The sequence below is a fragment of the Podarcis pityusensis genome (genome assembly GCF_964106645.2).
Source record: "Podarcis pityusensis genome assembly, chromosome: 2".
In the NCBI taxonomy this organism is placed as follows: domain Eukaryota; kingdom Metazoa; phylum Chordata; class Lepidosauria; order Squamata; family Lacertidae; genus Podarcis; species Podarcis pityusensis.
Window position 1 is genome coordinate 24,105,523 of NC_138029.1, and position 253,667 is coordinate 24,359,189.

At 41.7% G+C, this 253,667-nt stretch overlaps 1 protein-coding gene and 1 long non-coding RNA gene across 11 annotated transcripts; one reads left to right on the forward strand and one right to left on the reverse strand.

Annotated features, from left to right (window-relative positions):
* The first annotated feature begins 4,194 nt into the window (after window positions 1-4,194).
* Window positions 4,195-218,162, forward strand: CEP112 (centrosomal protein 112). 5 transcript variants are annotated; one of them, XM_080994463.1, is made up of 27 exons: window positions 4,196-4,590; window positions 8,162-8,306; window positions 10,955-11,145; window positions 12,968-13,137; window positions 29,155-29,251; window positions 30,397-30,471; window positions 41,121-41,168; window positions 41,263-41,340; window positions 52,265-52,351; window positions 56,321-56,420; window positions 57,464-57,582; window positions 57,751-57,894; window positions 69,045-69,199; window positions 70,010-70,139; window positions 70,629-70,721; window positions 71,952-72,011; window positions 76,316-76,395; window positions 98,542-98,677; window positions 105,263-105,370; window positions 112,335-112,517; window positions 147,730-147,960; window positions 167,232-167,294; window positions 170,818-170,967; window positions 195,522-195,611; window positions 211,433-211,534; window positions 215,079-215,143; window positions 217,718-218,162. In XM_080994463.1, exons 2-27 carry the CDS (start codon window positions 8,198-8,200, stop codon window positions 217,719-217,721), a joined length of 2,868 nt encoding a protein of 955 aa, XP_080850589.1. In that variant the 5' UTR covers window positions 4,196-4,590; window positions 8,162-8,197; the 3' UTR covers window positions 217,722-218,162. The 5 variants fall into 5 exon arrangements, 4 of the variants coding, with proteins under 4 accessions (XP_080850591.1, XP_080850589.1, XP_080850592.1 ...); XM_080994466.1 differs by lacking the exon at window positions 8,162-8,306; XM_080994464.1 differs by lacking the exon at window positions 217,718-218,162 and having other exon boundaries at window positions 215,079-215,809.
* Window positions 167,930-243,338, reverse strand: LOC308471145. Of its 6 annotated transcripts, XR_013982706.1 has the most exons (4): window positions 242,749-243,338; window positions 229,997-230,127; window positions 176,493-176,540; window positions 167,930-168,327 (listed from the first exon to the last, which is right to left on the reverse strand). It is a non-coding gene; the product is annotated as an uncharacterized lncRNA (long non-coding RNA). The 6 variants fall into 6 exon arrangements; XR_013982707.1 differs by lacking the exons at window positions 176,493-176,540; window positions 242,749-243,338 and adding an exon at window positions 242,521-242,655; XR_013982708.1 differs by lacking the exons at window positions 167,930-168,327; window positions 176,493-176,540; window positions 242,749-243,338 and adding exons at window positions 176,563-180,478; window positions 242,521-242,655.
* Window positions 243,339-253,667: the final 10,329 nt, after the last annotated feature.

Consider the following 253,667-nt stretch of genomic DNA (forward strand, 5'->3'; position numbering starts at 1 on the left):
CAGGTTAAGAACTTAATTCATTCCGGAGGTCCGCACTTAACCTGAAATTGTTCTTAACCTGAGGCACCACTTTAGCTAATGGGGCTTCTTGCTGCCTCTGCGCCGCTGGCGCACGATTTCTGTTCTCATCCTGAGATAAAGTTCTTAGCCCGAGGTACTATTTCTGGGTTAGCAGAGTCTGCAACCTGAAGCGCCTGTAACCTGAGGTACCACTGTATTGTCTTTGACCCACTTTGGATTCAGAATTGCCCTCCAGTCCCCAATTTCCTGGGAATGGAGACTAGAATGGAATAGCAGGCATGGCACCGGGAAAACAGGCTCTATCATTTATATGCTTCTCAGATTCTTGATGGCATCAGCTATTATTTCTGAAGCCTTTTGGACCTGAGGGAGGAGAAGGAATAAGGTAGGAGAATTGGGCAAGTTCAAACTGGTGTCCTTCTCTGACAATGGCCAAGGTCCATTGATCCCTGTTGGTGCTGAGCCACAATGAAGCAAAGTGCTGGAGTTCTGGTCAGGCCTGTAGCTGGTGCTGTGGGTCTGATGCCTCCCCACCCTTATGTCAATGAATTGTTACGAATTGCTACTGTATCCAGAAGCCAACACAATAGGATTAATAAACGAAACATGAAAAAGGACAATAATAAAGTGTGTGCAGATCAAGCTACTTAACAATATACCAATCAGAACATCTGGGGAGGGGGGAGAGACAAGGAACAATTATCTAGATATTTCCAAACTGACAAACAAGCACATACCTCCCTGGTGAAATCTACTTCTTTTTAAAACTATATCTTTTTTATTATTAAAGATTTGCTTGGGTTACAAACCAAAATCTACACCTAATACTGTGTAAATAATACTTAAGCATTTAGTAAGAATGGTTTCAAGCACATGCTTTTTCACTGTTTAAAATATTTTTCTGTTTCACAACTAATGCATTGCAAAACAGAATACGTCAAGAAACATGCATGTGGAATGGCTCAAAATATCACAAAATGCTATTTGGCTGTTATATCACAGCAGGATTCAGGTTTTGTCATATTGATTTTCCAAACAAGAAACTTGAGGTTTTCTTGAATTCTACTTACCCCACCAATGGTGGCTCATTCATTCTACTTACCAATTTCCAAGATGGATGCATTAAAGTGCTTAAAACACTATTCTTCCAGAGTAAAATGATGGTAGTTTTGTAATTATATCCCTTGGCAAGTAGAATAAAAATTATTACCCCAAAGCCTCTGAAGCTGTGAAATGAATTTTGTGACTCACATTTCAAACATGAAAGGTTTGCGCAGAAACCCTGAAATATTGTACTGTGACTAGAAGTGTTTTCAAGAGTTTATTATGATGAATGAAGCCTGCCTTTTTCTTTGTAGACAACTGAAAGAGTGCCTCAAGCTGTGCTTATGCTTCTTGTGGCAACCTGCTGTGGTACTTGCAAAGATAAGAGAGCATGGGGGGGGGGGAGGTTTAAAAAAGCAGCAAGCTACAGTCTATCTAAATGAATACTTTTTTTACAATTCAAATTGTGAGTTGTATCACATTGGGGATTTGTACATATTCAACCGTTGTATTTTCAGAATCAATACCTCTGGAGGGACAGTATGCAACATATGTTTAGTACGATGACTTTCTTTTGTAGTTGGATTATGGTGAGCATAGTGACATCTGCCTTTTCACTCTTGGATAGAAATTAGGCAGGTTATCAAGTCACATAAATCTGTACAGGAATTCCTTCCCTTTTACAAGCTGTTCTCTTCTTTAGTGCTTGAAAACCAAGCTATCAAAATACAGTAACACGATCCCTTCGGAAATTAGGCCCAGGTGTGACTAGTAGTTCCCTGGCCCTTCGCGTCAACTAGAGGTGTTGGCCCTCCAGATGTGGTTGAACTACAGCCCCCATAATCTCTGATCACTGGTCATGCTAGCTGGGACTGATGGGAGTTGTAGTTCAGCAAAACCTGAAGGGCCACAGGGTAGCTATCCCTATCTGAAGTATGTTTACCATGTACGTTCATGGAACAATATAAATAATAATAGCTGTTGTCACTTGATATTTAGCAACTTTTACTGGTCAATGACTGCTGAAACTGTATTGAGCAGAAATGTTTGGCGTCCACCTGTCTCAGGATACAAGAGTGTGCCTTTGGGACTGAAGTCAAACCGTTGGGAGAGTTACAGCACCTGCTGTGGCTGCAGAGACCAAGAGCCATGAGACAGCGATCCAGGCTGAGTTAAGCATCCTCATCCAATTTGCATTTGCTATGAGTGGCTCTAAGGACAAATTATTGGCCAAAAAGCAGGATACAAATATAATGTAATAATAATAAGTAAATGAACTGTGTGGGATGGACGTCTAAGTAAATACGTTTCTGACTTGCAGTGAAAGGTGGGAGAGTGGAGAGAATGGAAGAACACAAACACAAAAGTTTTCCCTTTCAGTACCTCAGGGAGCCAGGAAGTGTTCAGGCTGTCACTGAACATGCTGACACGAGGTTCCTTTCTAGGCCCTGGTAATATTCAGCAGAACAATCATGTTTTTCTGACACTTCTTTACCCAAGATAGTGATTGTCTTCTTGTTTTTTAAAAAAACACCATCACCATCACAGGCTATAGGCTACTGTAGAGTAAGTGACTGCAAGCAGACATAAAAGAATTTTAATAATGGGGATGGGGGTGGGGGAAGGCCAGGCAGTAGCTCCTGGGAAGAGAAGCATGGACATTACTCTGTCACAGGGCTGGATTTAGGTTTGATGAGGCCCTAAGCTACTGAAGGTAATGGGGCCCCTTTTATGTGTCCAGCTGTCCTTTGTCGCTTTTTTGTGTTGAATATATGCTATATGGTAATTTATGCACCTGGGTAAAGGTAAAGGTACCCCTGACCATTAGGTCCAGTCGTGGCCAACTCTGGGGTTGCAGCGCTCATCTTGCTTTATTGGCCGAGGGAGCCAGCGTACAGCTTCCGGGTCATGTGGCCAGCATGACTAAACTGCTTCTGGCGAACCAGAGCAGCGCACAGAAACGCTGTTTACCTTCCTGCCAGAGTGGTACCTGTTTATCTACTTGCACTTGACGTGCTTTCGAAATGCTAGTTCGGCCGGAGCTGGGACCGAGAAACGGGAGCTCACCCCGTCGTGGGGTCGTGGAGATTCAAACCGCCGACCTTCCGACCGGCAAGCCCTAGGCTCTGTGGTTTAGACCACAGTGCCACCCGCGTCCCAATTTATGCAGCTAATAGGTATCTAAAGCCATTTGCACATAACAAAATATGTATTTTATCAAAGTAATTGTTGAACTGAAATACAATTATGAAGAAGTACGGTATATTAATAGTATATCCAGGGGGTTTTTTTCCTTTAAATTTTTTGGGCCCCCCCAAGAGAGTGGGGCCCTAGGCTACAGCTTGTTTAGGTAAAGGTAAAGGGACCCCTGACCGTTAGGTCCAGTCGTTGCCAACTCTGGGGTTGCGGTGCTCATCTCACTTTATTGGCTGAGGGAGCCGGCGTACAGCTTCCAGGTCATGTGGCCAGCATGACTAAGCCGCTTCTGGCAAACCAGAGCAGCGCACGGAAACGCTGTTTACCTTCCCGCCGGAGCGGTACCTATTTATCTAATTTGATGTGCTTTTGAACTGCTAGGTTGGCAGGAGCAGGGACCGAGCAACGGGCACTGCTCTGTAACCTCTCTTAAGGAATCACTGATGTTTGCCATCCCCCTAGTAGCAATTTACTCCCCTCCCCCCAGGTCAGCAGCGTAGCCAGCCACTCGGGCACCTGGGGCGGTGCGTGCCCTGAGCCCATGGGCGGCATATAAACAACAACAACAACAACTATTATTATTATTATTATTATTATTATTATTATTATTATTATTATTATTATTCTCTCCCGCCTGTAATAATTGTCCAGCACCCACCACCGCCCCCTGCAGCTCCCCAGCAGTCTGTCAATTCTCCTTTGTCACCTGAGCCTACTGCCTCCGAAACCCCATTGAGAAGGCAGGGCTCCAAACGGGACACGCAATTTCACCCCCCTCCCTTTCTTAAAACTCGGCCGTTGCTGCTGCCACGCTACCCTGCCCAGCCCGCAAGCGGCGCCACTCCCGGCGAGGCCTAGCCGCTTTTCCCAAGCGCAGGCCACGTCGCCTAGCAACCCCGCCGACGCGGCGAAGCTCGCTGCGCCGGAAGCGGAAGTAGCTCGGGCCCGTCGGGCCTGCCCCTCGCTGAGGGAGCCCGGCGGGAAAGGGCGGGGTTGGTTTGAACCGTTGGCTGCCTTTTGCCTGGTCTCCTTGCAGCCGCGCCGGTTCCCCGACTCTTCTCGGAGCCCCGTTTCTCGGGGTCGCGTCGTTCAGCCCCACTGAAATAAGGGGGGGGGAGAGAGGGAGGCGCAGGTTTGTGAGGTCTGTGGGGGGTTTAGGACACTCCCTCAGTTCACTGCAACCACCGCAGCCCCACTTCTGTGGCATCTCCTTGTAGCCTCGCCCTTGTTTGTGGGGGGTGGAGGGAAGTGGGGTTGTGCCAACCCCCCCTCTTTCTCTGCCAGGGGGCGAACCTTTGCCGAAAGCCTCGACGTCGTGGACTGCGCGAGGTAAACGGAGCTATGTTGTCATGTCTGTGCTTAAGGAGCTTTCAGCCCTTCTCTGCACAGTTGCTTGAGAATAAATCCCATTTAATTGGATGGGGCTAATTTTCCGAGTAGGTATGCATAAGCCTGGGCATGGGCCAGTGCCGGATTAAACCCCTAGGCAGTCGAAATCTTGCCCCCCTCCCGCAAATTATCTCCTAATACTTTATTTCATCTTTAAAGGTAAAGGGACCCCTGACCATTAAGTCCAGTCGTGACTGACTCTGGGGTTGTGGCACTCATCTCGTTTTATTGGCTGAGGGAGCCGGCGTACAGCTTCCGGGTCATGTGGCCAGCATGTTCTGGCAAACCAGAGCAGCACACAGAAACGCCGCTTACCTTCCCTGCTGGAGCAGTATTTATTTATCTACTTGCACTTTGACGTGCTTTCGAACTGCTAAGTTGGCAGGAGCTGGGACTGAGCAACAGGAGCTCACCTTGTCGCGAGGATTCGAACCGCTGACCTTCTGATCAGCAAGTCCTAGGCTCTGTGGTTTAACCAACAGTGCCACCTGCGTCCCTTATTTCATTCTTGCCAACCAACAATTTCAGCAAACTGATTTCATTGCACAAAAACAAACCGTACCCACTTGGATCCGTTGTGGCCCCTGAAAGGGGTGAGGGGGCCCTAGGCCGGTGCCTACGCTGCCTATTTGGTAATCCGACTCTGGCTTTTGCACATTTACATTGGGGTGGTTTATTGCCCCATTGAACTTGGGGGTGGGGGGACCTTGGAGTGAACGTGTTTATGGTGGTGTTAAAAAAGCAGCTGTCATATGTACACTGATCAGGGTCCCATTGAACTGTCAGGCATACTTCTGCACAGGTGTGCCAAGGATTGCGCTTGCAGGGTCTTTGCCTTTCCACTGAAAATCCCATATCAACACTGCAATCCTGTGTGTGTGTCCCACTATTTTTGGTAAGCGTTACTATGGCATAAGCGTGCACAGGATTACTGCCTGAGAGATTTGCTGCGGCCGTGTCATATACACATCCTTGTAGGGTGGAGGTAAACTACTCTGGCCGGCCTGATGATTTGTTAGTGGGAGAGAAACGGCAAAATAATGCAATTAGAATGATGTTTTTAAACAGAACACTCAATTGGGTCAAAGAGCTGTAGCCAGATTGTTTACCTGGGTTGGTTATAGGAAGCATACGACTCCAGTGGTGACTGGTCTGTTTGTGGGCACAGTTTAAAGTGCTGGTTAGGATCTATAAAATCTTCTTTGGCTTAGGTCAAGGATATCTGAAATACCGTAGTCCCTCATACAAACCTGCCAAGGCTGGTTCTTCAGGGGAGATCTTCAGGGGAGGCCCTTCCCATGCTCCCACCACCCTCACAGGCATACTTGTGGGACAGGGCCTTCTCAGTGTCTGCTCCCAGACTTTGGAACTCCCTTCCTAGAGAAGTTAGACTTGTTGTCCTTCTCTGGCAGTTGAATATGTGCTTGTTCTAACAGGCTTTTGGGAACTGAATGCTTTTAAGGAAAGGCAGGTGTTGTGTTTTTATTTGTGATGATCTGTATGTGATCTCGTATATACAGCGGTTTTTTTTCTGGGGGGACGCAGGGGTATGCATACCACTAAATATTTTGTGAATCTTTGTACCTTTGTCCATTTACTGTATTTATTTTCCCCGATTTGAATTATAAAATGGTGATTTTCTTGAGTCAAAACGAGAGTACCCCTAAACATCTTTTAGAAAAAAGCAGTGTGTGTGTGTGTGTGTGTGTGTGTTCTACTAGTGTTTAATTGTTTTTTAATTATTGCTTTAAAAAATATGTTTTTAGCTGTTTCTGTTTTAGCTGTAAGCTGCCTTAAGACTCTGTCAGGGAAAAAGGTGGAATATAAAAAGATATAATAATGATAGTAGTGAAGTTTTTTTGAGGATAAATATCTGTGTTGACCTGTGTTGAAAAGCAATTTAGCTAAGCAAGTAAACTCAAAAGATTAACAATGTACATGATGTCAAGGAAGTGTTTATCTTATGTCTCTTGCCTATGACACATATTAATTGAATGTCAATTCTGTTTTAACCAGTGGAGGCATGCTTTCAAGTACATGACTGCAGCTTCTAACTTGGCAAAGCAGTGCATATCTTATACTTAACCAATGCTGCACTAACTCCACGTATAATTCTGATAGTTTTTTCGGTAGTATTACTGTTTGTCTGCTCCAAATTCTATTTAAACCCAAGAAGTCTGGCAACTGTAGCCAGTGTTCTGGGTACATTTTGCAACAGGGAATTTCATTAGCGTGAGCAGTTTCTGAGGTCTGGGCACAGTGCTGCGCCTAAGATTTCAGATTAAAACTGCAGCGTGGAAGGAAAGGAGGACCGTTTTCTGCCTCCCTACTTCCAGCTACTCTCTGAAGACTGGAGAAAAGACCCACTTAAGAATATTAAGGGGTTGGGCAGGAAAAGGATTGGTCATGTGAAGAAAGAACATAATATTTTAGATTCAGGTAGGTAGCTGTGTTGGGTATCTGAAGAAGCTCACAAAAGCTCATACTAAGTACAAACTTAGTTGGTCTCTAAGGTGCTACTGGACACACCCACACCCACCCACACCCACATATATATATATATATATATATATATATATATATACAGTGGTGCCTCGCAAGACGAAATTAATCCGTTCCGCGAGTCTCTTCGTCTTGCGGTTTTTTCGTCTTGCGAAGCATGGCTATTAGCGGCTTAGCGGCTATTAACGGCTTAGCCGCTATTAGCGGCTTAGCGCCTTTCAGAAAAAGGAAACAAACTCGCAAGAACTCGCAAGACGTTTCGTCTTGCGAAGCAAGCCCATAGGGAAATTCGTCTTGCGGAACGACTCAAAAAACGGAAAACTCTTTCGTCTTGCGTGTTTTTCGTCTTGCGAGGCATTCGTCTTGCGAGGTACCATTGTATATATATAATATTGTAGCTGCAGTTCATTCATTTTCAGCTTTGTATTGTTATATTAAAAAAAATGGCCATAACCGAGGTTTAAGGTGCCATTTACCTCCTAGCTTTCATATCTCAGTTTATCTGACTGTAGCTTCTCTCTCACATAGCTACAATTTCCAGCACCCTTATTAAACTACATTTCTCAGGGTTCTTGGGGTGTGTTTGTGGGGGAAATGTGCTTTAAATATGTTTTGTGTATGCCGCCACTGTTACTGGTTTTCAATCCAGATCCCTGCTAGCTAGGGATGATGGGAGTTGTAGTCCAACAACAACTGGAGACTCAAGTTTGGGAAACTCTGATCCAGATGATGGACATGATATATATCCCTGTCAGCAGGTTCTTCTTTTGGGAGGGCCATTTTGAGAAGAGTATGAGGCAGGTAGTATCTCACTTCCCTCTGTTTTAGATGTCAAGTTCTGTTGACACACTACTACTTCCTACATTGCTCTTTAACATCTGTGTTGGCAATTTACATTGGACAATATTTGGCCCAGGCTGGGAGACCTGTTTGTTGAACTTTGCTGTGTATAAATAAAATATTATTTAAAATAAAAGATTGCATTGTGTTTTTTGCATTGTGTTTCCAGTTATCCTTTTAAACGCATCTATATTCCGATTGTTGAATGAGCAGAATGAGTGGTGAAGAAGAAACTTGGGAGAAACTGGATTCAGAATTTGATCACTATGTTGTGGATATGAAGCCTTATGTTTTGAAACTGCCTCACAAATCAGGTAAACATTGGAATGAAACGCTATCCGTAATATTTTATTTTTCCATTTTACAGTAGCACACTTAAACCAAATAAGATAAACATATATGCTCTTTAATCTTGGCTTTGCTATATGCTCAACACCGTGTTATTGACCAGTTAAATAAACTGAGTCCTAATTTATCTTATGGACTCATGGTATGTTGTAAATATTATGGTGGGGAGGGAGGAATGAATTTTTGTCTGAGTAATTTATCATATCAAAGCATTGCTTACAGTTGGATTGCTGTGTGTAGCATGCTTTATGTCTAGGCAGCTAGGACTATTCTAACAACTTGGTGCTTCTTGAGCAAAAGTAACAAAAATCATATATGCTGCTGATACTGAACTACCTCCCTTATACAGAAAATACCCAGATCTCGGAGACAAGGGCATAGTGATGGGGACGTTCAATTCATTGTGGAGGCTTCATGCAATGGAAGAGTCCGGGAATCCAGTCCTGTCTCTCGCTTTTGAAGGGCTTTCAAGTGCAGGGTCACAGTGCTGATGGCTGCCCAATTCCAGTAGCCCTGGAGCATAGGATTGTATCCAACTCTTCTGCTCCACTTTCACAGCAGGCTTGCTGACTGATTGATTGAATTGATATACTGCCCTATACCTGGAGGTCTTGGTGCGGTTCACACAATAAAATCAAAATATGAAACCACAAAATACATAATCAAAATTAAAAAGCACAACCCAATAGCCGCCGCCCACAACTCACATTTTAAAAGGGCATAGGCTTCCTGAGCAGAACTTTACCCCTTTTCTCCCCTGCAGCCCACCCCACCCTCAAAATGGGGCAGATTTGGGGGCTGGATGGGCAGATGAGCAGAAGGGAGAGTTCTGTTTCGCAAGTAGAACTGTTTGCACAGTGTTGAATGCAACCCATAGGGAAGAAGCCTAGTGCAATATTCTTTGCTGGGTATAAAATTGGATTGAGGGATTAGTAAAATATATAAAATATGGTAAGTTAGGATTTGATTATGTGAACAGTTATTGTTGTTCCAAGAAAAGGGATACAGTCTCCCTGGCACTTGCGCTGTGTATAGAGGGCAGGTGATGGTGTCTAGTGTCAGTTTAGTGAAGGAAGAGGAAATGATGGAATAAATGCTTTACCAAATTAAATACTGAAAAGTGCTACAAATGTGCATAATCATAACATTTGTTTTCATTGTTTATCTTTTAAGCATTTCAGTTAATACTGATTATTCAGGCTCATCCTTCTTAATGATGTAAATATACTTTTATATAAAGAATTCTGGTTATTTTATGATTAATCACATAGAGATAATGAAAATTTTAAAAAAATAGGATTTGTTGAGGATTATACCATTTTATAAAATTACAAATGATTTTTAGAAGCTTCTCTTCCTGATCTTACTTAAAAACAAATAAACACTATAGCAGGTTAACTAATATTATTGCTATTAATAAATGAAAACAGTATTTTTATAAATTTAGAGATTACAGACAGAAAATGGACTTACTATGTGGATGTAATCTACAAAGTGTAAGTGCTTGATAAATATTTTTGATCAGTTTTTTAATCCTACTAGTGGTACATCTTGTTACAGAAAAACAACCAATGTAATGCCATGAGAGGTTGCTAAATTTACTCTTCTAGTTAAAATATTTTCACAAGTAGGCTCAGTACATTAGTAACAGGATGTGGTTTTTCATAAAGAGGATAGAAAATTGTTTCACTTCCTGAAGAACACATGACATTTTGGCCTTAATTCTGTAGAGGGAATATGTATTTTATCACTAAATTTAATACCTTGTTCTTAAAATGCTTTCATTTATTGTCTCCCAACACAGCCATGAAATGTATACAACATCACAAGAATTTGAAGGGGTATGCTTAGAAAAAAAATGTTGCTAAGGCTGTGGTGTGATTATACCACACTCTGATCCAAAGATTTAGATCCGTTTCATATACAGTATGAGAAAATCTATACATAAAATATGTATGATTTAGTGTATAAAAATTATAAAGGTGTATATTCAAACTTGTAATACACAAAATATACAGATGATTCACACATTACACTGAACACATTAGAAGTTTTTTCTCTAACGTATATAAAAAACGTCCCATGTGGCAAACTTTAAATCTATAGAGGTGTATTCTGTGGTATTGCTCAGCTGACAGTAATATTGCCAGCAATTTTTGTTTTTTGCATTCATTCACTAAATCTGCTTTCGTGTATCCCCTAACACCTTGAAACAGATTTATAATGTGTCTTTGTGCTGCAAGGAAAGGGTATTCCTAAAAGTTACTTCTTGTTGCACTTATGCAAGCCTTACCATCAGCTGAATGATGCTTGAATAAAGCTCATAGCCTGTACTTCCTTCAAATTTATAAGTAGCTTTTACATGCAAATACATGCGTTAAGGGTCAAACTACCAGTATTTGAGTGCTTCCTTGTGTTAATTAGTCTGTATAAGTGTAACAGTTTGTGTACTATTACTAACTTCGGAAACACAAGATTTCTTTTGAAGTTTATATTTTGCAATAAAACATTTTCAGCTCGGCATGAATTTATTTATTGATAGAAAAGGTAAATATTTAGACCGCTGTAATTTCAGCTTCTTACACTTGATACATTCCACCTCCACCCTTCTCAGAACGTCAGAGATGTGCCCTTTGGATCAAAAAGCTTTGTGAGCCTTCAGGTGCGGGCGCAGGTACTGTTGGTAGGAAGAACCGGAACTTGTATGGAAAGCTGCTTCTGCATATGCTGAAGAGAGGAGTGCTGGAGGGCCCCTTTACACAGAAACCAGAAGCAGGAACATTGAAAACTCTTCCTTCATACATGGTAAATATGAAGTGCATTACTATGGAAGGATATTTGTTGTCATTATATGAGCCTGAGGGCTTTTGATCCAGCAGGAGGCATCACTCTCACAAGAGGCGACATAGTGTTTTTGGCAGATTCCCTCTTGCCCTGTCCTAGGGGATCCTCTCTAGGGCAATATTTTGGGAGTGCCAGGGGATGGAGAATCAGCAAAAATGGCTTCTTCCCATGGATGCCTCCCTCCAGTGCAGCTGTGCTAAGAACACTAATTTCACTCATAGTCAGCAAGTTAACGTACCTATTTTGTACAGTGGTACCTCAGGTTACATACACTTCAGGTTACAGACTCCGCTAACCCAGAAATAGTACCTCGGGCTAAGAACTTTGCTTCAGGATGAGAACAGAAATCGTGCTCCGGCGGCGCAGTGGCAGCAGGAGGCCCCATTAGCTAAAGTGGTGCTTCAGGTTAAGAACAGTTTCAGGTTAAGCACGGACCTCCGGAACGAATTAAGTACTTAACCCAAGGTACCACTGTATTTATGGCAATGCACACAGAGATCCTTTTGGGGTTGCAAACAGGACAAAATGGGATAAGATTTTTTTTAAAATGCCTTTTATTTTTGCTATTGTTGCTTTTACAGTGGTGCCTCGCAAGACGAAAATAATCCGTTCCGCAAGTCTCTTCGTCTAGCGGTTTTTTCGTCTTGCGAAGCAACCCTATTAGCGGCTTAGCGGATTAGCGCTATTAGCAGTTTAGCGGTTTAGCGGCTATTAAAGGCTTAGCGGCTTAGCGGCTAAAAGGCTATTAGCGGCTTAGAAAAAGGGGGGGGAGCGAAAAAAATCGCAAGACTCGCAAGATGTTTTCGTCTTGCGAAGCAAGCCCATAGGGAAATTCGTCTTGCGAAGCGCATCGAAAAACGGAAAACCCTTCCGTCTAGCGGGTTTTTCGTCTTGCGAGGCATTCGTCTTGCGGGGCACCACTGTACTGTGCTAAGCTGCCATTCTCATAGAAGCCTAGGGTAGTTTGCAGCATAATAAAATACAATTAAGAGGTTTTTAAAAAACTACATATGGATACTGTTGTTCAGACTGCCTTACGTTATCACACTGCAGGCCGTATCTGTTTTTGGAAATGCAAGTAGGGATGTGCCTCCTGATCTCAAAGCATTAGATACTTGGGCCTCATGCCATCCAGGGCTTTGTACACTGGTTCCAGCACTTTAAATGGGGTCCAGTTTCAATTTGTTTGTCTACCTGAACTATGGAACTCCTCAAAGTGCTTTACAACTTGAGCAATTTGAGAATCTATTCTGACATAAGCTAAGGCACAAGTACTCGGGTGTGTCACTGGGACACAAATGTATGGGGTAGTTGGTCTAAGTTGCTGGACAGTGTTGATGTTTGATGATAGCAAAATGCGTGACCATTTATGAAGGTTTTATATTTCTGGCTCCTCAATATGTATATAGGAGATAATGCAGCGTGGTAAGAGTCTGTGAAACCAAGTGAGAAGTTTAATACAGAGTTGACCTTCAAAATAAATATGAAAAGGTTACTCCACCTGAGTCTGACATAAATTTTTGATTTTTAAAAATGATACTAAGCAAATGGCAAAGATAGCCAAGAAGCTGATAAATTGTGTTAAACACAGTCAAGGATAAGTTAGAACTGAAAGTCAGGTTTCTGAAAGGTTATCACTTGCCTGAATACGTGTAGAAGTATTTTGGTGATAATACATCATTTCTGTTGCCTAGGTCCTGGAAACTCATAGTTTCTGAAGAGAAGCTAGGAGATGTTCCTGGAAACTTAAAAGCGTTTTTATTTTTTATTTTTTTAAATGTAGTCTATCTACTTTGATGAACCAAATTCAGCAAGAGTGTGGAGCAGCAGCCCAGAAGGTTTACCTGATTGGGTCATGGGAGAGCTGGGGCAAAGTGATTCTAAAATGGATGAATCCTGGAAGGTATCTTTTAGAGAGGAGTCTGCTCTAGTAACCTCACCCCTTGGACACAGGTATGAAGTGCTTTGCTAATCTACATAAATATATCCAAAACGAGTAACACTGAAAAGAGACGCCTTTGAAGCATGTTAAAATATCACCTTGGCACTCATGCTAAGAAATTGTGCTTATAGTGTAAATAGCAGAGAAGGGCCATAAAAAGCCTGGCTTGCACATCACATTAAATTATAGTTGAAATGAACTGGTTTAATGTGAATGTGCATGCTGCTGATACCACTCCTTCCTCACACCTGCTGATAAACTAAGCCATGGTCTGTCTTTGTGTTATATCTGAACCTGGACTCGTGGTTTATTCCTTGGCTTACTGCGGTAACCCAAGATTTGTTTTTGGATTGCTGCTTGTGGTTCATTTGGAGAGAAAGAAATCATGAGGCAGGGTCTGCACGTAACATTAAGCCAGACCATGGCTTTGTTCCCCAGTGGCGTGGCAGTGGTGGTGAGGGACGAGCAAAGTGCTTATGATTTCAGCAGCATGCATGATAAGAATGAGGTTCCTGTCTGCCTCATTGGGGCTTTTAATGATCTAGTGGGCATGCAAAAACACGGTATTCTTTTTCTGCCCTCATTTGCTTATTCTAATTATGTAAAGCTCTTTATGATTCTCAATGGCTACCCCAATATTTGTAAACCTATTCCTAGAGAGGTCTGCCTTAGCACTCCCTTTCTCCCAATTCTTAAAATACTTTTTTATATACATTTAGAAAGCCTTTGGCCTGTCATATCACCCTGATTTTATTATTTATTTTTCTTCTTTAATGCGACCAATGTCTTTGGTTGACAATATGGCACTTGAGTGTACACATGTTTCTGTGAAGGTCTTCCCTGGTGCCCACAGTGTCCCCTCCTCCCACTGAAATTAGGCTTCAAAGAAATAATAATTTGCTGTATGCACAGTGGCAGTGTGTGTCATACCCATGGCAGTTTTCTGGTTTGCAAATGTGCCAATGGGCCCCAGAAACAAAGACGACCCACCATGCAATAATGAGTGGAATGGTTTCACCAGTTATGGTACTTATTTTGTAGATTAGTTTTGAGTCTTAATTTAAGCCTTAGACATGTTTGCATGTTTAGCTTTTGGATTTATAGCTGGAGCAGAGTTTAGTGATCCAACTCCTATTGCTTGCTGCATTGTTTTCTATTGTTGCTGTGTTGTTGTTTTTTAAGGCTGAGTGTATTTTTCTATTTTTTGTTAGCTTCTATGGGCTCTACAGGAGGAAGTGTGGGGTATACAGTAATTACAGATAATTGCTTCTTGTTGTAAATGAATTTGAGATCCTTCAAAAGGATAGCCGTTAAGGATCTTTTGATGTTGGAATTCGCTGTGCAACAGAATGATAGTTTTTGCTTTTAACTTAGCTGGTGCCTGTAAACTCGGCTGCACAACTTGCTTTAGAGATTAACTTCTGTTATGCTTTCTGTCTATGCACCTTATTTGAATTGGAGACCATAGTTCAGGTATAATGCTAAATAATGCTTTAGTACTACGGTAAACGGGACATGGGTGGCGCTGTGGTCTAAACCACTGAGCCTTTTGGGCTTGCTGATCAGAAGGTTGGTGGTTCGAATCCCCACAACGGGGTGAGCTCCCATTGCTCTTTCCCAGCTCCTGCCAACCTAGCAGTTCAAAAGCATATCAATGCAAGTAGATAAATAGGTACCGCTGCAGCAGGAAGGTAAACGGCGTTTCCGTGTGCTCTGACACTCATCACGGTCCTCTGTGCATCAGTAGCAGTTTAGTTATGCTGGCCACATGACCCGGAAAGTTGTCTGTGGAAAACGCTGGCTCCCTCAGCCTGAAGAAAGATGAGCGCTGCAGCCCATAGTCACCTTTGACTGGACTTAACCATCCAGGGGTCCTTTACCTTTACCGAGTACTACTGTGTGACAAAAGATTTCCCTTTGATTAAGCATAGTTTGACATTGTATCTGAACTGACAAACTGATGTACAGTATGCTTAAAATCAGAAGCTGAAGCTGGTTTGTAACCCTGTTTTGAAAGGCAAGTGCAAATAATTACAGTGGTACCTCGGGTTACATATGCTTCAGGTTACATACGCTTCAGATTACACACTCCACTAACCCAGAAATAGTGCTTCAGGTTAAGAACTTTGCTTCAGGATAAGAACAGAAATTGGGTCCGGCGGAGCGGCAGCAGTGGGAGGCCCCATTAGCTAAAGTGGTGCTTCAGGTTAAGAACAGTTTCAGGCGAAAAACGGACCTCCGGAACGAATTAAGTACTTAACCCGAGGTACCACTGTATTTGCCAATTTGGATATAATAGCAAATTCTGACTTCTGCAAAGGAGGAAGTAGCTAGTTGGGAATATGATGTTGTCAGAGTTGCTTCCAGATCCTAGCTCACAGAGGATCACGCTAGCCAGCGATCATTAAATAAAAGTCTTTATTGAGTTACAGTTTCCATTCTCAAGCTGCTGCGTGCAACCCTACGTCTAATGGTTAGATCGGCGAAGCTCCATCTGAGTCTCCGCCCCTTGTACACCAACTTAATATCCTAGCCTTGCTCCACCTTTTCCGCCTGACTGTTCTTCTCTGGGTCCCTCTGCCCCCCGGGGTCTCTTCCTTCCGGGATTCCTCTGACGCTGACGCTGACCCCCCTGACTCTTCTCCCTCCTTTCGGCGGGCTTTAGGACCTGGCTCCCTTTCCGGGCTGCCTACTGCGCCACCTTCCTGTGCATTTGAACTTGGCGCGCGCGCCCAACCTTCCACTTTCCGTCTGACCGTTTCTTCGCTCCCCGATGGAGGTGTGGCCACTCCTGACTCGTGCCCTCCCCCCTGTTGTGAGCTGCCAGCGCTTGATCCCTGGCGCCCTTCCTCTTCCCTGCTCTCTGGCGGTGACGCTGGTCCCGATTTCCAACTGCTCCCCTCTGAGTCCCCTCTGGCTCTATCTTCCTGGGGTGTCCCCCTAGGCTCCCCCCTTGCCCTGGCCACTGGTGCTCCTTTCTGTGAATCTTCTGATTCACTGGAAAGACTCGGAGATCTCGGGTCGTCGTCATCACTCATCTTTTCTTCTGCCTCCTCCCCCTCGCTCTCTGTTTCCTCCCTTGCCCTTGCCTCTGCTCCTGAACCCCTGACATCCATCCCCCCCTCGAAGCCCCCTCTTCCCCCCTCCCCTCCTTCCGGTGCGGGATCTGGGTGCTGCCGTGTCAGGGGGACGAATGTCGGATACAGTTCGCTTCCCGTGGCGGGCCGCCATCTGAAGTCTTCCGGTTCTTCCTCCCTGCTCTCGTTGACGACGGTCACCTCCGCTTCCATCTCTGTGCCGCCGTGCTCGAAACCCGGGTCGTCCCCGAAAACGTCCATGTCCGTCTCTCCCTCGTTGCCTTCTGGAGACGTTGCTCGTCCTGGACCCTCCAGCCACCTTCTGCGGAACTGCTCCTCTGGTCGATCATCCCACCAATACGAGGGTTCTGAAGCAGATCCCGAGGGTGACCCCTCCGGGGAACGGACGTCTCGTGTCGGTTCCTCGTCCGAGTCGAACCCCCGGAACGTGCTGGCTGAAAGCGTGGGCGTGAAAAGCCAGTCGTCGAAAAAGTCTGCTGGCATTGGCCTATGTGGGAAGAGGGCATGAAACTCTTCTTTGAGCAGAGGTTCGTCTAAAGCGTAGCCCGGCACCCAGCTGTTGGCACTGGCCGGGGTGCCCTCCTTGGCGAGAAGGTATTCTACCCCCTCTTCCCCCCATCTGGAGTCCAAAATCTCCGTGACTTCGTTGATGCGCTCCTCCTGTGCCACTCCCCCTTGCCCGGTTCTCTCTCGGAGCGGACCCGGTGCCGTTCCTGGTTCCTGAAACCTGTGAGGTGCCTTGTAGGGAGTGAGCACCGATCTGTGGAACACCGGATGCATTCTGGAACCCTCCGGAAGAGCCAGCCTGAAAGCCACCGGGTTGACCTGTTCTTCGACTTGGTAGGGCCCCAGTTGTTTATGCCCTAGTTTCTTCTTCGCCAACGACCTGGCCGGCACTGCGTGGGCTGCTAACCAGACCCAGTCTCCCACATGGATCTCTTCGCCAACCCTTCTGTGTTTGTCCGCTTGTACCTTGTATGCGTGTTTAGCCAGCTCCAGGTGCCGCCGCAGCTGATCGTGGACTTCCTGCAACTCCGACGCGAATGCATCTGCTGTCTGCGGCTCCCCCTCCCCCATTCTTTCCAGTCCCGGGAAGGTTCTGGGGTGCCTCCCGTTGTTGGCGAAGAACGGCGTGACCCCCGTGGACACGTGCTTCGTGTTGTTGTAGGCGAACTCGGCGAGAGGCAGGTAATCCACCCACGTCGCAGGCTGTTGATTCGCATAACATCTCAGGTACTGCTGCATGATGGCATTGACCCGCTCCGCTTGCCCGTTGGTCTGCGGGTGTCTAGCCGACGCCAGGTTGATCTTGACGTTCAGGAAGCCCATCAGCCTCTGCCAGAAGTTCGAGATGAACTGTCGCCTTCGGTCGGACAGAATAGACCGCGGCAGACCGTGAACCTTGAACACGTGGTCTATGAACAGTTTGGCGGTTTGTTCCGCCGTGGCCACCTTCGCACACGGAATGAAATGTGCCATCTTGGAGAACAAGTCCACCACCACCAGCACAGCCGTCTTGCCCCTCGAGCTGGGCAGATCCGTGACAAAGTCCAGGGCCACTCTCTCCCATGGTTCGAACGGAGTTTGCAGCGGTTCCAGCAGTCCGGCCGGCGGTCTGTGCACTGGTTTGGCCCTCTGGCAGGTGTCACACCTCGCCACGTAGTCCGCGACTTCCCCTCTCATTCCAGGCCACCAGAAGTCTCTGGCTACTAATTCCACCGTCTTCTTCTTTCCAAAGTGCCCGGCAGTGGGCGCGTCGTGCAGCTGCTGCAGTACCTTGGCGCGAAGTTCGTCTCCCGGCACGTAGATGGCCCCTTTACGGATGAGCAAACCATCTCGCAGCTGGAACTCGTCGGTCGCTGCCGTGCCCCTGTGCACCTCTGCCATCTTTGCTTGCGCGAAGGAGTCATCCTGCAACGCTCGTCGCACCGCATCCAGGTCAACTGTTGCCGCCGCGCACGCCCACACTGTCGGTGCGAAGATGTGCATGGCGGCCGCTGGCGTTGCCTCCTCCAGATACTGTGGCTTACGGGAGAGAGCATCCGCCATGATGTTGGTGTCCCCCGGGACATACTCTATTCGGAAGTCGAAATTCGCAAAGAACTCAGCCCAACGTATCTGCCTCTGGTTCAGGAACTGTGCCGTGCGCCAGTGCTCTAGATTCTTGTGGTCCGTGCAGACCTGCACCGTGTGCTTGGCGCCGATCAGGAAGTGCCTCCACGCTTTGAACGCTGCATGAATGGCCAGCAACTCCCTGTCCCAGATGGTGTAGTTCTGTTCGGACTTGCTGAGCTTCCTTGAGTAAAACGCTCCCGGCCTCCAAACCCCCTGCGGGTCTTTCTGCAGCAGGACTGCTCCCACGGCTCTGTCCGAAGCGTCTGTCTCCACCCTCATCGGCCTGCTGGGGTTGACATGAAGCAGCTGCTCTTCCGACGCGAAGAGACGCTTGAGTGCCTGAAAGGACTGCTCCGCCTGCTCTGTCCAGATGAACTTCTTTTTCTTGGAGCTGAGCGTGTCCGTGATGGCCGCTGTCTGCATCGCAAAGCCTTTGATAAACTTGCGATAGAAGTTCGCGAAGCCGACAAACCGTTGGACCTCCTTCCGGTTGCGTGGGCTTTTCCAATCCAACACTGCTCGGACCTTGGCGCTGTCCATGGCGAGCCCTTTATCAGACAACTTGTAGCCCAGGAAATCCACCTCCGTCACGTCGAATTGGCACTTCTCCAGCTTGGCGTAAAGCCTATGTTGCTGTAGCCTGCTCAGCACTTCCTTGACGTGTCTGTCATGCTCCTGCTGCGATTCCGAAAAGATCAGGATGTCATCCAAGAAACAGACGCACGTCTTGTAGAGGAGCCCCGCCAACACGTGATGCATGAAAGCTTGAAAAACGTGGGAGCCATTTTGCAATCCAAAAGGCATAACTCTATATTCGTAGGTGCCCAGGGGCGTGAACATGGCTGTCTTCCACTCATCTCCTTCCCGCATGCGAATGAGGTTGTATGCCCCTCGCAGGTCCAACTTGGTGAACACTCTGCCCTTCCGTACCTTTGCGAGGAGGTCGTCGATTCGGGGCATGGGGAAGTCCGATGGCTTGGTCACACTGTTCAAGATGCGATAGTCCACTACAAGTCTTTTTTGGGGCGTGTCCCGCTTCTTAACAAAGAATACCGGACTGCCCCCCACTGCCTTGGACTCTCGGATGAAACCGCGCTCCAAATTATGATCTATGAACTCTTTGAGTTCCTGCAGTTCGTCCTCAGACATGGAATACAGCTTCCCTTTGGGCAGCGCCGCCCCCGGCAGCAGGTCAATTTTGCAGTCATATGGTCTGTGGGGGGGTAGCCTGTCTGCCTCCTTCTCGCAGAAAACCTCCAAAAATTCTGCGTACTTGTGGGGAACCGCTTGCAGCGTGCCTAGCTGCCGCTGTGACTCCTCTTCCTCTCCTTCCTGCCTGGGCACGATGCAGTGTTCAGCGCAAAAGGAAGAGCCGAAGGTCAGCTGCCTCTGGTACCAAGCCAGCGTCGGGCTGTGCTTGTCCAGCCAACTCATGCCCAATACAATGGGCGTGTCCGATAGTTGAGTGACATTGAAGCTGATGATTTCCCTGTGATTCCCAAGTCGCATCACCATTGGTGGCGTCTGCTTCACCACTTGCCCCCCTAGCAGCTCCCTGCCATCCACCGTGACAACCTGCAGGGGCAGCGTGGCAGGCAGCAACTGTATAGCGTGCCGGTCGACAAAGTCCTGCCCTATAAAGTCCGCATTGCTTCCGGAGTCAATGGTGATTGGCACGTCCATGGTGATTCCATTGGGCAGCTGGAGCGACGCGGTGAGCCTCACTACTGGTTTGGGCGGGAGGGGGTCCATGGGCTGTAAAATCTCTGGGGACTGCTTCACTGACACGTCTGGCTGGGCCCCAGTGCCTCTTTCTCCAGCCAGACTCCGTCGTTTCCCTGCTGTGGTTGTCCTTGCTGCGTTGCTGCAGTTACCATTGCTGAGGCTGCAGTGTGCTTGTGGAGCCTCTGGGGACACTCTTTCGCCATATGCTGTGGATCATCGCAGATGTAACACTTCCTGTTCCCTCTAGGAGGCTTCGCTTTCACTGCTGCCGGTGCTAGGGCTCTGGCTGCTGACTGAGCCCTTGCACCTCCAACCTCCATAGGTTCCGCTCCTCCTCCTGGCGGAGGCGTGGATTGCGCACGCGCTGCTTCTCTGGGAAGGAAGGAGGAGCCCCTGGCTGGTTCGCGCCCTCCACGCCCTTCGCCACTGCTCCACGGACGTTCTTCCAGCCGCACCCCCACCGCCAGCGCCCTCTGAACGATCTCCTGCGTGGTCCGGGGTCTCTCCCCCCTCGCAATTTCATCTTTAACCGAGCCGTGCAATCCCTCCCAAAACAGGTCTCTTACAGGAGCCGAATCTCTGTCCCATTCCAGAGCACTGACCAAAGCGAAAAAGCGGGCATGGTACTGCCTTACGCTGGCCCTCCCTTGCTTCAGTCCATGTATCTGCTGCCGAGCAAGATCCACGTCAATGCTTGATAAAAAGCACCCATCCATCGCTTTAATAAAGGCATCCGCATTTTGGAGCGCCGGATCCTTATCTCTCCACAAATTGCGCAGCCATGCTTTAGCATCTCCATGCAAATGGGACATGATGAATCCCACCTTCTCTTGCTCATCTCTAAAGTCTTTGTTCAGCAGTTGCAGTGCACACATTACATCTGCTCTAAAGTTGGGGTACTGTTGCAAATTCCCATCGAAGTGAGAGACCAGACCGCCTGTTCGTCTCCCCAACCCAATCCCCTCCGGTTTGGGTGTCAGTTGCCCTTGCTTCGTAAGCACTTCCAACCTGACCTGGAGATCCCTGTAGGCGGCAGCTGCGTCCTCCTCTCTCTTCCTGGATGCAAGAGCCTCGGCATTCAGTCGCGACACTGCTTCTCTGAGTTCCGCTATCTGCTGTTCGGCCGTCATGTTGTCTGCCGTTCGTGAGCTCGCTAGTAGGCACCCGCTTTCTCTCCTCTCCGCGAGGCTGTAGATGCCCACAATTTATGGGATGGAGCTTACTGTCAGAGTTGCTTCCAGATCCTAGCTCACAGAGGATCACGCTAGCCAGCGATCATTAAATAAAAGTCTTTATTGAGTTACAGTTTCCATTCTCAAGCTGCTGCGTGCAACCCTACGTCTAATGGTTAGATCGGCGAAGCTCCATCTGAGTCTCCGCCCCTTGTACACCAACTTAATATCCTAGCCTTGCTCCACCTTTTCCGCCTGACTGTTCTTCTCTGGGTCCCTCTGCCCCCCGGGGTCTCTTCCTTCCGGGATTCCTCTGACGCTGACCCCCCTGACTCTTCTCCCTCCTTTCGGCGGGCTTTAGGACCTGGCTCCCTTTCCGGGCTGCCTACTGCGCCACCTTCCTGTGCATTTGAACTTGGCGCGCGCGCCCAACCTTCCACTTTCCGTCTGACCGTTTCTTCGCTCCCCGATGGAGGTGTGGCCACTCCTGACTCGTGCCCTCCCCCCTGTTGTGAGCTGCCAGCGCTTGATCCCTGGCGCCCTTCCTCTTCCCTGCTCTCTGGCGGTCACGCTGGTCCCGATTTCCAACTGCTCCCCTCTGAGTCCCCTCTGGCTCTATCTTCCTGGGGTGTCCCCCTAGGCTCCCCCCTTGCCCTGGCCACTGGTGCTCCTTTCTGTGAATCTTCTGATTCACTGGAAAGACTCGGAGATCTCGGGTCGTCGTCATCACTCATCTTTTCTTCTGCCTCCTCCCCCTCGCTTTCTGTTTCCTCCCTTGCCCTTGCCTCTGCTCCTGAACCCCTGACAGATGTGAACATAAACTCATTGCTGTAGCTCTGAACCATGGTTTGCTGTTAGATATAACCCAGCCCAGAGTTTTCTTTGCAGCTGAATTTTTCAGAGAACTGAAAGAAATCTGTGTTGGACTGCATTTTAAAATGAGGGATGTAGCACCTTCCCTTAGTAAGACCCTACAGTCCTGGAAACATATATTGGTTACTCTTAACATTAAGAGCAAGGTAACTAAGAAGCATTGTGTGAACAAACTATTTGGCTGACTGCTACAGGAAATGTAAATATAAATTAGACAGTAGAGCCAAATAATTTTTAACCGCATTTCTCTATTTCTAGATCCATATCTATAACCTAGACGCAGTCCTTGGATAACAGTTTGACTTTCTTTGCAAAAAGAACTGTAGATTTGTGCAGTGAACTTTCTAGCGTGGCAAATGTAGTACTTGTTTGAATGTAATTCCAGTTTGTTTTGTTGGAACAAAATGTTTTGATTACTTTGTTTAGAAGGGCATTTTATTCCTGTGATCTAATTTAGCCTCCTGTGGAGATTATGGGTAAACAATTTTTTTTTTTAAAAAAGTGTAACTTTGACTTAGGGCAAGCAGTTTGGGTAGGTAGCTAAAGTCAGTGTTTACTGGTCATGACCTGATTCATCATGAGTAAATATACCCCCCTCAATAAAAGACGAGTGTTTTTTATTTGCAATATTTCACACATGTGCTTTTTATGGTGAGTAATTTATTGAAACTTGGAGCTGAAGTCTAATGCTGCCTCAAATTTTATAGCTCCTTGTACTTTGAAAAATCACTTTAATCTTAAAAGCTGTCCCCCCCTTCAATATGTGTTTGATCATTGTTACTAAAAAATCTTTGATTAAAACCTTATTTGTGAAGCATTTCTAACAACATTTTACATTATGCTGTTTGTGTTCAAGGCTGCTTTTTATTATTAACGATGTAGAATCCGTAGCACCCTTTTCTTGAGGATGTATTAGAGAAATCATGAATGCTTCATAAATACATCAAACTTTTCCAACAGAACAGCCCATCTAGTCTCTTGAACTTTTAAAAATGTCCAACTTAACCTTTTTAGGAAGGCGAGCAGAGGGAGGAATGAGAGGTAGTAGAGGACTTCTCTAGGGTCCTTAACAGCTATCCTCTGTCTTGATTTTAATTTTATTGATTTTTTAGTCAGAGCTTTCCCTGGAAATGCTGTTTCCTTTATTCACTAGGAGAGATTCCCATTTCAGAGTCAGAATGCCTTCCTTTGGTATGAATTGGGCTGCCCAAAGGCACTGCTATTGATAATGAATAATATTTATAGTTTCATGCTTTCAACTACCCTGATCAGTAGCAAGTTTCAGTGGCAATCTTTATAGGAACAGCAGCCTTGAACAAAGTGAATATTGAGGACTTACGTACCATATTTTTCGTCCTATAGGGCGCACCGGCCCATAGGACGCACCTCGTTTTTTGGGGGGGAAATGAATAAAAAAAAATTCAGGCTGCAGGCTGCAGGCTGCTGCCCGCAAGCCTTGTGAGCCCGCGGGAACTCCCGCTGGGCTCACAAGGCTTGCAGATAGCTTCCTGAAGCCTGGAGAGTGAGAGGGGTCGGTGCACACCGATGCCTCTCGCTCTCCAGGCTTCAGCAAAAGCCTGCATTCGCCCCATAGGTCGCACACACATTTCCCCTTCATTTTTGGAGGGGGAAAAGTGCGTCCTATGGGGCGAAAAATACGGTATATGTTTCTAAAGAAAGATATTTGGAGGGGGTGGGGTCAGCATGGGAATGGACAGGCACTCAGAAAAATAATCCCTTTCTTTAAGTGGAATTGATTCTCCCAATAGCCACGCAAAACTCTTTTTCTAGCTAGCAGTTTGGCATCACTGCATTCTAGCTGCTAATCATCTACCCCCACCCAGTCAGGTGGGTTGGGAAGCCGTAAAATCCACCAATACATACATTATACCAGTGTCCTAGTTGGCATATTTGGCAGGATGAAACATATTTAGCTATTACAAAAAATCATCTCACATTGCAAGACTGTCAAACTGTTTACAAGATTGGGTGAACCATTATTTTGGTTACTAATCTATACAATTCAGCAAGATGATACAGGACTTCTGAAATATGCAAGAAGGAAGGAATAGCTACATACACAGGCAGCATTTTTTTAAAAAAAAAATTAGCACAACGACTTGAATGGTTTTCTCATTATGCTCTAGAAATTGACCCACAACTGAAGCAGTAAAAAGTACAAATTATTTTTGGGATGGCTATTGCTGGTTTCTTGGTGTAAATTTCTGAAATTGTCAGCAGGTGGCGATCTTGGTCTGTAGAATAGACTAAAAGAGGTTCCTTATTTTTTTGCTAGCCAATTTTGGTAGGGTGGTCTCTGCAAGTATGTTATCTCCGTAGCTACTCTGTTTCCAACTGAATTAGTTTATTTCCTGAAAAGCTTTTCTTACAAGTTAAGGACTCGGAAGCACCAAACATTATTGATCAGAGGAGAAACAATCGTTTTGCTTCAGAAATGGTTGGATGGGTAGAGTTTAGTAGAAAAACTTCTCCTTCTTTTTAAAGGTCTTTATTGCATTTATTTACATAGGTCTGTACCAGGAATGGGAAATGGATTGCCTTCTGGATTAATAGGACTTCAGCTCCCATCAGCCCTGACTATTGACCATGCTGGCAGAGGCTGATGGGAGTTAGAGACACACTGGAGTGTCATAGGTTCCCCATCCCTGGGGAATGTGAACATAGAAATACAGAAAGCCTACCTTGTAAACAAGTCAGATCATTGGCCCATCTAGCTTTTTATTGCCTACACATACTGACAGTGACATTCTAGGACAGGATTTCCCAAGCTTTGGTCTCCAGCTGTTTTTGGACTATGAGCCTCATTGTTCCTGACTACTGGTCTTGCTAGCTAGGGATGATGGGATTTTTAAAAAGAAATGGGGAGGTAGGGTGATTTAAGCAGTAAAGGCAGGTATGTCCTTTTTTGTTTTGTTTTTACAACTTTTCTTTCTTTAAGATTTTTATTCCACTTTAAGTGATGTACTGTCATACCTCGGGTTGAAGTAGCTTCGGGTTGAGCGTTTTCGGGTTGCACTCCGCGGCGACCCGGAAGTAATGGAACACGTTACTTCCGGGTTTCGCCTCATGTGCAGATGCTCAAAATGACATCATGCGCATGCGCAGAAGCGGCAAATCGTGGCACGCACAGATGTGGGTTGCCTTCGCTTCAGGATGCGAATGGGGCTCCGGAACGGATCCCGTTCACATCCAGAGGTACCACTGTAGCTAGCCAGCCAACCATAGTCCCCCACAGTGCCTTGGATTGAATGACACGATGTCACAGGTAATGGAACATTGCTTAATGGCCTATGTTATAAACCAGCCACTCCCACTTTCTGGCTAGCAGGAGTGAGCCACCAGGGATTAGGTAGGGTTCTTCACCAAAAAATATCCCCATGACCACTTTAGGATCGCTTGACCAAGCAATAAACTTCCAACATGAAATGGAGCAAAATCTTAGCTAATATGCACCCATCTCGGCGGAATAAAATCTGAATGGGAAGTCTAATTGATTAGCATTAAGAAGTGGTTCTTATAGCTAGCACTTTTTTTTGGTAGCAGTACTGTTTATGGATGAAATATAACAAGATGTTATGTACATTTCTAGCATGTTTTAATAATTTGTTTAACAATTAGGAGAAAATAGAATGTTTAAAAATTTAAACATTAATGAAATATTAAACAGGATTTTTGTTTTTGTATTCATCCATTATTCAACCAAATAGGAAGTTTGCTTCCTAGGCTTTCTTCTGAAATGAAAAGCCTGCTATATAGTTTATCAGATATGGCAGTTCTAAACTCTGTTCATCATTTATGATCACAGCAAGCTTGGGAAGGGAAGAGAACCCCTCTTTCTGTTTAGCTCCAAGATTGAGCGTGCCTGAGAACTCCCTGCATGGTTCATAAGGTGGTCAGGCATTTTGGTAGCTGCACAAAAAAACATTGGCCAAATCCTGTCCTTACCTGTCTGACATGAAGTGCAGAGTGGGTGACAGCCTCATGGGTCAAATAGAGAAGTCTGCTGTGCCAAGAGCGGTTCTCTACCCTGATCTAGAGATACAAAAAAAACCACCTGAGGAGCTGAAGGTATCTTGCCTTGCCTCAGGGAACAGTATAACCCTGTAAGATGTTCAAAGCAGTCTTGAACACAAAGTTCAAACCCCCATCACAGGCAAGAATGTCACTGTGAGAAATAGCCTGGCAGAAAGTGCAAAAGTAGTAACAGCTACTAAAGCACTGGTGTCAATTGGCAATGTGGTTATTCTTGAATTGGCAGCTGGGATATTGAAAGGAAAATTCAGGAGCCAGCTGATGAAATTTGATGTTCATTATTATGAAATCCTATTTTTAAACAGGGGAACTTCTGCGACATTTCTCTTCCATGCAAATGATAAATGTTGATTCAAAAAGAAGCAAAGCATTGGGGTGTTGTCGCAGCTAAGTATAATTTTCCATGGGCATTACAACTTGCCACGTGGACATGATGCTGGCCTGCAACTTGTGAATGCATAGTAAAATGTCACAGGCACAAGGTCTTGCTTTGGAGGCATTTATTTATGAAATCATTCATCAATGAATTTTCACACGTCACAAATTGGTAACAGGTCATTTGCCAGAAAACCTTTTTTCCCCACTGTTTCCAATAAGTATTACCATAAGTTGGACAACTGCCCATGAAACATTAGCTGTTTATGTATATTGGTTTATGTATATTGCCACAGATGGGGAGAAAAGTGATACACACATTTAAAGAAAACACTTATCTAAGGTAAAGGTAAAGGGACCCCTGACAGTTAAGCCCAGTCGCGACTCTGGGGTTGCAGCGCTCATCTCGCTTTACAGGCTGAGGGAGCCGACATTTGTCCGCAGACAGTTTTTCCGGGTCATGTGGCCAGCATGACTAAGCCGCTTCTGGTACAATGGAACACTGAAATCAGAGCATCGCACGGAAACGCCGTTTACCTTCCCGCTGGAGCGGTACCTATTAATCTACTTGCACTTTTGGTGTGCTTTCAAACTGCTAGGTTGGCAGGAGCTGGGACTGAGCAACGGGAGCTCTCCCCATCACGGGGATTCGAACCGCCAACCTTTTGATCAGCAAGCTCAAGGCTCAGTGGTTTAGACCACAGCGCCACCCGCATCCCTAACTTATCTAAGTTACACATAAATTATTGAGGTTGCTAAACGGTTTCATCATCATCATCATCATCATTATTATCATCCTATACCTGGAGGTCTCAGGACGGTTCACAGAATAAAATATAAAACCACAAAGTACATCATCAAAATAAAAACAACAACCCAATAACCCCCACTCCCCCCAAAAACCCACATTTTAAAAGGGCACAGGATCCTCCTCACAACATTTAAAGTAAGACAATTAACAAACCTGGACAAGAGCCACCCATTGGAAAGACCATGATCTCAGAAATGTCTGCAGCAATATTTATTGGCAACCAAATTGGCTGGGTGCCTTTCTGATACAAAGACAAAAATAGCTTTGAAAAAGGGGAGGGGGGTAGCTTTGGTTGTTGAGTAGATGTAACATATTCCTCTTCCGCAAGGGGAAGGCCTGTATCTAATGTTGCAAATGAGTCCTCTTTGCTGTGTTTCATCTTCTTTCTTCTTGGCGCTGTTTCCACCGCTGATGAGCTTCCACCAGGTGGTTGTTTGTCCATGCCAGAAAGCCACCATGACTTTCTGGATCAGCCTCTTGGTCAGAGCCTGTGTATCTGCCAAGGTCTGGAAGGATGCTTGGGTCACAGCTTTCAGAAACGAAATAACAAGAAAGCACTTAAACTAATATTCACATGTGGTGGGAATGCACAGCCATTAAGGAATTTTTCAATCTATAATGAATTAGAAAAGTTATTTAAGTTCTCATTTAAGAAAAAACCTGAAACCTTCCTCCTAGGCATAATGTCATCAGAAATAAAAAAAGATGTTAGACCACTTTTTATGTATATGACAGTAGCAGCCAGGATCTTAATTGCAAGTAACTGGAAAAGTGATAAAACACCTACTATAAACGAGTGGCAGGTCCAAATGATAGAATATCTGCAGTTGGCTATGATGACAGGGAGAGTCATAGGATATCTAAAACAGAAAGTACAGAAAGAATGGAAAATCTTTAAAGAATACCTGGAAAACTATTTTAATAATAAACATCTCCTGGAAGAACTAGAATGATTCTTGTAAAATAAGAAACATAATGCTTTTGGTATCTGATAAAAATAAAGAAAGTAATACAGTAATTTGGAACTGTGTGTGAAAGAACAATAGAAATAATAATACAATGAGTCTAATCGGAAGTTAAATGTGTTTATTCTTTTTTTCAATTCTTTTCTTTATTAATTTCCTTTTTTTTTTCTTCTCCCCCTTTCTTTTGGTCTCCTTCTTTCTGATCTGCTAAGAAAGAGATAAAGTTAAACATGAAAAGTTGACTAACACAAAGTGATGTTTTGTAGTTTGTTAACTATTGTTAAAGATGGTCAACTGTAATGAATTGATGTTTTAGTTATTGTTGATTTATTGTTATTGTTGAATCTTAAATAAAAGTTATATTTAAAAAAAGCACTTAAACTACCAGTGGCATGCTTCTTGATTATTTTTGTAGGGAGGATCAAGGCAGTTAACAAATAGTTTAAGGTTAATTGGAATGAAATAGTATTAGCTAAGACATGAAATATTATGTAAAGAAGCTTGCAAATGTTTCATTGGTCACTATGAATTATCTAGTATAACGTAATGTAGGAATATAATATCCCTGGATGTTCAAATGGCTGCAGCTGCTCCACCCCCCTTTGTTTAATGGCTTTATCTTCTATAATGCAACATATTTTATGTTTTGTTTTAATTTCATATGGCCTTTTAGTACCCTTGTGATGGAAAGGCATGATAGAAATATAAATAAACAAATGGTTTTTTGTAAATTGCTTTGAGATGCCTCATGGGAAGTGATATACAAATGAAATAAATAAATAAACAATAGTTTTCAGTAAGCTCTAATTTGTTTTGTATTCCCCCGTCCCGCCTACAATAGGGAACAATATACATATAATGGGAAGCGAGCACTAAAGTCCCGTTCTATGAGTCCACTTCATCTGCCAGAAGAGAACAACTTTACCTCAAAGACACCAGTAAGATTATTTTCTATTTTATTTTCTATTTGCAGTAAAATTTCTTGAATGGTCAGTTTGTATGCTGAAACTCATGAACCGTACAGGCAAGAAATTTGTGATAAATAGGACAAAAACCTGCTCTGGCACAAGGTTTCTGGCTTGCATTAAGCCAAAATTCCTCATTATGTCCTAACCAGTGGACTGTTTTAATGTCAGTTAACAAATCAGGATCTTCATGTTGAAATACATGGCAAGGTTCAATGGAGATTGGCTTGTATTTCAACATGAAGATCCTGGCTTATTTTACTGGTTTGTTAAATGACATTTAAACAGTGGTGGACTTGTAATGGGGAAAGGAAAAGGGGTGCTTATTCCTGGGTCCATAAACCATGGTTTATGAAGCCAGAAATGGTGGTCTTACCTGGACCATTGCATTTTGACAGCGTGGGTTTTAAGGGAGTGTTTTCATCAGATATGGTAAGTCATACAAACTTTGTTTCCGAAATGGCCCACTTGTGTGAGAAGGCCATCCTAATAATTTTCAAGGCTAGACTTGTGTATATTTGTAGTAGTTGCCTTCTACAGATTGCTGAGGAGTTGGGAGGAATCCTTTTGAGATTTTGTAAGCAAGTCACCAAAGACATGAATAACTGATTGGTTATGGGGCTTTAGATGATTGACCACGTTATTGATTAACATATTGGGTACTCACTGTAGCTGCATGATATAGAAATACCAGCAGTCAAATACAGTTTCATGGGGAGTAGTGGCATTAAACAGACACCGCTTGCTTTAAATTTATGGGACCTAGAGTAGACTGTTCAGAATAAAATGCAGTTCTCATTCCCCCCCCCCCAATATATTTATTTAGCCTGTAATCCAAAGCACATACTAGGGACTAAGTTTCAGTGAACAGTGGGGGACTTTCTTGTATGTACATATACCTAGGATTGCACTGTTAGTGGCTAATGTGTTGGGACTTCTGCTTGGATTAGTAAATTGCCTGAGCAACTTCAATATGTGATCCACCTTGAACTGGAGCTAGAAAATGAATTTCCAACACTTGCCAACATTTCCTTATTAGAAATGATAAACTTTTTGCTTTGCTGTTTCTCCATGTTTGCTCCAGCTATAACATTTCATCTGAACATTTAATATTCCAGGAGGATCGTCACACACAAAAAATGTCTTTGGATGACAGTGACCTTGAAGCTCGTCTCAACAGTTGGAATCTTGGGGTAAAATAAACATGCATTTCTTTGATTTGCTGGCTTTAGAAGAAAATGCATTTGTAATTTAGTCTCAACAGTATGGTCACTAAGTGTCTTTTTAGGCCTGGTTCACATGTCAAATTAAACTATGGTTTAAAATAGTGGGACTGTGAAGTCCCTATTGTTCTCTTTGCCCATTCTTTTCTTTGGTTTGTTTGCTCCCCAGCCTGCCAAAGACTGGCTTTGCATTATATGTTTCCCTTAAACAAACCATGAATTGCCAGCCCAGAGTGAATCTTGGTTCCTGCTTGTGGTGTATTTTGGGGGTAATGCACCATGAGCCATGGTTTGTACATAATGCAAAGCAAGCCTCTGGTTAGTTTCCTCTCTGGTGTGCCAAAGAAAGGAGTAGGAGAGGAACACAATGGGGGCTTTCAAGCAGTGTGCACGAGGCATTAAGCCACAGCTTATCTTAAACATTTGGTTTAATGTTATGCATCATCCATAATGTTAGCATGGAAAGAAATTGGAATAAATCTTAAGAGGCTATGAAGATTCAGGTAGGTAGGCTATGAAGGTTATTGTTTTTGACACATCAAGGTAGGCTGAAATGATGAAATGTTCATCATTTGCTGAACAAATGATGCCATGGATTCATAACACTACAAGGGACGTTAAGCTGAGTGAGAAAAAAGAAAATTCCTCTACCTTTAGAATATTTGCATAAGCAAATAAAGGGAGCCCAGCTGGATCAGGCAAAAGTCCATCTCGTTCAATATCCGGCTTCCCAAGGCGTCTTAACAGATACCTCCTGGAAAATCCAGAAGCAAGGCATAAAGCCAAAGCGCTCTCACCTGCTATTGCTCCTCAAATTTGTTATTTGATCAGAATTTTAATGTCATTGGTCCTGGAGAATCAATGTAGCCATTGGTGCCATCTATCCTTCATAAATTTCTCCAGCCTGCTTTTAAAACAATGTGAGCTAGCTGCCATTTTCAAATCTTAGAGCAGCAAATTTCATACATTAATGTTGTGATGCATGAAAAAGACAAACACGGCCTGAATTTACTGGCTATCAGTTTCCTAGCAGGGAGGCTGTCTCTAGCCATTCCCCCACACCATACACTATTTTACAAACTTTGGTTTCCTCCCCCTACCCTACGTTTTTCCAATCCGATAAGTTCCGAACATCATAGCTTTTTACTATAGGGAGGGGGTTTCAGCCTGATGATATTTTCAGGAGGAGTGGATGTGCTGGATCTGGTCAGGGTAGAAGGTATCCTGTTCCTGTTTTGCATTATAAAATGTTTTCCACTCTTCTGACATCGGTGGAAGGGGAGAAGTGCTGGTGTAGTTTTGGCCTTTGTGGGGGCATGCCAGAGAAACAAAGGGACTGTGGATCCTGCAGATCCAAGGCCTCTCCCAATCTGCCTCTGACACACCCTTTTTTATCCACTACTGCTATGGAAATACAGTTCGTCTCTGCTGGCAGGTCTTTCTGCTGCAAAAATGGGTGCTTCTCTGGGGGCACAAGTGCTTTTCTGGTGGTGAGCCTTCCTCTCTGCTGGAGGAGCAGTACGTACTTTACTTCAGTCACCCTTCAGCTGACTAAAGCCTGTTTTAGGAGTGCTCCCTAAGATCTATATTTCAGTATTTTGATTTAAAGTGTATGCCCCCCCCTTTAACAGCTTCTCATCTTATGATCAAAGAGTGTAATCAACCACTGTTTACAAAGGGGGGATTTGCCATTGACTTCATTAGGAAATGGACTGTTTCCCAGTATTCTTCAATAATTTTTTTTTTTATGTGTGTGTATGTTTACAATAACAGTAGAGTGTTTTTGTTAGGATCTAATGATGCATATGTGCATGCTTAAGCTTGTTTGTTGTAGTTTCTGAGATGTCTTGTTCTGAACATCATGCAGAGAGTCAAAATTTCTAGAATGTTTGATGCTGTGGGCAATTCTGTCCTGCCACCCTAAAAACCTGGTTCTTTTGGTGGTGGTGGTGGGGAGAAATATATGCAATGGTTACTCAAAGCTGAAATGCTTTAACAACATAATGTATCGTTTTATAACCTGGTTAGGACATAAAATTGTACCATTTGGCATTTAGGAAAATTAAATGAAAATGCCTTATGTTTGGTATAAGCAAAATTGCTAATACCCAGTTGTAGTTTACATTCTTTGTGAGTCTTGCTAAGAGCTTTGTTCTCACCCAACTTTTCATATTTTTCCTCCTTGGCTTTGGCACACACAACAGGTCTCTTGCAGTTTCTGCTCCACCTTCTTCTGAATCTTTTTCTCCAGGAAGGCAGGACAATCAGCTGCTTGTTTTACCATCAGTAGTAGGGTGTCCCCATCATAGACATATGAGAGAGGTGTAAAAGTTGACTGCAAAGCCCAGTGCAAGTATAAAAAGACAATAGAAACAGGATGCTTGTGTCCCATATCTCCAAACTAGAATAAAGGATAGTCCTCTTCATGAAGATGGTAGCAACTCCTAAGTGCAGAAATATTGGATTTTAGCATTATATATGTCAGTATTATCATGCTCTAATGGTGTAAGATTGCCCTACATAAAACTTCAAAAGCATCATTTTCATTCTAAAAAAAATACTTCATAGGAATTTTTCTACTGTTTTCTAAACCTTCTTAAAAAAAATAAATCCAAATAGTTTTTCCCAGGTTGTCATTTGCAAAGATCAGACTTAAAAAGACAGCAAGATTTCTAAACTTTGATGAAAATTTCTTAGGGGGTATAAAAAGGGGGAGAACCCCCAATATTTCCATTTCCCTTTGGCCTTCACATCTTCACTCATTTGGCCACAGGTTTTTGAGGAAGGAAGAAAACTCAGTTGACAAGTGCATAAGCACTCCATACTGGGTCTCTCAGTGACTCTTTCCTGATTTTAGGTCACCAGATGTTGTTGAACTGCAACTCTTGTCATTCTCAGCTGGAATGTCCAGTAGTCAAATACGGTTGTGGTTCAACATTATTTGGAGACCCAAGATTGAGGAGGGCTGCTTTTGGCCTTGGCCTTGCATACGTTACAGTGGAACCTCGGTTCCCAAATGAAATCCATTCTGGAAGCCCGTTTGGCTTCAGAAACGTTTGAAAATGGAAGCGTTTACCGGTACTTCCAGGTTTTCGGTGTTCGGGAACCGAAGTGTACGAGAATGGAGGCGTTCAGGAACCGAGGTTCCACTGTAATGACATTTTGGGAAAATCCCATGCTGAAAGCATTAGCACTGGCTTGTTTGTTTGTTTTGAAGCACAGACAGCCTAAAAAATGTATGGCTCATATGTTTGCTTTTGTGTGTTACTGAGATGCAGATCAAGGAGACAATCAATGTATTTATTACAGTAAGATGAAAGGGATTGGCTGATAAAATGCACTAAATACTATATTAAACAGTGTGGGATATTCTCACACATTTGTATTTGCATACAAATTTAGTGTTTTTCTATTGATCTTTTTAACAATTGATTCAAGTTCTCAAGACTAAAGCAAGTAGATGTGCCTCTTTGATTAGATAGGTAACCTAATTGGATTTTCTGCCTCTCCTTCTGGCTGGCTCTGCCTTTGACCTCATGGTTTCTGGCTCTTGGTCTGTTAATTGGCTGTGTTTTTCCATAGAACAGTGTTTTACGTGGTTTTGTATAATTGCTGCTGTCCCTGGATAGCAATATGTTTCTTGTAGCACCAAAATAAGAACAATGCTCTTGAAAGAGTATGACAATATTTTTCGAGATGCGAGAACTTGGGAATCCAGTCCTGTTCTCATGTATTAGTTGTACAGGTTGTAGCAGGATTAAGTGCTAGAAAGAAGAGGTTTAATTCAGGACCCAAACACTTTTTACACTTGCATAAGTAATAGTGATGACATTGCAAAAGATTAAGGCTTGGACGCAGCTGAACAGTCCTAGCACTTCTTGTGAAGCCTAGATTTATGAGAAATTAATCTGATTACTTCGGATTAGTTACAGTTCAGGCTTAGGGGGCACCAGCATGTACTCTGGTTCTACTAGTGGAGATTGATGTAGTGTCTATGTTAGGACAAGTCACAGATCAGTTGTCACAGAGGCACTTTTTGGGCAGCTTCCTCTTCAATATAACCTGCTGCCTGCACACACCCAATAAAAGCAAATGTGTTTATGACATATCTGTCTCTTGAGATAGAGGATAGTGATATGTTTTTAAGAGGCAAGTGCTTCCTGGAATTTTTTAGAAACAAAAAAAATGTGTTTTTTAAATGGATAGTATAATGTCCGAGTTTGGACCCATTATACTGAAAATCAGGTGTAGTCATGCCAAAGTCACATTTGGTCTACCATCTTGATTCAGAATGGCATCTGGCATCCAATTGTCAGTGGAAACCCCCCAGCTTGGGAACCCTCATGCTGAATTTGGTGATGTTATTGAGACAGCCAAAACTATGTCATAAAACATGCAAAGTTAAACCAAAGTGATATTTAGGTTTGCCATCTTGATTGAAAATGGGATCCAGTTTCCAAATGTGGATGAAGACCACTTTTCCCACCTTGGGAATCCTTTTCCTGAGTTTGGTGATATCTCAAGAGACCCAGTGTGGTGTAGTGGTTAAGAGTCGTAATCTGGTGAACTGGGTTCGCGTCTCCGTTCCTCCACGTGCAGCTGCTGGGTGACCTTGGGCCAGTCACACTTCTCTGAAGTCTCTCAGCCCCACTCACCTCACAGAGTGTTTGTTGTGGGGGAGGAAGGGAAAGGAGAATGTTAGCTGCTTTGAGACTCCTTCGGGTAGTGATAAAGCGGGATATCAAATCCAAACTCCTCCTCCTCCTCCTCCTCCTCCTCCTCCTCCTCCTCCTCTTCTTCTTCTTCTTCTTCTTCTTCTTAACTCAGAGAACAAAGGGAAAAATGGACAGACAAACTATTCTATACAATGTATAGTAGTTCCACTAAATATTGGCATCTATTTGCAAAATGTTTCACCATTGATTAATCTAGTGAAAACATGTGTATTTTAGTGTTTCCAAACCTTTAATAAGTATATTACCATTATATTGTCGTCATGATTATGCTTGGTTCCCTTAGATTCAAGTTTCTTTAAACTACGCTCTTTTGAGACTTCTCAAATATGAATGCACTGAATGGGGTATGCCCATGGAGAATGAGGTCCACTTGCACAACAAGACTCCCTCCCCAGAGCAGATTTAGGGGGTAAATCTCAGGGTTCCTCAGGGTAGGAAAGGGGGGAAAGTCCCATTTAATTCAATAAGTTATAATTAACCATAAAATCAGAAAACTGACTTGTTGAAATAAAAATGTCTGTGTTGCTTTATAGGTTTTTTAAAAAAATTTTTATTTAATTTCTGTGCTGCTTAATATATTAAACACATCTCTAAGAGGTATGCAGAAAATTGAAGCAACAACAGACAACTTAAATAAAATATTACAAAAAAGGTTACGATAATACAATGTTACTAATATATAAAAATCAGTATCAGTTCATTTTCCTTCTAACAGACCCTCCCTCTCAGCCTCTGGGTTCTCACACAGGGTCCATCAAACTCCCAGGTCACCCACAAAAGTCTCACAACAAGAAGAGGTCATGGAAACAGCTGGCATCACCCTAGTCTCTCATACTAGACTTAATTTTTATGAGCAGGCCCAAGGTGGATGATACTTCCTTAAGCTGCCCACAACTGCGTTCCATTCAACTGCACTCTCCACACCCACCCAGTTCCAGGTACAGCAGGTTTGTTGAGTTTCTCACTGGCTCCAAAGGATGGGGAAAAGGCCCCCTTCCACTCACAGCTCTTTCTTTACCCTTTGCCCTCTCCTCCTCCTCCATCTTATTAGATGCTGATTGCTGCTATGAGACATACATGCATCACAGCCAAGAGGTTTTCTTTACTCAGCCTGATTAGGAATGAAAAACATGTTCCAGCTTAGCTGTTAAGGGACCTTGCTAGCATGCCCTGCCTTACACATTTTGATATTCAGTGTTATACCGATGGACTTCACCTGTTGGTTCTTTTCTTCAGAGTGTAAATATGTTTCTCTCCTGTTCTCAAGTGTGTTGGTATTGTCCTATGATTTTATTCACAAATTATGGTTATATATTCTAATCATGTTTTGATACATTTTGAAAAGCAGTGGACATACGATCTTGACTAATTTTGCCTTTCGTAATTGAAACTCTAATAGAAGATTATTAGTGCCTCTTCCTAAGCTTTTATTAACATATCTCATTGATACAGGACCACTGCAGATTAGACTTCATGGTCTAGAATTTAAATTTGTAATGTGTAATAGAAAGGACTGACTGTCTACTGTTCTTTGGAGTTAAAATAGTGCTCTGTTGGCAACCCTATACATACTTGGCCTGCAACTAGTTTTGTTATTTTGTGCGTTTATTTTAGTATCCCAGATCTTACTATTCTGGCTTGCAAATAATATTATGCTAAGTAGTGTTGAAATCTCTCTGATAATCCTTTCTAGTGGGAGTGAAACTATGGATAGTTCCCAGCATCTGTTCTACCTTATGCTTAATAGCTACTTTTGCATGATGCTTTCACTAACGCAAGGCAAAGGGCAACACACCAAGATTCTGAATTTTGAACTTGGGCTGACTTGCCAGTTCAATTTGTATGTAAAAGAATTTGTCTGTGCTGTATGTGTACAACAAGTACAACATCTTCTTGACCAGTCAACAGGGAAAGAATTAATCTCCACTCAAATACTGAACCAGTATGTAGATCCAGACTTATTGGAACAGACTTGTAGAAATCCATGTGGCTTAACGTAGTTGTGATGAATTTCCTGTTCATTTCAATGGGTTTTCTCTAAGCATGCCTAAGTCTGGATTCAACTCAAAATTACTCATTATAAGGAATGGCAGAGGTTTAAATAAAGCAGGGATGGAGAGACACACAGGAAAAAGTATCAATTTTAAACAATGACAGGGATTTGAATTGAGCAAATAGGAAGTGACACAGGTCCTAGGTGGCAGTTTAAAACAAGGTTTGAGTACATCAAGAAGAGTTTGAAAAGGCCCTGTTGTGTTAGATTTTTTTGTGTTATCACATCTATTTCTTCCTTTTTAAAATTGTTTGCTTATTTTCTTGATAAACAACCTCTCAGTGTTTTTCTATCCCTATTTTACTAGAACTTCTGTTGTTGTTTGTAACAGCCACTTTTTTCCTTTCAGTGTACAGTGTCTCACTGTACTCAAACGTCTCCCTCTTCTATTCCTCAGCTGCTGCATGTTAGAGGGATAAAGGATACAAAGCCCTCAAATATACCATAGTGCCTTCACACAATGTGTTTCACTCCTGGTGCTGTGTATTGTCTTCAACGTGAAGTTCCAGATTCAGTGTAGTAATTTAGAACATAATTTGTTAACAAGCATCTACAGTGGTACCTCGGGTTACATACGCTTCAGGTTACAGACTCTGCTAAACCAGAAATAGTACCTCAGATTAAGATCTTTGCTTCAGGATGAGAACAGAAATCGTGCTCCAGCAGCGCAGCGGCAGCAGGAGGCCCCTTTAGCTAAAGTGGGGCTTCAGGTTAAGAACAGTTTCAGGTTAAGTACAGACCTCCAGAACGAATTAAGTACTTAACTTGAGGTACCACTGTATGTACAACATCCACCAGCTGAGCCTACCTTTCTCTAACTGAACCAACAAACTGGCTGACTTGCCCTTAGAAGTCTATTCATCTTAAAGATACAGCAATAAACAACATCATGGGCTGTGTGCTCAGGGGGCTGCAGAATAGGAGAAGACAGAGGCATATAAACGAGGGTGGTCTGTGTGCAGAAGAGTGTTGGAAAAATGTGGGAGGAGAAGGTGAAAATCAGGGTGCAAAAAAGGAGTAGGAGGGGATGGTGGCTTCATATTTGAGAGGAAAGTGAATTGGGTGCTTAGTAGTTGCAATGTGTGAGGGGAGGAAGATGCAAGAGGTTACCATGGGGATGAATTGTTAGCAAGAAGAGCTGCATAAAAGGAATGAAAGTGGGAGGCAGGCGTGGTCATGGGGTGAAGATAAAAATGGGTACGAAGCAGGGTTGCACAGCAGAAGTGGCTTCAGAAATGGGGTTGGAAAGGTGAATAATGAGCTTAGTAGTTGCATGGGAAGGGGAAGTGCTAGGGGGTTAATGGCAGAATGACAGCGGGGTTGGCAGGCAGAGTGAGCTGGGGTGCAGCCCCCCAAGCAAAATACAGTGGTACTTCGGGTTAAGTACTTAATTCGTTCCGGAGGTCTGTTCTTAACCTGAAACTGTACTTAACCTGAAGCACCACTTTAGCTAATGGGGCCTCCTGCTGCCGCCGCGCCACCGGAGCACAATTTCTGTTCTCATCCTGAAGCAAAGTTCTTAACCTGAGGTACTATTTTTGGGTTAGCGGAGTCTGTAAACTGAAGCGTATGTAACCTGAAGCGTATGTAACCCGAGGTACCACTGTACATAAAAAAACATTTTTATGTGCATATGTGTGCATGAGTATATATTACATGTATAACATTATTGCGAATATTCAGTTGTAAGATGTTGCTTGTCTAGCCCTGTAGAATAAGTAATGGGAAGATTAATGAATCCTAAACCTTTTACATTAAATCTTTCCAAGCAAGTCTTTGCATCTCAGGATACTTCAGTAGGGTGCAAAAACAGCCATTTTCCCCAATTTGGAAAATATGCTTCTGTTTGTATTTTTTTGGAATTTAACATATTTTATGTTTGCTTGTGTGCCACTTTCTTTTTTTTAATTGGGTGGATACTTATTGTGACAGCCTTTTTGCTACGGTATTACTGGGGAAATGAGAAATTGTGAGGATGAGTAGCTGGAAAGGAATGAGCATTCAGACACAGCGTGGTTTGCAGATCAGTTTGAGCGAATGTAATCCATAAGCTTATGGACTGGAGGAGCATTTAATTTCAAAGTGCTGCTCCCTCTCTCTCTAAACTGGAAAATGCAAGACTTTGTGTAAAGGAACCACTCAGCCACATTCTGTTCATTTGTAAACAAGTGATGTTTACCTTTCCCACTTATAGCCTTACTTTATTTTAGAACTAGTTTATTGCATTTCATGCCAAATAAAATATGCAAAGCAGCTGTCAGTTTTCATTGCCATTAATAGCTGCATGTTTATTTGCATACTTCATTTTAAAAAATGAAAACTTTTTAAGAAATTAAGTGCCTTTTATATGAGGTATGGGGATATGAAAAAATATATGTCCTGAATACTTAATCCTGTGTTAATCAATTTCTATAGAATTCTCATTGGAGTTGGTTGTGTCTTCATAAAGGGAAAGCAGGCAGGAAGATGTTTAAGACTATATAATATATTCAAAGTTTTATAAAGTATTTTCAAGCCGAAGTGCTATACAATATAATAAAACCAAAGATGGGTCCTAGCTGCAACCTGTTTTCATGCTAAGCTTTAAAATGGCCTTCAGGTGATCCTTGTTTCATGGAACTAAATTTTACTGTACTATTCATCTACACTGGCTAAATGGGAGGTGCTGTAATTTTTTTGACAGGAGAGCTGAGTGGTGGTAGGAACAAGTCCTTATAGTTTTATCTAAGCAGTTGAAGTTTTATCTAAAAACAGAGCTATATTGTTGCCTTGAGTAAACTATCCTCCCGCCCAAAATGCAAGATACAGAATTTGAAAATAAATAAGCACATATGAAAGGAGCACCAAGAAGAATGGAAGAAATTCAAAGATTATTTAGTTAAATATGCTAAGATAATATAAGTAGAACTATTTGTAAGTACCAAATTGGCCTAGGAGTTAAATATGTTAAATTGTATAACATTATGGATAGAGAATAATATGAAAAGAAAGAAAGATGTTAATTGATTAAGTTCATTTGAAAGAAGTATTGGAAAACTGCTACAATGATTTATATGGAAACTCAGCTAGGGGGATTTGAGGAAGTCACCCAACAATGATAACAAAATTGGGATTTTAACAGCTAGGATAAATGTTTGTTTGTTTGTTTGTTTTATACTGTAATTTTTTTTTTTTATGTCTGTTATAAATTTGGAAAACTAATAAAAAAAAATTGAAGGAAAAAAGAAAATATGTTTCTCCCACACAACATCCCTTAAAAAATGTGCGTATTCCATTGCCTCCATTGCTGGCCTGAATCGAAAGGAAGGCTATCTTCAGTCCAAAATCACTAGTATTTCAAAACCAAATGGTTATAGTAGTAAGGAGGAAAGAAGCAGGACTTTATTTGGATATCAGAGGATCTTGGTTATTGTGGGGATAAAAAGGGGGCCATCAATGTAACCTTGAGGTCCTTGGAAGAAAGAAGGAATATAAATGAATGTCAGGGAGACATTGTGAGGATTACTTTTCCTCACATCAAACCTTTTAAAACTTTTTTTGCTTTTGGATCTCACCCCTCAAGGGCCTCAGGCAGGGAGTTAATGTTACAACTATCCCGTGAGGTAGTTTATCTGAGGGATTGTGACTTGTCTAAACCCAACCAGTAAGTTTAATGACTACGAGGGTTTGAATCCATTTTGTGATCTTTAGGATATGACTTTCTTATGAAATGAGGACATTTCTATTAAACTAGGCATCTTGGAACCGTTTTTCTGAATGCCATCTTTGAATATTAACAACACAATAAGAAAGATCTATGCATTTAACCTCTTGCAATTCCTCTCTTTCAGCTTGAAAACCCCAGATATTTACGTGAGAAACCTATACCATTTTCACTGGTAGGTTGCGTTTTTCTATTTTGCTTTGTAAGAATTTCTAGTCTACAATTGCCCCAAAGGCAATGCGAAGTTGACTTTTTTATTTTTTCAATAGATGTCACCCAGGATAGGTATGAGGAAGCACAATACTTCTCAAGAGGAACAGGCATTTTCCCGCATGTTTGAAAAGGAGGTAATATATATGCATATATATTACTTGTGGGGCTAACAGTCTCATTTATTTGTTTTAGTGAATGTGTGAATGCCTGTCTTTTAAAGCAATAAAAATATGAAAAACAAAGGGTTGGATCCAGGGTTCCTATGACTAAAGTTCAAGAAGCTTCTTTGGATGACAGGCCCAGTACTAGAAGTGAAATAGAACAAGCCTTTTAATGTGATAAATGATGCTTCAGAACAGCCACCTTGAATCTCAGGCTCCTGTTTGCTATGGGTTGGTGATGCTCATGGAAAGGGAGGGGAGGCCATTTTTACAGATTCCCTCTATAGCCTTCTGCCCCACTTCCCATGAGCTACTAGAGTGTCCTTACAGCATTCAAGAAAATACTTTTTGAGAGGATGCTAGATCTTCTTCCAGTAATTACTGCAACCATTTAAACCAAATGACCCCAGTCCATCCTGGTGAGGTGCTTTAGTAGGATTTCATCTCCCAGGCCAGAATATCCACTAAGGCACCAAGGCAATTACATCACCAAAGTGAGGCTGTGGAACCTGATAGAAATGGATTCAGGTAATCGCTTTCCTCCAGGAAAACCAATTTGTGGTTTAGTAATCTGGTTTTCAAAGAAAAGGCACAAAAAAGTCTTTGGATCCTGGCCACTATTTGAACAGAGCCTGATTGCATTAAAGAAATAGTGCCCTTGGTTATCTGTAGAACTAATGAACAGAAAGTCGTACTTGAATATTAAAAAACAGAAACTTGGCAAATAACTCATTTTATACCGAAGTTAACATAACCTGCTCTTGGACTTCTGTGGTTTTCTTTAAAACTGCAACATGACACATGGTTATATATTCATACGTTCCACAGAAGTGGATAGGACTTAATTATGTGTAACTGCAGGATTTCAGCCAGTGTTTTCACAGATTAATTCAGGGAATGCAACCTATTTTTTTTAAGTATAATAGCAAGTTGTTCCGTTTGGGGTTTTTTTTATATAGTTTTGAGTCTATGTTGTTCTTGCTGGTGGCTGCTATTCTGGTACTTGCTCCCTTTTGGAATATATTATATAGAATAATTAAAAGTGACTGCTCCCTTTTGATGTCTTTGCCATACATGTAATGGAATCTTTATTTTCTGAGATGACATCTTGGTATTGAAATAAACATCCAGATTCTACCACATGTGTACATTTAAAGGAAGGAACCTCTCCTGAACCTGTTCATATACTGTATCTTAAGATTATTCTTAAATTTGTTGTGGTTTTGTGTCTCTTCCACACCCTGAGTTATTTTTTGTTGTCTGACGATAGCTCACATGTATTTTAGTGTGTGGTTTCTATAAGAAGCTTGCAAATACAACATGCTTTGGTATGTAGTTTAAGATGTGACTAAATGGCAACCTAGCTAAAAATGAACAGACATACGTAGTAAGCAGTCCCATGGTGAATGTATTGTGGTTTACCTTCTGCCTGTCCCACCCCAAAGTGTCAATACTTACTATGCAGAGTTGAGCTCAATTTTTCTGCTGAAAAGATGGCAGTGTTTTTCTGTACGTACATTTGGAATTGTGAATGGATTCATAATGAACATAAAGTAATGGCTTGGGAAGGAACATTCGTGACTAAAATAGGTTCATCTTGTATACAAGAAGTTCACCTATAAATGTGCTGCTCTCTTCAGTTTGATAACTTTGTGATGTCCTGCATTCCTTGAAGCTAGGATCAATAATTTCTTGTAACAACTGCATCTCATTTGTCACGGTGCAGAATCTCAGAATAAATATTTTCTGCTTGAAGCACATTAATATTTATTTTGGTGCTGTAACCATGGCATGGCTCAGAACAAATTCTCTATTGTCCAGACCAGGGCCTCTCTATTGCTGTATATTGAACTATTGTTGCACATTGAAATCACATGCAACATGATGAGTATGAGGCAGGTAGAGATGTGATTACAGAACACAAGATTGATAAGTTGTTATTGCTATGAGCTGGAAGGATTTTTTAAATTTTGTTTTGACTACGACAGACCAACACGGCTACCTACCTGTAACTAGAACTATTTCACAGTGTTGTTAAGAATACACAGGAAATATAATGGAAAAGTGGAAGTTTCCATTCTTTTAATTATATTATCTAGCTCCCTACATTTCTTTTTGTTCTTGTTAACTTTTCTTTGTACCTGCAAACAGTTAGCAAGTTTTAAGGAAATACAGTTGTGTAAACTCAGTAATAACATAGACCTTTTGCTTTATGGTACAAAAGTGTACTCAAAGATGAAACTTTATTCAAATGGAATGGTTCTAAATATAAGCCTTTTTCAGAATAGAGACTGATTGGCATCAAAATGGACTGGGTTAAATAGGATAACTGGCTCTTTGCTTTTAACCTTTCCCCTTCGTTCATAAACCATTCCTGCACCTGTTTTTACTCCCTAACAGCAAACACATGGCCTTCTTCAGTGATAGATCTCTGAAAATATGAAAGTTACCAACCAGCAGATTCTAGTAGCTCTTTTCTGTGTACTTTTGACATCAATTCAACTGTTGGATGACTGTCATCAATTAAAAACCATGGGTTCAAATAAGGAAAGAAGAAACCAGCAAGAGCATACTGGTTTTCAACAGCTCTAGAGCAACTGAGAACAGATGGCAGAAGTGGTTCATTTTGAGAAATAGGAAAGTTCGCTTTGAACTCCACCCATCCTGAATGCCATCCACCCATAAAAAGAAGGGAGTAAAGTTCTTATTTACATTCTGAACAACATGAAACCAAAAAAGTTTCTGGAAATTAGTTTTTTAACTTGTGTAGAATAGAAAACAAGTCTAGCTGTATAATGCCAGTATGATTTTAGTAGTTATAAACAGCTTTCAAACAATTGATTTAGTTGGTTTAAACTGTGGAGTTTTAGAGCCTTTTAGTGTTCCTGTTTAATTTTAAGGCTTCCATTCCATTCCGTGTTGTCATATTTTGGATTGCATCTTTAAAATTCTCTAATTTCCCCCCTTGGAAGTAAGGAATAAAGAAATGTATAATTTTTAATGAAACTTTTGCTAAGCAAAGATAAAGGTTTTCTGTTTTTTCTTAGTCTCACTTAAGGAAAAAATTAAATATTTTTGAAAGACAAGTTCCTGGCTGTTCTAGCACTGTGGTACAAATATAAGAATGAACCAATTTCATGTTCTGGATACTTCATAGTTATTTTTACACAGTGTAATGCCATCTTGTGGTTGAATAATTGCATGTTAGGTGAAAGTACTGACTAAGTATTACTTTCATTACATCAAGGGTGCTTTATGACCATAGGGCAAATCAGGCTTTGACTGTGCTTTGATCCTCTGAATATTTCTTGCTGAGTGATGGACTTTGCTGTTACCTTTGTGGAAACTTAAGCAGTGTATGCTTCTGGGGAAAAAACTTTAGCTATCTTTCCGATTTAGAACTAGAATCCTAGTGCACCAAAGTAGCATTTGCAGCTGAAATATCTCACCTCTTTCTACCTTCAAATTTGAATCTTGGTAGCTCACATGACCGGACAGATATTGCAAGTCTCTTACCGTGAATTTTCCCCCAGACTCCAGAAGAAAGTCACAAGACACCTGTTAACAGTTGATGTAAGACCACAACTTTTATTAAACACTATAATTGTAGGGTTACCCTTCCCATATCAAGACCTCCCCTCTCCCTATTTGGAGCAGAGACCAAGTCAAGGGTATTCCCTAAACCATGCATTGGGCTGATGACTACCTGAGCTATCCAAAGGGGAAGGGAAGGAGGAGTCCTCTACATGCATGTTGAAATTGTCTAGGACCATAGTCTTTGCTTTCTACAACACAAGCCCACAGAATACCTCAGCAAGGCCATTGGGCAGCAGGGTGTGTGGTACATGCAGCTGTGATCTGTGGGAGAGTTTCTCCTGCAAGTTCCAAAGGCCTCAGAAGCCTGCTTTCACAGTAACTTGGTAGAGGGATTATAATTTGGCTGTCCCTGTTCTGTGGAGATGCAACAGGTGCCCACTATCTGGAAGAAACTGAAGATATTTTTGTTCCGACAGGCTTCCCTAGCTGTGTCTTCACCGTAAGTGTCTGCTTTGTATGGTTTTAGTTACGTTTTAAAAGTATTTGCTGGTTTTGTTCTTTTCAACTGTTCTAAATTATCTTCAATGTACAGTGCATTGAGTTTGAGAAAGCTGTTTAGAAGCCACTTAATAAATAAGTGGTGGTGATAATAAAAATACACCCAACAGTATTCCCAGCCTGTCTCCATGTCAGACACAAACCCTCCCGTCCAGGTTGTAAGAGGAGAGGAATGAGATCCACTCTCACATTGGGACTTTTCTGCCTATCCTCTCCTATGTGCCCCCTAAATCTGCTCTGGAAGATTGAGGGAGCCCCCAGAACAAGTTTAAGGGGAAGGGGGGGATCCTGTTGCATAAGTGGACCTCAGTCTACACAAACACAACCCACTTTACTCTGTTGAATTCCACCCAGTGTTTTCAACATTGGTGGAAAGTATTGTGCTGCTGTTTCCAAGGGACAGTTTGGTCATCATTGTTGCCATCCTTTAATGTGATAGTTAAAAGGTAAAAGGTTTGGCTATCAGAAGGCAAGTCTGTATGGGGAGACAGAAACAGCAGAGGAGTGGTAGCCATGTGGTGCACTTCACATAGCGTTGGACTTCAACTCAGATCATTGTGGGCAATTGGCTATTCAGGCCAAGGTTGATGGATTGGGAACTGCACTCCCAAAATCTATGGAAGTCACCATGTTGGCTTCCTAGAGGGTTAGACATTATTTGGACCGATGGGAACAGGTATGGATTCTTCATGTTTATTAATTTCTAGGGCATGGAATTGAAACCTATTAAAATGACAGTGAATTATAGTTTATATCTGATGATGGCGAGACATTCAGACAAATCAAAAAACAAAAACTGCAGAGCTGGACCATTCCTGGGTAAAGTGCATTACATGGGATTTAGCATCTTCATCTCTGGTAATCTGTTTGAAAAGTGTTTTTGGCAAAGTGACTTTATGGAAGTAAGGATTGTGGATGGGGGAGTGAAGACTTCTTGGGAATATAAACCTTTAGTTTAAAATATTTTTTCCCCAGGGTTGACATACATAAAACATTAGAAGCATAAAATCTTAGGTGGCATTTTCTTTTTGAAAACTCTCCAAACAGACATTTATATTAATAATGAATAGGTAATAGTTCTAAATTTTTAATCTTGAAGTACAAAAAGATGTAAATTTTTAAGTTTTCAAAACCAACACTCATAGGAATTTTAAGTGTTGCTTCTCTGTGGAAATTAAACGGCAAATGTAAAGGAAGGCTGTTTTTTCCCATTCAAGCTGCTTCCTCTTAAACTGCAGTAAATTTTGAATAAAAGGAATTGCGTTGTTTACTTCTTCAGCAAAACATCAATAAATTACCACCCAATCCTTAATAAATAAGCTTCCTAAAGGTGCCTTTGTTGGGTAATTCAATTGTGACCAATCTAACATTTGTAAGCTGCTTTACATAATGTTTTGTGTTTTAGCTACTTTTATTTCATTCCGATTAACATTAACTTGTTGTGTTAATTGCCTTGATCCTCCCTACAAAAATAATCAAGAAGCATGCCACTGGTAGTTTAAATGCTTTCTTGTTTTTGAAAGCTGTGACCCATGTCAGACCCATGTCATTGAGGTCTTGCAACCTCAAGAATTTATCTGTAACTTACGGTAAGTGTTTTCTCTAAAAGTGGCAAATGACCCCTGGCTAATGTTATATGTGAGAATTTGTTGATAGAAACCCCCAAATAAGTTCCTCTAAAGCAAGATCTTGTGCATGTGACTCTTGGCTATGAATTCAAAAGTTGCAGACCAGCATCAAGCCCGTGTGAAAAGTTGTAACACTTTCAGGAATTTATACTTCGCTATGGCAACACCCTAATAATATGGTTCCGTTCAACTCAATATTTATCATTTCATTCATCATGTCACAGGAGTCCTCCCTTTTAAAAAGATTTCATACTAATGAATATCATATTGCATCGCCTGGCTAACAAATGTTCTTTTCATTGTGCCAGTCTCCAACTCAACAATAACAAAGTTGACCACTGACATCAGCACTTCAGTGACTGTTTCTGCTTCTGTGCTTTATTTCAGAATAATTCCATATACTATAGGGACATCATTCTCTGTGTTTGTGGTGTCTATTTTAAATTGTGTTTAAAAATCATTTACTCTTTGTGTTCAAGACTGCCTTAAACCTTTCACAGGGTGATAGGGCTTTTTTTCAGCAGGAACTCACTGTAACTCAGTCCTGGCACCTGTCAGGTGGACGCTATTGCCATTATAAGAGAACAAGGGAGGCGCTCACTGTGAGTTCTGGCACCTATTTTTCCTAGAAAAATAGCACTGAGGCATGAGAGCTTGGCCTGCCAAACTTCCCCACTTAGGGCAAGCCATGACCGCCCACCTATACCTGATGCCATATTGATAAGGGCAGGGCTTGACTGAAAGGCTGGAGTCTGGAGGACTGTAGGCCCAAAATTGCTTTATTCAGCTCCCAAAGCACCCACCAACCAGAGCCTTTGAAGCGCTGCACAAAGCAGGAACCCAGTGCTAAGCAGGCTATCTCCCCCTTCACATCAGATGATACAAAGGGAGAGAAATCTTGCTGAGTTCAGGTGCACTAAGCAAGCTCTCCATGCTCCCATTAGGAGAGGGGGGATCCTTCTTGGTACTGGGCTCAGGAAATCAACTGGGCACTCCAGCAAGCTCATTCCATCCGAAACTCAGTGCAAAAAGGGAAGAGGGGGGGTAGTCCCTTCCCTTTTAAGTCAGATCTTCTTGTGATCTCAAAGAGCTCCAAAGGCTTATGCCCACTTTTCTGTTAATAGGCCTGATCTTGCTGCAGTCTTAAAGGGGAGGGGGACGTGCAAATTCTTGCAAAAGCTTTGGTGGTCCCACCCCTTTAAGATTGCAGTGAGATTTGGCTTAAAAGAGACTCCCAAAGGCTTCTTCCCACTTTCCCTTTTAAGACCAATCTTGTTCCAATGGGAGTGAAAGGGATTTTGACATCAACTTTGGCCCATGAGACAGATCTTGATAAGAATCTGACCCACAGAGCCAGAAACGTAGCCCTCGTGATAAGGTATGGTCTTTGTGTGGTAAGAGTCGTCAGGTCCAGATATTTGGGCAACAGCTGGCCTGGAAAGGAATTGGTAAAACTTGGTCCAGTGTGGAAGTCCATTCCCACCATGTCTTGAATGGAGGATTGAACTAAATAACTTTAGTTTCACTTCTGCTCATGGTCTCAGGACTAGTTTGGTAGTCCCATGAGCATAAAAAGTCTGGTAACCCCACAAATCAAATGGAACTATTTTGAAATAAAGTGGTTTAATGTTCAGTCCAAAGCTTAAGCAAGCAGAATATTATGAAATACATAAAACAAGTTGTTGATTTTTTTAAAAAAAATATTGTTTTATTTAAAAAGAAGCAAAGTGTGTGAGAGAGAGCACATAAAATCCATTTCATTGGTATCACTCTCAATAGCTTTAATTGTAGGGAAAGAACAGATGTTTGACATCAGTAGTGTTTACATGCCCGTAAGGCTTAATTTCTTCATAGTTCTTTGTAAAGAGCATAAACAATGACAGAAACACAAAGGAATGAGCTGTGGCAATGATAAAAATTTTGCACTTGCAAACATTTCAGTATGGGAAGAAGACACATAATAATCTAAAACATTATTACCGTTTTCTATTTTTATCGACAGTTTTGCCAGGAACAGTTGCTGCTTTTATTATGATTAATCTGCTTCATTGTTTTTCGTTCTGAAAAAAGACATAGGAGTATCATAATATTCTTTTGAACCTATTTTGGAGATGTATTTGCCTGTGTTTGGCACTAGGCCATTAAGCAAGAGGAGCTGACAAAACTTACTATGTGTCAGCTGTATACCTTAGTAAGAAACAAAAATGAGTGGTTGATTATAAACTGGATTTATTTGTTAGCCTAATAATCACAGTATAGTTAACCAGCCTAACTTCATTGCATTCTTAACTTCAAAGGGAGTCTCACTTTTAGGGACACATTCCTTAAATTGGATTATCGATCACTTGCACCTGCAAATGCAACCACCTTACGTTTTGTGATATCAGTTCTACATTCTTCTGTGTTTCTACAAGTGATTTATGGTGGAAAAGTTAAGACCAGTCTGTACTGAATTTTGAACCTGAAATCAAGACTTCACTTTATTTGGAGAAAGCTTAAATGAGCTGCAGGCTTTTTTTGTTTGTTTTGTTTTTGGTCTGTGCTTTTAATCCCCGCCCCCCCCGAACAATAGTAGTTAGTTAATTACTTTATTTCTCCTGTACCTTCACACAGGGTACATGAAATGTTTGAGACCTTTCTTATGGTTACTTGAGCCAAAGCGTTATTCTGAGTCATGCTGCCTTATAATATATGGAGAAGGTGACCGTTGTCATCTCAGAAAATATAAACTGAAGTTGTTAGGTGCTGCATATTCCCTTCTTGTTTGACATACAGTGAGGAGGAAAAGTATTTCCTGTTGTTATTCTGTCTCTCACAGCTACAATAAACCTGCCATTAAAATTATGGGCTGGTCATTTCTTCATCAGAGGGCAAACGGGCAAATTTAGCAGGGGATCGGATACTTTTTCCCCTCACTGTATATGCCGCTTGTAGCTCAAGGGACATTTATGGACGTTGACTTAATTCCATTAGGACTTCAGCCTAATTTCATGTGAGTGGCAAAGAGGAGAAAAAACAAGGAGGAGGGACAGAGAAAGGGAGGAGGATAGAGAGAGAGAGAGAGAGAAAAGAAGCTGACCTATTCACTATTTGTTCTGGCTCTGCCCACTGCTGGCATGTGGCCTGCAGCAGGGAATGCAGTCATTGATTAAGAAATGTTTCCCATCCCTGGGCTAAAGCAATTGTTACAAACCTACATTAAAAATTGCTGTGCAAAAATTCACTTCAGGAGCAGCTTTAAAGATGTATAGGTCCATGATAGACGAAGTTGTTTGTTCGGAAGACCTGGGGTTAAAATTGGGAGAGTCTCTTGAAACCACACAGTATGTCCCTGGAATTTCACAACATCATTCAGAGTAGGTTTTTGGGGAGGGGCAATGGAGTGACAGCTGCCAGTGGGGTCTCTATTCCCTGAATGCTAGTAGAATGCCACTACAACAGGAGATGATGATGATGATGATGATATATAAATTATTATTTATACCCCACCCATCTGGCTGAGTTTCCCAACCCACTCTTGGCGGCTGCCAACAGAATATTAAAAACACAATAAAACATCAACCTTTCAGGGCTTCTGTACCTGCTCCCACAAACAGAGAGCACCAGCTCATTAAAGGCAAGCAGATCTGCACTGGCAGCCCCATTGTGCTCCCAGTACTTACAAACTGGGTGGAAGATTGATTTCTTGAATTTCTACTGGCAGTGGAGCTGGGTTGAGTATAGCTTCTTTGGAGCCTCAGAACTTGGGGCCATGGAGATCCCCAACAGTGGTGGTAGATGCAAGCTGTCACGCTCCACCCAGATGTGGGTTCCTACAGCCTCTGGGACCTCAGCAGGTAACGGTTTCCCCTTCCTTCCATTGACAGGCATTGTATGGGGTTATCTGGAGTGTAGCACCTGAGATGGTGCACTGGGTCATGCATCATCAGATCACACTGCTGGCATGTGGTGGCTGTTCTCCATTTGGGGGCATCTCCCTGGGTATTGCTGAGCAGCAGCTGTCTATGGAATGCCATTTTTGCTACACCCAGACCTACCATGATGAAAACACCTTGTGACATAATGGGCCTGTCTCCAGGATGCCTCGCCTTTCTAGCAGCCCTGGCCGGACCACCTCCCATTGCTGCCCATACCTGTAGGCACTTATGCCTTATTAGCATGCTGCAAGCTCCCCAGGCTGCTTGTTCACCTTGGTCCAGCAACCTGATGTCTAAGATTATTCCTTCTGCTTTCTGGGTGTTTCATGGTATCCATCTGTTTCCCTGTTGAATTTCAAAACACACTTCAAGAAGATATGTGGCATTTCTCACTTATGGCTGTGGTAAACTGATTGCAACTGAGAAAATGTAGAAGACCGGTTTGAGAATCCCTTTAATATAAACTATTAAATTCTTGGGCAATATAAAATAAAAGCGATCCAATCTTGCCAAAGCACATACATTATTGTTGGCTTACACTGGCTGAACACCCCCCCTTTTAAGGAGTTCTCTGTGTATTATAGTACTCTTTTTGCCTTCATTTGATTGCTTGGTGCATTTTGTTTTCAGCAATTATTTTTCAGTGTTAACTTCGGTGCCCAACATACTTTTATAATTATATACTGTTATTTGCATTTACAAGCATCTTGCATTTATTTAGATTATGTTTGTAGACAATATGGACAGAATTAGTGAAAGACAAGGCAGGATTATTTGAAGGCACTGGATATTTTTCATATCCAGAATCTTTTTACTAATTATTCAAACAGAATATATTTGTCTTTGTGGGTTTCAGTTTAAATTATCCATTGATCAGTTTTCCTATCATTGTTTTGCGCCCTTTTTTGTTTGTTTGCATTATTATTTTTATTTTGCAAGAACTGTAGGAAGGCAGGGAACAGTTGGGATGCTATTGCAGGTGCAATAAGAGAAAATGGGAATTGACCTCATGCAAATTGAGACCAATATATGGGTACTTGCAAGTAGAAAACAGTTTGTTGTTGAAAAAGGCTTTTTCTACTTGTCTAACTTCAGCTGAAACCATTTTCAACAGATTGATATTTATTTATATAAATAAATAAAATGAGTGACTTTAACTTTTAAAATATTGAGCTTATTTTGGAGGTTGGTAAAAAACAATAATATTATTTTGTTTCTCTTGAAGCTGATCAATATATTTAAATTTTCCATTTGCAGCTGGAGATGAAATCCAAACTAATGGAAGCTAGAATTCAAGAAGAAAAGCTTAAATTACAGCAGAAGCACGATGGAGATGTTCAGAAGGTATAGTATATTGTGAAAAAGGTTTGAATGATGATTGTATATGACATTGTAGTGTGCAAGGAAATAATAAAAGTAAAGCTTTTCCTTAGGCAGTTTAGCCAGTATTTGGCTTTAAAATAGGATTCCATTGGCTATGTGAAACGCTCGAAAACTGATATGAATGGGATTTTGTATATTGGAATAATAAGAATTTTTGGATGCAGCATTGTGCTGTCTTTTGTAGCTTGCACTGATCATGTTAGTAGGATTACAAACTACTTGGCCTTGGTAGGCAGTTCCACTTATATGGGAAAATGCACATATGTGCTTGCTTGCGCACAAACACGAAAATTTGAACACTCCTAAAACCCTGTATTTTGCTACTGTAACTTGGTGGTGATGCATGTGAGAGAGGTTCTGCAAATGGCTTGAAGCCTGCTGTCTAAAGAGCTGTGGTAAAAGCTTTGGCAACCACTGAGGTGGATTTCAGTCGATAGGGCTTGTGGCTATTTCTTTGTATTTGCCAGAACAGAAGTTGGTCCCACTGGTGGTACAAGAGAGCACGTTATCTCCCAACTAGTTAATCCCATGCTACATTGGTAATAGCATTTGTAGATCCTACATTGGTAATAGCATTTGATTGTTGGAAACATTTCTCATTTTGTTAATAGGCATTCCATTGGCTCTGTAAAACCTTCCAATTACCAAGAAGTCTTGTGTTTACTACTAGATTTACATCAGAAGGTCTGAGGGAGTTAATTTTTATTTATTTATTTAGAAGAGTTTGCAAAGAGCACATAATGCCAAACACAGTTTAGTTTAATGTGGCTTAACATCCAATTAACTTCTGACTAGTATAAGCTACAATTCAGAGTATTTCCACTTACAACGCTCCATGAGCAGAAGGCCGCTGCCACATAAAGAAGGGTTTTTAGCGAACTGAAATCCAGAAGTGTACTTCCGTTTGTGCAAGGCACTGCACAGTCCCTTGCGTGAGGTTTTGCTCAACATCTCAAGACGCATGCTGGCACAACGGCTTGCATGGTACTGCAGGCTGTCTTCCACTAGTCCCTGCATAACAGTTAATGGGGCAGTACCACTGCCAGAATTACTAATGCCCATGTACCTCTGGATCTAACTTCATGTTTTCTATGGGTTATGGAGTGATTCTCTTATGGGACCCTCTGAAGCAGAAGGGACATACTTTGGGGTACCATATATGTCACCTGAGGTATAGGAGTCCTTGGTGGTTAGCAGTGTCTTGTATCAGCTTTGGCTGGTATGCCTGCTACAGCAGCTCCTGGATAGGAACAGCTTGGCCACTGTAGTCCATGCACTGGTAGTCTCAAGACTAGATTATGTGCTTTATCTGCGACTGCCCTTGGGCAGTCCAAAGCTTGAGCTAGTGTGGAATACTGCACCTAGACTGGTGGTGGGAACAGACAACCGCCAGCTCATTCCAAAAGTGTTAAAAGATCTGTACTGACTTCCCATCTGCTAGCGGACCAGGTTTAAGGTTCTCATACTAGTAGTGTGCAAAGCTCTGAACAATTTAGACCCAGGACACCTTAAGAATTGTCTTACACTGTATGTCCCAGATTGATTGCTGAGATCACATAGGGCAGTAATGTTATTGGGCCAGAAGCATAACTCACGTCATCGAGGAGTTATTCCTTCCTTCAGCGTAGTGCATCCAACTCTGTCCCTTACTCACTTTCACATGCAAGAGGGGGGTCTTTGCGGTGTGAATGCTGTTTTGATGTTTTCTTCTCCAGTGTTTTAATTTATCTTTACATTTTGTGCATTGTAAATTTTAATTTTGTAAGCTGTTTTGAGACCCAGATGTGGTGAAAAGTGGGGTATAAACTTTCTGAATAAATGAAATACATAAAATGCATGCTGTAGCACTGAGTATCTTGCAGGGTACTAGCAGGGTAATAATAGAAGTTAATTTGTTGTAATGACGCAGAGGGGATAGCAGTACTGAAAATCTGTCGAAAGACTTGGTGAATGTTGGTTTTTCATGCTTGTTTGCTTTGTTTTAAGGCTATGCTGTTTGGGGATTTTTCTTATACTGTGTTGATTTTGTGTAAAATGTGTTGTGAACCTTTGTAGAAAGGCAGGGTATAAATTCATACGTAATAATGATAACATTGTTTGACCCCAAAGTATAAAACATTGAAGATTCCTCAAAAGGATTGTAATATTTGGCAATGTACATATTTTGTTAATTGGCTCTTGCCACTGTGTCTAGGTGCTGAATATGAGAGGATGTAAGAGTTTTGAAAGAATAACATGGAATGGGAGGTTGGTCAACCCAAGGCACCAACAGCTCCCAAAGGTGTCCAGTGTGAAACCACATCCTCTTAAACAGTAATGTTAGGATTGGTGTCAGAGGCAATATGATTTCTCAGTTAAAGTTCACTTGTACCAGAACTCTGAGCTGAGCCTGGGGTGAGTAAATGTCCTGGGTGGTTGAAGATGAAGTGAATCTGTTGATGGAGACCTCAACAAGGAGTACAGTCATGAATCCTGGCCAGGTCTCTCGTATGTCAGCCAAACTGAGAAAGAATATACTGTAACAGCATAAGAAAACTGAAAGATATGTTGGCAAGATCGGTGGCAAAAGGTGATGGGATATGGAGATGGTTGGGAAGCAGTTTCCCCTCAGCTCCCCTCAAAAAAGTGGTCCTAATTGCTTTGAGCATAGTAAGAGATTAAAAGAAGACCCAGTGGACATTTTGCCTCCAGTCTGTAACTTTACTATATATTTGTATTCCAGATTCACAGTGTGGGTGAAAGTAATGCCTTGCTTCCTTTAAGTTTATGCATTGCTGAGAGTGAATAGGAAATGTCCGTGTGTCATGAACTGAAAGACAGTGAGGCAGAACATTATTTTATAAATTTGTGGGATATCCTGTGGTATTTCATGACCACATGTGGTACAGTGGAGAGCTGGCAGTTTTGCAAATAACCAAGTTTTATTGTTACAATCAATGGAAGTAGACCATTGTCTAGGCCTGTAGGAGCCATAGCAGTTTGGGTTTGTATATTCAGCCCAGTACAAAAGGCATAGGGCAAGAAAACGTACATTTCTATACTATTCAGAATTGCGAGTACCACTAAATATTGGGTGAGTGTAAAGGGAATAGAATATATTTTTCACAAAGGTGAGATTGTGGCCAGAGAATATGGCGGTGGGAATTATCCCAGGATTTGGGGAATCCACTGAAAAGTTTAAGCTGGTTAATAATCATAAATATGTACAGCCCTGTATTCTGGGGAGGTTTAGAACAAAAATATTGCCCTTGCTTTTCCTTTGAAACTAGTAGTTTTGTTTTGACTGACACAGCAGGGTCTCCAGATGAGATGTCCTATGGTATTCTAAAGTAAAGAATAATCCTTTTATTATTATTTTTTGTTTGCAGACTGAATACCGAGTTCTTTTGTAAAGAAAACATTTCATCTTGAATGTTTTCTTCACTGTGTTCATGAACATTCTTTTCTTTTCTTGCTGGGATCCCAAAGGATTAAACAGAGCATTTAGCAATAATACTTACACTTGCATTTTAGAGTTCTCTTTCAGAACTTGTTAGACTTCAAAATTCTTTATATGATTGCAAAGGGATGTTGATGCCTTGGGGAAAATAAATCTTCTCAAAATCAGTCTTTTGTGTAACGTTTTCCCCTCTTTTCAGTTCCTTTCACAAAGGACATTTACACTAAAACTGTACGAGTCTTTTAAAAAGTTTTGTGCTGTTTTGACCAGCTGAATTCATCCTTTGTTTATGTTACATTTAGTTGCTCTAAATACTTTCTAAATTCACAAATCCTTATTAAGAGTGTGAGAAATACACACTTCATGGAGTTTCTTTTAATATACCAAATTTATCTTGGTTCCTGCTGATACTGTACTGTATTCTGATTGTAGTCTTTCCTGTATATACTTAGCCTCATAGATTTACTAAGCACTGGTGATTTTTCCTATAGATTTTGGACAGAAAGAATAATGAAACTGAGGTACTGAAGACCTTGTACAAAACTAAGCAGAGTGAAGCTGAAGAGACCATTCGAAAGCTTGAAAAAAAAGGTGATGAAGCATAAACAAAGTACTCTGGACTCAAAAGTATTAATTTTCACCTTATCTAACTAGAGGCAAATATTTAGGACTTTGTCAGAAATTGCTTCTCAAACTAGCTTTGCCATGGATTGCTACAGAACAAAAAAGAGCATCCCTGTTCTCTTTGGTTAGATCTTCTCAGCAGCCTTTGTAAAAGGAAGCAGGATGAGTCTGCTGGCATGCTGGTCAACAGCTACTGTTGGGAGTTATTGTCTCATTTGGAGGGTATACCTTTGAACCTGCATAGAATTAATCTGAATACATTTGAAGAGTCTTAATTGTTTTGTTGTTAGAAGCATTTGAGCACCATGAGCTTTGCTTGGTTTTCTAAAGTGAAATTATTTGGCCCAGGACTGTTCTGCCAAACCAATGGGCACCCCCTCTCCACCACCCCAATACCAGCCCCCATGTCCTATGACAAACTACTTTTGCAACTTGGGATTAAAAAAACAACAATATGGCAGCGTAGTCCATTAATCAGATGAGAAACAAACAAAATCTTGGTAGACCTATCTACTGAATTCTGTACAATTAGAGTACAGAAGGTGACCATTTTGTGCGGGGGTTTCGTTCCACAGAGCATGCATAAATGCCCCCACCCCATTATGCCTTGCCCCCATTAAGCCCTGCCCTTATCCGGTCCCCATTCTGCCCTCTTCTGGGTCCAAAAGGATCCACACATCGGCAATCATGCGTCAATTGGATGTGTCTAAAATGGTCACTACCTGTAGTTCTTTGGAACCTGACCACGCTTTCTATTCAAAACATTGATACGTTTTATGATCACACTTATACAGAAATAAATTGGAAGCAAACTAATTTTGACGTTCAAGGTTTTTTTTAGAAATGTAATCAAAGGCAGGTTTCACACATTAAAATGAAATGCCGCTTTTAAACAAAGTGAGGTCAGCTGGAACACTCATCTGATTATATCCGTTGCCAGATGTAATATCAGAAAGGCCCATTTTCTCATGTATTGCATTTTCTTCTTTTATATTTCTCTTTTCTGACAGTTCAGACGCTTATCCGTGAGTCACAAGTTGTTAGAGAAGCAAAGGAAAAGCAAATTGCAGAACTAAAGAAGTTGTGTGAGCAAAGTACAGATTCCTTGAACAATGAATGGGAGAAAAGGGTAATCTGTATTTTTTTTCTGGATTCACTATAAATGTAGGAAGATAACCATATGGAAATAATATTTCTATTTTTTAAAAATAATACCTTGCCTTTTTATAATACCACAGCCATTTTAGGATAGGGGCTACTGAATGCTATCCTAATTTTTGTGTGTGTTTGCGTATAGCTCCATAATGCCGTGGCTGAAATGGAAAAGGAGAAGTTTGACCTTCAGAAAAAACACACGGAAAACATCCAGGAACTGCTGGAGGATACAAATGCACGACTAAGTAAAATGGAAGCAGAATACTTGGCACAAAACAAATCAACTGTAAGTATTCCAGAGTGTGGAAATTTGTATAGTTCAAGTGACATAAACAAGTGTATTGCAGTGCTGATATAAAAATTTAGATAAAAAAATTATTTGTGTCACAGAAATATGCGAAAATATTGTCAGGCTGAGAATTATTGTAACTCTTGTGCAGTACAAGACTGTAAACAGTGACATTGCTTTACTAAACGGATAGTTGAAGTGGGAACACTGTGTCTCTTCCTCTCCCCCATCCTACTTCACACAAGGTTTCACTTCGCCTCCATGTTTGTTTTGAATATAATAGCTGATACATTTTACAGTTTATTGTAAGATTTTTATTATGAAATGGCAGTAGTGATTCAGAGCTCCAGCTAAAGCTTTTCTCCTACTTTTTAGTTCTATAGAGAATCAAACCTGTAGAGGTGCAAAACCTGCATTGGAGTGTGGGCCTTGCCTTTTATGGTATTATGGCTAATCAACAACTGGTTCCGCTTTAGGTCACATTTTTTTTCTGTATCATTGTAATAGTGGGTTTCCTTGAGCTAAAGTGTGGATTACTTTCCTGCAATGAGGAGTCGTTGTTGTTGTTGTTGTTGTTGTTGTTGCTGCTGCTCTTCTTCTTCTTCTTCTTCTTCTTCTTCTTCTTCTTCTTCTTCTTCTTCTTCCATGCTATACATGCAGGTCTCAGGGTGGTTCACAGAATAAAATTAGAATATGAAACCACAAAGTACATAATAAAATAAAAATAACAACAACAACCCAATAATCCCTCACCCAACACATTTTCAAAGGGCATAGGATGTCAGTCAAATCCTGATTAAAAGGGAACGTTTTTGCCTGGTGCCTAAAGGTGTATAATGAAGGCGCCAGGCGAACTTCCCTGGGGAGAGCATTCCACAGACTGGGAGCCACTGCAGAGAAGGCCCATTCTCGTGTTGCCACGTTCCGAATGTCTCAGAGGGCCTCAGAAGGTGATATCAGGGTCTGGATAGGTTCATCGGGAAAGTGGTGGTCCTTGAGGTATTGCGGTCCTGACGCGTTTAAGGCTCTATAGTTCAAAATCAGCACTTTGAATTGGACCCAGAACTGGTAGCCAGTGTAGTCAGACCAGGATTGGTGTAATGTGCTCAAACTGTCTTGCTCTGGTGAGCAACCTGGCCGCTGAATTCTGCATATAATGTAGGTCCATGCCTTTTCCTTATGTTTGCACTTTATTTTCCAGTTTTAATGTTCTTAGCATGGGATATTTAAACCTATAAGTTTTATGCTATGATAAATCTGCTCTGCTGGTGTCTCCTGATTGTTCCATTGCTCCATCTTAATGTTTCTTCGTGGATATTTGCCACATAGGGTGCCAAGAGACCTTATCAAAAGAATTGCTCAGTTAGTTAGAAAATCTCCACTTTTTTATCTCCTTCCCCCTGAAGTGACCTACTTTCAGATCTGCAAGTTCAATCAGTTTAGTGTAGAGTGTGAAGAACACAGAGAATTGGAAGGTAGGGTTGGCCAGATCACTCTGTCTCTGGTTTGTATCTATGTCAAGTGTGTTTATTCAGAAGTCTGTTCCATCCCATTTCTGCAGTTAACTTGCAGATTTTTTAAAAAAGCTAAATCTCTATGAAAATTCATAGATGCTTAAATATGTGGTTAATCACTGAATACATCTTCAAATACCTATTTTATCTCAATGCACACATTTCTAAATGTGTTTTTTCATAAAATAAGTACTTCAGAATGCATTTTGGTTCTTTTTTTAAAAGCTAAGAACTGTATCAGAAAATTCCAAGTGCCAAATCTGCAGGATATTTATGTTCTGGCCCTTATGGTAGTCCAGGAGGTTCAAATGAGGTCATTTTGCTTAAAAAATTCCTCCCCATCTCTGTTCTGGAAGGCAGAGATGTTGCAGGAAAACTGACACCTTTCTTGGGTACTGGCAAGTCTGGTCATACATCAGGTTTAAGTAGCTTTGGGTTAAGCATTTTCGGGTTGCGCTCTGCAGCGACCCGGAAGTAACGGAGTGTATTACTTCCGGGTATCGCTGCTCGCGCATGCGCAGACGCTCAAAATGATGTCACACGCATGTGCGGAAGCGGCAAATCGCAACCCACGGATGCAGGTTGCATTCGCTTCAGGATGTGAACGGGGCTCTGGAACGGACCCCATTCGCATCCAGAGGTACCACTGTAGTCAGTCTTTGATTCTGGAAAATGATTCCTCTTCCGTGTTCTGAAAGGCTGAGCCAAACTAAGTACACAGCCAAGGAGGATGACTCCCAGATTGGTTGTGAGAAACAGGGCGGTCAGTAAGACTTCACAGGGCACCAGATTCTGTTTTAAAACGGTTTTATTTTTTCTTCTTTCTCTTCCTTCATTATGATTGGACACATTAATCTTTCTCTTACCTCTTTTTGCTCTTTTCCAGTCTTAAGTAGTGGAAGGGCAGAGGGGAGCTGAAGTACAGCAAGAAGAAAGAAGTTGCTAGTGTTGTTTCTTCCCATCTCTCCCTGGCCATTAACTCATTAGGTGGCCTTAGACGAACCATTATCTCTTGGTGATAATTTTGGCCCTTTCTTCCGGGGCAGTTATATCAATGTATACACAGCACTTGGAAGATTTGAAATGCTCTCTCTGACCATGTTTGCATATTACAGCAAGCCATGAGCTGATGCTCAGCGTGAATGAGCAGTGTTCTATTGCAGACTGTCGTATTCCTCCCATTTCACTCTGTCCTTACTCAAGCAAGGGGAAGCAAACCACAAGCTGTGATGTGCAAAGCAGCACTTGTTGTTCCTTTCCCCCTGCCCAAGGAAGGGTGAAATGAATCAGGAACAAGTCAGCAGTTCATGCTAAGTCATGGATTGTGGCTTTCCATGACAAGTGAACAGGACCTATAAATGCAAAGTATTTGAATTTATGGAAAGGGAGAACGTTCATCATCTTAAATTCTTTTCAAGTTATTGTTAGTGCTGGTAGTAGCTTCCATGTGTTGCGACTGAACTCTTTCCACTCTTCATGATATGGCATGGTTGTCTGTCCCCGCTCCCAGCATTGACAAGGCCTGTTGAAAGACAACAAAGACCATGAATGTTTTCTTTGAGTTGTCATAGCATCAGCATAGTTATGGTATCAGAGGTTGTATTGCAACAGTGGGCACAAGTAATAACTTATTCTTATAGATTTGCAGGATGGAATGGTGTCACACTTGAGCAACGTAAGAAGATTTGTTAGCAGATAGGGAACTGGACACAGATTGGGAAGCTGTAACCCCTAGGGGGGAATCTCATTAAAAGGGGTCATCCATCATCCCAGATTGGTTCCTCATGTAGATGGGAAGCCACTTTTCATCTTGCAATTCCCGCATGGTCCTTCATCATTTCTTTATTCTAGTTTGACAGTAGAGACAGAATACAAACTCATTGCAAAAGTGTCTCTCTGTTCTATGCTCAGGTGTTGATGTTTCACAAGGTTTTGTGTCTTGGTGTCCTTCCCTTCTGAGTCGCTTGTGAGATGAATTTTGTACTTGGAGTTTGCAAGGCAGGTATTTGTGCCTTAAAACTCAACAAGTCCCTTTTGACATTTTTCATCAGTGTGGCACATTTAAAGTAGTGATCATTTGTTTGATGTTGCCTTTAAAGCTCACTCAAATTTTAGATTCTGTTGTTAATGAAAGTTGAATTGAAAAAAAATTAGCATTCAAACCTTGGCATAGGTAATGATAAATATGGCAAGAAATGGACACAGTCTGTCAGCAGGATTGAATTTTAGAACCATCAAAAGCAGACAGATCTTGCACAGCAGCTCCTGATTTAATAATTAAACATAGTAGGGTTCAAGGTATGGCTTAAGATGAAAGACTAGACTGTCACTGAAAATTAGTTTCTCTTTTCTTATTATTTCAGACTCCCCCATCCCCCTTTTTCATAGTTTTCTACTGTCAAGAGTGCCATTTGTTGTGCACAAGTGAATTTTGCTGAGTGATGAGACTTGCAAATTATATTCTTGACACATTCATTATTCTATTATACATAGTTCTATTTCTGAGGAGAAATATTGCTATCTTAAACATACAGCAATAGTTATTGCTAGATTTTGGACCAGAAAAATTATTAGAATTTGACAAGTAAGTTGGAACAATGGTTTCACTCAAAAGTCAACATTAGATTTGGCATTTGACTCCTAATCCTTTTTAAGCTTATAATAAACATATAAATGGAATTTTAAAAAATATATTGGCACGAATTTGGGGAGGGGGATACACATGGTGGTGAATGATTCATTTTGGAATATTTGAAAATTGGCAGCCTTTTAAAACAGAAATGGGATTTAGAGCCAGATGGATTTCTGGTCATGTTAGATATTACTCTCTGAACATAGCATGCATCGGAGTGACTCTCTGACTCGCATGATTCCTGTGTTTTGCTTGGTGGCTGTCCCTGAGCTGTAGGTGTAGCATCTTACCCAGCAAATCATCATATTCTCCTGTGAAAGACATCAAATTCAGGGATATCCCAGTAAGAATGAATGAAGTATTTGGCCAGGTTGGATATTGCTTTCTACTGGGCGAGAGTGTGGGCTTTTTATAACTGTAAGTGGGCAAATAAATATATATCTGGAGGTCCTTTAAAAGCCTTCAAACAAGTAGCTTATTAGCATTCTCAAATAGCACGCAATAGTTTTGTATAAGAAGTTTACAGCAATAAGAATTATGTTTTACATACCAGCTTAATTTATCTTCTGCGATTTATCACTTGATAAATAAACATTTATTTTGTTTCTTAAAACCACCAGTTCATATTTTATCTTCTTGTGCCTTTAGCCAGAGAGAAGGGTTATGTGAACAATGAAGTTTAGTTATCAGCAGGGCTGATAACTTGTTAAAAAAATTCTGTTAAAGAAAATTCTGCTTCAATAGGAGCTTGAATCTGATCTGTATACACTGGTACCTTGGGTTAAATACTTAATTCGTTCTGGAGGTCCGTTCTTAACCTGAAACTGTTCTTAACCTGAAGCACAACTTTAGCTAATGGAGCCTCCCGCTGCTGCCGTGCCGCCGGAGCACAATTTCTGCTCTCATCCTGAAGCAAAGTTCTTAACCTGAGGTAATATTTCTGGGTTAATAAGAGTCTGTAACCTGAAGCGTATGTATTCTGAAGCGTCTGTAACCCGAGGTACCACTGTACTGGGGTCTCCAAATTATGGCTGGGCTTGGTAGCCAACTTTTAGTTTCTGCTTGCTAGCTATGCAGTCTAATCATAATAATAATGCATAATAATACAACAGTACATCAATTTATCAACACAGCTGTTGCCTATGTTGTCTGTCATGTACCACATGGGGTGTTGTTATTTTTTAATTCACCTGAAATCCACAGTGCTTGTTTTTGACACTGCCTTCCCCCCCTTTCAAAATGTTGAAGACTATCCCTCTGCACCGCACTGCATCCCACCCAAAATATACATATGTTTTATATAAATTCAAATATTAAACATTTACATTGTTGTTTTCAGATACAACCACAACGTGTGGGGAAGGCGTGGTTCAGTATGATGTTTAATTTTCTGGCTGATTAATGAAGGGGAAATAAAGGCTTAGAAGCTACGTAACTAGGCTTCTACTGGTGGGAGCATTCCCAGTTCCACAAAGAAGATGGAAGTGGGAAAGTGGGGAGGAAGTGGGGGAGACAACTTTCATTGACTCCTCCTTCCTCCTGCAGCCGTCTTGTATCTCATGTATCTTCTCCTGAGCAGTTACCCTGGTAACATTATGAACCACATATTTTCACACATTCAGGCACCCAGACCTTTCAGTAGTCATATGGAGTTTTTATTGATGATTTGCTTTGTGTATATTGCTTTGTACACTAAATTTCATTCTGTTTCAATCATGCTTATGTATAAAAGTTGAAAGATTTCAGCATTAGCATGTGTCTAAACAACCAGGTTGTTAGGCAATCATCTTTACTTCCTCTCGCATTGTTTTTCTTTGCTTTGATGCAAAGAGTCTCAAGAAATCTGAAAGTGATTCACTGCCTAATAGCCACATTGTTTTCTCTTCCAATTACATGTGTTTACATTTCATCATAACAGGAATCAAATATCTTCCTATCCCCTGTATACAATAGGAGTTAAATATCTTCTTATTTCCTGTAACTTGCTAGATAGCAGATAAGATCTAAAACACTTGATATGATTCTGCTTGATCAGATTCAGCTTTAAATAAGTATTAGATATTTCGTTCAATCGCAAATTCCTCTTGTGTAACCTGGTATATTATGGAATTATGAACTTTCTTTTTTATGGTTTATGATTTTATTCACCCATCACCACTGAATACCTCTTCACTTTTTTTGTACAGTATTTTAAAAATGCTTAATTCTAATATTGCTTCCACATAATCTCTACTGCTTTGTCTAGTTTTTATTTTGTATTGCCCCTTGCTGTCTCTTACTTCCCCTTATTTCAGGTAACAGTCTGCCTGTATGCATAAACATCAGTAAAGAATTACTAGGAATTATAGCAGCGTACATTTGGATGGCTGGTTCTTCATTGTGAGGAGGCTTTCCAGTCTATTATTTTAGATGTCAAATTTACAGGGACAATATTTTCTCCTGGAGTAGGACACCTAGCATAGGGAAATTATGTTTTTTGGGGGGCAGGAAGGGCCATCTCCTAAACTTACTTTTGGAAGAGGATCATGCTCTTCCCACCTTTGTCATGGGCAGATAGACTCTGGCATTGTTCCTTACTTGTGGCCGTTTAGTATTTTGAAAGAAGGAGCTAAGTTAAGAACTCTAGCCTAAAGAACAGAGTAGAGAGACTCCCCCTTTGGTCACACTATCCTGGCATACACTTCACTTGGGAAAGAGAGAGAGAGAGTTTCCCTTAGGTCTGTTTTTCCGCGTATAGTCATGTTCTGGCAGTCATTCTTCATGGCATAGGCTTCCACTTCACAAGCACTGGTGGACACATGAACTTGTGGAGTGACAAGTCTTGCATGTCCAACTTGGTGCTCTCCAGATGTTTTCAACTACAACACCCATGAGCCCCAGGCTGCATAAATTGGCCATGCTAGCTGGAGCTGATGGGAGAGGATCTAGGAAGCACCAGTAGGGAGAAAATTGGACCATAGACTTCTTCAATAGGCTTTCCAAATGGCAGATTCCACAGATTTTGTCATTGGAATCATGGTTGCCTAAACAACCATGTGGTTCGATTCACCACAGAGGACACAGCAAGTACCAAATGTATGACACAGGAAGATAGGGCACACAGTCATTTTCTCTCTGGGGATTGTCAGAGTACATGGGGAGTTTCAGTGCTCCTCAATGTCCCACTCCCATAATGGTCAGAAGAGTCTTCACAACCTTTTCTCTTCCATGGTTGGTGTATTGCTCTACACAGTTGCATTAACTTTCAAGTCCCTGAGGGTTTTGTGGCATGCTTGGTTGGGGGGCTGCTACCTCAGCAGCTTTGTGAGAAAGGACTTATTTATGTTCAGGCAGCCACGGTGTTCAGGACATACCTTTACCAAAACATTATAAGATGAACATTTTAACCACTTCCGAGAGTGTCTTCAAAAGGCCTGCCTTACAAGGGTAGATCTGATGTGGACACTTTATTAAGTTGGCCACACCATTGCTAATGACCTATATGCAGAGTTTATGTAATGAAGTTTCACCTTTTCCCATTAAGATTACAATTCATTTTATCTCTGTCATCTAGGTTAAAATATATTTCCATTTGAATTTCTAACAGGCACACATTTCCTTCCATATGAATGTCTCCATTCTTTGTGATTGGTTGTAGAGCTCTTAGTCCAGGTTTTCCCTCTACGTCTTTGTGAAATCTTTGTGGAGCCTGGGGCAGGGTGTTCTCTGTAGTAGCACCAGAACTTTGGAATCTGCTTTCTTGGAAAGCATCACACCCTGCCTCAGTATTAGAGTTCAGACAGGGAGTAAATATTTTAATTTTCTTGTCCTATTAAAATAGCTTACACTCTGTTGCCTTTGGTTTTTATTGTTTTTATATATGAGCTATTTTTTCATTTACAGTACATTGCCTTGAGTCCTTTTCTGGTATAACTTTTTTTTTAAAAGTAATTTTACTTGAAATCAGCTAGGAGATGTGTTTTAATTTCTAGCCAGTGGGTTTATTGTTTTCATTATCAATGCTTTTAAAATGATTATTTGGGCCCTTTCAGTTTTCTCTCGTGTGCCATTATGAACTGCTAACGGTTTCTTAAACAAGAAAAGTTTATTCTTTTTCGAGTGTTTCAAGTTATTTCCCCCCCTTGCCAAATACTGTCCAATTGGCAAAGTGGGATATCCTCTTGATCTTATCATATGGCCAAATCTACTGGATACAGGATGTCTGAAAGCTGCTGTTTATCAAAAGCAGGATAGTAATCTCCACTGGCTGCACAGCAAATCCTATAATTGAAAAGAAAAATGTGTTTGACTTTTTGTCCAAACAAATACAGTCCTTAAAGATGTGTTAAGAACAATTTGAAAGAATATATTTTAAGAATGCACTGCGTATGTGATGTTCGTGTTTCAGAAGATATAATGCAAGTGCTTTAACCAAGTATGAGCCATAAAAATCTCCAGTTTACATAATTGTTTCAACAATAATTTCAGCTACATACTATAAAAAAGCACTGAGTTGATGGATGCTAAGTTTCACTTTAACAGTGGCTGGAAATATTCATTCTTTCCACGTTCTTCTGCCGCACAAGCCTTTGTTAACATAATGTGATTTGTGTGTCCTGTTTAGATTCCTGAATCCTGACCCAGCTTTGATTTTAACCAATTGCCTGGTTGTCATGGGAGGCATCTGACCTTTACCAGTTGAGACTGGTATGCCAGTTACAAATTTATCTAGAGAGATCAAACCCTGCCCCAGCAATCCATTGGCTGGTCGCATTCAGGAAAGACTACTGTAATGTACTCTACATTGGGCTGCCTTTGAAGACTGTCCAGAAACTTTCAGCTGGTGCAGAATGCTAGTTGATAGTGAGTGTGTGGTGCATAGGACACCAAATCTATACCAGTGGCATTGGTTGCCTGTACATTTCTGAGCAAGCTCAGAGGTTTTGCTTGTATATCTGCCTATCAGGTCAGTTCGGCTGCTGGGCATGAGAGATGGGACCTTCTCTGTAGTGCCCTCCAGATTGAGGAACTCCACAAGGATGTGTATGGCCTCTCTACTGCTGGTGTTTATGTGTGTCTTAAAAACCTACCTCTATCAAACCTCTTAAAGGCTATACTCTTAGAACTGGTTATTTTACTACAGATGGTTCTGCTTCTTAGGTGCTAATTTGTACTGATGCTTGTAAACTGCTCAGACTTTTAAAGGATTGTGAACACCAGTGCTGTCGTTACGTTCTATTTTATTTATGTATTGTTTTATGATGTTGTGAATAGTTCTGGGTGCACAGTGCCCTGAAGAGCAACATCCAGATGATAAATAAATAAATAAATTGCAGTGGGATGGCAGCAGTGCATCTTTTGGACAGGAGGCAAGTTCAGCACATTTTGCAATGGCCACTTGCTGTTCTAAGTTGCTCAAATTGTAATGCCTGGACCCATAGATCTATGAAACAGATGGTGTAGAGATTGCTTTTGGAATAAGAAGTGGTAGAAATGAGAAGCGAGCCTGTGTCATGTAGTAGTTCAAGCGTCAGAGTAGGACCGGGGCGGGGGGCGGGGGGACGACCAGGTTTCAAATCCCCACTCGGCCGTGAAGCTCACTGGATGACCCTGGGCCAGTCACTGCCTCTTAGCCTAACCTACCATTAATTAATTAATGGCTTGTGTACATTCACTATGTAAATGAATCATGTGTATTTGCATTTTGGATAAATTCAGATAGCGAACAGCCTTTTCACCTAGGGGGCCAAGATTAAAAAATGGTACTACCATACACCTGCTGCTAAAATGCTGCCCGGAGGTCCAGGAGGGAGGACCATGAGTGATGTTGCTGCCAGAAGTTTTTTAAAAAAATAATAATAATGCAACAGCGTTGAAGGGTTCAGGTTGTCTGTGTTGGGGACCCATCAGCAGCACTATGCAAAAGGCCCCCTGACATCTAGTCCCCGTACAGTAGTGCTATCTAAAAGGAAGAAATAGCATGTATTTGCCTCATGGCATGATATATAGAATACTGCAGTGGCAAAACAAAAGTGCAGGGGCATAACAAGCCTACTTTCAGATAAGGGACAAAGGAAAACTCTGATCTGAAACTTCTGCTGCCTTGTGGGATATCCTCAGGAGAAAAAAAGGTTAAGGAATAAATCCTGCACAAATCTGGAGTGGAGTTCCTTGGATGGTGCTTTGTATGCCTCCTTCCAGCAGCTACTGCAGCCAAGCTAGTGCCAAACGTACTGCTCTGCTTTCCTTTGGAGCACATCAGTGAAGCCGAGAGTGGGGTCTTGTCATCTGTCCACACTGTCCAGGCTTGTGCTCCAGGGAGGTCACTTCAGTGTTGCTAATGCAGCGGTTTGGCTTCACCTCCAGAGGTGCACTCCATTGTCTCTCGAGAGAAACAAATGCCAACCATATGATGCCAGTATTATGCAGTTCTCTGTACAGTGGTACCTCGGGTTAAGTACTTAATTCGTGCTGGAGGTCCGTTCTTAACCTGAAACTGTTCTTAACCTGAAGCACCACTTTAGCTAATGGGGCTCCCGCCGGCGCACGATTTCTATTCTTATCCTGAAGCAAAGTTCTTAACCCGAGGTAATATTTCTGGGTTAGCGGAGTCTGTAACCTGAAGTGTATGTAACCCGAGGTACCACTGCATTAGTAAATCTACCAATTCTTTACAGTCTCAATTTTTATAGCTTTATGATAAGATTAGGTATAAAGGTAAAGGGAAAGGAACCTTGGACGGTTAAGTCCAGTCCAAGATTAAGTATAGAGTGGTATATTATTCTGGAGCAACTCTCTATAATGACTCTCCCATCTGGAAATGAAAATTTGAAATTGTTTTTGAAATTTCAAATTTTGAATGAAAGGCTGTTCATTCTGTTTGAAATTGTTTGAAATTGATACCCATTTAATTTGTTTTGTTGTATGTGATTTGATGGGCTTGCTTTTCCAACCTTTGTATTTTCCATAGAGAATCTGCACATCAACTCAATTCCTAACTGAGTTTTAACCACTTTATTTAGAACCAGATGGTCAAAGAGCTGGAGGCCCGTGTCCACCAGTTGACTGTGGAAGCAGAATCCAGTAATTTGCAGCATCAGAAGTTATCTCAAGAAAAGACCAGTCTTGAGCAAGCCTACCAGGCTGTGTGCACAGAACTCGAAGAAGTCAAGGCAAGGTACTTAATGAACATTTCCACTTTGGATAATAGGTGTTACAAGTGCCACCTGTAATAAAACATTAGTATTTAGTAATAACTGACTGGTAAATGAAAATGAAAAGTTGCATTTTGAGTTTCTTAAATATTTGGGTATGTTTTACTTGCCTATTTACTTGGATCACATACTGTGGAATAATTTCCTCACCTTCAGATGTGTTTCCACGGCAGTTAATGGGATAAATCAACGGTGATACTAATCAATAGCAGAGGTACAACTTCTAAGGGGGTAGTGATGTTGATATGTTGTAGCAAAGACAACAAACAATCTTGTGGCACCAAGGCACATCAGTGGTTGAGGAATTCACAGTTCTATGGAGAAATACAATGAACCTATAAAGAACCCAGGAAAGTCAGCAAAATAGTGTAGCGTAAGCATTCCTGAACTTCTTGTTCTCCTTGATCCGGATAGTAACTTTATGAGAAAAGTGAATGTATAAGCAAACCTTCATCTGCCATTACCTCAGATAATGTACTTGATCTTTATCTGTTATTGGTTGCTTCTCACAGGATTTCCCAATGGTGGGTGTGGAGTCCCTGGTTGAAAATGGAGCTCTATATAAAGCTATAGGGATTGGTATATGAAACCGCTTGTTTTCTCGTTGGTTGTATTTTTGTAAAAGCAGTTCATTGTTTGAAGTGATTGCATTTTCATGCTTCATAAGAAAATGAAGATTAATATTGTTCTATTCATGCTGTAAGATGTGTAAGAGAAGAGAATGTTGTGTTATTTCAGATACCTCTGCTTAGATTTCCTTGCAATATTTCTAGATGCAACTCACTTCAGAAAGAAAAGGGGCGTATTGTACAAGACTTTGAGCAGAACATTCAGACTCTACAAAGCAAATATGATGATGACATAGATTTGTTGAAACAGGAACATGCTCTTTCTGCAGTGAAAGTAAGTTCACACTCAAGAATAGGATAGGCTTATATACAGATAGGCTTATATATAAACAATATATTAAAGCAAGTTTTCAGTGTTAATTTTTGAGGTTTTATGCTTGCATACACAAGTATAGGTATGACTGGGTTTAATTTAATCAACCGATTCTTCTCAGCTCCCTTAATATACTTATATGCATGTATGTTGACAGGGTTGAAATCTAATGTTTCAACGTTAGTTTGTTTCTCTGAAGTGTGTGCACAATTTTAAATCAGGTGCCAATGCCTATTCTAACAACACTGTTTAATCTATCAGTAACTATAGTAGTATTTGCATTTTAAGGACAAATGAAATATGGAGAGACTGAGTTTAAAAGTTTTCTGTATCTTTTCCAAGTAGATCATCTTCTCCTCCCCCTGTCTTTTAAGTTGAACTTTGAAAAAAGTTTACTTCTGCCGGAGCTAATACAAGACCAACATTCCCTTGTCTATTAAATCCCTACAGGCATCTGATGTGATTGAAGAATTAGAACAGTGTGTGTCGCAATTAAAACAACAGTTACTGGAATCAGAACATCAAAGGCAGCAACAGCTGAGGGTGAGCCCTGCATTTTTCACTCAGGAAAAATGATGAGCCTTTTTTTTCTTTTTTCTTTTTACTACTTTCTGTGATTTGTATGAATAGAATGCTCAAGTGAGAGAGTTTCTGGAGTTCTTGGAAATGTGAGCCAATCACTCAACATCCGTAATAATGGAATATGTTCTTATTTCTGGCTAAACCCTTTAAAGAAACTTGGGGGCTATTTGTCTTATTTCCTTGCTTATTGAACTGATATGAAAAGCGTATATATCAGTGGATTAAAGAAATGCATACAGTGAAGTTGAAAGTAATCCCTGTGTCTGTCTTACATAGTGATAGCTACATTTGTATAAATTAGTACATTAGCATAAACATGTCGCATGGCTCCTACATTTCAAATATTTGCTGCCTTTTCCTTGCTGTCCAAATTATGCCTGGCTCTTATTCTTTCTCATTCCTAACCAGTAAATTCACTGCATCTCCTTTTCAGCTTTCCACTGCCCAACATCCTTTCCTTCTTTATCCATTAGCTGCCTTTACTACGGGTTGTGTAACCCTTTAGGGAGAGGAGGCCACATTATGCAGCTGACTGTTTGTGGTATTTTGCTCATGTATTCAAACCTTTCTCCCCACTTTGGGGTGGGGGGCATATGGAAACTGGTTCTGCATGTTTGCACACCTCTAATGGGACGCGGGTGGCACTGTGGGCTGAGCCTAGGACTCGCCGATCAGAAGGTCGGCGGTTCGAATCCCCGCGACGGGGTGAGCTCCTGTTGCTCGGTCCCTGCTCCTGCCAACCTAGCAGTTCGAAAGCACATCAAAAAGTGCAAGTAGATAAATAGGTACCGCTCTGGCGGGAAGTTAAACGGCGTTTCCGTGTGCTGCTCTGGTTCGCCAGAAGCGGCTTAGTCATCCTGGCCACATGACCTGGAAGCTGTACGCCGGCTCCCTCGGCCAATAAAGCGAGATGAGCGCCGCAACCCCAGAGTCAGTCACGACTGGACCTAATGGTCAGGGGTCCGCTTACCTTTAGCTTAATGGGAGACTGGAACTGGTGGCATCTTGAGCTCAGATTCCCACACCTTTTCTATAGACCAGTTTTTCACCTATTTTAAAATTGATTAGCTAAGTCAACTCCCCGCCGTCTGATCAAACTTGCTGTTACATGTGCATTGAATATGGTTATCAGATAGTTCCAAAAGTTTTATTTATCATGTAATCGTCAGTTCCTTGACCTCTGTTTTTCAGGATCAAGAACAGACATATATGCAGGAGAAACTTCATTTAGAGAGAGATCTTGAAAAGAAGGTAATGAATTGAAGTATCAGTTTTATTGTATGGAATATCCGCTGTAGCCATTAAAAGATTTATTTATAAACCATAAAATGCAAATGTTGGCCAGAAAAGGAACACAGAACTGGTGAAATGTAAAAGCTTATCTGCCAAGGAGCTTTTTTCAACGATAAACCTGTTGATGTTTGTCAGAGAGCTATACTGTCTTGGCTAAGTTATATTCACTAGTGTATTTTAGTCCATAAAGTGTTGGGAACCCTCTTAGGTTAAAGATTTGAATAGTGCCCTGTCTGAAAATGCTTAAGATCTTTCAGTAATTATTTTTAGTTATAATGACATCCAGATTTAAAAGGTTGAATTGGAAGATCTACTAACTAAAAAACAAATCACAGATTATATTTGCCTGTTCTCCAGATTAATCAGTGAGGCAGAGACTGGAGGACGCAGGCTCATTCCACCCCAGTACAGTAGCTCCTTGTGCCAGATTGAGAAAAGTAATATTAAACTGTTTTCTTCCACTTTCAATCTCCACAACCCCCTATTTGCTGACAAGCCTGTCCTTGAAATTTTCATGGCAGTCCATCAACCCCAATCACCCAGAATTCTTAGCAAAATACAGAAATATTTCACTTGAGCTCTGTTTTTTTCTATCGGAGTATGCACTTTTGTAGGGAACAATGGAGAACATAATCATGTATAAAGAATCCTGCAAATATCTCTCTTGATTTTCACACACTTGTTGGAACTCTTAACAGGTTCCTGAGAGTACAAATGAGTTAGGTTTGATCTTTGCTGTGTGTACTTTCCCTTGCAGCGGTGTAGGCAAACGTAAATCAAGGCTGGCCAACTTTGCTTTTCCAGAATGCGCATGATAGTGTGATTGTTTCAGATATATGTTGTTGGGTGCCTGTTGGCCATCACTCAGTTGATGTCTTGATTTAGAAGAGATGCCCATTAATGCAGCTGCCCACTGCATATACTATAGTGTAGAGACCTGGTGTTTGAGCTGTGGATAGTTCTACATGGTTTGTCTGTGCTAGGCTAAAAGCATATGTGTGTCAGTAGCCCACATACCACCTCTTACCACATACCACATATATTATTGAAGCCAGGGCAAGGAGCAGCTACCATAGAACCGATGATCATCAGATCTGGCAGTTAATAATGTATTGGAAAAGGGAAAATGTGGTTGCATTGATATATACAATAATAGTAATAATAATAATAATAATAATAATAATAATAATAATATAATGTCTATCCCGCCCATCAGGCTGGGCTTTCCCAGCTACCCTGGGCGGCTTACAACATATATAAAAACATAACAAAACATCAAACATTAAAAAACAAAATATCCTATTCAAGCAACAAACAAACCAATAAAGCAATAGAAATCAATAATAACAGCAGCAACAATAACAATAATAACGGTTTACAGTTATACCCAGGTTAAAATAACCGCCAACCCCAGCTAAACATTTAACCAACACCCGCCCGACAAAAACAAAACAGAGGAACCAAAATTAGAACCATTTAAAACATTTTACGCGGGTGGCGCTGTGGGTTAAACCACAGAGCCTAGGACTTAATGATCAGAAGGTCGGTGGTTTGAATCCCCGCAATGGGGTGAGCTCCCGTTGCTCGGTCCCTGCTCCTGCCAACCTAGCAGTTTGAAAGCACATAAACGGCGTTTCCGTGCGCTGCTCTGGTTCGCCAGAAGCGGCTTAGTCATGCTGGCCACATGACCCGGAAGCTGTACGCCAGCTCCCTCGGCCAATAAAGCAAGATGAGCGCCGCAACCCCAGAGTCGGCCACGACTGGACCTAATGGTCAGGCGTCCCTTTACCTTTACTTAAAACATTTTAAAATGTTGTAGCCAGTTGCCCCAAACCAAGAGGTTACTTGCTTTACATCAGGGGTAGCTATCTCATGGCCCCATGTGGCATCCTCAAGTGATTTTTGTGGCCCCTGAAAACCCCTGAGAATCCAATCACATTGAGGCTGTGTTGTCACATGGTAGAGCATAGGTGTCTGCTCCTGGGGGGGGGGGGGAGAGTTGTGTTCAGTGATTAAAAAATTGCACTGGGGTTGCTTTCTGAGCCCATAGCTTTGACATCACCATCTTCAGCATTTTGTGTGCATTTTCTGGTGTATGTATACATGCATGAGAGTGTGGGGTGGCTTCTGTTTTTGCCACGTGCACTTTTTTTGTCCACTGGCAGACATTCTTTGAAGGGTTCTTCGGAGGTTAATATATGACCCCAGGGCTGAAATTATTAGCCATCTGTGGTTTACCTACAAGGCATAAAAACAGCCATTAAATGCAACTACATTAGTAGGGGCTAATTCAACAGACATATTCTAGTGTTATTATTTTATTTATTGCAGCATATTAAGCTTGAAAACTCCACTAGACAAATGAGGAGAACTATCTCTGCAACAGACATGAGGTTGACAGTTCCACATAGGTATCAGAACCATATCAAAGGAAGAAACAACCTTAACACCTATTCTGCCTTGGGCAAAAGCACTGGGAACATATGTCTAGCAAGTTTAAAGTTTTGACTCTGTTGGACCGATAAAGAAAAGCAGACCTCAAAGTAAAAGACCCACTACAGAGCAGAATTGCTAGCAACCAAACATTACAGTCATAGGTATATTAGCTGATCTTCATGGCTTTTGACTTATTTAATTGAGGACGACGTAGTGAGAAATATCTAGAGTATGTAAAATCTGTGATCACATTGGTCAAGAATGGCGAGATGGCAGCGTTCAATCTTCTTTGCAGTACAAGGTGGCAAAAGGGACAAAGCTCTCCCTGGCAAGTTCCACTAACAAGAAGTAAATTTTTAAAGAAACATTTAAAACTCTCAATTATGCTGTTTTATTTCTTAACACTGCTGTATTTTACATGACTATCTGGCTCATGCTTACTTAGCTTTGTCCCAAGTTCACTTGCATCACTGGTTGGGGTTACTTGCAACTCTAGTGGACAAAGGCAGGAGTAGGCTTTTGCAGGAAATAGACTGGCCCTTTCCAGCCCTGGGAGGAGTGCAGGGAGCGTTCACACGACACACACATTGCAGCTGACATGCTAATAATAATAATAATAAAAAAAATTATTTATACCCTGGCCAGAGCCGGGCTCAGGGCGGCTAACACCAGTAAAATTACAATAAAATCATAATGGGAGGGGGGGAAACAATTTAAAATACAGGTTAAAATACAATTTAAAATGCAGCCTCATTTTAGAAGTAGCCCATAGATCAAAACTGTAAGGGGAGGGAAACATAAGGGTCAGACTGAGTCCAAACCAAAGGCCAGGTGGAACAGCTCTGTCTTGCAGGCCCTGCAGAAAGATGTCAAGTCCCGCAGGGCCCTAGTCTCTTGTGACAGAGCATTCCACCAAGTCGGGGCCAGTATTGAAAAGGCTCTGGCCCTAGTTGAGACCAATCTAACCACCTTGCGACTTGGGACCTCCAAAGTGTTGTCATTTGTAGACCTTAAGGTCATCCGCGGGGCATACCAGATATGTCGTAACACACAGTTTGGAAAGCTCTGCCTTAAATAAGCCCTTAATATTGGACGGGAAAACAAACTGGGACAATTGCAGATACAGTGGTACATCGGAAGTCGAACGGAATCCATTCCAGAAGTCCGTTTGACTTCCAAAATGTTCGGAAACCAAGGTGCGGCTTCCAATTGGCTGCAGTAAGCTTCTGCAGCCAATTGGAAGCCACGGAAGCTGTGTCAGATGTTCAGGTTCCAAAGAATGTTTGCAAACTGGAATACTCACTTCTGGGTTTGTGGCGTTTGGGAGCCAAAACGTTTGACTCGCAAGGCGTTTGAGAACTTAGGTACGACTGTATTTCAAAACAGGTGATACAGTGGTACCTCGGGTTACAGATGCTTCAGGTTGCAGACGCTTCAGGTTACAGACTCCACTAACCCAGAAATAGTACCTTGGGTTAAGAACTTTGCTTCAGGATGAGAACAGAAGTCGTGCAGCGGCAGTGGGAGGCCACATTAGCTAAAGTGGTGCTTCAGGTTAAGAACAGTTTCAGGTTAAGAACGGACCTCCGGAACAAAGTAAGTTCTTAACCTGAGGCACCACTGTATGTGAGAATAGTGGTCTGTGCTGGTTAATGGGCAAGCTGCTGTATTCTGCATTAGCTGAAGTTTCAGAACCATCTTCAAATGCAGCCTCACATAGAGTCTGTTGTGGAAGACCTCAGAGAATGAATGGCAGTGACCATATGTCACGGTTATCAGGGTGTGTGATGACTGGAACGTAACTCTTTTTCTTTTTTAAATGTTAGATGCATGGGTTGCAGAATGACTTTGAGAAGGAGAGAAAGGATTCTCATAGGAGAATACGAAAAATGGAAGACATGCTGAGGTGAGTAAAATGGCTCCAGAATGTTCCTGAGGAAGATTATGTTTTGTTTTTTAAATATTAATATTTTTATTGAAAGAATCTCGGCTATAAAGAAATAAATTGATACAAAGGAAAAAAGGGGAGACGTGAGGGGGTGGGGAGAACAAATGTGTATAAGAAAGAGAGAGAAATGTATATATATATATATACACACACACACACAAATGCAATGTAATATACTCCCATACATTCCTATACATTATATAAATTCATATAGTGTTATTATCCTAATACATATGTAGGTTTTGTTGATACTGGAGTCATGCTTGTATCTAAATATACATGATGGAGAGAGGTGGCTCTTAGCCATCAAATAGAATCAGGAGTGGTGAAGTTCCACTTAACTCTGCTATTTGGATACTTTCACTATATCCTCATTTCTCAGTGTAAAAAGAAAAGGGCTGTCTTCATTGTAGGCAAGGAGCTCTTCTCAAGAAAAGGCATCAAACTCTTAAGAAGAGTGCTGTTCTTTCTTTCTACTGTCTAACCAAAAAGCATCACCCAGTATGTGATTAAAAACAGTTAGGTCCGGAGATTAAAATTGCTGCCTGTGTTAATTGTGCATATCCAGTTGTGGGTTTTTTATGGCATTTGAAAAGTTCCTGTTCATGCAGAGTTTAATGTCGCCTTTTGCTTATAGCTTTTATAAGCAATAATATAACAAAGCAAACACAATATGGTGATACAAATAAATATTGTATTTTGTTTTTTCAGTGTGAAATATAGATCTGTACAGAGCAGTGCTCTGTAAATATTCTTTGAGTTTCAAAAGTATAAAAACTATCTGAGCTTGTAGCAATATTTTTACCCTCTCTGTTGCTGCTTCAAGACTTTCACCCAAGTGCTCCCCCACTTTCCTCCTGAAAGTCAGGGTTTGCATGGATGAAATGATGGTCCACCTTATCCTATATAAAAAAATTCCTTCCAGTAGCACCTTAAAAGGTAAAGGGACCCCTGACCGTCAGGTCCAGTTGCGGATGACTCTGGGGTTGTGGCGCTCATCTCGCTTTATTGGCCGAGGGAGCCGGCATACAGCTTCTGGGTCACGTGGCCAGCATGACTAAGCCGCTCCTGGCGAACCAGAGCAGCGCACGGAAACGCTGTTTAACTTTCCGCCAAAGCGGTACCTATTTATCTACTTGCACTTTGACGTGCTTTCAAACTGCTAGGTTGGCAGGAGCAGGGACCGAGCAACAGGAGCTCACCCCGTCGCGGGGATTCGAACCGCCGACCTTCTGATCGGCAAATCCTAGGCTCTGTGGTTTAACCCACAGCGCCACCCACGTCCCTAGTAGTACCTTAGAGACCAACTAAGTTTGTAATGTGCTACTGGAAGGAATTTTTTTATTTTGTTTCGACTATGGCAGACCAACACGGCTACCTATCTGTAACTTATTCTATATGACAACATTACAAAACCATTTAAGAGCCAAGTCAATGCTCCCTGTCCTGACTCTGAATAAGTGAGTGCATTTTCCCATTTCCAACCCCCAACTGCTAAAGCTGTGTGCTTTTTTCAGCAGATGAAAGCTTTGGCAAAAACCACAAACTCTTCTTTTTAGTTCAACCCTAATAAATATTCCAGCACACTGAGATGAGAGAGCATTTACACTGAGAGCATTTAGTGTTGATGGCTGCAGTATTAATTTAAATCCCAAAGATGATGCTCATACTCACATTAAAATATTATCTTATGGTGTTCTCACAGTTCTTTTTAGGTAATAGCAGCATATAAAGGAATAAAGGTTGTATTGTGTGTTTTCAGGGAATAGATGTATGGCCTGATTATGTACACCTGATAATCATGCAGAACCCAGAAGCATATATTCTGCATGGGAAGGAAAGGGGGTAAAACAGCTATATGTTGAAAGGGGTGGTGTGTGTGTGTGTGTGTGTGTGTGTGTGTGTGTGTGTAGTGTTTTGTGTTTATTTCATGTGTGTGCTTATACTATGCCTTTATAAGTTCTCAACTTGGCAGATGTTTAGACTATGTACAGATAATTTTTCAGAATTTGAGGCAATATTATAGGGGTCTTATTGCTTCTGGGCAATGTGCTTCTGCGTGTGAGCAGCTGTTTTGTTTCACCATCATCTCATGTGAGACTGACTTGTCGTGTTTCAAGCTCTGTGACAGAAAAACAGAAACATAGCCAGCACACTTGAGATAGAAATGTGTCCCTTTTAGCATGATTCTGAGTGCCTGCAGTATGGTGCCTGTGACTGATAATATACTGTTTCCACTCCATACACAAAGCAGTTTTGAAACTGTTTTTTGACAGTTTTTGAAACTGTTATTTTTAATTGCACTTCCTGGTTTTCCTAAGTGAAAGGATGCTTAAATATCTTAAATGATTTATGCAGCCCCTTAAAAGGAAAAAAAAAAAAGTGTGAAATTTATTTCAGGAGTGAAATTTACTAGATCAGAAGCTGACTCTGATCTGGTCTATTCAGTTCCACATTTCTTTTGAATTCTGGGAGTAGAAAAAGAGCAGCTGCAAGATTCTTTTCTTCCCTCTATTACGTTCCTTCTGTTACTATCTTACAAATGCTTGCTAGATTAGGGCCACCATAGCAGTGAAGATGTAGTCTCTCCCATTAATCCAGAAAAATGGATATCGGTTATACCAAAAGCTGCACAGCAGCTATTAAACAGCTTATCATCCCTCTGTGTTGCTTGAAAATCTAGACAATTGCCCCATGGTAACACTGATCTTAACCATGTGGTTAGAGACTACAGATGACTGGTGGGGAACCTACCTGGGCCAAGTGTAGTTGGACAGGCCTCCCAATTTGGTTTGCTAGGCCATTTTGGTCATGCCCAACCACCTTCCCTACATCTCACAAAGTTCAGTGCCTGTAAAATCCCTTGTTCAGTGTTTCCCAAGTGCCCAACCAATTGATTGCAAGCTTTGCAAGCCCTGCACTTTGTGAACTTTGCAATTCCATAGAATTCAGATTGTAATACAATAAAACATGATACGTAAGAAATAAAAAGAAGCAACAAGATCACAATTAAAAATCAATATGATTAAACAACCATACATAAGTGTATTCTTTTCACATCCAAACTAGAGTCAAAGAAGTCATGCGGTTTGAGTTTTACTAGTTGCTGGCTTAAGAGAGGTGAACAATATTTTAGGGCAGTTTAACAAATATCCTGTCCTTTTCTTCATGGGAAACTCATTCAGATTTTTTAAGAGGGACACAAATATGTTATTTCTTAGATAACAAACAGTAGGACTAGGCGATATTAGCTTTTCAACATAATGGTTTATTGCCAACCATACATCGCAGTTTGAAAAAACAATCTGCCCATGAGGCACCTGGTGAAACTGCTCCAGCTCTCACCTTGGAAGCTGAGGTGGTTTCACCCAGGCGCTTGTGGTCTAGGACAACACAACTTGTTTGTCCAGCACAGCTGGGTGAAGGGAAGGTTCCCATTCCCCAGCTGAAACAGTCCTGCTGTGAGCAGGCAGAGCATTAGTGCTCCTTTAACTGCTTGCTGTGAGGAGCGCCAACTGCGTTCCCCTCAGCTGAGCAGTTTCATGGAGCCCCCCCTCCCACCGGCACGCAGGAGCCAGTGTTGGGCTGGGGACTCCTTTGGTAGAGGTAAGAGCAGCTGCACACTTGTCCTCAGTCGAACAGTTTAAAGATGCAGAGGGAGCCTCTCCAATACAGCTTGTTTCTTCCTCTGCGTCGTATGAGGGCAGAGTGCAATGTTGGTTTCACTCAGCGGTATATCGCTGGTGAAACCGCCACTGCTGCTGAGTCCCTCTGCTAACAGCACTGCTGGAGAAAGGAATATACACAATTCTGCATAATCTACATGTTTTTGCAAAGCAATTTTGACCAGTAAATGCATTTTTATGCCCATTTTGCCCTAGTATACCCGTTTATGTACAGATTACTTGGTTGGGGAACAGCATTGCAAGTTTCGTAGAAATGTGAATTTTGAAGGATGGCTTCAGTTTATGTATTTTTTCTGAATGTGGAAATTAGCAGGTTCATCTTTAAAGGTGAATCAAATTGAATTTTGTCCCCATCCCGACTTGGGAGTAAACCCCACTGAATTCACTTGGACTTACTTTTGAGTAGGGTTGCGCTGTTTGTTGGTATATATGTTGTAGAGCAGGGATGTCCAGCAGGTCGATTGTGATCTACTGGTAGATTCCCTCGAGGTTTTGGTAGATCACGGTCGATCTCTGGCTCCCTTTCCTTAGCGTCACTAAAACTGACTCCTGCCCTCCATTGTTGTATGATCTCTGGAAGGGAAGACGGAGCGTTCTCTGTGCTGTTGTTTTGAACCACAGTGATCTATTTGTGAGTGATTTTACCTTATGCCTTTGTCCCTTGCCTTTAAACCCCCCCCCCCCCAAAATGGAACAATGGAACTTCTCTCCTCCCTAAAAAACAGGGCCTCCCTCCTAAAAAACCGGGGGTATTTAATTCTGAAAGTAGATCGCAGAGTTGGCCACCACTGTTGTAGAGAATACCTTACTCTAAACTGTAAACACAGTACACTGTTAATGTCTTTTTCCCCCAAAGCAAAACCATAAGGGCAGCAATTACCTAATGAGTCCCATCAGCGCAAACTCTGTGCAAAGGCATTAACTTGCACAGTGGGACTTGCACAATGGGGCATTCTCCCGCTCATCCCCTCACAATCTAAAAGGCAATGCAAACTGAAAAGGGATGGAGGCGGGGAAGAGAATTTAGGCATAGAGTTCTTGTAACAATCATTTGGAATGAAACGATCTCTAGGACAGGATGAGCTAAAAGTTACTATCTTTCAGCAACACTGGTGTAGAGCCCCTGCAGATCCCGCTTTCTCTCCCCCTGTTCTCTCATTAAATGGCTAGTGCTAGATGACAATTCAGGGAGGAGCCTGGTGAAACTGGGCTTTGAGTAGAGCAAAGGAGATGGAGCAATTTTGCAGTCCCATTTCTCTCTTATAACCAGGCCTTTGGATGATTAACATTCTATCGTCTTTAAAATGGTTTTTTTTGGGGGGTGGTATTGGTTTTCATTTTGTAATATTTGTGCTCTCATGTTGTATTAGGTTGTCAGCTGCCCTGTAATCTTTGGACAAAGGCATACAAATCAAATGAATGAATGAATGAATGAATGAATCACCAGAGTTTGATTTGGTTGAGTGTTGTTCAAGCAAACAAATGCGGGTTTGAACAGGAAAAGTTATTAAGTTAAATAGAGCAAAGGTTTGTTGGTTTTTTAATCCCCTAAACCAAGAAATAAAATGTGAGCCTCTAAAAGAATTGTGTTATGTTTATGTCTATGGTAAAAATATTTCCATGCTATAATGACAGGTTTTTTCAGTCTGCCCATCAGATAAAGAAGCAGTCTTTAAGTATATAGATTGTTTGTTGCAGTAAGTTACTGTTTTATTCTGTATCCACCTTTATGACAATTAAAGTTGTAGTTACATTGTATTCCAAAGTCTAGTCTTGCTCTTGCATTAAAGTATCATGAAACTAAATGTTTCCAACTAGGAAATAATAGGGTGGCCGCTGCTACTTTAAATTTAGGATTTTCTGTTCGTGGCATTTTGTAATTTCCTGTATACGTTATAACCGACTCTGCCATATTTCATGCTTCTGGAAATGCCTGGCACATCTGCCACCCTTTCCACAAGCAATGGGGAATGTTTTCCATATCTCATGGTGAGTGCTTAGCATGGTCCAGGGAGACTGTGAAACCCTCATTGCCATGCACCCCCTGCATGGAGATGGTCATTTACTTGAGCTATGTTCCTTTCCTCCACCACCTTACTGGAGTACCATCAAGGCATGTTTCAAGGGAGGCACTGGCTCCTGCAACAAGTAGCCAGTCTCCACACAGCTACACTCCATCTGAAGCCACAGAGCCTTCATGGTCCTCAGCCGACTTCTGCTAGTAGGGGTATTTCCACAGATAAAGACTCCCTTCTGCCAGGGGACATAGGCCATCTCCTAACTTGCTCCAGCCCAGCAGATTTGTGGGTTTGAATTCTTGTTAATGTGCCTATGCTTCCAGTGGAAGCTTGTTTAAAAAATACTCTTTACTGCTTTGCAGTTCTCGTAATTGCTGCACATTTCCTGTCAATGCTGATTTATATTTAATGTTGGCAAACTAGTCACTGCCATGTTCTCCTTAGTGGAAATTGCTTTAATATAAGTTAGTGTTTCTTTAGAAAGTAATTTAAAATGTCTACACACCATGACTGAACACATAATGCCAATATAATTACTTAGGGCAAGGGAGGTTCTTTCTGATTACTGTATGTTAGTTGAATCATAATGGCATGTTATGAGGGACAGATCACTTATTAGGCTAAACCTTTCTCGATATAATCTCATTTGCAATGAATACAGAAAATGGGGGGCTGGGATTACATTGCTAAGTATATACAGAGTAGACACCAGATGCTGAAAAGTGGGGTTTTTAAGTGTGTGTTGAAAAAGCCGGGTTGGGTAGGTTAAGAAATGCCAAAAATGGTAAGCATAGTAAAAAATGGATGGAAGAAGATATATTCATAAACAAAATGACCTGGCCAATTAAAAATGTGTACGGGCATGCATGCAATGAAACTAAGATCCAGAGCATGTTCTTTAAGTACATCAGGGCCTATTAAGTACTTAAATGGATATTGTTAGGAGCACCACGTATGCTGTGCTTTAAGTGGGGTATGTATTACCGTACATTAGCAAATAATTTAGTTCCATATAGCCTGCTTTGCTGTCAGCTCTGAAATGTTAGGTGTAATATTGGTGATTCTAAGATCTGATAGTTGTCTAAGCTATTTGCACAGGGATATTGTTTTCCGATATGTGACTTGCAAGTGCTGTCATTAATTTACTTTTCCAGCTGTTCTCATTCTTTCACTGGTGATCTTTGCACAGGGACCTGATACATTTTGTGGTACATTGATTAATCTACATGAATAACATATCAACTACTAGTGGGCTGGTACAGTTCCATAAGTAACCTACTTATGTGTATGCTGTAAATATCAGAGCAGGAATACACTTCATTCTTGTATCCTGTTCAGCTTAATTACACAATAAACTGATACAGTGGTACCTCGGGTTACATACGCTTCAGGTTACATATGCTTCAGGTTACAGACTCTGCTAACCCAGAAATAGTGCTTCAGGTTAAGAACTTTGCTTCAGGATGAGAACAGAAATCGTGCTCCCGCAGCGCAGTGGCAGCAGGAGGCCCCATTAGCTAAAGTGGTGCTTCAGGTTAAGAACAGTTTCAGGTTAAGTACGGACCTCCGGAATGAATTAAGTACTTAACCTAAGGTACCACTGTATTCCACAGTAGGGTGTTGGTGTGATCCGTAAATTGGGGGAGGGGGGAACCACAGAGTTACTTCACTTAACACTACTCTCGTGTGAGATCAGGTACTGTTTTTCAAAGTGCAAGCTTGATTGCAATCCTCTACAGCAGAGAAAGGGGACCTGTGGAGTTCCACATGTTGTGGACTACAACTATCACTGACCATTGTCCATGTTGGCTGGAGGTGACAAGAATTGCACAACATCTGAAGGGCAACAGGTTCTGCATCCCTGCTCTACGTAGTTTCCTGGGAGGAAGCCTTAACTGAGATCAGTGGGACTTAGTTATGAGTAGGCATGCATAGAACTGCACTGTTACCATATGTGCTTTGATTGTAGTTGTTTTCTGCAAATATGTTATCCGTAGGCCATAATTTTCCACTGAAACTCACATAGCTTGGTGAATGAAATGGGTGAAGAATAGTGCTGAAGCTTTTTCAAACACACATTAAATTGTAAAAAGCATATGTGGATGTGATCTATGGTCAAGTGTTTGGTGATGGAGATTATGATGATGAACCTTTATCTTACTTTCCTTACCTGTCTTGGGAGCCAAGCCTAAAGCTGTTGCAAGTGCTGATGTTACAGAGCGAATGCTCACCCACCAACTGCTTTAAATTCATTCTATTATTTTTTTAATGTAAGAAGGTAGTGCCACTACTCTTTCTTTGGTGTATACATCTGATCAGATCTTGTTTAATATGGAAGGATTTGCACAATGTCAGTGTTTGGAAGGTCAAGCTTTACAAAATCTCAGTGACTGTATCATATACTGTACAGACTTCTTTTCTATAATATGCAGAAGTTGGTATGAAATTATGGTCATTTGGATAAGATAGCCCGTTAAGAATACTTTTTAAAATTTATTGTCTTGTTCTTTGGGAATACATGAATTTAAAAAAACAAAACAATTTTGCCTCTTTGTAACAATATGTGTTTGGAGTAATGTGGTTCTTCAGTGACTTGTGAGGGTTTGAATGCTTAGTGTGCTTACTGAGGTGTTGTTGTTTTTTAGTAGATTGTGACATTGTGAGAAAAGTTGATAACACCATTGTTGTTACTGGCAGGAAGACTTACATAACTTCTACAGTCATTGCTTGCCTGGTGTGCCTTGCTTCATATGAACAAGATGTTTGTCATATTACAGCATTAGACTCCTGAAATGTCTTCATCGCCCATCAAAAAGTGTGTCCCTCTCAATTAAAGTTGTCTTGACATCTTTTTAGGAATTATCACCCTTTGTATGATATATATGTCTAAATCATTGTGATATCTTTGTAGTACATCAATATGACGAGTACCTGAACACATCATGTTGAGCTTAATAGAAGAATTCAGTCACGTACATAATCAAATTGTATGATAACCAGCAACCTCATTGGTTCTAGAACTCAGCATTCCCCAACTTCTAATATGAGAAAAGCCTGCTGGATCAGGCCAATGAACCTATCTGGTCCATCATTCTGTTTTCATAGTGGCCAAACAGATGACTGTGGGAAACCCCCAAGCAAGATTCAAACACAAGAGCACTCTTCCCCTCCCCCCCCAAAAAAAATGGTTTCCAGCAACTGGTATTCAAAAGCATCACTGCCTCCAACTGTTGAAGTCCATAGTTATCATGACTAGCAGCCATCGATAGCCCTCTCCTCCATGAATTTCTCTAATCCTCTTTTAAAGCCATTGAGATTGGTGGCCATCACTGCCTCTTGTGGGAGCAGGTTCCATAGTTCAACTATGCACTACATGAAGAAGTGTTTTTTTTAATCTATCTTGAATCTTCCAACATTCAGCTTTATGGGTTGTCCAGGAGTTGCCCTTGTGGAAACCTTGCTGGTCCTGCTTCAGTAAGACTTATTCTTCTACAGTGGTACCTCGGGTTAAGTACTTAATTCGTTCCGGAGGTCCGTACTTAACCTGAAACTGTTCTTAACCTGAAGCACCACTTTAGCTAATGGAGCCTCCTGCTGCTGCCGCGCCGCCAGAGCATGATTTCTGTTCTCAACCTGAAGCAAAGTTCTTAACCTGAAGCACTATTTCTGGCTTAGCGTAGTATGTAACCTGAAGCGTATGTAACCTGCGTATGTAACCTGAGGTACCACTATATATGCTTGGGTTTTTTGGTTGTTTTGTTTTTAAATCACCCTCTCAACCAAATTTCCCTGGGAAAGATGTTAAGCTGATCAGTCTGTAATTTCCAGGACACCCCCTCCCCTGTCCCTTTTTAAAAAATTGATGTTACATTGAGTCCTTTCCAGTCTTCATGTATGGAGGCTGTTCTGAAGGACAAGTTACATGTTCTTGTCAGAAGATCAGCATTTGAGTTCTCTGAGAATTCTTGAGTGAATTCCATTTGGACCCAGCAATTTGGCAGTTTTTATGTTGTCCGTTAAGCCTAGAATTTTGAATGCTTCCCCCCACCCCTTTAGTGTTATAGTTTCACAAATTGTCCTTTGGCATGTTGGCCTGCATACCCATGTGCCTTATCTTGTGTTACTAGGATTAGTGTTTTTGATCTAATGTGCCCTGGATATCAACTATAAATAGCTTATAGTTAAAATTTATAATATTCTTCTTTCAGAATTAGCTAAGATTTTACTGGTGCAAAATTCGTAGATAGCCATTTGTTGGGTAAGCAGATTCAGAGACAACCCATAAGGTTTGGTGATTCTGTTTCCAAGCCAGACAAGACACAGAGCTGGAAATGGGCTAAACTAAGTGTGTATGAGGATGGTGGGGGAAGATATCGGATAAGACTTGCCTTCCATATTGCTAGTTACAGACCCGCCATTTTTTGCATAAATGAATATTGGAGATAACCAGTGGAAGATTTGCACAGAGCCATTTTTTTTTAGATGTGGTGTCTACTTTAATGTTATTTAATTGTGGCTTCTGAAAATTTATTTGGCAAGATTCAATTTTCTTCCTGCTTTCACTGGGTAGCACATCACATTTCTATAGGAAGAAGTTTCCAAATCATTTGAGATTGTGGTTTAGAACTGAAAGCCAGAGGTTGAACATGGAGCAGCCTGAATTAATATCCCGCTAGATACTATGCAAGGGGTATGCCCACTCTTTAATTACTCACTGTTATATATGTCAGGAACCAGAGTTTCACACCCCACGCCCAGCCTGAAGATATGGTACTGACATCCTTTAACTCAGAGGACTCTACTGCAGAAGACCAGGAAGACCTGAGATCTTGCTTTGTCTTACTGCAGACCAGGACGGTATCATGTAAATCCCTGAGGTTCTGGAACCTCCATAGCTAAATTGGAGAATGTCGAGGTTGTTTATTGAGTGTGGGTGTCACAATTGTTTTGGAGTCCTTATCCTGCAGATCTAGGAACTCTGAGGTTTCTGAACACAGGGACCAAGTTTCTGAACATTTTAACATGAAATGGCAAAGCTGATATGTTATAGGGGCTCAATACTGTGTTCATGGCATTATATAGATGCTAAGTACTCTGCTCATTAAAAGAGTTGTATCATGATGAGAGTAGTGATCTTTGTGATTTAAAAACAATGATATATGCAGGGCTGAAGAGTTTGATTATTCCCCCCCCCCCAAATTTAATATTCTTCCTCTACTCCTAAATCATTGGGGAAAAGCATCTGTTCTCCACTTGGTACTCTGAGCATCTGAAACCATTTAGTCCCAAAGCAGTCAAAGTTTCCATCATATTGTAAACATTCCTTTAGTTCTAGTGAACATGCTGACATAACCCTCACTCTAGGGGGCACAACGTAAAGTATGAACAGAAAATAGTAAATATGTGGAAACCTTTGTTTTATGGTCGCCATTTAAAAAAATAAGTATCCCGTTAACTGTTTCAAAACTGATCCCACGCCTTATTTCTCCACAGGGCCTATTAATGCCAGTGAGATGCTTATAACTAAAACATAAATAAATTAAAAAACCTTTCTGCACTTGATTTCTCTTTAGAGATGTACTAGTGGATGTGTCTTCAACAGGATAGGTACAGTAGGTGATGGATTCACCGCCATGATAAATAACTTGATGGTTACAAAGTAATATTACATGCTGTGAAATGAACTAGCATTTTAGAAGAATTTATTTAGTTTTCTTCAGTTTTGTTATTGTAACTGAACGTATTGCATGCTCACACTGTATGTCAGTGCCTATCAACTATTCTTATGCATCTAGAACCTTAAAATCATATTGGAAGCTATCCATCCAAACTGAAGTCCCTCCCCACCACCCATCCCCATCAGAGATCCCACCCAGTGCCTCTTCCACTATAAAGCTGTGATGATTGTTATCAGGTAGGCCAAGCCCGCAGACCCAGACAATCACTTTGTAGGGCAAATTCCTCCCTGCCCCTGAAAACAGTGGCCACTAAATTACCCAAAGGAAAGTCAATGCAGGGTTGTTGCCTTCTGAAAGGACAGCCCATAAACGAGTGCAATAAAGGGAGGGTAGGAGGGAAAGCCGGATGTAAACTGTGAGGTTTCCAATCCCCTGCAGCTCGCCTTAAATACTCCCAGAGTGGATCTGGATGGACAAAGTCTTCACCCAGGTCTGCCCTGGGATGTCCACCCACCAGGAGCTAAGCCTAAGTAATTGGCTCTCTGGGGTCTCGTCATGTTTCCCAGCCCTCCACATGGCTGAGAGGAGCAGTAAAATCACCCCGTCTGGCACGCTGAGGCTGGGAAACAGCAACATATTTCCCCATCACCCTGCCAAGGCTGTAAATGCCACTTCCAGTAGGGCTGAGGGTGGGGAAACAAGTCTTCTTTGCCATCCTAGACTGATACATATAAACCACACACTATGCTTATATTCTAATCCTGCTTATATGTTAAAATGGGGTTGAAGTAAGTAACATGATGCTTTCATAAGCAATCCAGAAATAGAACTGTATCAGACTCTTAGGATTCTAGGAGATAGCAATGGGAGATGCCAGTTCAATGCTTTTACCTTTTGGCCTAGGGTTCTGTGCTGTCTCCTTTGTATTTAACAACTGGATACCATATTAAAAACATACCATATCAAATACCATATCAAAACACCTAACAATTCTTCCATATTCTATATCCATTATTTATTTATTTATTTATTTATTTATTTATTTATGCCCCGCCCATCTGCCTGGGTTTCCCCAGCCACTCTGGGCGGCTTCCAACATAATATTAAAATACAATAGTCCTTCACATATTAAAAGCTTCCCTAAACAGGGCTGCCTTCAGATGTCTTCTAAAAGTCAGATAGTTGTTTTTTCCTTTGAGATCTGGTTTACAAACAGACCTACAAACAGCATTGTGAAAATAGATTTTAAACAGCCAAAGCCAAAAACTAGGAGGAGAAACATTCAGCAATTTCTAATCAACATTATAGAATAGCACGTTGGTCAGTTAAACTAATGGAGCCCAGTTGTTTCCAGTAGTGAATAAACTTTTCTCTCCTTGTTAAAGGTATTTGCTTTTAAATGGCTATGATGTATCTTTGCAAAAGCTGACATACTGTGTCAGGGAACTGCCATCAGTGCCGGAGGGAGAGAGCAAAATCCAGAGGGATTCCGGAGAGCGTCCCGGGATTGGGAGAGGCAGCCCATCTTCTGGGGAGAATCAGCGTAGCACCAGTGGAGAAGGGGGGCAGATGGGGAAAGCGGCGAGGCGGTCCCATGACTCCTTGCCGGGGACCAGCGGGGAGAGTAGAGCTCCTCCGCTGCCTACGCCCTCCTTGCGCAGAAGGCTTTCGCGCAGAGAAAGTAGGAGGAGACTAGGCGTCAAAGAGCTTCTTTGCTGGAAGAAGTTTAAGAAACGCCCACTGACGGATTCTGCCAGCGATTGAGACAGCCACGGGTGAGTGGCTGTCCGGACAGAAAAGGTTCACTCAGGCAATCCAGCCAGGTGTTTGCACTGGCTTACGCACGAGCAACCCCTGGAACCATTACATACTGATGGCAGCCAACTCCAAAGCCCCAGATGCTTTATCCCAGATCATCCAGGAACTGGAGTAGGCTGCCCCTAACATTCAGCTCTACAGCTCCTTGGGGAGGCTGTGTTGGTCCTGATGGACTGTTGAATGTGGACAAACATAATTGTTCCTCATTAAGAAATAAATTGTTCCCGTGTTAAGGTGTCAGCCTATTCTGAATAGGGCTTGAAAGATCAAGTTTGCAATTTGGAAGCACTATTTTCCATCTTTTCCTATGGATGCCTTTGGGATTTTGGAGGTCACTGACATCAGGAATGGTTAAATTAACAAACGTGTTGATAATACAGAAATGGTCTCTCAAAAATAAGAGAGCTTTATCTTAGCTGTTAGAAGAGACTGGACATCAGAATAACTGAAGCATTTGCTATTTTATTATGTTTATTATCAATTGCTGAATGTTTCCCTTATGGATTTTGTTTTTGTTGTAAAACTGTTTCCACAATGCTGCAGGTAGATTTGTAATTTGTACTGATGGCAACTCACAATTATGTACTTATGATGGACCAGTCAGATCTGTAATATTAAGTTGTAGTGTGGAGTCCCCATATTCATTGTTCCAGCCAGTTGGCTGCTCTCCTCTAATTCTCCATTCTATTACCACTCCTGTCATATTTTCATTTGCCAGTCCCCCAACCCAACCAACAATCAGTCAGCATTTCTTGCCCACTAAACATGCTCAGTCTTCCCTGGGGTGCCCTTCAGGGTTTTGCCTGCTTAAAGATCTTTTGTTCTTCTGTTGAGTACCTCTAAGCTCGCTGGAACCTTTCTCTTGTGCATGGATGGTGCTGTTTTGGTTGCAAAAGTATCCATGCTCAGATAATTAATTCATTATTAGTATATACGATATGGGGATTATGTACTTTTAATTTTGTATTTTTGATATGCTAATATTAATAATAATACCCAAAGGAGTTTTCAGTTGTGGCTTAGTTTAGTACTAAAAATGCTGTATACAATTCTTCAATTAAATGCTTGCTTTCTTCCACCCTAAACAAGAAATTCCATATTAGATTCAGAACCACTGAATAATGAACAAGCCTGTTGTCTCCTTAAATTTTGGGTTCATTTGTCTGCAGTGATGAATGCAACTTAGAATGCTTTCTAGCAACTTCACAATATTAAAGTGCCCAGGGACAGGACAGGGATGATGTTTTGAAGGCAATAAATATTTCAGCTTCACATTTCAGCCTTTCTTCTTTATTCCTTTGATCTGGGTTTGGTTTAGTTATCATTCTGGTTGAATGACTTCACACTGTCTCTTCCCCTCCTCCCTCTTCTCTGAACAAAAATAGTAATTCTGCACATATTCCATATGGTTGGGATTTTTTTTGCTGTAAAAGATGGCCATTCTTTGATTCTGATAACTGCTGCTTAAATAATGTATTTAATTACATCTTAACTCCAGTGAATAGTTATAAAAAGGCTTATCTTTAATTATGCAGTTTATTGTCTGGTTTTTTTATTTCACAATTAAAGAAAAATAGCACAAATATGAAGGATACAGTCCTTCATCATGTGGATGCTGTGCTTGTGCGTGGAAGGATGCTCATATGGCTCAGTGGTGTCCTGTTTCTACCTTCCTTCTTCAATACATGAACCTGAGAAGTACTGAGTCAGTGTGGCAGGCCAAGAAGGTGCCTTGGGGAGGTAAGGGGTGCCCATAATCTCATCCTCTGTCTGGTCAGGTTTCTGTGAGCTCCAAGACTTAAATAATGTGGCTCAGTGGGGAGGAAAAGCTGGATAAAGACGGTGCAAATACAACTTCCCTTCTTTGGAATGCCCTAGTATGTTGTCTATGCACATATCTGTAAACTGGTTTACATATCACTTTAAACAACAGTTAAGCATTGTTGTGGTATAAAGGTGAAACATAGCATGCTGGTAAGGTAAAGGTAAAGGGACCCCTGACCTTTAGGTCCAGTCGTGACTGACTCTGGGGTTGCGGCGCTCATCTCGCTTTATTGGCCGAGGGAGCCAGCGTTTGTCCGCAGACAGCTTCCAGGTCATGCAGCCAGCATGACTAAGCCGCTTCTGGAGAACCAGAGCAGCACACGGAAATGCCGTTTACCTTCCCCCCAGAGTGGTACCTATTTATCTACTTGCACTTTTTGACGTGCTTTCGAACTGCTAGGTTGGCAGGAGCAGGGACTGAGCAACGGGAGCTCACCCCGTTGTGGGGCTTCAAACTGCTGACCTTCTAATCGGCAAGTCCTAGGCTCTGTGGTTTAACCCACAGTGCCACCCGCGTCCCATAGCATGCTGGTATATGAGGCTAAATTTGTGGCTGCTTTTCTCCTCCCGTGCTACTGGGAGCTAAGCCATGGTTTGGCTTACGCCTGAATGAGGGCTTGTGCTTTCTTTCCCCCAAAGAAAGCACGAGAAGCAAGCCAAGAAGCAACCTTCATGTTTTGTTTGCAGAGAGACAAACTCATCAACCAGAGTTTGGATGTATCACAAAGCCAGACCATGGCTTCCCTCCAGACAGCGAAGTAGAAGCTTGAGTAGGAAAGGAGCAAAATGGCTACTGTTTTGTTCACATTCACCAGCATTCTGCTCATTTATTTTAAGTCATAGTTAAGCCTAACTGTGTTTTGAAGCAATGCGGAAACAGTCCTGTATAGTACACTGTGAGTAGAGAAGCAGGACTTTTCTGAATCCTGCAGGAATTTCTTGTCATGCAAGCATAAATAATGTTGAAAATGTGTCTAAGTCACCAGTCGATGGCTGTTACATTTTGTTCGCATTTGTGTGTTCTGCAATATGAGAACAGAAATGTTGGCATGTTTGAGGATACATGTGTTCCAGTGCACATCCCTAGAAGTGGGAACAAGAGTCTGTTTCCAAATAAGAGTTTAAGCCCCCACCCCAAGGGCACATCTGTTTATACCCTACAAAATAAACATATTTTACCCTGTATTTAAAAATCTTTTCACCAGCCAAAAGTTCAAATGTCCGCAGTTATTTCCATGGATAAAAGCCCTCTAATAATGTTGGGTGATTCACAGTGGCCTGTATTAGAGAAGAAGGCATACATCCCTCTACCTTAGAATAGTAGAATATATAATATCAGAACTGATTGTGACAGTTTTTTTGAAGATGCAAAGAAGTCAGGAAGATGAGAGACGAGGGTGCAGAATATTTTCATATGTAATATTTTATCAAGGTGCCTGACAGATCTTTCAGATTTATTTCCATATCCTCGTATAGGGAGTGTCATTTATAAGCTCATTTGTATGATTTCTTTCAATGTATTTCCTAACAACAACCCACAATATTTTGTATGTATAATACAATATACTGCAGGAAAAATATAACTGGCTACTTCCCAGAAGATTTACAGCTGTTTGTAAACACTTTAAAATGTCTAGATGGAAGCTGCTGTATTTTACTCTCCTAATTTACAGTCTTTTCAGCCACATAGCAGTTGTAGCATCTCAGGAGCATGCCGAGATACTAAAGATGTGCACAAATCTTAAGTACAGGAGCTAGATCATCATTTCCCTATCACTAAGTAAAGTCGGAGAAAGATGAGGCTCTTCTGGAAGTATACTTTGGAACTGTGATACCAAAGAAATGGTACTATCCCAAACCCTTATTCTACAATTGTCCTTAAGAAAAGAAACATAGAATTGTTCCTTCCCATGGAAAGCTTCTTGGGAGAAAGTAAGGCTGGATGGGAAGAGTGGAAATAGTTTGCAGAAAAATGGGCTTTTCCTTTGTCTCGCAAGTCTGAGAAATGTGAACATACGCCCTCTTCCTTTTGCAGTGGCTCTTTATTTCTAGACTTCCATTACAGCCACAGGTCTCTTCTGTCTGTAAGGTACCTGGAATTTCCAGTGGTAGCCTTGGCTTAGTAACTGTTGCTTAGCAACATGAGGGCCACTCTTCCTCTCTTTTTTTTGTCAGAATACGTGTATCATCCAGGTTTAGGTTGATGTTTCAGTGGCTTGTGTTAAGCAGCTTGGTGGGTCGTTGTAGGTCTCTGGGATGGATTGAGAAATAAATGACAAATGCTGCAAGCTCCTGATACTTTCATGTACTTAAGTACCTTAAGACAAAAGATAAAAATGACTCTTATTTGATTTATTAAAACCTGTAGAGGCTGCTCCCTTTCTTTTGGGCAGGAATAGTAATTAGAATACCCAGGAGGTTTTGGGGTATGTGTGTGTTTTGTCCGAGAGGTATAAATAAATTGAAAAAGTCTAAGAGAAGAAATCAAGTTCCTGAACAAAATTTCTCAGGATTTCCCTTGTAATGCATACTCTTGCTAGCGAGTTTTATTGGTATTTCATAAAGTTTGTCCCTGGAGTGGAGTGCAGAAACATCTTCTGCCTGATAAACTTTTTAACTTTTATCTTGTGCTGGGAAAGTTATACACCAGTCAAGCACAAATCCATTCAGATTACGAGGTGTTTTAGGGCAAAGTGGGGGAAGAGATAAGGCTGGCTTGATCTACTGGGTTTTTAACAGAAACCTGTGGACCTGTTAAACCAACTGAGTCAGTCGCAAGGTCTGATCTCCCTAGTGTTTCTTGCGGCTGTTTAATATCTGAAATAAGTGATATCAAATGGCAAGTAGTTCCAGAGGACTTTTCAAATGCTGAAATAGTTGTTCTGTTAATTGATTTGCCCTTTACCTTATGCACAAAGTTACTGTTGAGTTGCGGTGGTTATTACAAGTAATCGTTTGTGTTTTGACATGTAGTAAGCCACAAATATATTCTGAGATTATTAGTATACCAACCATTGGATTACCCCTAGTTTTAGTTGATCTCATTGTGAATATTTTGGTATTATCTCTTCTGTACAGAGTTGTTTTTATATTTTGGAAGAGAGATGGAAGTGAAATAATTGCTTAACCACTTAAGACAAGTATTTAGAATACATGTTCTCACTTTATTTGTACATTTCTTCCTTAAATTGTTATTTAGACTTCATAGTCATGTTTAAATGGAGATTATTTACACAATTCTGCTAATTCTGTAACCATATCCTTTATGCATTGAGATGAAAGAATTTTTTTCCTTACAAATAAATTGAGGCCAAAGATTAAATTCGTGCTTTTAATATTCATGCCAGCTCAGTTTTTAAGGGATTTGAGTGATGTAACTGTATTGTATTGGGCACTGCAACAAGTAATACCGTGGGTGGGAGGGAGACCTTCAAAGTGAATATTTTAATGCTTCATGGAAACAACACTTCTCAATATCCTGGAGGGGAAAAGTTGCAAACTACAAATTATTGCTGTAGATGTAGAACTGGCTTCTGCACCCTGGAAAATCAGTGGAAGCTGATTCCTGGCTGGCCACTTCTCAAGAGGTTGATGGTTAAAATACATCAGAAATGACATCAGAATCCTGAAGCACAACAGAGTTCAATGCAGTTATCACAGAGAGTAAGATGGAGTGCGTTGGTTGGTTTAGATAATGTAAGTATCAGCCAACAGTCTGAGAAGAAAAACTTACTTTTCATATTCAAGGGCAATAACACTGAATGTCATGTTTTCAGTTCATCGGCAGCTTGTGTTCGCCTCTCTGTGTCCCAACCCAAAAGGTTTCACAGGAGGCAAGGTTGCAGGTTCGATCCCCGTATGAGTCAGCTGCATATTCCATCATTGTAGGGGGCTGGACAAGATGGTCCTCAGAGTCCCTTTATTATACAGTTCTAGTATTCTGTTTTTATTTGTTTTCTTTTGAGCGGGCTGAATGTTGATGACTCTGCCCAAGTACATGTTTTCCTAAACAGCAATTTGCAGCAAGCTGCTTTTTCATCTTTGGTAAGGGTGCAATCAAAACCCTGGCTTTGCAAGTTGGCAGTGCTTAACAGAATGGTGGGACCAACATTGTATTAGCAGCCCTGCTGCTCACACCATCCAGGATGAAAGTGGGGGCAAATAATGGTGCCAGCTTGGAGCTAGAGCAGAATTCAACCTGAATTGGGTGTGATGCACTCATGAAAAGGGGCCTTTTCAGGACTTTCTACAGGTTTCTATTAGTGGGGAACCCACCAGCAACCCTTCTGCCTCCCTGCCCATTTGGCGGATGGGACAAAAAACTGCACACAGTCCAGCCCCACACAAAGTGTGTATGTGGGGGGGGGGGTTGAATGGCAGCGTTAGACTGCAGTTCTACACACATCGGAATTCAATGGAACTTCCTTCTAGGTAGTGCAGCCAAAGCTAAAATTAACCACTATCTTTAAAAGATATGGGTAAAGGTAAAGGGACCCCTGACCATTAGGTCCAGTCGTGGCCGACTCTGAGGTTGCGGTGCTCATCTCGCTTTATTGGCCGAGGGAGCCGGCATACAGCTTCCGGGTCATGTGGCCAGCATGACTAAGCTGCTTCTGGTGAACCAGAGCAGCTCACGGAAACACCGTTTACCTTCCTGCCGGAGTGGTACCTATTTATCTACTTGCACTTTGACATGCTTTTGAACTGCTAGGTTGGCAGGAGCAGGGACTGAGCAACGGGAGCTCACCCCGTCGTGGGGATTCGAACCGCCGACCTTCCGATTGGCAAGTCCTAGGCTCTGTGGTTTAACTCACAGTGCCACGCACGTCCCTTTAAAATACATAGATCACTATTTTTTTAAAAAACTAACACTCCAAACCTTTCAAAACTTCTATCTAAGCCTAGTGGAAATTAGAATAGTTTACATGCCTATGAGCCTTTTTTGTTGAAATGTATAACCTGTGAGTTTAATCAATCTTTTACACACACAACCGACGACAGATAGCCTGTCAGTTATATCAAATTCAGTTTGATAAGTTTACAGTAGAAATCATTGTTACTTCATAACAGTGTAGAAATATGTCAGTATGCAGATCTGTAGAAACGGAAATGTATTTAAAAAGTAATAATTTTGCTATATATAAAGGCAAAGCTAGCAACGGAATTTATTTACAAATATACAAATCTGGAAAAACAAAAGCAGGCATCTGGTTTTATGTATAATTGTTTTTGTCAGCCGTTTTGAGTTTATAAAGAAAAAGGGTTAACAGCTTTCTGAATAAAATAAACATAAAATAAATATATTACACGCATGTATTGTTATATTAAAACCATAAAGAAAGCAAGTTAGGTATGAGTCCTCGATTGGGGTGTGTGTGTAAAAATCAGATATGTTCTATTCTCACAAAATAGCAGTCTTTTTTTAAAAGAAAAACCACCACCTAAGAATACTCACATATAAGAGAGAAGTTGAGAGGAAATGTAGTATAAACAATAACTTATACCATAAATACAAGGAGAATTGAAAATAGGCATGCTTGTATTCATGGACAATTAGGAGCTGCAATGTGGAGTGCTTCTGTTTGGTGCTCCAGCCAACTATTCATATTCTCTTCTAGGAAGTTGCTCCGGTCTCCCCACCTAGTTTTCCATTCCCCCTGACCAGGCAGCATACAGTGTCCCCTGAGCACGCTCAGTCATCATTGGGCTACTTTGGACTGTTTCCTTCCATTCTTTTTTGTACGTCTGCAAACACTGGAGTTTCTCCAAACCTGCCCTTTTGTGCATGGATGGTGCGATTTCGGATATGTAAGAATCTACGCCCACCTCTGAACTTTGGAAATAGAGGGAGTGATATATTGCTTTAAAACATGTCAGCTGCATGCATCATACCAAGATCAAAGGTTGTTACGAGAATAAGAACCTGTGCATAATTCTGGAAAAGACCATATTATGGTCAGTTGTGATACTTCAGTTTCTAATGCTCCTGAAAGCTGCATCTTTAGTCTTTAAAAATTAGTGTTCACTGTTTGACATTAAGATAAAGTGACTTGGGATAATCATACTCTTTTGAAGCATAAGTTGTGTCACCCATGCAAATGCTGAATTGATATCATAACTGCGCATTAAGAGTTTTCACTAAATTGACTTGAGAAGATCCCAATGTGTGTCATGTTCTCCATACTTAATAATCTGACGTATACCAGGCAGCAAGTAATCCTCTTTCTTTCTTAGAGGAGATGGTGGAGGGGATATACTTCTGTTGATGTGTTAATGTAGGCATATACTGTAACAATGCAGGCATATATATTCCAAATGTTTTCTTGATTAAATATCTTTGGATGATGTGTTAACGTTACTTAATGGAAGATTAAAGAAAAGGGTTCTATGGGGTACAATAAAGCTGCACTACTTAAGCTTCCTTGGTATAGCTGAAAACTTTGAAGGTGAAATAACCTGCACAAGAGCCTAGTCCTATGTTTGGGCTCTTTTTGGCTCCCAAGTGCGTTTCTGAGCACAATTCAAAGTGTTGGTGTTGACCTTTAAAGCCCTAAACGGCCTTGGCCCAGTATACCTGAAGGAGCGTCTCCACCCCCATCGTTCTGCCCGGACACTGAGGTCCAGCGCCGAGGGCCTTCTGGCAGTTCCCTCACTGCGAGAAGCAAAGCTACAGGGAACCAGGCAGAGGGCCTTTTCGGTAGTGGCACACGCCCTATGGAAATGTGTGACATTTTAATGTGTGGCATTTTAATGTGTTTTTAATCTTTGTTGGAAGCCGCCCAGAGTGCCTGGGGAAGTCCAGCCAGATGGGCGGGGTACAAATAATAAATTACTACTACTACTACTACTACTACTACTACTCCTACTTAATGAGCAAGTGAAAATAATCTCTGATTTACCATCCAACTTGTTGTTCTCTCCTTCAAATTATTGCTAAGGGAAGTTTGGCATAACCATGGACAGGAAATTAAAGCCTGAGTACTACTTTAAATGGATAGGGTTAAAGGCCTTTCTTCTACACAAGCGCACATGTTCTTTTATTTGATACTTGAACTATGGAAAATTTCTCTGACTTTCTAGGGAGAAGGAGGAGCAGCTGACTCGGGCGATGGAGGTACAGAGGCTGCATGCCCAGCAGGCTGATGCTGCCCTGGAGGAGTTTAAGCGGCAGGTGGAGCTGAACTCAGAAAAAGTCTATGCTGAAATGAAAGAGCAGGTGAGGAGGTCACAATGCCAGCCTTTCTGCAACTATCTGTCTCAGTGGGGAAGCATATTCTCATCTTATATTTCCAGAAACATACTTCACTTGATAGTGCTACATCAAACTCTTTCACAATGCAACAGCTTTGCCGGCAAGTCAGAAAAAAGGATGTTAGCCGTTGATTTATCTTTATAACAAAGCCAGGATTGACATTGCTATAAAACTATCCGTAGCAGTATTACTGATTAGGGCTTTTTCCAGAAGTTCCAAGAATAAAATGCTAGTTTATGCATTGTTCTGGGTTGCATCTTATCTCCCATTTTTCACATCTCTTATTTCTTCTTTTTAATGGAAAATTCACTTTAGATGTATCTAGCCAATCTCACTGTTGCGATAATGTGAAAGTCTGGCATGGTAGGAAACCTTTCTCCTCACTTCATTACTGAAGCCACTTGCATTTAATTTCAGTCTTGCAGTGCAGGTAAGGCACAATATTTCCTGTGAAAGGGTCATAGGTATTCTCTCGGATGCAGCGGCACAATGACTGTTTAAGGCAAATGAAAAGAAATGGAGAAAGGGCCATGTAAGCATGGCAAATGGCAAGTGATATATTTTTAAAACAAAAGGGGGGGGCATTGTCATGTGAGGCTCTGTTTGCTGGGTGAGTTTGAGGGAACCCTGTACCACTGGAGTACAGAGGAGGAAGGATTTGCCAACCAATTTCTTATAGGCCAGTGGAAACACAGGGATGCGACAATATATCAGTGATGGGTGGGAGAGAAATGTGAAACAGGAGTGCAATTACTCCAGAAATTCTAAAGTATTTGTCTCAATATACGTATAGTGCAATATAGCCTTGTTCAGTGGTTCACTGGTTGTGTATGTGTATATTGGTACACTTGTGAAACCAGTAAATAGCTTAATTTTTAGTTAGAAAAAAATGGGAGGCAAAATGATAGCTGCAGGAGATGGTGTCTCCAGATATTAGGTGTTGGGCAGAAAAAATTCAAGTTGGATGGAAGGGCAGTGAGGCACCCACTCTCCCCCCACAAAGGAACCCCTGGTAGGAAGGAACATCACATTTGCCAGCTCCTTGGGGATAATCTGTACACTGGGGAGTACACATAATCTACACTCTGGAGCTGCTGAAGAAGCCAAACCTTTTTTTAAAAACCACCCAATAAAATAAATAGACCCAGGGCTTTTTTTTCTTAAAAAATGTTTAAGGGTACTCTCATTTTCCTACTCATATTGAAATACTGCCCCTCAATGAGGCCAAACTTAGATTGACAAAATGTTTAGGGGTATGGGTACCCCTGCGTGGCCCCAGAAAAAAAGCACTGAATAGACCTATGATAAAGAGAGTCTCTTTTCTTGGAAACATCTGTACTGCGTAGGGAACTCAGTCATATACTGAGTTCTAAGGCTGATTCCTTAAGGAGTCCTAAAAAGCAGAGACATCACCTGGCCAACAAAGGTCCATATAGTTAAAGCTATGGTTTTCCCAGGAGTGATGTATGGAAGCGAGAGCTGGACCATAAAGAAGGCTGATCGCCGAAGAATTGATGCTTTTGAATTATGGTGCTGGAGGAGATTCTTGAGAGTCCCATGGACTGAAAGAAGATCAAACCTCTCCATTCTGAAGGAAATCAGCCCTGAGTGCTCACTGGAAGGACAGATCCTGAAGCTGAGGCTCCAATACTTTGGCCACCTCATGGGAAGAGAAGACTCCCAGGAAAAGACCCTGATGTTGGGAAAGATTGAGGGCACAAGGAGAAGGGGACGACAGAGAACGAGATGGTTGAACAGTATTCTCGAAGCTACCAGCATGAATCTGACCAAACTGCAGGAGGCAGTGGGAGACAGGAGTGCCTGGCGTGCTCTGGTCCATGGGGTCACGAAGAGTTGGACACGACTAAACGACTAAACAACAACAACAACAATATGGCTTGTTTGAAGTAAATATAATCCTCTGTTAATCAGTCAAAAATTCATGATTCTGCATAAGAGGCTCCTTGAGGAAATGTTGGTGTACCTGCCAACTTGTGTGTCTGATAGCCAACCTACACATATTTCCTACACCTGAGTTTTAGAACATATTTGGTCAAATTGTTGCTTGCTGTTACATCAGAACCAGCAAATTATGAACAGGCTGAGAAATTAAAGGTAAAGGGACCCCTGACCGTTAAGTCCAGTTGCAGACGACTCTGGGGTTGTGGCGCTCATCTCACTTTACTAGTCGAGGGAGCCGGCGTTTGTCCACAGACAGCTTCCGGGTCATGTGGCCAGCATGACTAAGCCGCTTCTGGCGAACCAGAGCAGTGCACGGAAACGCCGTTTACCTTCCCGCCTATTTATCTACTTGCACTTTGATGTGTTTTCAAACTGCTAGGTTGGCAGGAGCAGAGACCTGGCAATGGGAGCTCACCCTGTCGCGGGGATTCAGACCGCCGACCTTCTGATTGGCAAGCCCTAGGCGCTGTGGTTTAATCCAGCAGAACATGAGGGGTAATGGGGAGCATTTGAGCACATGGCTTAAACATTCAATGCCTGGTCATGTTTTGGTGTTATTTTTGAATCGATTAAATCCACCTGTGTCATTGGTCACAGGGATTTGGTGTGCTAAATAGCCTGGGTCCAGGTACTAAGGTAGACTTTACATTTGTTCTTGTTAACATTGGAGCTCAGTTAAACCTTAAAGTTCTGCATGCAAAAAGGATCAACATGGTAAAATGTTGCAGTTCTAAGCCCATGACTTTTATATTCTTAAATTTCTGTTCATAGTACAATGTTGTATCAGAAAGAATTACCTTCTTTTTTATATAGCTATTGATGGCATAAAGATAAAGTTTTAGCAACACAATATCTTTTATATATCCTCATTTTTTCATTTTAATCTTTTATTGAGAAAGTAAGTGTGGACAATATTGTGGATTTTTCAGTTACTATAACCAATATTTTATTTATTAGACTATATAATTTATGGCTTTCTAATATTGTTACCATCTGCTTTTTATTTTGCCAAGGCTCATGGCTGTCACAATAATCAGATGTCTGTTAATGGGGCTGTTGATAGAATGCTAACTATGGAGGTGTGTGTGTTTTCTCTCGGTTTGTGCCCAGTTCATCGCTGAATATTTCCGCGCTTTGATACTTTCTCCACATCATTTCTACCCTTAAGCCTTGATTCTGCTGCTATGAACCATGCCAGAGTTAAATGAATACAGTCATTGCCAAAGTTTGAACATATCACGAAACATGATGCATGTTTTGTTCACAGTTGGAGCTGCGTGGGGAATTCCTTTGAAGAAGGCCCTGGATGCTTCTGTGTTCTTCTGTGCACACAAACAGACACTTATGACACAATTGATTGTTGTAGTGTTCTTCTGTTTGTGAAGGGTGATTTTGATAGGTGGTTTCAAATTAACTTTTTCTTTGGTTTCCTTATGTGGTCAGTTAGCAATGCACGGCTGGTGTGCTGCCTGTGGACTGTGGACTTCATCATGGCTTAACCTAATCTGAAACAAATCAAAAATGGAAGTGAAATAATTGGCTACTGTACCAGAAGAAATGATCGTATAAATAATGCCCACTATTTTAGCTCTAGTACTTGTCAGTCTTGGCAAATGAGACAACCAGGCCACACTTTTCATTTTTATTTTAGAGAGGGATTTGGTATTAGTATTTTTATTTATGCAGTGCTATCCACATACGCATTTTCCCCCAGGGTAATATTAGTTTTAAAAACAGGTCGTTATCTAAAATTCAGCAGTTGAAGGAAGTATGGAGATAACAGAAAAAGACAGGAAGAATGTGGGGAAATGCAATCATATGTCCTTAAGCTTCATTTTATGTGGGTCTGAGGACTGGGGTGTGTACTATTACATAATTTGTTCTAATGTGAAATACATTCTTTATCACATTTGTATCCCATTCTACTCTATCTTGTGGAGCCAAGGGTTGCACACATGTAGTATTCCCCATTTCATCAGTGGGTCCAAGTCCACCTTTTTGGGGTGAAAGATGAGAATTGCTGTTGAGACTATTGTTGCTCATTTTGCTTACCATTTGAAACGGCCTAACTGATGGTTTAAGTATTGTATGGCTTACTTGTTTTAATTTAAACCAGTGATGGCCAAACTTGGCCCTCCAGCTGTTTTGGGACTACAATTCCCATCATCCCTGACCACTGGTCCTGTTAGCTAGGGATGATGGGAGTTGTAGTCAAAAAAAACAGCTGGAGGGCCAAGTTTGGCCATCACTGATTTAAACTGTATGAGTTGTATTCAAGAAGTCATGTCATTAGCTCAAGGACTTTCAACTGTGCAATAGAACTTCTACTCCCTATCCTCTCCCTATGCCCCTTCATCTGTTCTGGGGAGTTCCCCAACCCTCCAGAGCAGGTTGTGGGGTGGGAGGCATCCCACTGCACAGGTGAAAATCATTGTGCTAACAGGGTGATTTAGTTGGATAACCCACTTTGAGATTGCACAAGGAAGGGTGGTCAATAAATGCACATAAGCAAATAAAAGACAAAATAATAATTATAAACAGGTGTGGTATTTAAATTGGACAAGGATTATTACTAAATAGCAAATAACTATAACAAGTGGTTCTAACTGGGGCGGAAATTCTTCACAAGTTGAAATGTGAAGTTATTAGAACTCCAGATCCCCCCCCCCCGCCTTATATTCTCACTACTGGCAAAAGATGTGTACTTCTAAGCAGCCACCGCCAGAGGGATTATGGGTATCTTCCAGCTAAATACCTCTGATAATACTTCTGATAATCTTGGCCTTCCTTTATCTCTTGAGACTATGAACTCTTCATTCACAGTATGTCATGCCCCTGCTATTCCCTCCCAAGTGTTACTATGGGATGTTACTCCTGCGAACCCTAGTTTCATCACCCCACCCTTTTTAAAAAACACAGTGTTGCATCAACCTTCATAGTCCAGTTAGCAGAAACCAAAAACAACACAGGATGTGGTCCCTCCATTTTCTTTTAAAAGAATACCTTTCTAAAAATATTGAGCACAAAGTGGTAGTAAAAATCAAAGAGTCTCAAATGTTTAATTACACAGCTAACCAAAGACAAAATTAAAGGTGCTATACAATGCACCCTCTCTCTTCAACATCTGACTTGCTCCCTATGATTCTAAACAGAGCAAACATTTACCTTGAATTATAGTCTTTTTTCATCTTGAGGTCATGCTCATGAATTGGAACTTGGGGCACATGATGTTCTCCTCCTTCCAGATGAGACTTCTAAAAGCTAACCTCTCTGGATGTCCATTTGTATATGCTTTTCTAGATAGCTTATAGCAAGTGATCTTTTTCATTTATTTACCTAAATATTATTACCTAGCCCCATCTATGTAGCCCACAAGTTTTATTTGCTTTCAGTAGATTCTGTTCTAGAGGCTTCTGATGTCATTAGTTTTAGTACCCATCCACTACCTGGGAAACCCCCCCCCCCATATTTATTTTCTACTATTGTTGCGGGGGGGGGGGAAGCCTGCTGACACCTCCCTCTTTGTGCATCAATGCTTCTCTTTTGACTACGTAAACAAAGGCACTCATAGTCTGAGCATCAGAAGTAGAAAGGATGATGATTCTGCTTAATTTAGGTCTCTGGAAGCATGCATGACACAAATCTGACCACTATGCTGATAATACAAATAACTAAATTAGGAAATGAATTAGGAACATCACTTGCCTTTTTTCAGAGTCGAATTATTGGTCTATCTTGCACAGTGATGCCGAAATTGACTGGCAGTGGCTTTCCAGATTTCCAGATAGGGAAATTTTCCCTACCTGGAAATACTGTAGATTCTAATTGCATGCAATTTTTTATGCACAAATTGTTGATGATATTTGTTTGTTGATGATATTTGCTTGTTGGATTTTCTATGCCACTTCTATGTATCATACAATAATGTCAACTGTATCGTTGAACTGTATTATCACATTCAGAATGCAAGGGCAAACAGGCAAATATTTGGTTAAACAATCCAGGTATATTTAGCAAGCAAGTCATGTCATGTAGTCTATAAGATAAAAAAAATGTAAGAAGCCAGGGAAGCTTGAGCAAAAGTCTTTCCTGAGTGCAAATATAATGACCCCGGTGATAACTGTTTTCAGAATCAGTATACAATATTGCATTTAATTACTACAGACAAACACATTTATAATGAAATTCAAACACAGTTGCATGAGAGAGGAAATTAAAGATGGAATATTCTCTGGCCAAAGTCCAGCATTTTAAACTGCCATTGTTTTAAATTAAATGCTGCAACAAAGTATTTTAGACAAAATTTATTCCTCAGTTTTTCATGAGCTAGAGTCCGCTTCATCAGATGCAAAACTGGAGAGAGCTCAGCACTGGTTTCAGTCTCCCAGTGAAAAATTACTAAATTTTAACTGGATTGTGCTGGTGGTCTTGTCACTACAGATACTGTATCCTTGAATCACCCTCAGCAACACACAACAATGCTGCAGGACCATTTTAAGCTGTTTGATGGCAGGAGAACTGTTATCAGCAGTGTCTGTCTTGAAATAACTAATTTATATATGTTAAATATTGTCTCTTACTTTCTAGATGGAAAGAGTGGAAGCAGATCTAAGCAGATCAAAATCTCTCCGTGAAAAGCAGTCAAAAGAATTCTCCTGGCAGCTTGAAGAGCTCAAGCAAAGATATGAGCAACAGGTTAGCTAGCTAGCTTTAAAATAAATAAATAGTAAAAACAACAACTCCTCTAGCATTTACCTTTTGACACAGCTGGGCCCAACTTGCATTTTTTTCTTTAAAAATAAGTCAACAACATCCAATATTATTAAGTTTCACAGGCAGTTCATTAACACAAAGTATGCATTCTTTTCTATTGTTTACACTTGTAGCAAGGCTTCCTATTTATTTCCAGAGGTTTCAAATTGTGTTTGGTGTATATTGCTATATCTCAAGATGTTCAAGACCCTGGTTTGCTGAACTCGAAACTCATCTCCTTTGTTTAAATCACATATTATCTCTTCATAGTTAAAGCAAGCCATGTTTGTAAGCTATGGTTTCACACTATGGTTTGTTGGCAGAAAACAAACCATGAGTTGCCCCTCTGCCAGAATATCTATATAAATTTCACATGAAATCTTCTTTATGATCTTCTGCTAAATTCTTTTTTCTCATCTTCTTGGATGTCTGTTCTTTAAAACGTTACACTAATAGTTCATTCTGTTCCTTTTATGCTGTCTTTTTTGGCAACAAACTACAAGATAACTTCAGCGCGAGTCATTTCTGAATATTTCTGAACTTTATCATGGTCTCTGCAGGTTCTAAATATCCCTTTTAACGGTACCAACTTTTCATTCATGCATTATGTAGAGTCAGGTTCTACAGCACTGTTGTGGATTTGTGTATTGAAGGTTGTCATGCCTTTTAGGTAAAAGAGTGCATTCCAAAATGTTGATTAAAGTGAGTTATAATTGAGCCCTAAGACAAAACAGGTAGTGTATTCCTCTGCATTACATATAAGATGCCTCAGGTGATACAGTGATGTCGCCAAGGCAAAGCCTGTGCTTTGAAATATACAGCCTGGAATGTTCAAATGATATCATGGAACATCATGGGTGACCTCTGTGCTTTCTCTCCATCTGCAGTGCAATGTCCCCAACCCCACTAGCCTTATCCAAGATTCAATATAATGCCAGCTCCAGTAAGTTGCTGCCTAAATGAAACAGAGGGCCCATGAGTACTCCATCCTTACCCTTCATGCCTTTGCTGTGGAGATGCTGGTGGACCAGCTTTTACTGGGAGGTGGGGGAGATGTGGCCTTCTAAGGATTTATCAGCTAAGCAGAAAATTAGCTTAATAGCCTGGGGGTTTTTTGTGAGCAGTGGAGGGGCCTGTCATAGGTTGCCAGAAGGGTGGGTGGTTTGTTTTGGTTTTTTCCTGGAAGAGATGACTGGGAGCTAAAACTTCAGTCATGTAGCATGGACCAAAAACATGATGTAGTCATCTTAGATGCCTTCATTGATGCAGACTTGATGAAGGATTTCAGCACTCTAAATGGGACAGTTGTGAATGATATGTGGATTCCAGAATGAACATCGCCCTAAAATTTGATCATCAATTGAGATTTGAATCTGATATCCTGATTGCAAAAATGTTGGTGTTATGTTTGGTTAAAAAACAGCAGTCCTTGGTCATGTTCATGAATTTACGTATTAGCTTATCTATTCTTTCTTCCCTTCTTTTGTAATTTCCTCTGGGTACTTACTGGTAGAAGAACATGATATAAATACCAAAATATTAAATAACCTCAACCCTTAGATTTGTATCCAGCAAAAATAATAATTTATTAATTTGACCATCAGTCAGCTGGATGCCGGTGGTTCACAGGGAGTGAGGTTAAGGGTGAACCTACCTTTGTTTCCATTACTTGGTATTCAGACAGCTATTTTGTTTCTGTGATGTGGATGTCAATAATAAATAGCTATTGACAGAGATATTTGTGGATATGTTTAATCCTTTTAAAAAGTAATCTAAGATGGTTACTGGTGCCATATAGTGGTAGAATATTCTGGTTAGACTAGTAAACCTTGCTTGACTTATTTATGTCAGAGTTTCAAAACTCCATCCTGTGTCCAGATCAGAGCACAGGGCACCTTAGAACACAGCAAAGAATATAAAAAGTAATATAAAATTAAAATTAAATCCTTGGGCACCATTAAAAATCGAGCTTCTCACGTAAGGTTTGACAGTGGCTAAAGTCAACATTGGGAATTGGCATTCCAAAGGGAGTTTATAGTAGGACACAATCTGAGTCTGAGAGTCAGTTTAAAAGAGCTCTGCATATTTCTTCATTTAAATGTACTTCTTTCAACAAAATATGATGGCAGGGCCCTTGTTGGTACCATCTAGACATCTCACTCACATTCAGCTTCAGATTTGTCACTTTCCTTTGAAGTATCTACTAAGGTCATTTTTTAAAAGAGAAACTTTTTGTTTTTCGCTTTTACTTAGTTTAGTTGGTCTTTCAAATATACCAGCTGTAAGGAGAACAAAGTGTGTGTGTGTGTGTGTGTGTGTGTGTGTGTGTGAGAGAGAGAGAGAGAGAGAGAGAGAGAGAGAGAACAAGAGTTCCTATCTGCCAGGAGCAGCTGCCTTAGATACTTCAAAGGTATTGGACACCACAGAGAAGGCAGCAGCTTTTCCTGCCTTTGAAACGGCTTCAGTGCCTGGGTCAGGCTTAAAAGACCCTCAGCACACAAAACTGTTATGGTGTGTATGTGTTTATATTATATATTTCTCTTGCTGTTTGTGCATGTGTTTGGAATGCTTTTAATTTACACAAAACACCTTCTGGATGGTACTGACTGAAAGCGCTTTCATTAAAAGCCACAGGTTCTTGAATGTATAAATTCGCAGTTTTTGGAATTTCAGAAATCCTGGGTGCTGTTCCAAACTTCTCAAACAAAGATATGCCAAGTGTATAATTTGATTCTCAACACTGTAACCATAATCCAAGGGGTATATGTTACCCCAAATGTACCTTTCCCCATCTCCTGTGTGGAGGGAAAGTTCATGCAAAGGCATTTCTCAATGGATACAAAAGCTTTCTTTAAAAGCGAATGGAGCCACCATACAAGCAGATATCTGGATCAAGGCCTACAGATGCCTTCAAGAAAAGGTGAAATGCTAAATGGCCTTTTTGGTAGTGGCGCCCAACCTGTGGAACGCCCTCCCATCAGATGTCAAAGAGATAAACAACTACCTGACATTTAGAAGACACCTGAAGGCAGCCCTGTTCAGGGAAGTTTTTAATGTGTGACATTTTGATGTATTTTTAATCTTTGTTGGAAGCCGCCCAGAGTGGCTGGGGAAACCCAGCCAGATGGGCGGGGTACAAATAAATTATTATTATTATTATTATTATTATTATTATTATTATGCTTAAGTCCCATTTCTTTCCTTGTGACTTATGTGTTTGGCACCCTGCTCCTATGCATCTGAGAACAAGGGCCAGGGTTCAGGAGTTCAGGATTAGCGAGAGCTGCAAAGTAGTTCAACAAGTTTCCTCTCCTACTTGCCAAGGTTTTAATCAGTGGCAAAGAAATCCCAGGTATTCGTTAGAATCCATCTCCTTACACACCACATCTTTTGAATTTCCCTGCACTGTCCCAGCTAAATTGCTGCTGCATTCTGGGAGAAAGAGCAGGAACAATGAGGTCAATACAATGCAAACACACTGGCAAGAGCACTGAATTGTCTCCACCAATGTTACTGCACCTTACTGCTGCCTTACCACTCCCCTACTCTGTCTGGTATAAAGTAGTGACATAGCCAGAGGGGAGGTCAGGTGAGCACCACAGCTCCACCATGCTGTCCTCCATTGTTGCTAGGAGCAACTTCCTCTAATATATCTATATTCAAATGTGTTGTTTGTTGTTGTTTAGTCATTTAGTAGTATCCGACTCTTTGTGACCCCATGGACCAGAGCAGTCCAGGCGCTCCTGTCTTCCACTGCCTCCCGCAGTTTGGTCAAACTCAGGTTGGTAGCTTCGAGAACACTGTCCAACCATCTCGTCCTCTGTCGTCCCCTTCTTCTTGTGCCCTCAGTCTTTCCCAGCATCAGGATCTTTTCCAGGGAATCTTCTCTTCTCGTGAGGTGGCCAAAGTATTGGAGCCTCAGCTTCAGGATCTGTCCTTCCAGTGAGCACTCAGGGCTGATTTCCTTCAGAATGGATAGGTTTGATCTTCTTGCAATCCATGCGACTCTCAAGAATCTCCTCCAGCACCATAATTCAAAAGCATCAATTTTTCGGCGATCAGCCTTCTTTATGGTCCAGCTCTTTAAATGTATCACCCCCCAATTCCAGGTTTGCCATCCCACTGTAGTGTATCCAAGAAATGAAACCCTAGATGGTTACTATACCAGGCTACAATTGGAAGACTTGTAGAAGTGTGTCCCTGCTTCATCTATGAAGGATTTGATCACCAGTGGTAGTGGGTAGGTTCAATCTCCACACTAGTAGTGTCACCAAATACGAAACATTACATTTTGCCATACAAGTCATCCACTCCTAAAGGAGAGATCTTCAGAGGACTTACTCTGTCTCTCCTCAAAACATACAGGAGTTCTTCTCTCCAAGCACCACCCTGGGTTTCTGTAAATATTTGGACTTTCTCTTTGTTTCCCTTTTACAGTATCATAATGATGGATATTCTGCTAGTTATAGTGAAAACAAGCATATAGGAAAGAGAGGATACAGAAACTGATATTTGTGCTTTTCTGACTATTCTCTTTTTGATTTAAGAGTTCACAGATAGGGATACTTCATACAGTTCTTTGATGAGCTGAAAGGGTTCAAGGCAATGCCGCCCAAGCCATTTTGCGGCCTGAGGCAAATGGCAAGATGGCGCCTCTCCCCAATCCTTGTACTGCAGACTGGTCATTCACAGTGGTGACAGCACAGTGTCCTCTGCTGCAACAGATGGCACAAGCTAGCTTAGAGGAAGTAGGTCAGAACACATGGCACACACAGCTCTGTCCCCTACTTAGCATTTTGCCACCTGGAACCTCACTCTGTCTCATGGTAGTGCTGTCCCTGGTTTAAGGGGACTAGAAAGGGCAGCATGGGTGGACCACCAGAAAATCAGTTGGCAAAGGGAAAACCGTGGTGTCCGTGAAAGTCTTTCTAGTGTTGTTGTTGTTTAGTCGTGTGCAACTCTTCGTGACCCCATGGAGCACAGCACGCCAGGCACTCCTGTCTTCCACTGCCTCCCGCAGCTTGGTCAAACTCATGTTCGTAGCTTTGAGAACACTGTCCAACTATCTCGTCCTCTGTCGTCCCCTTCTCGTAGTGCCCTCCATCTTTCCCAACATCAGGGTCTTTTCCAGGGAGTCTTCTCTTCTCATGAGGTGGCCAAAGTACTGGAGCCTCAGCTTCATGATCTGTCCTTCCAGTGAGCACTCAGGGCTGATTTCCTTAAGAATGGATAGGAGCTTCAGTTTTATTTTATTTTGACAAATATTTATGAGCCAGTTTTTAGAAGTTTGGAACAATGTGTCTTGATTCCGGCACTCATTTTGCATGGAAGCGCATCCTGTTCTGCTCAAACAAGCTACCTTCCATATAAGTGGATTCAGGCCTTGATGTGTTAGATAAAAATGTGTGAGTATGTAGGCAAGGGCAGGCGAAATTAGCCGGTTTTAACTAATGCATAATTCCAGGTAACTCACTGCTCAATGTATCTTTCTTTTTCAGGATTAGAATTACAATGCTTTGTTTTTATTAAACCGTACAAAAAGATGTAAAGCACAGTGTGTAACACAACCCGATTCCCTTCTGAGGTTGGAAATAAAATATTAAAAAAAACACATTTCCCCTTAGTCCCTGAATAGGGAGGGGGCGGGAATCTTTTAATTGCAGTGTTACAAATGCACATAACAGCCATTTCCAAGGACACATTTGCAGCTGCCGATGACAGAAAATGCCGACTTAAAAAATGAATGCTATCGCTTTAAGATAAGGTGCCTGCGCACTTTTACCCACACAAACAAGATCGATTTTAAGCAGACTCCTACTGTTTGCTTTCTTTTCTGAAGAAGAAGAGGAAGAAGTGGGATTCTCACGCTGACTATAACCAACATATTCTCGATAACGTGCTTTTTTTTCTTCTCCTGAAATCCACCAAAACTGAAGAAAAATCCAAGTGACTGTTCTTAGCAGCTGTGTGGCCTGGAGTTCACTAGGAAAGCTGGCTTCCTGCAGTCCCCTATTCATCACCTGCTTCAAAGGCAGCCTAGCTGGCTATAGTTTGCAGGCCAGGTAGGGTGCCATTGTGCACAGCCTGGGAGGATTAGTATCAAAGCTGCGGCTACCAGGCCCTTGGTCTCGGGCTGCCATTCAGTCTAGCGGGGAGAGGCTAAGACTGGCCAAGGTCATCGTATCCAGTGTGGTGTGGACTGGGAAAGGATCCTTCCTGAGAATAGAATGCTTCTTATGAAATCATGGCGCAAGCTTGCAGCACAGCAGGTTCCCTCCTGAAACACATACATCTGTTTATGTTGGTGTACCGTAGCTGACAGCGGAATAATAGAGCTCTTGTTTAATGTGTGTGTGTTTGTGTGCGTATATATATTTCTCTTTAACGAAAATAATATATGTACAGTCGCCTAGATGGGCTGGGCTTTTATTTTGGAGAAATCATAGCAAAATATTTTAACAGATTTACCGATGCTTTTGTGTGCAAGCATGAAGAGCAGAAGAGGCTGATTTAACCATTTTTAATCTGCGTCGCTGCTGGATGTCAACAGCAGGATACTTGGGGAAACGTATACAGAATGCGACAATGGCGTGGGATTTTTTTGGTGGTTTTTTTTTTAAATTTTTTTTGAAAACCACACACACATTCTGACATCCATACAAGTACATTGCGTTTCAAGATGTGCCGTATTTGTTTAGCTGTCACGCTTAACAAAATTGCTCCGATTGTGTTTTTTATTTTTATTTTAAAAATAAAGACAAAGGTAATTCGAGGTAAGGATGACGTAAAAATAATAATAATAAAGTGAACTTGAAATTGTTGAGGGTGGGAAATTAAGCTGTAAGATGAGTTGTCATGACGACAGGGATGTTCTGTTGATGAACTGTACTCTCCATTGTCCAATCAGATAGTAGAGCTGAAGCTGGAGCATGAACAGGAGAAGACGCACCTATTCCAGCAGAATAACACAGAAAAGGATTGCCTGGTCCGAGAACATGAACGGCAAATTGAGAAACTGGAAAAACAGCTTCGGGCTGCCATGACAGAGTACGACAATAAAACCCAAGAATGCAGGAAGCGAGATGTACAGGTAATAATCAATAGCATTTCGAAAGTCATAGGCTTTTAAATAATACTAACAACAACAACAACAACAATAATAATAATTTTATGTTTTTCCAGTTTAGTGGTTAATGCACGCTTTTGATCACTTGCAAAACTGGCATATAAACACAAAATTTTCTCTCTTTTTCCTTCAACCGCTCCCTCCCCCTGCCACTGCAGAAAAAAGGCTTTAACTGCAAAAACCACAGGTAGCCAGATTAAGAATCCCATGGTGTGCAATAACTTGGCCTCTTATTTATAATCTTGTCTCATTTTCTTTCATGATGGACTTAAGCGGGGAGGTATTTCCTCCCTCCCACTTTATCTACAATAACCCCCTCCCCCCCTTCGGACAAATCTATTTTCAACATATCTGAGTTATTCGTATGGACTTTTTTGTTTTAGTTTTTCTCCGCAGGCAGCCTGCAAATAGCTTGTGCTTAAGTTTCCATTTGATTTCTTAATGTTTTGGGTTTGGGGTATTTTTTAAAATATTTTTTTGAATATGATTGACTTGAGTTCACCTGATGAACAGTTGAAACGCTTTGAATTTGGAGTTTTCATTAGGTATGTCTCCACCCCCCCATGTATATAACCCTATGTGTGAATGTCTAAAAAACTGATATATACTATATGTAATCACACAAATGAGCACACACACACGCATACACATACATGAATACATACATATATTCACACTTCCCGGTTCTATGGTCACTGTTGGAAGCCATTTGGCAGAATAACCTCCAGCTGTGGTAGCATTTGACTCTTCAAACTTATGGATGAAATGTGGACTGTCAGCATGGAAAATTATCTTTATTAATTGTTCCGTTTTAAACAAATCATTTTAGTTCATTGTGTGGTGTTTGCATTTATCATGCAAGTATATAGGCGTAGTTTATTATCAAGAATATATGTGCTCTGAAAGCCTGAAGTAAAGACAATAACTTGAAAGCATGTATAGTGATGTGATATGTGTATCTATCTATCTCTATCTATCTATCTGCATTAGAATAGCTTGGATAATTTTATACAGAAATGGGCTTCTTTGTTTCTGTGGGTTAACTGCCATATAGTTTTCGCGTTTTGTATTTCTTCCCCCATTCTGGGTGAAACATGATGGCTGTGTTGGCGCTGTTCATTGTAAAATCTTAACTATTGCATTGGTCCATATCTAAGCAAAATTAACGGCTTTTTTAAAATTTTGCCTCATGAAAGTAATCTCTTTTACAAATCGCGAGTATGGGGTGCATCTAGACCATTATACATTTTAATAAATACGTTAATATATTAGAATTATTGGAACCAGTGCTTTTCCTGCTAGTTGGATATTTGCAGTGGATGCAATGCACAAAAAGTTTGACTGTAATCAGTAGGTCTTAAGCATTTAGTCCAAGTTCAGTTGTAATCATTGGGACTTATTTAATTGTGCACTTCAGTTCCATTGACAGAAAATTATCTATGCCGAATATTGGTGGATTGTACCAGGCAGGGATATGACTTTTGAGTTGTCACTGTTGAAGCTGTTTCATCTTTACTAATCAGCTTGTATGTACTGCCTAATGAGTTCCATTCATGGTAGCGGTTGGCAATGATATTTTTAAAAATATTTATTTCATATATACAGTATTATTTTAGTAGCGCTCTAAATTATCCCTTGAGCTTGTATGCTTCCTGATGGTTCTGGTATATATTAGAGATTAAGCAATCCCTAATAAGATTTCAAAATTGGTTGTTTTTCTATTGAAATGATTAAATTCCATGTTTATTATTTTTACTATTATTTCAGCGTAACTATCATGGCAGCTCAATAAGAGGAATGTACTTGTTCACGACTAGGCCACTTGTTTCAAAATGCTATCTGATGACTATTACTTTTATTAGGATTTTTTTTGGGGGGGGATGAAGGACCAATCCTGTTGGATCAAACTGATAAACGGTAGTGATGTTACTGATAAAATATTCTATTTACACTTGGCTTTTCATACAAGTGGTATTTAGTGATGTGTTTTACCGCCATCTGCTAAAGCGATTTAGATAGTGACATTAACAAAGCAATAGCAATGTGTGTCTAGGAAATCAGTATATATGAAAAAGGATGACCCTCATTGTAAGGTGTAAGTTTTACGTGAACCATGTTTGTACAGTGTGACTTCACACCCCCATTCCCTCAACAACATAGTGGAAGCCATTTTGTTGAGCTAGCTTCTTCATGTCCTTGTAATCATTATTCGTCAGATAAACATATCTTACTTTTTCTGAAAAACCGGAATGATCCATAGTTTGGTTGTTTGCCTTTATGGCTATGGAGGCATTTTCCATGACTCTTCCGCTGTAAGTATAAGTGGATGCATTTTTTTAAACCCTCCATATTGATGGAAAAGTTTCACAAAGTTCTGAAGAGAGGAGCATTTTGAAGAGTCACCAGAAAGGTTTACACTCTTGCAACGTACTGCTGAAGTCTTAAATTAACTACTGAAATAAACAAGATATTATAGACATTATTAATATAAGTTACATTCAAATTGGTTTGCAACTCAAGAATGTGAAACTTGTATGAATATTTGTTAATACTAGTTTATGTCCCCACAATTATATTAAAATGTTGCATATGTCTAGTTTTCAACAAATTGTTAACTCAAACTGAATTTTCTCGATTAGAACGAATATCACTTTTATGTGGCCGATCAACAATTGTTTGTTTTCATTTTCATATACTATTTGAATTTCGTTTTCTCATCACTATAAACATATGTCTAACCTTTTATCTCTTGTTGGGTGATAAAATTTGGCAACATCAGCTAATCTCTTAAGGGGATGGTCACCTCGACATCCAAGAGCATATCTTTAGGGTTTTTGCACTTGGCAATAATCCTTCATTGGCATTCTTTGCAGGTCAGTAATTCCATTGAGGTTAAATAGCCTCCTTACTTTGACATTTGGGAGTAAATGTTTTTATTAAACTCGGTTTTAATTTACTATGCTAACACTTGCTTATGTGCATAAATACTATGAACTTTATTTACACACACACACACACACACACACACACACACTGTGTAATTTCTATCCTGCCCTTCCTCCCAAAGGGGCCCAGGGCAGCAAACATTCAAATTATAAAACAATTAAATTTTTTTTTTAAAAAAATGCAGTACAGATAGAGACTGAGAATAAATATGTGCATTATATTTCCATCTTTGGAGTTATTTTAATAACCAATGAAAAGTACTCAAATTGTGACTTCTAAAAACCATAACCTTTAAAAATAGACATCTTTCTAAAAGAAAAGATTGGTGCTCTCTTTTCTAAAAAAGACTCCATTGCCTTATAACCAATTTTTACCTAGCTTCCAGCAAATGTATCAGTTTCACCATCACACTCTTTCTTGATCCAGTTGTCACCTTTTCCCAAGCACATGACACATATTCTTGCCACTTCAAGGAGTGAACTGTTCACATCTGCTTCATAGTTGTATCTTCTTAATCCTTATTCCTTGGCTGTTTGACCTTTGGACAAAGAAGAAAGGAATGAACTTCAGAGAAATCACATTACTTTGTTCTGTTGTAAAATGGGCACCAAAAATGAAACCTTTTCTCCCATTTTCTGTTACAATGTGCTGCCCTGCCATTTTCTTCCACTCATAAATGTTTCAGCAATAAATAGAGCACCAGTAATGTCACAGAGGATTAGTAGTTAAAAAGTTGATATACTGTCCACTTGTCCCGGAACAGTTTCCATCCCATAAGGTAAAAGGATAAATTCCACCCCCCCCCCTCTATATATATATTCAAGTTTCAAGATGAATTAAAATAATAGCTTTATTAGTTCGGAATACTTTCAAAACTCTCATAAAATGAGAGAACTGAGCTTGATGAAATAGTGTTTATAGCCTTCCTTGCAGTCTGTTCTTGTTAGTTTACTCTATTTGCCTATCTTCTTTTCTGTCACCCTTTTCCTGTTGTACATTTTCCTACTTGGTTTCTTTTAAGCTTCACTGTTCTTTGCTACATTTTTCTTCCATTCCTTACTCTATCTTTAAAATTCACTTCTGCCACCTGTTTGCTGCTTAATGGGTTCTTAAACAATCATGGTGGTAGTCCATATGGGGTATAGCTCTTGCCCTCTTTTTATCACTATTTATTTGAAAAGCTAGTCTTAATCTTGATCTATTTGCTTATGGTAATTTCAGTTTTTATTAAGAAACAACCCCATGAAATCTTGCTACATGTTTCCTGCTTAGAAGGCTTGTGGGTGAGGGATATGCCTTTTCCTGAAGTCAAAGGCAACAGAGAGACCATTAGAGACATGCATATGAGGCTCCCCTTGGCTTGCAAGCATGCCCCTTGCCCTCTGGTACAGTTGTGATGAGGGGCTGCAAAGCTTTCACTTCTTTTTTTTTTTTTTTACCCCTTTCTGTTTTTTATTAATCGCAGGTTGTCTTGTCATGTGAACCATGCAAACTTGAAAATCATGGCTATGGTTTGTGGAAGCAACTTGGCTTTCAACCATAGTTTATGCATCTGACTTGTTTTCAGTAGCCATAGTTAAGATTAACCAGAATGCAAAACTCAGGTGATATGCTAAACGGCAATTAAAGCACATCCTTCCAATTTCCTCCTTGTGACCAAGCCAGAGGAGGAGAAATGGTGCAGCAGAGGCTAGACTCATTTTTTGTAATGCCAAACCATGGTTTAGCATTACGTCTGAATGTTGCCACAGAGCTGTTAGTCACTTTGGTTACCACATTGCACACAGCTTTAGTCACTAGACAAGAATTTCAAATATTTATCCATTCGCTGAAGATGCTGTCAGTTTGCATTTGCTGTGATCCTCATTGTTAGGACAGCTATGATATCTGTTCACTTTTATGCATATGAAATAAAAGCTACAGTTATGTCTGGGACACACACACAGGAGTTTGTTTTTCAGTCTTGGCCACACTGATGAATTAGGATGCAGATTTTATTAGTAAAGCTTTCATTGGGGCTTGCAGCCACCTTCAGTTTTTTGCACCCATTTCCTAACCATAGCCTGCAACATGGGGCCTTGTTTAATTGTTTTAAAAATGTATATGTTCCTGTTTTCTCTTCGCTCTGTTTCACTCAGGGCATATCTACTCTGCAGAGATCTAGGTCTAGGTCATTTGTTCTCCTTAGAAAATCTAAGACTTACAGGCAGGGGTGGGTAGAGATCTCCAACAGTATTTTTAGCATTCTCATCAAATCACAGCTCCAATAATTGGGGAGGGAGCTGTGACTGTTAAAGTGGGATGGGACCAGTATAAATTTGTAATATAGACACATTCCCACTCTCTTCTTCTTTCTTCCATTGCTGTTTTTCTCTTCATAATCCATGCAACACACACAAGGCTGGTTTGCATGTGATGCTAAATCATAGTTTAGTGTTTCACAGACTAGCCTCAAGGAGCCTGAGCAAAACACTCGGCTTCTGCACTTCCTACACCTCCATGTGGCCTGGAGAAGGACTTCTGTCAAGTCTATTTTCACTTTTAAAGAATTTCAGCTTCACATTAAGTAGAAACCAGGAATCCTAGATTTTAAAGAACTCTGGCTAGTTCGATAAACCGCTTTCATAACTCCTGGCTTAAAACTGGCTTATTGTGAAATTGAGTAGAGTTTGTCTCATATGTAATGCTAAGCTGAGCTTCTTGAAAGGTGAAACTAAACTCACTGAATCTCCTTCTCTGGGTCAAGTGGGCGGAACAGCCACAGCAAACTATTACTAGGTAACTTAAGATTCAAATATTAAGTGTGGGCATTATGGTAATCCAAAATCTCTGCCTCAGGTCTGGAGAATTATTCACTTTATAGATCCATTAATTCTTAAGTTGCCTAAAAGATGTTGAAAATACAAAAAATAATTTGTGAATATGATTCTGAGTGGTTGGTTTTCTCAAGTGCTAAAGTGTTTTCCTATTTCTCGCTGCACAGTTGATCCCAAAGGACAGGCAACAAGGAGTAGGTGAAACAAAACCTCATTAGACCAATTTTTGTGTGTGTTGTAATATGCAAGCCTTCAAGTTTCATAGTATTCTTAATTAGCCATAATACTTTATTTTATTCCTTGTGTTGGAGCTTATTTACCAGTCAGCTGTGGATGTTTTTCTCTAGGCTGATCCAAAAGAAGGCCAACATTCTGTTGAATTCTGAAATGCCGAACTTGGGAAAGCCCATTCCTATTGAAGCCCAGTTGTCCATCTAGCCAAGGGAGCAGACTCTGCTTAGCTTTCCCCTTAACCTTTTCTTTGGATACTGATATTCTTTATTAGCCTTGTTATACAAGTATCTGAGAAGACAGTTCGCTTTTACTTTAGTACTTGTTCCCTAGTTAGGTGCTTCTAGAGTTTTCCTATAGTACCCTTTGCACTTTTCCTAGTCTACAGGAAGCCTCTTTCCTTGCACCTGTCTGCTTAGCCCCCTCTGGCTCTTGGCAGAAATACAATAGAGTGAAATGGCAACTTCCAATCACAAATCAGGGATAATCTGTGGTGCTACTGTTGAGATCATGGAACAGTATAGGTACTTGAACTTGCCCACTGGGCAAAATTATTATGGGGACTCTGAATCAGAACCTATTGAACTTCTGGATTCTGTGCTTCAGAAAGAAAGTTTGTGGCCTTAATGATCAGTAGGTTTACATGAGATATAAGATGCCCTCTGACTTCCAAATTAACAGCAGTCAAAACCTTACTGTTCTCTGTTTCCCAGTTACATTCTTACATGAAGGCAAGCTTTCAGAACCAGGGATCATTAAAAAGGTGGATGTTGGAACCCCGTCATTATCCTGCTCCCAAAGAAGGTTGGAGGTTGCAGAGCCGAAATTGGTTGTTAGCCTCAGGAACTTTAGGATGGTGATGCTGACCTCTAACAGTAGTCATAATGTGGCAAGGAGATTTCTAGGGTGTGCACAGACTTGAAAGTCTTGCATGTATATGATTCTGTAAAGCCGTGTTGCAGAAGATAATGCATGTTTTGATGGATAAGATAAATATGAACGGCAAAGTGGGTTATCTGGCAGCATGGCTTTGGATAGAGAGACGGTGATAAAATGGAAGAAGGAAAGGTTAGTGAAAAGGAGGTTGTTTTTCTTAGTCATGGTGGAGAGGAATCAGGTTTGAAGCCCAGATTGTGGATATAATATATAGCCATAGAACAGGGTGGTGTCAATGGAGATACAAAGCATGCAAAAGAAGTTTGAATGGGAACTCTATTTTCAACTAGTTGTTGTTGGGGTTTTTTAGCCTATCTACAGAGATCAACCCATGTTGAAATATTATCAGCCCCGATGGCAATGTAAAACTGGACATCAAGAATGAAAGACCAAATACAGGCATGTAGAATACGGTATTGCTAGCCTGTGTTGAAATGATACTGCATGAATCCCCTTTCCCCAGTGCACTTTCATTGAAGAAGGACAGGACCAAGACCTGGACCCTGGGTTGCTATACCAGCTCTGAAGAAATAATGTTGAACAGGAGCCAGCAAGAGATACTAAGACTGTGTACACACTATACGTTTAGCACATGACGTCCCCCGAGGAATCCTGGGAACTGCAGTTTGTTAAGGGTGCTGTGAATTGTAGCTATGTGAAGGGTAAACTACAGTTCACATGATTTAGGGGGGGTAGTCATGTCCCTTAAATGTATGGTGCGCATGCAGCCTTAGGAACACCGGCAAACAATTAAGAACCAGGTGAGGACAGTCCGTCACTAGGGTTGGACAGATCTGGGACACACGATGTGGGCATGTCCAATGATACATTTGTTTTGGTCTGACATTGTTGTCTGTGTCAATTTTGTACTAGTGAAATCCTTGATATTTGCTGATGTTTATGTGCTTTTAAATCAGATTCCTGTAGTGTGGGGATTAGCAAACAACAAAAGTGTGTTTTATGAGTCCTTGTGGTTGCTAAGAGATTTATACTTTGAGCCTGGAAGGATAAACACCATCTATTAAGCCATGGTCTGAAGACCACACTGCCCTTTTTGCATTCAAACATATTCCTCACAAATGTGGATACCTCTCTGGACATTTGGAAGGCTAATATCTATATGTTTAAATTAAGAGGGACTTACTGTATTCTCAGTATGTGTTGATGGTTTTTTTTTTTCTTTAACTCCTCCCTCCCATTTTTTCCTTGTTAATTTTTTTATGGGGTTGGGCAGATCCTTTACAGTTGGTCTGCCCCAGGCCTCAGAGAGGATGAGGCCAAGGCTGTCCCATTCTGTTTCCAGGTAGGTTTTTAATGGGAAATGCTTAAAAATCTCCCTGGAAACACACTTTTATAAAAAGTATTTAGAAGGTTGTTTGAGGATTGTGTGTTGCCTCGATTCTCTCCCTGCTGCCTGCCACCTCATGCTTTGAATACACATACAACAAGTTCCCCTAGGAGCAACAGGGTGTAAACAGAGGGCAGCCATATTTTGACTCCCGTAAAGTTCCCCAAGAGCCATAGAATGCCCTCAAGTCTCATCATTCTCAGGGGAACTTGCTGCATGTACATTCAAAGGTGCCCAAGCACTAGCTGCTCAGACTATGGGTGGTGCTCTGTTTTAGAAAATTTAAAAGGAGAAATGGGAGGGGGGAATAGGGGAAGGAGGCAGCACACAATCCTTGAAGGAATAAAGAAATTACAGATTATGGAGCATTGATATGATCCAGGTCATGTTCCACCAGGTTCAGATCAGGTGAATCTACTGTGGAATCCAAGACAAGCAGATTCCTCTCCCATCTCTATCTGACATAGCTCTTTAAAAGAGTTAAGCATGAAAAACAGGAAAGGAGGAAGTACATTAAGAAGGTGATAGAGGCCCTGGCATTTATCCAATCAGGAATTCACTGCTGGTTTCTGCAAAAAAATTTCCGACATAGTTCAGCAGACATATTAAGAAACAATCCTGGAAGTGGGTAGGAGAGGGTTTAGGTAAAGGAAAAGGAAATAGTTCTTAGACTTCTTTAAACATTAAAACCATAGCCACAGTGTCTGTGGTCTGCCTCCACAGTTGGAGGAAACCACGCTTCTGAATCCTGGATGCTGGAAACCAGGGGAGGGGAGAGTGCTCTTGTGTTCGAATCCTGATTGCTGGTTTCCTAAAGGCAACTGTTCAGCCACTGTGAGAACAGGATGCTGGACTAGATTGGCCATTGGCCTGATTGAACAGGCTTTCCTAAGTTCTCACGTTCATGCTTCTGCAGAAAAAAATTGATTATACAGTTCCATTGATACTTAACACAGTTTGTGGTGCATGCATCTTTCTGGATTGTTCTGGGTTGGAGTAGTTTGGCACATGGCCTCCTGCCTATGCAAACTCCTAAGGCAACAAGTGTGCTGTGGCACCCTGGGGTGCCTTGAATGATGGTCAGGGTGCCGTGGGCAACATCGGCCTCTGTCCTTGTTTCCTTCCCTCCCTCCTGTGATGCCCTCCCACGTCTTTGCCTCCCAGAGGCTTCCACTGCTGTTTGTTGCAGCAGCCCTGGCTACAAGCTCCCCAGGCAAATGGTGCCTCTGGGGCTGGCCAGGGGGTGCTTCCCAGGGCCCTGTGGGGCAGTGTGAGGAGGCACCTCTCTTTGGCGCGGGGTGTGCAGCTCAGAGACCAGGGGTGGTAGCAGTGGCTGCCTGGAGGACTCCCAAGGAAAGGGGAGAGGAGAGAAGAAGAGAGGAGGCTGAGGGAACACTCCACAAGGGAGGGTATTCTAAAAGAGGTGAGGGGCTGCTGGCTCTGTAGGCAAGTGGTGACATAACTGGGTTCCTGAGCCCCACAGGGGTGCTGAAAGAAGAATGTGTTTGGTCAAGGATGCTGTGAACCCAAAAAGGTTGAAAACCTCTGTCGTAAGGGAAAGAACTTAGGTTTCCTTTTGCAGCAGCCTCTCCATGTCATTTTCTAATACAGTGGTACCTTGGGTTACAGACACTTCATGTTACATACGCTTCAGGTTACAGACTCCGCTAACCCAGAAATAGTACCTCGGGTTAAGAACTTTGCTTCAGGATGAGAACAGAAATTGTGCTCCGGCGGTGCGGCAGCAGCAGGAGGCCCCATTAGCTAAAGTGGTGCTTCAGGTTAAGAACAGTTTCAGGTTAAGAATGGACCTCCTGAACGAATGAAGTACTTAACTCGAGGTACCACTGTACTTGTTGAACAGCAGATTATTTCAAATAGATTCACCTAAAATAATATGGCTAACATTTGTTATTTAAAGCTTGCTACCCTATTCTGTATAGGTCAATTTATTTAGAACACATGACTGTCATTTCTTTGTTTTCAAAATCAAAGTAATTCACTCTTTCAGAAACAGGGAGTGCCTGAAAAGCTGTCAGTGTTTTAACATTTTTTGTAGATTTTTTTAAGATGATAAAATAGCCGTTGGTTTCATAGCATGTCTTTAAAGCAGCATGCCTTTCAGATTCCTGAAATTCAGGTAGCAAGTTAGCTTGGGGGTAAGGGGAATACAAGAACACTATAGCTCTTCCTTTGAAGTACTGAGTCATTTTTTGGATCTTTCAACTCAGTTTGGCCCAAATTACAGACACTGTTCATACCTCAATTACTTTAAATTTGAGAAGACTTTTTGTGGTACTTAAAATAAGTCAATATGCAAAGGGCGATGGAGAAACTGAACTTATCAAAGACATTGTAAACTTAAATTTATTTGGTTGATATATTTTCATCTGTTCTACACTATCTGGTGGCAATGTTTGACCAGGAGTTCACATATTTTGGCTTTTCCTAGTAGGCTGCCATTCTTTGTGCTTGCCACAGGGGCAGAGGTTTCTCATACCACACTAAGCTTTGGACTAGAGAGCAGCAGCATGAGTTTGTTATGTTGCTTTTGTCTGTTGTGTTGAGCTTTGGAGTAGGCAGCCTCCAGAGAGAACCACTCTCTCCTCTTTCGTACAGGAGAAGAGAGGTATTGGAGCACACTGAGCTTTAGATCAGACAGATCTGCTGTTGTAAAGCTCAGCATAAGTTAGCGTGCTTGCCCTTCATTTTCTGCAACTTGTGGGAAGCTCAGGGGAGAACTCTCTTCAGTGTTTGTCATCCTACCTCACCTGGGATCTAGGACTATTGTCTCTAGGAAATGGATTTTTGGAGGTCTGGTGGTTAATGTCCAATTGTTTCGTTCTGACAAAAATGGAGGTTAAGCAGGCCAGATGTTTTTGTTTATTTAGTAGAGTACAGTGGTAACTCGGGTTAAGTACTTAATTTGTTCTGGAGGTCCGTTCTTAACCTGAAACTCTTCTTAACCTGAAGCCCACTTTAGCTAATGGGGCCTCCTCCTGCTGCTGCACCGCCGGAGCCCGATTTCTGTTCTTATCCTGAAGCAAAGTTCTTAACCTGAAGCACTATTTCTGGGTTAGTGGAGTGTGTAACCTGAAGCGTATGTACCAACCTGAAGCATATGTAACCCGAGGTACCACTGTATAGTGTGCTGTGTGATCATTTGGAGGAAGGGTGAATGCTTCCTATCTCATCTCTTTTTAAGCTTGAGGCATTTAGGATGAGAAAAAGAAGGACTTGGACCAATCAATATCTCATAAGCAGAGTTTGTGAGAAGCCAAAAAGATGCTTGTGAATGTTTCTCATTCCCCATGCTACTATAGAGATAAGCAGGAAGATCATCATATTATCCACTCTGGGTCATCCTAGTCAGGAATTGCCTCATTAACCAGAGCAGGGTAACTAATGTGTAGTAACAGAGTGATTAACATTTCAAATAGGGAGTTCCGGGAAGCTTGACTTGTAGTCGGACTAGAAAGCGCGTTCCTTATTTGTAACAGACGGGGAGGTACAAAATAGAAAGGACTTCTTGGCTGGAAGCCCAAGTGTTAAGCATCCCACTATATGCTTATCATAATTGTGTCTTGAAATCAGATTTTGGTTTGCTAAGATGAATTCCAGTTTCAGCTAAGACATTGTGTTTTATTGTGTGTAGATTGTGAATCACTGGTTTTCTCACTCCATTGTTTTGAATAAAGGTTGTTCTTGGAAGCTTCAGGCAGAAATATATAAAGTGACATCTTCTCACAAGTATTTTGATGCCGCCCATTTCTGTGTATTTGGTAGGAAATGAATAACAGGCAGAAGTTAAGTGTAAACAGAATAACAATGGAAATACAATATGATAGATAATGGTACAATATAAATTTGTGGGCTTTGCATATCACGTATAACTGAAAATGTGCTATATTTATAGTGTTCACCTGGTGTTTATTATTTTCCTTTCTTTCTTTTTTTCTTTTTCTTTTGCTTCCGGAAAACTTTTAATTGTTGAAAGACTACTTTGTCCTTTGTACAGTTACAGGTTTTGACCATTAATCTATTTTAATCAGATATATATGATGCATTTTGTGGAAAGGTCCACTCAGCATCAGCCAACCAAACACAAACTGTCAATTGGCTGATCCAGATTATGATCTCTTACATTGACATGTTGCTTATTCATCCTTCTTGAGGCTACTCCTCTGTTCAGTATTTCTCCCTTCTCTTTGCACTTTGGCAGATGCAGCTTGTGATTAAGTTATGAGCTTGGAACAACGTGCAGTGACTGGTGCAAATGTAGGATCTGCATATAGGCGGGCTGAGTGTAACCCTCTTGTCATGGTCTGACCACTTCAAGGGAAGTTTGGACTATTGTCTGCAACCTTGCCCTGCAGTGGTGGGGGACCAATTCAGATGGTCTGCCCTTGACACCTGTTAGGTCACACAGTTCTGCCTACCAGATGGTGAATGGCCCTCATAGCATGTTGAGAGCAGTTTGCATGGGGCTTCAAGAATAATGTTGCTCAACCCTATAGTGCCTTAGACACAGCAGTTTTTGCAAGTCCAGTTGAGTTGTCCAATGCAGCACCTTCCCATATTTTGTGGAATTAATTTTGGTTTATGTGTCTTGATGGTGTAGACAGGGTAATGATGTGACCAACTTCTTGCTTTCTTGACCCCTGTCCATCCTGGCTGGTCAAAGCCAGTTTGTGTGGTAGGACTGACTGATTGACTGGGTGGGTGGGTGGGTCCAGGGTATGGTGAACATGGTTCTATTCAGTGGAATGGAGCCTGCAGCCCTTAAGCGGTAATGAAGAAGCCCGTTATGAACTCTGTGGTTTACAGTAAATACTGCCAAGCCGCATTCTTGGGCATAGTGGTGCAGAGAGTGATGGCGGAGCAGTTGCAGGAGTTTCTTGATCTGGATTCTATCTGGATTCATTTCAATCCAGGTTCAGGCATGGTTTAGGGACTGAATCAGCTTTGGTCACCCTGATGTGTTGAGAGCAGGACAGAGAGGGAATGCATCTCTACTCCGGCTTCCTGACCTGTTGGCAGCTTTTGATACACCTGACCATGGTATCTTGGACCAGCTCTGTGGGATGGGAACTGGGGGCAGTGTTTTGCACTGGTTCTTATTCCTTCCTACATGGCCGTGTCTAGAGAACAGCATTGGGGGATTGTGTCTTGGACCCACGGTCCTTGTGCTATGGTGTGCCACAGAGCACAGTCCTGTTAAACAACTATATGAAACCACTGGGGCGTAGTTATTAGGAGTTTTGGAACAAAAACAATGAGATACTCTGCTGATAGTCAGCTGTTTCTCCATAGCATCTGAGTCAGAAAAGGCTGAGCATGGTCTCAAACCTTCTCTGGATATAATTATGGAGTGATGGTTTGAGCAATGGGAAGACAGAGGCATGGTGGGTGGGTGGTTCCATTGTCCGGAAGATAGGTCATTGCTTGTTTTGGATGGGGTTACTCTTCTTCTGAAATAATAGTTTAGGTGTGTTTCTGGATTCATCTTTGTCACTTGACACTAGGAGTCAAGTGGCTAGGAGTGCCTTTTAACTGTTACAGGTAGTGAGCCGACTACGGCCAGTCTTAGGCAGGGGTAGCCTGGATGCAGTGATTCATGTATTGGTAAACTTAACATTTGATTTTTCTAATGCACTTTCTGTGAGGCTACAGAAGCTCCAGTGCTTAAAACCTTGCACTGGTTGCCTATATGTTACTGGGTCAGATTCAAGGTTCTTGTAATAATTCACAAGGCGCTTAACAACATGGATCCAGGATATCTTAAAGACTGCCCAATCTCTATCCCCGCCTGAGGGAGAGGAATATGTGGAGGAATCTCTGTTGGTGGTACCCCAGGGCTCAGATTCCTGGTGCTTAAATATTACAAGCTGCCCAAGCCTCCCAAGTGAGATTATATAGGCACCCTCCTTGCTGAATTTCAGGCATGTGGCTGATGCTTTCTTGCTGCAGAAGACATTTTAAGGTAGCGTTTGATTTTATGCTAAATTATTTTTGTTTTATTGTCCAATTGTCTGTGTATTGTTTTGATGTACACCGCTTAGAAATGAAAACAAAGCAGTATATAAATGTATTAATAAAATAAACAAACAGGATGATCTGTGGCATGTAAAACTTACTTTAATAACAAGGTCTACATAGATAAATAGTTGGTGTCCCCTGTAACTTACTATAAATAAGGATGTTTATTTATGATGCCTGTAGCAGTTTTAATGTCAAGTGCTTTTTGTAATCACCGTTTCTTTTGTCATAACAACCTAAGAGGTTGGTCATTACAATTCCCATTTTCTACATAGACGAAACTTTCTGGTTTAGGCTGAAACTTTCTGGTTTAGCTCAGTGGTGTTTTTTTTTTGTGAGTTGTGATTCCACCTTGTTTGTATAGTTTAGTTTAGTAAATATAAGTCTTCCCACGAAACATTATGGTAATTGCGTCAACTATATAAAAGGCATTTTATTTGCTTCTCCACTACAGAACCAGGAAGATAGAGTTCTTCTTTCTTCTTTGGTGATCACTCATAGCCGAGTAAGATTGTCTTCCATAAACACAGTTTTAACAATGAGTCCGTAAGTGACTGTGGAGGCCAATTCTGGATCCACACGTCCTTCCACAGTGGGGACATTGGTTTCTGGGCGAGAACTGATTACAGTGTGGATTTGCCAAGCGTGTCTTCCTCTTAGCATGTTTCTCCCTTGCGTCCTGAGTTCGAGTGTCTTCAAAGCCCATGACACCTTTGGTAAAGCCTGTTCTCCAACTGGAGCGCTCGCAGGCCAGTGTTTCCCAGTTTTCAGTGTTTATACCACATTTTTAAAGATTTGCCTTGAGTCAGTCTTTAAACCTCTTTTGTTGACCACCAGCATTACGCTTTCCATTTTTAAGTTCAGAATAGAGTAGTTGCTTTGGGAGACGATCATCAGGCATCCACAGAACATGACCAGTCCAACGAAGTTGATGTTGAAGAATCATTGCTTCAACACTGGTGATCTTTGCTTCTTCTAGTACACTGATATTAGTTTGCCTGTCTTCCCAAGTGATGTGTAAAAGTTTTCTGAGACACTGTTGATGGAATCTTTCAAGGAGTTCGAGATGGCGTTTATAAGTGGTCCATGTTTCACAAGCATACAGTAAGGTTGGTAGTACAATAGCTTTGTAAACAAGTATTTTGGTTTCCCTGCGAATGTCCCAGTCCTCAAACACTCTGTACTTCAGTCGGGAAGGTAGAGTACATAAGTGGCAGCCTATTGTCATAGCTGGACAGCTGAGCCCCAATCGTCAGTCCAAGAAGTTATACAAACTCCTACTTTCTTGGCTAGTAGAAAGGGGGTATGGAAAGCATGAAGAGAAGAGACTCATTTTCCCTCTTGCAGCTTGAAGTATGGGGATGGAATGTTCAGAATTTCCCTCTCCCACTCTCAGACCCCCTTGACACATACTAGCATCCCAGGAACCGCTTCCTCACAAGGCAATCCCACACCTCTAGAAGCAGAGAATTGTAGAGAGTTGGAAGGGACCTGTGGGGTCATCTGGTTTGGCCCCCTGCAGTGAATGTGTGCGTATGTATATGAATTAATCCCATGGGTCTCCTTGCAGGGTACTTGTTGGGAAAGAAAGGCTTGCATGTTGAGTATTGTGAGGTCACACTGGCAGGAATCAGCTCCCTCTGCTGTACAAGGAGTGTATGCAGCAGGCCTTGTTTTCTCATGATGGGTTTGAGAGACAAAGAAATGGACAGAGTGGGGTATATAAACAAGCAAGAGAAGTGCCCTTAGTGTGTCCTGTCTTTTATGGCAAGTTAGAACATATTTGGGGGGGGGTGTTGGGAGGAGTATCTCTTTCTCTTTTGTTTTGTTTTAAGAAGTGCAGAATACTACTCCTTACGTTTCCCATACATAGGTTCTTCTTCGTGGGATAGTAGACTAGTCTTTGGGATAATTCTATTTATTTTTTGTAATGTAGCGCAGAGTATGCACGCAGATAGCTTTTTAAGCCTACTTTTTATGATGGGGAAGAAAGCTTCCTAATAATAATGAGGATGAGAGAAATTTTCACTGTGTCCAAATGATGTGAAGGAGATTGGAGGGGTCGGAGGGGTTTACTAATTTCCACCTGAAGAAACCTGAGAACAGAAATCTAATACAGAATCTGAAATGAAATGCAGATTGTGCCAGCTATTTGCAGTATGTACAAGGATATATCATGTAAAAATAATGTTAAAGCTGGCACAGTATCCTTAGAAGCATGTACCTCTTTTGTATATTGATGTGCAGAGCTGCTTTTGTGGCAGTGACTAAGATTTTATGAATTGATTGTGTAATTTGTGCATATTTGTAGGTTGTGGATAATGTTACTGCTTCCTCTCTATTGATATGGAGCACATTGTGGCTTAATCTGCAAGTCTGTTTTTTCTTAGAAAATTGTGTTCTAAAGGTTCTGTTGTTTTCATATATTTGGGTTACAACATGGATCCCCACCCTGCCCTCAATAAAGCATTACTTTGTTTTGACATCTTTGCCCATCAGCTAATTATAAAGGGACTCATTGTCGATGATGGCGTAAGCCAGTCATCACCCCCAAGAAGGGCATAAGTCAGTCTGATCATCAGTGGATGCATGCAAATTGGGAGAGCTCTAGTTCTCGCACCATTTAAAGAACAAAGCATGCAACGCACAATAACTCTTGTCTTTGGCCAGTCCCATCAAATTTACCATAAATATGTGAAGGAATCTAAATAGTGTGGGCTCTCTGTGGGCAAAGTTCTTATCTAGCTTTGTGAGAATGTGAAATAAAGTATTCATTTAACCTACTATAAAAATATGTATGCTATGCAGTTATAATCATATGTCATTATTCAGAAAATACAGCAGAAACTCTGACAAATTAAAAACAGAAGGATGTGTCTGCAAGGGCTTTTTCAGTCATTAAAAAGCTGCTTCACCTCTCAGGCAAACTATTTAATGGCAACTTCTTGCTCACTGTACTGACATCTTCAAAGGCTTTGACATCTGTCAGCCTTTGAACTACCATTAAAAAATATTATCCCATTTCCATTCTTTTATGCCCATTTTTTTAATTATAGCCCTTCTTTCAAGTTGGGAACATGGTTGGTTTAAATGATGCTGTCCTTTCGTTTTCAGCCACCCAGCTGCGGTTTGAATAAATTGATGTCGAATCAAAGGCGGGACTTTAAAGGGAAAAGGTTTGATGGACTTGGACTCCGAACCAGATGAGGCTTTATGATGAAAAGGGTTTAATCCCAGCACAGGCATTGCTTCTATCAGTCGAGCAGTACAAAGCAATTCATATATATAGGTTCACGAGAAATGATCTATTTTTTAAAAAACAGCACAGATCTTTTCAGGACTTGCAAATGTGGCATTAGCTAATATTCAGAGCAGTGATTTCCTTTCATCCACTAGAAGCTTATGATTATAGTACAGTTCTCGAATTGGAAATGAGAGCTGCAACACAGATTTAAAGCTATGCTGTCTGATTTGTATTCAATATACATGTCACTGCGGGACAAGCTAGTCTAGGCCAAGCTGGTTCAATAAAAGGAACAAGCAGTTTCATCATTTGAGATTCAGAGAAGACGACAGGGAGAAAAAGCTGCCAATTAATTAGTACCAGCATCACCTGATGCTTGTGCAACTGCTCTTGACGGATATAGCATCTTTTCCAAAACTGTCCCAGAATCAGATTTGAACACTCACTTTATTTGAATAAGAATTATTCCCTTGGCATCCTCCTGCAGTAAAATAATACATAGCATTAACCAACGATGTGTAATTTATATTTGCAGCATCACTTGTCTTGTTGAATTTTCGGTTTGAACATCTTTCAGTCATGAAAATTATTGCTCTTCCCTCATAACAGCTGCCTTCATTAAAGCTGTAATTATGTATGATTATGAGGAGATCAGAAGACTTTTTTAAAAAATAAATAAATATGGTTCGTTGCTTTATAATACTTTTTTTTTTTACTTACTCTGGAATTTCTTATCTGAAAAAGATACTCAGCAGTGTTTCTGATCTCTATAGATGAAGGAATATGTTTAGTGAATAAACATTTACAAAAATTAGATGGGTAAGGGCTGTACACAGAATTCATGGTACCAAACCTAAAGTGACATGGTACCATATCTGAAGGTCTGTAGGTGAATGTGTCAGAGCTCATCATTATTAGAGATTAAACATGTTCTTGGCATAATCTCAACTCCAGAGATTTTGCTTTGCTTTTCTCTGATCTCCGGCCATTATAAGATAATTGATTCAGATTTGAGTTAAAAACTCTCAGGTGATTGCTATGAAGCCCTTGTGACTCATACTACTTAATTGTCAATTCTAAGGATGATGTTTTAGGACTAATTGAAGAACTGATAGGTAACAAGCACAAGGTCAAGATAGTATTCACCAAGGAGTGCATTCAGAATTGGAATAGAGGTTATGGATAGGCAAGATTTTAAAGCAAATGGTCTATCTTGTAATAGTTTGTGGGCCAGAAAGTGTGGTTGTTACTATCTTGGGTGAATAGAATCATAGAATGGTAGAGTTAGAAGGGACCCTGAGGATCATCTAGTCCATCCCTCTACAATGCAGGAATATGCAGCTGTCCCATATGGGGATCAAACCTGTGACCTTGGGGTTATCAGCACCATGCTCTAACCAACTGAGCTATCTTTATTTGATAGGCTACGAATCTAGCAAAATCACCACGTCTGTTGGTATTTAGTAGCCTTCATACAAAAGCAATAAATAGAATAACCAAAATGTGTAATACAGTGGTACCTCAGGTTAAATACTTAATTCATTCCGGAGGTCCGTACTTAAACTGAAACTGTTCTTAACCTGAGGCATCACTTTAGCTAATGGGACCTCCTGCTGCTGCTGCGCCGTCGGAGCACGATTTCTGTTCTCATCCTGAAGCAAAGTTCTTAACCTGAGGTACTATTTCTGGGTTAGCGGAGTCTGTAACCTGAAGCGTATGTAACCTGAAGCGTATGTAACCTGAGGTACCACTGTATCCAGTTTGGGGCTATAAATTTCACACCTTTTGTCCAGTTTGGCTCCAAAATGCTCACGTCGTCCCAAAAAAGACCCATAACATATTGAAATAATTTTGGGAGCATCATGGCAAAGATGAAGAACAGACTGTTCAAGGTCTGTAAATAATGCAATGATTTTTTTAAAAAAAGATTTCACTTACAGTTAACATAGTTCCTAGAGTCCAAGATGTGATCTGCCCTCTGCAAAGTATACACCAAAATGTTCCTTACTTAGCCTGTTATCCGACACTGATCAGTGATTGATCATATCCCTATTGAGGTAACTTTCTCGGTGTAAAACAATACTCCTCCCTCTCTTCATCTGTCAGCACAATTCCTTCCAATTATGTGAGCCTTAAAGCGGGGTAGTTGGTACCATCTTGAGGGATTACATTTCTTTCATAGCCTATAACCTTAGTAAAATTATTAGCCATGATGGCTGTCAGTAATGAGTAGCTTTTACTTGGGTGGGTGGGGACCTCTTCTACGTGAAATAAAAGTCAGAGAGAGGAAAATGAAAGAAAACGTGTACTTTTATTAAGTCAATATGTAGCTACCATACCTTCATTCACAAATCATGAAAACTGCCAAGCTGAAGTACATTTTCTCCAGTATTTTAATCATAAAGGTCATTGTGAATATCATCTCTTTCAATGACACATTCAATGTCATATTTGTTTTCATCAGCTTGCTTATTACAATGCTGTACAAGGCATATTGCTGTTCATTTCATTCTTCATACAGGTACCTGTGAGTGCTGCACAATATAGCTTACACCTTCAGGACAGCAGTTCCAGAACTGACACTGGAGTTGGCTTTCCAGTCAACCATTGTGTATTCTGTCTCTGTAGTAGAATTTCATAGGATTTTATAGGGAAACCATCACTGATACCAGGTTCAGCTTGAATGACAGTTAAAAACCACCTAGGTCTTCTAGGTTTTACTCAGACTAAATGCATTGAAATTTATGAGCATAAATTAGGTCCCCCAATCTCAGTAGCTCTGTTCCGAGCAAAACTTACTGAATATCACCCATAGTTTGGGATGGGTGGAGGGAAATAGTATTCATCACATGCAATTTGACATTGCTGAAAGCCACTGTGATTATTAATGGTATTTATAGCCTGGTTCTCATCAAAGTGATCTACGGCCAGGTCACCATAGTAGAAGAGAACTGTTTTCAGCTAGTGCTGAAAGAGGGACAAAGGAGGCACCAGCTGAACTTTAGGGGAGCTGTATTCCACAACTGAGGTACCCTTGCTGAGGAAGGCCTCCCCAGCCAAACTTAAAAGCTTGGGCAGAACAATCAGTAGGTGTTATTTCAGAAAACCCAAGTCCTGAGCTGTTCAGGGCTTTGCAAATCAACTGACACTTTGAAGTGGGCCCAGTGACAAAAGGCAGCCAGTGTGAATTATTATGGACCAGTGTTACATACCGTATTTTTCCGTCTATAAGATGCCCCATATATAAGACGCCCCCTATTTTGGTGGCCTCTGATTTAAGAAAATGGGGAGAGATTTATCCGTGTCTAAGACGCCCCCAAATTTTGGACATTATTTTTAGGGGGGGAAACCTAGTCTTATATACGGAAAAATATGGTATTTTGTGCAGAGATGCCTGTTAATACTTCAGCTGCTGTTTTTTGTGATAGCTGCTGCAATACCTAGACTCCTAGGGCATGGGTAGGCAAACTAAGGCCTGGGGGCCGGATCCAGCCCAATCGCCTTCTAAATCCTGCCTGCGGATGGTCTGGGAATCAGCGTGTTTTTACCTGAGTAGAATGTGCCCTTTTATTTAAAATGCATCTCTGGGTTGTTTGTGGGGCATAGGAATTCGTTCACCCCCCCAAAAAAAATAGTCTGCCCCCACAAGGTCTGGGGGACAGTGGATCGGCCCCCTGCTGAAAAAGTTTGCTGACCCCTGTCCTAGAGTGTATTCAAGGGTAGCTTTGCATGGACAAATTGCAGTACTCTGAATGGGAGGTTACTAGAGTGTGGAGGCACTGTGTTCAAGCTATCGCTGTCCAGAAATGGCTGTAGCTGTCAAACCAGACATTGCTAGAAAAAGGCACCCCATGCCACCAGGAGCATCTGAGTCTCCAATGACAAGGTCAAATCAAGGTGTATCCCTAGACTACGTACCTGATCCAGGAATAGTTGAGTGTTGTCAAGAATAGGCGGGTGTTTCCCAGGTCTGACAACCAGCAATCCACAGCTCCTCCATCTTGGTGGGATTCAGTTTCAGTTTATTAGCTATCGTCTAACACAGGGATGTCCAACTCCCAAGAGACTGCAGTCTACTCACAGAATAAAAAACTGGCAGTGATCTACCCTTTTTGGGGGGGGGAGGGTGTTCAGTTGTTGAGCTTTTTTTAGGGAGGAAAATGTCGAAATTGAGATTAACCAACAACTCGCTGTTGGACATCCCTGGTCTAACACATTACAGCTACCACACTGATCCAGCACCTGCAGAGCTTCACGTGTTAAGGGAAGAGCAGTAGCTCAGTCACAGAACACCTACTTTATATATAGAAGTTCCCAAGTTCACCCCTAGCATCCACATAAACCCATCAAACTCCGAGAGCCACTGCCAGCTTCTGCTTTTGATCAGCCACAACTTGCTGTGTTATCTGAACCAAGAACTCCGATTAACTGTGGTTAGTTTCAGCAACACAGTTTCAGAAACCATGGTTTGAAGTTGTGCATTTTAAAGCTAAACATAGTTAAAGTTAACCACAGTGTCAGTTCAGACAAACTTTGTTGATAAAATGATGGTGGTGAACATCAGTGGCAGGGCAACTTGTCTCATGGTCTCATCAGCATATACTTAAAGCAGAAAGAGTTAGCACTGTTTCCGCCAGTGCTTACAGTTAGATTTGTCCCTTGATTAAGGTAATCTTAGTTGAGTACTGAACTAAATTTGCATTTGAATAAAAAGAACAGTTCTGAATCAATAATATTTGAAGAGGCATTCTCTCCTATTTGAGAGAGGGAATGGGAATGCCTCCATATATAGTGTTTCCCTATGCAAAATTTATAAACGCCTGTGTATCTACACCCTGATTAATCATGAGTACTATTTTAGTCAGTTAAATTGATTAATCCAAGGCCCTACCAACAATCAATGCTATGTGTAGTTGCCTTTTGTTTCATATCCAGTAGGGGCAGATTGTTGTTGTTTACTGAATTAATATTCCGCCCTACACCCAGAGGTCTCGGGGCAGTTCATTGAATAAAATCAAAATATAAAACCACAAAAACAACAACCCAATAGCTTCCCCCCAAATCCCCACATTTTAAAAGGGCAAAGGATGTTGTTAAATTTTTTGCCCACTCTTCGCCATCATATCTCAGGGCAGGTTGCCGCAGTTTAAAATTCAATATAAAAACTTTTATAACAAATCACAGGAATAGGGTAGTTCCCCCCAAAACACACCGGGGTAAATAGGTGCCTCTGCAGCATTTGCCAAAAGCTGTATAGTGAAGGTGCCAGACACGCCTCTGAGGGGAGAAAATTCAACAGTTTAGTTTATACTGGTTTGGTGAGAGGGGACTGGATCCTGCATTTCAATTTAAGTCATGCTGAGAGGAAAAGAAAGGACACTTGGCAGCTGGCCATTACATGTTTCTTGAGAACTGATACATTATACATAATTATTTTTGATATACAGCCTGTGGGAAAATATGAACAAAACTATCCTGTGATGGTAGAGGGCTGCTGTTTTTTTTTTTTTCCTGCTGCAAACTAATGTGTAATCACTTTGTGCACACACACAAAATAGGGAGTACTAATCAACCATGTTAACTTTAATTATTAGCAGTGCTCAGAATTCTTGGCTTTAGTCAGAACACAAAAATTTGCAGTTAAAAATAGATATCAAACATTTCTGTGGTCAGTGACTTACAGCAACTGTTTGTTGTGCTGGCAAAATTGCAAGCTGAAATAAAAAATGGGGAACCCGCAGCCCTCAATATGTGGGTGATCCCAACTCCTTTCATTCCTAGGCACCAGCATTGACAGTGGTCAGGGATAATGGGAGTTGAAGCATAACGGCATCTGGAGAGCCAATACAGTGGTACCTCTGGATGCGAACGGGATCCGTACCGGAGCCCCGTTCGCATCCTGAGCAGAATGCAACCCGCATCTGCGCATGCACGGGTCGCAATTCGCCACTTCTGTGCATGCGCGTGACGTCATTTTGAGTGTCTGCGCATGCGCGAGCAGCGAAACCTGGAAGTAACACGTTCCGTTACTTCCGGGTCTCCACGGAGCGTAACCTGAAAACGCTCAACCTAAAGCGACTTTAACCCAAGGTATGACTGTAATCAAAGCCACAACAAAGCATAAAATTCACTTCATAAAGATACATGGTTCAGCTCGTATGTCTGAAACCACCTACATAAGCACAATAATGTGTTGAGCATGCACCAGAAACCTATTGTCTCTGCTACCTAAACTCAACAAGGAGGGAATTCCAAAGGGCATGTGCTGCAACATTGAAAGGCGCTGCTCTGAATGAGCTTGGAGGGGAGCGGCAACACTAGGAAAACCATGGCCAGATAGCACATTGGCAGTCCATGCAGTTATACAGTGGTACCTCGGGTTACATACGCTTCAGGTTACAGACTCCGCTAACCCAGAAATAGTGCTTCAGGTTAAGAACTTTGCTTCAGGATGAGAACAGAAATCGTGCTCTGGCGGCACGGCGGCAGCAGGAGACCCCATTAGCTAAAGTGGTGCTTCAGGTTAAGAACAGTTTCAGGTTAAGTAGGGACCTCCGGAACGAATTAAGTATTTAACCCGAGGTACCACTGTATCAGCAAAGGTGTTACAAGCTGTCGGTAGCTGCTACATCCTGTATCAGCTGCAGCTTACAGACCTGTCTTGAAGGAGGTCCCACATAGAATGCACTGCAGTAATCCAGCCTTTGGGTTATCACTCTGGCCATGCCGTTCATGTCCAACAATGGCCAAATTTAGTAAAAGGAGTTACTAGCTATTAAGGCCATCTGCCTCACCAATGACAATGGTAGGTCCAGGAGTACCCCTTGCATTCACACGTTAAAATGGCAACTGGCCTATCTCCCAGACATTGAAATACAACCATCTCAGACAACCGTTTTTACTATACCATTTCCTTCTTCAACTTTAATGACATCAGAAGAGTGCTGCTCAGTCAGACCAGAGGTGTATCTTGTCTGGTATTCTGTTCCCACAGTGGCCAACCAGATGCCTATGGCAAGCCAACAAGCAAGACATTTGGGATTCCCACCAACTGGTATTCAGAAGCATACTGCCTCTGTTTCTGGGGGCCGTACATAACCATCATATCTAGGTACCATTGATGGATTTATTCGCCACAAATTTGTTGAATCTCCTTGTGGTGATCACACAGGGTCCCCGGACGTTTGGCAGTCTATTGATCCCTGTGCCACCACTATGATCACTTCTCTGCTGCCACCAACCCGTTTCTCTCGGGTACACACTGAGTCCAGACAGTTGTTAACATTAAAACAAATAATCAAGTTTATTTTATGAGCATGAACAAGTTCATGGTTTCAGATAATTTTTCTTGTCAGTTTTTTATCCTTAGTTTCTATATCAGCCTATACCTTCCTAATAACTTCTAACTGATTATCCCAACTGTCTATCTGACCACTCCTAACAGTTTCTCTCACATCACAACTAGACCAACCCACAGGCTTATCCTCCCTCTTCCTTCTCCAACTTCCAACTGACTTCCCAACAACTCCAACTCTAACTCCTCCCCTTGGGTTCCCACTGGCCAATCACTTCACACTCATTTAACCCTTTCCTTATGACCCATTTAGGAGGGCAAACACCACACTCCTTTCAAAGCCTTCAAAGGTTGTGATAGTTGTAAAATGCAGCCAATTGGATTGTAATTTGTCTGATTTAAAAACTATAGGAGAATCTTTTGTTATTATGTGGACACAAATAAACTTATGGACCGGCTTAATTATTTCACGGAAATCAATGGGCCTTGAAAAGTTCTCAGTTTTCACTGCATCATTTGCAGGAGTTTATTTATCTTAGTATACGAATTGCATTTATTTAAAATATTTTATATTCTACCTTTCATCAAACAATATTTCCAGAGTGATTTGTGATAATACAGCAATTAAATATATACCTCTAAACCCATAAAACTTGAAATGAAAGCAGCTGTTTTACAAGTTGAGGATGTGCCTCCAATAGATTCACAACAGATAGCAAAACAGATTTCAGCGTATGCAAAATTTCAAAGCTGTCACTTGTAATGTATCTTACAGGAGAGCTTTGACATTTGTAAGCAGATTACTGCTGTTAAAATTAATGGAGGACATATGCAAGTTAGCAACATAACACCTTACTCCTAGTAGACAATTTTTTAAGGATCTGTCAGAGATGCTTGCAAAGGTGAAAGAAACTAGAAATACTGGGACAGCGTAAATGTCTAAGTATTTAACCTTCTATCAGTTGGATTTGTAAGCTACATTTTAAAAGGAAAATATGCAACTCCATTTACCATCTAATCTTTCAACTTTTGACAACCTCAGTCAGAGTTATGATGGAGCTGATTTAGACTTTATAACGTTAGACACAACTTCAAGAAGCACCAAACAAATGTTAAAGTCAAATCCACAATTTCACTTGCCTGTGTGCTATATTTCATCTTCCTTTAATCTAAAAACCTTAAGCATTCTTGAGAGATCATAGCGCTGTTGACACATTAAATAATCCTCTGCCTAACATATTTTTTTAATTATTTAAATGAAAATAAACTAGGGCATGATCTAGTCAAAGTATTCCTAGCAGGGATTCCATATGAACAGAGATATAAATCTCCAAACTCACAGTAGATGTGTGTCAGACACTTCCTTAGCATAAGAACCCACGTTTTTGTGGATATAAGTCTCCCCTTCACATTTCCTAGACTGAGAAAATCAGCAATTATTGTGTGTTACATTTGGCCCTCTTTTGCGTTGCAAGTCTGTATATAGACTTCTTAATGCATTGTATTTGACAAATAACTTTTTATCTTCTTGCCAGTGGTGTTTGTGATAGAAGGAAGTGAAATCCAAATGTTTGTATAGTGAGATGCACTTGATTTAATCTTGTTTGGTGCACACAGGAACCATACTATTCTAAGATACACTAGTCTGAGATCATTTAGGACTGAGAAGCAAACATTTCAGCTCTTTGAATTGGGTTTGGAACCTACCGTGTTTTTCGCTCTATAAGATGCACCAGACCATAAGATGCACCTTGTTTTTGGAGGAGGAAAACAAGGAAAAAAAATATTCTGAATCCCAGAAGCCAGAACAGCAAGAGGGATCTGGCTTCTGGGATAGCCTCTTGCTGTTCTGGCTTATGGGATAGCCACGTGCAGCCTCTCCTGGGCAAGGGGAGCCTTCATCCCCCTGCCTGGGAGAGGCTGCGCACGGCTAAGGCTCCCCCAAGAGTCATGCTCACTTTAAAGAGCGTGTGGAGTGTGTGTGCGGCTCTCGGGGGCTTTTCCCCAAGGAGGGAGAAGGGCAGCCCTTCTCCCTCCTCGGGGAAAAGCCCCCAAGAACCGCACACACGCACCACGTGGCTCTTTAAAGGAAGCGCTGAGCAGAGCCTCCCGCCTGCATTCGCTCCATAAGACGCACACACATCTCCCCTTTTTAGGAGGGGAAAAGTGTGTCTTACAGAGCAATAAATACGGTAATTGGCAATCACTGCAGCTTATAGGGGAAGGACCCCAAAAGAGGAACACGAAGCCTGAACATTATTCTCAGAGGATGGCCATGTATGATGATGCCTGACACATTTTGTAATAAGCTTTCATTGCCTATGCCTCTTTAACATTTCCCAGGAATGTTTCAGCTCCAAAGAGAGCACATTTGTAATATTCATTTTGAGATTTCGACAGTCTGAGATGTGGATCCTGATGGCATCATGTTTGAAGAAAGCCCTAGAAAGATTGCTGGGCATTCCTATGGGAGAGGAACCAGGTTTTAGCTTTACCAGTATCTCCTTAACATGAGGAGGTAGCCCTGCACTCCTTCTCTGACACTGAGGATGCAAGAAGGCAATTTCTGCTCACCCCCTCCCTTGGGTGGGCAGGGTTTGTGACACCGCACAACCTCCTGGTACAGGTGAGCCACCCACCTTTGTTCCAGGGAGCCATTGCCCTGCCCCCATCTCAGCAGGCCTATGGGCAGCTAGCTGGGGGTGGGGCAAGGGCCAGCATAAGGGGCCAATGCTCCTCAGCCCAGGCTCACTTGTTTTCTTCCAGGTCCCTTCCACCCTTCAGACAGGGATAGCAAGAGCCCCACCAGAACCTATGCCTGAGCAATAGGGTGTCGTCTCTTTAACTCAGTATATATACTCTCAGATGAGGCAGAGCAAGGGACAACCCCTTAGCTACACAGCTATGAAAGCTCACATTTCAGACATTTGCTGGCTAGAGCAATATTCATAGCTTGCTGCCCTGAGTTCTCCTGTAACCAGTCACCAATACGCCATAAGGAGCTGACCATGGTCCTGTTCTCCTGCAAGTAGCCTGTTCTGTTGCCAAATCGTGCCAATATTCTGCTAGGTGGTGCCTTACCCCAGGAATACGAAATAGTTTGTCCTAGCCTGCAAAAGAGAATACATTTGAGGCAGATTAGGAAAGTCCTCTTTGCCACATTTCAGACTTGTCCATTGAGAAGTACTGATCAAAAACTGTGTCCGGTCTGTCATCCTGATCTTTCAAGGGGTGTGACCCCTATCTAGACCAGATGATCTCACTAACATACTTCTATTTCATCTATATTCGCTTTTAGCTTATCTTCTAATGTGATTTGAGTTCCACTACCAGCCCTGCAGAACAACTGAAGTTGGCCTAGAAATTTAGTCTCATTCAGAAATATATGGAGTTGATCAGCCACCACCTACTCAGTTGGAGAATGGCTCTAAATTACCATCATGATGATTTGATTATAGTTTTGCCAGAAAGGAACAGAAAATTGCCTTCCTTGAGGGTTTGTGCTGAGCCCTCCCAAAGGTGTTTGCAATGCTCTAAACTCGTGGTGCCAGTTTATCCCAGCAAAATGTTTCAAGCCAGGATGGATGAAGATCAAATTGACACTACTGTCAAGCACGTTATATGTATACAGCAATGAAACTAATACAAGGAACCATAATCTGACTTTGAAGGCTCTTTTGACTTGGCTTTAATTTGTTCTAGTCAGTTAGATGCAAATGACTTTAACTGCAAACCACTTCACAGAAATGTCAAAGTGGACAATGAGGATCAAACAACATGTTGTGTAAATAGGGTTGTTGTTTTTTTAACTAATACACTTAGAACTGGCCGTACATTTCATGTGTGTGTGTGCAAAATCAAGTATAGGGGGATAAACCCACACAGAAAACAAATATGTAGGTATTTATTTATTTAGTATACTGTTCTTCATCCCTAGATATCATAAAATACAAGATAAAAATACATAAAAATACAAGATAAAAAGCTTAAATTCCATAATAAAAGCAAGAACAAAAACCAAGAACCCCTCACCCCTCCCACAACACATTTAAAAGGGTATAGGATGATAATCAGCCGAAGGCCTGGTTGAAGAGGAACCTTTTTGCCTGGTGCCTAAAGGTGTATAATGAAGGTACCAGCCGAACCTCCCTGGGGACAGCATCCCACAAAACAGGGGCCACTGCAGAAAAGGCTCGTTCTCTTGTTACCACCCTCCAAACCTCTTGTGGAAGGGGCACACGAAGAAAGGCCTTAACAAGTGTCATGTCTTTCTTTAGAAAAAGCAGCAGCTGGATCCAAATTGGAACTATTGCATGAGGGAATAATCTCCCAAGCTGCTATTTGCCCCTGCAGGAGTTCCTTCAGGGGCAAATAGCTTTGCAAGTAATTTTCCAAGAGAAAACTGTCCTGGAGGAAGGGTTTAACCCTCCTTTACCTGATCCATAGTCTTGGTCTGGCTCAGGGTGCCCTGTGGCATTGCTTTTCTAAAGAGGCAGGGCCACTTTTCAGCAAGTCAGTTGAAAACTCTATTAACATAATGTGCCATTTGATTCTGAGGCTCCCCATTGACTTGGGGCCTAGTTAGAGAAACCCTTCAAATAATAATAATAATAATTATTTATTTATTTATTTTTTTATACCCCGCCCATCTGGCTGAGTTTCCCCAGCCACTCTGGGCGGCTTCCAATCAAGTGTTAAAAACGAAACAGCATTAAATATTAAAAACTTCCCTAAACATATTTGCGCTGGGTAACACTGTGGACTCAGTTATTATATTCTTTTCTCCAGCCTTCGCCAATCTAATGCCCTTCAGATTACAGCTCCCATCATGCCCAGACAGCAAAAGTTGGTGGTGGCTACTCTTCTGTTTTGGCACAATTGTTGTGCCTCAAAAATGTAAAGTGACTCGGACTTCTTTAAAACATATTAAAGGTAAAGGGACCCCTGACCTTTAGGTGCAGTCGTAGCCGACTCTGGGGTTGCGGCACTCATCTCGCTTTATTGGCCAAGGAAGCTGGCATACAACTTCTGGGTCATGTGGCCAGCATGACTAAGCCACCTGTGGCGAAACCAGAGCAGCACACGGAAACGCCATTTACCTTCCCGCCGGAGCGGTACCTATTTATCTACTTGCACTTTGAGGTGCTTTCAAACTGCTAGGTTGGCAGGAACAGGGACTGAGCAACGTGAGCTCACTCCGTCGTGGGGATTTGAACTGCCGACCTTCTGATCGGCAAGTCCTAGGCTCTGTGGTTTAACCCACAGCGCCACCCGACTGCTCAGCAGTCGCGCCGGGGCTTCGGGTAGCTCCGCCCAAGCCGCGGGAGGGCTCCCACGGCTTGTGCAGAGCAGCCTGTTCTGGGGGCTGGGGTCAGGGGAAGCTCGGGCTTCCTCCGACCCAGCCCCGCGCCGGGGGGGGGGAAATAAAATTTTTTTTCTTTATTTCCCCCCCAAAAAACTAGGTGCGCCTTATGGGCCGGTACGTCCTATGGGGCGCAAAATACGGTACTATTATTCCTCTTATCTATATTTTGCATTGTTTTAATTCCATGCACAGTAATTTAAAAAACAGACTTCCATATGATTTTAGAATAAGGTTACCAGACGTCCCCATTTCCTGGGGACGGTCCCCGGATTTACAAATCAGTCCCCTGACGAAATCCATCTATTTAGTAGGAAGTTGAAAAGTATCCCCGGAGTCATTGAAAAAAAACTGGTATCCTTGTTTTAGATATGTGTGTTTTATCTGTATTAGTTTTAATTTTTGTGAGCTGCCTTAAGTCTCTGTTTGGGGGAAAAGGTGGGATATAAATAAGATTAAATAAATAAATAATGTTGATTAAGTGGGTGTGCATATGACCATTTCTCAAATCTTGAAATGTTCCCATGGACCCCAAAAAGTTGGTGACCCTCAGTCTGTGTTATCTGATGTGTAAGGCTCTCTGTCTTAGTGGTTCAAAAAAAAAATTATTGCCATTTTTAATTTCCAGAGAGCATAGCTTTATGAAAATCAGATCACAGGCACATTCTTGTCAGTGTAAGCCTTTCTCACTCTACGCCTGGACTTTAAAGTGATAATCTTCTCACAATAATAGCCATTTATCTTCTCCCATTTTACATTTCCTCATTCAACTAAGAGTCATTTGCCGAGTTAATGTTCAGTTTTTGCTTTAGGCTGTAATGATTTTACAAAAGACATTTTTATATTACTCATATTTCTGCTTTCATAGCACCAAAGAGCCAAGTCTAGAGGTCTTCTATCAACATGATGGCATGACTAGTTGCAGCAGGTTATTAGCCTGACGTGACTTTGGAAGTAGCATAGCTGCCCTATTGGTTAAAAACCCACCTTTCCTCACTGCAGTGCCCCAGTAGGCATTATCATACCATTCACCTCTACTGAAACAGAAATTATCTAGGCATCTGATGATATTTTGCTGTGACAGTGCAAGCCACTATTTGTGCTGTTACAACTGAAGAATTTATTATTATTAGGTTGACATTACTACCGTGTACTAATTCATTCCTTTCCCCCATCCCATAAACCTTCAAAGTGCAATTCCAACTTACACTCCTCTAGAACGTCTAGGGCTTATGTACTGTTGACAAGTCTGAAGACCACAACCATAGTTGTCAAATACTGTGGAAGAAAACAAAACCTAATTTATTCAGATGCTACGGAATATAAATTTGGCTTGGCAGACATTTGGGAAAGAAGTACTTAGAGAAGAGCAGCGCAGAGATCATAAAGCGACAGCTGACACTGTAGGCTACTGAGAATGTGTTTTTAAAAGCAATCTTGTTATAGGGTTCCCTTCCAAATACTAGCTGTAGAATCTGAATACTAATAGGTAATTTCACTTTAATGGTACATAGTAAGCCTATTTCTCCTTTTGGCAATGCAAAATCTTGGTAGTATTTAAGACTTAAGAATCAATTCGAAACTGATTCCCTATATCCCTTTGGATAGCAGTGGCATTTATGTGGATGAAACTCTCTTATTACAAAACTGGGATTTACAGTTCAAAAACGTACATATTTTCTAGGTTGAAAACATATTTCGTATGCAGGCCCCTGTGAATTTCAGTGTTTGCTTTGCCATTAAGCACATTCTCATACATAAGCTGTTCGGTAAAAAATATTCTTGTTTAAAGCGGTGTATGCATAAGAATGAGGCAACTTATTATAAAGAAGAACATTTTTGCTTTACTGTTACAAAATGCAAATATTTGAGTGGAAAAAATCTGGGGGGAAACTACCAGAAATTATTCAATCACTAAAAGAACAATGGAGTAGCAATTCTTGTATGTATCACATTATCTTCATTCACTTTGTTCTCTCTTCCTTCTCAGACAAGCTGTTATCTTCTAAAGGAGCTCAACACATAATAGACGAAAGTTAGAAATAATTAGACAATATGTTATGCAAAGCTTAGTGGAATTTATAGATTTTGGGGAGGGGGGGCACATTTAGCAATTTAAGAAAGAAAGAAAGAAGGTTAGCCAAACCCAGAAAAAGCCATTATGTGCTGAGGGAGAAGTTACAACCTGAATGGGTCAAACTAGATGAGACTACAGCAGTTCTAGCAGATCAAACTGGATCTTCCCCAAGTGCAGAGGAAAAACAGCAGGTTTTCAATCTAATTTTGAAGATAAAGGGGGGTGTGCAGCGAGGGGCATGGTATGTTCCCACCTACGGTGATTTTCTTCTAGCTGATCTCCCTTTGGGTATTGAAACCCAGTTGGAGGGCAGACTTTGGGGAGATGTTGTTGTTTTAAAGGATGTTTTAGTATTCCTCACTGTTTTGCTTTTTTAATAACACCACTGGCACCTGTTTTGTTTATAAGATTTCATACCCGTCCTTCACCCAGAGTGGCTGGGGAAACCCAGGCAGATGGCCGGGGTATAAATAATAAATTATTATTATTATTATTATTATTATTAGGATAAAACCAGATACGAACCTGCTGCCATTACCATTACTTTTAACCCCTACAGTCCCTTAAGATCTCCCCCCAAAATATAATGTGTTGTTGAGTAGCTCTGTAATATTTGTGCAAAACTGACTATTCTTACAAATCGTTGACATTCCATTGAAATTTAGTTTTGCCATATTGAACGCAACACATTTAAAAATAGCACCTGCTATTTTGTCCTCGATTGTTGGTTGTTCTTGTCCTTGATTCTTGTCAACTACTACTCAATCATTTATTTATTTATTTATTTGTTTGTTTGTTTGTTTTAATGGCAACTCAAGTGATGTGTTTTGACAAGTAAGCCATAGAAGGTTTAGAAACTTACATACCTGAAATGATTTAATAAAGTGAAACAACTTTTTTTCAGATTATTTGTGCTGTGCACTATGAAATACGTTAATTGCAATGGATAGCTATTTGCTGCTGCTGTTTATCTCTCATTTATGCGTGCTTGTGGTCCCCACTCCCCAACTGCCAAGTAACCACGTAGCTATAATGTTTGCTCCTTCTAGTCCACATTGCCAAGCTCTGTAAGCGAGGGAAGGTAAAAAGCTGCAATTATGTATGTGAATTGCATACTAAACCATTTCTTTTATCAATTGAATCTTGAGATATATTTGTTGTTATTGCTTAGTCGTTTCCGACTCTTCGTGACCCCATGGACCAGAGCATGCCAGGCACTCCTGTCTTTCTTGAGATATATAGAGACCTCTTAATAGTAGCATAGTGTAGGGGGTCACGGGGACAGTTGTCCCGAGTGCAAAATTGTTAGGGGGCACAAAATTTCAGCATCCAATGCTGCCTCAATACAGCTGTAAGCTTCCATTGCTGGGCTTGGTTGAAAACAGCTTCTCCATGCGAACCAGGAAGTGACCTCTCCAGGCAATTGAATGACTCTTCTTATCTCTGTGGCTGTGATTTCCTGGGTGACGCAAACACCATTAGGCAGTTGAATGCACATATTCCATCGGTTTCTATCCCTCACTCCCACCCTCTGCACGGCCCTGGGCACTGGCAACCCACGCTACACCACTGCCTCTTAATGTATATTGAACCAAGTGTGTTTTACGAACTACTTCTGATTGAGTGTTGATGGATATGATGATTCACATGAGTGAGTGCATGATTATAACTCTCCATCTGGAAGTTCTTCAGACTTGAATACAGTACCCACAGTCAGCAGTTCACAATCTCATCCCAAAGCAGCCTTCCTTGCCCTAAATTCTACTGGGTAGGCTTGTTTTTGAGTCCAGATGTCACTGGTTAGTATGTGGGAGAGGGCCTTCTCTGTGGTTGTGTGTAGCTTTTGTAGCTCCCTACTCTGGGAGGTTAAAGTGCTCCCCACCCTACAGTTGCAGGCACTGTACTTGCTGGATTAAATAGACCTTTGCAACTGCCCCTGAATTTTTTAAGATTATTTTTATCTGTTGCACCTTTCTCTTTTTTTACTGTTTGGTTTTTATTGTTTTTTAACTGCAAATGCAGTAGAATGGCAAGAAATATCGTATTTTTCCATCTATAAGACACCCCCATGTATAAGACGTGTATTTTTGGACATTATTTTTTAGGGGAAAAACCTAGTCTTATACATGGAAAAATACAGTAAATAAACAAATGCAACTGATTTTTTTTTAAAAAAAACCCTCTCCATTTCTCAGTACATGTGCGTTAATTTATTTTTAATTTGCAACAGGTGTGACTAGATACTATTTATAAACAAGTTCGTGAGTTTATGATATGCAGTATTTGTGCAATCCAAAGGCACAGATCCTTCTGTTGTTGTTTTTGGAAGCCTCAGAGTTGGTAACATTTGCTATAAGTTGTTATAAGGTATAAAAATAAGAATTCTTTGCTAGCACGTGATTTTCAGCATAGCATTTTCCAGTTTTCCCTCGATTGTCTCAAGAGTAGGCCCACAGTCTACAATCTTGAGCATGCTTTTTCTTGGAAATAAGTCCCACTGAAATAAATGCAACTTTTTCCCTAGTGGAATGCATGGATCAGGATGTGAGAGAATCTTGTTTCCTGGTTTCCTGAAATATTATGGAATATTATGCTTGCAGCAAACCTACTTTTAATTCGCGGCTTTATGGATTACAGTCTTGAATAGGGAGCTTTAATGTGAGCACAAAACTTGTCTGCATTGTGTGCCAGACTTTATACTTTGGATGCATTTTAACAGCACATATACATACCTTCATACACTCTACTTCCCAATAATTTAGGGAAATGCTTTCACACCTATGATGTGGTAGTTCTCTACTCAAAATGGTAATCTCATGTCTTGGTTTTTAGTAGAAAAACTAAACATAAAAAGTAACTTCTACTATCATTACTATTTTAAAGATCATCTCTGATATGGAAGCCCAGATCCACACACTGCGAGAAGATCTCATTCAAGTGAATACACAGAGAAAACAGCAGCTAGTTGAACTTAGCCTTCTTAGAGAAGAAGAAAAACAAAAAACTCTTCGGGACCATGAGGCTGCCATGAACAAGCTGAAAGTTGAGTCAGAAAAGATGATTCTGGATCTGCAAAAGTCTAATGCCACAGAAATGGAGATGGCGCTCGAAAAGGTAAGCACGAAAACAGTACCTGACTTTCCCATTTCCAGGAAAATGACTGTGAAACTCCCTCCCTCCCTCTCTTGCTGTGGCCAAGGGGAGTAGACAAGGGAATAGGTCAGAGGTTTTCAACCTTTCTCAGTCCATGGCTGACTTGAACTACATTTTTTCTGCTGCTCCCCTGTGGCAAAACGTGCTCTGAGCCTCAGAAATCCAGTTATGTCACCCCTTGCCTGCAGAGCCACCCCTTTTCAAACACCCTCCCTTGTGGAGTTTTCCTTCAGGCTCCTCTCCTCCCCCCTCTTCTTGGGAGTCCTCCAGGCAGCTGCCCCAGGTCTCTAAGCCACCCACCCCACCCCAAAGAGAGGTGTCTCTTCATGCAACCCCACCAGGGGTCTGGGAAGAGGATGCCCCCAGCCCTAGCGGCCTGATGGGGACAGAGACACAAGAGGGCATCAGAGGAGGGAGAGAAGGAAAGAGGGATAGAGGCCAGTGTTGATTGTGGCACCCCTGACCATCATTTAAAGCACCCTAGGGTGCCACGGCACACTGGTTGAAAAACCCTGCACTATGGTGAACAGCAATAGAGAGACATCTCCTTCAAGAGGTGGTGACTTCAGCAAAGTGAATGTATTTGTAATAAGGGGGATCCTGCTGAGGGAGTCTGTCAGATGGCAAGGGTGGCTGCTCACGAGTAACCAGGCAGGACTCTGACCTGTCTTTTACAGGTTTTATTTAGGTGCAAACTATTTACAGTGCAAAACCCCAAAGTTCATGTCTGCCTCAATCACTAGCAGAATCCGGGAGTGCCTGTTTCCTGGACCTCCTCCAGCATAAAGGCCTCGTTACACCCAGCCTCTTCCTTCCCTCTTTGCGCTTTAGACTTCTGCGCAGGGTGGGCGATGGAAGGGGCATGCTTCCCTCCTGGCCAGCTTTGCCAGAAGTGGTGCTGAGGCTCCCACCAGCATCCTCTGGTCCTTGCACCTCTTCCTCACTGGAGGTGGGGTTTTCCTCATCACCGGAAGAGGAACTGCTTCGCATGATTTTCAGAGGCTCCCTGTAACACAACTGCCCCTCTGTTTCCTGTCCCTGTTCTGATGGCAGTTCCTGACAGAGTCATACCCAGGGGTTCCCTAAAACTAAGTGCCAGCATTGTGGACAGATGTGTATATGTGTATACCTGCATTATACACATTATATACATTATTATAATGCCCAACATCTCACCATATGAATAGGGTCATTTTGAGCACTTTAAATTGCACAGAATTTTTAATGTAAATTAAGAAAGCCTATTGAACTTGACATTTTGATCTCATTTGTTTTGATTTTACTTTATTCTTTTGGGAGTGAGGGCATTGGCCACTGCTGTGGCAGTTTCTCTGGTGCTGCTTTGACTTTATCTTGAATCCCTTATATTTATGGCCCTAATAAAAATGATACATTTTTTGTGGCTCCGTGTGAAAACTGCGTTGAAACTTCTCAAAATGCTTATCTCCATTGGTCAACATTCAGGTGTTTAAATGTTTTAGCGTGTATTAAAAAACAATCTGCAATTTATTACAAGATGAAATGTAGCAACCAAATGGGGCAATTTGCATATAGAGTTGGAACAGCCTTTGTGAAACTGACATTTCATTTACCTGCATCAGGTTCTTGGTCTATAATTTTAAACAGCATTCTAAGGATTACGTTGGAAATCTGCCAGCCTGAAACCATTAAAGGCTGTGATCAACAATTCAGAATCTTTTTTGAATTTAAAGAAAGCTGCACTTGGCATAATTATTTAAAGCCAAGGTCAGAGAAAGTATTTAAACCTTTGAAATTCATAATTAAAGGATTAATATTAACTCATGAAGACATTGTCATTTTTGCTTAAAAGTTGAATTTGAATCTCAGTTCTTTTCTTTTCTTTGATCTTTATATATTTAAAGCATAGCAAAAGAAAAAGTTAACTTCTCTCCAAATTAAAGTTGCATTGCTTCATTGCTGTGATATATTGTCAACTTCTTAAAAAATGGCTGACTTTAATAATAATAAATGCAACCATAATAATTTCTGGCATCAGCTGAAAAAGATAAGTATTTGCTAGTATTTGCAGGATAGGGATCAAAATTAAATCCTTTTAAGCCCAAACAACAAGTAGACACTTTAAAAGTGCTGACCTTTAAAGCCCTAAATGACCTTGGCTCTGTATACCTGAAGGAGAGTCTCTACCCTCATTGTGCAGCTGGGACACTGAGGTCCAGCTCTGAGGGCCTTCTGGCATTTCACTCACTGTGAGAAGTGAAGTTACAGAGAACCAGGCAGAGGGCTTTCTCAATAGTGGCACCCGCCCTGTGGAATGCTAAGGAGATAAAGAACTACACAACTTTTAGAAGACATCTGAAGGCAGCCCTGTATCAGGATGTTTTTAATGTTTGATGTTTTGCTGTCTTTTTTATATTCTGTTGGAAGCTGTCCAGAGTGACTGGGGCAACCCAGTTAGATGGGTGGCCTATAAGTAAATAATAATAACAACTACTACTACTACTACTACCAGAACGGATTACTTCTGGGTTTCTGGGGTCTCGCATGTGCAAAAGTGCTAAATTGCGCTTTGCGCATGGGCAGAAGTGCCGAATCGCAACCCGCGCGTGCACAGACGCTAGTTGTGAGCGTGCATCCCGCACGGATCACATTTGCAACCTGAGCGTCCACTGTACCAGTTTAGGATTGAAATTTCTTTATGTTTCATAAAAGTGCAGAACATCCAAATATCCACCAGATATGAACTTCTGCTGTGAAATGAATAGTGGATAAGAACAAACATAAAAACAAGGATCACAGGTAACCGTACATAAGGTTGAATAATATCTTAAGACGGGTATGGGAATTAGATTGGAAGTGATTAACCAAACTGGATCCTGCTTAGCTTAGCAAATGTGCAAGCAATTTTATTGCTGCACCACAGTATTACAGCAAATGATCATTTCTGGACAAAACAACCTCAGCAAGATTGAAGGAAATGTATTTGAAACTAGTACAAAAATGGCACCTAGCACCGGTTAAAACAGAAAAAAAAGTACAAAAATTGCTTACCTAGATGTTGGAGAGACTGTGGGGGGAGCTTGTTTATCCATGTGTGGTTGGAACTGTGAGAGGGCACCAAGTTCTGGAAGGAGCCCTTTCAAGAAACAGCTGGAATAACTGGGAAAACATTGCAGAAAAGTCCAGAACTGGCTTTATTGGAGCTGTCCAAAGGGGAAAACCCAATCTTACTGTGTAATAATTTGATTGGATATTTTTTAGTAATGGCAACACTGTTGATAGCCAGATGCTAGAAAGAAGCAAACGACTTAATATACAAAAATAGTGCTATGTGATGTGGAAAGTGGCACTTAACGGAAAAACTAAGGCAAAGACTACAATTTGAAGGGGTCAGAGGAAAAAAAGAGACATTTGTGGTGGACTGCTGCCTGGTGCAATATATGAATGCAACCTCAAAAGAGAGACAAATACCAGCCTTAATCTGTAATTTGTGGTTACAATAACATCAATGGACATCTTTGCATTGTGTGCAGTTTCATGTCATCCCAAAGGACTCAACAAAGGATATAATTCCATATCCATAATCTCACTTGTTGCATTGGTCACTGGTTTGAGTGAGGGGGTTACTTTGAATTTGAATTATGATCTTTCTTTCAGCTTTTTATTTCATGTAATGTTAGAAAAGCAAATATGTATATGTATATGTATATCAACCATCCTACACTTTAAAAAAATATACAGACTGGGTATTGTATTTTGTCTGACTTCTTCAGAACACAAAAAAATATTTTATGAGCTTGGTTATTAGATTTATGTCACGCAATATCTTAACATATTTAATACAATTAGATTAAGATATAGAATTAATTTGTTTCTTCTCTTCAAATATATATATTGGCATCTGATAGGCAGTCATTCTAGTTCTACTAAATTATGATATATATTGTTTTGACAAATCAATATGCTGGAGGTAGGTCCTACTGAAGCTCAGATTGCACTAACAATTACTGTTGAAGTGGGGTGGGAGCAAGGACTTTGCATTACGTTGCTGCTGATATCTCCTTGGATATTTTGCAGCTGTGGGGCGGCGGTTCAGATGGAAAGCAAATGACAGTGGAAAGGTCACTTCCTTTCCTCTTGCACCTTCTCAGGAACAAATCTCTCCTCCCCACAGTGGAGAAGGTGCTGTTAGAGCTTTGTTACACACACAGCTGCCGTGTAATGTGTAGTTTGCCTTTCTGTCTGACAGATGTTATGGGTTGTGTCAACAGAACCTTTGGGGTAAACGTTAGTTAGCCAGGTGTAATACAATGAAAAAAGCTCATGTGGATTTGTGAGTTTGCTGGACATTAGTAAAAGAAAGAGATCAGCTGTAGTTTTAAGTAGGTGCAGATGTGATTTTTGGCGAAATATATCTGTTAGTAACATTCGTCTTTGGAATTTACTTGGCAAAGAAAACAATCATTCGGAACGAATGACCCTAAAATATCAGTTGACATGCTAACAATACTCTAAGGAAGCAACCTTGGAACACTTCAGACATCTCATAAAACAGCTGTATTTTGAGCCATGTGCATTTTGAACCATATGTATAATATATTTTGTGTGTGTGTGTGTGTGCATCCGTGCGCGTGTGCGCACGCTTGTGCATTTTCTGTTCCCAAACACACAGTGCATGCACCTTCAAAAGGATACCACACTCAGTTCACCCTCTGGAGATGCTCACTGTCTCTTACAACACTAGAAGCTGTCAAATCTGCCTGTACTGATGTTCTATTCAGTGAGAACAATTATTGGTCACAGTAGCATGTTTGCAGCATGCTACTGCACCAAAATTATGTAGTTTAGAGCCATGGTATTGCTGTTGAAGTCATATATATCTCATTGCTGAACAATTTGCAAGTAGATGTTTTTCATTCCATTGGTTTCTGAATTCTAAATCACCTTTTAAAACCTTGCATTACTCTATATGGCATCTGCTTCTGTCCCATTGCTAATACTTCTACAGTGGTACCTCGGGTTAAGTACTTAATTCGTTCCGGAGGTCCGTTCTTAATCTGAAACTGTTCTTAACCTGAAGCAGCACTTTAGCTAATGGGGCTTCCTGCTGCCGCCGTTCTCCTGCTGTTCTCATCCTGAAGCAAAGTTCTTAACCTGAGGTACTATTTCTGGGTTAGCGGAGTCTGTAACCTGAAGCGTCTGTAACCCCGAGGTACCACTGTACAGACAAGAATGGTATACTTGCTTTCAAGTGCATCTCCATTTAGTGCATGCGGAAGGTAGCCAGGCTGGATTAAATGGCATGGATATCATGCTGAATCACGTTCTTGCACTCTGGACATCATCAGGCTGTGAAGAATGAGAGTAGCAGCTTCCCTGATCAGATTGCCAGAGCTCTGCCTTCCTCCCCGTGAAATCCCGTATATAGATAGTTGACAATCTCTGCTCATCATTGTTGCCATGCTATTCTGCTAGGTCTGGAAGAATGATCAGTGCAAGCCTTTATTGTGTTGCCACATTGTTCTGTAAGAGAATTTTCAAAGTGGCCATTGCAAAAGAGGCAGGTCTACAGGGGTCAGCAAACTTTTTCAGCAGGGGGCCGGTCCACTGTCCCTCAGACCTTGTGGGGGGCCGGATTATATTTTGGAAAAAAAAATAATGAACAAATTCCTATGCCCCACAAATAATACAGAGATGCATTTTAAATAAAAGGACACATTCTACTAATATAAAAACACGCTGATTTCCAGACCATCCACGGGCCAGATTTAGAAGGCGATTGGGCCAGATTCAGCCCCTGGGCCTTAGTTTGCCTACCTATGGTCTACACACTGAAAACAGATAAGGTTTACATGCTAATCACAGCATTCTAGCACAAAAACCCCACAACCCCCAATTTTAAGTCTGAAGTTGGCAGTGTAGAAACTGTACTCAGTTTTGCTGTTATCTGAAATTTGCCTGGATTTTGACATTGCATTTCATTTCATTTTCATTATTTACTTTAATTACCGTATTTTTCGCTCTATAAGACGCACCAGACCACAAGACGCACCTAATTTTTGGAGGAAGAAAACAAGAAAAAAAATATTCTGAATCACAGAAGCCAGAACAACAAGAGGGATCACTGCTCAGCAAAAGCAGTGATCCCTCTTGCTGTTCTGGCTTCTCAGTTAGCTGCGCAGCCTGCATTCACTCCATAAGACGCACACACATTTCCCCTTACTTTTTAGGAGGGAAAAAGTGAGTCTTATAGAGCAAAAAATACGGTATCTATTTTGTTTGTTTGTACCTTTTTAATGCAGTTGTCCAAAGGAAAAGCAGGACATTCCAGGATTAAATCAGAAACCAGGATGGCGTCTGTAAATAGGGACACTTGGAGGGTCTGAGCTATAGCTTGGAGCTAAAGCAGCTCTTTAGTACGGGACAACCCTTTTAATGTTGGAACTCCCCCCTCTCTCTCACCCCACAGTCCACCTCCATGTTGCCACAACTTTTTCTTTCTTTCCTAGAAATATCTGTAAATACCTGTCTTGGTAAGATTCTCCTGAGACAAAGCAGCAAGTTGTCGGCTTTTCCAAAATATCCTTATCCATTGTTTGTGTGTTTTTTTTTCTTTGCGTAGCCCCAAGCATCTATTATTTAACACGCCGTCCTTGCTTCATTGAAAAGCACACTACATCAGCATACAAATGCTAACTTACCTGGGTTCATTACATCCTGCAGCTTAGCATATTTGTGTTTGTTTGCAAAATCCAGTATTTGAAAGCCATGTAGTCGTATATGCATTAGGAACCGTAGATCTCGCATTTGACATCTACAAAATCTCTGGCCATTATAAACCAGTTAGGTTACCGCAACGCTGTTCAAGTCAGCTCGGCTTGCATGTTTCGTCCAAAATGCCACTCGCTTTGAGGAATGTTCTTTGATTTTACTTGTACTCGTTCTGCCTTCTTTGGCTGGATATGTTATGGTTACCAGATTTTTTTTTAATGAATCCGGGGACACTTTTTTTTTTTAACTGAGTAGCAACAGGGAGTCAGTAGTAGGGATGGTGAAGCAAAGGACCCTGGGCCCAAGCACACATGCATATTGTATAAAGGTGTAAAGCCCTTATTTCACACCCTGTGAAACATAAATGTGCAGAGTTTTTTAAAAAACTGGGCAACGGCGCGCCGCCCGCTGTGACTCCTGAGCCTTCCCCAAACTCCTGCCCCCTTCTCCCTTTGTTTTGACAGATCGGGGGGGGGCCTCAGGAGTTGCAGACGGGTGGCCGTTGCTGAGGAGGGGTGCAAGGCATGCGGTTTCTCTGCCAGGTAAGCTGCAAAGCCCTTCTTTCGCACCCTGTGAAACATAAATGCGCATAGTTTTTTAAAAAAACTGGGCAACAGCCGCCCGCCCGCGACTCCTGAGTCTCCCCCAGTCTGTCAAAACAAAGGAGGCAGGGGACAGGAGATCTGTACCGCCAGACGTCCCCGGTTTCCTGTCGGCAGTCAGCAGCCTGGAGCCAGCCTGGTAGCGCAGTTGGCTCTGGCTGGCTTCAGGAACTGCTTGCTGCCATGGCGCCCACCATTTTTCCTCTCCGGAAGTCCCCATATGATGTGTTTTGGACACAAGACACATGGGGACTTCCGGAGAGGAAAAATGGCAGGCGCCACGGCAGCGAGCAGCTCCTGAAGCCAGCCAGAGACAACTGAAGTACCAGGCTGGCTCCGGGCTGCTGAGGCTGCCACTGCCATGTTTCCTGGGGACAGATTTGCAAATCTGGGGACATTCTGGGGATGGAATTTGTCCGGGGACAGATTTGCAAATCGGGGGACGTCTGGTAACCCTAGGATATGTAGGATTGTTTCTCTCAATAATTCCCTTTCTCGGCAATTGAATAGTTCTAACCAGAATGTTGGATTTGTCCTGCGATGATGTTTACTTCAAAGCTATGCAACAGGGCATTGAAGTGAAAAGAAAGTGGCAGGCTTCCGGCCAACTTCCATTTCCCTGGGATTCTTGCTAGATTAGGCGGACTTGTCTGATCCACCCAGTAAGACACTTGTTAATGCAAGAACGCATATGCAGAATCAGTTAACACAGGTTGGCAATGGCTTGAACTATGAAGAGGTTCTGAGTGTGCATTTTTCCTTTGTAAATTTAAATTGGTGGACCACAGGGATTCTAAAGGCCAGGGAAGACTGATGTCAGGCCAGTCCTGATTTAGAGTACATGTTTCAGAAAATCGTTTTCTTCTTCCTTTGTCTCACCCTGACTTGAGAAATGTAAAAGATTTTAAGGATGGTGGGAATGGCTGCAAAACCAGGAGTTGCGTAATTTGATGCTTTTAGGCCTACACAGTCTTTTAATGTGGAAAAAAAAACCCCAAAGTGTTCCAAAATGACTTGCAGCTGCAGAACATGTCAGGGAATAAAAACCACCTTCATTAAATGGGTGAGAAAGAATTATAATTGTTTTGAAGTCTTTATGATCAGCCTGCATATGTTTCATTGTAATACGATACTAAAGTGCCTCAATTACGATTTGTATATTTTGGTGCCAGAAGGTTTTTTTCCCCTTATGCTAAATTACTAAGTTCTGTCAGCTGTTGGGCTGTCATACAGAGATACAGTAAATCACATTATATTTTGTCATGGATTACACAGAGAAATATATTTGGAAATAGAGATCAAAGTACTTTTACAATCACATTTGAGTATAGGAAGGATGTTTAACTTGTATAAAATCTGATTTAGGTGAAACTGTTGCCATTCTGGTGTGAATTTGAAATAAATTGGAGTGTGTGTGTGAGTGAGTGATTGAATTGGAGTGTCTTGTAATATATATGAATGGAAGACAAATCCTGAAAACTGTTTTCTTTTTGATATTTAGTCTGGAGAAGTTAATTCTGACCTACAGCTGCAAACTGAGTACAGATAAACAATGAAATACTGAAAAACTAGAGTCCCCAAAAAGTCTTATTTATGTTTTTAATTGCATTCATGATTGAGCAATACATTCCATTCTACTTTTAATTGGGATTTTGCTGGACTTGCATATGATTAGTCATTGGTTTGGTAATGCTTTCTGGCTTTGTGAAGTTGCACTATTTTTCTTTTTTGAAGCTTTTGTTCTATTTAAAACTATTTAAAGTAATCCAGTGTAATCTTACTAAGGAACATTGATTACTTCATATCATGGATTTTGGCTGTACTTCAGAAAACAGCAGGAGATTTTGCATGACTTATCAAAGGCATTTATTAAATTATTAGAGCGCACCCCCCCCCTTTTGTTAACATTTATATTTCATAAAGTCTTTCCCACAAAACTCAGCACTATTTTTTTGCACTAATCACACTGATTTCTTCTTAACCATTAGCATCTTTGCAGTTTGGTTTGCAATTAATTCACAGTTTCAACTTCAAAAGAAGCTCTTCCGTAGGCTTCTACAAAACGGTTTGCCTTTATTCATTTTCTTGTTACTTCTCCCCTGTCTCAGAATGAACCTATGTCTGGGTGCATGCAGAACATCAGCAGTTTGGAGACTGAGCAGATTGGCTCAAATAGGGGTAGGGAATACACCATTGGTCCAGTATGCCAAAACCTCTCCATACACATACCTGTGGGCCAAGTTTGACAGATGGGTGAGGCTGCCCTATCATCACCTTCCATCACAATGGCATCCCATGATCCACTAGCGAAAAGGGTGAGCAGTGCTTCCTAGCACTGACCATCAGCTGATTGTCATCACGGGGGAAGACCTGTGCTTCCCATATCCAGGATAGCATTAAAATTTGGGAGTTTTGCTATTGACTTTGATAGCAACAGGACTTACATATCTGCAAAAGTATTTCTAAACTGCCGATTCATAAAATGCCAGGGCGGGGTGAAATACTATTAAAAAATAAAAATAAGGTGACCAGCTAATCAAAAATAAAGAGCTGCAAAGGCCTGCTGGCATGAAAAGGTCTTCAAGAGACAGTTGAAAGTCAAAGCAAGGATGCCTGCCAAATCTCTGCTAGAAGAGTATTCCGCAGAATGGGGCTGGCAGTACTAAATGCCTGAGGCCAGCTAGGCCTCTGTAACACGCGGGACAATTAAAACCTCACCTCTGAATGATCTCAGTGATGTAAGGGCTCGGGCAGTCCTTAAGGGCTCAAGTTTTTCAGGACTTTGTACAAGAAGAACCTTGAACCTGCCCTGGCAGTGTATGAGCGGCCAGGGCAGATGTTTTAGTAGAGTAGTTACATGCTATCTTTTGAGACCATTTCTTATCTCTGATCTTTTTTAGGATATATGGTAGAATTAGCCATTCTTGGAGTAATTTTCTTGACATGAGTCAAAACTATTCAGTGCTCCCCCCCCTTTTTTTCATATAGGAGACTTCTGTAAGGAAGTTTTTTAATTATTATTTTTAGAATATGGACCCATTTACATTAGCCCTTTGATGTGCAGTTCTTTGCTATACATCAGAGAACTGTTGCTTCTTCCCTGGAGCAAGTCTTCCTTCTGTAGTTCCCTCCCTGTCTTTTAAAAGTATGCTTATATTTTTACTCAGCTAATTAGAGAATATTAACTCATATAGAACGATTGCCTTACCATTGTGCTTTTTAAAATATTGTTAAATTTTATTTCATTGTTTAACCGGCTGAAGCCTGTTCTTTGAAAAATGCATTGTGGAAAACATACTCAGAATGTGCTTACTGGAATTGAAGGAAGCCATTCACATATAAACTCCATAAGGAAAGAGGCCAGAGGTATTTTGGGGTGGGGTGGGGGATTAGATCATTTCTGAAAATGTGACCGAGTTATTAATTCTTTATTATTTTACTGAGTGCTACATATGCTTGTGAAAAATCATCCCATTTAGAAACTTGATAACTAAACTACAGATCCTGCCTTTTGTATTAGTCTTCAGTCCATTTTTGTGGAGCAATTGAGTCATCACATCCATGAGAACTTACTGAGGTTCTAGAAAATCAACCTGTTCATCATTAAAAAGTTATGACTTCATGTTTACTTATCCTTAAAATAAGGGTTAAAATGTGAGACATGTAATACTAAGTTAAAGTCCCTTACAGGTGTACTAGCAATGCTAGTGGAATGGCTTGCATAAAGAAGATGTAGGAAGCCAGCTTGGTTCTTCTGGCTAGCTGCACAATATATTATTGCAGGCCTAATACACAACCAGTTGCACAAGCTTCCATTATTCGTGCCCTCTCACTGGCACAGCAGCCCATGCACTGGCGGTCAGATAGTGTTGAATGCAGACCAAGTAATAGGGACAACTCAGGAACATGGATTTTGGCAACTAGTGGGCAGTATGGGGTTGCCATATTTCAAAAAGTAAAATTCCTGACACCTGCAGAATTATTGAACTTTTTAAGAAACCCACCAGTTGTTTAGCTTTTGGGGGGAGCAGACCCAAATTTGGGGAAACCTACCCCCAAAATAGTGTTTTTGAACTGTTTCCACTGTTTTTCCCCATCACGTTGCCATACATCCGGGTTTTCCCTGACATTTTGCCGAGTCGGCAAAATTCCTCCCAGACACCATTTTTACAGCTAGTACCATCCATGTATAAAATACTTGGTACAATTTACAATGTATAGAATACCACTGAAGCCCAAAAGAGAGGCCTCCACCTCAAAGAGCTTACGGTCTAGATGTGGGCAATGAAGAAGACAATAAAGGAATAATGGATAGAGAGGGACAAGGATAACAAGGAAAGGAGGGGGGGACACAGACAGACAGACATTTAGGTTTTAGGTCAGTTGCTGAATCAGTCTGCTTGGGTGTTCTGGTTGCCACTGATGTGCTCCACTGATGTCGTGTCAGGGACTGGGCAGAGGAGAAATAATAATAATAATAATAATAATAATAATAATAATAATTTTTATTTATACCCCGCCCTCCCCAGCCAAGGCCAGGCTCAGGGCGGCTAACAAGCAATAATAAAAACAAATTAAATTAATACAACTTAAAAACAAGATTAAAATACAACATTAAAATATTGAAACATTAAAATATTAAAATGCAGCCTCATCACAGGAGGAGAAAGGAAAAAGGAAAAAGAAAGAGGGGGAGGGAATCAAATTGGCTCCAAGCCAAAGGCCAGGCGGAACAACTCTGTCTTAGGCCCTGTGGAAAGAAATCAGATCCTGCAGGGCCCTGGTCTCATGAGACAGAGCGTTCCACCAGGCCGAAGCCAGAGTTGAAAAGGCCCTGGCTCTAGTTGAAGCTAATCTAACTTCCTTAGGGCCCAGGACCACTAGGGTGTTGCTATTTATGGACCTTGAGGCTCTTCGTGGGGCATACCGGGTGAGGCGGTACCGTAGGTACGAGGGTCCTAGGCCGTGAAGGGCTTTAAAGGTCAAAACCAGCACCTTAAATCTGACCCTGTACTCCACCGGGAGCCAGTGCAGCTGGAAAAGCACTGGGTGAATATGCTCCCATGGCAGAGACCCCGTGAGGAGCCTCGCTGCTGCATTCTGCACCCGCTGGAGTTTCTGAGACAGCTTCAAGGGCAGCCCCGCATAGAGCGAATTACACTAGTCAAGCCTGGAGGTGACTGTCGCATGGATCACTGTGGCCAGGTCGGAGACCGCCTCCCCCTTCTGAACCTTCCAGGGAGGAGGAAGAGAAACACAGTATAGATTTACAACAGGGGTTTGAGGAAGGTAGCAGCTCAGAGGCAGATGAAGGGAAAGGTTGGGAAATCATAGGAGAGTCAGAGCAACACCTGGCTGACATGTCATTAGAAAGCATTCCAGGGGACACACACACACAGAGAGAGAGAGAGAGAGAGAGAGAGAGAGAGAGAGAGAGAGAACCTGGTGAGCCTTGAAAGTAGAAGAGCAAAGAGCTCAAAGACAGAGGGCACGTAGCACCACCCTTAGAAGTGACGAATGAGGAAGTGGGAAAGACAGGGGGTGGAGATTCACTAGGGCAAGGCCATTATCCAAGAGGCTGTGTTCTATAGCCTCTGTCTATAATTACTGAATAATAATTAAAATAGGATGGTAAGAATCCTTCCCTTGTCTTTATACTTTCCTGGGCCACCATCCAGGAGCCGCTGACAGCCTCCTAACATGTGGACACTAGATACAAACATCTCTATCAAATCAAGTATGAGAGAGGGCTTCATCGGTAGAGACCTTGATCTAGTGCTGCCCCCTGATTCATGGGTATTTTGTCGTCATGTTGACTGCCCTTATGTGGATGTTGGTGAATGCAGACAAGAGTGGTTTATGGACCAGGTTGAGAGCTGTTATTCACAAGTGCCTCTGGAGAAGATTTGTTCTGAAACGTGCTGGGCCAAACAAACCTTTTCCTGTACACCATAAGGCCTCCATTTTTTCTTTCAGTGCCTTCTCGGTTGTTTTCCCCCTTGTCATTGTGTATGGACCAGAAATCATTGACTAAAGTGCATTCTGGTGAGTTAAACAAGCCTACCTTATGGTTTGAAGTGGGCTTGTTTGCTCACTTGAGAGCCTTTTAAACCAAAATCTCTGGTTCATATCTGCCAGGGTTCATCAAAAAATGAAATGAAATGTTTCAGAAGTTCTTCTGCCAGCCATGGGGAAGGAGGAGAGGTGTGCAAGCATTTCAGCATTATGTGTCGGTCAGCCCAATATTTTCCTTCCCTTGATTTCTCTGCCTGAGGTTGAATAGTACCAGGACAGGAAGGGAGAACAGTGGTACCTTTTCATTACTGTGTGAGATGCCTGCTGATATTCTTGTGACATCTTCTAGATTGATGTCAGTGCATTACCTCTGGTTGGACTTGTACCTGAGGCTACCTTTCTAGATGCTTTGCCAAACTGCTTTCCAAAGTTTCAGTGGATTGCAAAGGTGATTCATTTATCAGTGAGTCGCAACTAGAAATATTTGTTAAAGATTTGTTTTAGCAATGGCTTTTATGTTAAATGAGAATTGGGAAACTCAGTTGCTCATGTTTCCTGTTGCTTCAGACATTGTGCTTGTTTTAAATAACTTATGGCTTCCGTCAATCAATACTTATTGGCTATTGATAACACTTAGGTAAGGAACAGTGTTTGCCTCTCCTTCAAAATGCATGAGATAATAGCATGCCATGTGCCCCACAGTAACTGGGCAATACAGGGTGAGCTAAGGACATAATCATAAACACAGAGATTTGATGCCTATGTGGACTTCAGAGCTATAATACTTTAGAGAGACAGCTGCTCTTGCAAACTATGAGCCATTATGTTTTTGCCAAAACCAAACCCATTTGTCATTTCCGTTCTCCTCGTGGCTGCTCATCAAGGTATTTAGGAATGAAAACTTTCACTTAGGCAGCAGCCAGCTGCAGAGCTCATTCATTCAGGGAAACCACAACCCAGTGTTTATGATGTCAGAACTGATCACTGTATAAGCAATTGTTTGTAGTGTCACAAACACTGGCCCACAGCTCTGCTGAGTGAGTCAGACAAGAGGAAAGGAATGCTTCAAAAGTTCTCTTTACAAGACAAATATCTGTTAATCATCACTTTTGATCCGCTTAAGGAAGTTTAACATGGTTTTACCAGCAAGTAGTGTGTTTTCTGAAGAGTAGAGCTGGTGTTAAATTGTAGTGTATCTGTTAAGATATTACTGAAAAGAAAGCAGATAATACAGCCTTCATTAGCACAGTATGAAGGCCTTAAAAGATAGCACTGTACATCCTTTTGATCTAATTCCAGCTAACTGTTATCATTCAGGCTTTGGCTGAACATGGTGCAGCTTACAATATGGATATAATTAGTACAGAATGCTGACATATAAACGAACTGCATACCTGTAGCAGCTTTTCATCACTGGTAGAACGACAAGTGCATCAATTACACATCTCCCCACAACACTGGCACCCCTGCTTAAACACTTGCCCCTGTATTTAACTCATGAAACTTGATTTTAAAATGTTCAGACCTTATTGATGCCAATAGAATGTTCTTCCAAGGAAGCATGGGTATTACCAGAGCCTAATTGGATAAAAATAGGGACGCAGGTGGCGCTGTGGGTTAAACCACAGAGCCTAGGACTTGCCGATCAGAAGGTCAGCGGTTCGAATCCCTGCAACGGGGTGAGCTCCCGTTGCTCGGTCCCTGCTCCTGCCAACCTAGCAGTTCGAAAGCACGTCAAAGTGCAAGTAGATAAATAGGTACCGCTCCTGCGGGAAGGTAAACGGCGTTTCTGTGCGCTGCTCTGGTTCGCCAGAAGCGGCTTAGTCATGCTGGCCACATGACCCGGAAGCTGTATGCCGGCTCCCTCGGCCAATAAAGCAAGATGAGCACCGCAACCCCAGAGTCGGCCACGACTAGACCTAATGGTCAGGGGTCCCTTTACCTTTACCTTTAATTGGATAAAAGGGAAATCTTTCAGAAACAAGGTTTAAAATATAAGGGGAATTTGACTATTTAAAAACAAAAAGTAGGATCGGATAGGATCTAGTTTCACCATGACTTACACAATTTCATTTTCTCAATTAACAAGTTCAGCCAGATGTAAAATAGCAGTTTCATAAGGCACCATGAAACTGGTCGTAGAGACTATTGGGCTCTGTGGGTCCCTCTAATAAGAAATGAGTTGGAACACAATGAACACTCCTTGGCTTTCCAGCGGACTTATCTTTCCTTCTCATTCTTGGTTCTGAAATAGCATATAAAGGTAAAGGTAAAGGTACCCCTGCCCGTACGGGCCAGTCATGTCCGACTCTAGGGTTGCGTGCTCATCTCGCTCTAGAGGCCATGAGCCGGTGCCGTCCGAAGACACTTCCAGGTCACGTGGCCAGCGTGACAAAGCTGCAGCTGGCGAGCCAGCACCAGTGCAGCACACGGAAACGCCGTTTACCTTCCCGCTATAAAGCAGTACCTATTTATCTAATTGCACTTAAAAGTGCTTTCGAACTGCTAGGTGGGCAGGAGCTGGGACCGAACGACGGGAGCTCACCCCGCCGCGGGGATTCGAACCACCGACCATACGATCGGCAAGTCCTAGGCACTGAGGTTTTACCCACAGCACCACCCGCGTCCCGGGAAATAGCATATACCGTATGTCAAAACTGTAGTTACCATTTAATGCATAAGTAGCTTTTGGGTTGCATACCAAAAAGCTTTTGGTGTATAGGCCAAAGTTCTAAAACAGTGCAGAAAATGCACAGAATGCAGAATTGCATCTCTGCTTTCATTAAAAAAAACCCAAGTTTCTAGCCCATGTGGTTGCAAAGATATGCTGAAGAAATTCAGGCAATTCTTGTGGTAAAACGACAACGCTAAAGGGGGAACAAAGTTTTCCAGTAGTCTAGGGTGGGGCTTACCCTGCATAGCTGCTGTCCCTCCCCATCACTAGTCAAACTAGAATAATTCGTGGGGAGATAATGCAAATTTGTTTGCTAGCAGAGTTTGCAGAATTGAATAACTTTGGCAAATAATTTCGTTCAGAATGTACACAATGTTAGTCAGAGTAAGTTGCATACAAACAAAATACTAAAACAGGAGTTTTGTCTTCCTTGGCAGGAGGTACACATTCAGCTGAGTATCACTTCTTTTTGTAAGTTCTACAAAGTTCTAAAACTGCTCTGGGGATTGAGGATTGTTACAGATACTAGCCAATTAGTGCTATACACAGTAGGCTTCTACTGCACAGTCACAGGACTGGTTTTCTGTTAGCTGGACGCTGCAGAGAATTGCTTGTCTGATCAGAATGCCATGTGTGTAATTCCAGAGTGGCCTCATCACACAAATAATTTTTTCATTTGATGACACCATAGCTTTCCCCTATATAAGAAGGCCCTCAAAATGTATTCCTGTTTACACAGTTCTGCCTTTGAGCGCCCAGGCTTGAGCCTGGGGTATTTATTTACATGCAACAATATATATCATGCCCTCATGGGGCCTGCAAGACAGCTTGTAACACCAATTGCAACAATATACGATCCATGTTACAATACAGACTAAGAAAAAAAACCAAGCAAAACAACCAACAACCAGAAGCCAGATATAAAAATCATAGAGATGAGGAGAGAAACCAAACAAAAATAGTTTTAGCAGCACTCAAGAGCTCCCTACCCTTTGTCTTTCTAGGCAGCGTACAGAACAGATGCTAGTTTCCACAAATTTGGTGGCAGTGTTGTGTTGAATGATCATTACTGCCTTTGCATTGTAATGGCATCTGTACTGCCATTCTCTCTGGTCAAACTGGTTTGGGGTGGAGTTTATGTGTGTTTTTCCCCAATGTTTTCTCAGTGAATGCTTACTGTCATGGGTAGCAAACTTGACATGAGCATGGATGCTGTGGGTGTTTAGAAGGGTTTGGTGCTGCACCATTCTTGAAGCTAAACTGCTTGTGGATGGGGTTGGGGATCATTGGGAACACTTAAGAGGGTGATATAAGTGCAGTGGTACCTCGGTTTTCAGAAGCCGAACGTTCTGGTTTTCAAACGCTGAAAACCCAGAAGTAAATGCTTCCGTTTTCGAAGGCACCTTGGAAGTCAAATGGCTTCCACTGCCATTTCTTCCAATTTTCTCCATTGACTTCGCAGACCGCCCTTTGCGCCTCAGTTGTCGAACGTTTTGGAAGTCAAATGGTCTTCCGGGGTATCACTGTATAACAAAAATGACTCCATCCATTTCACCCCCTACACTGCTTGCAGTCTAATTTGGTCAGTTTTGCATATATTTTTTGAATACTAGAAGGACTGGGGGGAGTATTATTGTGTTTTTATATTTGTTGGAGTGGCTGGGGCAACCCAGCCAGGTGGGCGGGGTATTCTTATTCTGTCAAAGCCACTAGGCTTCAGTCCTCAAAGCAACACTCCTCCTCCACTGTTAGATTTCTATAATTTCTGTATAGAGCTAGTCCCACAGCAACTGCAAGCTGTACATCTTTTTCACTGCTCCACACATACAAAAATAATTGAAAAAATGCATAGAGTCTTTGTATATACACGACCCAGTTTTACTCTGCCCAATGTTGAAGAGACTCTTTGGGCCCTAGCTCTGCCCTTGATCACCTGTGGGTGGTCTGCAGTACCTGCACAGTGTTCTTTTGGCATCAGAGGAGTTCATTGCTGGCACAGGCTAAGTTATTTTCTTTTTTATATTTAGTTCAGAGAGAAGTTAATTCTGACCCACAGCTGCAGAATTGAGCTCTAAAGTTGAGCTCATAGCTTTAGCCACAGAGTCAGTTCTTTTCACTGCTTGCTTTTTCTAATGCTTTTCTCGAAACTCAGTGGGCGTTGTCCAGAGCTTCTTGTCCCCTTTCATAAAAACATTCCACATCAGCACAATGATTGTCTGTGGTGTGCTGTGCCTAGTGCCTGCCTGCTCCGTAATGGAACAGAGGAGCCCATGCATCAGAGCTGTTGGAGCACAGCCACTGTGCTGTGTCACCTACAAACATTTACTTAGAACGTATGGCTTTGCCATTCTTCATCCAGAAACATGAGAACACTGAGCAAATTACTTGGGTGTAATTAGTTCTGAGAGATGTCTTTTTGGAACCGGTTATTAAAAGAAATCTTTATTTCAAAATTGTGGCCCAAGTAGGCTGGGGGAAAGGGGAGGTAGAGAAAATTTACGTGGTGTTTTTTGCGTGTGTGTGGTGAATTTCAGGAACTGAATTCAGGAATTGCATGTGATATCAAAAGCAGCAACGAACCCCCTCTTTCCAGATTGCTTTTTGGCTTATGAATATGATATGAAAGATAAGGGGGGGGGGTCAAAGGGAAGCCAAGTGGTTCCATAGCATATTGGATTTTTACTTCAACGGCCGCCAGCTTTCAGTAAAAAAAGGTGTAAGAATATGACAAAAGGAACTTGCAGGCATCAGCTGGCATACAAAATCATAGAGTATGCATCACATTGTACCCTCACAGCCTCCAGTGGAGCTTATGGGTTTTTTCCTTCCCTTTTTTCTTCTCACAGAGATGAAGTCATCCTGATAAACTCTGTTTCTCCCCCTGTCTTTTTTTAATCCACAGAGTCCTTTATGTTTCTCTAATAATTGGCAGCAGAGGTACTATTCTCCTCCCCCCCCCCCCCCCCCGCCTTTCAAGTGATGAATAGTTGGCTGTAGATCAAAGACAAGCCCTAGCGGTTTTTTGGCTGCCACAAAAGGGCGTTGGAATTGGCAGAGATCCCAGCTGCTTAGTGATAGGCATGTAGACGAGGTGCCAGGCAATAGGGGTCAGTGGCAAAATGTCTGTACACGTTCTTCATCTGAGATAATCTGGTTTCCTTTTTGTGTGTGTGTATGTGTGTGTATTTCAGGCCAACAGCAGGTTGAAGCAGATTGAAAAGGAGTACAGTCAGAAGTTTGCCAAATCTTCACAGGTAGGAAACATCAAAATAAAACAAAAAAAACCCCCTACTTTTACAAAACTTGGGTTTTTGTTATTGGGTTGTTGTTTTTCCCTTTTCTTTCAGTTTTAAAAATGAAAATAGAAATAAGGCAGACTTGCTTCTGTTCTTGCAGTGTTAGTATGTAAACCCAGCTCCAGTTGTTCCCATGTTGTTTTGTACTTTGTTGATGAATATTTTTGCCCTTTTTGGGGGGAGAGTAAGTGAATCAATGCTCTACTCTATATCACTCAGGGAAGTCTCATACAGCTTCCTTGCTGGGTGATACAGGAAATGGTTGAACAAGGAACTATTGCGACCTGGTTTGCTTTATGCATGAACTGATTGGAAATTCAGAGGTGGTTGCTTGAAATATAATCTTACATATGATGCAAAGTGGCCTAGATGCTACTGAATCATAAAACATATTATCCTATCCAGTGCTTTTTTTTTTTTTTTTAGAAAAATGTTTAGGGTTACTCTCATTTTCCACTCATATTGAAGTACTCCCCCTTAGTGAGGCCAAACTTAGACTCACAAAATCATAGAGTATGCATCACATTGTACCCTCACAGCCTCCAGTGGAGCTTATGGGTCCACACCCCCCCGAAAAAAGCACTGATCCTACCTACCCACTTCTCTAATAGGAGCTATAGCAAGAAAAGAGACCCTTGGGAGGAATTCTGCCTAAAGACTGCTAATACTCCTAACTCCAAAACTTGGCGTGAAAATGGCGCAGCAGTAAGAACCTAACATGGCTGAACTGGCAGCCTGTAGGACTGACTTAATGATCCACAAGCAGGAACTTCTCTAGCTTTCTGCTGAAACAGCTGGCTGGAGTCCTTCCTGGGCAGCAGATTTTCATCAACCCTTTTCTTTTTGGAGCAAATCCACTGACTGGGAAGAATATCAGTCTGTCATTGTAAGCAGCGGGTCTTGTTCTGGGGAACTGGGCAGTGTTCTTGGTGATATCTGTTCAGAAATATTTCAGCAAAGCCAGTTCCTCCAAGACGTGGAAATGGAGCACCTATTGAGAGCCAAAACGCAAGGTCCAAATAATTTTATAAATAAATTAATCAGTGACTGCACCAAGGATGGGATTCAAACTGTACAAGCAGTTTCTATACATATCCTGGAGAACGAGTGGACATATTCTTAGCCTGTGTGTTTCTATTTTCTTTTAATCTGAGGAGGCTGTTGTAAGGGTTTGTACACGTATCACAGCCTTTTAGGTCACATTATTGGCACAGAGACCAAATTAAAATATTGGACTTCATCTTTAATTCTGAATGTCTTCACTTCTTGTGGGATTTGCATCAGCTTCACACTGTCATTTGAACAAAGTTTTCGTAATGTAATGTTAATAATAGGTCACTTGTAACTTTCATGTGGTCGGGCTGCTGACAACATCAGCCTAATCTAACACTCTCTGGCCTCTTGGAACATTTGCTTTTTAACACCCACACACGAAAAATAGATTCCAAGAAATTCTCTCTGAAGTTTGGGCAAAATAAACAATTACATTTTTCTCCCCTGAGATTTACTGCCCAAAGCATTTCCTTGTCTATCCGCTGCTTTCAAAAATTTCTTAATACATTATTAAAACATCACAGCTTTTTAACCCAGAAGAACCTTAGAGTCCCATCCAGGTATTCTCACCCTGTGTTCTCTCTGCAATTTTATCTTAATTAAGCGAATAATTTAAAATTACTTGAGCTGGATTCTTTAACGTATGTTTCCATGGACTCTTTTGGTGGGATTGGGTGTGCTTTTTTAGAGCATCCCAACTTCACAAGCCGAATGACTAGTCTAATGTTGTATACATCTGCACTGTTGAATTAGTGATTTAGTCCCAGAACATTGGGTAAGTAGGTAGATGCACATACACAATTTTTTTCTGCTCAACATGCCATTTATTTAGGACAGAAAGGCAGCCATCAGATGATTGTACCTTGTACAAGATTGTATAAGATTGTACAAAATTGTACAAGATTGTACCTTTATTCAGCTACAGATGAGCTCCTTTCAAGAAAGCATTTCCCAGTTGTGTTCCCTTATTTAATATATTTTCATATCAGTTATTTACTAGGGACAACTGTTTCCTTTGAATTATCCTTGTTGTTGAAAAGCTGACAAACTGTGCTAAACAGTCTATATATCATTTATTATTATTATTATTATTATTATTATTATTAGTTACTCAGATGCATCTGGGCAATTTGATATTTTAAAAAATCCATTATGAACAGATGCAACTGGAGAATAAGTATGACAATATAAACAGCAGATTGTATCATTTGATGTAACAAGCCAGAAATGGAGGTTGAGGGAAGTCAACGGGGTGGGGGGGATTGGAAAATGAATGTTTAGTAATGATGATGGATATTTGTGGCAAGAAAGAAAATCAATAAAAATTATTTATTAAAAAAGAGAGAGAATAAGTATGACAAAAACAGCTGCAATAAAACAAAACAACAAACTAACAACAATAAAATCCCCTGATCAAGCACGTACACAGTCTACCTCATCACAATATTGCCTTGTTTTTGTTCCCAACTTGGGTCCAGAGTTCTCTAGTGCAAACAAGGATTTTTATATATCGGTGACTGACTGTCATTACTGCCTGAACCCTGGGATGTTTTCTCAGAACTTGGCCCAGTGGAGTCTAGTAAGGCTTTCTCTTAAGTGAGTGTGCTGAAAGCAGTGGCCTTAGATAGAAGACAAGTATTATGACAAGCATGCATGCAGACTTTTGTGAGACTCTCATTCAAAACTTGCCAAATCATAGTAGGAACTAACTGCTATGTTAGATTAATTTCATAAACTAAATGTGATATGTCATGGACCAGAGTCTAGAGGTCCCCCCCCCCAACAAAAAACCCACCCCTGACACAATTCTCTGCACATGTGTAGGGAATTTCCAGAGTCCAATTCAGACCACAGCTTTTGCAGCCCCTAAAAAACTGCTTACCTTCCCTGAGCATACTCTGCAATTGACTGCAGCTTCTTCAAGCTGGCAAAAGCAACTTCAAGAAAGTTGGCAAATGCCAACTAAACCAAAGTATCCAATGTTTATCGTTTATATTGCAATTGTCATTCTCTGGGGGTTAGCTCAGAATGTCATGAATCATTGCTACATATCCTAATGTGCAAGAATATTTCAGACGATTGATTTTACAAAATCATTGCAGCGAAGTGGAAAATTGGAAACCCTTATTTCCCATGTTTTCTCATAACAAATGTGCTTTGTTCTGGTGAGTAAATTATTGGGGAATTTTATAGTGGAAAATTTTTTCATATATTTTTACGTTCGGCAATTTTATGCCATTCTGGGTCTTGCTGTATTTCTTTTCTCTGTGTAGAATGTTATGCTTGCTAGTGTTGTAATATGTTAATTTCAACTATTTAGTTTTCACAGTTGAGTTTGCTAACTCAGATTTTTGTGTCAAGTGTAAATACATGCAAAACATAAACTTCTTACTATTGTAGGAGTTTTAGCATGCTGTTTTCTTTTTAGATCATAGCTGAACTTAAGACAACCATTTCCTCTCTGACAGAGGAAAGCAGCCAGCAGCAGCTTGCTGCAGAAAGGCGTCTGCAGGATGTTTTACAAAAGTTTGAAGATGAGAAGAAGCAGCTGATTAGAGATAATGACAGAGCAATCAAGGTAATCTTGGGCTTTGAGTCAATGATGCTACCAGCTGTTTGAGCATAATTAAAAGTTTTGAAAGCATTGACTGTGGCTGCATGAATGCATGTAGGATTCATGTTCTTATAGCGCTCAACAATTTCATTCACTGGACTTGAACTGTGATTGACCGGTTTTTCTATGGGAAATAATTAGAGAGAAATTTACGGTAGTAATTTTTTTTTGAATAACAACAGTCAACCTTTAGGTATGGGATAGCATTTTTTGAAAATATTCTGGAACTTTAGGGTGGGATTCAAAGTAGCTTTATAGAGACTGCTTCGTAAGCATAAACATTTGTGCTTGCCTGATGGAACTGTCTCCCCTCTCATGCTGTTCTTGGAATACTCCTGACTCCCCCAGAGCTGATTGGGGGATGCGGAGAAAGGAGATGGGGAAAGCCCCACTGCAATAAATTCTGCTATTGCAAAGACAGCCCTTAGTGTAAAATATTTCTGTTTTGGGACATATACTGGAAAGCACTCAACCAGACCTGGTAAATTGACCCTTCTGATAAAGTTAGTGCCACGTTGCTTTGTGGTTCCTTTCCAAGTCAACAGCTATAAAAATAGGCACTATCTGGGGCCATTGTCCATCCATTTGAAGCCTCTTAAGAATGATAGAGGTGGACCATCTTAGCCATGGGTAGGCAAACTAAGGCCTGGGGGCCGGATCCAGCCCAATTGCCTTCTAGATCTGGCCCGTGGGCAGTCTGGGAATCAGCGTGTTTTTACATGAGTAGAATGTGTGTTTTTATTTAAAATGCATATCTGGGTTATTTGTGGGGCATAGGAATTCATTCAGTTCCCCCCCCCCCAAAAAAAATAGAGTCCGGCCCCCTACAAGGTCTGAGGGACAGTGGACCAGCCCCCTGCTGAAAAAGTTTGCTGACCCCTGTCTTAGCAACAGACAACACAAGCATGAATAGTGTCATCCTCAGTAACTGCCTCATAACTGCAGTACTCTTCCTTTGGAGCCTCGCCTGCCTTAAGGAACATCTTTTCAGAGCAGTGTAACACCATTTGTTTTGGCTTGGTTTTGGGAGCTCAGTCAGTTTGGAGCTTCGGTTTTGGATTTAAATCTGTTCAGCAGATTTTAATTTGCTACTTTACATGTTTATAAATTTGTTTTAACTTACTAACACATGACCAGTCTCTGGGACTTAGTGGGCTAGAAATACGAACGAATAATGTCAGGATTTTCTAATTCTTTAAAAGAGCACTCATATTCTTGGTGTCACAGTGATATGTATGCATGTAAGTAGATGGACTCGCCTTTGTGACTGTTTGTAGGCTTGGGGCCAGTTGGCCTTTTCGTTTTGCATCGACTTTCTCCATGCTGTCTCTGTCCATTAGATGTTGTTTCAAAAAAGTTTGTGTGCACCCGGATTGGTTTATTTTCCAGCTATTTTGCATTATTTCTTCTCCTATGAGCTATTTCAGTATAATGGGGGTGCTTCAACTGGTATTTCTCCTAATTGGTATGTAGCAAAGATTCAGTCCCAATCCCCCATATAACTCAGGGTGTACAGATACCGGGGGGTGGGCAGTGCCTCTGAACAAGGGGGGAATCATGCAACAAAAAGATGTATTCTAAGCAATGCAAGTTAAAACTACCAGAATGAGCCAGGGTCATCTTAATTGTAAAGATGCCATAAGTGCTTGAGGACCATATTACGTTCTTCAAATTGACATCCCTGCGCATGCTTTCTTGAATAGAAATGTACTGCGGTTACATTTAACTGCAAAACAAGGACTGCATTAAGTTACCGGTACGTTTTGGCCAGGTTTGCACATAATGGTAAATTCAAACAAAGTATGGCTTACCAGCAATGAGGAAACTGTTCAAATGGTGACTACCTGAGAACCAGTTCTCGTATCAAGAACATTTGTGGCTTGTTCTTGTGGTTTGGAGAAAAATAAACCACTTGTGCTGGTTTCCACGTAACCCTATGGCAGTGCTCTGCCTTGTTTCCTTCTGGTGTGGCAAAAGGAAGAGGGTGGGCACAGTATGAGCAGGCATGTATGTGAATGCTTGCACATTCTTGATAAGCCATACTTCGTTTAACTATGGCTTCCTGTTATATGCAGACTCAGCCTTTGTGGCAAGAAATCTTCCACTATGCTACTTTCATTATTTTTTCCTACTTTTTATATGGCATTCCATTTCTAACAGTATTTCAACATGTGTAAGGTGAGGATGAGACTTACCTTGATTTTCTCTGGTTTCTAAGGATCATGCTTAGAGAAGCAGCAACACATTTTCTTGTTCCTGATATTTCAGTCAGTGTGAAATCATTTCTTAGAGTGTTTCCCTCCAGGCAAATATGGTGAATGAAAGGTTAATCTCTGAGGGGCTACCCTTGCAAACCATTCACAATCTGAGTTACAAAGGAGGAGAAGCATCAGCCTTCATTACTAGACAAGATTATGATTTGTATCATTTCGTAATTTTAGGGAACAGAATGATCCTCTGAAAAGCATCCTTCACCCAAAAGAAAACAATTATCCTCCAAAAACCTATTACAATGTGGAGAGATGATGCTACTCTTCATATACAAGGTGCTATAATGTTTATATTCATCTGTTCAGTAAAAGGGAAGCTTTTTTTTTTTTTTAGTGTCCGTGTTTGCATTTATTTTATGAATTAGATTTAGGGATTGCATCTTATTTAGAATGGGCTGCTCACATTTAAAAACGTAAAACAGGACTTGATGGAAAAATCAACAACATGGCAGCTGCACTTTCCTGGAAGTGACTGTAATGCAGCTGGAAACTGTTTACCTTTGAGGGTGGCATCTTGGCCCTCTGGGGCCTAGGTGGAATCTGCCAGCTTATTGTCACTCCCATTGTGGCAGGTAAGTTCACTGGGCCCCAAATGGTCTTGCAGCTCTTCCTCACAGGACAGGTGGGATTGATGTGCTCAGGAAGGTAGGTGGGGAGAGAATAGGATCCCAAAGTAGCTGGTAAGAGCAACGGCAAGTGGAAAATGTGTCTGCTTTCTAGCACTTAGCAGTGATTTTTAGCCTGACTGAACCATGTCATTTCCTAGATTCTCACCTTACTGCTTTAGTCCTATATTCAGCTGCTCGCACTGAAAATTTCTTGATCATGAGTGGCGGCAGCTGTGAACCAGGTGGATTTGTGAATTGGCAAAAAGGTTGGCTGCAACATAATGCTATCTGTTAGAGGATGAAGGATGCACTCTAACTGGGTGAGGGTTTACACGAAGAGCTAATCTATTGAGGTAATATTTCTACTATGAGGATTGGGGGAAAGGTGATTTAAAAATACCTTCACCTTGGCTATGACCTTGCTGGCTTCCTGTTAGAGAATGAAAGCTCTCATGCTTCTCAGTGATCAGACGTGTTGCCATGCATGAGAATTACTAATCCCTTGAAAAGATCCTGGAATATTAACCTGGCCATCTCAGTACCAGTTATTTCCCCCCCTGATAATAACCCACTCTCAAAGACAGGTTCTGTAACAAAACGGAAAAATGGTGACACCTGGCATGAGGTGGGCTTTTAGTGCCTTTCTTAGATACTTCTCTCTGTACAAAACTGGATTTGGATGGGAAAAGACAGCATTGTCTCAAACACGCTCCATGACCTTTCTCTGCAGACTTGTTTGTTCTGCTACCTCAAGCTGGAAAGCAGACAGATGCTACAAAGCAGCCATGTGGAATCTAGACAAACCATTTCTGTTCAGCAAAGCCTCATGCCTAGTGCTTGATCTAGCACTATTAAGACCCGCCTGAAACCACAGTCTCCTGATCCTTGATGCTGTAATCAATATCATTTAGCAATGTGTCCAGGATGCTGGACATGTTTTTACATGATCTTTTTTGTATACTGCTTAAAGGTAAAGGTAAAGGGACCCCTGACCATTAGGTCCAGTCGTGGCCGACTCTGGTGTTGCGGCGCTCATCTCGCTTTACTGGCCGAGGGAGCTGGCGTACAGCTTCCGGGTCATGTGGCCAGCATGACTAAGCCGCTTCTGGCAAACCAGAGCAGCGCACGGAAACGCCATTACCTTCCCACCAGAGCGGTAACTATTTATCTACTTGCACTTTGAGGTTCTTTTGAACTGCTAGGTTGGCAGGAGCAGGGATTGAGCAACGGGAGCTCACCCCGTCGCGGGGATTCAAACCGCCGACCTTCTGATCAGCAAGTCCTAAGCTCTGTGGTTTAACCCACAGCGCCACCCGCGTCCCTCTGTATACTGCTTAGAGATGCTTAAATATTAAGTGTTTTAGAAATGGTTTTAAATAAACAAAATAAAACAATATCTACCCTGTAGATCTTGTAGATCTTGAACTCATATTACATTTTCCACCAAAAACTTTAATGCTCAAATCAGTTGTGGTACATAGGGTTCAAAGGCACAGCATTAGTTCATGGATAAATAAGCTAAGACACTGATGCAATGAACAATACGCCCCGTTGGCTCTTGTTACAGGGGAATAACGTTGTAAGGGTATAACTTCAGCACAGCAAGTAGGATGTTCCTTTGGACTGGGCTAGCAAATGGGAATTCCTTCCGGAGAGATGGTCCCAAGCTCTCTGCTTGTGCTGGGTCTGGCATCTCCATGGCCTAGGCAACTGAGGAACTGTTAGCAGCAGCTCCAAGCCACACGGAGTGGACTTCTCCTGAGAGGATTGGCTAGAGGCAGGCTCTGGTGGCACCAGAGATGGTGCTGGGACAGGAGGCAAGGAGGGCACAGGAACTGGGGCCAACTGGGCACACAGCATCTGGCTGATATGAGAGGGGACAGGCTGGATCTGCCATGGGAACCCTCTCTGGGATCTAAGTTCTCATTAGTAATGTCCCTCAGGGTGACTCTGCTGTGTTTTGAGGCAGGGACATTACCCATCCTCTGCTTCCCAGGTTCGTCAGTAGGCAACTCCTCCCACCCTTCGTCCTGCTCTGACCAGCCTCTCCACAACATTTCAGGGGTCATGGCAGACTCCCATCAATTGCAATCAAGGCATCTGTAAAGGTGAACGCCATTTACTGAAAGGCATCTTGTTTCTTCATTTCTGATTTTTCCTTCCCCGGTAATATGCACCCAGAAGACAGTGCATGTTATGGGTGGCACTGTGGGTTAAACCACAGAGCCTAGGATTTGCCAATCAGAAGGTCAGTGGTTCGAATCCCCGCAACGGGGTGAGCTCTCGTTGCTCGGTCCCAGCTCCTGCCAACCTAGCAGTTCGAAAGCACCTCAAAGTGCAAGTAGATAAATAGGTACCGTTCCAGCGGGAAGGTAAACGGTGTTTCCGTGTGCTGCTCTGGTTCGCCAGAAGTGGCTTAGTCATGCTGGCCACATGACCTGGAAGCTGTACGCTTGCTCCCTCAACCAATAAAGTGAGATGAGCGCCGCAACCCCAGAGTCAACCATGACTGGACCTAATGGTCAGGGGTCCCTTTACCTTTATGTCACACTTGCCATTCAAGCAACACAGTCCAGGGAAAAATGCAAGTCTAGGAATGAACTGTGCCTACCTTCAAATGTGACCGGGAATATTGTGTACCTGTTGTGGAAAGGTTTCCCTGAAAATAGAAATGTTGCAAATTACTGACGTAAACAGACTGGTCTATATGTTGAAGTTTATTGCGAAAGAATTTTAAATTGAAGTTAATTTTTAAATAACGTCAGGTGCCATTTTTCATTCAACAGTACTTTTGGGAAATGTTGTATTTTGTCCAACATGGTACCTTCCCAAAATAATGCAACAGTTCACCCAACTGTTGTTTACTGTTCTAGTTTTCTTTTTAGACAAGTAAGATGAAATTATGAAAGATGAACAGAAATGGGTTCCCAGGGACAGAAAGTAATACATGAAACAACTTTAAATGTGTTATGGAGAAGGCAGCTTTTAGAATGAATTTAATAGTGGGCTCCTAAGAATCAAGCATCATTCAGAATGATCCTAGCCTCAAAAATCTGGGGCATCACAAAAAAGGCAGTTTAAAAAGCCAGGATTCCACCTCTTCCAACCAAGTATCAACGAAATAGCCTGTACAAAAGCCTGTGTAGGCTTTCCAATTGTCAGGCTTTGTTCTGCTTCCAGCGACTTTCTGGAATTCTGCCTTTTTCCTTTTCTCTTCTGGAACAGCATTGACTTGGAGGCTCTTCCAGCAGTGTAGGTGGAAATACAATATGAACCAACTTTTATATTCACCACCAAAAGGCTGTGGGAGCATTTGGCATTTTCAAAGCAAATGTCTGTAAGCCTACAAATTTTATTGCTGTGCAGTAAAGCTATTTGCACCTAGTTTTCAGAGTTTGACATATTAATAGAGAGTTATAGGCATTTGCATTTTCAAATGAAATATTAAACTACACCTGATATTTTCAAGAAAGGTGGACAAGCCAAAACCTGTGAGAAAAAACATGGAGGGTGTTTGGTTGGAAGGTGTGACAGAAGATGTCAATGTTCAAGTTATTAGAACTGACCCATCCACTTCAGATAGCTTAGGAAGCAGGCTTCTATATCAGTCTGTAAAGGTGCTTTGCTTAATGCCCCTGCCAAGTAGCTTCTTAGATTCCTAAGGGAGCCCTACTCCTTAGACATATTCACATAGGATAGATCAATCAGTCAGTCAGTCAAAGGATATTAGCCATGTTGGCTTAATAGAAGCCAAGTTCGGAGTCAAGATCCAACTGAATGCCAATTTTGGGAAGAAAGAAACAGCACCTGAGGACTATTGCCTCAATTTCCCTGTTTGTGGGTTTCCAAAGGCATCTAGCTGTCCTCTCTGGGATGCTGGACAACAAGGACCTTGATCTGATCTCGGAAGGCCCAGTGATGTTCTTACGCTTTTATGGGGAAATTCTCTATTTCAGGCTGAGGGTGAGGGTGAAATTTAAAGAGCAAAAGAAAATGCATGTGCTTCCATTGTTAGTAAACTGAACCTAGCCTGTTGAGACATTCATAGTCTCCTGATTTCATAACGAAGCAATATGGCATTTTATATATTGCACTAAATCTCCCCAACTGCATTTTCTCAGCTAGCCTTTGGCCAATTAACTATGAAATCCATTATTGTGGTTCTGGAAGCATGTAGGTTTTCATAGTGTGCCCAACCAGGAAGAGAAAGAAGTGTTCTGTTTTACCATGCGGATGAGCTCAGAAAAACCTTGGGGTGCTATGCTTGCCTAAGTATTAACTACTCTGCCTTTTGTACTCTTAGCATAACTCCATTTTAAAGCCAGTTCTGCAAGATAGTACCCACCCCCCTTGCTAATGCACTGTCTGAAGAAAACTAAGGAGATGGATTGAAATCATTTTTACAGATTCCTTGATAGTTACCAGCCTTGCCATAACATCTGTATTCCCTATCTTTGGAGACTAAAAAACCACTAAGGGACAGGACGTGGTGCAGCAGTCAACAACACATGCCTGGTTCCTCAAGCACAGAAATTCCTTGCTTTTCCCACGCAACTGTCATAGGCTTCATCTGATACACTTCCCACCCAGCCTCATTGGGTCCCTACTGCTGACTCTGCCCACCTGAGTCCTCAAGAAGATATTACTTCTCTCACATCTGTGTTTCCGGAAAGCTGTGCATGCCACATCGCTTGAGGCATAATCTGACACAGGAGTTGGCCTCCTGTATCTAAAAGATATATAGCGGGCCAGGGGAAGGGAGATGAAAAAGCAAGTTTGCTTGGTGCTTTAAAAAAGCAACAACAGAAAAAAGAGAGAAACAGATTGGACCTGTATCAATAAAAATTTGCATTGCCAAATCCTTCATACCTGATGCTCTTTCTACAGACTGGGAGTCCTTCCATCTTCAGGAGACTGTTTTTGGAGATGCTGGAGAACATGCTCATTTTCTCTAGCTTTAGTAAAAATGTAGGTCTCTCCTTATAGGGCTATATTTAGGTTCCTTATGTTTTCCTTTCTAAAGTTAATGTAATTCATGTCCTTGCAATTCCCCTGAGTAAAAACAGCAATTACTGGTGCCTATGCAATAATTTGAACCGTATCAGCAGGTTCTAATTGTCTGCATACCTGGTAACACCCTTCACCACTGCTCGCTACCAAGCCACCATGCTTGGCTCACAGCTGATATTATGTGTTTCCTCAGCTCCTCTAAAATACCACACGGTAATTGACCAAATTTGGTGAAAAGTCTGGAAACTAGGAAGGGGGTAGAGGGAAACGAAAGGTGATTGATGTTTTGAGATTATAGTGCGGTTTGAGTTGTCAAGGTTAATGCACTATACTTTGTGGAAGTGCTGCCTTCCTTTTTTTTTTAAAATACTCTGTTTTTTATGCCCTTCTGACTGTTTTCTGCTCAGTCCCCATGAGTGGTTTACAAGAGTCCTCGTTTGCAGCTGGCGTTTGGCGTGCACATGAGCTTGGTGCTGCCAGCTCAGTTTTACTAGAGACCTAAAACTTCATTGCTTTCTGCAGCTACAGTTTTGCCTTCTGCTTCTTAAATTAGTGCCTTTTGCATCCAACTCGGCTGAATGAGAAGTTCCCCGTGTTTTCTTTTTTCAGTCAAGCATTCAAAATACAAATAGTACTAAGCCTTGTTACGCCGTGGTATCCTTGGTTTCGCTGCTGTTGGTATCTCAGCTGTGTAAGAAGGCAGCATTTTATTAGATGTGCGAGATGGTTTTGAAAGGGCTGAAACTCCCTACTTTTCTGCGCACTTCTAATGAGAGAAGGCTGAGATGTAGCTGCACAAATGGGAAACCGGTGGTGCTCTGGAACTTGTTCTGTTTTCTGTTATTTTTTAATGCTTTTGCATTTTAAAAATGTCATCCATACCTCAAAAATATTTGAAATTATATATTAAAAAGTAAGAGAAAACTAAAGGGGCCCATTTTACCAGAAATGTGCCAAGCAAGCTTGGCATGAACTCATTTTGAATTGATGAAGTACTGTTCAAACACTCTGGCCTTCAGAATACTTTCTACCTGTATAGGAACATTGTACTCATGAAGGGATGGAACTGAACACCACTAGTTTCAGTATGTTTTCTTTCTCTGCCAAAGAGGCCAAGAAACTCGTAAAATCTCTGTTCCCTAAGAATACGGTTATTAGACATAAAATGGTTATTGCAGAAGAATTGCTTATGTCCTCAGCATGGCTTGTCAGTATGTGATGATTTTAACTTTCTTTTTACAGCTCCTCTTCGTTCTACTATCACCTCCCATATTCAGACTGCAGCTTTAAGTATCTCAGTAGAGTTGAACAAATTAAGGATCTCAGTATAGTTCAAATGGTTGTAGTCGAATGTTGACGACAGTAACCATAAGGATTTGTGGTGCATATGCTCGTAGATGTATTTGATTAAACAGCTTTGACAGGAAATAAATAGAGAAATGGGAGTAGTAACAGTACATTAAAAAAAAAAAAACAACTGGCAAAATTGCTGGGTTCCACTTTGAAAATGTTTGGAGCCTAGAGAAGTGAGTTCTGATCTGCCAAAAACAGATTGAATTCTCCTTTTCTCTGGCTGGAATAATAAATCTGAAATGAATTTCATTTATATTATTATTATTATTATTATTATTATTATTTATTAAAATATTCATATACTGCCTATTATGAAAATATCTCAAGATGGTATACTATTAATGATACAATAACAATAAAATAGATCAAGCAGCAGAAAAGTTATGACAAGTGAATATCCTTACTGGCAATTAAACAAAGGGTGGACACCACGTGATTGCAGGTAGTGTCACGTGTAGTTAGATTCTAAATCTCTGAAACTTCAACCTCGCATCTGCAATGATTTAATGAACTATGATTCCGGAAATCCATGAGAAATGCCACATTATCAGAACTGATGGCACCTATGCCAGGTTTCATTGAAAGTTTTATGACTTCTATACTAGGGTTGCCATATTCCCAAGAGTGAAAAAGGTTTGTTTTCTGCGACGTTGTTGAGCTTGTATTAGATTAAATGAGGTGTTTCCAATGAACTGGAAGTCGAAAACCACAGCTTTTTTTCAGCTGGAACTCCCCAGACCTCAGTTCTGGCACCTCCCCAATGGGTACCATTGTCATTACAGTGGTACCTCGGGTTTCATACGCTTCAGGTTACGTACGCTTCAGGTTACAGACTCTGCTAACCCGGAAATAGTGCTTCAGGTCAAGAACTTTGCCTCAGGATAAGAACAGAAATCGTGATACGGCGGCGTGGCAGCAGCAGGAGGCCCCATTAGCTAAAGTGATGCTTCAGGTTAAGAACAGCTTCAGGTTAAGAATGGACCTCCAGAACGAATTAAGTACTTAATCCGAGGTACCACTGTATAAGAGAAGAAGAGAGGACTTCATGATGAGTCTTGGCACCTCTTTTTCTAGAAAAACAGCACGGGTCCAAACAATTTTTGTTAGGTCAGCAAAGTACTTATTATTACTTGTCCTCGGGGTTTTTGTTTCAGATATAATCCCTGCTCAATTATTTTGTTTTAGATATAATCCCTACTTTCATCCATCCTTACATAGCTGTTTGGCTTTATGTGGAATTCACCTGTGCTAATTTTCAGTTTAAATGTTCACAAAAATCAAAGTCCTACTGTTATTTGTAAGGCAAATTCCTCCTCTATCAGCCCCCAAAGTCTATAGATAGAGGAAGCGGTGATGCAAATCAACGAAGTGGAATTAAAATCTGGTAAAATGAGCATGCTTATTTTTTAAAATCAAGTCTTCTTACCATTTTGTGAAAGGCTTTCAAAAACTTGACAATGAATATGAGTATAAAAGAAAGCTGCAGTAAATTTTCCATTTACATAAAAAATACTTTAAAATCCAGAAGAGCATGTGAAATGTAGATATGCTTTTCCATATAATTTATGCTGACAAGCATCTTTGCCATATCTTTCTGTAACTCACTAGATCAGGGACTTTGAGGAACAAGCTTTCTTGGAAATCAGTAGAAGTTAGTATGTCTTAAAAAGACACACACTCACATGCTACTAATGGAACTGTATAGCAAATATTTGAAAAGGCAGTCATCTTTTCCCTCAGGCTAATAAGATTAAGTTCTAATAATCTTTTTGACCAGCTGCTGAAGACATTAGTTTTCATATGTTTTTCTTACGTAAATTAGCTAAATCGCAGTCAAATATTGAAACAAAATAAAAGAAAACTTAAAAACTCTTAGTTCACCCTCTTTATTGACTCTTAATTGCCTTTGCAATTGGACTACCTTATCTTAAAGGCTTGATGAAGAGTTTTGTGTGACTTGACTGTCCTCCCTTGCCAAGCACTGTTGGCTCAAAGACATACTATTTAAAAGATTTTGGGTGCTTTTCACATCACAGATTGAATTGTCAGGCCATATTGATTCAAGCCAGCTTTTGCTCAGTTCAAATAGCAACAGGTTGCCTTGAAATTAATACAGTTGACCTAATGTCAGTTTTGAAAGTAAAAAGACATTATGAAACTTATTTTTTCTTTTGTGTACATGGAATACACAGAGCATTAATATTGTTACCTGATAGCACAGCTTATTCTGCTGTGGGAGGGATGCCCTTTTCTTCCTGCCAGTGATAATTAGCATAGACCCAAATGGTCCACTTTGTTTTAATATACCAAATAATAAATTTGGTTGGTTGATAGGCAAAGATCTTCGCCCAAGCGGTTACACTATGGGATGCCGCTTGGGACCAGTTTACTTCCACAACCGCCTAACCTCCTATTTGTTCACTCGACTACTTCGATCTGTTACAGATGCCACATAATGCTTGTTCTTCTCTTGTAAGTAATTGTGTAAGAAACCACCTACACTATGGAACTCCCTGCCTATTGACATCAGCAAGGCACATTTACTGCACACTTTAGCGGTGCCTGCTTAAAATATTTTTGTTTAGACAAGGCTATCTGAACATGAAGAATGCTGGCATGTGTTTTAAGGTGGGGCAGGATGGTGCTGTGGTCTAAACCACAGAGCCTAGGGCTTGCTGATCAGAAGGTCGGCGGTTCAATCCCCGTGACGGGGTGAGCTCCCGTTGTTCGGTCCCAGCTCCTGCCCACCTAGCAGTTCAAAAGCACGTCATGTGCAAGTAGATAAATAGGTACCGCTCCGGCGGGACGGTAAACGGTGTTTCTGTGCACTGCTCTGGTTCGCCAGAAGTGGCTTAGTCATGCTGGCCACATGACCCGGAAGCTGACTGCGGACAAACGCTGGCTCCCTCGGCCTATAGAGCGAGATGAGCACCGCAACCCCAGAGTCGTCCATGACTGGACCTAATGGTCAGGGGTACCTTTACCTTTACCTAGGATATAAAAGCACTAACAAATATAGGGCGTGGTATTCAATTAAATAATTGCGTAAGCGGAATGATTTCTGCTTGGGCAATGGGAATTCCCCCTTCTCTTCTCTTCTCCTCCCCTCCCCCCACACCATCCTCAGTTCTGCGCTGGCAGGTTGGGGGAAATGTAGAACAGATTTAGCGGCGTCTGGCGGGGGGGAGGGGGAGGGGGAGGAAGGAGGGCAAGTTTTCTTGTGCAAGCGGAAGTAGTTTTGCTTGTGGAAGACGCTACTTAACGCTACTTTGAATACAACCGAATGCCATGTTTGTTTTATGATATTGGGGTTATTTATATAAATGAACTATATTGCACGTTACAATCTGTTAATAAAAGTAAATTTAAAAACAAACAAACAAGTAGTAGTTCTATGAAGCCTAATGGGTCAATCTCTCATACTCTTTTCTGCGATCAGCATAATGGTCTGTTTGATACACCACAATTCCATGGATCCAATCACAATCTCATCCCTGCTAAGCATGGTTGTTGTGCCCTCTTTGTGACAAAAAAGGTCAATCCACTTTCCTTGCTGTTAGATTATCTGAGGTTCGTTTTCACTGTGGAAGCAGGATGGAATGGTCCAGTGGTACATTTTATAGCAGTCAGATGAGGACCCTGCCTCCATCTTTTCCCTATTACCCCGAGAAAGCTGGGATTCAGCAGGGGTCAGGAGTGAGTTCAAGACTTTGCCAACTGAATGATTCTTAAGTCTTGCTGTATGTGATCTGGACCGAGGATTAAGCCACTAAATTCTTACCTGGCACTCCCTCTGATTAATTTGTTTTTTTGTGTGTGTCTGTGTGCTTCATAGTTCTAAAATCAAACCCAAAGGGCTGGTTGTATTTAAAGGGGAGAAAAACAACCTTAACATGTATGCTTTGAGACTGATAACAAACTCTGCAGTTCAAGCTTTAATAACTAGAGGGAAGCTAAGAAACTTCAAAAAGTGGCGTAATAATGTTTTTGACAATGCGTCAGCTAAATGTTAGACGGAATCTTTTAAATCCTCTCAATATAAGTAGTTTTAAATTGGAAGTTTTGAACTTTTTCCTCCACAAGTGTATGCTAAAGCTGTTCTGGTATCTTTGAGTTTAGAAGATCTATTTTCTGAAAAACATGAGTTTTTATCTAAGTTGTTTCCTCTTGCCCAACTGAAGCAAAAATGCATTAGATATCCTAACCAACTGTACTAGCAATACACCAATATTAATATTCTAGCCTTTTAAATATTTATCTAGAGGGTACTGTTTTATGCAGTGATCTCTGACCTTTGAGTGATCTCCCACTAGCACTCTTGACAGTAATCCAAAAGGCTGCTGATGTCAGTGGGAAGGCTTCTCAGTGAATGATATAATAGATCATTGTTGGGGTGGGTGGGTGGGTGCTCAGTTTCGGTAGATACTGTATTTTTCACTCCATAAGACGCACTTTTTCCCTCCTAAAAAGCAAGGGGAAATGTGTGTGCATTTTATGGAGCGAATGCAGGGGGGAGGCAGGCAGAAAAAGCCCCCAAGAGCCGCACACAAGCTCCGCACTGCTCTTGTGGGCTTTTCCCCAGGAGGCAGAAGGAACTGACGCGGCCAGTCAGTCCCTTCTCCCTCCACGTAGAAAAGCCCGCAGGAGCCATGCGCTCCTTAAAGGGTGTGCGGCTCCTGTGGGCTTTTGTGGGAGGTAGGGGTATTGCCATAGCCGTGCGCAGCCCCTCCGGCCGGGAGAGGCTGCGCGCGGCTATGGCTTCTTTAGCCACGCGCAGCCTCTCCCGGCGGGAGAGGTTGTGCACGGCTAAAGAGGAAGCCAAGACAGCGAGCAGGATCCATCCCGCTCGCTGTCTTGGCTTCTTTGCTCTTTGGGACTGGGGGGGGGGGGAATAAGGATTTTTTTTCTTGATTTCCCCCTCTAAAAACTAGGTGCGCCTTATGGTCCAGTGCGCCTTATGGAGCGAAAAATACGGTAATTGTGGCCCTGCAGGCCTCTCCATCAGGTCCTCAGGACTCCTGCCAGAAACAAACAGTTGATTCAGAGGCTTATTTTGCACAGTCTCTACATAAAAATAGCCTTTGGACGAAAAATATTTCCCCAATAGTTGCTCTACTGCAAAACAAAATGTTCCCCTTAGGAGTAGATAACTTTTTTTCCATTTTTTTTAACATGAGCTCATGGTGGAATTGATTGAGTTCAAATGCTGACAGGAGTATCAATTCACACTCAACCATATGGGAAGAAAACCCCTGACCCAACTGCCCCAATGTCAGAAAGGGTAGGGAAACCCGCTATCCTATTTGTTAATGGGTAACCCAATTTTGCACTTCGTGTGACTGGGGGTGAACTTTGGTAATATTTCGTAATATGGTGCCCTGTGCAAGGCCAAAGTTTGGCGCCCTCAAATGGATATTCTCAGTTATGGGTCGCCTCAATTTTGCGCACACACACCCCATTTTGACACCCTATGTGAAGGAACTGCTCATACCACCCTAAATTTGGCACTGCTAGTAAATGCAAGCCCATCTGATCAGCTGAAGCTGTAGGCACCCCTGGCAATGCCAACACGACTGGCACAAAACAAAAAGGGAAAGGAAATCTTCAGGCCCCAGCTCCTTAAAAAGGGGACAACTGCTGCCCTCCTAAGCAGATCTTCAGAAATGGTTAGACTCCTGTAGTTTTGGCAGGGGGCTTTGGAGGGGCACATAAGAAACCCCTGTGTTTGGCATGCTTTACAGATTGTGATGTTAACACGTTAGGTAAAGGTAAAGATACCCCTGCCCGTATGGGCCAGTCGTGTCCGACTCTAGGGTTGCGTGCTCATCTCGCTCTAGAGGCCGTGAGCCGGCGCTGTCCGAAGACATTTCCGGGTCACGTGGCCAGCGTGATGAAGCTGCAGCTGGCGAGCCAGCACCAGCGCAGCACACGGAAACGCCGTTTACCTTCCCGCTATAAAGCGGTACCTATTTATCTACTTGCACTTAAGAGTGCTTTTGAACTGCTAGGTGGGCAGGAGCTGGGACCGAACGACGGGAGCTCACCCCGCCGCGGGGATTCGAACCGCCGACCATACGATCGGCAAGTCCTAGGCACTGAGGTTTTACCCACAGCGCCACCCGCGTCCCTTGTTAACACGTTACCTGGACCTATTAATACTGTAAGCACTGTTTTCATTTCTGATTTTGTAATTCCAAGAATCATTCTACCTGATTTCATTGTTTAGATTTTAATTTGCTCCAGAGTAAGGTGAAGAATTCAAAGGTATCACACTTCAAAGAATAAAACCATTCTTGTTTCATTTTAATGGGGCTGTTCATAGGCATATGTTTAAGTATTTTTCTTAATCATTGTGTTCCAGTAGTCAGAAAAACTTTTTGAACAGTGCTGAAAAATATGAGTTGGAGAAAAGGATAAAACATAAGAAAATGTTAAGAGTCTTTAAATAACTTCTTGAGCTTATAGCTGCCTGGGTTCCTAGATGAAAAACAGTATTTGAGTAAATTTTTAAGAACAGGGAATCAAACTAAACAATAACAATTTGTGTTATCAATTGTATTTTTTTCTACTTTACCCATAATTTACACAGCAATACTGTCTCTACTGCACTGTACAACTAGTTTAAATGAATGTAATGGGCAAATTAATAGTGGTCCAGTTTGCATGCAGTGTTAATGCATCATTTAAAATAAACTTTGCTTTAACATGCACAGGTACTTTGCTCCTCCCTGGCTCCTGATAGAGCCATGCAGCAGAGGGAACATGCCTAAAACAAGCCAGAGTCTGGCCTATTGTAAGGTGTGAACCCAAGACCATGGTTTGTTCTCTCCAAACAAACCACAACTGGTAAGTCACAAACAAACCTTGGCTTCTAAGTCAAGACCAGGGGAGGAAACAAAGTGCTCATGTTTAATTAGAACAATTGTTTACTTTGAACAGTGGTTTCTTGTTATGTGTGAACCAGACCAGTATAAGGTGTGTCAAACCAGACACAGGTTTGTTGCTTGATAGTTCTTGCTCGGGAATGGATTCTTTTCACCACTTTCCCACATTGTAAGGTTCTTAGCATGTCAGTATCCTGCCAGGGATTGATCTCACAACTTATTCAACACCGTGGGCTAAATCTACAGTGAGTTTGAGAAATGCTGTTGCACTAAGAAGCAGAGGTTGTTCCTTTATGTGGTGGTGTAAATCCTCACTAGGATTTTTCAGTGTCCTGGAGAGATTGTGTATATGCAATACAAAAACTCTCCAATATATTTCAGTACTGGGTGTAGTACAAAATACAACTTTCCACCCTTGCAGACATTAGGGTCAATTTCAGTTTATCTCCAGCCCCTATTTTTTGTTTTCAGAATAAAGAAATAGAGACTTCAATACTGGAGTTTGTATTGGACAAGTAGCCCAATGAGTAGCGGAGCAATAATTCAACATCAAAGAGAGAGCTTCTTAGATATATTGGTATTTTGCAACAACTGCAAAAGTTCCCACCAGAAAAGAATTTTTCCATATGTGCACAGCAAACATGTGCCTTACGTTAACTGCATACACTTTTGTTTTCCTTGTACAAAAAGAAAAAGGGTATTGTGTTATTAACATTTCTTTTAAAAAAACACCTACAATTCTGCAGTTTAAGAGGGATAAGGAGAGGACCTCTCATGGATCCCATGATCCCATTTTCAGCTGAAATCACCTGAAGTATCTGCTTTACAATAACAGATAATATTTTACCAAATGATTAAGAAGTTATAACTTGGTGGTATGTACAGAATACACCAGCGGTTATCAAAGTTTGCTGTCAACTTTTCCTTGTCTTGTTTTAGTACTATCCTCAACAGGCCCACATTTAATTGGGGGATATTGAGCAATCACAGCGAGTATTATTTTACAGGAAGGCATAGGGCAGAAGAATGCTGGGTATAGATTTGCCCCATCACCAGTCAAAATAAATATGGAGACTACCCAACATAAAATACCACCGTTTTTGCATAAACCTTCCAAGACAGTTCTTTCACTGCAGCTCAGGAAGGCTTAGGGGTTTGACCATTACTATTTTTCCACAGCACTTGGAATCAACATAGACCTTCCAAGGCAGCAATATTTGTTTTTGTGCTATTTCCAGCTCACCTAAACAGGGGAAGAGTCCCACTTTTCACACAAAAAGTGAAAAGTGCACTTGGGTGAGGGGAGCTGAAATTCCCCTTCAAGCCCTTTTCTCCTAAACTACCTCCCTTTAAACCCCAATTCTTTTAAGCCCTGGTGCAGGGGTAAGGATATTACAGCTACAGATTTCAGCCTTCTAGGAGTCTGGGGCAATTCTGATGTGGTTGGGCATTGGCAGCCCAGGCTTTCTCCTGTCATCCTGGCAATGGGCTGCGTTGGCTCTCTCTCAACATCGCATCAGAAGAAAGCCTTGGATATTTCCACAGGCAGAAAATATCCACACACAACATGGCACTTAGGATTTCCACCGCCTCTTTAGGGGCTGCAAACAGGAAAGAACCTGACCTAGACATTCAGTTGTTATCAGGTATAAACCACTCTGTTCTTCAAAAACGTGGAAATCAAAATCGAAAGAACCCTTGATAAGTGAATTTAAATTTCCTCCCTTTTATGCTAACTGCTCTGGTACACTGAGCTATATAATTTATATCCCTATAAATTCCTTCTGACCTTTCCTAGCTCTGGCATTTTAATTATTTGCCATTGACTTTCGCTCAGGATTTCAGCAAGCTACGTATGCTCAATCTCTTGCAGAAAGAAACAGGGGGGAAAGAATAGATTGTGGGAGGATGCTATCAATTTTATGAAGATAATGTTAAATTGCAGCTGCTTCAACTGATGTTCTCGCTTGCAAAACTTGTTGCCAAACATTTCTGACTGCAGCAACTTGAATTTAACCTAGATTGAATATCCACACATTTGGTCTGTTAAGTACATTATGAGTCAGAGGGAATTTTGAGTGAATTAAACTCCCAAACATTTACAAGTGCTATCATGTCAAGCTTATTCATGTGGTAATGAAAAGTTTCCCTCCTCTTTCAAATACCAAGCCTAATACCCGATCATAGCCAACATTCCTTTAGGGCTTTTCCAGTGATGTCGCCCCACACCATAATTGTGCCAACCCCAATATAATGGTGGTAGCATTATAATCCTGCCACCCAAATACAGTCAGGGAGGAGCCTTGCTAGGTGGAGTTATAACGCTGCTCGTGTACTGTGATTTATTTATTTGTACCAGTCAGGGGAAATGTGTGCTGCAGACATGGCTGTGAAGCTAAGTAATACCACTAAATAGTATAATTAACTTTCTTTTAGCCCCATTTGCCTTGCAGTTCTATTGAAAAAGGAAAACGCTGTTCTGAGCTTCTTGATAGAGGGTTACGAAGCAAACATAAACAACTATATTTCTCATTGTTTTTGCAGGCCTCACAGTAGGTCTAAGTAGTTAAACCTCTCCCTTCCAAGTTATCTTAAAGTGCTGTGGAGAGCCGTTTGGGTGGGTATATCTGTGATATTTCTCAATATAGATCTATATGCAAAGAAGTATTGCTTGCGTTCAATCAATTTCTCCAAGTTAAGCACTCACAATGTTAGATCTTAGAATTCAATCAAACCTTTTCACTTTCGCATTTTGTACAAAATTTATGAAATTGTTACCAAGTAGATGTTTTAATGACTCCATATCAAAACTACTCTGGTGTCCTATCTGCCTGAATAGAGTTTTAAATCTGTTTTTAAAATCTGCTGACCAAACTAATCACCTGTTTTTTGTTTGTTTTTAAGCATAGTTAATTGCCATGTTGGTGAATGAAAAATCTGAAAAGTCAGTCAGAATAATGCTTTCTCTACAACATTGTAAGAGAGTTTTGGAAGGTATTCTGAAGGAAAACAAGACCTTTAGGTGCATATGAGTCAAGATGCTGATGGGAAACTCCCTTGCCCACAAGTGTCAGAACTCCTCTTAATAATCTTCCAGTAATAGTATCTGGAAAACCAGCATAGGGACAGTGAGACCACAGGAAGCATGTAGCAAAATCATTATTTGTACCTGCTATTTTAAAACTTGCTTTTGATTCAAATGTTGTAGCCACACATGGAAGCTTTTAAAAATTCGCTTCTACCTGTTAACTGCTCCACAGGAAACCCATAGCATTTTTAAGTGGGTCAGTTTAATTAAGTAGAGAATCTCATGCCAGTGCCAGCTGCCAGAAATGCACAGCTCCAAGTAAACCTAGTTGATCTCCATGGTTAGCAGTTTACAAATGTAACTTCATGTTGAGTGATTAACCATATGTGGTGGTAAAAATTAAATAAATTCTGAGAGCTACTTTTGGCGTCATTGTTTGCCAACAAAACGTGCTTAATGAACAGAACCAATGGCTCCATTCATGTGAAAGTGCAGTCGAACCTAGGTTCTCTAACGGCTTAGTTGTCAAACAAATCGGCTCCCGGACACCGAAAACCTGGAAGCAAGTGTTCCAGTTTTTGAACGTTTTTCGGAAGCCAGACATCTGACGCGGCTTCCGCTTGAGTGCAGGAAGCTCCTGCAGCCAATTGGAAGCTGCGCCTCTGTTTTCGAACAGTTTTGGGAGTCGAACAGACTTCCGGAACAGATTAAGTTTGAGAACCATGGTTCCACTGTATTGTTCTCAGGCTTGCTCTGCATCACCGTTTATCTCTTTTAGTGGAGACTGGATTCCTTGATAGTGGTAGGTCATAGGATCATCAATGAGAAAGTTGCATGGATGCTCAGTTCCAACAAAACCATTTTCCTCTGTATACTCACAAGGAAAAAAACCACCAAAGAGCCACCCCACCATGGCTGCCAGTTTTGACCTTGGTGATAGTATTATAACTGCAAGGCATTGTTCTATGCTGTATTTAATAATAAAGTATTAGGTGCAAGAGAAAATGTAATAAATCAAAGGTTTATCATTTATCTGGTTTCCCCCCACTTATATCAGTATATCAAAGTGATTATGCCTTTTTCCATAACTCTATAGTGCACTCACATTGTTACAGGAGTAGAGCTTATCTCATTTACATTTTTAAGTGCCTTTCAAAGTATGGAATATCTGTGCTAGAAAGCAAAACATTGCACTTCCTTGTTCTCTGGCCAATACAAAGCACATCCAAGGTCAGGTATGGTGTAAGCCTTCAACAGCAAACGTATTTGCTTGTATTTGAAAGCCAACTTGGCTGAAATAAAAAGCTATCTTTATAGCAGTGATGTAAGTCATCTCTGCAGCTGAGAGAATCTGATTAATACTTGTTCCTTGCACAGTGTAACTTTTAGTCATTATTTATCCCTTGAGGATAACACATCAGTCACTTTCATAATTCCATAGTGCTGGTATCATTCCATCAGACTTTATTTTTAAGCGACACTGTATGGTCCATCCCAACTAGTCATTTAACAGGAATCTGTAGGCTTTGGGTTTTAGAGGTTTGAACCTGAATGGTGTGTTTTTTTTCTGAAAAAAATGCCTAGTGTATTATTGAGCAGTTGAAACTAGTGCAGTAAGCTTTTTTGCTGAATCATGACTTCTGAACCTTAATTCTACATTTAATTTTCAAAAGATGCTATATTGTGTTTCCAGAAAAAGCTGCCAAGTGCTGCTTATTACATTTTTAAATATATCCTGCTTGAAGAAAGGAAGGCTAGCATATTAACTGCAGCAGAGGGCATGCAGGTTTCTGGATTAATACCCACTGCCCAAATCTCTCACATGAATATAGAGTATTTCCCCAGCCCATTAACTCAAATTGCTTGCAAAATGTAGCATGTCAGTGATGCATCCAATAGTTATTATTAAGAATCTGATTTATAAAGTATATCTGGTCTTTAGTGATGGGATTAGGTCTTTAGCGATGGAAACTGTAAATGACATACTTTCCCAAACTGGAGAAAAACTGACCAGATTGTAGGTAGTGCATCTTTATCCTGGGGCAGAATTGATGTCCCAGATTAATTTACATCTTGCAGGTGTCTTCTAGTGTCTGTCAAGTTGCTCTTCTTTAATAAAATGCACTCCTTTCTTTCATGTATGGGGAAAATTTCCTAGCTAACAGTGACCTTAAAGAGACCAGATAGGAAGGGCAACTGCCTTCCTTTTTCAAATGCAAAGCTATTGCATGTGAAGTAGCACCCTATTTTCTGAAGACCAATGTACCATCTATATATTTGGGGAAATGGTTTGCCCATTTGCTTGTATTCTGTGAGTTTGGACGCCTCTCAAGATATCGTCACCAAACTTTGCATGGGATTCCCAAGGTGGGGCCAGTAGTCTTTGTGGATGTTTGAACACTGGCTGCCATTTTGAATTGAATCCGAATTTGCCAATAAATTGACATGTCAACAGACTGCGTAAAAATTCTTCTGTCAGTTGTTAAACCTCATTTGTGAATTGTGATATTATTTTGAAGATGTATTTTAATATGGATATTATTAACAAAACGACTGCATGAAGCTTCTTGTCAAATCCGAACTATTCTCTGGGCAAATTAAAATAAGAATGCACACAAACTTCTTTCTGTATAGTTAAAGTACACTTTTCCCGCTGATACTTGCCACAGCTTTTAATTCCCAGTTCTACTTTTGGCACATCTCTTAGCAGTCTTAATTCCCATAATCCAGATCATAACACACCACTGGAAGAGCAATAACGATGCCAAAAGTTACACCATGCCACCATTTAGAAATCCCAGGAAGTTGGAATGTAAAGTTCATTCCTTTCCCATTTACGCATATTATCTTTTTAGAATGATAATGATCCCAGGGGATAGTCTGAAGGCATACGATGGGGCAACTTTGCTGGAGTTCAGCATAGTCAGCCTGCTCTCATTCGTTGCATCAGACCTGTAATATGCATAACTTGTGGCAATTAATTTCAAACAAGTTTGAAGCCCATTCTTTACTCCATAATTTAGCTTTTTGGAAGCACTTGGTAGAGGGTGGAGGAACCCAAAGCACACAGATAATTAAAAAGTTCAGATGCTGTAATTTGTATGCTGTTAATTACTGATACAGTGTCACACTGCTGTTGAAAAGTAGGAGCATGTATGAATTTGGCGGACCCAGAACTTCAGAAGAGCATGGTACAACAACCGAGCCTTTTCACCTCATTGCCCAATGTAATGAAAGGGATGTGGGGACAAAAGACGGCGTTACAGACCTTTCTTTAAACTGCCCTAACCTTGGTTCCTTTGGCAGCAAATGTTGCAACATGTGTTTTATGGTGGACTTCCATTATGGCACGCTGTGTATGTATGTAATGTATAACAATATGGAATTGTTAACATCTGAAGCTCTCTCGGTGTCGATTAAGGTTTTTGGCATCATAATATGTTAAAGCTTTACAGCATTAATGCTTTCAAGTTAACTCTTGGAATCACTTCAGAACAATTATGCAAGGGCTATCAAAAGTATTTCTCTTATCTTATCTGGATAGCCATTTTATCCTGTAAAAGATTTAAGCCTACTCTGCTCTGTTAATTGTCTAAGAGTTAGAAAGGGGATGAGGTTAGATCTTTGTACTGCAAGTTATTTTAGTTGCTTCCAGTAGGATTAAAAGTTTTGCTCATTGAGAAGGAAGTGCTAAGTGTGCCACAAGCACTCAAATGAATCATGTCCTATGTTTTCTAGTTTATCCAGTCTACATTTTTTAGTGGGCAATGAGATAGAATTCAGAGATAGTGATGAGATAGTAATGTTCAGAGGTTTAAGTCCAATTCAAAGAGGATATGCAGTCCATTGCAAACTGCACATTCATTGCAAATTCCACATTCTATTATTAATCTCAGGGAGCAGCATTCAAAGTTGCACATCCATAGAAGGATTTCTCTTTGTGCAACAGAATTTTCCTCCATCCTTCCCCTGGTGTGCCCCCTAAATCTGCTGGTGGGGGGGGGGTGTCCTCCCAACCCTCCGGAACAAATCTGGGGAAGAGAGGGAAGGAAAGTCTCATTGTGTATTGCACACAACTATCTAAGATTTAAGATTTAAGATTTAAGATAAATTTATTGTCATTGTCCGTATATACACAGTATACACAACAACGAAAATCAAACACCCACCCAAAGACCGGGTTCACATACACATTTGCACGTATCTCCAACACTCTCATCCTATGACACAGGTGGCGCTGTGGGTTAAACCACAGAGCCTAGAACTTGCCAATCAGAAGGTCGGCAGTTCGAATCCCCGCGACATGGTGAGCTCCCGTTGCTCGGTCCCTGCTCCTGCCAACCTATCAGTTCGAAAGCACGTCAAAGTGCAAGTAGATAAATAGGAACTGCTCTGGCGGGAAGGTAAACGGTGTTTCCATGTGCTGCTCTGGTTCACCAGAAGCATCTTAGTCATGCTGGCCACATGACCCGGAAGCTGTACGCCGGCTCCCTTGGCCAATAAAGCAAGATGAGCACCGCAACCCCAGAGTCGGCCACAACTGGACCTAATGGTCAGGGGTCCCTTTACCTTTATCTAACTGAATGCTTCCCACAATCTATTATCAAGGACACATTTCGCTCTTACATCTGAAAAAGATTGTTTACTTTGAAAACCTAGAATCCACTTTCTATCTAGTCGGACCATTTCTCAAACTAGCTCCGTGTTTTCCATACAGGCTGGTAGGAGTTCTCAGGGGTTTCTGACAGAAATATTCTCCCAGCCTTAGAGACTGAACCCAGGACCTGCTGCATGCCAGGCATGTGCCTAAGTGTTGAACTTCTGATTCTTGTTACACTGGATTGTTGGGGAGAGCCTACCTTTTGTGTGTGAGAGATGTTCTTTGTGTGCCTTCTGACTGGAGGGAGGCAAACCCAGAGCAAGACCCATGCAGAGACCAACTCTGTGCATATGGATTGAATGCTTAAACTAGAAGCAACTTGCAATACAGCTGATGAAGACCAGAATTTACCATTCCACTCCCCACAGGGAAATGAGACCAGGTCAGAGCCGCGGATCATATAAATGAGCAATGAGCCACCTCCTTTGCAGGCTCCGGGAAGCCTGTTGTTGTTGTTCCCATGACTTGCCAGCAGTCCTAAAGGACACTAGTGTGCCTTGTTTTAACAAATACAACTGCTATCAGTGCTGCTGTAAGAAAGGAATTAATGAAAAGAAAGCTAATGGAGGCCACGACTCTGTTTGTCATTGCGGAATGCAGAAGACCCATGAGTTACCATAAGCTTTCAGATGTTGCATTCATTCCATTTTGTTTCTTTCTGATCTTAAGAATGTTCATATCTGCTTTGTTTTGATATTTTTTCAGGGCTTGCAGGATGAAATTGAAACCTACTGCAATCAGGTTCGCTCTGTTCAAAAGAAGTTACAGCACAGAGATCTGGAGACACAGGAACAGGTAAAATGTTGTTGCTTGATAGATTTCTGCCCTTGGGCAGGGAGACTGTGCGTATACTGGAAAACAATTTCTTGCTTGAAGACGCAACCACATTTTTGGCTGAATTTTCAGTGTGCTTTATATTTGTTTTTGTTCATAGAAAAAGAATTAAACTGTCTGTACCCTGGGGACAGGTTTTTATGTAGTTTTGTCTCTTTCAACCCAGTATTTCAGCTACCTTATGCTGTCAAATGATACATATTTATTTGTAAATGGCAATACTATTTGTAATATATGTTTTTAGGTATTTATTCAGGTGGGCAATTTAACTATTTTCAGAAAACCTATACAGGTGGCAAACATTTCACACAGGGCTTCTGTTTTTGACCTCCATGCGTATTGGCAGAGCATGTATAAGTGCAGCCAACCCCCTTATGCCCCCTATTACTCCCCCATTCTGCCTGCTTCAAGGTCCAAAAGGATCCACACATTGGTGATCGAGCATCAGTTGGATGTGCCTAAAAAGGTTGATGCCTTTACACACCAAATAAAACTTTTAAGTAGAGATAAAATCATATTAACTATATGACATTCTCTTGCCCTCTTCTCTTGTATATTAAGTGCTTCTTCAAATGAGACATGTTATATTCAGATGTAGTGTTAAACCATGATTTAGCGTTACAAGGATCAACAGGTGAGAGGCCTTCCCTTCCTTGATGCATGGGGGAAAGAAGCTTAAAGCTTCTGATCATCAGTTTTGAACAAAAACTCACAGAAGTTTTAAACTCTTTTCTCCCTTGAAGGGTGGGGAAGTGGAAAGGGAACATTCAAGTCTAAACACCAGGGTTGCTCATGGTCATAATGCTAAAACATGCTGAATAAATAGGAGTGAGTATGACTTGGGAATGCAAAAGGTAAGTACTGGAACACTGCCTTTTCCCCACGCATCCTACTCCTGATGAAGTGACTTGTGGGTTTCAAGTGCTATATAGATGAAAAACAAAACATTTATTTAAAGGGGCATATGAAATATCATCCTGAGCTTTTAAGGCTGCAGTTGTACTGTGCACACTTACCGGGGGGGGAGACATTAAACTTAGACATCTGATTAGACATGTAGAATTGGGCAACACAAGAAATACTGCTGTGTAAAAGAGAATAAAGGAATACTTATTCTTAGAGCCATGATATTTAGCCATGGATCCTTTGCTTGTTATGAGGATTAAAAAGTTTCTTTCTTTACAACCCCACATGTAAAGTTTTCAGTTTTTGGTCCAATGCCAAAATATTTGCTGTTCATTCTTAACTCTGTATACTTTGCATAGTTATATTGCAAGAACAGTTATCAGATAATCTGAAAGATTCTTTTTCCATGAGTAATGCTGTGGCTGTTTGCATATTTAAAAGAGAGAAAATGTTTTCTGAGGGAGCGGTTCATTGTTTAAGGAAATTAACCAACTCTCTGATTCCTGATTTTTATACTTTCATGTTTATCATTCATTACCTTCTACTTCATATAGTCTATTATCCTTGCATTTTGTACAGCAAGGGGGCTAGAATTATGTGGGGTTTAAAGTATCACACTAGGACTTGAGAGAACTTGGGTCAAATACCCATTCAGCTGTGTAGTTATCACTATTTCTCAACGTGACCTATCTCAGTAAGTTAACATGATAATATGATGGGATGGTATAAAGTTGTATGCCACCCTGAGATCCTTGGAGAAAGAACAGGCTGAAAGGTAGTACATAATAAATCCTAGGTGTCCTTTAACAGTTGCCAAAAATTCTGCCAAGACTTTAATTTTTATGCAGGCTTCCCATTTCCCCATTCCGTTCATCTTTCTGATCTTTATCTGCTACCTATAACTCATAATTCCTTCTGTCATTCTTAGTTATACATAAACGTCCACACGTTTTTATAACAAATGGGAGTTAAGTAGCGGGGCTGATAATAATGCATGTACAACAAATGAGAAGTTGCTGTGATGTGTTCCGATGGATTGAGCCCAGCTGCTTTTATCAGTCAGTGGCTTTGTGGGGTTTGCTGTGGTTGACTGGGGAGGGTGTAGGTTGGCTGCCATTGACGATCTGATCAACCCTTTCTTGGAGGAGTTACACAACATTCTGGAAATGGGTTGAACTGCATGTGAACAGTCATGTGATACCCACAAACCCATTGTGTTCTACTCCAACTCATGGTAGACTCACTGAAACTAATGGGCCTAAGCCAGTCGTGTCTATTAGTGTTAATGGGTACGCTCTGAGTATGATTTGACACTGGATACAACCCATTTTCTCCATGCTCTGTCCTGGAGGGGAATAGGTAGACTAGTCAACAGCTCACTGGGTGTACTTCCAGCACACTGTTGTTTCCTATGTACATCTACATGCCACCTAGGTAAAGGTAAAGGGACCCCTGACCATTAGGTCCAGTCATGACCAACTCTGGGGTTGCGGCACTCATCTCGCTTTATTGGCCGAGGGAGCCGGCGTACAGCTTCCGGGTCATGTGGCCAGCATGACTAAGCCGCTTCTGGCGAACCAGAGCAGCACACGGAAACGCCGTTTACCTTCCCGCAAGAGTGGTACCTGTTTATCTACTTGTACTTTGACGTGCTTTCGAACTGTTAAGTTGGCAGGAGCAGGGACCGAGCAACGGGAGCTCACCCCATCGTGGGGATTCAAACCACCGACCTTCTGATTGGCAAGTCCTAGGCTCTGTGATTTAACCCACAGTGCCACCATGTCCTATGCCACCTAATCGGTCAGTAAATCAGCACCTGTAAAAAGAGTTCCTTAATACCATGACAAATACTTTGTATGTTCAGCAGAGGAGAATAAAAACAAAAATGGGGATTTGAAACAAATTTTGGGGGAGATGCTCTTCTATTAGCTGCCTTCTCCCTCCCTACTATAGTTTCTAACTGCTGATTCACATAATGCACACTGGAGAGTTCATCTGATGTCTATCACTCAGTGATACACAGCTAAAAATATACATACAGCAGGATGATATGGGAATAAGTTGAAGAATCCTGAAATGGTAGAATGGACTGTGTGTCTCATACACACACACACACAGAGAGAGAGAGAGAGAGAGAGAGAGAGAGAGAGAATAGTAGCCCATTCCAGTTCAGCTAATTAAAAGCCATGATAATTAAAGCACATCCTTAGTACTTTCCCCCCTAAGTGCACCAAATATTATTGTCTTGATAACACATTTTCTAAAGGTTCACAATTTGCCTTGGCACAATTACAAAAGGCAATTTCCTGGGCCTTTGCAAGTCTGTTTTGAGTGAGAGAAATGCAGGTTTAAATGGCTGCTGTTTTTCATTAAAAGGAAAACTCTTGTGTTTTGATTCTATAACAAACAAATGAATGAGACATGAAAAAAAATTGTTGTGTTTTTAATTAAAAACACAAGGATGTTTCTCATTATTTCCTGTTGGGTGGTATCTTGGTTCTTCATGTTTGCCTTGTTTTTAGATGAGGCAACTCTCTAACTTTGTGCTCATGTCTCACAAGTTCACTAGAGGGCAAACTACACATTACTCTTCAGCCATGTGTAATGATGGCCCTGTGGCCTCCTTCAGTGCTGCAAAGTAAGTCCAGAACACAAGTGGGGATACAAGCATTGGTGAGGGAGGGGAAAGTTTAGGGCTGTAAACAGTTAAGCACTTGCTTCACTCCGGTCGCTTCTCTGATGCCTGTCACCCCTGCTAGGAAGAATACACCATTAGTGCTTCATTACACAGACATGGCTATATTGTATTGTGTCATTTGTTCTTCAGATGAATGCACTTTTGCTTGGCCTTCATCTTAGCAGCATGCAAGGCATTAGCTTTCCCCACTGTGCATGTGAGAAATATTTTTAAACTTCTGTTAAATTTAATAGAATGGATCTCTAAAAAAGGCAGTATTGCTAAGCAAAATTGCCAGACCTAAATGTGGCTTCTGAAACTAGAAACCGAAGGAAAGTTTGACAGCTAAAACTTTTGACAGACACTAGTCAAAAAGGGATCTCTGCCTGAATGTACACAATCGCTAAGATCTCCCTTCTGTAGCTCCACCTTTATATCTCTGAAGACATTTAATCTAGGACAAGTCCCCAAAGCATCTTAAATAGAAGATAATTGGTCCCAAACTGAAAATCAAATATAAATAATTTGTGAATATTATTAAAAGAATAAGGATAAGTTCCACTATCATTTCCACATTCTTTAATATTTATTTTGAAATAAATTCAAACACAAGAAAATGGAGACTTGAATATGTTGTTGTCTAGAAATAGAGTGAAGTCTGTTTAGAAAATACTGATTCCATTTCATTCCAAAGTGCAAAATGAAAACAGAAGTGATAATTGCAAGAGAAATATGATTCAATGGCACATTGAGTTTGCCAGTTGAATGTTTATTATTCTAACCTAAGTTATTTTTTTGACCATTGGGTGTTTACAGTCTTCAGCCTAACTTGTCTGTGTCTATTCCAATTAAATAAATGTGTTCTCACACAACAGTGATGCATCTTTTGAAAAATTTGGTTGCTAATCATAGAGAACATTTGCCACATCTTCTTATTAAAGGAAACGTGATTGGTCGCAGGTTATGGATATAATAAGTTAAATCATCATGCTTATGTTATAATGGATCCTCTTGCTGCCTGTTTTAGTGGTTTAGACAGTAGGTATCAAATTTCTCTGAGACATTCTATTCTTTTACTTGTTGGTTGATCTCAAGATTGGTCTTGTCAGGTGCTAGAGGGCTCAGACTATGTTAAAACTTTAGAGACACTGGAAACAGCCCAATTGATTGAAATTATATGAAGGGAAAATGGGGAAGGGAACTGTTCACATCAATATCACTAATGGATAAGTGAAAACCATGTATTGTCCATTAGATGAATACTGTGATTCTGTATTACTGGGTAGAACTTGTTTCTGTAACAACTCTATATAAGTGAAAGATAAAGGAAAGTAGAACCTTAAGTTGACTATCCAATTTTTCCTATCCACCACCATCCCATTTCCAGACCAAGTCAAGGACAGATGACAACTTGAGACAGCCCCATGGTTGTCATAGAGGGCATGAAGTCCTGAGCCAGAACATGGATGTTGAAATCAACCAGAGCTATCATTCTTGATTCCTCCAGCACACTCCTGAGATTACTTCCACCAGCTCAGTCAGAGAAGCTACTGGGCATCAGGGTAGATGGTACACTAGTAACAGCCCTCCCTAGCAGCGCTGTGGCTATTGGAAGGCTAGCTGGGTTTTTTTGCCCTAGGTGAAGCCTCCAGAGGGGCACCATTGAGGCTCCCAACCTGTGTGTGTGTGTGTGCGCGCGCAAATGTGCATGGAGGTCTTTGGCCAATCACCAGGTGCAGGCCCTCACAGCCAGCTTCAAGATAGGGGTTTCCTGGTGATGGAGATGGAAGTTGATGGATCTCAGCTACACTCCACTCCCATACAGGCCCTTGCAACCTCTCTTGGTGTTGCTCAAAAGTATCTGAGTAAGCGCAGCGCACTCACCCAAGTCTCAGAAAAACACACCCAGATCAGCACCCAGGATGAGTGAAGTCTTGTTGTGTACTGCTCTGGTGTTAAGCAACAGCACACAAGAGACTAGTGGCTTGCTAAGTGTCTTTGTAGCAACAGGGACAATTTGATTTCACAATCTGCAACGAATGTATATAGCAGAATCACCAAACACAGGAAATGAGGGCTAGGATCATTTTCTAAGCCCTTTTTTCCAGTCCTTTTATCTAAGTGGAAAGATACCAAAGTGGGTAGAGAGTTCTTGTACAAGCAGAACATTGCCAAAGAGGCCAACAGAGGTAAATGGTAGCTACAAAGAAGTGAACCTTGATAATCAGGCACAGTCTCAGAAAAGTACAAAGGTGAGCGTGCAGCTGCCGTGGCAAAGAACAGATAGTTAACGTGATTTGAGCAGCTGGAAATAGGAAGTGGAAAGAGGGGATAAGGGAGATAGAAAAGGCATGTAAACAAAGTTGAAAGGCACTGAGTAAACTTGCTTAAAAGGAAGAGAGTGAAATTTTGATAAGAATATTAAGTGACTGTGCCAGTGTTCCAGCATTGATGAGATGTTCTGCAATTTCAGTTATTTATTTTCCTTATTAGGAAAGGACACGTTGGAAGATACAGCTTTTCTTTTTACACAATGAATCATTTTGCAGAACCATAGAAACAATTGAAAGATTTGTCTCCTTCCATGGGGCAGAATTATTTGCAATAGTTTAGAATGGGGCTGCCTGAGCTGGGCTATTGAGTAAAGAAAAAATGTGGTAATGGAAACACAAATGCAAAAATGGGCATCAGTAGACAAGAAGTGTGGTAGGTTCCTGATAGCTCTTCATCAGGAACAATATTTTAGCTGTCTAATGAAGTAGTGCTGAATTTCTCAACCGATGGGGTAACTCTTACAGAAAGCCTCATACATATGCTAACAGAGGAGACAAAAATTCTATTGTTAACCAGCAATATATTTGCAGCGCTGATTTGCTGCAGGGTACATTAGCAAAAAAACTGAAGTGTTGAAAGCAGGGTTGTCGTCGTTTTTACAATCAAGCAATATATAAACTGTCTGGAGTAAATATCGAGAAAAAACAAGGATCTTTACCCCTACATTAGTAGCATAAACGCTGCAATGCAGACTGTAAATTCCAAGCTGGTACTTCTGCTAATAATGACTATTTGGTGGTGGCGTGTTTTAAAGTTAATGTCTGCAGCCCTACTCAAAGCTTGCACAACACAACTTCAGCCATAGCAGAAGTGGACAATCAGTAATGTCTTAGGCAGGAACAAAAGATCAAGTCCGAAGTGAATGCAGAAAAAGTAAGCTATTAACTGAAATTAATATGTATCTAAATAACCAAATCTGCTACAAACAAAGTATGGGAGCTATGTAGGGTTTTTCTCCTTTTTTGTAGTGGGACGGGAAGGAGGCCAGGATTCTATGATACTTGCAGCTGGTTGGGACATAATTTATTCTCCAACAGGCCACTTCTTAAAATTATACTTTGATCCTAAAACATTTCACTGGGCTTTATTTCAATCCTGTTTTAATTGAGCCAATAAACAGTGTATGACTTTTATTGGTTATAATTCTGAGCCACCATTTCACTCTCAAGTTTACTTGCTTGTTGGTTCTTCTCCGATGAAGCCTCAGTTCCTCCTATAGTGACCAGCCAAGGATTTTCTATGGCGTCTCTGCTTATTTTGACCTTAAGCAAGTAATGCATCTTGACTTTAGGTTCCCGTGTATATAGATGGAAATAATATTGGTTGACAAGGGGTTGTAGCGCATGATTAAGAACGTGATTAAGAATATTTTTCAGGTTTTTATTTTAGTGAATGTCTATTTTAAATTCTCTGCAACTGTGGAATTTTAGCTGAAATTGTTAAAGTCACCCCCCCAGCTGTACCCTGTGAGAAGCATTGAAGAACAGTATGATGTGTCTGACTGAAGGTGAGAGTTAAATTGATACCCTGTCCTTTTCCAAGAAGGGGACTTATAACATGAGAGCATAAGTAATTTATTTAACTCTCGCCTTCAGAACAGTTTCTTAACTTGAAACTGTTCTTAACCTGAGGTACCACTTTAGCTAATGGGGCCTCCCGCTGCTGCTGCATGATTTCTGTTCTCATCCTGAAGCAGAGTTTTTAACCCAAGGTACTATTTCTGGGTTAGTGGAGTCTGTAACCTGAAGCGTCTATAACCCGAGGTACCACTGTACTGGGAAAGAACTGGGCCATGTTCTGTTCACGGGTCAGGAACCTGTGACCCCTCCATATGCTGTTGGATTCCCAACTCCCATCTGCTCCACCTAGCATGGCTAATGGTCAAGGGTGAATGGAGTTGTAGTGCAAGAACATTGGGGGGGACGACACAGGTTTCCAATACCTGATCTGCTCCCTCCTGCACAACAGCTCTTTGTTAGATGGGAATCCATATTTGGAGTCTGTAGATCTCTCACGGTACCCCAACCAGGCACCCAAACATTGCCTTCCATGCTTTGCAAAGAAGTACAAGCTACCTCCACCAAGAGCATTCTGCAGGTTGTGAGGGTGGACATTACCCTTGCCTACTATGATCTTATATACATGGGCATTTAATTCTGAATTTGTTTAGGAACTGTCCATGTAAGGAACTGTTTGTTTGTTTGTTTGATTGATTGATTCATTCATTCATTCATTCCTGTCTCTTACTGTCCTATGAGAGGTGTGAGCAATCTTTTGCCCTCCAGATATTGCTGAATGACAACCTCCATCATCCAATGCTTGCTGTGGCTGATGAGAGTTGTAATTCACCCCTGACCTATGCTCTTGTCAGATCAGTTACCCCAGAGTGGCTAAGAAAGACAGAGAGACAGAACTCATTACCTCTAGGAGAAGTGAAATGGCTCTCTTTCCTGCCAACCACCCTGCTATTCTAGGTGCTTATCTTCACTGATAACATAGTTTGAGAGCTAGTGAATAGTTAATAATGAATATATACTGATACAGATTGGCTGTTTAGAAATAATCTGAGCCTTTTGGGGGAGGCCATATGAAAAACTTAAATAACACAATCCCCAACTCAACACCAGTAGCAAATGTAGAACCCTGGGTTCTTATAGTAAAACTCTGCAACTGTTCTTTGGCTGCCTAGGTCATATTGTTTGGGGGGGTATTCCAAGGGTATTATGGAGGCTCCCTTCTTCATTTCTTGAGGAGGGATGCATATTGTGAAACATACTGTGCAACACATCTGTCATCTCATGATAGAAGACCATCAGCCACCAATATATTTTCTTTCAGGAGAAGGAGCTCATTGGCAGTAAGATCCCTGCAGAGGCAATGAAGGATTCTTTACACTGGCAGAATAGTCAAGTAGCAAGTGTTTTCTGACCACAGCTATGCCATGGTGTTGAGTGATGACTTTTATTCCTCTCCAACTCACGTAATCGCAAGAATGCTGCTGTTATGTAGCATATTGCTTCCTAAGGTTTGCTTGGCTGCTTCTCTTTGGCAGTTATGAATTATATAAACTGTAAGTGCTTAACTACAAACAGAGGATTTTCCAGGTGGGTGATCTGGTTTTAGAAAGAAAAGACCAGCAGTCACTAAAATAATACGTTTTCTTGGAGACAGGCTACATGTTCAGACAAATCACATGGCGCAGCCCTTGGGTCATACCCCTTCAGAAAGCAGGTGGGGGAATTGCATGACTGAATAAAAAAATCTCCAAGTTTATGCTCTAATCCTGGGCAATCTAGTTTCTATAGGCAAGGAGTCGTGTGTGTGTGTGTGTGTGTGTGTGTGTGTGTGTCTGTGTGTCTGTGTGTGTTATGTTTGGGTTCCCCCCTGTCATGGAGAAACATTCAAATATCATGCATTATGAAGTGGTGCAGTCCCAGACAAACTGCATTACCTGATTATTTTGAATATGTACTCCTTCCCTTAGATAAGGATGGGGGGCAGGATTCAGTGTCTTTTATATATTTACTGAGTTTTATTTCATGTACAATACCTTTATATATAGCTAATACAATTTAAAAAATAATTTTGAGACTTTTAAAAGAGCTGGATACTCAATAGGCAGCAGAGATGCCACTTGTGCCAATATTAATACTTGTTAATACTTTAGAAATGTAGTAACTTCTGGAATCATATCTTTCCCCCTTCAGTAGAGCGATGTGATACTGTGAAAGTTGCAGCCTAACCAAGGTGATGTGCCAACCCAAACTACCTTTGGCTGATATTCCCTGGGGCCTTTCATCACCACCCCACTGTTACATAACCAACTGTTTGACTTCTTGCACAGAGGTGTGAGTTTTGCTATTACTTTAGCCTCCCTAGGTAGGTGATGCCTTTCAGTCCATAAGATCCACAAAATTTCCAGATTCATAAAACACAGCACTTATTTTCTGAATGCCTGAAAATGAAAACACTGAGCTGTTCTGGTGTTTTGTTTCTTCTCAAGAAAATGTGTACCATATGTTAAGCAAACTCAAACACATTTTATTTAATGTTTTATTAGATCCAAAAAAACCCCCAAAAGCCCCACCCTGAGTGAATGGATGATTTATTCTGAAAAAGCTCAAATACCACACGGTTTTTAAAATGCACACAGGAAGGCGGGGTGGGAAATCACACATTTAGAACAGTTCTTTACCACACTTAATTGGGATCACATAAGAACATGAGCAATGCCACCCCCACAGCCAAAGTTTTATACAAATACCATACAAGTACTGCTGAGGGCATGTGAGGCAATGATAAAGGAGAATGCCTCTGAGCATATGCAGAGTCTGCCCTTGACTACTGAGGAACTCCTCCAACATATATGTCTCAAGATACGACTAAGATCAAGAAGACAAGACAGGAGACTTGTATTCAAGGTCAAATGAAATGGTTCCATATGTTGTGAACTGCCCTGTGATCTTCGGATGAAGGGCGGTATCCAGATCTAATCAGTCAATCAATCAATCAAGTTCAAATTGTGCATAATGATTAAAAGTATACCTTCCTAGCTGTGAGCTGTGTGGTTCCAGAGACCAAGGTATGGATGAGGAGGTCCCCAGTTAGAACCTAACCAATGTGATGAACTCACTAGGTGGCCTTGGGTCACTCATGGGGAGCTTGAAGCCCTCCAGGTATTGCTGGACTATGGTTTCCACCATCCTTGATGGTTGGCCATTCTGGTGATTGGCCATTCTCTTACTTTTGAAGTGCTTTGATCATCTGGAGCCACCCTATTGAACAATGGTGGTGATATTGACTTAATTTTACGGTGCTGTGACAAAAGATCATTTAGATAATGTATAAGATGTGTTTTGAGCTGTTAGAAATAGGGTTACTATTGAGGGTATTTGGCGAGCCAACATGGCCGTGATGTGGGATTGAGGTGATCATTCTGTGATACTATGGCAGAAGACAATGCTGTATTGTAACTTTTGGAAGAAGAAGAAGAAGAAGAAGAAGAAGAAGAAGAAGAAGAAGAAGAAGAAGAAGAAGAAGAAGAAGAAGAAGAAAGATTGTTGTTCTCAGTAGGCTCAAGACCTAGCTCCTCACCTTGTTAAAATTGCAGCCGAATCCTATGCATGTTTACTCAGATGCAATATTATCAAAATATTCAGTGTGGCTTCATCTCAGGCGTAGGAGTGCAGCTTTAATCACAAAATGTTGCTCTAGCAGTAATGGGATGTACATAAGTCAAGTCACAGACCTCTGATAGAAGTCATAATATAAATAAATAAAACCCCTGGGTCAAACCTAAAGCAGCCTTCCTCAACTTGGTGGCCTCCAGGTGCCTAGGACTACAGCTGCCATCCATCCCAGCTTGTTTGGTCCATGGTCAGGGAGGATAGGAGTTCTCTCCCTAAACATCTGAAGGGCACCAGGTTGGGGAAGACTGGCCTAAGGAAGGGGAGATCTGTTTCACATGGTGCTTTCTCCTACTTCTTTGCATGTGAAGCCTGCCTGGTATGATTTCGCTGCCTATCCTTTTTGTTTAACATGCATTCAAAAGATTTACATCTCTCATTATTGCTTTAATTGAAACTGCGTGTCATATTCCCTTTTGCATTTATATTTTTTATTGCATCATACTATGTTTGGCAAGATTTCCTCTCGGTTGAATATGTTTGCTGGTACTTCAAGTAGGTCTTAACTTCTGTCACAGTCTTGACAATTAAACATAAATTGTATAGGTTTTGCAGATAAATGTAGATCATAACTCGTTTTGTTTTCAAGTAAGTTTACTTGAAGTTCTTAAGCGTGTTGATTTTTAGTCCAAAGGGCAAAAGCGTTCCAGCAACTGTAACAAGTTTGTAGCTTAAAGATATACCTCCTGCCAACCTAGCAGTTCGAAAGCACGTCAAAGTGCAAGTAGATAAATAGGTACCACTCCTGCAGGAAGGTAAATGGCATTTCTGTGTGCTGCTCTGGTTTGCCAAAGGCGGCTTGGTCATGCTGGCCACATGACCCGGAAGCTGTATGCCGGCTCCCTCGGCCAATAAAGCAAGATGAGCGCCGCAACCCCAGAGTAGGCCACAACTGGACCTAATGGTCAGGGGTCCCTTTACCTTTACCTTATTAGCATGAAGCATCATGACACATGAACACTGTTGTAAGAACATGCGAGTTTGTAGGCTGTAACAACAATTTGTATCAAGCTCCCTTCTAATCTCCTTTTACACATCCAAGGCACAGTCCACAAATGTCACTCTTGCACATCTTTGCTAATTTGCGATTCTTCTGTTTGTTTTGAGGGATTTTATTTATTAAAAAGAAGAAGATTTGTTCAACAGAGGTTTGTGCTCCAGAGAAGTCTTCTGCTTTGGGCCTCTTGTTTTCCTGCTCAGAGCAGGCTTATGAGCAAGTGTCACTTTAAAACCAATTTTAGCCCACTTTAAACCTGGAATATTTTTCTGTTGTACACATCCACTGCCCTTTGTCGGCTTCTTTGATCTTTCCTGCCATCTTCACCAATCTAGAGCCAGTTAAAAGCCTTCAGAAGACAAGCGTAATAGTCTCATGGAGATTGCACCACTTTACAATGCCAAGAGAGAGTTTCATATATGACTCTTGTCCAACAACAAAGAAGCCAGTACATTAGAGGGAAGCTTAGACTAGAATCTTTCCAATAAGCCAGTGCCCTACATGTGGGAAGCTTCTTGCATGGTAATCCATTCCGTGCAATACAGCTTAAAGTGGTAGAGTCCTACCACACATTTCTTTTGAAGGTTTGCTTTGGGTCTAAGTACATACAGTGTCAGCCATCCAGGCAAGGACCCCATCACTTTTGGACCGTATCTGGCATGCTGTTGAGAACTAATTAAATGTAAAAAGTAAGCTCCACAGTCCGTTAATGAGTTTACTGAAAGTATTCACAAATTTGATAATAGTTCTTCAGGAATAGGATACATTCACTTTTAATGAAAGGAACTAAAAGCAGAAAGAAGCTTCAGCTTAAAGCTGTTTGTTTTGCCTTGACTACCTCAAACAAACTGCTAAACACAACTTCCAAAGTTTCATTTTCTCTTTGAAGTAAACTGCCAAATTACTGTTCAATCCAGTGTTCAGTGTTTCTTCATCTCACTGGCAAGAGAGTTGTGCAGCTGCTGCAACTGAACTCATTCAGCGAGTACTGTGACTCAAGTCATCCTATTTATTTAATATGAGCAGAGGTGGAAGGAAGGCAATTATGATGTGGCTATTTCAAAGCCTGTCACGAACACGCCAAAAAGAACCACTGTATAAACCCAAACTCTGCATTTAAAACAAAAACGAAAAAACAGAGCAACATTTTGATTATTGGTCCTGCTTGTCAGGTAATTCAATGTTGTTTCAAAAATTCAATATACATCTTTAGTTCAGCTCAATGATACTTTATATGCTAATGTATGTTGTTGGTTTTCAGTCAGTCTTGTGGAAGCCAGTATCTTTTATGAGTGATTGTGTCAGCTGGTGAAAGGGATGCTCAGAGCTATACATCTCACCACCTTCCTTACACAATGGAATGGCACCCCAGTAGTTATTGAGCAAGATAATGTATTGTGTTTGAGAAACAATTATTTCTACATTCAACATGCTAATTTGGTACAAACTTCTATGCTGCTACATGTTAAAATGTTCAGATTAATTAGTACATGAGATGATTTGCCCCATTTGAGTTTGTGAAATGTTTTAGCACTCGACTTCAGAATGCAGTGGTACTCAACTATATTTCGTTTAGTTGGTCAGTTTTATCCATTCCAACCCCCGTTCAAATAATAACGTGTCCTAAACCTACTGGAGTCTCTTCTCCTAATCAGTGAAATGGGAATAAGCATTGCAGTTTGCATAGCTAGATTGCCTCCATTGCTTTAGAGCCTGGATAGCTCAGCTGGTTAGAGTGTGGTGCTAATAATGCCAAGGTTGCAGGTTCGATCCCTGTTTGGGGCAGCTGTATATTTCTGCATTTCAAAGGGTTGGACTAGATGATGCTCAGGACCCCTTCCAACGCTACAGTTCTATGGTTCTATTACACATAAAAAGGAAACGCCCGCTTTTCCAGATCAAAGGGGTGAGGAACCTTTATCTCATCCATTCCTTGTGGGCCAAGTTTTGAATGGCATGTTCTTAATCAGCCTTACTTGTCCAAAGAGGAAGGGGGAAAGTTGCATAGGCCTTCCTTTTGTTCTGAAAAGCAACAACTCTGTCAGACCGTAGTCGGTTTGAATGCATTTTATTTCAAAGTTTTGCTCTGAATATCTGAGACTGATGAAGAACTGACTACAGCAAAGCTGACTTCCAGCATGCCTGTCAGATCCTAAATGTAAGGCCTGAGGATTGTAGTCTACAAGCCAAACCTTTTCTTTTTCTCTTCTCTGGGAATGACCATGTAGGCAGGAAAGGATGAAGCGTTCACAGGCAGGATACAGCCCTGTTGCTTTCCCCAAAAACAGTTATGCCAGTAAGAGTCATATTTCAATTGCTTTGTATTTCCATGGCATTATTCACTCTCACCTGTAGAGAAAGACACCACAAACTCTCCAAGATGCCCAACAAGTTTTGTCAAAATAGCTTGAATTCTCATGGAATATTGAATCTTAGCATAAGTTTTGAGGTCACCAAAGGAAGCCTCTATTCATATGACCTTTAAAAACGATTTGATGTTTTAAAAAGGAAGGGAAACCTTCCTTAAGAGAGGGCTTTTGCTTTTATTCATTTATATTTTGAAAGCATTGTGAGGACAGTAGGACAATTTATTTATTTTTTTGGCTCAGTTGCCATATTAATATGATTGGGAATTGAAGGAGCATCAAGGAGTGTCTTGTAGGGTTTTTTTTTTCCCCCTGCTAGGGAGATGTCTTTAAAATACTGTGTTGGCTATCATTAGGTCATTCGCTATTTTAGCTTTATTTAGCTTTATTACTCTACTGAAGGATACTTAATAGCACTGGAAAGCAGTCCCAAAATATCCAGGATGCAAAGGGGGGGAAAACAACACATACAATAAAACCGTTCTTGTAACTCTTCTATATATTTAAAAGGGGATACGTTGTAATAGAAAAAAATATGCACTCCATCTTTGCTATGAGAAGGATGGAAGAAAAAACAGCATGTGGGCCAGGCCTTGAAAAAAGAACAGATTCAGTGCTGAGTGAGTAGGAGCAGGAAGTGACTGCACATGGGTTTTGGGAGACTATAGCTGCAATAATTTATTCAGTTTTTATGTCTTAGTTTTTGGTGGGAGAGACACAACATGTGTAAAAAGCTCAAGTTGGCATCTTTGACACCATTCTGCAGCCGTTATTTAAGACTCTGAAAACAAGTTGAAGTTGACCATTTCAGTTCTAAACAACTTGAGATAACCACTTACCGTATTTTTTGCTCTGTAAGACTCACTTTTTCCCTCCTAAAAAGTAAGGGGAAATGTGTGTGCGTCTTATGGAGTGAATGCAGGCTGCGCGGCTATCCCAGAAGCCAGAACAGCAAGAGGGATTGCTGCTTTCACTGCGCAGTGATCCCTCTTGCTGTTCTGGCTTCCGAGATTCAGAATATTTTTTTCTTGCTTTCCTCCTCCAAAAACTAGGTGTGTCTTGTGGTCTGGTGCGTCTTATAGAGCAAAAATACGGTAATTGAAAGTAGAGAAGGAGACAACCTTGATTAGTCATGTGAGAGTGCTCAGGGATCCTTCAGTTTAATGGAACACAACACAATTGTTTTCTTGTATATCTACACACCCTGCATATAGATTTGATGAATGTGGAGTTCAGACTGGGAAAAGTAGGCTGTGACAGCTCCCAACTATGTGACCTCCTATTAGCTATGTAAATGCTCATATATTTGGTTTCAGATGACTTCTATACGGCAGGAATATGAAACCAAACTCAAAGGTCTGATGCCAGCATCTGTGAGACAAGAACTTGAAGACACAATTATTTCGCTAAAATCTCAGGTAAAATCTGAAACGTCCCTCTCTTTGTAAGACTGGAACTGTGCACATCCTGACATTTGATGGTTCCAAGAATTGTCAATATATTTAATGGCACACAGCATCCCAGTTTGGCCAGCAGTTGTACATAGTCCTAGTTTCGGTTTATTTTCCAAACTGTTTTTCACCCAGAATGGCTGATACTGTGGCTGAGTCATTACTGCTGTATATGCAGTAGAATCATATGGGAAGAAGTCAAATTATCCCTTTGGGGGTTCATTAAAAATTCCCTAAAAGATAGAGCATGGTGACTGTTCCTTAATCATGTATTCATTGAACAGGTAGGTTGATTTTTACAATGCTGCTATGTTTTCCACCATGAGGACCCAATTGAGAAAGACAATGGCACACTTCTGCAGTAGGACATTACTGACACACAAAAATGGGACTTGTGCTCTCTGGTTCATTTTACCTATTTATTACTATGTTTATATTGCACCTTTCCTACGAGGAGTTCAGGGTGCAATGTGATGCTCTCCTACACCCCGTTTGACCCTCACAACAACCCTGCGAAGTAGGTTAGACTGAGACGCTGTGAGTGGCCCAAGATCAATCGGTGAGCTTCATGGCTGAGTGGGGATTTGAACCCTGGTCTGACCCTCTAACCCAGGGTTTCTTAAACTTGGGTCTCCAGTTGTTGTTGGACTACAACTCCCATCATCCCTAACTAGTAGAACCAGTGTTCAGGGATGATGGGGACTGTCATCCAAAAAACAGCTGTAGACCCAAGTTTGGAAAACTTTGCTCTAACCCAATGACAGGGAACCTGCAACCCTCCATATGTTGTTGGACTCCCAACTCCCATCATCCCTGAGCATTGGCCATGCTAGGTGGAGCTTATGGGAGTTGAGATCCAACAATATCTGAAGGCCATGGGATAGCCATCCCTGCTCCAACCATGGCACGACAGGGATTGCCTCTGTGTATCTATAGGAGCGTCTCCACCCCCATTGTTCAGCCCGGACACTGAGGTCCAGCACCCATGGCCTTCTGGTGGTTCCCTCCCTGCAGGAAGTGAGGCTACAGGGAACCAGACAGAGGGCCAGTAGAGGTGCCCTCCCATCAGATGTCAAGAAAATAAACAAATATCTGACTTTTAGAAGACATCTGAAGGCAGCCCTGTTTTGGGAAGTTTTTAAGGATCGATGTTTTATTGTGTTTTTAATATTCTATTGGGAGCTGCCCAGAGTGGCTGGGGAAACCAAGACAGATGGGCAGGGTATGAATTTATTCTTATTCTTATTATTGTATGTGAGTGCAGGCAGGGTGTAGGGATCAGAAGAATAAGAAGGGTGTAGAATAAAAAGGCACAGAGTGGCTGAATACAGTTCAGCTTGGCTGTACTTTTCTGTCCACTGCTGAGTGTACAACAAGCATTCCGATACTATGATACACTCATTCATTTTGGAGCAGGATCCTTTAGGAGCCATTTTCACTCTACTTGGAGAAACTTGAAATACTTTGCTGCTCTCACATTCCTTTAATTCCAGAGCTTTTCAGGGGAAGATCAAAAGGTTAAAATGGATTATGAGTTCCCACTGAATGAGGAGAGGAAACCTTTAATTTAAAAAATATTAAAAAATCATTTTTCCACGTATTTATTTGGTAAAATACTAGTTTGAAACGAGTTATTTTTTTGCTATAATTTCTGGCACATAAGACATTGGATGAAACACCACTAACTTTGAAGACAGGAGGAGCCCCGTTAGAAAGAAGCTTGCTGTTAATTTTGCTTTTAGCCTCTGTTTATAAATGCATAAGAGAAATAAAAATGGAACATTATATGGGATATCTGTGACCGAAAAGTTCTGTGTTCCCCCTTGCCAATCATGACAGGAGTTTTATAATTTCTAGAGGGAATGTCATGTTAGTAGCAAAAACGTGGCACCTTAAAGACCAACAAATTTATCATGGCATAAACCGCTATGGGCTACAGTCCATGGAAACTTACACTGTAATAAATTTGTCTCAGTACAATCCTAACCATGTCTCAGAAATGGAGTTAGGATTGCAGCCTTGGTTCCAGAAGACTCTTAGGAGCTTTTGCTTGTGAGAACAAATTACTATTGGAATTCACTGCAAAATAAATAAATATTTACTTACTTAACTTAATAAATTTCTATACTTCCCTTCATCCAAGGATCACAGGGTGGTTTACTATATATATATATATATATATATATATATATATATATATATAGTAAACCACCCTGTGATCCTTGGATGAAGGGAAGTATAGAAATATATATATATATATATATATATATATATATATATACACAACAACAAAAATTTTTGTTGTAACAACAACAAAAATGACACACACACACACACACACACACACACATATATATATATATGAGTTAAGAATTTAACTAGGAAACCTATTTCAAGTTAATAAGTGTGCTTATCTAATAATTTTGCCAGTACAAAACATTGAAGAGGTGACAACTGGAAAAATCTGCAGCTTCCCCTGTAGTGAAGTTTGGAGTTGTTTGGTTTCTTTTTCCTTTTTCTTTTTTTAATGAAATCTGATTTCCACCTGCAGGGCTTTTGTGAGTATACACAGCATTTCAAAGGAGCAAAAGTCACTCCAGACTCCTAATAGTGGGTGTTAATGCAGAAAAAGCCTAGCTGGCAGCTGCCTGCTCAGTGAAATACAGTAGCCAGCTACAGACTGCTCAGTAAGCAGGGCTCCCTTCTGAAGCACAGGTGTCCTCTCCTTTGAAATTGCTGAAATTCCTGCTTCAAAAACATCAGACAGAAAGCAGTGGAATCCTTGCACCTGTCAGGGTTATTAATTGTTCCAGAGGAATGAGAGGGCTTGGCTGGGTAAAAGTACCAACCAGGCAGCTTTAACAATGAACAAATAGGAAACATTCACTTCTCAAACAAAGCTTTGCTTATGTTTAAAATATGTTGGCCTCCTTCTCCTCCTCCCTTCTGAGACTCTCAGTGTATTCTTTGTGTCCTGTCCTAGCATGGCACCAGTGCCCTGTGATAGTATGCTTAGGATTTTACCTCTCTGGTGAGGACAGTCTGATCCTTTTTCTTTCTTTTTCCAAAAGGAGAATCAAAAGCAAAGGATTTTAATATTGTCTGCGATGTGTCATTGTTAACACTGAAATGGCAGAACATGGGAGTCTTGTACCCAGGCTTAGTTCCTAAACCCCTGAGTTCTTGTAAGCATCTATTAAGGCTGAAGTTTTTAAAAGTACACCACTCCCGACCGACATGTTCTTTCAAGGTGTTGCGCAGTTCTAGACTATATGTATGAATGTGGGTCACGGAAGGTGTTTCCAGATCATGTAATTTGCTGGATTGCATTCCGGCTGCCTCCCTTGCTAGCGCAATGCACAGTAGCCACCAGCAAATAGATAATAAATGCAGATAAACCGAATTTAAATAATGAAGGTAAATGAATGGACACCTCTGGGAAACCACAACCATTGTACATCGGTCTTCTGTCAGCTGGGAGCCCCTTTGTCATGACAGCTGTGTTTTCCAGGTGAATTTTCTGCAGAAAAGAGCATCCATCCTGCAAGAGGAACTGAGCACATACCGTACCAGGAGGTAAGCTGATACTTCCTCTTCAGGCTGTAACACTTCGCACCTGGCATTGCAGAGCTGCAAAGTGTAGTGAGAAGGACTCCGGCGCCTTGGCAAGTTTGAAAGCAGCTTACTGTTCAGTAAACAAAACGACTTTGGGAAGCTACGCCCCTCCCGTAACCCCCGTGCTTAGCGTTCTAGCAAGATGAGAACTTGCAGGTGCCTTGCAAGCCTGGGCCTCGCCTTGGCATTCATCGTGAGATGGTGGCTCAACACACAGCTGCTGTTCTGTTGGAGGTGCCGCCGCCACCGCCACCGCCTTCGAAGGCGATGCAGTTTGTAATATTGCAGATTGTATCTTCAAAGCACCGGATCTTCACCCACTTAGCTTTACTTAGACATTCACACCATTGTGAATAAATAGCCACAGATGTTGCAACAGCAACTGCACCTTTGGGAAGGGTGATTCACATGGGTGATTAAGTGAAAGGGACCTTCCAGGTGATGTCACTGAAAGTTTTCACACTGATAGTCTCACTGATCACCCCTTATTTCTTCAGGGCAGGATATGCAAATAGGGTTTTAATTGAAACTGTGTGTATGGAAGATGTAAGACTGTAACATGAAAGCAGGGATATCTCAGATTTCTCAACAAGCTTCTCCATAGACCTTGGCCTTGTTTAATTTCAACAGATAGCAACAATGAGAGCTAAACTTATGTGTGAGATTCTGGCTCAGTTTGAGCCTTGTGCTGGAACATTTTGTCCTTGTTCTGACCCTTCCCACCTCCCTTCTTTGTGTACCACGATTGAAGACTTCCTCTGTTAATTAGCCATAGTTTTCCCCAGTATGTCTGAACGGAGTAACTATGGTTGCCAAAACCAGAATAGGCCATGATCAGAAACCAGCTTCATGTCTTCAAATCCTGCCATGTTCTGGTCCTCATAACCATTGAGAGCAAGCAGTCGCCTACACTGTTTCCATTTTGGCACCTGTTAAAAACATTCCTGTTTAGACAAGCCTTACCCAGATGCTAAGAAAGTTGAGGCAGTTTTAATGTGTTTTAGTATTTTTATTTTTGTATGTTTTAAAGCAGAGCTGTAATTTTTCTTGATTTTTTTTGTTTTATCTTTTGGTAAACCGCTTTGAGCTCTTTTACAATCCAGCAGTGTACAAATTTTATGAAACAAACAAACAAATATTTCCCAGTTCCTGCATACTAATTTGAAGCTATGGCTACTTGACCCAGAAGTCCTGAATGCTGGGCCACTGCTTTGCCTTTTGGAAAAGCAGAATTAGAGAGCGAAGGAAGAAATAATATGTAAGTTACTTTATAAAGCACTGTAGAGGTGGGGACATCACTCAGTGGAGTGGTTTGCCTGCACACAATATATATTCTGCGTGGAGAATCCATGTCTTATGAGCTTAGGTAACAAAAAAATTATCTCGCCATCCACCATCCAGCATGTTGTACCTGCAGGTCTGTTCCCACATGCACAGAAAATAATAAGGGGCTCAGTGATGATGCATTGCAGATAGCACGTCTGAGAGGACTGACTATTCATACCAAAGATGAAAGTACAGCAAGCATTTCTCATTGTACAAGTTGGTTGAGGTCCCAAGAGCATTGTCTAAAGCAGTGTTTCCCAAAGTGGGCAATACCATGCCCTGTGTGCAGTTGGGGGGCACTAAATAAAAATAAGGGGGCGGTAGAAGCATAAAGAAAGAAGAGAGGAGGAGAAAACAATTGAAAAACAGTTCATACATGTTCCATCTGTTGTGTAATGATGCTTACTGCCAGGTTGGGCTCTGTTGCGGGGGGACGACAACGCCACCCCTGGATCCAACTGGAGGCGAGAGGTTTTTCTGGGCTTTGGTGATCCCAGGCCCAGGAAGCTTGTCTGGCTATTTGACCAATGGCAGACAGGCCGCAAATCCAGCCCTGCCCCTTCATTTAAAGAAGGTCGATTTCCAGGGGGTGCTAAGTATATATCCCCCCCCCCAAAAAAGTGGGCAATAGGCCAAATAAGTTTGGGAACCTTTGGTTAAAGCATCACCACCTATAAGGGCTTGAACCCATTTTCACTTCTATCTGCATTGCATCTCTTTACAATGGCTTGTATCTGGTTAGTGGCTACATTTTGATCCAGCAAGTAGTATCCCCTAATAGAGAAGTGGTTTTACTGGTGCCCCTGGTCCCCCAAACAGACTTCGGGGAGGGGGGGAGTGGCAAAAGTTCCTCGCTCCTTGTTCCTTTAGTGGACAGCTTCTGTTGGAGCAGCAGCACTAGATAAATTAGATTCTGTCCATTGTCTTAAATGCCAGTCCTGCTGGTCTCCCAACACTTAGGACCAGCTTTTCAAAGCATTAGGGTCCATAGAGAAGAAGGTCCTCAAATGCCCCTTTGTGCACATGGCTTTTTAAGATCCCACTCGTTACCTTTTTGCATGCAGGTTCCAAATTGACTATTAAAGCCCTTCAAAGCACTACCTCTTAGTGAGGGCTCTGGCCCCAGGAAGTAGGAAAGTGTTTGGTGTTTTCAGCATTGTCAGTAGTAAAGGGAACATTTGTGACTGATGAGAATGTTTTATTTCTTAGGTAACTGTTGGAGCTGACTGGTTTCTTCAGAGGACTTCTTTTCAGCAGGTTTGAAGATTTGGATCTTGTGAAACTAATCTGAAAGATCAGTGGTTGTTTTGTTAAATCAGACAATGTAATTAAGTTTCTGAAAGCACATCCTTCATTCATAACAGTATTTTAAGTTACCACTTATTTTAATTATTTTATCATTATATTACAAATTTTAAAGCTTTTGATATATTGGATATCTATATATGTCAATATACTTACTGAAAAACCTAATTTTGTTTGCTCATTTTGCTTTTGTTACTGGCTTCCTGCTGCAGTTTGTTCACTTTTACACATGCTAAAAATCACGTCCTTATTCGAATCATCATTATTATAGTGTCCAAAATATGTTAAAACATATATGGCATTATTTTCATGTTCACATGTTATGTAATATTAAAGTATTTTTTGTAGATTTTTGTTTCCACATTATTTCCATTATCAGTGACATATCATTTGCTGCAAGAATAGCTGCAATGATTCCTTTAATGTTTCTTATCGATAACTTCTTGTAAGATTTTGTATTTAGTAGAATACACTTTTGTGGCTATATGGAAAGACTATATAATTGTTCCTGTTCCTTAGCCTGGCTAATTGATTGAACAATAAGTGCTTTCACTAGGGATAATAAGAATCTCTCTTAGTCTGGAGTGCATAACTTCTAAATAAGTTGCTATAGCAAAACACTGTACAGTGGTACCTCGGGTTAAGTACTTAATTTGTTCCGGAGGTCCGTACTTAACCTGAAACTGTTCTTAACCTGAAGCACCACTTTAGCTAATGAGGCCTCCTGCTGCTGCCGCGCCGCTGGAGCACGATTTCTGTTCTCATCCTCAAGCAAAGTTCTTAACCTGAAGGAATATTTCTGGGTTAGCAGAGTCTGTAACCTGAAGTGTATGTGACCCAAGGTACCACTGTAAGTGTACTGTAGACTCTTGACAAGGAAACTTTTACACTGTTTTACAGTTACAGATGGGTAGCCGTGTTGGTCTGCCATAGTCGAAATAAAAAAATTCCTTCCTGTAGCACCTTAAAGACCAACTTAGTTGGTCTTACTGTTTTACAGGCGTTGGAAAAGTATTTCCCTACAATTCAGGTGTAAATGTTATATGCCTTGAGCAGTTCCTTTAACATTTAGCGTGGATTTCCTGATGGGTTTGGTAGGAAATCGAAGCTAGCAATATGATGCACTGATAGGGAAATTACAATGAATTGTTTACATCAAGAGTAGCCAATCTGTTGCCTTGCTGGACTGCAAAACGCGCCCACATCACCTTCCCTGTCACTGGCCATGTTGGCCCCAACAACATCTAGAGGGACCACACTGACACTCCTTGCTTTGGGCAGCATATTAGTAGTAGTAGTAGTAGTACAGTGGTACCTCGGGTTACATACGCTTCAGGTTACATATGCTTCAGGTTACAGACTCTGCTAACCCAGAAATAGTCCTTCATGTTAAGAATTTGCTTCAGGATGAGAACAGAAATTGTGCTCCGGCGGCACGGCAGCAGCAGGAGGCCCCATTAGCTAAAGTGGTCTTCAGGTTAAGAACAGTTTCAGGTTAAGTACGGACCTCCGGAACAAATTAAGTACTTAACCCGAGGTACCACTGTAGTAGTATTAGTATTTAAGGAAGCACATGCCTGGAGTGTGTTCCAACCTCCAAGTAAGGAAAGGCAGCATTTGGTGAAAAGTAAGCCATTTTCAACCAAAAGGTTTCAAAGCTAAATTCTTCTGTAAGTAACAATTTTTTTATACGAAACGTTATGTAAAAAGCCACCCTTGTTTTGTTTTTAACTTTTTCTTTTTTGAAATTAATAATAATAATTAAAAGCATGATCAACTGAGAGGAGCACACACATGTATTTGCCATTTATCCCTTTGAAATATGCAGAAGTAGTGATTAGGCAAGGATTGGGGCCCTTGTTTCATGTCTCTTAAAGCAAATACCACATGCTTGTGTGCCTTGCAACTAGAGCAACGTGGTGCTTAAGTCCAAAATGTTGCACAATGAACTATTTTGAAACATTAGATGATAGGTTAGAAATAATAATAATAGTTTTGTATAGGACTTCCAAGGTTCAAAGTGCTTCACAGGGACTCTGTCACTATTAATATTCCCCATTATGCAGATTGGAGTGGGGAAACCGAGGCTGAGAATGGGTTGCCTAAGGCCATCTAAGACCATGACAAAGGTGAGATTCAAGCCTACAATTTCTGATTGGTATGCTGTTTTGCTGCTTTCAGGGTATATATTATTCACTTTACTTTATGAAGAGTATCGTCATTCACCCAATTTCATGACCACAGTGCTCATGGGATGCCTGGGCCAGTGTGTCCCAAGCTAGGGTCTCCAGCTGTTGTTGGACTACAATTCCCATTATCCCTGATCACTGGTTTTGCTAGCCAGGGATGATGGGAGTTGTAGTCCAGAAACAGCTGGAGACCCATGTTTGGGGAAACCTGGCCTAGACCATGAGATCTGCTGCATCGAATGAAGCCTTCTCTCAGTTAACTCAGCCAGTAGTAGATCCCCAACAGATACGTTGATTCAGATATCACCAGATGCAAACTTTGTGATGACATCACACACTTATCCTGTATAAGGGGACTGCTCTGGGGGAAATAATCACATTGCTCAAAGCTTTGAATTGAGGCTGACCCTTACTAATGTGTAGACCTGGGCTTGCATTTGAAAGAGAACAGCACTTGCAGCAGCAAGTAACGGGGACATGTCTTTCTTGGGAATGTAATGGAGCAATATAAAACCGACTCTTTGCTCAGACTGAGCAAACGTCTGGGCCCTACAAAGAGGAGCTACTGTGGACACATAACTCTGTAAGTTGAACAAAGCCATAAAGCTAATAAGACATTTGGAAAAAATACTCGGGTGGTGGGATTTGGTGAGGCATGGGGCTTCCTGGGAGCACGTGCGTACAGAGACTAGTGAGTTTGTGAAGCATAGCAAAACTCTCACTGGCCGACGCAGGTAGGGGTAAAAGGATTCAGTAGGGACCCTGAAACTGGATGATACAGACTTGCCCTGTTTACAGAGGAATAAACTTGTGGCATGAAGACTTTTTAAAACACAGGTTGCTTCCAGGTTATTATCAGGCAGTTAGTAGTAGATGATAGGCTAATGGATATTTTCCAATACAAGACTATTTCCTTAAGACCTCTCTCTCCCTCTCTCTCTCTCTCTCTCTCTCTCTGTTTTTCTTCCTTCCTTTCTCTCTCGTACACATACGCACACACATACATTCCATACTACTCATTCATAATATTCCCTGGTCACAACACAGTCTGTTGGCACATTAAAATGCAATATAAATAGATTGTTGAGTTCTGTACAAAATGTTTTTTCTTTTCTTTCCTTAAAAATGTAATGGTCCAAACTATTTCATCAATATCTGTATTTTATTGAGGTGAAGTATTGTTTCCCAGATAGTCACTTTTCTTTTTGTTACCCAAGTAACACATATGTTTGTTTTCTTAGTTATAATACCCTTGCCCCTTTTTTGGCTGTGCATGATATAACGGTGCTTTAATTGTAACATGGTAGGTTCATTTATTTATTTTCTCCTGCAGCAGAGCTGTTGCGCTCTTGTTAGTTGTTCAGCTCTCTTATAAAAACAACTTCAGTGGTTCATGCTGTGTTCAGCCTTTGCTCCTAGCAGAGAGGACTCCAACTCTGATAGGAAGAAAATATTTGTGATTGCTTTAATAACTGCTAAAGGTTACACTGAAAAACACCAGGCACTCTCAGTGCTAAGCAGTTCCAATAGATAATGCAGTGAGATTATGATTTCTCTGCCCTCTCAAGTCTCCATTTGCCAAAGGCACCAGCACTGTTTCTGGGGTGGGGGCGCTGGCAGGGGAGAGGAACTGAGAACATCAAGCAATGTGTGAAAAAGTTTCGGAACACAAGGTCATTTTAATTCATAGTTTCCTTTTTTAAAAAAAAAACTCATCTTTGCTCAGCTTTGATATTTTTTGTTCAGAAAAGTCATTCCTCTTAAAGCCTTGTCATTAAAGAAAGTTGGCTCTTTTACAGCACATTATCAAAGAGAGTAGAAATTGTAAGTTACTGAAATGAAATTGCGTGATCAGTTCTAAGTCTGGTAACCCAAAAAAAGGAAAAAACACAGTTTGGCTTTTGTGCTAGTGCTCCCTGCCCCCCCCCCCCCCGTATTAGTGTTACAGTGAGGGTTTCCTACATTTCTTTTTTGTGCAACATTGTACAAACGTAGCCCATCCCCACTGCATTTTGTGTTTAAGTTTGGTAAACTAACACACACACTTAAAATTAGTTGGGCTTTTATGATGCTTGGGTTTTTTGTTTTTTTGTTTTGTTTTGTTATTGTGGTTTACAAAGCTCCCATAGGCTATACAAACATAACCAGCACCCCTTTGGGCTCCCTTGCCCTGAAGGTTATGGGTTACTCTTGGGCTAGAGGGTGTGTGTGAAATGAACCAAAGGATGCAATTGAAAAACATATGGCAGAGGGGTATGGCTTTTTAAATGTAAAGCCAGAAGAAGCCAAACCATTGGTTAATTTGAGTGTGTGTGTGTGTGTGTGTGTGAGAGAGAGAGAGAGAGAGAGAGAGAGAGAGAGACTCATTTTCTTTACAATCTGCATTACTTTTCAGTGGTAAAGTGATGGTTTAAAATGTTCACGTTGTAACACTTGTACATTCAGGCCATGTATAGGTCTTTACAAGGAAACTAAGTGAAACGTTTACTCTAACCTTAACATATGGATCCTGGTCAAAATCTGCCCAACTCAGATTCACCCCACTGTGTTATAGTCATAATTACTGCATTCCACTCTTGAGAGAGAGAACAGAATGGGTTGTATCCAAATAAATTTTACTCGGAGCAGACCCACTGGGTTGCACTCGGTGCTATTTTTCTAGAAAAAGAGGTGCCACAACTCACCATGAACACCTCCCTCATTCTCTTAGGATGGCATTGGAGAGGTGCCAGAACCCACCTGAGAGGTTCCAGCAAGTTCTGGCTGGAGAAAAAGCCCTGGTTGAACTCAGCATAGCACTAAGTAAATTGTTGTGGAAGTAGAGCTATTTGTGCTTGTGCAAAGGGACTCTTCTCCCCCAATCTCCTCTCCCTGTGCGTACTCTGAATTTGTTCCCCAACCATCAGGATCATATTTGGGCAAGCAGGGGGAGTCCCATCGTGCAAGCAGAAGTTGTTCCTCTTGTGCAAGGATTTAGTTGACTACCGCCCGTTGAAGTTAATGGAACTAAGATTGTCATTCCCATTAATTTTAATGGGTCTACTCTTGAGTATTGCATTAGGTACAACCCATTGTCTTTCCAGAGCTATCGCACAAGGGTGACAGACTCCTTAAAAGTATCTCAAACGGTACTTTGATAACAAGCTGGGATATAATGGGGAACCATTCACCTTTCCTTCATTTTGGGGAGTCATATATTACACACACACACACACACACAGGAAAATCGTTGTAACTTTACGCTGAAATGCAGTAGCTTTGTAGGACTAAGGTGGAAATTTGCAGACAGTAATGCACCATACATTTTCTTCTTAGAATTGTAAGCATCACAGATGTTACTCCTTTTTTCCAATAAATGAGCCTGAGTCAGGGGTAGCAAATATGGTGCCCTTCATATGTTGTGAGGCTCTAACTCCCATCATCCCTGAACATTTGCCATACCAACTTGCGCTGGTGGGAATTGTAGTCCCCACAGCATCTGAACGGCACCATATTGGCTTTTCCAGATGCAAACTATGTTAGTCCTGATCCAATATTCCCTCTGCTCATGGGAACTGCAGGTCATGTGTGAAGCTTTCATGTGACTCATTTTCACATTAAGCTGCCTTTGGTATGGAAGCGAAAGGGGAGCCCTTGCTCACTAGAGAACTTGATTTGCACTCCTGCAATGTTAAAACCTGAATCTCTGTGACTGTAGTCCTATATATACACTTAAGTAAGAAAACGATGGAGCTTACTTCTGAGTTAGACACGTATAGAATTGGCCTGTATAACTTTTGTTGAATTGGTTTTGAACACACCAAGGTGTATTTCCCTGATAAAGGTGTTCAACACCAAGTATAATACATTTGTTTGGAGCCACACACAAACTTTGTTTTCATTCAGTCATGGTCCTACTACCTGTGGAAGATATGGATTCATATAACATTATTTTTAAAGCACTAGAATGCTTTTGTAGACCATTTGGCCATTCCAGAGGGCTCCACAAGTGACATCACAGCTCCCGAAGTGTCGCTTTTCCCACTTACCCATTTGGCTCACAGAATGTTTCCCTGGTGCCTGCCTTTGTTCAGAATGTTTCCTACCATTCTGATGATGCATCAAAAGTGTCTGAGGGATTCCTTTCCATTGTGCTTTAAGATTTGGTAAGGGAAGGGTTGGCATCATGAATGGGATGGCACGGCATGCAACACACAAAGCATCACCATCTAGAAATAACACGGTTAATTTCCACCACACCTAGAAATAGCTAGATCACCATTTTCATATGCTATCTTGGCCCAGTCAGCAGGCACAAATTTCTAAAGTGGAACTGAAATTGCATGATTGAATAGTATTACATTGACAAGCATGATGTTCAAACACAGATGGAGGAGGTTCGGAAGCACTTGTGGGCCATTCCAGCACTAATGGAGGGTGAGAAGAGATTTCAGGGGTGCCAGTGGTACCCTTTAAAAGTTCAAAGGATTGGATATTCTAAGCTTGACTATGAAATTCAAAGTGTTGGATACATCTAAGTTTAGATTCCAAAAACCAGTGTATATTAAGAGCATTGTTGTGGTTCATTTTCTTGTCTCACTGCTCAGGGACAGGTGCACCTCAAGAAGAACATTTTTGTCATCTGAAACATGGGGGAGGGCGGTTAACCCCCCCCTCCATACCACACCTGTGAAAAAAGTAATGCCTCTGTAAATGCCACCATTAACTTAGCTTGCATTTTCCAGGAGACACATGCTTGCTTGTGTTCCCAAGCTTTCTCTGTGTTAAACATCCACATTCCAGCAGATTGCAGATCAAGAGGGAACCCCCCCCAAAAAAACCCCCACCTTTCTCTGAAAGAGTTCAGACAGGGTACTAGGAAGTAGCACTGGCACTCCTACATTGGCTCCCAGTCCATTTCTGAGCACAATTCAAAGTGCTGGTGCTGACCTTTAAAGCCCTAAGCGGCCTTGGCCCAGTATACCTGAAGGAGCATCTCCACCCCCACCGTTCAGCCCAGACACTGAGGTCCAGCTCCAAGGGCCTTCTGGCTGTTCCCTCCCTGCGGGAAGTGAGGTTACAGGGAACCAGGCAGAGGGCCTTCTTGGTAGTGGTGCCTGCCCTGTGGAACGCCCTCCCATCAGATGTCAATGAAACAAACAACTATCTGACTTTCAGAAGACATCTGAAGGCAGCCCTGTATTGGGAAGATTTTAATGTTTGAAGTTTTATTATGTTTTTAATATTCTGTTGGGAGCTGCCCAGAGTGGCTGGGGAAACTGGAATGCAGATGCGGCTTCTGCAGGTTTTGTTTGCCCCCTCTCCCCAATCAGCTCCCATCAAGCAAGGAAGGGGCTTGGAGATGCCACAGGACAGCTCCAGGGGAAGCTGTTTCTGATTATATTGCATTATGAGAAAGCATACCAGCAGTGCTTTTTCCCCAGGAGGTACTCAATGGTACACAGTACCAGCACCTCTTGTTGTTGTTGTTGTTAAAAAGTGTGGCACTTACTGTAACAACTTTATGGTGAGTACTGGTACCTAGGGGGGAACACTGCATACTAGCAAAGGTAATATGGATCATTTCTATAGAGGCAAAGGATAGGAAGTGCCAAGTTGGCAGGCTTACTGTACAATCCTATTACACATTTACTCAGAAATCTGGTGTATTTTATGTCAATGGAGCCATCAGGTAAGTGGGTTTTGGATTGCAGTCTAGAGCTTCTTTCCTGTTGCCCTTTTGGGGCTTTTGATTTGCCCTTAAAATCTTTCCTGCAAGACATTCTCCAAACTAATAACTCTAGGCTCCTTAGTGGTTGAGATGTAATGCATGAAACTTAACATTAATTACCCTGGGCATAGCAACTTAAGTTGGTTTGTGACTGTGATAAACCTGTAGCTCTAAAATGTACAGTAGAATGCCTTTCTATAAGAAGAGCCCGGTTGGGTCAGACCAAAATGCCTATCTAGTCCAGGGTTCTGTGCTTGCCATGCACAGCACGTGAGAAGCCGCAAGCAGGATATTCAGGAAGCATCACTCTTTCCACTTATTACCACATTATAACTGTTATTTATACAGAGCCATCACTGTATATGGCTCTGTTACACAATTTAAGAGAAGGAAATCTACCCTGAAGGACAGCTTTCCAAATTGTGTATCACAGCATGCTAGTGTGTCAGCTACAGTGTGTAGGTGTGTTGCACAAATGCTCTTATAAGGGGTTAGTTTAATGCCCGGTTTGCTAGTAAAATTGAATTACTGTGTCGCGAAATGATGCATGTCTTAAAAAAGTGTGTCGCCAACATGAGAAGGTTGGAAAACTCTGATCTAAAACAATGAATGAAGACGATAAAGTCAAAATCCTTAAGTTTAAATGCACGATTCACAAGACCAAAGAACCTCAGTAGAAGGACCTTTCTTAACAAAGTGCTGTCTAAGCCTGCTGGGCACTATCACCACTGAGAATTCACTCTTCCACCACATCCTACATCCCCTTTGGGTAAAAAAACCCAACAACCCTCAAGTGAAGAACAGGCTGTTGTTGTGTAGTCTTCCTAGACTCCTCAGAGCACAGTTTTTAAACCATAACCAGGAGTGAGGAACCTGCAGCCCTCCAGATTTGCTGAACATCATCTCCCATCATCCTTGACATTTGGCCACAATGGCTGGGGCTGATGGGAGTTGGAGTTCAGCAGCATCTGGAGGGCTGTAGGTGCTCCATCTCTGACCCTAATCAAATGGAACGTGTCTACTACCCTCATTCTTCAATTCTAGAAGATTAAATTCAAACCAGAAGACACCTATTTTTAGTGTTGTTGTCGTCGTTTAGTCGTGTCTGACTCTTCGTGACCCAATGGACCAGAGCACGCCAGGCACTCCTGTCTTCCACTGCCTCCCACAGTTTGGTCAAACTCATGCTGGTAGCTTCAAGAACACTGTCCAACCATCTCGTCCTCTGTCGTCCCCTTCTCCTTGTGCCCTCAAACTTTCCCAATATCAGGGTCTTTTCCAGGGAGTCTTCTCTTCTCATGAGGTGGCCAAAGTATTGGAGCCTCGGCTTCAGGATCTGTCCTTCCAGTGAGCACCCAGGGCTGATTTCCATGTAAAATGTCTGTACCCAGCTACTGGTATTCAGATATTGTTATCGTTTAGTCATTTAGTCGTGTCCGACTCTTCGTGACCCCATAGACCAGAGCACACCAAGCACTCCTGTCTTCCACTGCCTCCCGCAGCTTGGTCAAACTCATGTTCATAGCTTATAGGATTATATTAAATGCTGCTGTTCTGCGGCTCCAAGACAGCAGACTTCTGCTTGCACAATATCATTTCCCCTCTTCTCCCCAGTGCACCCTGCTCCAGAGGGTTGGAGGACCATTTGGAGAAGATTTTCAGGGCACAGGAGAGGAGAGGAAGCGGAAGTCTTGGTGCACAAGTAGAACTCTCCTCTTGCAGCCTTGGATGCAACACATAGATCTTCAACCATTCTTGCATCAAGAAATCTGAGTGTAGAAGTCATGCATGAAAGCAGTATACCTACAGAACAGTCCCATACTTCTCCTAGGTATGGTTTGATAGCTCTGTGCAAAAGATACTTGCCGGATACAACTGTCCAGATTCAGTTTAGAACAGGACTACTATACATTTCAGGTTTGTTTGTTTGTTTTTAAATGGAGCATTACTTTCACATCTTGTCTGTTTCGATCTTAAAATTGTTGCTTCTCATGTTTCCTACTCATGATTGGTATGGTGGAAGCCGGGTTCGCCAACAGCCAGAGCCAGTGATATATAGAGCCAACTAATTCTATTTTTCACCCCATCCTCTCCATGCTGAGTGCTACAAGGGCAACACTGAGACAAAGGAGAAGGAAGCTATCAACCTCCAACCCAGACTGCTTTGTAACTAAGGGATTAGGCTGAGGGTAGGGACAGCTGGCAGCTGACAGCTTAGTAGGGCAAGCCCCCATTTGCCCTAATGGACCAGCCTCCATTCCCATCATCTATGTTTGCCCCCAGAACTAAACTCAGTACCGTACGTGGTGGTTGCATAACTGAACCCAGGATCTAAACCTCAATTTTAGACCAGGAATCTAAATTAAATTATTGTTTACCTTGTCACAAAAACAACCATTCCATCATCTGGGGTCCAATCTAACAACAGCACCTTAAGTACAAGACTGGGTGTGATAGGAGGTGTAACATCTTTTAATTCACTGGACTACTGCGCATTAAGTAAGAAATCTCTCAAAAGATCAGATTTGGGGGGATGTTCCTTGATTTAGCTTTGCTCAAGTTGTCGCAGTGGCTACAAGGGCCTATGCTTAGGTTAGGTCCTTGTGAAGCACTGTAAACCATTACACCATGCTAGGCCTCTTGCTGGACTACTGTCAAGCTCTCTTTGCGAGGCTGCCCTTGAAGACCATTCAGAAATTTCCGTTGTTGTGCTATGTTGCCATTAAGGATCATGTTGCTTCCTTGTTATGTCTACTGCTTAGCTGTAGGCTGATTTCCTTATGCAATTTAAGGTGAGGGAGGTTATTACCTTTAAAGCCCCAAACAGCTTGGGGCCAAGTTATCCAAAGGGCAAAATCCCCCTACATTAATCAGTCTGAACTTTGAGATCATCCGGCAAGCCTGTCTTGTGCAAGATTTTTCCAATTGGTTGTTTGTTTACTGATCTTTTTATCTGCCACTTTGATTTTTTCCCCTGTTTTATTTGGATTATTTTGTTGTTGATTAGCTATTTTGCTTTTTATTGATGTTAGCCAGTATAAGAAGGGGAAAGAAGGGTACAAAATGCAACGTAATCAAATAACCTGGAACTCGATGCACCTTCGGACTTAAGAGAACAAAGGGCTATGACCTCAAAGACCCAAACTAGTAGCTAGTTGTTTTGCTTTATAAGTGTTCCAAAGTAAAATTAAGATTACCAGTTCAGATCTAGTTTAATCACCGTAACACATTCTCAGTAGCTTTCATTTTTGAGATGTTTTAATTGAACAAGTAACCAATAGGTTGCACCAATCCTTGCTGGTCGTTTCCAGCAGTTTAAGTACTTCACAATATCCTTGGGACCAGTTGCAGATAGGTAGCAATATCCTTGGGAGTGAGAGAAGACTGCATTAGGCAAACAGCCCAGAAGTGAATTAGCGTCATGGACAAATAAACCTTTGAGGTTTGTATGACCTACACATTCTCCATCTCCTTTTCCCCCACTCACAGCAGCTAATGAGAAAACTCCACCATTTGCATTTCTGAGATTCATAACGCAATTTGCATCCTTGCAAAACACTCAAGCTGCAAATTGTCCTTCCGACTCTGACCTACCTCTGATCGTGAGGCATATGTACAGGGAAGAGGAGTCTTCAGTTTTAAGGGTCATAAACCAGGTGTCAGGGTTATGACCTTCAGGGAACAGGGGATGGAATGCTGAGGATGATGGTTTATGGAACAGCCTGCAGAATCTGGTCCACAGTACATTAACATAATAATAGCTCTTGGTGTTATAGCACCTTCCAAAGACTTCAAAGCAAATTCAACAGGGCCTCAAATTGCCTGCCTCTCTTGAACCTGCTGGCTCTGCACTTTGTTCTCCACTGAAAATTGTTCCAGGTTGTGCCTGGGATGCTTCGAAAACATCTCTCAACTCTACATCTCAAAATAAGAACAGTACACACGAACACTACGAGGATTTTAATTCTTGGAGTGAGGAGTTTTAGTTGCTTCCTTTCTGTGTGAAACACCTTGATTAGAGTTCAAGGCAGAGAGGTAGACTACGGATTAAATAACAAATTTCAATGTCTGTGGGTTACACTTTCATTTTCTCATTTTTTTTAACCTTTTCAGACAGATCTTTAAAACCTCAAATAGCAACTAAATAAAAGGAAACTGGTAGTTTTCTAGTGTGCTTTTGTGAAATTTCAAATACTGCAAGTCTAATATAATACATTAAATAAATAATGGAGGCCCCCTGTGAATCCAATGTAAGCAAGACAAAACCACAAAGCTCCATTGTACCTTTTCACTGTTCTCAGGAGATGCCAGTGAGGTTGAACTCTGCTCAAGGCGGCTGCTGCCAGGTATAGAGACAGTCCGGTTCCTCATATGGACGTGACTCGAATGTAGAGGCCGTCCATAATTCTCTTGCACTGTAAAAAAAAGGGGGGTACAGGAGAAAATGAACATCTCTATCAAACGAAACCTTACAACTGAGTCTCTTGTAATCCGACTTTGGATTTGATGGCTCCATTCCTTGAAAACATCTCCAACCAGGTCTGTAGCACCTGACCTGGTTTTCTGTTAGCATCCAGGTCCATGCCGGTGTGCTGGGGTGGATTTTTTTTTAGAGCCCTCCAGGCGAGGGGCCAGCCTATCTCCAAGACCACCTCCCACTGTAGGAACCTCCATGCTGGTTGAAATCCTCTAATCAGGCTCTGCTCACTAAGTATGGTGAGATCACCAGACCCAGCACTTAGCACTAGGCAGTGTGAGGTGTCTGCTGCAGGCAGCCAATTTTGGGTGTCACGAAAGGGCAGCAAATGGTGAGTTATTTGTTACTGTCATATTTTTACCGCCAGGGAACAAACAGGCAAAGGGCTTGTTGGATTTTCGGCCTCAAGGGCCAGAATGACTATGCAACTTGACTTGGGAAGATGGGGCGCTATTTGATGTCCTGCCTCAGGCTACAAAATATTTTGTGCCAACCCTGGAAATCAATAGCAGCTAAAAGCAGGGCTTTTTATGACAGGTGCCCCTGGTCTCTGGAATGACAGTCTCCATGGTCATCAGGACTCTGTCTGAAATCAACAAGACTCTCCTCGTCCGGGAGTCATTTGGAGGCTGATTTGATTGGAGCTGTTTTGTTTTGGGGCTGCTGGATTGTGCGGTGTGAGTTTGTATTTTGCTTGTTGTTTAATCACGACTTAAATGGGGGAAATAGGTCTAATGCATGCTCCAGCCGTAACAGCTGCTGGTTGTGCATTTGGTGGCAGTGTGCATATGACTTGCATATGAGGGAGACACTGATGAAGAAATCAGTTTGAAACACACTGAGTTCAATAAAAATGTTGCTTGTGTGTGTGTGCTTTCCTCCCTTCCATTCCTGGCAGGAGGTATGGCCAGTGGTCACAACCTGCTCCCTCCAAACGTTTATGGACATGTGGGGTGGGTCATGTAATGTAGGCGCGCGCACAGTTAGAATTCTTAGAAAAACGAACATGAGCCTGGGAAAAATGGTAGAGACATCGATATTCTAAGATAAATTGCTGGTTAAGAACACCTACTGGTGATCTCTTACCCAAGGCCCCCCAAAACCTTGAACCTAGCCCAAATCCCTTGACTTCTAATGAGTCACTTGGGAATGTATGGCTCACTACACTGCTAGAAGCTTAGAAACTTACCTCTCAATACAGCTGGGGGAGACCACATGTAAACCTCAGTTATAGTCTGGAAGGATTACTCAAGTTAGCATAGTAGGGTCAGTATTGCCTCAGTTCAATCACATGAATTCAAACTTGAGGGGTAAATACAGATTTTGGTATTTACAAACTTGGTACAAATACAAACTTGGTAAATACAGATTTTTTTAGTGCTTATTTATTTTATGATATCTCTCTCTTACATTTTATATATTTGTTCCATCCTACTCCTTCCTTCCCAAGGACTTTGCACAATTATGTCAGTTTACCTCATAACGCCATGAGGTAGTTCAGACTAAAACATCCTGTTGCCCAAGGGCCAGGTTGTAAGCATGAGGGGGAAATCTAGCAGTCTAGTCCCCTCTGGAATATTACCCTCTGAAATATCACTTTCCTTTTAAAAGTAAGTCTCTACTCCTGGAGGTATCAAAAGCATGCAGACAGTCGTCTGCCCAATGGCTCACTAAGAAGTAAAGGTACAATTGGGTATTCCAGTGTTCTGATAACTGAGTACAAAGGACAGAATTCAACTAAGTAGCCCCACTAGCAGATGTTTTTGCACAAGGGTGCTTGCTGGCACAACAGAGCTTTCCCTTCTCCCCCATGACCCCCAAAGTTGGGTTGGAAGGGGTAGAACAACCCCCAGAACAGCACACAGGGGGAGGGGTGCATCTGAACGACTTGTGCTGATGGAACAATTGCCATAGCCCTACACTGAATTCCTCACTGGGATAACTGACATGAATTTGGCCGTTAATTTTAGTTTATAAAAATGATATTTTACAAAATCACTTTTATTAAAATAGAATAAATTTCAAAACATATTAACATTTCAGAACATATTAAGCTGCCTGATTGATTGTTTTGCAGTCACTTTTTGCCTTCTCAGTACAGTGGTACCTCAGGTTACATACGCTTCAGGTTACAGACTCTGCTAACCCAGAAATTGTACCTCGGGTTAAGAACTTTGCTTCAGGATGAGAACAGAAATCGTGCAGCAGCAGCGCAGCGGCAGCTGGAGGCCCCATTAGCTAAAGTGGTGCTTCAGGTTAAGAACAGTTTCAGGTTAAGAACGGACCTCCGGTACGAATTAAGTTCTTAACCCGAGGTACCACTGTACACAAGTTCTGGCTGCAAATTTTCCCAGGCTAAGCATGACAGAGCAAGAATTTGAACCTCAGTTCCAAAATCCAGACCCAGTACTCCAGGTACCACCACTGTTTCAGGTTTTGCTCTAAGGGTCGTAAGCACTGTGCTTTCGGTTATATAGGTTACCTGGGAAATTTTGAATTGGAAAATTCAAAATGGAAATTTGCAATTTTAGGCACTTATGCATGTGGCAATTGCAGAAGAAGAAAAAAGTAAGTTTGCAGTGCAACATTTTCCTATGCCCTAGAGAATGAACTTATTTGGCATGTTTACTGCACTTGTATTTAGTAAACAAAGCAAAACAACAACCTTGACACTGCCAAGCTTGCCCAATATTGCATTTGGCAATTGGCATCCATTCATTGTTGCAAATGAGCTTGTGAAACGGAAAATCTTTCACAGAAAAATAAATCACTAGAAAATTTCCCTTGCAGCCCCTCTTCATGCTCTCTGCCTTTCTTTAGTGCAGCTTCATATGAATGCTGCTAATAATAATAATAATAATAATAATAATAATAATAATATTTTACCCCAGCCCTTTTCCCTGAGAGGGACTCAAGGCAGCTTACAGATAAAATAAGAACAGCTAAAAACATAGGAAGAGGAATGAAATAAAAATACAGGTAAACATTATTCCTATATGCCGATCATCTCTATGTAGGAGAAAATGTGTGACGTCATTCATGAGAAGCTGGGCAAGGGTTTAGATTACCCAAAGGTCATGGACCAAGTACATTTGTGCTGTACTTCAAATGTGATAAAGAGTAGACTTCCCTCCCTAAACCTCCATGCGAGAGTCTCCTCCAATTCGCCCAGGCTGTGCTAACATGTTGTGTGTGACTTTGAAAGCATCCCCTGCTTCCCACCACCACAATCTTTGTTACCTGGCCTATTGTGGGCTTGGCAGGGCCAATGGAAGAGTGGTCTGATTCGAAGTGCAAGTGCCAACCAAGTTTAAACTCTCCAGCTCCCCACCAGGAGGCAATTATTGCCTCGGTCGCTTCCTTTGTTCTCAGTCTGCCATGAACTGCGATCAAATTAAACGGGCCCTTGCCAATGGCTCCTGCTCATTTGCAATAGAAACCTCCTCACACAAATGGCACCGGGGACGGGTCCTCTTCTCCCTGAATGGGCAAAGTGGCTTAATTCAACAGCTCCTCTGTGTCCGGTCCTCTTTTCCTTCTCGCCCACCATGTTTCCCATGCCACAGAATTTCTCCATGTTTTCCCTCATGATTGTCTAGGGAGGAGCAATTCGAGAAATGTTGCTTGTCCAAGAATTGTGCTTCGGCTGGTCATTTATTTGTAATCATTTGCTAAAACTCCCACTGGAACTACATGGCAGAGACAATTGAATCATCCTGGTGAATTAAAGCAGACAGAATTTTAATCATCTTTTTTTTTTTTAATGTATAAAGGAAATTGATTTTATTCCTAGGAGGGGATTCTGTGTGGTCTCGTACTACTTGCTTCTCTGGCTGAAACCCCAGACCTAGGATGAACTAATTAATTGAGTTTACTCCACACAATGCCTGGCAAAGGCCCTCTGCAGAAGCTTTTAGGGAAATGAGTAGAAATGCTGCCGAAACAGTTGTTTACAATGGCGTGAGGTAGCTTGGAATGATGGAGAGGCTGTGCATGCTGTTGCTTTCAAGCAGCACAATCTATAAATCACTGGCAGGCACAATACGCCAAAGGCCAGGTTGACTGCCTTGAAGTCAGCTGTGGCGATCTGGTGCTGTGGATTGGCTGAACCGGCCAAAGAGCTCACAGTTTCGTTTGCCGTAGTTTCTGCTCTTCCACAATGGATAGCTCTCCCCCTTTATTTGAGACAGGGGTGGGGAACCTTTTCCCACCCAACAGTTGCATTCCTCCACGGGTCACACGCCAATGGAAGGTAGGGCAAGAAGCAAAACTGGATGAATAGCCATGAATGCGATTTCTACACACAGCTATTTCTGTTGTTGTTGTTTAGTCGTTTAGTCGTGTCCGACTCTTTGTGACCCCAAGGACCAGAGCACGCCAGGCACTCCTGTCTTCCACTGCCTCCCACAGTTTGGTCAAACTCATGCTGGTAGCTTCAAGAACACTGTCCAACCATCTCATCCTCTGTCGTCCCCTTCTCCTTGTGCCCTCAATCTTTCCCAACATCAGGGTCTTTTCCAGGGAGTCTTCTCTTCTCATGAGGTGGCCAAAGTATTGGAGCCTCAGCTTCAGGATCTGTCCTTCCAGTGAGCACTCAGGGCTGATTTCCTTCAGAATGGATAGGTTTGATCTTGCAGTCCATGGGACTCTCAAGAGTCTCCTCCAGCACCATAATTCAAAAGCATCAATTCTTCAGCGATCAGCCTTCTTTATGGTCCAGCTCACACTTCCATACATGACTACTGGGAAAACCATAGCTTTAACTATATAGACCTTTGTCGGCAAAGTGATGTCTCTGCTTTTTAAGACACACATGCAAACACACAGGGTTATTGGCATCCATCTGTCTCAAGAGACAATGGAGTGCACCTCTGGAGGTGAGGTCAAACTGCTGCATTAGCAGCACCAAAGTGAGCGCTCCGGGGCACAAACCAGGGCAGTGCATATGGAGGTCCTGGGCTGCCCAGACAACAGGACCCCCCCCCCATCCTTCTCGGCCTCACTGACGTGGTCCAAAGGAAAGCAGAAAAATATGTTTGGCACCAACATGGCTGCAGGAGTTTCTGGAAAGAGGTGTACAAGGCACCATCCAACTGCCTAGGGACTCCACTCTGGATTTCTGTAAGGGTTTACTCTTTAGCCTTTTATTCTCCAGAAGATATCCCACAAGCCAGCGGAGATTTAGGGTCAGAGTTTTCCTAGGTGGGCTGCCTTCCCAGGTTGATGAACACCATCTGCCCCTCACTACAGCATGTGCAGAAACCGCCTTCTTGACCTTTCGGCCCACTTGAGCCCCAATTGAATCTTGTCCACTCAATCCACAGAAGGGAGCAGGTTAGAGCTGAGTACAGTGGGGACCAAAGGTGGACAAAGTACCCAAGAAGGTGTCCCCCACCAGAGGTACTACCCCTCCACTAACACTACACACACCCATCCAGGGAAGCACATTCCAGCTGGTGCTTTAATGTAGAATTGGTTCACATTTGCAAGATGTGTTCGACTCTTACTGTCGAGCCGTAAAAGCTGCTTGACAGAGATGGTGGACTTCTTCTTCCTTGGAGGTTTTTAAACAGAGGTTGGGTGGCCATCCGCCAGGGATGCTTTAGCTGAGATTCCTGCATTTCAGGGGGTTGGATTTACGATTACCCTTGGGGTCCCTTCCAACTCTACAATTCTATGATTCTAAGTGTTCAGTAATCGGGTGACGAGGGGGTGAAATTGCAACAGTTAGTGCTTCATAGTGCCTAAGTGAGTAAGCGATGAATCAGGGAGTCTCTGGTAACCTCTGCCACAAACTCTTAGGCAAGCCATACTCCACCATGTTTTAGGGTTGCCATATTTCAAGAGGTAAAAATCCACACACAAAAAGTGGTTGTGCTTTTCGAGGGCAATCACCTGATAGCCCCTCCGCTGCCAAGCCCAAGCTGCCCATGCCAGAGCCTGGGTCATCCGTGCCAGAGCCACCCATGCACATTTAAAAAAAAACAAAACCCAAATCCAGGACATTTGCTTTAAAATGTAAAATCCCCCCTAGATGGGCGTGTAGGGCCCACAAAAGAGGACATGGCTGGAAAGTCCCAGACGTATGGCAACCCTATTTTACACATACATACATACAAACACACACACACCACCTGCAATATGAGAGACAACAGTGCTGCCTTAAGGAGCACGGTAGTTGTAAAGATTATAATAACTAGAAAATGGCATGCACCCTGCCATACAGGCAGGTGGGATCTAAGCAGCCTGCTGGGGCGTGGGTGGCACAAATCAGTAGGGGGCGAGGCCTAGAGGCCTAGAGCAAAATTGGGTGGGGCAGCAAATGTGACTTTTCCCTTTGTACAGAATATGAGTTTTCTACACACACTCGCACGGCCTCCAATCAGGCAAACAGGAAGCAATATCAAAGTTCAAGGACACATTTCATCCAGGGGGAAAAAATACTTAAGGAGGGTACAAAGCAGAGCTGGTGCGGTGTGTGGCCTAGGGAGAGGGTGTGTAGCTTGGGAAGAGTCCCAAGGGCCAGAAGGAAAGGCCTTGAGGGCCACATTCTGCCCCCAAGCCTGAGGTTCTCCACCCCAATGGTATGTCTTAGGTGGTTCTGGTTTTGCCCAGTCTGAACTGAAGAATGGGGAACTGCAGAATGAACGAAGGCATTTTGCACATTGTATTAAAACATAGTTAAAATATACTACGATTTAACGTAAACATGCATGCTGCTGAATTAGGTAAAATAGGTTATGTCCAGTCAAATTTGACTATGGGGTGTGGTGCTCATCTATGAGGGAGCCAGCGTTTGTGCGCAGATAGCTTTCCCGGGTTATGTGGCCAGCATGACTAAACCGCTTCTGGCTGAAATAGCATGCACTTAGCTCCTCCTCTGCTGCTGCTGCTGCCACCTGAAAACAAACCCAAGCTTGTGGTTTGTTGGTCACCAGGCAACACACAGCCAAGGTTTGTTCTCGGCTTACTGCTCATAGTTGGTTTTTTTTTGGGGGGGGGGGAACAAAGCATGAACCTGGATTTGGATGTAACGCTAAGCGGACCATGGTGAGGAGCAGGGGAGAAGTCACGCACACTGTGTGTTTATCTTAAACCATAGTTTATATTAATGATTGCTGAATGTGATGTGTGAACCAGACCTCTCTCTCTGTGTGTGTGTGTGTGCAGTTGTCAAACGAAAGAGCAATAAAGATGTGGAGAGCCCCATCTATAGCCTTATTTTTGTAGAGACTTATTTTCTGTTTGGAACAAAACTGCCATGCCAGGAGTAAAATGTTTACGGGGTGGGGGTGCACAGATGAACCATTTATCACTCATTTTGGGATCACCTGTGGTAAAATGCTCCTCAGTCTCCTTACTGGGAGAAATTAGCTAGTAGATTTTATTTTTATTTTGTTTATTAGATTTAAATACTGCCCTTCATCCTAAGATATCAGGGCTGCTCACACAATAAAATACAGGACAAAAACAACAACAAAACAGCATAACTACAACTCCCCTCCTTCCCACAGACACATTTAAAATAAGGTTACCAGATTTTTTTCAATGAATCCGGGGACACTTTTCAACTTCAATGGATTTTGTATGGGGACTGATTTGTAAATCCGGGGACTGTCCCCAGGAAACGGGGACTTCTGGTAACCTTAATTTAAAAGGATAGAATATTAATCAGCCCAAAGCCTGGTTGAAAAGGAAATATAGATGATGTAAAAGACCTCAGCCTGGAGAGCTGCTGCCAGTCTGAGTCAACAGTATTGGGCTAGATGGACTGGATATATATAAGGTAGTTTTCCCATGGACTCTACACAATTGTGCATTGCCTTTAAGGAATTAGCTTCATGATACTTCTACTGTTGCTTTTTAAATTATTATTATTATTGTAAGCCTCTTTTGAGAGCCCCTGTGGCCACAAAGCAACCATTACATTTAAATATAAATAAACAAACTCGCCCAAGCTTAAGTGTGACCTCAAACATGCAAGCCCTCTCCTCTTTGCGCTGCCTGGAGCGTATCCAAGGGGCCCTTTCATTCCTCCCTCTAATTTAGTTTACTAGCAAAACGCAGCAGTGAGATTACTTTTTTTAAAAAAGAAAATATCCCTTCCATGCCTGCCGAGCTTAGAAGGAGCTGCCCCAGTGACCCGGTTCTTCCAAATCTCACCATTTGTCTTCCCTCAAAAGGGGGACCTGGAATTCCTGGCTACCTTGGAGCCTGTGGTCATGAGGACACTGCAGACAGGATTACAGAGGGGGCTTTTCTTTCTCTAGGCCGGGGCTGGGGGTTTGTCTGCATTTCTCTTCTGACATCTCATCTCCAAGGAAGCTCTCTCTCTCTCCCCCCCCCAATCCTGCCGCCGCCCACACACCCCCACCAGCGAGCCCAGTCTTCACTTTCTAAGAAGGATGCTACCCACTGAGCTATTCAAAGCAGTTAAATGAGAAAAGGGGGTTAATAAAGCACATGTTGCGGGTGGGGTAGGGGGGGCGTAGAGAAAAGAAAAGATTAGAAGGGCTGATGTTTTGGCTATGGGGCCTTCTTTTGACCATGAAGTGGGGGGGAGAGAGAACAAGATTATTGTTCGCACGCACACACACACACACTCCTTTCCCACTATCCAAAGGACTTCATAGCCAGAATGCCACCACTAATCCAATTGTCCCTCACTAACAAGTTTTATCAACATAGTTCTGCAATTCTATGATCCCTCTCCTCCACCTCACCCTGCCAGCCATCTCTGCATTCTGACACCTCTTCTTTCCTTATTATTATTATTATTATTTATTATCTTCTCCTCTCTCCAGAGTACATTTTCAGTTTCAGATAACAAGGTACCTATTCGTTACAGCCCCCCTCGCAACCTTTGCTTCACTGAGAGTTGTGATCCTAAACCACCCTTACATGTGCAAAGATACATAACATGGAGAATCTCTTCCCTCGAGAAAGACCTGAGGTGGTGGAAGGTAGACCTTTGAGGATCAACAACACCTCGGAATTGGGGGTGGGTGGGTGTCCTAATCCCACCCCCTTTCTTTCCAGACAAAGACATTCCATTCACTTTCCAGCATTAAACGGCTCAGACCTTCCGCATCCACAAGGCTTCCACGAAAACAGGGAGACGGGCGATTCGAAGTAATGGAGTAGTCTAGCAAAACACCAGTTGACACCATCTCACGTTCTATTTCTAATCTTCAGGGATGAGGGCCCACAGTTAACAGAGCCAAATCAGCAATGCCCACCCACAAGGAAGGAGGTCTTGGCAAACCTGGGGTAGTTTGCAGAAGTAGATGGGAGTTAGAGGGGGAAGGACCTGAAAACGTCCCCATGATGGCTAAGCATGCTCAGTGTCCGTTAATGCCAACTTGACTGTTGGAGAGGGAGGTTAAAAACTGGGGTGGAGGAGATGGAATGGAGTGTCTAGAAAATTAGAAGCAATATAAATATAAATGGGCTGGACAGATCCCTCTCATCGTCAGGATAGGGCGCTTCCTAGTTCACAGTAAGAAGCTGTTTTTAAATATCCCCAGGAAAAGATGTCAATAACTGCCCATAGAAATCAGGGGGGGGGGGTCCTTAATATTGCTGGGCTTGGACACCAGTGCATCCACACACACCCCCAACAGAGAGTTCCTGCTCTTCTAAGTTCTTATTTAGTGTGGTTATTACAAAACAACCCTTCCAATGGAATTCCAAAGTGAATTATCCCCAAGTACAGCAAGACCTACTACTGCCCTGCAGTGTAGGCAAGGCTTTATGTGATTTCTGTGCTGTTCAGAGGTATTAGGACTCTGTTTCAGGTTGGATGTTAGGCAGAAATACAGAGGGTGTTATCCATTGCTTCTATCCCCACACTGCAAGTTGAACTGAGGCAGCAGGATACAACATCCCTGCAGTGCGGTTCACTGTAATATACCCTACTGCAAGCGGGAGGGCTGTGTTGAGTAACTTACAATATCCCCATTAGCATTGCAGACTTATTTAAATTGCGCCCCCCCCCCAAGATCTCCTCTCAGCTAAATCAAGTACTTAATTGACTTGCATACACAGCTCTTTTTTTTTTAAGCTATCTTTAAGAATTGCACATGAAGTAAAAAACAGAACCACATTAGAGCAGGGAAAAGTCACATCCAGTTTAGGCTTCATCTGCAGCTAATTTTTTTTTAGATTGTATCAGGGCCGGATTTAGGTTTGATGAGGCCCTAAGCTACTGAAGGTAATGGGGCCCTTTATATGTCTAGCTGTCCTTTGTCAACAACAAATTGTCACTGCTTTTTGTGTTGAATATATGCCAGTGATATTTTAGGGAGCAGGCTAGCCCATTACTTACATCATAGGAGCCTACACAACACAACACAAACCACTGTTGCTGTATGTAGGATTTTATTTTATTTTATCTTATATTTTGGAAATGCACATCCAGGTTTTCTTTCCTTTAATTTTTTTTGGGGCCCCCAAGAGAGTGGAGCCCTAAACTATAGCTTGTTTAGCTTATACGTAAATCCGGCACTGGATTGTATCCATCAGTTTTAGGGGAACTGATAAAATACAAAACGTTGCTTCCAAGGATGGCCAAACTTGACCCTCCAGCTGTTTTGGGACTACAACTCCCATCATCCCTAGCTAACAGGACCAGCGGTCAGGAATGATGGGAATTGTAGTCCCAAAACAACTGGAGGGCCAAGTTTGGCCATGCCTGTCTGATAAAGGTTAAAAACTAAGTAAAAAATGCTACATGCCGTGATGATTGTGTGATGCTGGAATCCCTCCCAAAACTAAGAGTCTTGTGCCACCTAAAAAACTAACAATTTCTTATGGCATCAGTTTACATGGATCACAGTTCGCTTCATCAGATGCCAATGAGTTGGGTAGGTATGTATGTAAGGGAGGGACACCAGGGGGAATGAAATGCAAAAAAGGATAGGCAGTGACAATTAGAGAGACAATTATGTGACCAATTAACAAGGCAGCGCTGGTGAAAACTGCAAACGCCCTACAACTTCTACCCGGAACACACCACAAAATTCATTGTACATACAGCCCAAGCACAAACGAAGATGCAACCACATCTGTTCAGACTAATTGGGCAAGAGGCCAGCAACTTAAGGATTCACAGCAAACATTGGTAATCGACGCATTTAGTATGATGAAAATCAGCTCATCTCGATTCAAGCAACAGATAACAGAACCGAATTGCCTAATAAAATGCAATTTAGGGTTTCACAATGGAGTTTCTCTTTGATGTCCCTTTGTTTGAAGTGCAACTCAAGGTCAGTTGCAGAGCGTACTGGTAGACTGAAATAAGTTTCTGGACTTTGCCATAGTTGATATCAACTTTGTGTTGATTTATTCATCTTGCATCAATTGATCTGCTGGCCATGTGTTAAATGCTGGCAGCCGATGACACACAGCACTTTGAATTAACTGTGACAGTATGTCTGGCATTGCTAGGTTCTGCAGTGGTGTTGCTACTGCTTGGATATGGGGACAAAGCTGGCCTCTTGACTTGTGTCTGTGCCTTTTGCTGCTGATTTAAGTCGGAGGAATGGTCTGTAAGCAAGTACCGGCCTGCCACCCCAAGGCCTGCGAAAGGGCACTGTCATTATCCAGGACTGTCTGTAGATAAATGACGCCTCTTTCGCCCTTGCAGCTTGGAGCAGCCCAAATGGGCCCACCTCTCTGACTTTCTCAATTCCCTCTTTAAAACGAAAAATGCCCTTATTGGGAATGATGGTTCTCAGAGTCTCCTGAAGGACAGCATTGGGTGTCAGGGTAGCATCTCCTCCTGGAAAAATGTGGGCGTTTGCTTCTCCTGGAGTGTCCTGCCAGGGCCAGCTCAACCAAGAGGCAAGCTGAGGCAAACGCCTCAGGCAGCAGGATTCACCGGGGAGAAGATCCCTAATGTTGATCTTTCTTTTCCGCCTTGTTACTGATATAGACCTTACCTCAGCCCTTCTTCTTTGGTGAGGAGGGGGATGCCATTTTGGGGTCCTCCTCAGGTGCCAAAAAGGGCCCTATTGTGAAATGGTGGCCTGGGGAGAGGGGTGTGTTGTGAGGAGAATTTTGAGGGCCAAGTAGAGGGGTTTTGAGAGCCCATTTGGCCCCCGGGCCTGAGGTTCCTCGCCCCTGTGTTATAAGCCTAACGTAGGATATTTTTCCTCACTCTCTTGGCACTTTCTTTTAAATACAAAAAAGAACAGAGGAGGGAAAATGTCAGGCCTCACACCGAAAAGGTGTGTCGTGAGGGACTGCTGCTAAGGCCGAATAAAAGTAGGCCGCTAGTGTGTAATGGGGAAAACCTTGCCTCAGAGAAAACACATTAATCTCCATTTACCTGTAATTCCCAGCAGCTGTCCTTCTCAGCCAGCCACTGGCTTTTGAAATGGGAGCAATTTGGCGCTGACCTTCAGGGAAGTGTTAGCCGTGCACCATGTTGAAAGACGAGGAAGGGAAGTAGAATTAGAAAACTGGGCTGTTTGGGAGGCCTCAGCCCTCAAATAGTTTTTTTATCCCCCATGTTCTTCCAGTAAAGGACCAACAGAGATTCTGCCGCTTTGTTTACCTTGGGACATGCCAGGTAATCTCCTCAAAGTCACTCATAATCTTGAGCAATATTCAGCTGCTAGAGGGCTAGACCTTGAGATAGAAACCCTTTTTAAAGAAAGGTGTTAGAATAATGGTTGGGAAGCTGAATGCTGTGTTTGTTCACGGGGTACGCAAGTGAGGGGGGAAGTTGTAAATGAAATTCACCCCTGAAAATGTGTGTGTGTGTGTGAGAGAGAGAGAGAGAGAGATCAAAGTTTTGCAGCTGATCTCATAAGGCTCAGCTTCCTGGGAAAAAGGGGATTGCTAATACTATGGCAGCTTTGTGACAAGGGAAGTTTTGCTCTTGTGGTTGGAAATATTGTCAGGGTAGAGAAGGGGAGGACACACCAGATGTTGTCCCACCAAGACAAAGAGAATAACGGAGAATCAAAAGTGAGAGCAGGGGCTGAAAGGAGGGATTGGGGGGTGTTTGTCTGCACACATGCGTGAGCACATGAACAGGGTATATTTGCTGTGACCTGGTGAGAGGCGGCCTGCGACTGCTACCACTGAATGCAGCAGTTCCTGTCAGTGAAACTGAAACAAGCAAAACCCAGAAACGTCTTCACATCTAGGTTGGTAATGTTTGTGGAAAACACAGTTTAGAAGCTTCCTGGGTATTGAGCATTTTGTTTCTGCATTTGGCTCTTCAGAAATGTAGGGCCATGTTTACGGCAAGGGAATGTGTGCACAGAGATTTTCCTGCCTTCCCCTGCCCATCCTATTGGGTGTACTCAATCCACTCATCATATTGCTACAAGCCTTATGATCCTCTTCTGAACTAATGGGATCATAGGAAGGCAGAGCATCTTATACAGGGAAAACCCACAACCTCCCAGGCTTTCCTCCCAAGTACACACTAGGACCTCAAGACATTCCTATGTAGGCATGCCCTTTGATTAATTTCCTATATAGCAAATAATCTTGCTTTATAGTGAATTCTCCTAGGACATGACATGTGATGTGGTTTGTGTGTGAGTATAGTGATGGGTAGCCTGGAAGACATGGGGGTTGATTTTGTTTGCATAGGCTACTAAACTCAGAACAGATTACTCCTAGTGCTTTATCATGCTGACCTTGCAATTGATCATTAACACATTAGGGCACTTCCATTTGTGAGCAACCCTCAAGGCCATTTATGTTAATGTCTAAATGTCTGATTGTTGTTGCTGTGAAAGATAAAGAAACAGAGGCATTTGTAATGCAAATGAACATTCTGACCAAAACAGATACTACCTTCAGATTACAGTGGTACCTCGGGTTAAGTATTTAATTCGTTCCGGAGGTCCGTACTTAACCTGAAACTGTTCTTAACCTGAAGCACCACTTTAGCTAATGGGCCCTCCTGCTGCTGCCGTGCCGCCGGAGCACAATTTCTGTTCTCATCCTGAAGCAAAGTTCTTAACCTGAAGCACTATTTCTGGGTTAGCGGAGTCTGTAACCTAAAGTGTATGTAACCTGAAGTGTATGTAACCCGAGGTACCACTGTACAAACCTGGCTGAAGCAAGGAGCCTTAAAGCAAATTTAAAAAAAATATTACGAAATGAGAAATAAAAAAATGCTCTCCCTCTACCTACTCCATTGAGCATAGTGATAACCTTCCTAATTATAGAATCCTAGACCTGGAAGAGGGTCTTGTGGACCTCCCAGTTCAGCCCTTGCTTGATGCAGGAAATCCAGAGTGAGAGTTTCAAGACAGTTTGAAACCACCCCACCCAGGCAGCACTCGCCACTCCCAGCAATTTATCACCTTACAGACCCAGGGATTTTGCTGGCATCATTGCTCATCCTGCTATATTCTCTTCTCTACATCCTGATTTAAGCAAACATTCCTAAAAGACAGTCCCATGGAAGGATTCCTTTCAGGCTGTGCAGATATCTGGCCATGGTGCATTTTTAAAAAAAATTAAAATATTTCTGTTTGTTCTTTTGCTCTGGATTACGCAGGTCACTTTGTACCGGGCAGATACATAGAAAATCCTACCACGGGCTAAGGAAGGGGACACGGTGACCTCCTAAAAATCCATTGCAGACATGCCGTTTTCTGATAAGCAAGCACAGGGGGGCAGCTCTCCGCACACAGCAGAAAGAGTCAAAAGACTGGGCTCCTGGAACACTTCAGACCGCAAGCAGGGCAACAGCATTTTTGAATGCTCCCCACTCCCCCAGAGGTTTAAAGACAAAACAAACTCCTTTCGAGGCAAAAACAAGAATAGCAGGGAGAAATTCTAGACAACCCTGTCTCTGTAGTCCTTGGGAAAGCAAAAAGCAAAACACATTCAGGGGTGGTTTAATGCTCCATTTTAATTTATTTATTTATTGGCTTACTGCTGGACAATAAACAAAGTATCCAAGCAGCGAACACATCCACGAAGCGGCATAGAAACACCTAGTCAACATCTGGACAGTGATAACGCAGTTACCGATGGCTGAGCGATACACCAGAAAAGACTTGTGCAAACAGGAGCGTTATGAAGCAGGCAACCAAAGCAAAGCATGGATGGTGGTTGCTTAATAATAATAGGCAAAGATTGCCACAGTCCAGGTGCAAGAGCACTAAATGCTTTGTAGCATCCTTAATAGAGCCCCTCTGGCTGTACATAAAAATTGGACAGGTAGATATGGGGCAAGATGGTCCTTCATGTCAACTGTTCTCAAGGCTTTAATATACTGATAATAAGACTGTGAATTTGAACCATATAAGCAGCCAGTGCAGTTCTTTCAGCAGAAGTTTTTTATGCTGTTGGTGGGAAGCCCCCACTGGCAACTGGGCTGCTGTGTAAGGGAAGCTCCACGTTGCACTGATTTTGAGATTCCCAATGTGCAGCACCTAAGCGATCCTAATTCTTTCAAAAGTTTATAGGAAGAGTTCCCAGCTTCCAAGACCACAGGAGCCTCTAGTGTTAGAGATGGATCCACCCCAGACGGCAAACTTGCTCCCTCAGAGGGCGGGGTGTGTGTGTGTGTGTGTGTGTGTGTGTGTGACTCCATCCAGAAATGCCTGTCTCACAGATCCGCTCGCCTCCCACAGCACCTTTATCTTGTTGCGATTCAGAGGGCAGTTTATTGGTCCCTGTCCAGCCCAACGCTTACATCCAGGCACCGGTTCCAGGTCTTGCACATCCAGGTCTTGCACATCCTTCCCTGATTCAGATGAAATAGAGGAGAACTCGGTGTCATCAGCATTCTGATAGCATCCCGCCCCAAAATGTATAACAATCATTCCCATTGGCTTCATTTCATATGGATTTTTTTAAAAAGCATTGGTGAAAAAATGGTTTTGTGTGTGGTACACCATAGCATAAAGCCCAGGAAGCTTCAGGTTGGAAAAATTGTATTTGAGGCCAGGTTGTTGATAAGCAAACAATTTATTAATTGAAATAATAAGAACGAGCTGTTACTAAAAACAGGCCTCAGCACAGAACCTATGTCTCTGCTTCTAGCCGTGTGACTTAGTTACATACCCTCCAATATTTCTCCAATTAAAATAGGGATGTCCTATAATAATAATAATAATAATAATAATAATAATAATAATAAATGATGATGATGATGATGATGATTTGTATCTGACCCATCTGACTGGGTTGCCAAGGCCACTCTGGGTGGTTTCCAACATATATAAAAAGGTAATATGACATCAAACATTAAACACTTCCCAATACAGGGCTGCCTTAAGATGTCTTCTAAAGGTTGTAGAGTTATTTATCTCTTTGGCTCAGGGGTCACATAACTCCATACTCTCCAATACTTCTCCAGTGAAAATAGGGAAAAGTGGGACATTCTGGGATTTCTGTAAATCTGGGGCTGTCCCAGGAAAATAGGGACACTTGGAGGCTCTCTAGTTTCCTCCTGCTCAAGGAAACTGTTTATTATAGAGCAGGTTTCTTTTTTTATATATATATATATATATATATTTATATATATTTATATATATTTATATATATTTATATATATATAGAAGGAGAGCACTAGGAACAGGTATGTCCCCACTGTGGAAGGACGTGTGGATCCAGAATTGGCCTCCACAGTCACTTATGGACTCACTGTTAAGACCGTGTTCGTGGAAGACAATCTTACTTGGCTACCAGTGATCACCAAAGAAAGAAAGAAAAGACTTTCACTTTGTTCTGTTGAATCCGGCCATAGCAAGGAAGGCAAAACAACCTCTCTCGCTTTACTTCCTGCAGGGCTAGGAGTGGCATGCCAGGTGTTTTGTTCAACACAGAACTGAGGGAAGGTAAATTAATGGGCGCCTCTTTATTTTTGTGCTGCCAGGGATGGATACAGCTGAGCCGAGTCATGCGTGCTGTCAGAACTGGCCCTTTGCTGCTTCGAGGATCTTCGGTGCAAGGCTTTTTAACAGGTACACCCCAGGGGCTGTATTGGATTGTGTGGCTGTATGGGGAGGGAACTACAGCCGTTTTCCCTAAGTCATCTCAATCTCAGGAATAGGTTGCTCATTCCAACATCAGGTGTGCATGCTCAAGATTACTTGTTCATTGCGATTAGAAGCTTCCACCATGGAAAATGCTGTCAAGAAGTCTATGTGGTGAGTGGGTTTCTCGCCCTTTCAGTGCTTGCCTATGGATGAAATGGAAATTCCGTGGTGTGCTACTGACTTTTTTAAACAATATATTGCTTATTGCATGTTGCTGCCCTTGTTCTGCCTCTTCTCCAGATTGTTCAGAGCAGTGTACGTACACAGTTCCCTCTGAATCTCCCCTCCCCTTTATCCTCACAACCAGGGGTGCCAACCTGAATAAAATATTGCGAGGGGGGCAGGTAAGCTCCACCCCACATAATTGATCACATGATGCCACACACAATTTGAATGGCAATGCCCATGAACTTTGGGGAGGGACCTCAAATATTTTATTGAGGGTGTGAAGGGACCTTGGCTCCTAGGAGTTGGCTCCTGTGCTCACAGAGATTGAGCAGGGCCACCCTAAGACATATGAATTAGTGCAAGAGCACTAAGGTTGCCCTAAGGGACGCGGGTGACGCTGTGCGTTAAACCACAGAGCCTAGGACTTGCTGATCAGAAGGTCAGCGGTTTGAATCCCCGTGACGGGGTGAGCTCCCATTGCTCGGTCCCTGCTCCTGCCAACCTAGCAGTTCGAAAGCACGGCGGGAAGGTAAACGGTGTTTCCGTGCACTGCTCTGGTTCACCAGAAGTGGCTTAGTCATGCTGGCCACATGACCCGGAAGCTGTATGCCGGCTCCCTCGGCCAGTAAAGCGAGATGAGCGTCGCAACCCCAGAGTTGGCCACGACTGGACCTAACGGTCAGGGGTCCCTTTATCTTTTACCAAGGTTGCCAGCACAGCTTGTGCTTTAAGCCTACCTTTCTGTTGCAAAGCCATCTGTTTCCCAGTAGAGCTGAAAGGACTGGGGTTTGTTGCTGAACTGCCCCCCCCTTTTTTTTGCTCAATGCAAGCGGAGAATCTATCTTGCTTTCCACCCGCCTTTTTTTTTTTTTAACAGTGTTATGGACCATGTCAGACATCAAAGCCCTGATTAAGCCAATGCTTTAATTGTATCTTTGTGCTTCATTACTTCATCCCCCCCCACCTTTGATGAAGGACTCTCCTCTTTGCTGGTCCTCCCCCAAATTATCACCCCTCTGGTTTAGTTTTTAGTGCTGAGTGCTTTCTCCAGTGCGCAACACCCCCCCCCCCATTTTTGAAGAGATCATATCTGCCCAGAACAATGTACCCACTTCTTCCCTTCTTCCCCCCACCCCCAGCTCCAAAAGAAGCTCAGCCAGTGTGGCTAAAGGCACATTTACACCTATTTTCGTGTTGCCTTGGCTCTCCTATTCTTATGAAGCTCACATTGATTATTGCCTTTAAATTCCTCAGTCCGGTCATAGATAAAAGGATAACCACTTCAAAGGGAAGTGTTAAGAGTTTAACCCCCGAGCTAAAAAGAGTGGACAACAAGGTAATTGAGGGTAATAACTGATCACAGACCAGCTTTTCAAAGGCACATGTGAATCCCTACTTTCAGATGGCTTTAATTTTATTAACATTTGTAGCAGCTCCTTGGCTTCTTGATGCTTGCTCTCAGAGTCATTACAAACTTCAAAGCTGGAGAAGGTAACACTCTTAAATGGGGAACCTGACACCAGGATGGAGATAGATAGATAGATATCAAATCCAAGTCCACAACCTGTATCCTAAAATAATCCCAGAAGAGGTTTTTTTCTTTCTTTCTTGTCATTTGTATAGATTTCTGGCCACTTCCTCCCAGCACTGCTGTATTTCTGCCTGTGGTGCAGCTGTTAAACTCAGAAGAGCCTTAGAAGGGAAAGCTAGCAACTCTGTGACCAGAAGAGGTTAGAAGCAAAACCCTGCTTGGGCAGAGTTTTATTTTATTTATCAGGTTTAATACATGTCTATATGGTCCTTCAATTTAAAATTCCGAGGGACTTTGCAATAACTAATTAAAGCATGATAAGGCAGTGCTGCAAACAATAAAAAGTTCTGTTGTTTTTTAAGGGGGTGATATAAGAGGTTTTAAAGCCTGTTCGAAAACTTTGAACAAATCATTTGCTAAAACCTTAAGGCACTAACAAACATGAGCCTAGGTGCCAGGGGGAAGAGTTCCACAAACGAAGTGCCCTCTCTCCCATAACCTGACTGCAGGTGGAATCCTTAAAACACACAGGAATTGACCCACATATGTGGCTGCATTAAGATATCCTGAGGTTTTTATGTCTAAAGCCTTTTTCAGATGACACCCCCAGGAAAGAAAGAAAAAACCCATCCCTGCCCAATGCTTCTATGCCCATTTTCCATGTCCTCCCAGCAAACATGCATTCAGAAATAGCGTGAAACACACATATCTGTATGTGTGCAAACCCACTTTCATTCTACCGTCAAATTTGCAGCCACCAACTGAGTGAGGTTAGCGGATGTATGAGCAATGGAGGCATGACTACTGTCCCACCATCCTGTATTCAGGCGACACTTTTGAGTCATGAGGTTTATGAAACCACAGTGAGCCCTGCCAGACATACACATAGCAGTTGGAATGGGTTTGGTGAGACCCAAGTTGCACAGGCTCAAGACATCAGCTGATGCCAGCCAAAACAAAACGCCACTCATCGGCCATGTATATCTGCATCCTCATTTTGTGATATAAGCTTTGCTCGTTGTTATTGGCAGCTGCTTTTGTTGGTTTTTTTGGGGGGTGTTTTTTTGCAGATTGTTTCAATCATTGCTACAGCTTTTGAAATTGTTGTAAACCCACACTCGAATCAAAAAAAGTGATGAAGGTGGGATATAAATCTAAGTGAGAAATAATAGAGAATCTCTCAGTGGTTACACCATGCAAAAATCATATAGAATTGTTCCCTTCTAACTTTGCAATTTTTTCTTTGCATTTTTTTTTAAATGGTAAAGATTTTTTATTTCATTTTTTAATGCGTATAAAACAGAGGGAACTGTTATAATGACAGATGGAAAGCAAATGGTGGAAAGCGAAACTGTAAAAAGGCTTTGCAGAATGAGTGTGTTTGCACAGGATTTCGAACCACAGAGCCCCCAAGTAAAGGAAATCAGGGTTGTCTGACTGCCCAGTCTAGTTCCAGATTTGCCAGGTTGTCTTGAAAACGATGGTTCCTCTGTTTACGTAATAAAGGAGTGTCAGATCTTAAAAAGAGAATAGAAAGAACCATAGAATTGTAGAGTTGGAAGGGATTCTGCGGGTCATTTAGTCCAAACCCCCTGCAATTTAGGAATCTCAACCAAAGCATCTATGACAGATGTCCATCCAACTTCTGCTTAAAAACCTCCAAGGAAGGAAAGGCTACAACCTCCCGGGACAGGCTGTCAACTGTCAAACAGCAGCCAAACAGTTCGTACTGTCAGAACAAGCCTTCTGGATTTATTTAGCTACCTTGGATTCCAAAAGCAGAAGGGTTGGAGATGCCAAGTATCTGAGAAGTCACACCACATAACTAATGGGCTGTGTTTCATTTAGTGAGTTACAGGTTGTGCAGTCCTGAGCAAAAAGTTATCAGAGTTGGTGGGAATCCAAGGATAAGAGAAGTCTCGGTTCAATTTCCCCACTTCTGGATTCTTTTCCCGAGCGCCTGGCATCCATCTTGCCTTTATTATTACATACCAAAATATTTTTGCTCCTCACTTGCATGTTTCTTTCCTGAAAAACCTCCCTCGATAACTATTTCAAAGGGGAGATTTAATAATTTATGCTGGCACTTTTGTTTCAACTTTTCCCCTGTTCAGCAAATGCATGGAAATTTCAAGAAACTGTGGATCAATGTATTCCCTAGGCACGGGCAAACCAAAAAGAAAAAGAAAAGAAGGGAATATGTTAATGTTAAGAGCTGTTGTTATTATTTTTGTGCTGCATTGGCTTCCATTTCTAGGCCCAAACCATGGTGCTCGTTCTAACCTTTACAAATCTGAGTGTCTTGGGACTCTGACACCTTAAGCATCACTTTTTCCTGCACAAACCTGGCTGGCTACTGAGATGCTTTTTGGAAATCCTCAGGTTGCCTGCCTTTTAAAGTGCAGGAAAGGGGAATGCCCAGATATTGTTACACTACAACTCCCATCATGCTTGACCATTGGCCTTGCTGGCAGGAGCTGAGGGCAGCTGACCTCCCTATATCAAGTAAATAAATTAAAATACTTAACGGACCGATCGAGTCACAGATAGCTCAGTTCTGCCCCCCCTCAAAAGTCCTACCCCCCCCCATAAATCTTGGCTATGCCCATAGCTGAGGGATATTGGAATGTAACAAAATTTGGTGGATGACAGGTCCCCTATCCCTGTTTTAGAGCTAAGACTGGAATGAGTGACCCATGATGGGGCCTATTCAAACACACACACACCCTTCATACCCTCCAACATTTCTCCGATGAAAACTGGGATGTCAGATACAACAACAACAACAACTTTATTATTTATAACCACCCCCACCCCCGCATTTGAGTGGTTGCCCCAGCCACTCTGGGTGGCTTCCAGTATAAATAACATATTAAAACATTAAGCATTTTAAAAACTTCCCTTTTATAGGGCTGCTTTCAGATGTCTTGTGAAGGTTGTGTAGTTCCTTATCACCTTGGCTCCAGGGTCACATAATTCCATATCCTCCAACATTTCTCTGATGAAAATAGGGACGTCCCAAGGAAAAGCAGGACATTCTGGGATCAAATCAAAAACCGGGATGGGTTCTGTAAATTTGGGGCTGTCCCTGGAAAATAGGGACACTTGGAGGGGCTGCACACTGGCCTACCAAATTTGAAATACCTTTAACTGGGCTCGGAAGAAGGTAACATAGAACAAAGGAAGGATTTCAATAGGCAAAGCCCTTTTCACTTTTGCATGACAAGCTGCGCTGGTCCAAACTCCTTCCGTACAACTCTTAAAGGGAAAGCAGGTCCACAATCCGTTTGTGCCTTGAAGTGAGGGTTGTGTGGGCACACTGCCTTTCAACTGCTCTTTGAGTATTATTACAGACATTTTCCAAGAAGAGGCCAGAAAGAAAACAAAGGTTTTCCATTCCTTTACTCCCAAGTCATGTTTGTAGGGTCTCCATGTTAATTTACCCCTGTGAGATTGATACATGCTCTATCCCTACTCTGGGAAAATGCACATCTCTTCTTTCACACCTGTCCTGGAACTGCATGGGAAGGTGGGTGAGCTACTCAAATACACTCTGAATAATATTCAAAGTGGTCTCTCTTATGTTTATGAATCAGTGGCTAATTTCTTATGAATAAGGGACTCTGCAGTCTCACATCTTTTTGACTGAATCCAAGGTCCACAGGAGGTTCATTAACCTGTGACGCCGAAATTTAGGATCTCCCCCCCCCAAAAAAAAACCCTGATGCCAAAGTTTTGTGATAATTTTGTGCTGCAAACACCACATTTTGTGCCACCACCACACCAAACTGAGTAATTGACAAAACAAATTGGGGTCACAAGTTAATCCCAAAAATCCAAACTTGTCTGATTGACTCCAAACCAGTTCCAAAGTTTTCTGCTAGTTTTGTGGCGTTTTGCACCATGGGCTAAGGCTGAGCACTCTTATTCACAATAGGGAAAGAGCCCCAACCCACAAAACCCACCTCCCATCTCTGAAGAGGACATAAAAAAAATCCACGCTCAAGCATGTGGCTTGTTTGTTACTTGCAGAAAGTAACAGGGTCTGTCCAATCAGAATCTGAATAACAATAGCAACAACAATGGGTGGATGAGAGTAATTGAGTGTTTGAGGCCATACAAAGCTGGGAAAAATGAGATTCAAAAGGGTGTATTACTAATGTGTTTATGCGTGTGTCCTCTGGCTTTACCAGGCAAGTTCCAGTAATATTAATGAGAGCTAGGCACGCAACTCCCTTGAATAGTGGAGGAAAAAAGAATACTCTATTGTCTTAATCCTGCATGAAAGCTTTCTCCTGCATATGTCATGAGAGAAGTGTTGGTATCCTACAGTGGAGGAGACCAAAGGTCCCATTCTCATGTCACCGCTGCGCATACCACTGCTATTGTAGAAATTAGATGAGCTGACTGTGACATTATATGGTTTTCTCATTCAAACGCTTTTGTGTGAAAAATGGGGGCTCCGGGAGAGGGGCAGGCAGGAAACGGCATAGCAAGTAGCTACACCTGGATCCATGGTACATAGAAAGACGGTTTTGAAATAGCAGTGCAACATAATGAACACAATACCGCCCACCCCAAAATAAAGCCACCTTCTTTGGTCACAGGTACTGAAGACTTCAAAAAAGAAAAAATAGTTACATTTGGTTCAAACCCCAGCTTGCAAGTTGAGGTCATCTCACAGCCAACCAGCCCTTTTGTATAGCTGACAATAGGCTCATTAAAGGCACACCCAAAATGTGAACGTAATTGCTT

Coding starts and splice junctions, on each gene's coding strand:
- CEP112 (XM_080994463.1), top strand. CDS start 8,198: ATGAGCAGAATGAGTGGTGAAGAAGAAACTTGGGAGAAACTGGATTCA. Junction 30,472..41,120: donor TCAACAGTTGGAATCTTGGG/GTAAAATAAACA, acceptor CCTCTCTTTCAG/CTTGAAAACCCCAGATATTT. Junction 98,678..105,262: donor ATGCTGAAATGAAAGAGCAG/GTGAGGAGGTCA, acceptor CTTACTTTCTAG/ATGGAAAGAGTGGAAGCAGA.